General features: G+C 39.0%; 13 protein-coding genes and 1 long non-coding RNA gene across 23 annotated transcripts; 6 read left to right on the top strand and 8 right to left on the bottom strand.

Moving 5' to 3' along the window:
- Positions 1-2,098: 2,098 nt before the first annotated feature.
- Positions 2,099-13,631, bottom strand: c1qtnf6a (C1q and TNF related 6a). Its single transcript, XM_057817191.1, has 3 exons — positions 12,712-13,631; positions 4,630-4,835; positions 2,099-2,904 (listed from the first exon to the last, which is right to left on the bottom strand). The coding sequence occupies exons 2-3, from the start codon at positions 4,823-4,825 to the stop codon at positions 2,357-2,359; spliced, it is 744 nt and encodes a 247-aa protein (XP_057673174.1). The 5' UTR covers positions 4,826-4,835; positions 12,712-13,631; the 3' UTR covers positions 2,099-2,356.
- A 17,525-nt stretch (positions 13,632-31,156) lies between these two features.
- il2rb (interleukin 2 receptor, beta) lies at positions 31,157-62,663 on the bottom strand. Of its 2 annotated transcripts, XM_057860610.1 has the most exons (11): positions 62,516-62,663; positions 48,756-48,857; positions 48,471-48,612; positions 48,334-48,394; positions 48,155-48,245; positions 44,809-44,958; positions 34,977-35,153; positions 34,719-34,821; positions 34,588-34,639; positions 32,056-32,508; positions 31,157-31,920 (listed from the first exon to the last, which is right to left on the bottom strand). In XM_057860610.1, the coding sequence occupies exons 1-11, from the start codon at positions 62,622-62,624 to the stop codon at positions 31,750-31,752; spliced, it is 1,611 nt and encodes a 536-aa protein (XP_057716593.1). In that variant the 5' UTR covers positions 62,625-62,663; the 3' UTR covers positions 31,157-31,749. The 2 variants fall into 2 exon arrangements, with proteins under 2 accessions (XP_057716593.1, XP_057716592.1); XM_057860609.1 differs by lacking the exon at positions 62,516-62,663 and adding an exon at positions 50,577-50,830 and having other exon boundaries at positions 31,157-32,508.
- A 2,353-nt stretch (positions 62,664-65,016) lies between these two features.
- Positions 65,017-74,275, bottom strand: LOC130904686 (SUMO-conjugating enzyme UBC9-like). Of its 2 annotated transcripts, none has more exons than XM_057817621.1 (7): positions 74,035-74,275; positions 71,982-72,067; positions 71,827-71,910; positions 68,613-68,685; positions 68,390-68,499; positions 66,750-66,829; positions 65,017-65,499 (listed from the first exon to the last, which is right to left on the bottom strand). In XM_057817621.1, exons 2-7 carry the CDS (start codon positions 72,045-72,047, stop codon positions 65,436-65,438), a joined length of 477 nt encoding a protein of 158 aa, XP_057673604.1. In that variant the 5' UTR covers positions 72,048-72,067; positions 74,035-74,275; the 3' UTR covers positions 65,017-65,435. The 2 variants fall into 2 exon arrangements, with proteins under 2 accessions (XP_057673604.1, XP_057673603.1); XM_057817620.1 differs by lacking the exon at positions 74,035-74,275 and adding an exon at positions 72,282-72,616 and having other exon boundaries at positions 65,018-65,499.
- A 2,363-nt stretch (positions 74,276-76,638) lies between these two features.
- On the bottom strand, positions 76,639-83,546 carry LOC130904684 (thiosulfate sulfurtransferase-like). The gene is made up of 2 exons (XM_057817619.1): positions 82,798-83,546; positions 76,639-77,373 (listed from the first exon to the last, which is right to left on the bottom strand). The coding sequence occupies exons 1-2, from the start codon at positions 83,489-83,491 to the stop codon at positions 77,075-77,077; spliced, it is 993 nt and encodes a 330-aa protein (XP_057673602.1). The 5' UTR covers positions 83,492-83,546; the 3' UTR covers positions 76,639-77,074.
- Positions 83,547-83,995: 449 nt separating this feature from the next.
- On the bottom strand, positions 83,996-92,978 carry LOC130931614 (3-mercaptopyruvate sulfurtransferase-like). Its single transcript, XM_057860530.1, has 2 exons — positions 92,355-92,978; positions 83,996-86,409 (listed from the first exon to the last, which is right to left on the bottom strand). The coding sequence occupies exons 1-2, from the start codon at positions 92,941-92,943 to the stop codon at positions 86,111-86,113; spliced, it is 888 nt and encodes a 295-aa protein (XP_057716513.1). The 5' UTR covers positions 92,944-92,978; the 3' UTR covers positions 83,996-86,110.
- A 10,182-nt stretch (positions 92,979-103,160) lies between these two features.
- Positions 103,161-111,246, top strand: si:ch211-256m1.8 (uncharacterized). Of its 2 annotated transcripts, XM_057861409.1 has the most exons (4): positions 103,161-103,202; positions 105,408-105,870; positions 105,945-106,343; positions 106,761-111,246. In XM_057861409.1, the coding sequence occupies exons 2-4, from the start codon at positions 105,427-105,429 to the stop codon at positions 110,664-110,666; spliced, it is 4,749 nt and encodes a 1,582-aa protein (XP_057717392.1). In that variant the 5' UTR covers positions 103,161-103,202; positions 105,408-105,426; the 3' UTR covers positions 110,667-111,246. The 2 variants fall into 2 exon arrangements, with proteins under 2 accessions (XP_057717392.1, XP_057717391.1); XM_057861408.1 differs by lacking the exon at positions 103,161-103,202 and having other exon boundaries at positions 104,924-105,870.
- LOC130932051 (uncharacterized) lies at positions 104,822-121,690 on the bottom strand. Its single transcript, XR_009067346.1, has 3 exons — positions 120,501-121,690; positions 105,977-106,211; positions 104,822-105,855 (listed from the first exon to the last, which is right to left on the bottom strand). It is a non-coding gene; the product is annotated as an uncharacterized LOC130932051 (long non-coding RNA).
- On the top strand, positions 120,673-123,273 carry LOC130932050 (mitochondrial ribosome and complex I assembly factor AltMIEF1-like). 2 transcript variants are annotated; one of them, XM_057861412.1, is made up of 2 exons: positions 120,673-120,810; positions 123,020-123,273. In XM_057861412.1, exon 2 carries the CDS (start codon positions 123,061-123,063, stop codon positions 123,271-123,273), a length of 213 nt encoding a protein of 70 aa, XP_057717395.1. In that variant the 5' UTR covers positions 120,673-120,810; positions 123,020-123,060. The 2 variants fall into 2 exon arrangements, with proteins under 2 accessions (XP_057717395.1, XP_057717396.1); XM_057861413.1 differs by having other exon boundaries at positions 120,711-120,810; positions 123,025-123,273.
- A 2,690-nt stretch (positions 123,274-125,963) lies between these two features.
- Positions 125,964-128,386, top strand: mief1 (mitochondrial elongation factor 1). Its single transcript, XM_057861410.1, has 4 exons — positions 125,964-126,110; positions 126,190-126,370; positions 126,707-126,978; positions 127,057-128,386. Exons 1-4 carry the CDS (start codon positions 125,964-125,966, stop codon positions 127,894-127,896), a joined length of 1,440 nt encoding a protein of 479 aa, XP_057717393.1. The 3' UTR covers positions 127,897-128,386.
- Positions 128,387-129,175: 789 nt separating this feature from the next.
- napsa (napsin A aspartic peptidase) lies at positions 129,176-152,403 on the bottom strand. The gene is made up of 9 exons (XM_057861411.1): positions 152,263-152,403; positions 151,907-152,060; positions 143,085-143,208; positions 140,507-140,625; positions 137,633-137,832; positions 137,429-137,551; positions 137,195-137,339; positions 137,017-137,115; positions 129,176-131,280 (listed from the first exon to the last, which is right to left on the bottom strand). Exons 1-9 carry the CDS (start codon positions 152,328-152,330, stop codon positions 131,119-131,121), a joined length of 1,194 nt encoding a protein of 397 aa, XP_057717394.1. The 5' UTR covers positions 152,331-152,403; the 3' UTR covers positions 129,176-131,118.
- A 494-nt stretch (positions 152,404-152,897) lies between these two features.
- On the top strand, positions 152,898-176,197 carry LOC130904730 (uncharacterized). Of its 6 annotated transcripts, none has more exons than XM_057817685.1 (10): positions 152,898-153,171; positions 157,894-157,989; positions 160,578-160,676; positions 160,752-160,838; positions 164,105-164,197; positions 166,203-166,313; positions 166,402-166,467; positions 168,508-168,547; positions 170,112-170,166; positions 173,828-176,197. In XM_057817685.1, the coding sequence occupies exons 3-10, from the start codon at positions 160,674-160,676 to the stop codon at positions 174,564-174,566; spliced, it is 1,194 nt and encodes a 397-aa protein (XP_057673668.1). In that variant the 5' UTR covers positions 152,898-153,171; positions 157,894-157,989; positions 160,578-160,673; the 3' UTR covers positions 174,567-176,197. The 6 variants fall into 6 exon arrangements, with proteins under 6 accessions (XP_057673668.1, XP_057673664.1, XP_057673665.1 ...); XM_057817681.1 differs by having other exon boundaries at positions 160,540-160,676; XM_057817682.1 differs by having other exon boundaries at positions 157,894-159,175; positions 160,540-160,676.
- Positions 176,198-176,949: 752 nt separating this feature from the next.
- atf4b (activating transcription factor 4b) lies at positions 176,950-179,924 on the top strand. Its single transcript, XM_057860564.1, has 3 exons — positions 176,950-177,159; positions 178,163-178,615; positions 178,706-179,924. Exons 2-3 carry the CDS (start codon positions 178,267-178,269, stop codon positions 179,629-179,631), a joined length of 1,275 nt encoding a protein of 424 aa, XP_057716547.1. The 5' UTR covers positions 176,950-177,159; positions 178,163-178,266; the 3' UTR covers positions 179,632-179,924.
- Positions 179,925-189,781: 9,857 nt separating this feature from the next.
- On the bottom strand, positions 189,782-210,573 carry si:dkey-110g7.8 (GTPase IMAP family member 8). Its single transcript, XM_057861435.1, has 7 exons — positions 210,416-210,573; positions 209,534-210,071; positions 206,662-207,226; positions 205,743-205,840; positions 205,518-205,649; positions 203,533-204,123; positions 189,782-200,531 (listed from the first exon to the last, which is right to left on the bottom strand). The coding sequence occupies exons 2-7, from the start codon at positions 209,562-209,564 to the stop codon at positions 200,458-200,460; spliced, it is 1,491 nt and encodes a 496-aa protein (XP_057717418.1). The 5' UTR covers positions 209,565-210,071; positions 210,416-210,573; the 3' UTR covers positions 189,782-200,457.
- Positions 210,574-210,757: 184 nt separating this feature from the next.
- adsl (adenylosuccinate lyase) lies at positions 210,758-230,536 on the top strand. Its single transcript, XM_057861436.1, has 12 exons — positions 210,758-211,030; positions 224,248-224,451; positions 224,724-224,768; positions 224,950-225,029; positions 225,095-225,266; positions 225,345-225,391; positions 225,654-225,744; positions 227,155-227,224; positions 227,371-227,518; positions 229,710-229,890; positions 229,969-230,145; positions 230,253-230,536. The coding sequence occupies exons 1-12, from the start codon at positions 210,887-210,889 to the stop codon at positions 230,337-230,339; spliced, it is 1,446 nt and encodes a 481-aa protein (XP_057717419.1). The 5' UTR covers positions 210,758-210,886; the 3' UTR covers positions 230,340-230,536.
- Positions 230,537-288,358: the final 57,822 nt, after the last annotated feature.

Genomic DNA, 288,358 nt, shown 5'->3' with positions numbered 1-288,358 from the left:
TCTCGATACATGGCCCCATTTATTCTTTCCTTTACACTCATCAGTCGTCCTGGTCCCTTTGCAGAAAAACAGCCCAAAAGCATGATGCTTCCACCCGCATGCGTCACAGTGGGTATGGTGTTCTTCGGATGCAATTCAGTATTCTTTCTCCTCCAAACACGAGAACCCGTGTTTCTACCAAAAAGTTCTATTTTGGTTTCATCTGACAATAACTCATTCTCCCAGTCCTCTACTGAATCATCCAAATGCTCTCTAGCGAACCGCAGACCCAGGCTTGGACGTGTACTTTCTTCAGCAGGGGGACACGTCTGGCAGGTCCCTGGCGGCGCATTGCGTTACTGACAGTAGCCTTTGTTACTGTGGTCGCAGCTCTCTGTAGGTCATTCACTAGGTCCCACTAGGTTTTTTTTTCCACATTCTGTCTCTCATTTTTGAGGTTTACCCATGTTGACAATTACAGGCCTGTCTAATATTTTCAAGTGGGAGAACTTGCACAATTAGTGGTTGACTAAATACTTATTTGCCCCACTATACATAGTAGTCCTTCTCAAAACATTAGCATATTGTGATAAAGTTCATTATTTTCTGTAATGTACTGATAAACATTAGACTTTCATATAGTTTAGATTTATTACACACAACTGAAGTAGTTCAAGCATTTTATTGTTTTAATATTGATGATGATGAAGAAAAAACAAAAATCTCTATCCAGAAAAAATAGCATATTTCATCCGACCAATACAAAAAAGTGTTTTTTAATACAAAAAAGTAAACCTTTAATTAATTATATCAGCTATTCACTCAATACTTGTTCGGGAATCCTTTTGCAGAAATGACTGCTTCAATGCTGCGTGGCATGAGGCAATCAGCCTGTGGCACTGCTGAGGTGTTATGGAGGCCCAGGATGCTTCGATAGCGGTCTTAAGCTCATCCACAGTGTTAGGTCTGGTGTCTCTCAACTTCCTCTTCACAATAACCCACAGATTCTCTATGGGGTTCAGGTCAGGAGAGTTGATAGGCCAATTGAGCACAGTAATGCCATGGTCAGTAAACCATTTACCAGTGTTTTTTGCACTGTGAGCAAGTGCCAGGTTGTGCTGAAAATTGAAATCTTTATCTCCATAAAGCTTTTCAGCAGATGGAAGCATGAAGTGTAAGCATGAATAATGCAAAATCTCCTGATAGCTAGCTGCATTGACCCTGCCCTTGATAAAACAGAGTAGACCAACACCCACAGCTGATATGGCACCCCAGACCATCACTGACTGTGGGTACTTGACACTGGACTTCAGGCATTTTGGCATTTCCTTCTCCCCAGTCTTCCTCCAAACTCTGGCACCTTGATTTCCAAATGACAGGCAAAATTTGCTTTCATCTGAAAAAAGTACTTTGGACCACTGAGCAACAGTCCAGTGCTGCTTCTCTGTAGCCCAGGTCAGGCACTTCTTCCGCTGTCTCAGGTTCAAAAGTGGCTCCAGCACACGCTTGTTTACGGTGGCTCTGGATATTTCTACTCCAGACTCAGTCCACTGTTTTTGCAGGTCCCCCAAGGTCTGGAATCGGCCCTTCTCCACAATCTTTGTCAGGGTGCGGTCACCTCTTCTGGGTGTGCAGCATTTCCTGCCACACCTTTTCCTTCCCACAGACCTCCCACTGAGGTGCCTTGATACAGCACTCTGGGAACAGCCTATTCGCTCAGAAATTTCTTTCTGTATTTTAGCCTCTTGCTTGAGGCTGTCAATGATGACCTTCTGGACAGCAGTCAGGTCGGCAGTCTTGCCCATGGTTGCGGTTTTGAGTAATGAACCAGGCTGGGAGTTTTTAAAAGCCTCAGGAATCTTTCGCAGTTGTTTTGAGTTAATTCGGTGATTCAGATGATTAGGTTAGTAGCTTCTTTAGAGTTCCTTTGCATTATATGCTAATTTTTTTAGATAGGGATTTTTGGTTTTTCTTGACTTTTTTGCCAAAATCATCAATAAAACAATAAAAGGCTTGAATTACTTCAGTTGTTTGTAATAAATCTAAATTATATGGAAGTTTAATGCTAATCAGTACATTACAGAAAATAATGAACTTTATCACAATGTGCAAAATTTTTGAGAAGGACTAGTAGTTGGCCCTGTTTTAGTTAGGAGAATTAAGAGGTTATTGCCCTCTAGTGACGATATTGACTCACTACATGAAGCCGGTGGCTCAATAGTTTTTCATTAATACATTTCTACACACTTTTTATAGGAAGCCCGGTGAACACAAATTGCCAGCATTAACTGCAGATGGTTAAGGTAAAAAGTTATAATTTCAGAATACAATGTTGTTTTTAGAATACAATGTTTTTTTCCCCCTCCATACCATATGTCTACTCTGTGCTTGCTTTGATGAGGTATCCATTGAAAGTGATATAAATATCCACATCATCGCTATAAATTGCATTCTCCCTTTCCCGCTTATACAGGCGGACCCACACCTCGTCATTGAGGGCCAAGTCCAGCATGAGACTCTGGCTCTGCATGATGGAGCGGTCGCTGGGTTGTGCGTATACTATCGCCTGCTCAGCTTCATTGCGCATGATGTGAAGGTAGGTCTCCTTAAAGTTCCATGTGTGAATGTTGATGTTGAAGAAATAGATCCCGGGCGTGTGGCAGATGAATTTCCCGCTGAACATGTTGAAGTCATTGTCGAGGTTTACGAAAACTGTGTCGAATATCAGTGGTTGGTAGGCCTCCAAGCTGTGGAGGGATTTGCGACGACCGACGGAAAAAGCAGCGTACTGCACTTTGCAGGGGTCTCCTGGGAGACCCGCCTGGCCCTTTGAGCCTTTTGGGCCCATGGGCCCGATTAATCCCGGAGGGCCTTCCTGTCCAATTTTACCTGGCGTCCCTCTTTCTCCGCGGTCTCCTTTGTCACCTGAAAGAAAGCAAAATAATCAAATTGCTGTAGTAAATACAGTGATCCCTCGCTATTTTGCGCTTCAAACTTAATGCCCTCAGTCCATCGTGGATTTTTTTTTTTCAATTGAAAAAAAAACAAAAAAACCCAGATGAGTTGTCTTGAGCCGATCGCGTAGTCTCACCCTCCCTCCCTCTCTCTGCTCTTTGTTGGTCAGGCAGTGAGTGCACTGGAATAGTTTATGAACTCATTCACTCCCAGCCATTTTCACCGGTGAAACCCCCTTCGCTCCCGGCCGTTTTACTGGATTTTGACTGATTTTGCAAGGCCCACAGAAAATTATGTTCTATTGCTATATAAACATGGAAGCCACCAAAAGAAAGATTAGACTCTCTTCTTTCAGCAGGAAAAAAAAGTTAGTTCATCTTTTTCCATTCTTTAGAAAATAGCTTAGTTTGAGCAATTTTCCAATTTCTGATGAAAAAAAAACTGGAGAAATTGAGCTTTTTGTGAAAGCATACATTTCAAACATAATTGACTTTAACACAGGTATTTTCTGCTTTAGTTACATCCCAAACATCTGAATAATGCTTTCCTTTTACAAAATAACATAAAGAACAAGACAAATGGAGCTTTTGATAGCAAAGTAACAATTTATTTACACATAACTAACTGAGAGATGACGCTGTTGTCGCCGCGAAAGCCGTGGTAAACTTTTCCCTCATCGCCGCCTGTCTCATAAAGATGGATTTTTTTTAGTCTTTCTTTTGTGGTGGCCACTGCCTCGTTGCAGAGTTCACCTGGAGAACTTGTGTTCCTGGGGGGGAACTGGTTTGGCTGTGCGCGTTTCCGTGCAGGACACTGGAGGCTGCGGGGGACACGAGCGGCCGATTACGGCGGCACGGGCTCTGCTCGGAAGGCAGCACGGGCTCTGCTCGGCGAGCAGCATGGACTCAACGGCATCGTCCGCTGCACTGGTGGTCCAGGTCGTTCTGCTCGGTCGTCCAACACCTGGCATCCCGGGCATCCTCCCGGTTGTTCTGCTCGGTCATCCGTCACCTGGCATCCTGGACGTCCATTTGGTCGCCTTCCGCCGGTGCCCCGGCCGTGTGGCCTGGCCGTTCATTCCGTTGAATCGGGTTGCGGGTCTTACCAAATGCGCTACTGCCCTCCAGTGGCCAGTTTTATTGCTTTAAAATGGATTTTCAGCATTGTGCTTTGGAGTTAAAATCAATCAGATCCCCGAGATGTCTCTTGTGAAAAAAACATAAAAGACGTATAAATACATCTTTGGGACACTGAAACAATTAAAATAGAACTTATTTATACGTTTTTGGGAGCAAATGAGTTAAGGTAAACGATGATTGACAGATGTTTAATCTTTGAAGTTTTCTCCTCTGGCAAGGGCAAAGCACCGCGTGCGTCAATCATTGTTTAACTTGTTAAACAGTTGCTGTGGCAACTCAATGCGTGTAAGTGAGAGGCTTGAGCGGATTTGAGTGGACCCACTCAATGAAGCATTTAATAAAGCCAAGCATTTTTCTGCTTTATTCTGGTTTAAATACGGTGGGACAGTAACATGTTTAAAACTTATCATAATTAGTATATTTTAACTACTTTGCTGTTTTTCACTTGTCGCGGCAGGTTCTGGTCCCCATTAACCGTGAAAAACGAGGGATCACTGTACCATGACAGCAAAGAGGATGCACACTGAATTGAAGTGAGGATCGGTGATTGTAGTACCTTTAAGAATGGTCATGTTGATGTAGGTACGGACCTCTGGCACCTGGTTGTACCCTCCGGTCGGGGGCTGGGCACCACTCCCCTCTGATGGTTCCATGTCATCACAGCAGCGTCTGCAGGGGGCTGGCGCTGTGTTGGGAGGGGCCGCCTGCGTCACCAGGTAAACAAAGGAAAGGCTGAGGAGGATACCAAACATCGCGCTGCACCTAAGAGCAGAAAAAAGGTAAAATAACATTCCAAGGATAAACATATTGATTAATGCATGTGAACGGCATACTTGACTAATGGGCACAAGTGGGTAGTAACGCGTTACTTCTCCGTTACATTTACTTGAGTAACTTTTTGAGGAAAAATGTACTTCTAAGAGTAGTTTTAATAAGCAATACTTTTACTTGAATAGATTTGTGAAGACAAAACTCTACTCTTACCCTACAACTTTAGGCTACACAAGAGTTGTTACATTTTTCCTCTGTATTCTTCATATCAGATTTATTTATTTATTTATTTATTGCCAGTGATGCCAAGAGTGCTACCTATTTCACCAATGAGATGAGTCGCAACAATAATCACATCACTGCGTTATACCAATCAGATGCAAGCTTGCTGTTCTATGATCACGGCAGCCTGTTCAATCACCTGGTGTCTTTGAAGTACCGTAAAAAATGAAGTATTTGACATAGAGCGTTGCCCTCAACATGACTCTAAAGCGTGGATTTTAACCTCTCTCCCAATCTTTATTTGGCACCGACTGACCATGGAAAACCGGAGATATGATCCTTTCAATTTCATAATAGTAACTATGAAGAAACTATTCACTCTAAACTAACCTCTCCACTCGAGGGCACTGATGTTCTTTGGATGAATAATGCTTCATTTCTGTCATTGTCTTCTCTCGCTGGAATTCAATGATTTTCTTTTTTGCTTAATGTAATGAATTATTGTACAGTATCACTGTAACAACAGCCCATATAGATAACTTTGTGCTGGGAAAAAAAAAATCAAACAAATTTGTAAGCAGTTACTCACATTGTTACTCATAGTATTCTTTTCACCAAATACTTTTTTACTGTTACTTGAGTACATTTTTTGGATGACTACTTTTACTTGGGTAATATTATTTGGAAGTAACGTTACTCCTACTTGAGTACAATTTTTGGCTACTCTAACCACCTCTGCTAATAGGCTTAGCATGTCTGAGGTTAGGGTTTTCAATCTAAGCCCAGGTCTTCCTGTGTAGAGTGAATGTGTGGATTTTCTCTTAGGTACTATGAAGAGTGTTATACTTTCCAACGTTTCCAACGCCCTGCAAAAAAAATAAGGGACACCTCATTGGTAGAGCCAGCCGGCCTGATAATTAATTATTTAATTAATTTGTTTTGTATGTGAAAAATGACTCAGAACTACATTAGGTACATATTTCAGTGATATAAACACATGAAAAACAAATATCAGCAGATTTTTTTAAATACCCAAAAACCTGAGCCTTTTGTGTGTGTGCGCATGTGTGTGTTTTTGGGCGAATTTTTTTTTTCAAAATACATGTTTTTTAAAATGTGCAAACATTAACAGAGGTAAACTTTTTTTTTTTTAACAATTTAACAAGTAGGGGCGGGAAACTCTGGGTAGCTCATGATAACGATCGTGAGCGTTACGGCGATACAACGATTATCGATACATGGGTCCAGCTCTTTTTCCCCTCCTGCTGTGAATTTCATTTAGTTTATCACTAGTAGACGTCCAATCAGTTTGAACTGGGAGGGCGGCAGCGAATGTACATTACCATGGGACGATTCCGTTTTTCAAGGGACAGTTGGCAACCCTCGTTATACTCAGGGGTGAATGTGCAGGAACATCGTTCCATTATAAAACTCGGGGGCGGAACGGTGCTTTGATCCCGAAAATATGACGGCAACTGTCAAACCTCCATGTTATAAAAACAGTTAGGCTGCCAAACACGCATCTCCAAGAAGAAAACAATCTACTAATGTCAGACTTACATACACAAGTGTTAACAACAAGTCTAATTAAGTGCTTGTGTAGCATCATCCATTTCCACCGATATTTATGATTTATTAATTCCATGGAGTTCTCCCAGCTTGTTCGACGAGACAGTCCTCTCGCGTCGACGTGCGCATACAAACCACGCTGCCTGGACTCCAGTTGTCCATCCAATTGGCTGACATACTGACATGTGATCAGCATGGATAGTTAGCTCTGTTTGAATCAAATACACATGTGTCTGGGACAAAGAAAAAAGAAAAAAAAAAGCTTGTTGAATTAATGCGATTAAAAAAAAGGGCAATGCAACAGCAAATTGATCAGCTCTTTAAGAGAAAGGAAAGAGTTGAAGAGGCTTATTTTTTTATTTGCGTTGATGGGGAGGTTCAGAACATTTGAACATGTTGTAATGCCTGACCCCAGAAATAATGAACAGAAAATTCAGTTGTTTTTTTTGAAAGCTTTATATGGTTCTTAAACATAATATACTTTTTTTAACAATTAAAAAAAAAAAGTATATACGTTCTCTAATTTGTATCATAAATGATACATTGAGCATTGCATGCAGTTCTTGTGGTAAAACAAATATACCCAAAGTGAGATTAAACACAATAAGTTTTTAAATAAAACTGTTTTACTGCAATGTTCATTTACCTATGTTAGGCTACTTATTTCCAAATTATATAAAAAAGTCAATGTTTGCGTTATCTTCAAAATATATTCCATTTCACTGTGCATAATATAGGTCATTTGTAGTTATTTTTGTTCATGTATGTTATTAATTTTTTTTATTAATAGCCTGTATACCGTAGTTTTCGGACGATAAGCCGCTACTTTTTCCCCTCATTTTGAATCCTGAGGTTTATAGTCCAGTGCGGCTTATTGTTGATTTATTGGGTTAATAGGCAATAATTTATTTGACAGCAGCGTCAGAGTCTGCCATTAGATCGTCATAATTATGACATGACACTATCATGCATATGACGGATGTGATTAAGTGTCATCTGGCAAATTATGTCACTTACTCCATCTATGTCCAGCTCGCATCTTTTACATCCATTCAAAAGTTAGATAATTTGCCGGATGACACAAAATGATATCTGTCATAAGCCTTTATTAATGCTCAAGGCTGTGTCATGTCATAATTATGATGGGCTTATGACAGTCTAATGGTGCCACTGTCAAATAAAAAGTTACTTAAAACCATAACTACCAATTAATGCAACAACTGGAATAGTAACTGAAGAAATAATTAGCACAGAACATGAATTTTGAATCTTATTTACATTTGTAGTGCTGCAGTGCATGCTAGGAGGCAAGTTGGACGACAACAGTTGACAGCAGAGGTTGACTGTCTCCCTTAAGGGAGCAGTGATGGCCAAATGAAGTTTTGCAGCCAATTGGTTCAAAGATTCATGGTGGTTCACTTGGTCATATGACAGTCTTATGATGCCGCTGTCAAATAAAGTGTTACTGGTTACTATCTTTTGATGTAAATATCCCGTAATACAGTGAGGACTGCAGCTTACAGTCCAGTGCGGCTTATCTATGAACAAATGCCATTTTTTGTGTCAAATTTCATGGGGAGCGGCTTATAGCCAGGTGTGCCTTATAGTCCGAAAATTACAGTAAGTCAATGTTTACGTTATCTTCAGTTTTAATGTACTGTACATCTTATGTTCCTAACTAGTTACAATTGAGGTTTTGCATTTAGATGTGAGGAAATGAGGCAAAATAAAAATTAGGGGATGGAGGTTGGGGTTACCATATGGCGTTTTTGTTAATAATAATTTTGAATGAAATCAGTTTCTCACGTACACTGTGGGCCAAAAGTACCGTTACCCCTGTAATTCTGTCAGATTATGCTCAATTTGTCCCAGAAAATGATTGAAATTACAGATGTTTTGGTAGTAATATCTTCATTTATTTTGCTTGCAATGAAAAAGCACAAAAGGAAATGAAAAAAAAACAATCAATATCATTTTACACAAAACTCCAAACATGTGCTGGACAAAAGTTTTGGCACCCTCAGCCTAATACTTGGTAGCACAACCTTTAGACAAAAATAACTGCGGACCATTTTCTAGTGCTTTTTGAAGTGTGTTTTGGGTCATTGTCCTCCTGGAAGACCCATGACCTCTGAGGTAGACCCAGCTTTCTCACACTGGGCCCTACATTAGGCTGCAAAATTTGTTGGTAGGCTTCAGACTTCATAATGCCATGCATAATGCCAGATCCAGAGGCAGCAAAGCAACCCGAAAACATCATGGAACCTCCATCATGTTTGACTGTGGGGACCATGTTTCTTTTCTGTGAAGGCCTAATTTTTTTCCTGTAAATTTTATGTTGATGCCTTTTCCAAAAAAAGCTCTACTTTTATCTCATCTGACCAGAGAACATTCTTCCAAAACGTTTTTGGCTTTCTCAGGTAAGTTTTGGCAAAATCCAGCCCGGCTTTTTTTTTATGTCTCTGGGTCAGAAGTGGGGTCTTCCTGGGTATCCTACCATAGAGACCCTTTTCATTCAGACGCCGACGGATAGTACGGGTTGACACTGTTGTACCCTTGGACCTGCCTGGCACTGTCAGACTATTCTCCCTGTATTTTTCAAACACTGTGAGAAGAGTCTGGGACCCATCTCCTTATTGGCCTCTCGAGCCAGAACGAAATCATCCGTGCACAGTGACGCCTCCAGAAATTTTTCATAGGGGTGGCCAGATGGGGCCATTTAAAATCTTGGGGTGGCCAAAACTAAAAGCCATAATTTCAGGTTTTCAATATATTATTGCAGTAAAAAGGTCAGGGGTAAACTATCAGAAAGACGGCTACTATCTGTTTTATTGCGTTATTAGGCATAAGGTGTACATTTAACTAGGGCTGTCAAACGATTAAAATTTTTAATCGAGTTAATCACAGCTTAAATATCAATTAATCGTAATTAATCGCAATTCAAACCATCTCTAAAATATGCCATATTTTTCTGTAAATTATTGTTGGAATGGAAAGATAAGACAAGACAGATATATACATTCAACATACTGTACATAATTACTGTATTTGTTTATTATAACAATAAATCCACAAGATGGCATTAACATTATTAACATTCTTTCTGTGAAAGGGATCCACGGATAGAAAGACTTGTAATTCTTAAAGGATAAATGTGAGTTTGTATGTGCATACAAATGCATGATGGGAAGTGGTGCAACCATGACTGTGTGTGGTGGCTGCAAATGCTATATCTTCTCTGCGTTGGGTACACTACTGAGTGTTAAGAAAAAGATCAACTCCCGTCATTCTTCCCCACGTCGCTTCCAACAATATTTATAGTTGCTGTGGGAGAGATGACAAAGCTTTTGCCAATTAAAAGCACGGCCCCAATGAATGCTCGTATCTACTGCACTCTGCCTCTTATCTCTATATATAAGTAAAACGGCGCCATTGTAGGCTGTTTACGGCAATGCGTGAATGAGTCGTACCGCGAATGCGTTAGTTGCGATAAATATTTTCACGTGATTAATTAAAAAAATTAATTACCGCCCGTTATCGCGATAAATTTGACAGCCCTACATTTAACAAAACAAAATAAATGCATTCATTTGGATGAAATGCATAACTGATGCTACAACAATCTAACGATATACTGGCAAGCGGGGTGGCCAGTTGGGTGGCCAACCAATTTATAGGGGTGGCCGTGTCCACCCCTGGCCACCCCCTGGTGGCGCCACTGTCCGTGCAATCAGATTTGTTTATTTGCGTGACGTGTTCTTAACGAGTAACGTCACTCTTGTGCGTTTGAAGTCTCCGCAACAACACAGATGGTGAACAGGAGGGCTGAGAATATGTTCCAATCTGCGGTAAATTTAGTTTTCAATTACCAAAAAACACATCGAGTCGCTAAAACCAACAGTCTGTCTCGTGCTAGTCATGTTGGATTAACTGATCAGTTTTAATGTGCCACACTGGGGTTTGGTGGACTCCCATTGTGGTTGTTCATTTTGTTTTTTCAGGAGAAAGCAGCAGACAGAAAATCGTAATAGGGTTACAGAGAGAAGGGAAGTACAGACAGGAGAAGAACAAACAAACAAGAAAAATACATCATTACACACACACGCTACAGTGCTGGCCAAAAGTATTGGCACACCTGCAATTCTGTCAGATAATTCTCAATTTCTCCCAGAAAACGATTGCAATTACAAATGCTTTGGTAGTAATATCTTAGCTGGAGTTTGCCAAAATTTACCTGAAAAAGCCGAAAACGTTTTGGAAGAATGTTCTCTGGTCAGATGAGATAAAAGTAGAGCGTTTTGGGAAAAGGCATCAACATAGAGTTTACAGCATAGGTGTAAAACCAATTCCACAAAGGGCCAAGTGGGTGCTGGCTTTTGTTCCAACCGATCCCGCGCAAACAGTTTAACCAATGAATTTTCTGTTGAAACAAGCAGCATCTGACAAAGTTTAACTGATTACCCATGTAAGAGATCAGATTGGTCAAAAGGTGTCCTCTTCATTGGTTTAAAAGAAAACCTGCACCCACTTGGCCCTTTATGGAGTCAGTTTGACACCAGTGGTTTACAGGGAAAAAAATCAAGGCCTTCAAAGAAAAGAACACGGTCCCCACAGTCAAACATGACGGAGGTTCCCTGATGTTTTGGGGTTGCTTTGCTGCCTCTGGCACTGGACTGCTTGACCGCGTGCATGGCATTATGAAGTCTGAAGACGACCAACAAATTTTGCAGCATAATGTAGGGCTCAGTGTGAGAAAGCTGGGTCTGCCTCAGAGGTCATGGGTCTTCCAGCAGGACAATGACCCAAAACACACTTCAAAAAGCACTAGAAAATGGTTCGCGGTTATTTTTGTCTAAAGGTTGTGCTACCAAATATTAGGCTGAGAGTGCCAAATTTTTTTTCCCTCCATTCTTTTCTGTGTTTTTTCATTGCAAGCAAAATAAATGAAGATGATACAACCAATGCATTTGTAATTGCAATCATTTTCTGGGAGAATTGAGCATTTTCTGACGGAATTGCAGGGGTGCCAATACTTTTGGCCAGCAGTGTATGCCCCAGTAAGTGTAATGCATTAGCCTGATGCATGTGTAAAACCCTGTTGTTTTATTGTGTGTTATAGGTATAACTGCTAAAAACAAGCTTTCTTTGCATTTCTGTGTTTTTAGGAGGTTTGACACCACCACCCTCAAACATAAATAAATAAATAAATACAATTCTGGCTCCTTGAGCAAGTCCCGGCAAGAAATTCTAGCCATTTTCACCCCTCGTGATACGTTTTTTTTTTTTTAAATCTCATTAATTACATAAAAATAATAACTAGTTCGGTCCATACTAATAGTAACATACACATTGTACATGTATTTGACAATCAATTGAAACAACCAGGGTTGTTTGTTGTAACCTTAGGCCTACTGTACGTTTCCTTATCATGTTCCCACGAAACGAAAATAGATCTTGCAAACATATCCAGTAAAAAATGGGAATTCCCCAAGAACAAGAAGTAACAGAATTCTGACATGGTGCAGGACTAACATGAGAAATCCTTGCAGGGTACTTGTCGGTCAGCTGTCCATGTAATCACTGTGGAATTTTTACTGCTTAGTGAAAAAAGTGCACGAAGAAGAAAGATGTCCTTGCAGCTGTGCAAGCCGGGGTCACGTGGTTCAGGGACACACATTTTAAACTTGTTCTTGGACAAATCACCGAAGAAATAATAAAAAAAAAATAATTCCCGCCATTAGGATCATTAATTAAAAGTTTTTCCCTGCTGGCAGACTGTAATTCATCACCCTTTGGCTGGTTAACCAATCAAAGTATTTATTTTATCCAGAGCAGGCAGCCAAGCATATTGCTGTTCCCCCACAAAAATGTTGTAGCTCTAAGCTTGCTTGTGAGTGATGAGCCAACGCTCTGTTTTTCATTATATAGAGCTTTAAGTAAAAGCAAATGAAGCAGCAGGCAGCGATATAAAATCATGAGACATTATCGCAATACTGAATGTTATGTGCAGAGTGTAAAAAAAAAAAAAAAGTTGGTATTTTATGTGTGTGAGAATTTTTGTTGCAAAAGATCTCACCTTGATCAAGTCTTGGCAGCTGCCTTTGTCCGCTAAAGAAAAGAAATTGTCAAGCCGATCCTTCTTCTGTGTATATACAGTGTGAGAGAGACAATTCTTTATGTTTTCTTCTTGCTTATCCCTGCAGCCTACTTCACTAGCCTCTATCTGTTTATTTAGGGAGGAAAGTTAAAGCCTGCCCCCCTCCTCATCACAGTATATTATGCAAAACATACCGAAGAGTCTACTGGGGACAGAGAAAATGCAAGCAAAGGCTGGCGATTCTGAACAAGCAACAAATACGGCTTGCTTTATAAACTAAATATGAACTAAATGTTTTGTTGTTGTTTGCCTGTTTCCAATGAATTGTGTTTTATGCACTGTGTGTATGTGGAATGCAATAATTTCCCTCTTTTGGGGATGGAAAAGTTCCCAACTAGTAGTGGGAATCTCTGGATACCTCCGATACGATTTGTGATGTAAGGCTCACGACGACAACAATTACGGGTCAGGAAATAAATCCAAAATATTCTCCGATACAACTAGAGAAAAACAAGTTATTTCCAGTGTTGGGAATAACGCCGTTATAAATAACGTTGTTACGTAACGGCATTATTTTTTTTCAGTAACTGGGTAATCTAACTATTTTTTCCGCCGTTACAACGCCGTTACTGTTACTGACGGTCAAAAGCGGTGCGTTACTTTGAACAAATTGAAGAAACTACCAGCCGTAGCGAGTACTCTGCTCTGTTTATTTGTCATGCAAGACTTGGGGTGCGTTCAGGTTCATGGCAATGAAAATAGTAAACACACATAGCCTACTTTTGCAAGAACGTTGGAGTTGCCGTTTGATACGGTCATAATGTGCAGGTCCTGCACCCATCCGCAGCAAAACTGTTCGTAGCTTTGTAGCGATTTGTAATTTCAGAATTGCTGATGAGTTTAGTTACATACACCAAACAATAAATACAGCACAATGTCCATTTCATGTAATTGTGTAAGCCGTCGACATCTTTACTCCATTTGCCTTCGGCTTGCTCGTAAGGGTCAACATTGTTCACATCCTTGTTCACATATCTGTTCTTCACCTTAGTAACGAGTTTGTCTCTTTATCGAACTGGCAAGTTAAAGTTTAATGACCCGCGAGCCAGACCTGCTTCCAATATGGCTGCGTTGTTGTTAAATCTCACGTGATCCCCCATTCTGTGACGTAAACACTCGAGCCTAATAGCACATGTACTTCAGAGCCGGTGTTTTCACACACAAACCGGAACAACGCGTGCGGCAAGCACACACACGCAAAACAGATGCAGAGGGATATGATGGCAGAGCATTCAGAGGAAAATTTGTCCTTTACGAGGGGGAGATATAAACACTATTTCAAGTTGGTCGAAATTAAAGGAAAGAACGTGCACGTAAAGTGTAATTTATGTCCCGGGGCAAAGCTTTTGTCGACATCTGCGGTAAGCAATTCAAATCTGTTTATTTTTGTTGCACTTCAAGTGTAGGATAAATCTGTTGTTGGTGAGGTGCAATAGATATTACAAGCTTCTATAGCACAACTACCTGTCTGTTCTTCTCTATTCAACTGACTCGAATACCGCTCAGAAAATGTCAAATTATTTGACATACAACAACTTTTTTTTAAAGTAACAGAAATAGCTACTATCCCTGGTAACTAGTTACTTTTTCTATAAAGTAATTCAGGTACTAAATCAGTTACTTTTTGGAAGAAGTAGTGAGTAACTATAACTAATTACTTTTTTAAAGTAACGTGCCCAACACAGTTTTTTTCTAAATTGAAAAATTAACAATATTTATTAGTCAGACAAAAACCTTTGACTATGTGAATATTTCAGTGCAAAAGTTCAGTAAATAACTACAACGACACTATACTGTATTATTCCAACATTCTAGTAAAAAAATGTGTGTCTTTTAGGGCTTGAACTCGCGATTATTTTCATAATCGATTAATCGATGTCAGTGATTCCTCGCTGCTTTGTGCTCCAAACTTTATGCCCCTCAGTCCATAGCAGATTTCTTTTCAATTAAAAAAATAAATAAAATAAAAAATACAGATGAGCTGTCCTGAGCCGATCGCGTAGTCTCACTCTCCGTCCCTCCGTCATTCTCCCTGCTCTTTGTTGGTCAGGCAGTGAGTGCACTGGACTTGCTTATTAAAGTTAACGATGATTGACAGACTTTGATGTTTGATCTTGCCAGAGAAGCGAACTTCAAAGCGCCGCATGCGTCAATCATTATTAAACAGTTGCTCTGGCAACTCATTGTGTGTAGGTGAGCAGCCTGAGCGGATTTGAGTTGACTCACTCAATGAAGCATTTAATAAAGCCAAGCATTTTTCTGCTTTATTTTGTTTAAAAATCATTCCTGGCCCTGAACACCACCAAAACCAAAGAGGTCATCATGGACTTCAGGAGGAACGCCACCCCTGTACATCAATGGCGAGTGTGTGGAGAGGGTCCACACCTTCAGGTTACTAGGAGTCCAGATCTCAGATGACCTCTCACGGGCAGCAAACATAACAGCTATGATAAAGAAAGCTCAGCAGTGTCTGCACTTCCTGGAAGCCTTCAGGAAGAACAAGCTGGATAGGAAGCTGCTGCTGGCCTTCTGCCACTCATCCATTGAGAGCCTGCTAACATACTGCATTTCCACCTGTTACGGGAGCTGCATTGCTGCAGACAGGGAGAGGCTTCAGAGGACAGTCAAGCCGCAGAGGATCATTGGCTGTCCTCGCCCCTCCCTGATGGACATCTACTCCTCTCGATGCCTCAGAGCTCTAAACATCCTCAAGGACAGCTCACATCCTGGTTTACAGCTGTTTGAACTGCTCCCCTCTGGGAGACGCTATAGGTGTTTGAAAGCAAGAACAAACAGACTGAGGAACAGTTTCTTTGCCAAAGCCATCTCCACCCAGAACAGCCATACGTAACACCACATCACCCAATGTCCAATATTCATTTACATGCAACATACTATGTGCAATACTTACTAAGTGCAATATTCAATGCCTCATGTCATCGGCTACTTAACTTGTATTCACACATATTCTATGTGCAATACTTATTTACATACAATATTAATGTGCAATATTCAATGCCTCACTGTCAACTTCTGCTACTTAACTTCTATTCACACACATATTCTACGTGCAATCCTTATTTATGTGCAATGTTAATGTGCAATATTCATTGCCTTCACTGTCAACTGCTGCTACTTGACTTCAATTGTTTGCACTGCCTGAACATAGGACTACCTTATACATATTTTGCATTTATTTAGGTTTTATATTTTTAAGTATAAGTTTTTTTTTTTTAATTATACTCCTTTTGAGGGAAAAAAAAGAAAAACATGTCTTATACTCTTTTCAATGCTAAATCTGAATAAATAAATTGAACATACAAAATAAATAAATAAATTAATTAAAAGAATTTTTTTTTTTTTTCTTATGTCTCGCGGGGGGCGCCACTTCACAGTTTTTCACTTATCGTGGTGGATTCTGGTCCCCGTTAATCGCGAAAAACGAGGGACCACTGTAATCAGATAAATGTCTCTTGTTTCAATTACCTCCCCAATTTACCTTGAAGTTGTTTTAGGCATGTTGTAAGCAGAGGTGGGCAGAGTAGCCAAACATTTTACTCGAGTAGCATTACTTCAAAGTAATATTCTAAAGTAAAAGTATTCGTCCAAAAAATGTACTCAAGTACAATTAAAAAAGTATTCGGTGAAAAGTATACTGAAGTAAAGAGTAAGACTGGGAGTAACTGCTTTTATCTTTGTTGGATTATTTTTTTCAAACAATGGTATTTGTTTTTCTGAGCACAAAGTTATCAAAATAGACTTTTGTTATAATGGTACTGTACGATAACCAATTACATAACCACATTAAGCCAATGAAATACAAAAAAAAAAATTGAATTCCGATGAGAGAAAAAAAAAAATACATAAATGAAGCATTATTTGTCCAAAGAGCATGACTGCCCTCTGGTGGACAAAACAGTTCCAAGTTTGAATAGTCAAGAGTTCCTTCATAATTACAAGTTTGAAATCAAAAGGATCATATGTCCGGTTGTCCGTGGTCAATCGTGCCAAATAAAAACTGGGGAGAGATTAAAATCCGCACTTTCAATTCATGTTCAGGGCAGCGCTATATATGAAATACTTATACAAATACATTTTTTACGGTGCTTTAAAGACGCCACATGACTGAACAGGCTGGCGTGAAGATAGTATGGCAAGCTTGCTTCTGATTGGTACAATGGAGTCATGTGATTATTGTTGCGACGTTTCATTGGTGAAATCGGTAGAGCTACCCCGGTAATACAACAGGCACGTCTTTACTTTTGGCATCGCTGGTAAGAAACATAATAAATCTAATACTGTATGTAGAATAAGGAGGAAAAATGTAGCGACTCTTGTGTAGCCCAAAGTAGCGGAGTATGAGTAACGTTTTTTTCCTCACAAATCTACTCAAATAAAAGTAAAAAGTATAGCTTAGTAAAACTGCACTTAGAAATACATTTTTCCTTAAAACGTTACTCAAGTAAATGTAACGGAGTACATGTAACGCTTTACTACCCACCTCTGGTCTTACAGTAAGTAACAATGAAGACAAAATTGTATTTTATCTCAGCTTCCTGACTTAACTATAGTTTACAACTGTATCGGTTATCAAATTCGTAGGCAACTAATTTATGAAGCGGTTTTAATCGATTAGTTGTTGCAGCCTTATTAAGAAGCTAGTTTAGACAGTAAGATGTCCGAAAATTGTAAAAGCTGATTTTTTTTATGTCTTGCTTTGACTTAACAAAAATATAATGAAGAAATTTGATAATACTTACAACTGAGAAATTTTGTGTATGTTATAATTTCAAGAATTTAGACAAGTTTAAGGTGAAGAAGGTCCTAAACGATTTATTGGAAATCAAAATAGTTGTCGAATAATTTGCTAATGGACTAGTTGTCGATTAACCGATTAATTGTTGCACCTCTAGCTTTCTGTAGTTATTTATTTATTTATTTGATAGAGACAGTGCATTTTAATGAGCATCTATTTAGGCACATCTAAAAGATGCAAATATCCCGGATAATAGCAAAACTGCTCATATACATCTGAAGTGCCTAGGCATAAGAAAGAACAAGCGGTTACAATAAAATACAGCATAGTATAGTAAAAGGTTTGTAATGAAGGACACTCCCTGATAACGAGTGGTAGACTGTTCCAGATCTTACTGGCCTTTACAGAGATAGAATTTTGACGAAAGACTGTTTTTCTGAGTGGGACCTCACAGTCCCTTCTAGAGGAGGCCCTGGTCCTGAGACCACTGTGAGCCCTTTAAAGTCCGAGGTAGGAGGTGGGCGAGTCCATATAATATAATATCTTTTACATCGGACAAGCCATTTTAAAAAAATAAAATAAAACTATCCAGGGTCAATAACTTGTACCTTTTTAAAAATGTTACAAACGTGGAATGACTTTGATTTTCTGGCAAAGACCGTTAACGATTTTTACAGAGCGATTCTATGGTATTGCATGTATTTACACCAAGAGTGTAGGTTTGCATAGGGACAGAAGGAACAAAACACTACCAACTTTTCAGGATGCTCAAATTGTCCCCATCAACTTTTAAGCAACCTTATTTGCATTATATAATGAGTTCAGTTATATAGGTCATTTAGATTGTCTTCCCATATGTTGTAAGGATAGAATTGACCCTACCATTATTAAGTGAATTACTTTCAATATGTTCAGACTTACAATGAACCCCTTTTATTTGCTGAATGTGGCAGTCCATTTTTTTTGTCTCAAACGCACGTTTGATTGGCTGATGACTTGACCCCCCCACCCCACACACACACACACACACACACACACACACACACACACACACACACGCAGGCACGGGCCCCGAGAGAAACACAGTACAGTACTTGCCGCCTCCTCCACCCCCTTCGAAGACGAGGGATATTAGAAGTTGTTTTCCGCCAGCAGCAGCCACTATAGGTAATGTAAAAAGGTGGAGGTGGGGAACACACCACGAATTTTGCTACTGAAAGTCTGACCTGCATCAGAGTTAGCATACCGTAATCTTTGTGAAACTCGAGTAGGATGCTGCTTTGAGAGAAATATCCTCTTGTATGTGTTTTCTACTGTTAACGTTAATTAAACTGTGAGAAATACAGAGGTTTAACCCCTTCGCTCCAATTTTTATTTTTTATTGTATTTATGTGGTCTTAAAGCAGTCCAAAGGAGCTTTTATTTTTTGTTTAGTTCGGCTGTGCTTGTGTACAAGAAGCAGGAGTGTTTTACCTGAGGGAAGGGTCCATTTTTATTTTGTTATTCCCTGACTAAGACGTTTTTTGTTATATTTAATTTGTTAGACAGTTAATTTTGAAATGTCATAAGACAAATGTGATTTATTTGTATTCCCAGATAGTTTAGAGATGACCAACATGGTTTGTATTTCTTGCGTATGTTAAAATAATTTATGTTCGGATATTGCAATTCAAATTTGCTAATAAAATCCAGACAGACATTCTAGAAGTTTCCCAAATGGTTCTGTAGTAGTTTTTGAAAACAAAGGTTTGAATCGAATGGATTATCAGCTGAACCAATATAGATGCACTCCAAAAACACACTTCCTTAAAACTAGTTAAATTCCCTTGTTTTTTCGAGTAAATCTACTAGAAATAAGTGATATTATCTGCTAGTGTTTTAAGTAAATTTTACTCACTTAGATTTCTAGAAATAAGAAAAAAAAGTGATCTGAAAATAATCTTAACACACTTATTTTAAGCAGAAAGTTAATATATTTAATCTAAAAAAACCCTTAAATGTTCTTAATTCAAGAATGGATATTGTTCAGAACATTATTTGAAAGCCTTTTTTTTTCTTGATTTAGGTGAAAAATTACGAACTTTGAAATGTATGGGCTTAACGAGAACAAATGGTAATATTTACTTAAAGTAAACGGAATAATCTGACCCATTAATCTGTTAAATCTTTAACACTCAAAACAAGATGGACAAAACTATTCGAAAAAATTTAGGAAAAATTATCAGATTAATCAATCAATCAACTTTATTTTATAGCACATTTTAAAAATCCGCCAAGTAGTCCAAAGTGCTTTACATACCATAAAACAGCAAAATAAGTTAACTTCCAAAAGTAAAACAAACACATAAAAATAGAATAAATAAAAGACGAGGTCATAAACAGTCATTGCACATTAAAAGCTGAAGAAAAATAAAATGTTTTAAGGCATGATTTAAAATCCGTAAGTGAAGGGGCCTGTCTAATAGTAAGTGGTAATTGGTTCCACAGCCTGGGCGCCATCACCGCAAATGCACGGTCACCCCTAAGCTTCAGCCTTGATCTTGGGACTACTAGAAGCAGGTGGTCAGCTGATCTGATTAAGACGTTATAAATTTGCAGTGTGAAAGTCAATACAGATTTATTTTGCATTGAACATTAAGCCTATCCATTAATTAAAGATTCATACTAGTGAAAAATGTAACACTGACCCCGTTCACCTAATTTCTTTGGTTTTATTAATGTCCCGTCCTCAGCAAAAAGTGTACATGCGGTTTATGCCGTTATATCGTCCCTACCAATGTTGAGAACAAACCTACGCCCTTGATTTACACCTGCCAGTTGCCAACATGTAATGCAATATTCATTGTGAGATAAAAACATTGAATGCAGAAACATTCTTGCAGCCCCAAGTGCTATAAAAGGTTGAATTTCACTGTATTCCATATCCTTTTAATGTAGCTCTTAAAAGACCGTGGGAATCAAGTGTCACTCCAAGGTACTTGAATTCAGAGACAATTTGTAGTTCCTGTTCTCCCAAAAATACACCTGAATTTTTGATGTTCAATGTTCGCTTTTTGAACATCATACAAGCAGTTTTAGTTGTGTTTAGTCGTAGGCATGATTTGTAAAGCCATTATTTATAGGAGCCATTGCTAATGTGAGAGCAGAGGCTGCATCTTGAATATTTTTTTGCCCTCGTGAAGATGACAGCATCACTGGGAGGACTGGCTTGAATGCTCACGGTTGAGTGCCATTGACGGCGCTAGACGTCCAATTCATTTTGACTGGGAGGGCTGAATGAACAACTATTCATTTGCCCCTCCCAGTCAAAATGAATAGAACGTCTCGCGCCATCAATGGCAGCCAATGAGTTAACATAGACACTACTCTGGTGGAAATTTTGGTAGTAACCTGCTATATCAATATATCGATTCTTGGAGGGAGCATATCGATAACCTGTTGGGATACAAAGTATCGTGATATGTCAACGTATCAATATATTGTCATACCCCTATCCCAGCTCTTTTTTTTTTCATTTTAGGCCTAGGACATAGACTTCATAATGTATTGACATGACACATTCCCCAGTCTCTGCATCACGCCTTCCCGAAGGGGGCCGTCCAACACTCCACATCATTTATTAGCAGTCGGTCACATGTAGCGATCTAACGTCGGATTTAGGTTGAAAAAGTATGAAAGCTGTACTGTATACAAACAGGAAGGATTGTCTCAGGAGTGATTTGTTCGAGGATTCAAGGTAATTATTATATTTTTCGTACCATACATTCATTTTGAAACGTGAAAAAAAATCAATGGGAGAAATTAGCCGCTACAGCTTTGGCATTATACTTTGCAATATTTACGGAAAATAAATGCTACCTGCTCGTTTTCCTTACTGACTAGCCTCATAGTTCGCAATATTTACGTAAAATAAATGCTACCTGCATGTTTTTTTGCTTTTAACCAAAAATCGAGAATGTTTTACATCCATATCGATAAAGAATTCAGGGATTTAAGCATTTATTCACAAGAATTTTCAACGGAAAAAAGCTCTTTGTTTACATGTGGTGGCTGCTAATGTCCTTACTGACTAGCCTCATTGTTTGCAATATTTACGTAAAAAAATGCTATCTGCAGGTTTTTTTTGTTGTTTTTTTTTTGCTTTTAACCAAAAATTGAGACTGTTTTACGTCTATATCTATAAAGAATTCAGATTTAAGTATTTATTCACAAGAATTTTCAACGGAAAAAGCTCTTTGTTTACATATGGCGGCCGCTAATTTCCTTACTGACTAGCCTCATTGTTTGCAATATTTACGTAAAATAAATGCTACCTGCACGTTTTTTTTTTTTTGCTTTTAACCAACAATCGAGACTGTTTTACGTCCATATCTATGAAGAATTGAGGGATTTCAGCATTTATTCACAAGAATTTTCAGTGGAAAAAGCTCTTTGTTTCCACTCGGAGGGCTTTGACGGAGATGGGCCCCCTATGAATCGGCCCCGCGGCACGTGTCACATCAATACATTATGAAGCCTATGGCTAGGATGTGATCAAACTGTCAAAACCCGATCCCTCGAAAAATGGAAACAATTTTTTTGACAGCCTTGGTTATAGTCTGGATTTCAAACAATTGGTTGTCAATATTTATTTGCTCAAATGCCGATCGGGGACTTGAAAAGATGGCCACGGAATTTGTACAAATGGGATCTTGATGGTTGACTACCACTGTGATTATTCAAGGTGGCTCCCCTTGCCTTGACTGACATGCACTCTATTTTGGTGTCAGGCAGTCAATCACTCTAGAAGTTCATTTTACCAGAGCATGTTAAAATAGCCCAAACAGAACTAGGTAGTAAACCATGGCATTTATACTCCTCTCCACTGTCTTATGGGGTACCACAGGGTTCAATTCTAGAACCATTGCTTTTCTGGTTATTTTTGCGGACCCTGGGTTTTATCTTGATAATGATTGTCCTTTTATTGCTATACTAAAGTCATGTTCATGTAACATAATGTTCATGTTTTCAATCAGACTTCGCTGTGGTTTTCTCATTGACATTGACAGCAGTTGTATATTTTGTGTGAGGTTACCCAATGTTTGCTAAAAGTGGCAGCAGTAAAATGTCAAACCACGTACAAATACACGTTCTCACGCCGCCGGGACCACCTGACAGGACATGTTAACGCTTGAAGTAAATGCTCAGGCGTACTCATGTCTTCCTCAGCCCATTTCTCAGGCCCAATTTCCAAAGCGACACAGGAAGTTGCAGGCTGACCCATTTTTGTGTGTGTCTTTGGTCTCTGCACACTGAGAACACAGGAAATTTACTGCCTGTTTTCAGACAATGACCGCAATGATGCTCACACACAAAGACAACAAAATGAAGAGTACAATTATTATTTGCGTTGATGTCATCAATGTATGACATCATTTACTGGTCACATGAGAAGATTAAAAGCACATCATTTACAATTTTAAAAAATCATTTCCATTCCCTTAAACATATTTACATGAGATAAATGATTGACCCAATACGTCTTGGCTCAAACGGAGCTCAAATCTTGCAATGCTTGAAAGTGGTGAAATTCACAAACACAATTGATATGTTTAAACTCATTCAACAACATTCAATGGTGAGGTACGACACAGCATCCGTGTATGTAAATGAAGCTAGTAAGCATGCAGCTAAATCATGTTTTACAATTTTATTGTATTATTTGTATTACAGTGATCCCTTGCTTTATCGCGCTTCAAACTTCACGCCCTCAGTCTATTGCAGTTTTTTTTTTTTTAATTAAAAAATGATAAATAATTTTATTTCAAAATGTTAAGATATATACATGTACAGTGGGGCAAATAAGTATTTAGTCAACCACTAATTGTGCAAGTTGTCCCACTTGAAAATATTAGAGAGGCCTGTAATCGTCAGCATGGGTAAACCTCAACTATGAGAGACAGAATGTGGAAAAAAAAAAAACAGAAAATCACATTGTTTGATTTTTAGATACTTTTTTTTATAAATTAGAGTGGAATATAAGTATTTGGTCACCTACAAACAAGCAAGATAAGCAACAAGCAAAATACCAGCACTGTTGCTGGTATTTTGGCCCAGTCCTCCATGCATATCTCTTCTAGAGCAGTGATGTTTTGGGGCTGTCGTTGGGCAACACGGACTTTCAACTCCCTCCACGGATTTTCTATGGGGTTGAGATCTGGAGACTGGCTAGGCCACTCCAGGACCTTGAAATGCTTCTTACGAAGCCACTCCTTTGTTGCCCTGGCTGTGTGTTTGGGATCATTGTCATGCTGAAAGACCCAGCCACGTCTCATCTTCAATGCCCTTGCTGATGGAAGGAGATTTTCACTCAAAATCTCTCGATACATGGCCCCATTCATTCTTTCCTTTACACAGATCAGTCGTCCTGGTCCCTTTCAGAAAAACAGCCCCATAGGACGATGTTTCCAGCCCCATGCTTCACAGTGGGTATGGTGTTCTTCGGACGCAATTCAGTAATCTTTCTTCTCCAAACACGAGAACCTGTGTTTCTACCATAAGTTCTATTTTGATTTCATCTGACCATAACACATTCTCCCAGTCCTCTTTTGGATCATCCAAATGCTCTCTAGTGAACTGCAGACGGGCCTGGATGTGTACTGGCTTCAGCAGGAGGACACGTCTGGCAGTGCAAGATTTGAGTCCCTGGCGGCGCATTGTGTTAATGATAGTAGCCTTTGTTACTGTGGTCCCAGCTCTCTGTAGGTCATTCACTAGGTCCCCCCGTGTGGTTCTGGGATTTTTGCTCACCGTTCTTGTTATCATTTTGACACCACGGGGTGAGATCTTGCATGGAGCCCCAGATCGAGGGAGATTATCAGTGGTCTTGTATGTCTTCTATTTTCTAATACTTGCTCCCACAGTTGATTTCTTTACACCAAGCGTTTTACCTATTGCAGATTTCTTCCCAGCCTGATGCAGGTCTACAATGTTGTCTTTGGTGTCCTTCGACAGCTCTTTGGTCTTGGCCGTAGTGGAGTTTGGAGTGTGACTGATTGAGGTTGTGGACAGGTGTCTTTTATGCTGATAATGAGTTAAAACAGGTGCCATTAATACAGGTAACGAGTGGAGCCTCGTTAGACCTCATTAGAAGAAGTTAGACCTCTTTGACAGCCAGAAATCTTACTTGTTTGTAGGTGACCAAATACTTATTTTCCACTGTGATTTGGAAATAAATTCTTTAAAATTCAAACAATGTGATTTTCTGTTTTTTTATCATATTCTGTCTCTCATGGTTGAGGTTTACCTATGTTGACAATTACAGGCCTCTCTAATCTTTTCACGTAGGAGAACTTGCACAGTTGGTGGTTGACTAAATACTTATTTGCCCCACTGTATACCAGTACAAATCATTGTTGTTTGTATATATCTCATTTATATAATAATTATTACATTTGCAGTGCTTTAAAATCATTAAAATATACAGAACAAATACAAGTTTTTTTAATGTTTTTTAAATTTTTCATTATTATACTTTGGGGGGGGGGTCTTTCTGTTTCCAATGCTGTTAAATCTGGGTAAATACATTGAACACACACACACACAAAAAAAAGTTTTTTTTAAATGTAATACGAGGGATCACTGTATTAGTATTTATCATCTGCATATTAATTTTCAGTAACATGAAAAAAATTGTTTAATGCCCTTTGGGTTCTTTGTAAAAAGAATGAATACAATGTATTATCGACTTTTTTTCCCCCTTTTCTTTACATTCACATGCCACAACATTAGATCCATTTCTTAATTAAATAATACATTTAGCAGCTGCTAAAAATAAAAATTAAAAAGATAATAGTATATTCCAGCTAAGAGCAGATATTTTTTATGCTGTTTATATACTCATCATTGGCCCCATTCACATTTCTCATACATAATGTCCAATATCATTCTCTAAGGATGCGCAATGATAAATATACAGTCAAAGAAATGTTACCGCTCCCATGTATTACATGTCCTGCTTTGTGCAGAGGTGGTAATGAACAACAAATACTTTAATAGTCGGATCTCAGGAATCCCTACTTTTATTTTTCGGATTACTTTTTTACTGTTAAAACAGATACAGTATACTGTATGTACCTTCTACTCTTAACATTGTCAAAATAGGCCAGTTCCTTTTTTTTGTTCAACCTAAGCAGATGATGACACAAAAATAAACAAGTTAACTTATGTTGTTTTGAGCCAGCGGGAAAAAAAATCGTCCATCAATACTAATTTATACAGTAAACGGAACTTTGTGTGTAGTTGCCTGTGTGTTTGTTCACTATGGACTTCAAAATGGCTGGGCGGATTCTGACAAAATTTGGGGTTCGATTTCTGTAGGCCTCCATTAAGTGCAGAAAATTAAATCAAAACTCAAAATACTAGCATAGACTATCCCTGATTGTGGAGTACCCGTCTCTTGCGATTGCAATGTCACAGTTGGCTTTCAAACTGTACGGTTTCATGTACAAATTTAAATGTGCTGTGATGATACTTTGTGGCTTTGAGTACTTCACAACAAGACGCTGGATTTAAAAAAAAAAAAAAAGAAAATGACAGCGTTCCAGAATATTACGAATGGATTCATTTCGGCTGGATATTCATACTTAAGCGACTGTTATTTATTATGTGTTACACCCGCAATGGTTAATGGGTAGTTGTGGCAAACATGACTGAGAGTGGTGGTTGCCTTTGGTATCTGTTATATACTGTACACAGTGACGGAAAAGTGATTGCGCGTTAACCACTTTATGGTGTCCTTTTACTATCACGACATTACAGCTGCCTCTCTAAGGAAAGTATGTTCTATCTAACATTCAGTTGTATTGAGTTCATGTTACACAACCATGAACATTGCCAGGCCATACTGCTAGCATTACTATAAAAGAAACAGGACATGATTATTAAGTTAATGGCTTCCACTGACGTTGCCATAAACTTATTGTTTTTGTTTTAATTATTTCTTTTTGATTTAAATGTGATGTAAAGCACGCTGAATTACCTTGTGTTTAGTTGTGCTATACAATTAAGTTTGCCATCCTTTAGCTGCGAAAGATGTGCAATCTACAGGGCTGGCCAAAAGTATTGGCACCCCTGCAATTCTGTCAGAAAATGCTCAATTTCACTCGGAAAACAATTGCAATTACAAATCCTATGGTAGTAATATCTTCATTTACTTTCCTTGCAATGAAAAACCACAAAAGAGAAGAATATTTTTTAAATCATTATCATTTTACACAGAACTCCAAAAATGGGCAGGACAAAAGTATTGACACCCTTTGAAAAATCATGTGATGCTTCTTTAATTTGAGTAATTAGCAGCACCTGTTACTTACCTGTGGTGCCAATAACTAAATCACACTAGCAGCCAGTTAAAATGGATTAAAGTCAACTCAACCTCCGTCCTGTGTCCTTGTGTGTACCACATTAAGCATGGAGAAAAGAAAGAAGACCAAAGAACTGTCTGAGGACTAGACAAGCAAAATTGTAATCTCGGGCAACCTCGGGCAATCTCGAGGCTACAAATCCATCTCCAAAGACCTGAATGTTCCTGTGTCTAGTGTGCACAGTGTCATCAATAAGTGTAAAGCCCATGGCACTGTGGCTAACCTCCCTAGATGTGGACGGAAAAGAAAAATTGATGAGAGATTTCAACGAAAGATGGATGAAGAACCTCGACTAACATCCAAACAAGTTAAAGCTGTCCTGCAGTCCGAGGGTACAACAGTGTCAACCCATACTATCCGTCGGCGTCTGAATGAAAAGGGACTCTATGGTAGGATACCCAGGAAGACCCCACTTCTGACCCAGAGACATAAAAAAGCCAGGCTGAAGTTTGCCAAAACTTACCTGAGAAAGCCAAAAACGTTTTGGAAGAATGTCCTCTGGTCATATGAGACAAAAGTAGAGCTTTAGAGTTTGCAGGGTGGGGGGACGAGGCCTTGTAAGAAAAGAACACGGCCCTCACAAGGTTGCTTTGCTGCCTCTGGTCCTGGACTCCTTGACCGTGTGCATGGCATAATGAAGTCTGAAGACTACTAACAAATTTTGCAGCAGGACAATGACCCAAAACACACCTTAAAAAGCACTAGGAAAGGGTTTGAGAGAAAGCACTGGAGACCTCTAAAGTGGTCAGCAATGAGTCCAGACCAGAATTACATAAAACACCTGTGGTGAGATCAGAAAAATGCCAGTTTGGAGAAGACACCCTTCAAATCTCAGAGACCTGGAGCAGTTGGCCAAAGAAGAAGGGTCTAAAATTCCTGCTGAGCATTGTAAGAAACACACTGATGGATACCGGAAGCGATTGTTCGCAGTTATTTTGTCTAACGGTTGTGCTACCAAGTACTAGGCTGAGGGTGCCAATACTTTTGTCTGGGCCATTTTTGGAGTTTTGTGTAAAATGATAATGATGAAAAAAAAAAAAATTCACTCTCTTTTGTGTTTTTACCAAAGAATTTGTAATTGCAATCATTTTCCGGGAGAAATTGAGCATTACCTAACAGAATTGCATGTTTGCCAATACGTTTGGCCAGCAGTGTATTTGAAGTGGAGAGGTTGGCAGCGACTATTCCACATCAAATGGATTCGACATCTACAAGTGCTGAACACATTTAAATGTACAACAGAAGGATGAAAAAGCCAAAATTTTACAAGGAATCCCCTCAAATCCACTTTAAAGGCCAAAATGAGTTCATACCGTGTCCAGCCTTTATTTTCGAAACGCTTTTCTATGACACGTCATTTTTCATTGAAAAAAAAAAAAAGTTTATAGAGTTAGAGAAATTGAGTAAGTTGCAGCTGTGATTGGTTGATCATAATTAATGTTGCACCGATACCATTTCTTAGGTCGAGAATTTGGCCGATGCCGATAGTGTACCAATACGTTTTTTTCTTTTAATACTAAATAACTGCATACAGACTTTAGTGTAATTTGTAAGTAATTTGTATCATGGCTTGGTCAGACACTGCTTAACTCATTTTCAATCGACGTTAGACATCCAATCCTTTTGAAACGATAGGGCCCGCAGCGAATACACTAACATTGATTCCCTGCCACCGTCCCACTTCAAATGGATTGGACATCTTCAAATGGATTGGACGTCTACCTGTGATAAACTAATTGGTGGTAAGGTGCATAGGATTGGACGTCTACCTGTGATAAACTAATTGGTGGTAAGGTGCATAGACGTCCAATCCATTTGAAGTGGGAGGGTGGCAGCGAATGAACCACCCTCCCACTTCAAAATTATTGGGCGTTGACTACTGATCAACTCTTTAAATTCGCAGCAGAAAGATGATTGGACGCCACACAGTGGACCTATCGCAAAGCCCCGCTCCCTTGCAAAATTCGGTCAACCCAAGGCTCTGTCAAGTTCTCTCAGTGACAGTGATTGTGTGAACGAAGGATTGCTGGATGATGGCGGGAGCTCACATTTCTGAATTTGCGCTACCACAGCTGGCAATAGACCTGTTTTTTTTTTTCAAATGTTTCAAATGTTAGCAAACTAAGGTAAACAGTTAAGTCTTCGTTTTTACTACATGCTATCGAATATTATTATTATTTTTCTTTTTTACAAATTGATCATTAACTCAGGTTTGAGCAAGCATAAGGCTCGGTTCATACCGCAGGTCTTAATGCACAAATCCGATTTTTTAGTGTTTTTCCGACTCGAGTGAGGCATTAACTTGACGGTCTGGGCGGGAAAAGTTGCATAAAAGTGGACCATTTGAAATCCGATCCATGTCACATACTTTCGATTGTGGTCAAAATCCGATCTCGGCCACATTTTTCCAGAATGTTGCTGCTGTCTGAATTGTCAAGTCCGCCAAATCAGAAGTCATGCAGCAATTACGTCAGCAAAGAGTGAGAGAGACAAGGTGGTACGGCAGCGGTGCAGCTGTGCGTTAACGTTAGCGCCTAGCTTGAACACGGCTTGAAAACAGTCATAAAAGAAATGGGTTGAGGATAAGCCTGAGAATGCTCGGTTTTCTCTCTGTTCCAAATGAGCAATATTTCAAGATTGCTTACACGGCTGAGAGTCGAGGAAAACTGTCCGTATGTGTGAGTGTGTCATGCACGGACAGTGCGTGCATGCTATCAATCCATATGAACTTTGAATATAAGACTAAACGGGTATTAATTAGGGCCCGAGCACTATGCATGCAAGGCCTTATTGTTCTGCAAAGGATTATATTCCTTATTCCATATTCCAAACCCAACAGGCAATCGGTTATTTTGGATCGAATGTGAATTTTTTATCGATTTACAGGGTGCACATTTGAGACCTTTTCGCCGAGGGAGTTAGTTGAATCGTCTTCAAAATTGGTGAGACTGTTCAGGAGACATATGAGATCTTAAGTTTTTTAAATGGTGTGTTTTCATTCATGGGTGTGACCTGGGCGTGGTGCCAAAGTCGGCCATTTTTTTCGGCAAAATGACAAATTCAGTAAATAACTAATAGCTCCTTGACACAACGTTCAATCTTTTTCATATCTGGCAAGTAAGCGCGGTATCCCACCCTTAACACGAGTGCATTGAAATATTACCCATTAGGCCTAACGCCCCCTAGTGGGAACAGGAATTTTTTTTATGAGACAGGCTCCTCCTCCAAGGGAAAAAATCTATTGACCTCAAATCTGCATCAGGGGAGACTTAAGACATGTGTTCAGGTGCCTGATGAAAAATATTGAGGTTTGTTTGAAGCAGAAGGGTCTACCAGGAAAGTGAAAATGACTGTCAACATTTTGTCTCGCCAAAAATTTTGAACAGTCATAACTCGGCTGATAAACAACATATCTGCGCCAAACTTCCCGTGCTTGTTGAGAGTCATACTCTGACGGGTCCTGTAGGGGTCATTTGCATCAACCCTACAGCGCCAACTGGTGGTGACAGAAAGGAGTTTTAAAAAAGCCCTCTCCTATTAAGTTTTTTCAACATAGAGCAATGAAATTTGGGGAGTCGATACCTTATGCAAAAATGCTCCAAAAGGTCTCTTGCGCCCATATTCCAAATATAACAGGAAAACAGGGTATTTTGGATCGAATGTGAAATTTTTATCGATTTATAGTAGAGTTTATATTTGGAGGCCTGAACATGCACGAAAACTAACCAAACTTTTCACGTACATGTGGCTTTGCGTAAATTTCGATAATCTTGCAACATTACGAAAAACCGTAAAAAAAAATGGCTCAGTGGCGCCCCCTTGAATTGAAGCGAGTTTCGAGCAAGTTAGGTTCTCATGAGATTACGAGAGGGGGACAATCTGCCACAACCCTGACCTGCGTGCCGTCTGAGTTTGCGTGACCTCCAAGTTGCGCCAAACTGCGTCAGTCCTGCTTGCAGGCCTAGTTGTATGTTATTTGTGTTCTCTTTTTGGAAATCAAAATATGATCACCTTTGAATGACGTTGAACCAGCATGTGTGGTCATTTGTTTTGATGCTCCTGCGCATGCGGGTCAGTTTGCTCAGCGCATCTCGGACTGCGAATTTGTGCGCATGCATGATACTTAAATGGGCTCAATGGACAATGGCAGTTTGAACAGGCACCCCCCCCCCCCCCCCAAAAAAAAAGTGACAAAAAAATCGGAATTGTGCATTAAGACCTGCGATATGGCCAAAGTGTCCTTGAATGACTGTATTGACATTCAGTTGTGTATTTGGTCGACGACAGAGCCTTATCCATAGCGTGAATCGGCGAGCCCTTTTTTAGCCTTTGAAAAAGGCACAAAAAAATCCTCCCCCCAATCTTTCAGGGTACCTGCTGTCGGAATTACAGGTATCCCACGCACAGCATTAAACCATTGGGTTTTTTGTAATTTAAAGTTAGAAAAAAGATGTTTAAAATCAGCACCACACATTATGCCACTCACTCACTCACTCACATTATGCAACTCTACGACTGGGTGTCCGACTTTTGTGATTTGGGGGCGTGGTTTTGCGATCGGTACATTGGACATCTATTATGCTCTTGGTAAGGGCGACAAGTGTTCTTTTTTTTACGGCTGCGTACGTAGCTGGTGGCCATCTTGGGTATGGTGACCAGGGGTTAGAAATTTGATCTTGAAAAGTAGATATTGCACAGCATCAGCACGTTGTTCTACCCTTACTTTAATCGGTGCAACGCTAAGCATAATTTTTAGCAGCAACAAAAGAAAGTGTGTTTGCGAGGCAGAGATTGACCTCAGATAGACGCATTCCTGGAAGTAGTTTGTATCTCCTGCAGGATGAAATAACCCGTTTTGCAGGACTCTACTGGCATGGAAGAAGGCCTATATGTTGTAGAAGCAACGGGCCAGCCTGCGGCACTTACGTTAGCTGTTAGCGTAGGCGTCTGAGTGCTATCCGAGGTTATCTGTGACAGACAAAGAGGAGTCGAGGAGCTACAAATCTGCTCTGGAAGATGGAGAGGTAAGCTTAGCTGTGAGGAGCTACAGTGACCTGAAATCTGGTCTTCATCCCTATTTACACCCGAGTTATCTTCCTTTACCTCCTCATCTTCTTTTCCAGTACAGAAACCCGAATCTGGGCTTTGTGCCCCTCTCTTCAAGCTCTCGCAGCTTGGAGACTTGGCCAAAGCAGTACAAAGATGGAGAGGAATCTGGAGATTGGCATTACGGGCCTTGTGCACAATGTGGAATTCATCTTTATATGCGAAGTAGACGTGATTTGGCTTAGTTTGAACAGAGCTGCCGGAGGACCCGTTCACAAAGTAACCCAAGTTAGAGAAACAAGACGAAGACGACGAATTGTCTACGAGACTGCTCGCACCAGAAACCGACGGTGCTTCCATGTGGTTAGGAGGCTCCTGGACACGATTAGCACTGGTGGCGAATGTGGAAGTAACCTCATCCTTACTTTCACATACCTCCACTGGGGAGATGTGGTCAGGAGGGTGGGCGGTGTGCAAGTATAATCCAGCACAATTTGGATTCAGCAATGTCTGCAGAAAAAAAGAACCAGAAAACACTTTTAAGGAGATTATTAGCTGATTAAATGGGCCCTTTATTTATTAGTATTCTACTTATATACACATATAAAATCAGAATATTCTTTACTGGGCAAGAAACACATGGTTTTCACCTTATTTAAATACAACACTCCCAAGAAACAAAAAAATGACAGCTACACGCACAGGGGGAAAAAGGGTGAGGAGCCAGCTATAGCTACCAGTGCCCCAACTACTTAGATAAGAAAAGGGAAAACGAAAGGGAAGATGAAGGGGGCTAAACCACTCCCACATTTTGATCCAATGGTTAAGGAGTAGTGTTACATTAGGGAACGAAACACCGCAGCAACAAGTATTTGCACATGTAGAAGGGGGAAGAAAATTCGGAAATGCAGATACAGAGTGTCCAAAAAATGTATACACCCTTTAGAAGCTGATATCTAAATAATGAGGATGCTTTACAAAGCAAAGCTCCCCCTAAAAAAATATATAATTTTTTTCTGCATTTCACAGACTATTCACTCCGACTTGTGAATTGTGCATACAGTTAACATTTATGTTTTCCTTATTATAGTTTGTCACCAGATAGGATAACTTCTATCTAGTCAGCCTTTCCTTTGTCCTGAGCCATGTGGCCCCCATGTAGTCTATGTATTCTATTCTATGTTCTATGTTGCTTTCCTGCTCCTTCCATCCTGAAAGGGTTGCCATTACAGCAACTGGGGAAGCAACTACCAACCTCTACAAAAGCTACATCGACTTCCTGCGTGTTTGTTTTAGCCAAGCTACACTGCAAATTTATAATGTTTGAGGATTGCTTTTCTTAAATTTACTCAGATTAATTTCTCCATCTTGCTTTAAATAATACAATTTTTTCTTATTAAGCCCATATACCTAAAAGTTGGTAATTTTTCACCTGTTTAAGAAAAAATTGCTTTCAAATAATGTTTTAAACCATATCTATTTTTAAATTAAGAACATTTCTGACATTTCAAAGCTTTTTTTAAGATTAGATATACTAATTTATTGCTTAAAATAAGTCTGCTGATCTCATTTTCAGCTAGATATTTTCTTATTTCAAGAAATCCACTTGACCTTACTTATTTCAAGTAGATTTACACTGAAAACAAGGGAATTTAACCAGTTTTAAGGATGTGTGTTTTTGAAGTGTAGGTGTACATAAAGCTAGCTTCAAATATAACAGACAGATTTACACCTTTCCAACTTCGAATGTTCCAAAGATTCAAACTGCGCAGCTTTCGATTTTGCCCGTTATGTACATAGATGAGCTAAAAAGAAGTTTTTTGTTTGTTTGTGTGTTTGTTTGTTTGTTTTACAAAAAGCTCTATTCATTTCTGTTGGCAAAATAATAATAATAATAATAATTGAAATGCTACTTGTCCTTTAATTCTTCTCCGATTCACATTATTCACATATTTAAAAAAAAATAAAAAATTAAAAAATAAAGACCCTTATGGGCCAATTTTTGCCAACGTTCAATTTTGCCAAAATTTGACAAAAACTTCCCTATACATGTCCAATGGCACAGTGAACTTCCACAAAAAATGCTTCCATTCACTCCCATTGTTTTTCAACTCGGACATGCAAATAATCTCCCTTATTTTTTTGTCAAAAAACATTTGTCGCCCCAACATTCAGTGACCAAAAATGTACAGAAAGTGACCCAAGAATTCCCCAAAATCATTAGTAACTGACCCAAAATCAACAGAAATTAACAAAGAAGTGACCAACAATTAACTCATTGTCTGCCGTTGACAACGATAGACATGTAATTCATTCAAACTGAGAAAACTGGCTGTTAATGCTCATGTTTCAGTGCCATTATCGGCGCTAAATGTCCAATCCTGTTCGACTGAGAGGGGCGACTGAACTTTCATTAATTCGCCCCTTCCAGTCAAAAGTAATTGGACGTCTAGCGCTGTCAATGGAACACAATAAATTCAAAAGAAGAAAAAGGAAAATGAGCCGAAAATGTCCTAAAATTAATAATAGGAAGTGACCAAAAATCTACAAGAAGTGCAGTTGCTGCAGAAACTGTGCATTCTAGTTTACCTTTCTTTTTAAGTATTTTGAAGGATTTGGAACTGGCTTTACTTTAAAGAATCTGAAATAGTAAAAAAACAAAAAAATTATTAGCATTCAACATTGCAAAGCTATGTTCAGTTTACTGCGTTCTTTCTCACCTCTTGCTGATACTACTTTTGTAAAAAATCAGCATCACGACAATCACGACAATCAAGATGATCAAAGCAGCAAATATTATGAAGGTTTGATCAAAACGCCATTCTGAAATAAAAAGTTAAATGTGCAGAAATTGGACTTGAATAAGGATTTGCATATTGCTGGAATAAATGAAAACAGCAACATTCAAATTTGCACAGAACAAACAACGTCCCTGTTAAAATGCCAGCAATCTGCTGATCAATTTCTCTCATCCTTACCTCGTTTTGCTGATTTTGACACCACGCTTGGTGCCACCCAGGATGCAGATGGACTCCAGTCACTCCACTGACTGTTTTCTCTGTCTGCCGGCTTAACTTTCACACGAATATAGTGCTCACCTTCCAATTCCAAAGCTGCGGTCTTCATTTGTGGTATGTTGGTGGGAAATGTATTACCTTCCTAGTGGCAAACGTACAGGGGTTGGACAAAATAATGGAAACACATAACATTTTGACATAACAATCATTGAACATAATTGTTAAAGAATGGCATGAGGCAATGGCGTAGGTTCGGTCTCAACATTGGTAGGGACGATATGGCATAACCTGCATGTACGCTTTTTGCTGGGGACTGGACATTCATAATGATCAATGCAAAATAAATCCGTATTGCAGGAGTCCCCAAACTTTTTCCTGTGATGGCCACATAACTTTTTCCTTCTCTGATGAGGGGCTGGGTCAGTTTGTAACAGAAAAGGTTTGACGATTGCAGGAGTGCCTAGATGTAAAAAATTATTGTTTTTCAGAAAGCCACAATCAAATAATCCTTTCTGGATTCTTCACTGAACAAAAGCAAATAAAATATAATATAATATAATATAATATAATATAATAACACTATTAATTAAATAGATAATAACCAAATAACCCTCTCTGGGTTCTTCACAGAAAAAAGCCAGGAAATAAATAACACTATTGAAAAAAAAAAAAAAGTTCAGGGGGCCGGACCAAATGTGGAGGCGGGCCGGATACATGGCTGTATTGACTTATACTAACTTTTATGCATATTGGTTCAGCCTACACGGTTCAATTAAAAATTTTGTTTTCAAAAACTACTAAAGAAACATTTTGAGAACTTCCAGAAAAAATGATTTTATGAGCACATTTAAATTGCATTTTTTTAAACATAACTTAAATTATATTAACATACACAATAAATATAACTGAAAAAACTTCTTTGTCAGGGAATAACAAAAATAAATAAAAATAGAGCTGTCCTTCAGGTAAACCACTACTGCTTTTGTCCACAAGCACAGCCAAACTCAAAAAAAAAAAAAAAAAAAAAAAAAGAAAGCTCCTTTGTAAGCTGCTTTAAGACCACATCAATAAAATAGAAAGTATAATTGGGGTGAAGCGGGTAAACCTCGGTTCACTACTTTTCTCACAGTTAATTTAACGTTAACAGTAGTAAACACATAGGAGGACACTTCTCTCTAAGCAGCTTCTTACTTGACTTTTGCAGATTAGTTTAGATAAATTCACACAGTTTAATGTTATGCTCACGTGGATGCAGGTCAGACTTTCAGTAGCAAAATCAGTGGTGAGTTCCCCCCTTCCACAACATTGACGTATTTTTACATGTCTTACAGTGGCTGCTGCTGCTGAAAAAAACTTCTAATATCCCTAATATCTATAATATGTAATGTGTGGTGGTGGTGGGGTGGGTCAATTAATCAGCCAATCGAATGTGCGTTTAGGAGGGAAAAAAATGGACCGGCACATTCAGCAAGTGAAAAGAGGTACATGTAAGTCTGAACAAAATTTTTAAAAATATATATATAGTAATGGTGGGGTCAATTACAACAATTAAAACAGATAAGAAGACAATCTAAATCAGGGGTCCCCATCTGCCGGGCTGCGGACCGGTACCGGTCCGTGACGCATTTGCTACCGGGCCGCATAAAAATAATAATTTAATAACGACCGCATTCTGGCTGAATCAACCCTGTGACCCTGCTTAACACACCAATATCCCTGTCTACTCTAGATATAATACTACGGGATAGATTACAATGGTGTCATAGAAATCCATTGATTGGACTGCTAAGAGTACATCTTGTTTGTGTATATAATATATCTATGTGCGCTTGTCCTTGATAATAACTTATTGCTAAGCCGCGGGCGCAGCACATTTGCTCCCGGAAATAATTAGCCCCCACACAAGCGAAGATGAATGGAAAACAGACGTCTTTGGAGATATTTTTACGGCGAAAAGGGCACCTGAGGAGGAACAACCTCGAAGACCCACGAACTGAACCGAGTGATTCGAGCATGTCTGTGCAAAAGGAAGATCAACTTGTAGAGCAAATCATCGCAAATGACGGCGACCTTATTAAACGTACATTTGAGACAACAACTCTACCGAGGTTCTGGATTAAAGTCATTCTGGAATATCCTGACATCGCTGCAAGAGCATTGAAAACCTTGCTACAATTTCCAACATCGTATCATTGTGAAGCGGGCTTCTTAATTAATGTTTAACGTCAAGGCGAAGTCTTTAATGGTGAGAGCGGTGTGCAGTTGTTGTGTGCAGCTTACATGGCAGGATGTATCTGAGGAGACCTTTTCCAGAAGTTTCTCCATGATTAAACGTAAGTTAATATTCCTTTCTTTCAAGAAAGTGTGTAGTGTTTACTTTGGAATCGCTGCATTTGCGCATTTTGCGGCAATGTTTAGCGTTATGCGCATGCGCAGAACCGCATCGTTGCAATTTTTGATGGGTTAGAAAATTTGTCAGAACACCGGTCCGTGAAAAAAAAAAGACCCAAATAACACCGGTCCGTGGTGCAAAAAAGGTTGGGGACCCCTGATCTAAATTACCTATATAACTGAAGTCATTATATAACACAAATTAGGTTGCTTAAAAGTTGGTGGGGACAATTTGAGCAACCTAAAAAGTTGGTAGTGTTTTGTCTCTACCGTCCCTATGCAAACCTACGCTCTTAGCATGAGCAACAAGTTGAGCATCTCGTATGGCCCGCACAATCCCCAGACCTCAACATTATTGGGCATTTATGGTCAGTTCTAGAGATTCAATTAAGATGTAGATTTCCACCGTCATCGTCTCTAAAAGAGTTAAAGGGTATTCTAACCGTGGCTTAAAATTCCTTCGGAAACAATTCACAAGTTGAATTGAGGCTGTTATTGCCGCAAAAGGTGGACCTACGCCATATTAAATTAGTTTTTGTTGATTTTTTAAAGGTGTTTCCGTTATTTTGTCCAACCCTCTATATATTTTCAATGTCAATCAATTCTTGATTACTTGGTGCAAAAAAAACAACAACAAAAAAATGCTCACTTTTTTTTTTTAAATTGACATTAAACTGACCGGCAACAAATACTAAACACATCAAGTAGTGCTGCAACTTAATACTATCTAGTGTAAACAGAAGCAGGACAGTAGCCTACATATTTTGCTGAAATGTATCGATATCTAAGTGTCTACTAATACTTGTAACTGGTGGATTTGACTTTTAAGACTTCTGTATATTAAGTTAGGATAATATCATTACAAATAATTAATATTGATACTGAAATGATGTGTTTTCTATGTTGTGTTTTATGTTGCTAGTTTCAATTGTCTTGTATGCAGTACTCACATATGGTGAAAAGAGTCTAGCTGCGGCCCCCAATACAAGCCCCCTGCACCTCCTGCCTTCAAAGACCAATCAGATCAAGAGTTCGTCATCCGCCAACCGCGCCCCCTTCTTTCAACGATCCTAACCGTTATGTATAGAAATGATTGCCTGATTTCCTTCAATTTTCCCCACCTGTTCTCAATTCACCTCCTCATAGCCCAGCCAATAGCACTGCTTCACTCAACGTTTAACCTGTGTATCTAAAGCCTTGATTTTTATGGAGATAGAATAGTGCCATAAGAAGTGAGGTTGTAAAATGAAAATTATCTCTGTAAAATGACCAATTTGAACTAAAAAACATTTGTTTTTCCAAATTTTGCGTTGTAAAATAAACATGAAAAAAACTCGAAGGAATAAATTGTTGTATAAGTTGTTTTTTTCTGTTTGCAAGTATTTTATTTATTTTTTTGTTCTACAGGTGTTTTTTCTTCACTACGGGTTAAAAATGACCAATTACAGGTGCACAAGTTTTGTCACATTCTTGTCGAGTTTTATGAGCCAAAAAAAGATACTCATAACCTAGTTTTAAAATAAAATAAAAAATACCTGTAAAATGACTAATTTTAACTTGTAAAAAAAAACAAAAAAAACTTGTATTTCCAAATTTTGCGGTGTGAAATAAACATGTAAAAAAATGTAAAAAAAAAAAAAAAAATATTCTACAAGTGTTTTTTTTTTCGTTTACAAGTGATTTTTTTGTTCTACGGGTGTTTTTTCTTTTCTACAGGTTAAAAACCACCAATTACAACCTCACGAGTTTTGTCTCCCCATTGTCACGTTTTCAGACACAAAAGTCACTTGTAACCACAGACGAAAAAAACTACTTGTACATCGAAATAATCTGTTGTAAAACACAAACACAAAAATATCATTCCAGGTCGTGGTCAAAAAAAGACGTAAAGAATACAGTCTAGTAGAATAGTTCTTAGTTAACCCTAACCCTAATTTTCATTTTACAACATCACTTCTTTTGGCACTATTCTATCTCCATAGATTTTCAGTTCCACTCAATCCGACCGTCTGCAAATCCGCCCGTTACCTGCTTGCCTAGCTCTCTGAATCTGACTCTTGCTGCTGTATCTGAACCTGCCCGACTGCTGCCTTCTCTCCTGCCCTGGTAACTTGACCTGCCTTTTGCTTTTGGAAACCTGACTCTTGCCTAGCGCTTATCTGTACTGCCGTCTTTTCACCTGCCCTGCCCTGAAACCTCAATAAACTTGAAAAACGTGACGCATTTGTGGTCCTCCTCTGGTGACAGAATACAAACCCTAGCAAAAAGTATGGAATCACCAGTCTTGGACTAATTTTATTATGTAGCACAAACTCAGATAAAAAGCTTGAAAAAAATATGAATTAGTTCAAAAATGCAACTCCTTGGCATTCAGGAACACTAAAAGACACGTATAAAAAACATTGTGGTGGTCAGTAAATGTTACTTTTATAGAGCAAGTGCAGGGAAATAATTAGAGAATCGCTCCATTCTGAAGAAAGAAATATGGAATCGCTCCATTTTGAGTAGAAAATACAGACACACCCAGTCAATTTCCTTTCCTTAATTGGGCCGCTGCCTCAGATTACATCTGCTCGTTAGTCAGCAGTTAAAAACAGTGCAGTTATCCCACCTTGGAGGGCTGCTGGACCAAGTGGATTCACAATAATCATGGCTCCAACAAGAGAGATGTCTCTTGAGACGAGCGAGAGGATTATCAAACTTCTTGAAGAAGGTAACACTACAGGTACGTTTGCCAAAGATGTGGGCTGTTCACAGTCAGCTGTATCAAAAATCTGGACCAAGTACAAACAGCATGGCAAGGTTGTTAAAGTTAAGCGTACTGGTAGACCAAGGAAGACATCTAAACGTCATGACAAACAACTAAAGGCCATTTGTCTTGAAAACAGAAGATGTACAACAAGACAAATGAAGAAGTGGGAGGAAGTTGGAGTCAAGGTATGTGACAGAACTGTGCAAAATTGCCTAAAGGAAATGGGATTTTCATACAGGAAAGCTAAAAGGAAACCATCATTGACACTTAAACAGAAAAGAACAAGACTGCAATGGGCTAAGGAGAGGCAATCATGGACTGTGAATGACTGGATGAAGGCTATTTTCAGTGATGAGTCAAGAATCTGCATTGGACAAGGTGATGATGCTGGAATTTTTGTTTGGTGCCCATCCAGTGAGATTTACAAAGATGACTGCCTGAAGAAAACATTAAAATCCCCTCAGTCCTTGATGATATGTGGCTGCATGTCAGGCAAAGGCACTGGGGAGATGGCTGTGGTAAATCCTCAATAAATGCACATGTTTACATTGAAATTTTAGACAGCTTTCTAATCCCTTGAATTGAAAATATGTTTGGGGATAATGAAATCATTTTCCAAAATGACAATGCATCATGCCACAGAGCTAAAACTGTTAAAGCATTCTTTGGAGAAAGACCCATCCAGTCGATGGCATGGCCTGCAAATAGCCCAGATCTCAACCCTATTGAAAACCTGTGGTGGAAATTGAAAAAAAATGGTCCAAAGCAAGGCTCCGACCTGCAAGGATGATTTGGCAACTGCAGTCAAAGAGAGTTGGCACCAAATTGATGAAGAATACTGTTTGTCACTCATCAAGTCCATGCCTCAGAGACCGGAAGCTGTCATAAAAGCCAGAGATGGTGCAACTAAATACTAGAGATGTGTTTTGATTGTTATTTCTTTGTTTGTTTCTCATGATTCCATATATTTTTCCTCAGAATGGAGTGATTCTATATTTATTTCCCTGCACTTGCTCTATATAAGTAACAATGTTTTTTTTAATTCATTTCTTTTAGTGTTTCTGAATGCTAAAGAGTTGCACTTTTGAACTAATTCATTATTTTTCAAGGTTTTTATCTGAGTTTGTTCTACATAATAAAATGTCTGAGTGAGTGCTCGTCCACGACTGGTGATTCCATACTTTTTGCTAGGGGTTGTAGATACAGTATGTTGATTAAAGAGGACTTGCCCATATACATGCAACACATTTTAATAGCGTACCACACGAGTGCTATTTTTAGACCGTGACGTCGCTATCGTAACCCGGAAGTGGGTCAACATTGACACACCCTCACATACAACTCATGTTATTACTACTTGTTTTCTGTCGGTAATCTTCCAAAAAAGAACATGCCGAGGAAACACTGCTGCTATGGAACTTGTAGAAACGACTCTAGACACTACGACATATGAAGGATGTTTTCTTCATATGTTTTTTGAAGCCAAAAAAGAGGGGAAAAATGTGAACAATGGATCAACTTGTGCAGACATCCAAAAGACCAGTTTAATGCCAGCAAGGTGTAGCCATTCACCTTCATATGCAGTAAACATTTTTGGGGGTCATGGTCCTACAGAGGCCGAAGAGGTAAGCCATTTTGATATTTTTACTTATTTTTTAGCGTGGTGTTTTGCCGTGCTTCTTCTGTCTGACAATGAATGACCTGAAAAAAATTAAAATGGTATCTGACTGCCACAGTTGTTGCCTTTTCTGTTGTAAAAACAACAACTTTAGGAAGAGAGAAGTGTAAATAAATTATAGAACTAGGATTTGTATTTAATGAAAAAATTTAAAGTGTTGGCTGACAGCGTTGGCTGTCACTGAGTAGCATTTGCGATCGCTACACAAAAATAGCAGTGTAAATTACCCCCAAAAACGGTCAGAGACATAAGACAACCAGAGGATATAATATATAAGAAAGACAGGGCATATGGTGGTAAAGGATAGATTGTTGAAACAGGAGAATGTCATTGTCTGTGGCGTAAGGCAGTGCACACAAGAAAAAGGTGTCGATAAAAAGGCTACTGCTGGATCAGGTCTGCCCTTTTTCCCGTCTTTTTCAGCCCTCGACACTCAAGCCATCTCTTGAACATTTGTATGTTCTTCCACATCTTTACCAGTGAATTTGGCACGAAGGACATCTCTTTCGGACAGAATTGGTAGGTTTAGCTCAGTAAGCATCTCATTTGTACACTATTTACATGCATTCAGCATTGGGACAAACGCGAGATTGACCCGCCTAGCAACAATTGCTAACGTCATGAATATTAATGAGCAAAAGTGACGTGTTGCGTGCGGTATGCCATTAAGAACCTGATTACCCGCGATTCACTTTAAACTTAACTAGAGGGGTTTGAGCCCTAAACTTAACTAATCTTCCTTATAAATAGAAAATTATATATTTCTTTAACAATAAACTTAACCAGACCTTGGAATAATATGATTTATATAATCCTATCGAAAATTTAACCTTATGACCCCAACCGTGACCCCTGCTTTCAACGACAAATCAGATGAAGCCTTCGTCATCTGCCAACAATGCCTCCTGCTTTAGTACCGCGGGCCGCTGCTGTACCTACTTGCATACAGTTGGCAGGGGGAGAGGAATTCCAAAATGTAGCAAGTCAGCGCAAATTGGGCACCATCTACTGTCCAAAATCTGCATTGCAGTAACAGGTCCATTTATGGAGATAATGACGATAGACATAAATGTCGTTAGAAAGTTTTATATCGTTTTGGAGATATACGTATTGTCATATTGAACAACACTATCACATGTTAGAGTTCAAAGTGTTGTTAAGAGCAGCGAATGGAAAAAACATGGATTAATCGAATGGATGGTTGTAGGGATGGGAATCGAAATCCGATTCCAATTCGGAACCGGTTCCGAGTGTTTCGAGGCCTCGACATCACAATGAAAAAGCCTTAACGATCCCTTTAACGATTCCTAAAGACGCGTATTGCGTCGTGACGTGTCTTGTTGTCCAGACGCATCAAACTAGCATGGCGCCAAGAACCACTCGCTCCAAAGTTTGACTACACTTCACCAGGAAAGAGTGTGAAAATGAAAGGTTACGACGGGTAAGCACGAGCATTGCAGCCATAAACATAACAATGACAGCACGTAGGTTCAAACGCTCGAAAGTGTGTCTTCACTTCACGAGGAAAAATTACAATAAAGCGACTTGCAGTCATTGCAAGGTGGAGATAACTGCATCGGGAGGGAATACGACTGCGCTGTCCTCACAGAGAGGCTAAGGCTCAGTCCTGGCTATACAGCTAGCTAAACTCCCAAATGACGATGCAGAAGACGTTGGTATAATTTGCTGACTTTATTCAACCATCACTTGAAGAGTGAAACTAAGAATAGAAATTAAACAAATCAATTTCGTGCCCAATAACAAACAGGTTTGCATCAACGTAAATCAGCGATGATTAGCTACTAATAACAGTAATAACAAATGGTTAGCATTCGTTCGCTAGCATTAGCACATCGTTCAAACCACTACACAACTGGATTTAAGTGTCCGATCGCGAGTGGAAACACAACAACAACAACACAAAAGATGATACATACAGGCGTTGCCTCTGTAGATATTAACATTAACAAAGAACGTAGGCTCGTAGAAGTGTTTCCCTCTCTCACTCTCCCTCTCGCTCACTCGCTTAGATGCGGCATTTCTTCGGGTGTAAGCGCTCTTCTTCACGTGAGCGCGTTCTTCTTCGCGTGAGGAAGCGCAAGGGCGCCCCCACTTGAGCGTGTAAGCGCCACAAAAACTAAAAGGCATGCATTTCAATGTAATAGTAAATAATACACGTTAACCCAGGAGTCCCCAAACTGCGGCCCGCGGCCCAAATACATTTGGTCCGGCCATTTTGAAATTTTTTTTTTTCTCAATCGTGTTATTTATTTCCTGGCCTTTCCCTTGAAGAATTCAGAGAGGGTTATTTGGTTATTATCTATTTGTTTAATAGTGTTTTTATTATTAATTATTATTATTATTATTTTATTTTATTTACTTTCATTCCGTGAAGAATCCAGAAAGGATTATTTGATTGTGGCTTTCTGAAAAACAATAATATTTTACATTTATGCACTTCTGCAATCGTCACACTTTTTCTGTTACAAACTGACCCCGGCCCCTCATCAGAGAAGGGAAAAGTTATGTGGCCCTCACAGGAAAAGGTTTGGGGACCCCTGCTTTAACACATATTGCCAAAGGCAGAACAACAACCTATCTGCCAATATATACCAATAGTTTTTATTTCTATTAGATAAATGTTTCAGTAAAATGTTACACATTCTTGTGTATTTGCCACTTATTGCCACAGTTAACATTGAGGCTTTGGGCCTCTTTTGATCTCGTTGTGAGTTTGTAAGGTTGTGACTTCTGATTAAACAAACTCGATGCCAATCAAAACGTTTGTTCTTCTTTTTCCCTAAATCGATAAGAGAATCGATAAAGAATCGAATCGTTAAGCAATATCGATAATGGAATCGGAATCGTAAAAATCCTATCAATTCCCATCCCTAGATGGTTGTAGGTCCAACCACAATGTGGTGAGCAGCAATTTGTGCGATCAACACCGTATACTCAGACAGAAGAAACACTTGCCTTCCTCATTGGGTCGTGCTTTTGGATCTGAACTTCGTAGCTAAACTCTCTGAGCAACTTGGAGCGAGGGCTACCTGGATCCCAATATATCACAAGGTCCTTGTCTGTGTAGTTGACAAAAGGGCGGCTTGGGGGGTGCATTTTGACTGAGAATAGACAGATACACACATTAATTTCTTCCATTAATTTTTTCAGTGCCATTGACGATGATAGATGTCCAATCATGTAGCATCCAGTTATGCTTCAGCTGTTAATTTAAATGAGGTTTAACAAATGAACAAACATTCATTCGCTGTCAGCCCTCCCATTTCAAGTGGATTGAACATCTACTAGCGATAAACGTTTGTTCATTTGCTGCCAGCACTCTCACTTCAAACGGATTGGATGTTTATCTCTGTCAAAGGCAACCAATGAGTTAAGACTTGTAAATACGACAATGCAATAATCAAATTGACTAAAAAAAAAAATCAATATAGCATTATATGAAGGGAATAGCATCCTTTCCTATACAGTGCCTTGCAAAAGTATTCGGCCCCCTTGAATTTTGCAACCTTTCGCCACATTTCAGGCTTCCAACATAAAGATATGAAATTTAATTTTTTTGTCAAGAATCAACAACAAGTGGGACACAATCGTGAAGTGGAACAACATTTATTGGATAATTTAAACTTTTTTAACAAATAAAAAACTGAAAAGTGGGGTGTGCAATATTATTCGGCCCCTTTATTTTCAGTGCAGCAAACTCACTCCAGAAGTTAAGTGAGGATCTCTGAATGATCCAATGTTGTCCTAAATGACCGATGATGATAAATAGAATCCACCTGTGTGTAATCAAGTCTCCGTATAAATGCACCTGCTCTGTGATAGTCTCAGGGTTCTGTTTAAAGTGCAGAGAGCATTATGAAAACCAAGGAACACACCAGGCAGGTCCGAGATACTGTTGTGGAGAAGTTTAAAGCCGGATTTGGATACAAAAAGATTTCCCAAGCTTTAAACATCTCAAGGAGCACTGTGCAAGCCATCATATTGAAATGGAAGGAGCATCAGACCACTGCAAATCTACCAAGACCCGGCCGTCCTTCCAAACTTTCTTCTCAAACAAGGAGAAAACTGATCAGAGATGCAGCCAAGAGGCCCATGATCACTCTGGATGAACTGCAGAGATCTACAGCTAAGGTGGGAGAGTCTGTCCATAGGACAACAATCAGTCGTACACTGCACAAATCTGGCCTTTATGGAAGAGTGGCAAGAAGAAAGCCATTTCTCAAAGATATCCATAAAAAGTCTCGTTTAAAGTTTGCCACAAGCCACCTGGGAGACACACCAAACATGTGGAAGAAGGTGCTCTGGTCAGATGAAACCAAAATTGAACTTTTTGGCCACAATGCAAAACGATATGTTTGGCGTAAAAGCAACACAGCTCATCACCCTGAACACACCATCCCCATTGTCAAACATGGTGGTGGCAGTATCATGGTTTGGGCCTGCTTTTCTTCAGCAGGGACAGGGAAGATGGTTAAAATTGACGGGAAGATGGATGCAGCCAAATACAGGAACATTCTGGAAGAAAACCTGTTGGTATCTGCACAAGACCTGAGACTGGGACGGAGATTTATCTTCCAAGAGGACAATGATCCAAAACATAAAGCCAAATCTACAATGGAATGGTTCAAAAATAAACGTATCCAGGCGTTAGAATGGCCAAGTCAAAGTCCAGACCTAAATCCAATCGAGAATCTGTGGAAAGAGTTGAAGACTGCTGTTCACAAACACTCTCCATCCAACCTCACTGAGCTCGAGCTGTTTTGCAAGGAAGAACGGGGAAGAATGTCAGTCTCTCGATGTGCAAAACTGATAGAAACATACCCCAAGCGACTTGCAGGTGTAATTGGAGCAAAAGGTGGCGCTACAAAGTATTAACGCAAGGGGGCCGAATAATATTGCACGCCCCACTTTTCAGTTTTTTATTTGTTAAAAAAGTTTAAATTATCCAATAAATTTTGTTCCACTTCACGATTGTGTCCCACTTGTTGTTGATTCTTGACAAAAAAATTAAAATTTTATATCTTTATGTTTGAAGCCTGAAATGTGGCGAAAGGTTGCAAGGTTCAACGGGGCCGAATACTTTTGCAAGGCACTGTATTTACTGTTTGACTGTATTAATCTAACACACCCAACATTTAAATAATACTTTAAGAAAACAAGTAGAATATATCTGATATTATGGAGTAGTTGGACTTGGAGTGATAGGCATTTGCAGCGCCAAGACAATGGGCAGATAAAGGCATAATAGACACAGGATGACTGCTGACTACGGAAGGCCAACGCGTGCGTCATGCAGCTGAGTGAACGAGACTGACGCTGACGGAGCAAGACAAGCAGGTGATGGCCAAGACATCTACAAGCCCACGTCTTGACCACCAAATTCCGCCATCAGCTCTTCTGGACAATGGACAGTCCAGAACAATGGCGGGCGATCCTGTCTTGCCACAAGGAATGCCTGATAACAAGAAGACTCCACGGCTGAGAATTTGAACACTCAGTGCTCCTTTTGCGCTGAGGCTGACAAAATCTCCAACTCTGGTTGCCATGGCAACAGTGACACACGGTCTCATCGGGCCAACCTGCAACAGAAAATTACCCTAAAAACACCCAAACACACCCTTCTCCCAGACAACATCCCGCCTCACCAGAGCCTTCTAAAGACTGAATTCTTTAGCTAGCGCCGTCTTTTTTCAGGACATTTTTGTGTACTTGTTGTTTGTCAACCCTGGAGCCAGCCTTCCTCCTCGTCTGGGTCTATTTGCTGTTTTTGCCTTGCTGTCTGATTGCTGTCGACATGGAATAAATTGTCAACTTGTGTGTCAGGGCCTTTTTCCAGCTTTTAAAATGGAGTCAGTACAATGGGGTTAAAACTAAGGTATACAAGTTGAGTTTGGCCTTTTGGCCGGGTTGTTGGAACACCGCCGGCCCAGGCCGTTGGAATTGCTCTAGCGCGGTTCCAGCGGTTTGGCTGTTGTGATTCCGTAAATCTGGCTAAAAAGTCAAATTCCAAAATTTTCTAGACAATTTTTTAGACAGATGCCCTTTCATTTTGACGATGGTGGTAATAGGCAGACTTAATGATAAACCTTATATGACTGTTAAAGTTCAGGTCAGAGTCAATAATTAGATTAAAAATGCTGTTAATGACGTCGAGCCACGGTAAACGCTCATCTAGGACCTTTCCTTTTTGTAAGCCAAAAATCACTTCTGTCTTTCCTTGTTTTAGCTGGAGAAAATGGCAGTTAACGGCAATCAGTGAGTTTGTAACAACAAAAAAATCAAAATTACTCCACGCACTGTGACTTGAGGGTTCATAGTCTGTGAGGTTTTCCACCAGCACACCATGACATTCCATGCTGATCTTGATCTTCTCTAAAAATGAGAAGTTCTGGAGGGACAAAATGAGAGGTAAAACAGCGGTGCTGAAAATGAAAACGCCCATGCAGTGATGTAATATTTTCTTTTAAAACACTTACACGTTCAAAGACAAAACTGCATCCTGGAAGTGAGTTACAGCATTGTTTCACCACGCAGCTCCTAAATTGATCAAGTCAACATTATTACATAGTACATGCATACTGTAACGATCTGTATGTTATGACTAATGTCTTACCTCTTTGAAATGTTGCGTAACCTATCTTTCCCTAATCGTATTTTCTTGTAGCCAAAGATCATGCAATCTCGGCCAAGATCTTTTGAATAACTGTTTAGTGTGCATGTGACATTGTTGATGAAGTCATTCACACAGGTCAGCCCTGTAATACAAAATCAGTTAAAAGTTCAAATCAGTTTGCGCACTTGGAGCAAACTCATATTTAACGTTTATAACATTAAAGCTTTGCGCGAAGGTAGCAATTGCACGTGTGATATGAAAGTGAACAAACAAAATGAGTTGCACCTTGCAAGTTCGTCTCACAGCGCTGGAAATGAAGACAAAACAGAATCGCCGAAACAAAATACAGCTGAGCCGTCTCCATCATCACATATTTATGCAGACAATCTATGAAATAAAAAGAAGACGAAAATAATAGTTTTATTAGTTCAACTGAAAACTACTACATATAGTGTTGCTTTAAAGTTTTTCATTGGAGTGTTTTTATACTTGTAGGACATTTACTGCATACCTGCTTAAAAAAACTAAAAGACTCAAGCGGTTTTAGATTTGGGACGTTTCCCGGATTCAGTTTCTGTTTTATTTTTTAGAGATGAGTCATGAGAACTTATAGTTCAGGAGATAAAGGAGCGCAACGCAGAGAAAACAAAACTGCGAACAGTCATTTCCAAAGGTGGCAAAGAAAACCTTTTACAACAGTAAAAGTTAACTCTGAAATGTACTTAGATAAAAAAGTAAAAATTGTGTGGTTTTTTGTTTTTGTTTTTTTACTTTAAACTGGTTTTGATAACATTTGAGAATGAAGGAAAAAAACATGATCTCAAACATCGTTTATTAACTATAACTGTTATCAAAATTAAACCTGTTACAAAATTGGAAATGCTGAATTAACTCTTTCATCCACAAATTATAATTGTATTTATTTATATATTTAACCTTTAAAGCGCACTCATTTAAACTTACTAGCTGCCATTACTGGTGCTAGTCGTCATATCTATTCCTTCATTCACCCCTCCCAGTCTAAATGGATTGCATGGCTAGTCCCGTCAATGGCATCAAAACTTAAGCATTAACAGCCCGTACTCCCAGTTGAAATGAACATCTAGTGCAGTGGTTCTTAGCCTCGGTTCGATCAAACCCCAGGGGTTCGGCGAAGGTAAAAGAAACACAGAGCCCTATTTTAATAAACAGATTAAATCTAGGCAAAGTGGCTTTTTAGACCAGGTTTTGGACTGGTTTGCTCCTAATTTAAAGGCTTAATCCATTTCTTTTAACTGCTAGTCCTCGATCTGATGAGAAGAGGAACTGGTTTGCTCAGTGGCAGGTTAACTCGCACTTGGTATGAGGGAATACAACAGACCAATTGGCAGCGTTAAAATTTTTGACCCGTTTATAAATCATGCTGTCAAAATGAGAAGAATTTTGAATGGGAATTTGCAAAATTAATAGCTTGCTCGCTTTGAATTTGAAACAAAGTTACTTTATTATCCAATTCCGAAGGGTTCGGTGAATGCACATGTGAAACTTGTGGGGTTCGGTAACTTAAGCAAGGTTAAGAACCACTGGTCTACTGCCATCGATGGCATGCAAAGAGTTGAATACCACCAAAAAATTGAGTAAAAAATTTATGTCATTAATTCAATTTTTATTAACATTGTATTCATTTTCACATTTATCTATAATTACCAAAAATGCAATAAAGATTAATAAATCATATGTATATATACTGTATAATATATATAATTGCTAAAATTGTATTTTAAAAGGTCTTTTTGTCAACTTTTAAATAGCTGTCCACTGTCATGACCCCTGTCCCTGAAGGGGAGAAACCTTAGCTATGCCTTCCCTATATCTTTTGTCAATAAATTAAAAAAAACCTAAATCCAAAATTTGAGTTTTTTATTTATTTTTTTTAATCTAAAACATCTCAAACAATATCGATTTTGTGTTTTTGTGAAAGTTTAGAGCAAGAGCATTTGAATGTAGGTGTTTTTCATTAGTCGGCAGTTTTTCAGGTTAGATGGATAATCTTAGAGAAGAAGAAATATATATATATATATATAAGCATGGTGTATATATCGACAACAAAAAAGTCCCATACCATACCTGACTTTTTCTTGGCTTAGTGAAGGCAATTCTGTATGTGACAGGAATCACATCGTCGCCCCTTCGGCTGGACTAAAGTTTTCAGATGAAGATTTGCTTCTTTTTGGTCTTTCACTGTTATTCTTCCCTTCCGTGTGCTCTCATTTTCTCCTCCCTCTCTTTCTATCACTCTTTCTTTGGCCTCCTCATTGCCGTTTTTCTTTTTTGGGTGGCCGCTGACATTTTCAGTCATTAACCACAGCTTCTATCTGGGCCTTTACAGGAAGCATTGTGACGCACTGAGTGGTACTGAAAGAGTGACGGGCCAAGGCGGGGTGAGCAGGTGAGTCTTAACACGCGACACCTCCCTCGGCCCTACCGCCACCAGTCACAAACCCAATCATAACGTACTACCGCCGTTAAAATACAAACTGCACTGGAAAGAGCGTGAACACCACATCCTGTTTCAATCGCAATGTCAAGAGAGTTGTTCGTCTTTTCCTCTGAAGTGGTTCAAGTCAATGAAATTCAGTTAAAAAAATGTTCCAGATGCCAAAAGATTGACTACGTTCCATATTTAGAATCAAGGTGCGATTTAAATCATTGCCTGCCATTCATAAGGATATACAATGCTGGCCAAAAGTATTGGCATCCCTGCAATTCTGTCAAATAATGCTCAATTTTTCCCAGAGAATAATTGCAATTACTAATACTTTGTTAGTATTATCTTCATTTATTTTGCTTGCAATGAAAAAACACAAAAGAGAAAGAAAAAAATATTAAATCATTATCATTTTACACAAAACTCCAAAAATGGGCCGGGCAAAAGTATTGGCACCCTAAGCCTAATACTTTGTAGCACAACCTTTAGACGAAATAACTCCGAACAACCGCTCCCGGTATCAATCAATGAGTTTCTTACAATGCTCTGCTGGAATTTTTCAATTCTTCTTTGGCCAACTGCTCCAGGTTTCTGAGATTTGAAGGGTGCCTTCTCCAAACTGCCATTTTCAGATTTCTCCACAGGTGTTCTATGGGATTCAGGTATAGACTCATTGTTGGCCACTTTAGAGGTCTCCAGTGCTTTCTCTCAAACCGTTTTCTAGTGCTTTTTAAAGTGTGTTTTGGGTCATTGTCCTACAGGAAGACCCATGAGCTCTGGGGGAGACCCAGCTTTCTCACAGTGGGCCTTACATTATGCAGCAAAATTTGTTGGTAGTCTTCAGACTTCATAATGCCATGTGCACGGTCAAGCAGTCCAGTACCAGAGGCAACAAAGCAACCCCAGAACATCAAGGAACCTTTGCCATGTTTGACTGTGAGGACAGTGCTCTTTTCTTTGAAGGCCTCGTTTTTTCCTGTAAACTCTATGTTGATGCCTTTTCCCAAAACCAGGGTGTACAAACTTTTTGCAAAGTGGGCCATATTTGGCTCGGTAAAAATGTGGGGGGGCCGACCTTGGCTGACGTCATTTACGTAGAACAATATATTTAAGCAAAATTTAGCAAGCCATTCAGTGTGTCACATTTGCTTTATTATTTTTTTTTTTTAATGAATAATTTAAACAATCTCGCAACTAGCCTTTGCGGCGTTCTCTTTCGACTCTCGGGCTCTTGCGAAATACTACTGCTGTGAAATTAAACTAGCTTCAAGTTGCTTCAATTTCTCACTGCGTATCTTCCCTGTAATCTTGTCGTACATGTCAGCGTGTCTTGTTTGGTAATATCGCCTCACATTGAAATCTTTAAAAACAGCGACTGTCTCTTTGCAAATGAGGCAAGACAGAGTTTTTGCGTATTTTAGTGAAGAAATAGTCCAATTTTCACCTATCCTTGAAGCGTCGCCCGTCACGGTCAACTTTTTTTGTTGATTGTTGCCATTTTAGAAAATTGGAAGTAGAGGGTCACACGGAGTATTGTTGTTTAGCCCTTAACTACCTGCAACATGAAGCAATTATCAGAGAATCCCAAAATTTGAAAAATAAGGTCCTAATGAAACCTTTTTTTCAAATTTGTGAAAAGTCAAAATGAATATGTGTAATAAGCACTCTAATATCTATAACCCATGCTAAATCATGTTTTTTTTCTTATGGAACCTGTAGATGCATGTGTTGACTTGCATCCATCATTTTTTTTTTCCCCCAAAAAGAAAGGTCAAAATTCTAAATTAGTCTGGAAATCATGAAATTTTAAGTGTATCAAATGTGATACATTTGGCAATAAGGGGTTAAAGTGCTGCTGCCTTTTAGTGGGTAAATGAGGAGCAGCATTTTGTGTGTAAGCTACTTCATATGCTGGCTTCAGTACTGCTGACCAATTTATTAAGTCTGTGTGCGGGCCAGATGTTATTGATTTTATGACAGAGGCTGGGGGCCGGATGAAATTTGACCACGGGCCGCATTTGGCCCCCGGGCCGGACTTTAGACATGTCTACCCTAAAGGCTCTACTTTAGTCTTCCAAAACATTTTTTGGCTTTCTCAGTTAAGTTTTGGCAAACTCCAGTCTGGCTTTTTTATGTCTCTGGGTCAGAAGTGGGGTCTTCCTGGGTATTCTACCATAGAGTCCCTTTTCATTCAGATGCCGACGGATAGTACGGGTTGACACTGTTGTACCCTCGGACTGCAGGACAGCTTGAACTTGTTTGGATGTTAGTCGAGGTTCTTTATCCACCATCCGCACAATCTTTCGCTGAAATCTCTTGTCAATTTTTTTTTTTACGTCCACATCTAGGGAGGTTAGCCGCAGTGCCATTGGCTTTACACTTATTGATGACACTGCGCACGGAAGACACAGGAACATTCAGGTCTTTGGAGATGGACTTGTAACCTTGAGATTGCCCGAGGTTGCCCGAGATTACAATTTTGCTTGTCTAGTCCTCAGACAGTTCTTTGGTCTTCTTTCATTTCTCCATTCTCAATGTGGTACACACAAGGACATAGGTTGAGTCAGCTTTAATCCATTTTAACTGGCTGCAAGTGTGATTTAGTTATTACCACCACATGTTATGTGCCACAGGTAAGTATTTGGTGCTCTTAATCACACAAATTAGAGAAGCATCACATGATTTTTCAAAGGGTGCCAATACTTTTGTCCGGCCTATTTTTGGAGTTTTGTGTAAAATGACAATTTTAATTTTTTTCCATTCTCTTTTGTGTTTTTTCATTGCTAGCAAAATAAATGAAGATATTACTACCAAAGCATTTGTATTCGCAATCATTTTCTGAGAGAAGTTGAACATTATCTGATAGAATTGCAGGGGTGCCAATACTTTTGGCCAGCACTGTACATCCAATTCATTTGGACTGAGATGGGTGATAGACGTCTAGCGCCGTCAATGGCAGTCAATGAGTTGAATGAATTGTTATCTTGTTTGAGAATTAAAAAACAAGGTCTTTTTTCTGTTCTGGAATAGTGGAGAAGAATGTCAATAAAGGCCAATATTTCCAGGAAGTAGGCAAAATTGCCATGAGCAGGCATTTTTAAACACCGAATGTATTTTAGCCAATAGAATGCTAGTATTTCAGATAGTCCGACATGACTTGTTAGGTCTGATACACCCAATTTTTCCAAGGCAATTGCGATGGCAATGTTCTTTACATGCAAGTTCTCATTTTTACATGGACTTATTTTGCTGGAACAAAAAGCAATGTATTAAAATATTATATTGCCATACTTGCATTTGGTGTGGCTATTTGCTGCTCCCAGTCTGCTGCTTTGCAGCTGTGCTATAGTCATGTACACTGCAAATGTATAATGTTTTAATCAAATTATTTTTCGTAAATCTAGTCAAATCATTTCATATTGTTTTGAGTGTTACAGACTAGTTAACAGATTAAGGGGTCAGATTATTCCATTTACTTTAAGTAACTAGTTGTTCTTATTAAGCCCATACATCTAAAAGTTGGTCATTTTATGCCTATATCATGAAGAATTTTCTTTAAAATAATATTTTGAAGAATATCTATTCTTGAATTAAGTACATTTCTCACATTTCAAAGCTTTTTTAATATTAGATATGCTGATTTATTGCTTAAAAAGTCTAATAACTTTCAAATACTGTGAGGAAAAAAACTTTGGTTTTCCTGTTGTATTAAACGTGCACCGAACGGTGATCTACGTCCCAAGGTATATACAATACATAACAGTGACTTGTGTGTATGGTGACACCCCAAATATATATATAGCAGGGCCGGCCCAGGCTATACGCAGATTATGCAGCTGCTTAGGGCCCCTGACCACTAGGGGCCCCCAATCTGGCAATTGTTTAATTTACATTCTATTTTGTTTACCACAGTTTGCTTTATTTGACTTTTGATACTTGATTACAAGCTTAAAAAAAATAGTAATTCTTCCTTAACTTCTTTCTTTCCTCTTTTAGAAAAAGGTTTGGCGCTATCGACTGTAAGTACTAACAATCCTTTGGGGTGAGAAGTTTGAAGTATGCAGTGCAACAAAATCTGATTAACATACAAAATATGGACGTATGGGTTGGATTGCATGTATGGGTTTCACAGTACACTGTGACGAAATGGTGGGCCAAAAATATGGGCCCCTTTGCATTATTTTGCTTAGGGCCCCAAAATGGCCTGGGCCGGCCCTGATATATACAGTGCCTTGCAAAAGTATTCGGCCCCCTTGAATCTTGCAACCTTTCGCCACATTTCAGGCTTCAAACATAAAGATATGAAATTTAATTTTTTTGTCAAGAATCAACAACAAGTGGGACACAATCGTGAAGTGGAACAACATTTATTGGATAATTTAAACTTTTTTTAACAAATAAAAAACTGAAAAGTGGGGCGTGCAATATTATTCGGCCCCTTTACTTTCAGTGCAGCAAACTCACTCCAGAAGTTCAGTGAGGATCTCTGAATGATCCAATGTTGTCCTAAATGACCGATGATGATAAATAGAATCCACCTGTGTGTAATCAAGTCTCCGTATAAATGCACCTGCTCTGTGATAGTCTCAGGGTTCTGTTTAAAGTGCAGAGAGCATTATGAAAACCAAGGAACACACCAGGCAGGTCCGAGATACTGTTGTGGAGAAGTTTAAAGCCGGATTTGGATACAAAAAGATTTCCCAAGCTTTAAACATCTCAAGGAGCACTGTGCAAGCCATCATATTGAAATGGAAGGAGCATCAAACCACTGCAAATCTACCAAGACCCGGCCGTCCTTCCAAACTTTCTTCTCAAACAAGGAGAAAACTGATCAGAGATGCAGCCAAGAGGCCCATGATCACTCTAGATGAACTGCAGAGATCTACAGCTGAGGTGGGAGAGTCTGTCCATAGGACAACAATCAGTCGTACACTGCACAAATCTGGCCTTTATGGAAGAGTGGCAAGAAGAAAGCCATTTCTCAAAGATATCCATAAAAAGTCTCGTTTAAAGTTTGCCACAAGCCACCTGGGAGACACACCAAACATGTGGAAGAAGGTGCTCTGGTCAGATGAAACCAAAATTGAACTTTTTGGCCACAATGCAAAACGATATGTTTGGCGTAAAAGCAACACAGCTCATCACCCTGAACACACCATCCCCACTGTCAAACATGGTGGTGGCAGCATCATGGTTTGGGCCTGCTTTTCTTCAGCAGGGACAGGGAAGATGGTTAAAATTGACGGGAAGATGGATGCAGCCAAATACAGGAACATTCTGGAAGAAAACCTGTTGGTATCTGCACAAGACCTGAGACTGGGACGGAGATTTATCTTCCAACAGGACAATGATCCAAAACATAAAGCCAAATCTACAATGGAATGGTTAAAAAATAAACGTATACAGGTGTTAGAATGGCCAAGTCAAAGTCCAGACCTGAATCCAATTGAGAATCTGTGGAAAGAGCTGAAGACTGCTGTACACAAACACTCTCCATCCAACCTCACTGAGCTCGAGCTGTTTTGCATGCAAGAATGGGCAAGAATGTCAGTCTCTCGATGTGCAAAACTGATAGAAACATACCCCAAGTGACTTGCAGCTGTAATTGGAGCAAAAGGTGGCGCTACAAAGTATTAACGCAAGGGGGCCGAATAATATTGCACGCCCCACTTTTCAGTTTTTTATTTGTTAAAAAAGTTTAAATTATCCAATAAATTTTGTTCCACTTCACGATTGTGTCCCACATGTTGTTGATTCTTGACAAAAAATTAAAATGTTATATCTTTATGTTTGAAGCCTGAAATGTGGCGAAAGGTTGCAAGGTTCAACGGGGCCGAATACTTTTGCAAGGCACTGTAGTTTTCAATATGCTGGTGAGGCTCTGAATCTCTTGCCTCTCCTGTCTTTGCTCTAGTTGTTTTGATTAAAAAAAACATCACACAAGGTTCATGGATACATCATTCAAGAAAAGGTCAGGGGAAGTGACTATTTTTGGTAATAAAAAAAACAACAACAAATTATTATCATTTTGTAGCGTCCACAAGGACAACCCCATATTGGTGATGATAATGTACACTCAGCAGGAAAACAGTACATTATTTTCAATTAATTGTACCTACCTGGAGGCCACAAACTTTATGTAAAAAACAAAGCTGCCCGAGAGTTGAAGATGACGCTCGCCACGCTAAATGCTAATGCTAACAAGAGCGCGAATGCTATGCTAATGCTTCAAGCACCCAAATGCCAATCATCATCGTGTTTACAACAGTGTCACCAACCCCTTCCGTTCTCCTCCCTCCGACTCTGTTCTCTCCAAGGCAGCTGTGACCAAATCAGACAACTTCCGCTTCATTCAACCAAATTGTTGTAACTTGCCCACTCACACCCTCAGTAACGGTAACGGCATTGAAAAGATGGGAAAAGTAATAACTTAGATTACCCACTACTGAACAAAATAACACTGGTAGGGACACCATTATACCATACCTGTCAACTCGATGTTGTTGGCAATCTTACAACTAGTGACGTATGCCCTTACAAATTGGTGACTAATCTTACAATGTCGTATATACGTAGCTTGCAATATGAAACAAAAATAAAACTCAATTTTTAAAATAATATGAATTTATTGTTAATTTTGTAACATATAACCTGGTGCAATCAAAGAACAATCAATATATTCAGCTACATCATGATTACTAAAAATTTAACAGTGACTTTTGTTATAATTGTTTGTAGCACTTTTGGCAATTTCTGTCATGTCTTTTGATGGCTGCACTTCATGGCACTTCAGCTCGCAATTCAGTTTGACTTAAAGGTAGTTCGTAAGTGTGTCCAATTGTAAATTAAAACGATCAATTGATAAAATTAATTTACCAATGTAATCTTTCAGTCAGGGAACATTTCTTTTGCTAATTCTGAAAAGTGATCAGCAATAGTTGCAGGCGAATTGTGTCCGGCAAAAAATTGGCAGAATAAAATCTCCACATTTGTCACTTTTCATTCTGCAGACTTCATCTTTATGACCAGTGTTGCTAATCTTACTTTTAAAAAGTAATTAATTACAGTTACAAATTATTTCTCCCAAAAAGTTATTGAGTTAGTAAATCAGTTACCTGAATGTAAGAGTAATTAGTTACTTGGCAAAGTAACTGGGGTTACCTATCATGTTTTTTGAATTTACTTTTTCTAATTCTATTTCTTTTTTTTTTTTTTCCAAAAAAAAAAAAAAACATAGTAACCTTTGCTGTGTTTGGAAGTCATTTTATGTGGTGAATCAACCATTAAAGTTGTTAAAATTGCTCCCGTTTTTGAATTAGTTCCCTTCTGTCTACTTTCGACATGTGAAAGTTTTAAAACTGTTTCATCATTTAAAGATAGATTCAAGTCAAGATTTTGTCGATTTAGGAGTATTTTAGATAAAAAGTTACTTAGGTTAGCTAGAAACGTTCACTACAACAGAGCCTTTCTGAGAAGTCTACTGCTTTAAAATGGAGGCTGTTTACCAACGCCGCCTGCAGCGTCAAACCAAACACTCTTCCCTCTCCATGTCTCGGACTTTTCTTGCGTCATTCAACCAACGTCATAACGCATAGTAACGCACATTGTGTCGTTGGCGAAACGGTGACAAAATCCGAACGGAGAAAAAAAACCGTAATGCACGAAAAACATACAGATTTTTAACATACGGCGTACACATTTAAGAATAGGTATGTTATACTCTAACGCCGTAATAATTTCATACACGTATTTTCCTCGAAAAAACGACAAAAGGAGAAAGCAGTGAATGCTATGGTGTTTGGCTTTTGGTTTGACGAACAGGACTATATTAGGAGCAACTTTATTTTCAGAATTCTCAATTTAAAGTCAGGATTCCAACTCTAAAGTGAGAATTCTAATTCTTTATTTTTTTATGGGCCTAATGCTTTTCCGTCGGTAACATATACTTAACATGAGTTTTTTTTAATTTATTTATTTATTTTATTGGACATAGTTATACGTAGATATACTGACAATCCAACATACTTCTGGAGTCTAACATCTTGAATAAAAATAAGTACATATAGGACTATAGTCAGAAGCACAAGGACAATTACACTGCAAATTTAGAACGTCTTAATCAAACCCCTTTCCCACTGTCCAAAAAACCCATGTCAACCCACTAACAATCGGCTTTTGGTGGCAGTGGGAAAGGTGCAGCGACCCGCCTCGACTCGTGTCAATCAACCCGCCAAGCGACCCGCGTTAAAATCACCTCGGCTCTGATCGTCATGTAGTGTGAAAGCAAAACCTTGGGTGAACAGTCAACACCCTAATCTACGTGGTGACGTAGGCTCTTACGTGATGCGTCATAACTCCTTTCAATTTCAAACCAAAATTCACGTCACCTACGTTGCCTCAGTACAAGCAGTGTTAATCCTTTGCTGCATTTCGACCATTTAGAGGGCAGTAAAAAGCATGAAAACAGAGAACACAAACGGAAAGGAGGCTTCCATGTTGCTCTGCATTGTTTACTTCCTTGAATTGAATGAATTCGGTCGCACTTGTCGACGCGCATCTTAGCGTGGTGACGTCACGTAACCTTACGCATGGCTGAGGAGGTGTCGGGGGTTAGACGTGTGAGAAAGAAAAAAAAGACACGGCTTTTTTTTTTGTCAACGGGAAAGGTGTCAAATGCCAATTGCTAGTGGGTTGCATCGGCTTGGAAAAAATGCGCGTTGACCCACTAGTTTCAGTGGGAAAGGGGCCATCAGAGAATTTTTCTTAAATCTAGTCAAATAATGTTCTCCATCTTGTTTTGAGTGTTAAAAACCATAAGCTATTTTTCTTATTCACAGAAATCTGAGTAAATTTTACTTGAAGCACTGGCAGATAATGTCACATATTTCTTGTAGATTTACACTGAAAACATGGGAGAGTAACTAGTTTTAAGGAGGTGTGATTTTGCATTGTACACTCGAACGCTATGTCCCTGTCATAAAGTTCAACGAAAGGCTGTTGTGCTATGCGTGACTACGCGTAGCCTTCAAAACCACAAAGATGCATACAAAATAATGCAGCTTATTGCTTATAACCGCAGTAGGCCAGAGTCGATCTGCTGTGCCATACCATACCCGCCATACTGCATTCTACATGCCGCTACTCAGCAAGCCAAGCGAGCTACGCACACGGAGGACAGGCAAGGGTTAGACGAGGTGGAAGAATGGTGCCGCAGTAGATAGCGTTTCGAGGTCAGCTGTGGTGGTTTGTGTAAGATAAAGTGGTTCTCAGACAAGACTCAGAGACAATACTCGGGCTGTCGTCTGCGTAGTGCTTTGTAAGCCAAAACCAGAGTTGTCAGAATTGAAATACTCCAGCCCAATCACAAACATAACATCACGTAATCATCATCATTTACACATCCAAAAATTCAGGAAATTAAGGTGCGCAAAAAGTTTATTAGGTCTGGCCAAAAATGTACGGATCTACCAAAATTTGAGAAGCACGTCCCCATTTATTTCCAGTGGCTCCACTCATTTCCAATGGGTGAAAAAAAAAGATCCCATATTAACAGGAAGTGACCTGGAAAAGACCCAAAATCTACAGGAAGTGACCTAAAATAAAAAGGTCTGCCTGTATGTACCCTAAAATTAATAGGGTAGTGACCCAAAATTAACAAATTGTCCACAATTCATTTAAACTGGGAGCACTGGCTGTGAATGCGTATATTTTTTTCTTGTACATTTGATTGAGTAAAATGGCTTTGGTTGATGACGAACTTTTTGTGTGTGGTGTGAGTAAGAAAATAAAATCACTGAATTGTTGTAATCAAAACTACCTCGATAATGAATCTTTGAGGTAAATGTTTAAATTTTATGAAAATACAAATGAGTGAAAACCCCTTGCCATTTTTATCTATTTTGTATACTGATAACTGTTTTAAAAATATGACTGAACACAGATCCCGCATGACGATTAATCGGCTTTCCGTGTGTGACATGACAAGGAGAATAGCAGGTTGTAAGAAAGAGCAAGTTTCAGTGGTTACGCTAAAACCTCCACTTTGTCGCCTTTACACATGACACCAAAAACTACAATAGAGTGAAGTAGTTATGAACTAACATTTTAGTTATGACCTTTTCATTTCATATGGCCTTTAAACTCAAAGATAATTAACCCCTTGTTGCATATTTACATATATATTTGAAAGCAATTACAAATAAAAAATAAAAATGGAAGAATGTTTTATGAAATTCCGCTGCATATCTTAAAAAATGTTTCATTTATTTTAATTGTTTAAAATAATTTCCTATATAGTACGTCTACTTTTTGTTTTCTTAAATCATTCCCTCCCCCCTAAATTTAGTTGTATTTTTAAATTTTATTTTCTATGTACATTTTATTATTTTCATGTCTATGTATTCTCCCAATGTTTTTTGATGTATAATTGTTGAATTAAATACATCAAGGGATTAGTTTAAAAAAGATCTGCATATTACATTCTACATTTGCCCTTTAACAAAATTTCAATGCATTTTTTGTCCAGCTACACTGGGAAGAAAACATCACTTTGAAACCATCCTCTAGCCCATTTCTATCATCAACCTGTTGATTTTCTGGTTCAAAATATTTCTCTCTATCCACTCCACTGTTGACGATTTCCAGCAGTTCAGCACTTTACTGAAAAAGAAAGGAGAAAGTCATAATGAAGTGGATGGATGGATGGATTGAATTGACGCATATGGCTGTATGTCAAGTTTCTAGTAAAAAAAAAATATCACGCTTAAAATAAGATAAACTCCGTTAAAATCTATGATGTCAGTAAGATTGTAAAGGCTTATTTTGAGACCATTTTTTGGTACTATATTTTCCGATTAATTTATATTATTTTATTAAATACATATATTTATACTGGAGTGCCACGTCCAATTTCATTGTTCACAATGTTCTTTTCGTTGCTGACAATGACAATAAAGACCTATTCTATTCTATACTTTTGTTGTAAGAAACAGTTAACATTTATTTTTAAAATCCTCTTTTATGAATGAATTTATAATCATGAAAAATGCCTAAAGTAGTATATTAGTCAAAGTACGGTAGCTAGCAAGTATTTTTTAGCAGCTCTATTTTATTGATGGTAGCTTTGCATGTAATGCATTACGGGTTTTTTTGGATGGCGTTTCTTTGGCGCGCCGCACAGCCCAAACCGTTTAGCCCATCAACACCAATATGACCGGAATTCTCGTGCAACGCAGGGATCTTTTGAATGACTCTCCCAAAATTACCGTTCACACCAAAATGCGGGTTTAATAAAAAAAATAATAAATAATTTCAAAATATATGTAGTCCTACAGTATTTATCCAATTCACATCAATGAAAAGTCAAAAATTTCAGAAATGGGCATAAAACTTGTACTGTACACAGAATTTGCCAAAAACCTACAGTTCCCCCAAAATTCACCCAAACCTTTCCCATTAATTTCTAATGGGATGCCATTGCCATGTACGTCGTTCCATTCATTTCTAATTGCCAAAATGTCATCGTCATTTTCAATGGCAGAAAAACATGAGTGGTTGTGATTTTAGACCAAAAACTTACCATTACTGCCCATTGACATTGAACTGGCGCCCAAGTAAATCGATGCCATTGACAGCCATGTACGTCCTTCCCACTGACGGCCATTTATGTTGATGCCATTGACAGCCATGTATCTTGATTCTATTGATGCCAATGCAGTTGAATTCCATTGACGGCCATGTACGTACATGCCGTTGGCGGCCATGTACAGTCATGTGAAAAAATTAGGGCACCCTATGGAAGCCTGTGTGTTTCATAACATTTGGTCTAATGGATATTTAATATCAATTTTAACAATCTTGAGAGATTCAAGTAATAGAACTAAACAATTAAAACTGATTTTTTAAATATATAACTTTCTGTAAAATCTAATTTTAAATAAATGCAATTTCTGATGAGGAATAAATTAGGACACCTCCACATTCAGTCCCACTTACAATGGCTAAAATCACACACAACTCTATCACATCAGGTGCACATGATTAGAACATCATTACCCAGTATTTTGAGCTTGCCTTATCTAAACTTCACATATAGTTTGGTGTGCCCCTGACTGTTAAAGCTGTCTGAGCCTTTCAGAAAGAAGATTGTAGTCGCTTATGAGTCTGGTAAGGGATTTCAAAAGATCTCAAAAGAATATAAAATCAGCCATTCCACTATCCGGAAAATAGTCTACAAATAGAGGACAATTCACAATAACTTCCAACATGCCCAGGTCTGGCCTTCCAAGCAGGTTCACCCCGAGAGCAGACCGCATGATGCTAAAAGAAGTCTCCAAAAACCCTAAAATGTCATCACGGGACCTACAGCAGGTTATTGCTACTGTTGATGTGAAAGTGCATGCCTCTACAATCAGAAAGATACTTCACAAGTTTAACCTTCATGGAAGGTGTGCAAGTAGGAAACATTTGCTCTCCAAGAAGAACATGAAGGCCAGACTGACGTCTGCCAAAGTTAATGTAGACAAAGACCAGGACTTCTGGAATAATGTTCTTTGGACAGATGAATCTAAAATTGAATTATTTGAACACCAGAACAGAGTTAATGTTTGGCGTAAACCCAATACAGTGTTCCAGGAAAGAACCTCATACCAACTCTGAAGCACAGAGGTGGAAGGGTCATGGTTTGGGGATGCTTTGCTTTAGCAGGACCTGGCCAGCTCACCATCATGAATCCACTATGAATTCTATCATGTATCAGAGGTTGCTTGAGGAACATGTGAGATCATCTGTGAAAAAACTTAAAGCTGAAAGGAAACTGGACCCTGCAACATGACAATGACCCAAAACATACCAGTGATCTACCAAGGACTGGCTGAAAAGGAAGAAATGGAGACTCCTGGAATGGCAGAGAATGGCATTCTTTGGTTCCCGATACCAATTCCAACACTCGGCTGTATGTTGTCGGGACCGATGCTGATGCTGTACCAATACCACTTCATTTTTTTCTTTTTAGTACTAAATTATTGCATACTCGGCTATAAAATACAGTAACCGCTATCATGGCTTGGTCAGACACTCTTTAACTCATTGTCTGCAATTGACAGAGTACATACTGGCCGAAGAACACTTTTTTTCCCAACCTCATTGGCTGCCATAGACAGCGGTAGACGTCCAATCCATTTGAAGTTGGAGGGCTGCCCTCCTGCTTCAAATAGATTGGATGTCTTGTAGTGATAAACCCATTGAAACTCACAGAAGAAGATTGGACGCCAAACCTCATCTTGGGACAAGGTGACAAGTGATTCTTTTTTCATAGCAGTGTGTGCAGCTGGCCGCCATCTTGGGCAGGGAAGCCAGCAATTGGAAACTAGATCTCAAAAAGTACATATTGCACATCATCGTCACGCTTTTTCTTAGTACTCCACGATACCGATGACATCATTTTGGTGCCCTATCGGTACCAATACTGAATACAGATACAAAAAGATCACATGAACATTAAGATACAGAATGAAAGTAGGCACGACTGTTCAGCAAAAATAAAAACCAGTGGTTGAAATAAAAAATGTGAATTTGGAAGCCAGTGTAACATTATGCAGTTTGAGCATTAACTGTGCTAAAATTTAGGAAAATTGACTTTATTAAAATGTACGGCACACAAAAACTAAAAGTTAAAAAAAGAGAAATATAAGAAGGAATGCAATGTGTTGCACTAAAAAAAGATAATTAACTTATTGGCCACCATTGAGGCCTCATGTTCAACATAACAGGAAAAACACCAATTCTGTAACCATGACGCACTCAAGCAAAATTTTGTTTACCATGTTTTCTTTAGTCCGCGGTTCTGTAAGGTCATGTTAAACCACACGAGAGTGGAGGTGAAGAAAAAGGTGTTACATTTCCTACAAATGTCACACACTAGACACCTGAGAACTTGACATCAGGTTTTCACCTTTGGACCAAAAAAAAAAAAAAAAAAAAAAAAAATTCTAAAAGATCACCACAACTGCAGTTATGGCTACATTAGTTATATACAAATAAAAAAATATATATACCACGGGCACCCTTTTGTTCTTTTAACCAAATTTATTATTTCACAATAACACACGATTCATTGCATTTTATTTTTTGTCATAATATCACACACAAATGTAAACTGGCTAAAACAATATAAAACATAACTTTCACGATTTTATTTATAATATGTACATGCGCTCATTTATCCCTTGGCAAAACTCTCCAGCCTTTTGCTTGTTCCCAAAAATGCATTGCCATTATTTACAAAGAAACTGAAAGCATTTGAATAAAGTAAAGCGGTGACCTCATTGCGGCTGGACAGAGGCCTGCTTCCTTCTTACGAGCAACTGTTGAGTTTATACAAGTGCCGGGATTAGTTTTTACAAGCCACCTACAAATTGTACAGAAAAGTTGATCCTTGTCGTAGTGGTCCTTCACGTTCTGATCTGTAACTTCTATTTAATCAGACGGCTCTGTTTGATCTATGTGGGTGCGAACTTCTTGGCCTGGGCCCTGACCCGCTTCTCGTAGTCCATTCGGTTCTGACTGGAATGGAAAAACAACAGTGTTTTAGTGCTACGCAGTAAGGAAAAAAGTATCGTGATATGGAGCGTTTTATATCACAATATCGATATGCCACAATAAATTACAATTTTTATTAGTTGGTGAAAAATTATACAACAACTATGAGAGTTTTTCCTCCACTCACTTAATTTTTGAATTGGCATCAAACTGACGTGTCCCAAATGTTAAATCTATCAAGTAGTGCTGCAACCTAAGACTATCCAGTGTAAACTGAAGCAGCAGAGTGGCAAACATATTTTTGCTCAAAAGTAAAGATATCTAATTACCTACTAAGACTTGTGAGTGGTTTTGACTTTAAAGATTTCGGCCTATCAAGTTAGCATATTTTTTTAATAATAAATATTGATATTGGAAGAATTCTACCAATACGTGTGACTAGTGATTTTGACTTTTAAGACCACTGTGTATGTATTAAGTTTGAATCATATTAATAATTAACATTGCAGTTGGAACAAATTGTTGTATGCGTTTTATTCCATTTTCAGGTGTCTGGCAAGCGTTACTCATGTGCAGTTGGCTAACTAGGGACATTAGTGGTACTACTATGACATGAAGTTCCATCAATGAAGAAGTCAACACAAAATTTGACACCATCTTCTGGCCAAAATGTGATTTGAAGGAACAGATCTATTTATGACGATGAGGACTATTGACATGTAAAATGTCGGGAGAACACTTTATATTGTTTTGGTGCCATAAATCGGCATATCGGACAGCACTAGTTTGTTTTTTAGGCCTGATCAACAAGCAGGTTAATTCACATTGTTGGGCATTTATTTGCTCTGTTGCTTGGGTGTTGTAAGATTTATTCTAAATGAGAACCGGCCCCTCTAATGCACCTATAGAGCATAGTACAATTAATACAACTTTAACATTAACTCAGCATTGGTTCATTCGCCCCTCCCATTAAAAGGTAATTTTCATGTATGTACATGTAGTTCTTTTACCAACAACCACAACACATGCTGTCAATAAGGGGCGGCGCTGCCACACCTGAGCCTTTAGAGGGCCCGGGAGGGCGAGGTGCTGAAAATAATGCCTTATGATATGCGCAGCTATAATATAGCAGTTAAGTATTTGAAATGCACTTGTTAAAAATTTGGTGGAATACTTCTACATTCAACTTTAACGAGCATGATAATGGGAAACTGGAATTCAAATTTCATTACAAAGACATCGAGAAATTCATTCACCACTGAGCAGACACATACCAATAAATTGTGTATGCCTCTGCTTGTGCTGGATCTTGAATGTTGGGCTCATTCAGCAGCTCCTGGATCCCCAAAAGAATCTGAAAACAGTATTTCATTGTAAACTTAAAGACTAGACATTTTAAATCTATTTGCATCATTACTAATGCCATCCATGCTGTGCAGAGAAAAAAAAAATTCGGTCATTGAAAAAAATTTCGAGTACATATAACCTCTAACTTACTAGTCGTTTCCCCTTAAAATACAGCACACACTGGGGATGTCCCGATCCAATCAAGTGATCATAAATCAGGCCGATCACGCCATTTTTCAGAGGATCGGAATCGGGTGAAAAGCATTGGGTTTTTTTAATTAAAAAATGTATTATTTACAGTGACACAGCCTCTCACCCTCCTTCCTGCTAAGCAGTGCAGCCAAACTGTCCAGCTTGCGTTTGGTACTTAAAGTTAACGATGACTGACAGGTTTGTAGCTTTGATCTTGCCAGAGAAGCTCGGTAGCTCTACGATCAAAGGCACAAATGTGGCAATCATCATTAACCTTGCACAAGTGTGCTGTGGCAACTCAGTGTGTACGTGAGAGGCTGTTCTCAGCAGCATGAGCGGATTTGAATGGACTCAGTGAAGCATTTAATAAAGACAAGCATTTTTCTTTTTCGGTATCGGATCGGGACTCTGCATTGGCAGATTCTCAAAATCAGGTGACTCCGGCTACGTCTAAACTAGGACAATTTTCTCTAGGGTATTTTGCTGGCTATTTTTATACCAGTCCACATTACGTTTAAGGTGCGTTTAACCCCACCCCCACTTCTGGAAGGTATGCCTGCATTTGTGCAAACTACGCATGTGTAGAAAGGAGCGGCCTCGTATGTTACGTCATCGCCCGCGCGGTTTACCTCTGAACCGGAAACTCATCACTCGCCGGCAGCAAATTTCGAAATTACTACACCTTCTAGACTGTCATTATTTTGTGATCACTGTTTTTCGGGAATGCAATTGAATGCATCACGCATTTACGAGCAGGCGCCAAGTTGTGACAAATAAATCTATGAAAAACAACGAAAGCCTGACATTGTTAATTGGGATGTTACAATCGATGCTCAGTTGTTCTGTCGGCACTGAGTTGGGAGGGGACAGCCCCGCAACTGGCTATCGGAGACGACCTCTATAAAAAACGCTCATCTCCACCTCATCCGCAATGGGAGGACCCCAAATGGGCACTGAATTGAAGCATATTATTGAGACGTAGTTTGAAGGTTCAAGAAAAATGTGTGGAAAAGAAAAGAGGAGCAGGAAGGCCACATCGTGATCGTCCGCCTCCATTGTTTACGAAGCTGTCATGCCGCACTAAAAACAGCGACGGCATGACATCCCTTCCTGAGTATCCGAATGTTGTACAGAGACAGCAGTCCATATTAGGCGGCGGGTATTATTACCCGCCTACATTGTCCGTGTAACAACTAATCCGGATAATGGGCATACTAATGTAGCTGACATGCCGTATAGTCCAACTAATTACATGTTTAAGGCCATTATCCGACCTAGTGTAGACGTAGCCTCAGACTCTGGTGCAAAAATATGCAACTGGGACATCCCTATTACACACAAAAGCTCAACTAAAGCATATAATCAACAAGATAACCTGTTTGATGGTGATGGCAGGCCTCCAGTCTTTGTCCTCCTCCAAGATAGACAAACATACAGTGCCAGATGGGTAGACGTTTGGATGGAATATTGGTGGCTCAAACTTGCCTGAGGGGTAACGATTGAGAAAAAATATATATATTAAAAAGAGGGTTTAAGTCAGAGGATTGTGAACTGTTTTCAGATTTAGTTTTGACCATGTGTGGTTCAGCGGGACTCACATTTGGGTGGCGAGGACGGATAATCATCCTTGAAGAGCATCCTGAGTTTATACAGTCCTCCCTCCCAGAGGGTCTTACAATTGAAAAGGTAAGAACAGCTTTAGTGCAAAACACTGACAAATTACACCACATAAAATGGCACAAACACCTCTTTACTGTAAATAATCCAACAGATGGGGGAAGACAAAGTGGCTGGTAATGACTGGGCCAGACTAGCAGTAGAAAATAAAGATGAAATATCAACCCATTTTACATCAAAATCTTGAATTTAGACATCGAAATTAATGTGTGCTTCGCTTACCCAGGATCTGTTGTACTAACTAATCAGGGTCTCTGCAGGGTTCACAAAGCCAAATTTAATACTTTTTAAATACGTTTTAAGACCATAATGAATCGATTCATTGATAATGAATGTAATACAAAATGCTTAACCTAACCAAAAACACGAGAAGTTTCTCTTTCGTGAACCACAAACGGAGTTTGCTGCTGGTGTCTTACCAAAGCACACGGTCCCAGGCTTCAACTGGGACCGTGTGCTTTGGTCAGATGAGACCAAGATTGAGCTTTTTGGCAACAAATGCTCTAAGTGGGTCTGGCGTGCCACGAAAGATGCGCATGCTGAAAAGCACCTCATACCCACTGTGAAGTATGGGGGTGGGTCAGTGATGCGGTGGGGCTGTTTCGCTTCCAAAGGGCCTGGGAACCTTGTTAGGGTGCATGGCATCATGAATGCTTTGAAATACCAGGACATTTTAAATCAAAATCTGTTGCCCTCTGCCTGAAAGCTGAAGATGGGTCGTCACTGGGTCTTTCAGCAAGACAATGACCCTAAACATATGGCCAAATCTACACAGAAATGGTATACCAGGCACAAAATCAAGCTTGTGAAACATTATAGAAGATTAGGTGCTGTTTTGTTGGCAAAAGGGGGTTGTACAAAGTATTAACACCAGGGGTGCTAATAATTGTGACATCATTTGATGTCAATTATTTCTTTATGTGGGATTTTGTCCCCACTGAATAAATGCACTTGTACTGAAGGTTGGATTTTTCTCTTTTTTCCATTAAGGTCCCATATTATTTGAATTAAAAAAATATATATTAGAAGCTAAAAAACACATCTTAACCAGGGGTGCCAATAATTATGGAGGGCACTGTAATACATATTCACAGTACAAGATTGATTAGTTCAAACAGAGTAAAATAATACAAATTCACGGTACAAGGAAGTAGTTTCCGTGTCCATCGATTGGTAAGAAAAAGCTGTTTGTACGAGTGACGTGTGGGAGTTCCCGTCAGGGGGGACATTTCACGCGTGGCGGCTATTTTTCGGCACAACACGCAGTACCAAACAGGGGAAGGGGTAAGTGCTGCCGCGCCAAGCCACTTCTGGCTGCATTTTTGACACATGAAAAATAGCGAATACTTACTACTGTATGACGGAAAATTTTCGTGGTTTTGTAACCGCGACGTTTTCATAACATGGTAAATCGTGAAGGTAACCGGCACATGCCTACACCCGACCCCCCCTAAAAATTTTCTCATCGGATCTACACGATTCACGTAGGTCACAGGTGTCAAACAGATTCCAGAAAGGGCCAAGTGGGTGCAGGTTTGCTTTCCAGCCAATGAAGAGGACACCTTTTCACCAATCAGATCTTTTACATGTGTAATCAGTTAAACTTTGTCAGCAGCTTGTTTCAGCAGGAAGTTCATTGGTTAAACTCTCTTCACGGAATCGGAACAAAATCCAGCACCCACTTGGCCCTTTCTGGAATCGGTTTGACACCTGTGACGTAGGTCATCCTTTTTGACTTAAAAACGGCGAAATTCGCCGAAAAGTGAGAGATTTTCATGCCTGTAAATTAAAGTAATGTCAATAGATTTTTTCCAGACCTTTCAAAATTGTATTTAAGACCTTTTATGAGATTTTGGGAGAATTTTAGACATTTAAGGTCCCAAATTCAAATTATTGCATTTAAGACCCCGTGGACACCCTGCTATTATATCAGCGATTTTTTTTCTTGTGTAATTATTTAAAAATGAGTATATATATATATATATATATATATATATATATGTATATGGTGGAAAACACTCAGGTGACTTGAAGTTCCGCTCTGAGACCCCCAATTTAGCCAACTTTCAAAATTGTCCAATATGCATGTGTGATACATCATTGGAAAGCTTAAAATCTCAATTTTCTGGGGGAAGAAAAAATCTGAGCAGGAGGACATTTTTTAGAAAAAATATATTTTTTAAACAGCAATACCCTATCTGGAGGTGAGAGCACGTGAGAACAGAATTACAGACGCCATGACTTTAACGAGATATCATCGCGTACCTACTTTGTTTCGATCCAAAAACTCCACGTAGCATGTATCACTGAGTGTCAAGACACAGCTGTGAATGGCCACAGCTGGATTTTTGGGGGGATTTTTGGGGTGAAACATGGTAATATAACAATGGTCGCGATGCAGAAATCGCAGACATCACGGAGTGGTTGAGATTTTCTTTTTCATATATTTACCCATTGAAATGTTTTTTTTTTTCAACTTTTTTTTTGGTTTGGATCAATTATTTATCATCTAACATATCGGAGAAAATGCGAAAGTAGCAAAAAAAAAAAAAAAAAAAATACAATTAAGCGATAGTTATGAGGTAGATATCTGCCATTTTTTTCATTGTGACATAATTTGTTTAAAAGTTTAAAATATGTGAGTGAATAATTTTTTTGTCGTTTTTTTTTTTATAAATATAAATATGAGACATCAATGAATGGTTCTAAGCTAAAAACGACAGACATTTTGAATAATAAATCTAATTAATTACCTTTGTTTTATGGCTGGGTTGAAACAAAAGCGGTTGCGCGACGTCTGTAAACGGGGGTTTTCAGGGTAAAACTGACAAAAAATAGTTCGGGGCTTAATGTGCCATGAATCTGCTATGGCAGCATAAAGACATATTGTTCTATCAAACACAACAGTTGTTTTAGGTTAAAATACAGCAGTTTCTTTTCAAGAGGAGTGCAAGAGCAGAAACTGGTTTTTCAGTCTTGTCTGTGTTTTCCGTGTGTATATATATATATATATATATATATATATATACACACACAAACAACTTCATTTGAGAAGCCGGTGTGAGCAGTGCCATCCAGAACACATCAATTAGACTCATGCGGCAAACTTGAGTAGCCTCTGTTGTTGAAACTTACGCCCTTCTTTCCAGGAATGGCGCATTCCCAATTCATCAAATTCATGGTTCCATCCGGATTCTTTGTAGGCACAGCAACAAAACCCTGCAGGAAGCAAAATCATTTGAACAACTAATAGAAGAAAAAGTTTGGAAATGGTGAAAGTAGCGACATACAAACGGGTGGTCTTTTCTCCAGGCTTTGCGCTCCTGGGACAGTCTGCTAAGAGCAATGCCAGACATTACTGCTCATTAACCCCTCCCTGCGGTCGGGAAAAAAATAACTCATTCAATAATCATATGTTGCCAACCCATTGTACAGCCAGTTTTCCAAGGATCAAAGCATTGAAAATGTTATTAAAATATTTGACATGGTAAATTTAACTATTATATTCAAAGCATAATTATAATTCATTTCTTGCCCAACGACAACAAATGAATTCTGAATGTGATATACATTCACACAAACCTTCTTACCAGTTCAAATGAAAATGAAGAATAACTTCAAATGAAACTCACAAATTATGTTTCGTGTTTAAAAAAATTAAGCAAACTGATTCGCTTCGGCTATGTTAGCGCGACCGAAGAAAACACACCCTTCGTCGTTGGAAAACACAAATAATGGGCAGCTAGGACCGTTAATGACCTAATCAAAAGAACGGCACTTTGTTGAACATTGCTCTGGCAATCTAAATACGAGGATAAGGACGTTATTTCATTACAGCTTTTCGAAAGCGCCAAACAATGTATTGTAACCCCGTCTCGGCGACTAGCATTCAGCTAAAGAGGACCCCAATTTGTTTATTTCGGGAGGACCTTCAGGCAAATTTATGGACAGCCGAGGGACCTCTGTCCAATCTGACAGCCATCTTTGTTGTGGCACAGAATTTGACCGTAGTACAAAGCAATTTTTTATTTTATGCAGGTCGATCCACATTGACTTCAGAGTTCCAAATTCGTATCAAAAAACAAACAAAACAAAAAATAAATCAATAGTAATCAATTTCCTTTATTGACGTCACCAGGCTGATGGGTCAGTAAAAACGCAGTCCAGGTGCCGATATGGGATTCTAGCAGATCAAGGGCTAATGCTGCATTCAAGGAAGGTGGGAAGTCAGAGTTTTCCAACCTCCAAACAGGAAAAATATTATTGGAACACCGCTCGAACTCTGAGGTCCTGGTCACGAAGTCGAAAAAAAAAAGGTACCCCGACTTCACCAGTTGCTTCAATCTGACTTCACCCCACAAAATGGCAGACTGTCAATAGCAGGGGTGCTCAAGTCCAGTCCTCGAGAGCCCCCATCCAGCTTGTTTTCCATTTCTCCCTCCTCCAACACACCTGACTCAAATAATCAGGATCATTATCAGGCTCCTGCAGAGCTTGCTGATGAGCTGATCATTTGATTCAGGTGTGTTCAAGGAGGGAGACATGGAAAACAGGCTGGATAGGGGCTCTCGAGGACCGGACTTGGACACCCTGGTCAATAGTAAACCATAAATGACACATATGATGACACGATTATAAAAAAAAAAAAATTATTATTGAATTAATTTAGTTAATCAACACAACCACCCGTAACACTATATTATTTTTACTGACTTTGCGTGAGGATATGCTGCTCTCTTTGGATGGTTATTCAATGATTTGAACAAAATGTTAAATAAAAATATTAATGTCTTTTGATGGCCAAAATAAAAAAACAACTTGTCGCAGTCTTTGCTGTTTATATTCGCTTGGAAAGGTGGCAACTGGTACCATCCAAGTGGGATGAATCCGATTTTCCACCTTCCTCGAATGCAGCATTAATCCTGAGGGTGCAGATGCAATCCCCCCCCCCCCCCCCCCCCATCTATTTTGGTGCCTCCTACACAAAACTAGAATTTTTTTGTACATCAATTAACCCCCAATTCAAAGCTGAGAAAGGTGCGGGGAACTGTCTCATATCATGAACATGTGCTATGCAACCAGGTCATGCTTGACATGTGGAGGGCACTTTTCTCATGCCCACGGAAGTTATCCAAAGCCCATTTCCAATTCGAAAAAACTGAACTACAGAGGAGCGTGTTTTTGTTGGTCTGAATATTTTGCCTTCTATATATCCGACACGAATAGCAAAATGTGGAGTTCTTCGTTAAAGTGTACTCCAGCCATAGAGTGCTCAAACCAGGTTTTGTTAAATGCTCTCTGCTGGTTACCAAACTGGCTGAGGAGGCACTGGTAGAGGCTCACCTGCTTTGGGCCACTTTCTGGGGTCCCTAAATTGGTATCAGGGTTTAAGGTTAATCCTGGGTTAATTTGTGCTGGATCCTGCCAGAACAAGATCCGGTACCTCTTGATTTTGGCCTTCCTGTGTTCCGGGACTTGTTTGGACAGATCCGGAACCTCTCGTGTATAGAAAATAATAATATGTGGACCGGCGATTTCCGTGGCTCGTTCGACGTCGCCCCTTCGTCCGGTTCTTCCTTCAGGGAGATGGTGTAGTATATAAAAACACAGAGACGCCTTGGATGGCTGTTGCATGGAGACTTTTATTAACTATACAAAAACCAGCTGGGGACAATCAGCCAGTCAACACCGCACTCCCGCGCAACTCTCCTTTTCGCTTCTTCTCTCTACCCCTTACGCTCGCCCACTTCTGTTTCTACGCCAAATTGGCAATGCCGGTCACACTGAAACAGGACAGCGGCTTCTTGAGGATGCCGGTAGCAATATTGTTTATAAAAATTTGACGTCATTTGAAAGAGTCGGAGGTTTGTTGATGCACGGAAAAGCAGGAGCAACAAATCACACACGACAAAAAAAACAACAACTTTGCGGCATTTGGGGAGCAACCATCCACGATCATACTTTATTTCAACATGCCAAAAAGACAGTTGCATTTACTGTCCTTTTTCAAAAAGAAGGAAGATGGTTCAAAACGAGTCAGAAAAGCAACACCCAGCGATAAGGGCAGCTGCAGCGATCATGCTAACGGGCTGGAAAGGGTGCAGCAGGAGGCTAGTGCCCCAGCAGCTAGCCAGGTTCACGGACAGGTAGCCAAGCCGGGGCAGGAGGCTGCTACCGTGGCAGCAGCTGGTCAGGTTCAGCGCCACCCGGAGTGGGGGCCAGCTACAGTGCCATCAGTCAGCCAGGTGGACCACCAACAGCTGGGGCAACAGGCCAGTACCCTGGCATCAGCTAGCCCAGTAGAGCAGCCAGACTTCAGCTTGCTTGCAGAAAGATTCAGAAGGAGAGAAGAGCGCACTGAGCGGAGAAGAATGTGGGAAATCCAGCGAAAGGGCAGGGATGGGATGCACAACTATCTGGACAGCACCTCAGCTCAAGGTGAATGCAATAAAGTGACACCATTTTGAATTATTTTCAATTTATTTGCTTACATGGGCCTACTATATAATAATTACAACTATGTTATTGCAATAAATTATTATCAAAGTTTAATTAATAAACGGGTAAATATGTTTGTAAACCACAGACTCAAGGCACGAATACAGCGGCGTAGTGATACATTTGGTGATATGGCCCTAGCCTTCTGTTAATCATGTAGCCATGTTATATCGTGATTAATACACGGCAACTGTCCAATCAGAGAGCGTCCTCAAACCCACCTGTTATTATAATGAAGAATAATAATGGGAAATTTGTGTTTATTGTAATCTATGATTTTTTTTTTTTTTTTTTTTATGTTTTACAAGTTAGACCTGTTTAGAAACTAATTGCTAACTGTGTACTGTAAGTTCCACCTGTGGTTATGTGGGCAATTGCCCGTGCTGTGCAGAGTATAGCCTAAATAATTGTAAATTGTTGTCATAACATTTATACCATGGATATTATCTGAAATTGAGGCTTGTAAGTCCCACAGCATGGCAAGTGGGAATTTGCGTGTTATTTTCAGCACCATTTTTGGCGTATGTTCCGGGACCTGTGCCCGTCTCGTCATCCCTGCGCTATCATATGTACTTTGCCTTCCGGCACCTTATGATTTACAAATTAAGCACTGGGGTTAGTCCACCTGCTACTGTTCCTGTCTTGTGTATCCCTATTTCACTGAGAAACAGCTTCACGTGATGAGAGCATGCAGACCATTCACACTGTGAAGCATGGTGGTGGCAGCATCAAGCTGTGGGGATGTTTCTCAGCAGCCGGACCTGGAAGGCTCGTAAAGATAGATGGCAGAATGAATGCTGCAAAATGCACCGAAATCCTGGGGCACAATCTTCTTCAGTATGCAAAAGAACCACGGCTTGGGAGAAGTTTTATTTTCGAGCAAGATAATGATCTAAAGCACGCTGCAAAAGAAAATGTTCTGGAGTGGCCAAGTCAAAGCCCAAACCTCAATTCTGTCGAGAATTTGTGGTTGGACTTGAAAGGGCTGTTGATACCCGATACCCGCACAACCTTTTAGAGCTTGAGCAGTTTTGCAAAGAAGTATGAAGCAAAAATTCAGTGGGCAGATGTACAAGACTGATTAAGACTTATCCACAGACTCACTGATCTGATTGCAGCCAAAGGTGAATACTTATGATAGTCACTGTTAAGAGAGTACGGAATGTTCAGTAAAACTGTGTTTTTAGAACGCTATGGCGGTAGGGTGAGATTTTTTTTAATCCTGTTGTGGACAACTTGTCAAGTGACTACTACCCTATGTAACACCAAAAGTGGCAAAAGAACTTACTGTACTCTCTAGTAAAACACAGACTTGTGTAAAAAAAAAAAAAACGGGAAAAAAAAACCTGTGGTACTAGTACAGTACTGATTCAACACATATGTAGACTTGTATTTAAAATTCTATAAATAAATTACTATTGTACATGTGAATACGGAAATATTTGTTGGGGTAGAAAACAGCAGAAATAGAAATCCATATGTGTCAAATGTATATCAAATTTTATTATACAAGATAAAAGGCAGGTTTACGATCCAAGTTCATTGTGACTCTCTTAAAAAACAGAGGAATGTTTATTTTTCTGGACTGGTTAATGAATAATAATGACAAATGAGCATGACAAAGTTTCATTAGAAACAGAGAAGAGAGCAGAAAGAATAGATTTTATACCCGAAAAGCATTATAGATTGCTCTCTATACACTGTAAACATTTGCTGCAACGTTTGCAATCGATTATTTGCCTAAAGAGGTACTGTCGGCTATGACATGTTCTTATAGTGTTCTAATGTTAAACTAATGCTGTTAAGTAACAATATCATTGAGTATAAAACATCTTAAACTACCAAATATCAAATTTTCTTGTAACTTTCTGCTTTCCATGTCAACTTACATCTTCTTTCCCTCTCCCTCTGAGATTATGTTCTCAGGCGATGCTTTATTAAACCACTCAGACCAGGAGCCATCATAAAGACGCACGCCCGGATGCCCGAGAAGGTGGGCAACCAGAATAGCAAAGCACGCCGTAACGCCACAAGAGCAGGTGGCCATCAGTGGCTGATCCAAGTTGAACCCAGCTTCCTTGAACTGGCTGAACAGGTCCTCTTTGACCAGAAACTTTCCAGAGGTTTGCAGGAAGGAAGTAAATGGCAAGTTGACTGCACCGGGGAAGTGACCTGGTAGTGTTCCTGTAACAAACAAATGAAAAGAATAAATATTTCAGCATGCAAAGGGATTTTATTTTTAATGTCTGACTAAAGAGATTTTCTTCAGGCGATAATGATCAAATTTAGGCTTAGCAACACAGCTGAACACAACTGAATAGTGCAGATTTTTTTTTTTTTTTTAGACCCTTACAGTGCACTCATTGAACGAATTGATTATTGTCGACGGCGCTAGACGTACATCCTCTCACTACCCAATCGTGACGGGCTACCGGATCGTGAGGGGTTTCTACTTCGTATGCGCGAACCGACGCCATTTTCTCTCGAGCGATGACGGAAGATATAGATATGTACGTGATAGATATATACAATAAATATACATTTTTCTTTCTTTTATGGATGATAATGGTCTCTGAGGGGTTTACTTGGGGTGAGAAAGACTGTTTAAACTGCACTGCTTAAATTCTTGAAAGACATTACGTTTATGTATAGTAAGCCTGTCGCAATATGCAATAATTCCATTTATCGCGCGATAAATTAAAATAAAGGCGGTAATTTTTACGCTGCGATTTATGAAGTTCGGATTCCTCGTTACCAACTGTGCAAAATGCATCTTCGTTCCAGGTCCGGCAAAAACTAGCGCCGGAGCCAATCGTTCCCATTATATCCTATTGTTCAAAGTATACCAGCCGTGTCAGTGCTCCGGAGTGACTGTGGACCATCTATGGCGCGCCGAAGTTGTTGACGTGTGGGCGCTCCCGTCAGGAGCGACATTTCACGCGGGGCGGTTATTTTTCGGCACAACGCCGGATATTTACAACGAAGTCCGCCAAAACATTGTTACCGACTTGGCCGCTACGAACAACCTCGCTTTGACAACGAACAGCTGAATGAATTTAAGAGCACTGTGCTTCAAATTTGTCCTGTTTATGAAAGTCGATTGTCATATGCTGGTGTTGTGCAGTAATGAGCTGACGTGACTTCATCAGCGCTTGCTAACTTTTTTAATGCGCGCACACATAGATATCATGAAATGGCAAACTAGATGTGCTACTTCCCATGCTATTGGCTACGTGAGCCCAGAGTGATCATGGGACACGTAGTCCATATATTACATCGATGAATTCTAAACTGTCATGACTATATGGAAGTTAAGAAGGCCAAATCAATCCATACCAGTGACTATAGATAATGTTGCAAATATTGTTAATTCAGTACGTGACACAGATGGATTCGGACCACAAATAGGATGTCTTGCTCATGTACTAAACCTAGCTGCTAAGAGAGCTGTAGCGATCAACAGTGTGCCCTGCCTCACTTTACAAACAGTAAAGATTGTTCTCAGCACTTTTATACAAAAATTTTTCAGATCAGTAAGAAGTTAGCACATAAATATTATGCACTAAAATGCATGTTTATATGATGGCAATTTAATTTTTGCTCGTTAGCAAAAAAAAAAACAAAACAAAAAACAAAAAAAAAATAACAACAAAAAAACGAAACAAAAAATATAATTTTTTTTTTTTTTTTTTTTTTACAGAGCATTAAATGTATTGAATCGGATCGAAAATCGTGTCCCCCGTATCAAAAATCGTACCGAACCATGACTTAACTGTATCGTTGCATCCCTATGGAACATCATTGCAGAAGCTATGACGGGAAAAGTTTTCATTTGCCTAAATGCTTAAGTTATTAAGTGCAATTTTTTTTTTTTTAAACATATTTTATTTATTGTGTTTCTGTGCGGTATCAATATTGTTGTTTTTTACTTAAGAGGCATGGTCTATTGTTTTTAGTTGTGATTTCTTAAAAAGTATTTTTTTTTATTTAAGAGTAAATATTTATTGCATTTAAATGGGTGTACTTGATCTATTAACATATACTGTATTGTCACTGTGTTATTGTAAATTGGTTAAAAAGAATTGGGGGGAGGGCGCAATAACATCGCATATCGCAATAATTTATGAGAATAATTATCGCACACTAAAATTTGTTATCGCGGCAGAGACACCATTCATGCTGTTAAAATTTAAACCAAAACTTTTTTTTTTTTTTACACTGTTTATAGCATAGTCTGTAACGTTTATCACAAACTTGAGTACACCCCTCGCATTTCTGCAGATATTTAAGTATATCTTTTCATGGGACAACACTGACAAAATGACACTTTGACAAAATGAATAGTAGTCTGTGTGCAGCTTATATAATAGAGTGAATTTATTTTCCCCTCAAAATAACTCAAAATATAGCCATTAATATCTAAACCCCTGGCAACAAAAGTTAGTACACTCCTTAGAAACTACGTACATCCCTAAAGGTTCAAATTGAGTGTGCTTGTCATTTTCCCTCCAAAATGTCGTGTGACTCGTTACAGGAGTGCTGTCAGCATTGCTGCAGAAATTGAAGAGGTGGGGGGGATCAGCCTGTTAGTGCTCAGACCATACGGCGCACTCTACATCAAATTGGTGTGCATGGCTGTCACCCCAGGAGGAAGCCTCTTCTTAAGACGATATACAAGATAGCCCGCAAACAGTTTGCTGAAGACATGTCAACAAAGCACATGGATTACTGGAACCATGTCCTATGGTCTGATGAGACGGGCGGGCCTCTTCACTCTCTGCAGCAATGCTGACAGCACTCCTGTAACGAGTCACATGACATTTTGGAGGGAAAATGACAAGCAGTACGTAGTTTCTAAGACAGCGGTCTCAAACCGACTCCACAAAGGGCCGCAGTGGGTCCTGGTTTTTGTTCCAACAGATCCAGCACAAACAGTTCAACCAATGAGGTTTCTACTAACATAAGCAGCACCTGATTGCAATCAACTGATTACACTTGTAAGAAACCAGATTGGTGAAAAGGTATTTGTCTCGTTTGGTTGGAATGAAATCCAGTACCCCCTGCGGCCCTTTGAGGACCGGTTTGAGACCTGTGTTCTAAGAGGTGTACTCACTTTTGTTGCCAGGGGTTTAGATATTAATGGCTATATTTTGAGTTATTTTGAAGGGAAAATAAATTAACTCTATTATTTCATTGTGTCAAAGTGTCATTTTGTCAGTGTTGTCCCATGAAAATATATACTTAAATATCTGCAGAAACGCGAGGGGTGTACTCACTTTTGTGATACACTGTATAGCTATAGCTTAACTAGCCTTATTAGTTAGTCTTTGATAAGATATATGTAAGAAACAGTGTTATTGTAAATATGTTCGAAGGCTTCACAGTCCTATATTTGCATATGTGAGTATAGTTTATGTTATACGCATAGACATTAAAAGGGTTTCCACATTTGAAGGGATTGTGTTTACTTCTATCAATGGCATAATCACTGGATGGTTTAAAAAATAGCACCCCCCACCCGAAAGAAAAGACAGAAAAATGTATTTTTACACGTACATATCTACATTTGCTGTCATCACTCGAGTGAAAATGGCATCGGTTCGCACATGGACATTTGCAATACATCGCAATCTGGTAGCCCGTCATGATCCGGTAGTTACACAATCCATTTTGACTGAAACATGACCATTCACAGCGATTTTTCCTAGTTTACATGAATTGGATGTCTATAGATAGCAGACCAACGTTGAAAAGATATTGGATCAACCTTTCGCTTTCGATCTTATATCGTTGAATCAACGTCAGTTTTGCACCCTCAATTAATGTTGTTTCAACGTTGAAATCCTTACAAAAGCTAAACGTGATTTCTATTATTAATATTGTTGGAACAACACTGAATCAATGACCAAAACGCCCGCTCATCCATAATTCAATATTTCCCGGTTAATCATAAATCAACTATTTGTCAACAATTAGTTCATCAACTATAAAACAATGTTAACCCAACCGTTGCCTGGCATACCATAGAACAACGTTGTTTCAATGTCAGTTGACGTTGAAAATTTCGACGTCAACAATACTGATTTAGATGGAAAATCAATGTTTATTCAATGTCGGTCTGTTATCTGGGTAGCCATCAATGCATGCAACGAATTATATAGGGTTGGGGTCACTGTAACCAACTGTATGCACGAATGATTTATTAGATCAACTAAGAGGCTATAAAACAGGATGTATGATTGATATTATTCTGTAAAGCAAGATATATCCATTATCTGGGACTTTACCTATACTGCAGGATATGTACACTATATGTTCCTCCTGTAAGTGATCTGTGAGATACCAGTCACCTACTGTTCGTGAAAATAATGCTACTGCATGTTGCCAAGTTACAATTTAAAAAATGTTTTGTTTTCAAAAATATACTAGGGCTGTCAAACCATTAAAATTTTTAATCGAGTTAATTACAGCCTAAAAATTAATCGTAATTAATTGCAATTCAAACCATTTATAAAATATGCCCTATTTTTCTGTAAATTATTGTTTGAATGGAAAGATAAGACACAAGACTGATATATACATTCAACATACGGTACATAAGTACTGTATTTCTTTATTATAACAATAAATCAACAAGATGGCATTAACATTATTAACATTCTCTTAAAGCGATCCACGGATAGAAAGACCTGTAGTTCTTAAAAGATAAATGTTAGTACAAGTTATAGAAATGTTATATTAAAACCCCTCTTAATGTTTTAATTTTATTAAAATTTGTTAAATTTTCAATCAAAAAATAAACTAGTAGCTCGCCATTGATTATGTCAATAATTACACCATGCTCACTCATGGTACTAACCCATAAAATCAGTTGGACCCAAGTGCCAGCAGAGGGCGCCAAACACCAAAAAACAAGTAACAAGCGGTAATCTGTTTCAGCGGGGCATGTGCGTTAATTGCGTCGAATATTTTAACGTGATTAATTTAAAAAATTAATTACCGCCTGTTAACGCGATCATTTTGACAGCCATAAAACAGACAGATTATTTTCCATGTTTCTAATTGACCACAAAGCCTTTGAATTCATCCCTTTCATGCTTGAATTCTGATGTATTTCAACGTAAATGTTTTCATTACATTCATATCGGACAAACTTGTGCCTAGGGGCCAATCGCAGCCCACGGGACATTTTGTGCCCGCCGTTTGACAACTATGGCAGTATGAGTTGCCCATCGCAAAATACGTTCAAGAAGCCAAAAGAAATAGTGTACATAGAATTAATAATAATAATATTACAACAACAAAAAACACATGCTAACTTAAAAAAAGTATGACTAATATTAATTCTAGAATATATATATATATATACATATATATTATTTTAATTAAAACTTAAAAAATAAAACATTGTAATAGATTAAAAAAGAAAAAAAAAAAACATCAAATAAGTGTGTATTTTGCTCTGTGAATTTGATTTTAGATTGTAAATCTCTTGTCACTTCACATATGAAGCTCATGACAACTTAATAGATGTCCACTGTAGTGAACACTGTCCCCAAAAAGGTTACGTATTCGTATTACACATTTTCTCTTGAGAAGCCTCCTTACCCTCAATGGGCTCCGGTTCGATTCCCCTGTACCGGCCAGCAGGTCTGGTGTCCACCACCTGGAACTTCTTGGTGCCGATGTTGTCCAGCACCTCTTCATAAGTCGTCACCCACCCAGGGTTAGGGGTCGCCTGGAAGTGTCTCCGCTCCGGTTTCACTTGCTCTGGCGTCACCGGGTGGCCTTCTTCCAACCAATTCTTCATGCCCCCGTCCAGCACAGACACCGAACTGTGCCCGAACTGTCGGAACATCCACCAGACTCGGGGCGCTGTATAGGAGCCAAAATCGTGCGCGTCGTATACCACCACATGCGTATCGTTACCGATGCCCAGCTCGCCCACAAAACGTGAAAAGTGGTCGCTTTTAGGAAGCGTGAAGCAGTAAGGAGAGCTCTCGTCACTGCTCTTAATGAGGTCGAAGAACGAAGAGCCCGGGATGTGCTTCTCCGCAAACTCCGCTCTCGCATCCCGTTTTGTTATCGGAAGATACCATGACGCGTCCAGGACTCGTATCTTGGAACCTACGAGGCCGCTTTTTATTGCGTCCGCCAGCCACTGGGCTGAAACCACCGCGTTAAATTGCGCCGCCATGACACTGAAACTGAGATTTGGGGTCGACAACCCCTTTTTTTTTGTCGGGTTGTTGCATAAGGAGGGACTACAAGCTGCTAAAAGTTTCTCACGTGATAATGGCATTACGTAACAACGCGGACTAGTTGTTCGTAACCATTCTAGTGCTATATCGGTTATTTAGTTAGTTATTTAGTTATTGGATATTTTTTTAAAAATATATTTTTTATCTTTGTTTTATTCATACATATATTTATAAATTAATCAAAAAAATTGTTTTTTAATGGGTCGGATGACTGGATAGGATCTCTTTCACCGCCAATAACAAACAAAGGGTTAAAAAAAAAAAAAAAAGTTTAACACGGTAATAAGTCCGGAACGATGCGGAATCAAACGACCTAAATTAGCGTCAACGCAGACTACGAACACTGGATGACGCCAGAGAAGAGAGGTTGAAGTTAGGGAAAAAACATTCCAGTAGTTTCTCCAACAAGTTTTTACCAGTTTTTCAATTGTGATTTAGAAATGAAATGACACAAAACAAAAGAGGGGGAAAATATATATATATATATATATATATATATATATATATATATATATATATATATATATATATATATATATATATATATATATATAGGAATGACACTGCTCATTTTGCACAGTTCTTAGACATGACGGTAGAAAGAGGATCATCAAATCATGTTTAATAAAATAAACTGTAATAATAAATGCATTTCTGCTTCTCCAATATTTTTCACTTTCGGCTCCTGTAAAGACAAGCTCAATATTTTTTTTTTCTGGGGGAAAAATGAGAAAGACTCATGAACATTTCAAGGTTTAAATGGAATTGGTGGAAAAATGACAAAAGACCCATGAGCATTACAAGGTTTAAATGGAATTATATGATAAAACTGAAATGTTTAGATAAGTACCATTCCTATGATCAATAAGTGCACTTAGTTTTTGAACCACCGGTAAAGTCGGTATGAAAGATTGTCACTTAACTTGAACTGCCTGAAAAAGATCGGTGGGTCATGAGTCCTGACATATATCAGCAGGCGTTTGTAACGTTCAATCATTAACTATACTTGAGTAAACACTGACCTGATTGGACACTGCAACAAAGCTCTAACACAATTTAAATGTGCAGATCAGTTACTAATAGATTAATTAGTGTTGCACCAATACTGATACGGTACCAAAATGACGTCAACTGTATAGGGGAGCACTAAGAAATAGTCTGCCAATGCTGTAAAATACATATCAAGATCTAGTTTCCAGCTGCTTGTTGCCCTACCCTAGGTGGCCGTCAGATTTGCACCATGCTTCCCAAGATGATAGATGTCCATTTGTGTGGTGTCCAATCAACCTTCTGCTGTGAATTTCAATGAGTTTATCATTAGTACATGTCCAATTCATTTGAAATGGGAGGGTGGCAGCGAGTGACCGTTCGTACACTCACTGCCACCCGCCCACTTAAAATGGATTGGATGTCTCGTGCAGTGTTTTTCAACCGGTGTGCCGAGAGGTTGTCAGGTGTGCCGCGAGAAATTATCTAATAGCGCTTTTTTTTTTTTTTCAAACATCATTGGGTGGAGTTGCAGTAGAAAGGAAGGAGTACGTAGAAGATTGCGGTCGTGTGCAGATGAGTGAGGTATTGCTCGTGTCACGTTCAAGAACTGCTCGGATTTCTAGCCATCAGCCACCTTTCTGTCCGCGACAATGTGGACCCCAGCACGTCTATTGTACATCATTTGATTAGTCTCCTCAAGTGTCAAAATACACGAAAGTGTCCTTCCCATTTCATCCGTATGTGGCGACTGTCACACCTCCACACCCATGTTTTATTCCAACATATTGTCGAGGACAGCAAAGTGGCTGATGGCTACAAACCCGAGCAACTATCAAACAGTGCCATGGTGCCAAGCAAGCTTAAACATCTCCATAGAAACACCCGTCGTTTCAGAACAACTCGATGGAGTAGCCTTCGTGAAAACACATAGAAACAGGCACCTTTTTTGAGAAAAACTTCAAAGGTCAATGAGAAAGACCTCAGTTACGGTACCTTGTTGATGAACTTGTTGCTAAATCCAAAAAGTCCCACACGATAGCAGAGACATTAATACTACCAGCCTGCAAAGCCATTGTCACCTAGATGTTTGGCCCCTATGCGGTTAAAGACATTGCTAAAGTACCCCTGTCTGATCATTCTGAGCTTTTCAAGCCTAACTGCTATATAAAAATAAAAACAGAGAGCGACTGAGAGCTGTTGAAGAAGATTCCTGCCAGGATATCGGCATTGTGTTCATCTAAACAGGCTCAAGTTTCACACTGAGTAAGTATAAAAATGATTTTATAATGAAAATTACTGTACTGAAAGTAATTTTGGAGCATTTTTGGTATGTGGTGTGCCGCGAGATTTTTTCGAATGTAAAAACGTGCCGTGCCAGTGACTCACAAAAGGTTGAAAAACACTGGTCTACTGCAATCAATGGCAGACAATGAGTTAAGCCGTGATATCAATTACTTTACAGTCGAGTCAGAATGCAGTAATTTAGTATTTAAAAAATAAAATATACCTTTTTTAAAAAACGGTATTGCTACAGTATCAGCCGATACCACACAGCTAATTGTCAGAATGGGCATCGGGAACCAAGAAATGGTATCGGTGCAACACTACAATAGATGAATTCATTCGGGACATATTTATTTTTCAGTTATTACTGGCTTCCTCCTGATGCCTCACACCTTCTTTCCCTCTCCCTCTGAGATGACATTCTCAGGAGATGCTCTTTTAAACCACTCAGCCCACGAACCGTCGTAAACGCACACACCGGGGTGCCCGAGCAGGTGAGCAGCCAAAACGACGAGACATGCCGTGACGCCAGACCCGCAGGTGGCCCACAGCGGCTGGTCCAATTTCACCCCAGCTTCCTTGAACAGTCTGGACAGGTCCTCATTGCACAGATACTTTCCGGAGGCATCCAGGAAGGAAGTGAATGGCATGTTGATTGCGCCGGGAAAATGGCCTGGTAACGTGTCTGTTAATAAATAAATAAAATGTAGACCAAAGATTAAACAGTGTTTGCAGTGAACGCTTGTTCTAGGCAGGGTAGTCAAAATTATACAAATGTATCGATACTGAAATATGTATCTGAATATGATATTTGATTGCAATTTAGCGTTACTTATATTGTTCTAATTGGTGAGATTTATTTTAATTATTTATTTGTTTTTGCATAACCCAAGTCTTGGGGGAAATTTGGTTGAACGTAATGGTGATAGAAGAGATTTTTCCATTTTATATATTAATAAATAACATTTAATTTTGGGTTTTTTATTTATGTAATGTTGAATATAGTATTTGTTGACTTTTAAAAAAAGTATATACAGTATATTTTTTATATTTACATCGAGTAAATTTTTGTATCGTGACAAAAGTACTTTGTTGTATTAAAAAAGGACAATAGCCATCAACCAATAGTCGTTTCAAGACTCAAGATGTGTTACAAAGAGCAGGTTTGTTCACTTTTACGAGCTCTATATATATTATTGACATTTTTCCCAAAATTGTTTACACATGAGCCCCTTTCACAAATATATCCCGGTAAATTCCCGTGTAAGGTGACGCGGGATTTACTCGCGTCATTTTTTTTTTCACGTATGTAGAGATATCCCAGGAATGACGCAGCTTGGACGCTTTCACAGACTTGTCTCGTGTTGCCCACTGGCTCTTTCTGTGCAGGGAGGGATGCTGGCGTGATTTTATAACCCGGACATTACGTCATTTTTGGTCGGCGTTGGTTGTCACAATGTTGGTCAAATCGTGTTTGTTGTTGGTTGTGGGAGCGTTCCCGACGTCGTAACTGCAACCAATTCAAGTACATAAAGACTGTATTTAAGCCCAGGCGATCCAAGAGAAGGGTGCCGAGATATTAACATGCTGGGCGCTATTTGACACCTTGTACTCTCGAATTTCTTGCATTTGCTAGCTTGTTCGTCTGCAGCCCTTGTTTTGGAGTCCCCTACTTTGTGGTGGTATTTGAGCGTATTTGTTTTGTTGTCTTATCTGCTCTCTGCCTGGCACTTAGGTTAGTATTAATGATCCCCGTTGACCTATTGTCACGGACCCATTGTGTTATTCCCCTTTTTCCGCAATCGTGTGTATTTTTGTTTGTATTTAATAAACCCTTGTTTTCTAATTTGAGGCACAACCTTGTTTCCGTGGCTGCGGTCCCTAACATCAGCAACAAAATAAGCCACACATTTCCGAAGATGTAATATGTACTCTCTTCCTCGGCTCTACGATCAAGTAGCAATTTAATTTCATTATGTTTTCAGTTTATTTTGGCATTTCCAGTTTGCTATGTTGATAATTGCGATGTTTGTTTACTGCTTTATGTCTTACTGCGAAGAAAGAGGAAGTGACAATCAACCCGCCATCATATTTACGTCATCAGCCATCGTGCTGTGACCAGGGAATTTAACACTTGCTTTCACATACGCCTCGTTCCATGAAAGTCTCTAACATTATACTAAGACACGACCCGTTACATGTCTGCGTAATCTTCGTGTCAGTCGACCCGGGAAATTGCTTTCACATACAAGGCCTGCCCGTTTAAATCCCAGGATTTTAACGGTGTTTCAGGGTATGTGAAAGGGGATATAAACTCACAATTCTTTGCTTCTTGCCACTCGCAGTAGACCAGTATCAGCAACAATGTAGTATTGCTGTATATACTAGTATTTAAAGAAATGTTTATTGAAATACTATATTAGTCTGTGAGGAAGACAATGGATTTGGACAGATTGTCCGCGTGAAAAATAAACATTGTTTATTTTTCCATTTAGAATTAATTATAATAAATTGTATTTGTCGAGCGCTTTAACAGATGCTCAGAGACGCTTTAGTCAAAACAAAGAAATTAGCAAACAACATAAGCAGAACAAAACCATAAAAATAATTATAATTTTAACAACAGTTTAAAAAGGGAGGTTTTGAGCAGTTTTTTTTTTTTTTTTTAAATTAAAGCTGTGAATAGGTACGGATGGATTTAGGGAGTGAGGGAGGGGGCTGCAACGGACAAGTGGCTTGCTTTTCTCTTTAATAGCTGTATCGTAGAATATCGAAGACTGATTTCCCGGCCCTTGTATCGCTAATTGTTATTTCGCCATATCGAGAGATAATTGTTATTGTGAGCTAAGGCTGCAACAACTAATCGATTGAAATCGATTAATAAATTAGTTGCCAACTAATTTGATAATCGATTTTTGCCGGCAACTATGATCGGTCCCAATTGGGTCCTTGTTTGTGTGTAATATGAGGCTACGTGCGCGTGCCAGTTAGCAAAGCAAGAGAGAGAGCTCACTGCTACATTCAGGTTGGGTTGCTGATAGTAGCTCAATAGTATTACGAAATGTCGAGAATTACTGTGGATTGTCTTTTGTATTGTTAGATCCACTGGGTCTCCCACTGAGGTGAGTAAATGAAGCCAACTGTATTATTCATATTTTTTGCTGACGACTGATGAGACACAACTACTTAACACGGAGCACTAAGCTAGTTAGCGATTTTGCTAATCAGTGTCTTAAGTGTGCGTTTGTGTTGTGTTTTGGAGACGCATACTAGCACTTGAGTTAATGTTAGATAGTAAAGTTTTCTCATTTCTTTTTTTTAACCTGTCCTGTTCAGCTGCTCGACATGGAGAATGGGAAACTGAGCGTCCTATTGGTCTGAACTAGAGCTGAAACGAGTACTCGAGCAACTCGAGTAACTCGAGTTTAAAAACTGATCCGAGTAATTTTATTCAACTCGAGTAATCGTTTATTTTGACAACTCTAAGCATCACGTTTTGCTCGGACTACTTTTAATGCGGGACAACGCGCTGTCACGTGCGGAGAGGAAGAAGGGGGAAAAAAAACTTACTGCAGCTGACAGCCGCCACAAACGACGCCGACGTTGCCAAATACTAGCCCGCACGATGCTAAGTTGGTAACAGCTAGCGTCTGATGCGTCTCTCAAAGATCACATGTATGTTGAACTAGATGCGAAATGACAGACTCGGCCGCGTCTGGGCAGCGTTATTAAACAGCCGCCATCTTAAAGCAGTACAGCGCTAAGCGCTAATAAAGAGCGCTAATAAAGAGCGCTAAGCGCTAATAAATAAGATTAACGTTACTGTCGCTACTAGCTCACGTAAAGTTAGCCCTGCGGAGGACTAGGTTTCAATTAATTATGACCACTGTCGTTGCGTGGCTAACGTGTCTTACATACAGGCTTTAACATAACATAGCATTGTGGAGTGATGAGGGTGTAAAATAAAAACTTAATCATGCTAACTATCAATTTTAGCTCAGTAGTCATTGCTGGATAAAACACCAAGTAGCACTGGTCCCTAATGTGCTCCAGTACAGCCTGTATCATACATTTATTTTAAACACTGCAAAAACTCAAAATCCTATCAGGACTTACAGTTTAGACTAACTTAAAACTTAACTAGAACTTAAAAATGGCTTGACACAAAGAGAAATTCAATTGAAACACGTGGGAAAAAATCCTAACTTTTAAGTGATGTGTGTTATCAAGCGTAACGGCATTTTTAGGTAATATATATATATATATATATATATATATATATATATATTTTTTTTTTTTTTAAATAAGATCTAAAAGTTTTTTAAGTGAAAGCAGTGAATTAGTCTTTTTTTTTTTAATTCTAGCTACAATATACATCGAAAATAAAGACATTGATTGACTGAAAATGGTTCATGATTAGATGAAATGTCTTGTTTTCTCATGTATATTTATAATTGCTCTTCACCTAAAAATATATTTGTTTTAACCGATTACTCGATTAATCGATAGAATTTTCAGTCGATTACTAAAATATTCGATAGCTGCAGCCCTAGTCTGAACAGTTTTAATGTATCACATAGGAGTATGTCTCATTTCTTTTAATGGTGTTATACTTATATAGCGCTTTTCCACCTTTCAAGGCGCTCAAAGCGCTTTACACTATCTCGCCATCTACCTACTGGTGACGCAGCACCAGGAGCAACGTGGGGTTCAGTATCTTGCTCAAGGACACTTAGACGTGTTCATCAGGGCGGAGAATCGATCCCACAACCTCTGGTATGGGGGGACAACTACTCTACCACTGAGCCACGCCACCCCTTAATACAGAAACCACACACATAAACCCATACAAATAACAGCTTAGAGTCAACACAAACTGTCATTTAGACTGTAAATTGCCATTGTATTTATAAACAACTGTTTGATAAAGAAAACTCATTCATTACAGTCTGCCTCCTCCTTATTCGATTTTGTTGTTTAGTTTGTTTAGATAAAATAAATGAGTCATTGGCACAATTTATATCAGTGCTTTGCCCACACGAAAAAAAAAAAGTTAATCAGCAGCACTTTTTTTGAATGAAGAGGACTTTTGTCTGATTTGTGTACTGGGAGATTATGTTTTATCGTCAGAAACTTTGCTAAAAACTTTAACAAGTTTTATGTACTTAAAACTGTGCAGTTATAGGCAGAGGTGGGTAGAGTAGCCAAAAATTTTACTCAAGTACGAGTAGCGTTACTTCAAATATTCAATTCAAATTCAAATTCAAATATTACTCAAGTAAAAGTAGTCTTCCAAAAAATGTACTCAAGCAAAAAAGTGTTTTTTTTTTTTTTTTTTTAAAGAATAATTAATGAGTAACATTGTGAGTAACTGCTTATATCTTTGTTGGATTTTTTTTAAACAATGGTATTTTTTTTTTCTTAGCACAAAGTTATCTATATGGACTGCTGTCATAATGATACTGTAGAATAACCCATTGCATAACCACATTAAGCCAAAGAAATACAAAAATAAATAAATAAATAAATAAAATTAAAAAATTTGTGTCGACAGCCGTTAGACAGCGGTGAAAACATCAATATGATGCCAACACGATCGCAGACATCATCAGACGGAGACTACGAAGCTCATCGCCACGGTCACATTTCTGTTCAAAGATGGTTATGTGGCCTAGTCCACGATTTGTTACAAAAATACAGTACTAATATTTTGTGTAATTTAATTATTTAAAACTGATCTTACAGTCTTAAATCCATTACTGTAATGCGTCCATGAAAACATGAATTTTTTCCCGTCAATAAAGCGTTATAAATAAGCGCTCCCATCAGGGGGGACATTTCACGCCGGGCAGCTACTTTTCGGCACACACCGGCCCGTTGTCGATGAAGTTTCATTTTACAATCGTGACAACGGTGACGCTCAGCTGACCAAATGTTGGTTTATATTCGGGCCGGTGCCGATTTTGGGTACCCGACTCCTCATCGTGACATAAACTGGAGTATGATTGGAAAATTTGTGGTCTCAGGACGAGCTCTGACGCACGGGACGGGACCGGACGGGAGGAAACATCGGTTTGGGCATCAAATATGGATCTGGCGACTGGATCGACCGAAGCTTTTCCAAATAACGGCTTTTATGCAACTCATTCAATGAGTTTACAGCGTCTGAAAGCACTGAGGCTTCCATAATTTGCAAGTGAATCCACCTTTAGAAAGTACGATCATTGACAATACGGACACACAATGACGGACAATATGGCGGCACAATACAGCGATCAAGTGATCGTGTGACGTTTGTGATTGGGGTCTATAGGCTACAGTTAAGTCAGGAAGCTGTAATGAAATATCATTTATGAAGGAAATAATCATCCATTTCAGCTTCATTGTTACTTACAACATGACTAAAACAACTTCCAAGTTAAAATGGGAAGGTCATTTAAAAAAGTAACATTTATTCGATTAATCGGTTAATTAATCGTCTGATTAATTACTTATTTAAAAATTGTTTGTTGCACCCTTACTGTGAGACTTGTCTCGCAAATCGTACTGATCAGTCGGTACCCAGAGTTTCCCATATAGGTATTTAATATGGATACAACATGAACTGGTGTATTGCAAAATTCTGCTCACCTTTTCTGGGCTCGGGTTCGATCCCCCTGTATCTCCCCGCAGACCTGGCGTCCACCACCTGAATCTTCTTGGTGCTGATGTTATCCAGAATGTCCTCATAGCTCTTCACCCAAGCAAGGTTCGGATTTGCCTGGTAGTCTCTACGCTCCGGTTTCACTAGTTCCGACGTCACCGGGCGTCCTTCGGCCAACCAGTTCTTCATGCCCCCGTCCAGCAACGACACCGAACTGTGGCCGAACAGTCGGAACATCCACCAGACGCGGGGGGCGCTGTACGAGCCGAAGTCATTCGTGTCGTACACGACCACATGCGTATCGTTGGCGATGCCCAGGTTGCCCACATACCGTGAAAAGTGGCTGCTTTGGGGCAACATGTGACCATATGGTGAACTCTGGTCACTACACTCGTCTATGTCGAAGAACAAGGAACCCGGAATATGCTTCTCCGCAAACTCAGCTTTTGGGTCCCGTTTGGTTATCGGAAGATACCATGAAGAGTCCAGAACCCGAATCTTGGAACCCACGAGGCCGTTTCTGATTGCGTCCGCTAGCCACTGGGCTGAGACCACAGCGCGAGTCAATGCCGCCATGATGGTATTGACAGTTGTGATTCATACATCAAACAGTAGAGGGCGCCGGAGAAAGGCTAGTAAAAACAAATGACTGCGATGTCTTTCCGATTTTGTTTGACTTTATTTATTTATTTATTTATTTATTTTTATTTTATTTATTTATTTGGGCGCCGAAGAGAAATGGCCAGTAAAAACAATGGACTTTTGCACTTTGAGAACGTTTTATTTTCATCCTTTAATTCTTATTATTATTAATTATTATTGAAATTCTGATTACTGTTTTTGGAAATTGTTACTACTGTACAGGCATTACTTAAAAGCTCACTGGGTGATGCAGTAAAATGTGATTACAAAAAATTAAGTCAAATAGCCAACTAGAAGATCTGGACTGGATTTGACGTTCATCAAAACCAGTCTTAATGGTGGAGGTCGAAAAGTGTCATTGCATGTAATTGACTTTCCTATATAGATATATATACATATATATACGTGTTTAGTTGTAAAGCAATAAAACTGCAACAAAAATGAATGAAATGAACAAAAAACATTTTTTATAATGGGTCGAAATTATTTTTCGAGCACCTTAGTCATTTGCTTTGCATATAATTAATATACAGTGGGGAGAACAAGTATTTGATACACTGCCAATTTTCCCATTGGCAGTGTATCAAATACTTGTTCTCCCCACTGTGTGTGTGTGTGTATATATATATACAGTGCCTTGCAAAAGTATTCGGCCCCCTTGAACCTTGCAAACTTTCGCTACATTTCAGGCTTCAAACATAAAGATATAAAATTTTAATTTTTTGTCAAGAATCAACAACAAGTGGGACACAATCGTGAAGTGGAACAAAATTTATTGTATGGTTTAAACTTTTTTAACAAATAAAAAACTGAAAAGTGGGGCGTGCAATATTTTTCGGCCCCCTTGCGTTAATACTTTGTAGCGCCACCTTTTGCTCCAATTACAGCTGCAAGTCGCTTGGGGTATGTTTTATCAGTTTTGTACATCGAGAGACTGACATTCTTGCCCATTCTTCCTTGCAAAACAGCTCGAGCTCAGTGAGGTTGGATGGAGAGTGTTTGTGAACAGCAGTCTTCAGCTCTTTCCACAGATTCTCGATTGGATTCAGGTCTGGACTTTGACTTAGCCATTGACTATTCCATTCCATACGTTTATTTTTTAACCATTCCATTGTAGATTTGGCTTTATGTTTTGGATCATTGTCCTGTTGGAAGATAAATCTCTGTCCCAGTCTCAGGTCTTGTGCAGATACCAACAGGTTTTCTTCCAGAATGTTCCAGTATTTGGCTGCATCCATCTTCCCGTCAATTTTAACCATCTTCCCTGTCCACGCTGAAGAAAAGCAGGCCCAAACCATGATGCTGCCACCACCATGTTTGACAGTGGGGATGGTGTGTTCAGGGTGATGAGCTGTGTTGCTTTTACGCCAAACATATCGTTTTGCATTGTGGCCAAAAAGTTCAATTTTGGTTTCATCTGACCAGAGCACCTTCTTCCACATGTTTGGTGTGTCTCCCAGGTGGCTTGTGGCAAACTTTAAACGAGACTTTTTATGGATATCTTTGAGAAATGGCTTTCTTCTTTCCACTCTTCCATAAAGGCCAGATTTGTGCAGTGTACGACTGATTGCTGTCCTATGGACAGACTCTCCCACCTCAGCTGTAGATCTCTGCAGTTCATCCAGAGTGATCATGGGCCTCTTGGCTGCATCTCTGATCAGTTTTCTCCTTGTTTGAGAAGAAAGTTTGGAAGGACGGCCGGGTCTTGGTAGATTTGCAGTGGTCTGATGCTCCTTCCATCTCAATATGATGGCTTGCACAGTGCTCCTTGAGATGTTTAAAGCTTGGGAAATCTTTTTGTATCCAAATCCGGCTTTAAACTTCTCCACAACAGTATCTCGGACCTGCCTGGTGTGTTCCTTGGTTTTCATAATGCTCTCTGCACTTTAAACAGAACCCTGAGACTATCACAGAGCAGGTGCATTTATACGGAGACTTGATTAAACACAGGTGGATTCAGTTTATCATCATCTGTCATTTAGGACAACATTGGATCATTCAGAGATCCTCACTGAACTTCTGGAGTGAGTTTGCTGCACTGAAAGTAAAGGGGCCGAATAATATTGCACGCCCCACTTTTCAGTTTTTTATTTGTTAAAAAAGTTTAAATTATCCAATAAATGTTGTTCCACTTCACGATTGTGTCCCACTTGTTGTTGATTCTTGACAAAAAAATTAAATTTAATATCTTTATGTTTGAAGCCTGAAATGTGGCGAAAGGTTGCAAGATTCAAGGGGGCCGAATACTTTTGCAAGGCACTGTATATATATATATATATATATATTATATATATGTATAAACAAAAAATTGCTCATTGTCAGCTTATTATTATAAATATTCTTGTAAGTTAATTTTATTGCTGACACTGCATTTTGGGGTCATCAACATGTTGTGCCCCCCCTGCCCCAAAAGTCAAACTCCGCCTATGAGGCTACCACGCTTTCAAAAACCACTATCCAATACAATGTAACATTATTTTCTGAATGTTCCAGTATTTGTAAGGGATAAATGTCACACTAAAATGAAATTGTCTTCAGCAACCGGAAATAAAAGCTAACACAAGGAAATGCTGGGGAATGCAGACCCTGGAGGACAACAGGTCGTCCATAAACCACGTGATGAGGATTTAATCAATGACAGAGCAAAGGGTTTAGCTCAAAGAATGTCCAGACTTCGTTCTGTAACTTTAGTTGCGTATTGACCCCCATTTCACTTAGGTATAGATGGGAATGGTGTGGCGCACACTTACGAACCACATTATCGCTCTTGTTTATTCATACTCTTTCTATTGAAAATACTTTTGTTATGCAGGTCTCGCTTTTCTTTTATTTAACTTGGTCTTAAACTTTTAATATGACAAAAACCTGGAATTTGGACTGGAGTGTGTAGATTTTTTACACAAAAAACTTTCAAACCTCTTGGAATTTCATTTAAGAACATATTTTTTGGAATGTCCAAGTCTGTAATCTGAGTATTACAGTAGAACACACGGACACTCCACACAAGAAAGCCTAAATTGCTATCTAAAATTCAGAACCTCTCAACTGTGATGCAGACATAGACTGCTGGCCAAAAGTATTGGCACCCCTGCAATTCTGTCAGATAATGCTCAATTTCTCCCAGAAAATGATTGCAATTACAAATGCTTTGGTAGTAATATCTTCATTAATTTTGTTTGCAATGATAAAACACAAAAGCAGATGGGAAAAAAATTAAATCATTATCATTATGCACAAAACTCCAAAAATGGGCCGGACAAAAGTATTGGCACCCTTTGAAAAATCATTTGACGCTTCTCTAATTTGTGTAATTAACAGCACCTGTTACTTTACTGTGGCACATAACATGTGGTGGCAATAACTAAATCACACTTGCAGCCAGTTAAAATGGATTAAAGTTGACTCAACTTCTATCCTGTGTCCTTGTGTGTACCACATTGAGCATGAAGAAAAGAAAGAAGACCAAAGAACTATCTAAGGACTTGAGAAGCAAAATTGTGAGGAATCATGGGCAATGTCAAGGTTACAAGTCCATCTCCAAAGACCTGAATGTTCCTGTGTCTACCGTGCGCAGTGTCATCAATAAATGTAAAGCTCATGGCACTCTGGCTAACCTCCCTAGATGTGGATGAAAAGAAAAATAGGCGAGAGATTTCAACGAAAGATTGTGCGGATGGTGGATAAAAAACCTCGACTAACATCCAAACAAGTTCCAGCTGTCCTGTAGTCTGATGGTACAACAGTTTCAACCCGTACTATCCGTCGGCGTCTGTATGAAAAGGAACTCTATGGTAGGATACCCAGGAAGACCCCACTTCTGACCCAGAGACATAAAAAAGTCAGGCTGGAGTTTGCCAAAACTTACATGAAAAACCAAAAATTTTTGGGAAGAATGTTCTCTGGGCAGATGAGACAAAAGTAGAGCTTTTTTGGGAAAATGCATGAACATAGAGTTTGCAGGAAAAAAAACCCAGGCCTACAAAGAAACGAACACCGTCCCCACAGTCAAACATGGCGTAGGTTCCCTGATGTATTGGGGTTGCTTTGCTACCGCTGGTACTGGACTGCTTGACAGTGTGCATGGCATTATGAAGTCTGAAGACTACCAACAAATTTTGCAGCATAATGATTTTGGCCCAGTGTGAGAAAGCTGGGTCTCCCTCAGAGGTCATGGGTCTTCCAGCAGGACAATGACCCAAAACACACTTAAAAAAGCACTAGAAAAGGGTTTGAGTGAAATCACTGGAGACTTCTAAAGTGGCCAGCAATGAGCCCAGACCTGAATCCCATAGAACACCTGTGGAGAGATCTGAAAATGGCAGTTTGGAGAAGGCACCCCAGAAGCAGTTGTTCGCAGTTATTTTGTCTAAAGGTTGTGCTACCAAGTATTATGCTTAGAGTGCCAATACTTTTGTCTGGCCCTTTTTGGAGTTTTGTGTATAAGGATAATGATTTAAATTTTTTTTTTCATTCCCTCCTGTGTTTTTTCATTGCAAGCAAAATAAATGAAGATATTACACCCAAAGCATTTGTAATTGCAATCAATTTCTGGGAGAAATTGAGCATTGTCTGACAGAATTGCAGGGGTGCCAATACTTTTGGCCAGCACTTTATTAACTACTAGGGGTGGGAACTTCAGGTTAGTTCCTGATACAATATGCGATACAAGGCTAGCGATAACGATTATCTTATAACATGGCGATGCAACCATTTTTTTCAAATCAATTCATTTCCTGACACATGTATCAATCTACGATATTCTACGTTTCAACGATTAAAAAACAAAACAAAACAAAACAATTTCCAAATGGGGGGAAAGAAACAATGTTTATTTTATTTTTAAAATTTATTTTAAAAAGTTTTGTTTTTTGCGCTGCCATGGACGATTTGTCAAAAACGTTTGTCTTCCTCACAGACCGCGAGAATATTTTAGGGCAAAATTTCTGTAAATAAAAACAGTTACATTTAATTTTTTTCAACATTCTTGTAAACAAATGAGTGTCTTAACTCACTGGCTGCCATTGACAGTGTTAGATGTCTAATTATGTTTAAACTGAGAGGAATCGCTTTGAAATCTCATGTTTGAGTGCAACTGACAGTGCTACATGACCAATTAATTTTGACAGGGAGCGGGCGAATAAACCCCTCCCAGTCAAAATGAATTGGATGTCTAACTAGCGCCGTCAATGGCAGCCAATGAGTTAACAGACACTATTCTAATGGAAATTTTTGGGAGCAACCTGTTGGTTCCTTTATATAACCAGTGACATCTTTTTAAATCTGTCGATTCTTGGTGGGAGCATATCAATAACCTATTGTGATACAAAGTATTGTGATATATCAACATATCGATATATTGTCACACCCCTATTAACTACAAGCCCCCAAACTTTCTATTAACTGTATAACATTTACATTCACCAGTAGGTTTGGATCCAAAGATGAAAAATAATCTTGTGTCTTTAAAGGGCAACTGAATAGCTTTTCGGATTTCGCTCTTGAGTGTTGTACTCAGTTGAATTGTATTAAATGCATTATTCGCTGTCTCAAAAAGTCACATTAAAAAAAAATAATAATAACTGACCGTGTAGTTTTTGAGTTATGCCCATAACAACACCATAGCAACGAGGGACGAGGGAGGCCCTGCCGACCGCTACCTGATGACGTAACTTCCAGGAAGCCTTGCCACCACTCTGAACACGGAAATATAGCACCACGCTATCCTCGCCATATACAGTTGTGGTCAAAAGTTTACATACACTTGTGAAGAACATAATGTCATGGCTCTCTTGAGTTTCCAGTTATTTCTACAACTCAGATTTTTCTCTGATAGCGTGATTGGAACAGATACTTCTTTGTCACAAAAAACATTCATGAAGATTGGTTCTTTTATGACTTTATTATGGGTGAACAGAAAAAAGTGATCAAATCTGCTGGGTCAAAAATATACATACAGCAGCGCTAATATTTGGTAACATGTCCCTTGGCCATTTTCACTTCAATTAAGCGCTTTTGGTAGCCATCCACAAGCTTCTGGCAAGCTTCTGGTTGAATCTTTGACCACTCCTCTTAACAGAATTGGTGCAGTTCAGTTAAATTTGATGGCTTTCTCACATGGACTTGTTTCTTCAGCATTGTCCACAAGTTCTCAATGGGGTTTAAGTCAGGACTTTGGGAAGGCCATTCGAAAACCTTAATTCTAGCCTGATTTAGTCATTCCATTACCACTTTTGATGTGTGTTTGGGGTCATTGTCCTGTTGGAACACCCAACTGCGCCCAAGACCCAATCTTCGGGCTGATGACGTTAGGTTATCTTGAAGAATTTGAAGGTAATCCTCCTTCTTCATTATCCCATTTACTCTCTGTAAAGCACCAGTTCCATTGGAAGCAAAACAGCCCCACTGCATAATACTACCACCACCGTGCTTGACGGTAGGCATGGTGTACTTGGGGTTAAAGGCCTCATCTTTTCTCCTCCAAACATATTGCTGGGCATTGTGGCCAAACAGCTCGATTTTTGTTTTGTCTGACCACAGAACTTTCCTCCAGAACGTCTTATCTTTGTCCATGTGATCAGCAGCAAACTTCAGTCAAGCCTTAAGGTGCCACTTTTGGAGCAAGGGCTTCCTTCTTGCACGGCAGCCTCTCAGTCCATGGAGATGCAAAACACGCTTGACTGTGGACACTGACACCTGTGTTCCAGCAGCTTCTAATTCTTGGCAGATCTGCTTTTTGGTGATTCTCGGTTGAATCTTCACCCTCCTGACCAATTTTCTCTCAGCAGCAGGTGATAGCTTGCGTTTTCTTCCTGATCGTGGCAGTGACAAAGCAGTGCCATGCACTTTATACTTACAAACAATTGTTTGCACTGTTGCTCTTGGGACCTGCAGCTGCTTTGAAATGGCTCCAAGTGACTTTCCTGACTTGTTCAAGTCAATGATTCGCTTTTTCAGATCCGTGTATGTATATTTTTGACCCAGCAGATTTGATCACTTTTTCTGTTAACCCATAATAAAGTCATAAAAGAACCAAACTTCATGAATGTTTTTTGTGACAAAGAAGTATCTGTTCCAATCACTCTATCGGAGAAAAATCAGAGTTGTAGAAATAATTGGAAACTCAAGAGAGCCATGACATTATGTTCTTCACAAGTGTATGTAAACTTTTGACCACAACTGTATTGCATACATTTTCTGGGTTTTACTCGCGAGATTCATCATGCCATCTCGATGTGTAGCGATGAATTGCTCACAGGAAGATTCGAGACTCTATGAGTGGTCCCCAAAAACTTCTCCTGCAAAGATTTGGACCGTTTTTGTGAGCATGCATACAGGTCTCAATCGGCTCATTGTTTTCATCATTTCAGCGACGACAGCTTTGAAAACCTACATCAATGCAACATTGGTTTTATACAAAACACTTAATGGCCTTGGACCAAAATACATGCTTGACTTGTTAGATTCCTATGAGACATCTAGACCCCTAAGGTCGTCTGGAACGGGTCTTCTGCATGTTCCAAGAACAAGAACCAAGAGGGGTGAGGCAGCATTTAGTTATTATGCTCCTCACCTCTGGAACAAGTTACCCGAACGTCTGAAGTATGCTCAAACTGTTAGCTCCTTTAAATCAGGGCTAAAAACGCTTTTGTTTGGCACTGCATATCCATAACTGTCTATATATTTCAACCTACCTGCCTTCTATTCCTATTGTGCTTATCTCCATTGCTGATTTCAATGATTATTAGTAGTAGTAGTTTTTGCTTTATTTTTATTTTTGTTTTATTTTTATTTATTTATTTTTATTCTGTGAATAGATGTGATCATTTGTCTTGGTTTTTACGTTGTGTTGATTTAAATGTGATTTTTATGGTCTTCATGTGATGTAAAGCACTTTGAATTGCCTTGTGTTGAATTGTGCTATATAAATAAATTTGCCTTGCCTTGCCTTGCCTTATAAACGTAAGTAGAGACCTTTACTGGCTATTATGATTCTAAAATTTGATGCACTTCTGTTGATAAACGAGGGGGACTCCTACTGCCTGTTTGTTGAAGCGCGACATTTTTTTTTTTTTTATGAAGAAGGAACAATAGCATCAAATAGATGCTGATTTGACTGGGGCATTATTATTTGATCACCAAGAAATTATTATTAAAAATTATTAAATCAAAATTAGGATTCATCCAATATTTTCATATTGCTGTGATTTTTTTCTTTTTTCTCCAGGAAGCCAAACAAAAAAAATTAAGCGGCGGAAACACTCAACACGATGAAAAAAGCATTGCAAGTCAGTTGCCACCCAGTTTCCCAAAATCAACAGAGAGTGGGTCGAGTCATATGATGACCCAAGTGATGCAGTGTCCAGCGATGACGACTGAAGAGATCCCATGAGGCCTGCCAGATGCTGAATTTGTTCTGTCTGCGACATCAGATGACGATGACTTAGGAGAAATAAATGTAGCAAATTTTGATGACTTGAAATCATAAACTATTCATATATACTGTACACATTTTTAAAAGAAAAATCTAGTTACCTTCATATTTTATTAATGATTTATCTTTGTATAGAGAACACTTAATGCTACAGAAAAGAGTAAATACATATTTCCCACTGTCATTATAATTTTTCATTGTTGCGCTAGTCCGTTGCTATCCTAACTTTGTGTGGAAAAGCGCTATACAAGTATAACACCAACCAACACCAACCAACTAAATTTATGTTCTTTGATGTGTGCCATTGTGTGCTTGGTATAACTTAGCTTTCTATGTTGTGTTACAATCTGACAGCAAAAGCTGATGCTGATTCAACATAAATCTGGTATCATTTATTATTGTGGCCTATTGAATAGTGTTTCAGAATGTAATATGATTACAATATATTATATACCAACAGAATACATTAAACAGTCAACAAAATATGTCAATGTTGTTTACAATTTATGGTTTTATTTTTTTTAATGTGATTCATGCCCCTGTCAGTGCTTCAGCCTCCTCAAGTTTGGCTCTCACGTTTGGGATCTCCTGACGACACAGGCATACTCTTGGAAGGGTAATTACTTGACGGTTTACAGCAACACCTGGAAAATAAAATCGTTTTGTCATTTATTTTGAAAAATCAATAACATATAATTCATTTAGCCACATTTGGGCTAGCTTTACCATATTTTGATCGGTAGGAGCTGTCCCATTACCTAATATCCAGTTTTAGCAATGTGGAGAGCACAGAAAAATATACAACCATGAAATCGCATTCTCTCAAATAAAAAAAAAAATCACGATGCTGGACTTAGGCTTACCACTCACTCTTCCGTTCGTGAAGTGTCGAGCTGTCAATTGGCGTCATGACGACATCTGCTGTGTCAAGCAAATCGTTGTCATCTGACGCCTCAGGTTCAAACATGTAGGGATTAATTGTAGTTCATCTTTCCTGGGAGCCTTTGCCATCGGTAGCGTCACGAAAGAGCGATCCTGAATGGTTACCTTTGGTGGAAATACCACTGACATCGTTCTTGCTGCTATGCTAGCTGTGTATAGTCTTCTATGTTGCGTCGGGGAATCTACATCACACTTCCGGGTTTGCGAAGGGAACATTAACAGAGTGCAAAAAAACTAAAAAAACGCAAATGATCCTTACAATTACGTGTTGATAATGTCAAGGTTGTTTTAACGAACTCGTCCAAAGTTTATATTCATAAAATGACACCAAAATCCGGAAAGGTCTTCAGTTGCCCTTTAAAAACAAATAAATTCATATTGATGTAGTCTTTTCAAATTTTAAATTTTAACATGCAATGTAGAAGGTGATCACTTCCAAACCAACGGTATCTGATTATTGTGTCACATTACCCAAAGATGTATAGTAGGCCTACGTATAAAACATTCTCTTTGGTTAAGTGCCCCTATTGCTTTCATGTTCCTCATATAAAATGCAAATCCAGCAGGAAATTCAAGCTGAAATGCATATTTTTTTGTAATTTAGGATTTATTTGAATTATATCTTCTGTTTAAATTGTGAAATATGGAAAGAGGAAACAAAATGTGAGCCAGTAAGATTGAGGGGGGGCGGGGGCAAAAGAATTTAAATTGCTTAATAGGAGTCACTGCATTTCCATTAGAGACGAACCCAAGTTTTCTCCCATTGACTGTTCTTCTATCATTCCGACTGGCCTGATCTGGGAGAAATTTCGACATTGAGGTAAGCAGATCTTTATGTTCGCCAACTGATTCAGTATCTTGATGTGTTATGTATTTGTAATTGTTTGTCATCTATACTATAATTGTAATGTGAAAAAAAATAAATAAATACTGTATGTGCAATACATTTTGTTTTCAATACAAACAATGAAAAACTTCGTCCTCGGGAAATATTTGTGAGTATAATACAAAACATTTTTAATATCTCAGATCATGAACAATCGCAAGCAATTTCAATCAATTACCGCAGTTATAATTATTATTTAATTTTGGGAGTGTAAAACATTTCCCAATTTGATAACAGTTGCAAAATTAGGATATTTTAAAATTGCAGTCATGCTGTGTCAAAACTGGACAGCCAACATAATTAATAGCCTGATGCCTCTTGCGTCAGCTCTTTCCAATGACAAACACAGTTCGCCAAAAAAAGAGCAAGTGTATCATTTCTGATTAATTAAAGAAAAACGCGGAAAAACAGTGTGGAAATGTTTATCTCCAGCCATTTTTAAATGCCTATTATGTTCATCACTGTGTAATCATCTGTCCTAAACATGTTACTCTATTTATTTTGTGAAAAATAATGTTTTAAAAGTTAAGAACACTTCTGACACAAGACTATTTTCGCAAATCTTTGATATAATACAATAAATAACGCTCGTTCATTCGCTGCCAACCCTCCCACTTCTAATGGATTGGACTTCTAGTGCTGTCAATGGCAGACAATGATTTAAGCAGTGTCTGACCAAGCCATGATGGCAATTACTTACATTCAAGTGTGTATACAGTAATTTAGTATTGAAAAAAACAAAAGTATATAAAAAAAACAAAAAACAAAAAAAACAACAACAACAAAAAAACAACGGGTGTTGGTACAGTATTGGCATTGGCTTCTTCCACCCAGCCAGATGACAGAATCAGTATTGGAAGCCCAAAAAAATTTGAGACTGTGTTTAAGATTTGATGTCTTCAAATAAGATTTCAGATATAACTTTGCTCCCATGCTTGATAGATGTGGTTGTACTTTCTGATTCATAAGGGAGCAAACATATTAAAGAAAATAAATGGGAGAGAGTCTCTGAGTGAATGTCTTGGATCTGAAAATGAATGTTAACTCAAGAGTTTAACCTCTGAGGAGTAGTCTAGACTGCTTACGTACAGCCACATATTGGCAGAAAAGTGGTAAGACCAAGAGTCAATTTAGACTCTTTAGTACGTTTTTGGATTTTAGGAGTTGACCACAGTTGCTTCTACTGATCTAGTTATTGATCTATTGGAGTCACAAGACAAGTATCTTCCCTGTTAGACTCTTCCGAGAAAACCATATGGCCTGCATTGTCTGAATTGTTTGAACTCATTTGGCATAATCAGGAGAAATCCACTTAATAAACAGCACACACTATGAAATGTTCCACTATCTGCGTGGACGTCGATGTGTATTCTATTAGAAACTCCGTCAACCAAATTAGGAATTAAATAAGTTTGATAAGGTACAGACTGGCTAAAACTTTCAATTAGGCCATCTTGTGATAGTAATGTAAGGACATTAGAAACAGCAAGACCAAGGTCGTATAGCAATAATGTAGATCTCTTCCAAGCCAAATTATGCCTGAAGATGGTTTGACCTGAATGCAAACCTGACAAAACTGACAATATCGGATTTGCTGATAGTTTAATCTTTTTTCATTACGATAATCTTATTTTCAATATGATTACACTGAATACCACTACACAGATAGGAGGCTAATAGAAGCTTCTTAAAAATATTTTGAATAAACAGTACAGTAAATCATCATGAGAAGTATATCAATTCAAAAGACACACAATTCCACATTCATGGAGAAGTAAAAATTAATTAGCATTAAGGATAAAAACTGGGTTTCTTTAAACTGAGCCATTTCTTGGATTGGTTTTCAAAGACCATCAGGGGTGCTTGCGGGATTTTCACATTGAGTAAGTCCAAAAATTATAATAAGAATAATGATAAATCATGATAAGGTTATATATGTTTTCATTATTCACACTTTTGTGGCATTTTCTTTGGCGGGGTTCGATAAGATTTTTCTAGAGTAAAGGGATGGCCTAACCTGTGGGTCAAATCTCCATGAACATTTTACCTTTTCATGCAAGCATAATTATTTATTTTACTACATTTTCACACATAATGCATTAGAATGTCCAGAATAAACAAGTCCACTTCTCTCCCCAGCTTCCAAAATTTCAACAGAATGGCTCTTCTTGACTACCCTGTTCCAGAGCTGGATGTGACCTTGCAGGAAGTTTGTCGTGTTCTACAGCTCACTTCGAGTCCTGATCTGTATGCTGACTTCAAAAGCACGCTGGAGAAGCAGAGGCCCCATCTTGAAGAGACCCAGCAAAAGTTAGCATCTAGTGCAGCAGGCCAAGAGAATTGGGTGACCGAGCAGTTCAAGAAAAGTCTGTTGTCATGTGCGGACCCCTTGTCAACTGCCACAGCCCTCCCAGTTGTCCTTCTACCATCCAAATCAGAGGGATGCAACCAGTTAACAAGAGCAGCTGCTTTGCTTTGGGCTGCAGCAAAGTTGTACAGCGAGCCAAAGATACTGGAAGGTGACGTGCCGATGGAACAGACTCAACAATCAGAGGTTTTTGCTGCCACACGAATTCCTGGCAAGAACCTAGATGAAATTAAGGTACAAAAATTTGAATATGTCAGAAGTGTGGTTAGTTTGAATACTTACTCATGCTATATTTTTCCTATCCTAAGGTCTACCCGGAAAGTATTCACGCCATTATCACCTGTGTTGGCGGAGTGTTCCCGGTTGACATATTACAGCGTTCCAGCACCGGTGGGCCATCATTTGCTCGATCCTTCAATGATATCTACAACCAGTTGTTAAAGGTGGTGGACCAGGCCAGCACAGGAAAGCAGAACAACGCTTTGGCCATTTGCAGCCTCTCTGCTTTGGAGCGCAAGTCCTGGGCTGCCATCAGGGAGGAGATCATGGAGAAAGGAGGAGCTTCTGCAGCATCACTGGAAATAATGGAGAGTGCTGTGCTGACGTTAAGTCTGGAGGACTGCAGCGCACCTACCGAATTGGCTGACATTCTCAACGCAGTGAGGTTGGGAGAAGAAGATGGTCCCTGTTTAAGATACTATGACAAGGTAGGATAGCTTACATAATTCATTTTAAAAAATCATTGTAGTCTTGCATACAAATTTGATAATTAAGGTATCATTCATTTTAATGGCTAGAAGACTATGGTACAGAGTATGGTTTATTTTTTAAGTGATTATAAACCATTTATTGTTAAAAAAAAAAAAAAAAAAAAAAAGGTCTACAAAAGCCTAAAAGCCTATACATTGAATCAAATAATGGGTCCTATTTAACAGAGATGAAAAAAAAAAATCACAGATCTCAAGGTACATGTAATTTTTTGGACAAGAACAGCAAACCTGATGACACTTAAAAGCCAAACTGACCAAAGTATCATTATCATCCTGTTAAAGTTGTGCACATCATTATACAAAATTGCCTGTTTGTGGCATGCCAAATACACTGACAGATTCTCTTTTTGGCAGGTGGTGAATCTGGTGGTGTTCAAGGACTGCACTGCGGGGATGGTCTTTGAGCATTGTGCTGTGGATGGGATGGTGGCCGGCCTTGTAACTGAGCGTGTATACCAATTGGCCGAGAAAGCCGATTTAAGCCTTGTACAGGCCAATGCAGATAAAGTCAATGGGTCTGCTGCAGAAGATGATAAGAATCCTATGGACCCAACACCTTTGACATTTACTTTACACGGCAAGCATAACACCAAGACATGCCCTGATTTAAAATCCAAAAATCCAGTTCTCACTTTTGATGTGTCTTCTTATCCTGATGTTTTTTCAACTCTGAGAAGCCAAAGAGGTCTCTATGATGCTTGGATAAACATCTCTTTACAACTTACCCTGATGCAAACTCTTGGGAGATCTGCCGCTACTCACGTGCTCGTCACTCCTACCCATATGCGCCACTATAAACATGGCCGCTGCGATCCCACCTACTCGGTCAGCATGAAGTCTCGTAAGTTAATAGGTGTTTTGGCATCAAGTATTCGTCCAGACAACACAATCCAATACACAAATGACCTCTTAAATTTATTCCATGTTGCATATTTGGAACACAAGGCCCTCATAAAAAACACCAAAAGTGGTCATGGTGTAGGTCCCCATTTGGCTGTCCTTCGTCGAGCTTTACCAAAAGACAATCCATTGAAGAAGTTTTTGGACCCCTTCGGATGTCCTTCTGTGTACCTCACTGGTACCGATCTGATGGAAGGAGTGGAATGTGGAGTTGGAAATGTTTACGCCCAAGACCAGCTTGCTGTAACCTACCTTGGGAAAAGAGACAAAGTTCGAGTTGTGCTTAATGCAAAAGGCAGCTTTGCTTTGATGTTAGACAAGCTTCAGAAAAATCTGAAGGTAAATTTAAAGTTAGTGATGCTTTTGGCACTCAGATATGCAATTGCATATCAAATGGGAGCACTGGAGTGTCTCCTCAAACAAAACGAAACAAAGGACATGAACGGAGACATAATTCACTTTCCATTGAGCACTGTCAATAACAAAACGACAATTGATTCAACCACCGATGAGAGTGCTGACTATACTTTGGTGATACATGGTGGTGCCGGAGAAGTAATGATGATGAATCCGCAAGTGACAGATGTCATTGAGTTTGCTCTGAAAACAGCGTTAACCCTGGGATCGCAAGTACTTCAAAATGGCGGGCAAAGTCTAGATGCAGTTCAAAGGTCAGTTGAAGCAATGGAAGATTGCTTTCTTTTCAATGCGGGTAAAGGCTCAGTATTCAACATAGAAGGCAAAAATGAAATGGAGGCCACTATAGTAGATGGTAATCAGTTGAGGTCTGGAGCTGTTGCCTGTGTGAAAAGTGTAAAGAACCCAATAAAAGCAGCTCGATGTGTCATGGAAAAAAGCTCACATTCTTTAATTGTGGGAGATGGTGCTGAGGAATTTCTAGAAGGATTGAAAGGGGAGGCAAAACCTGTCAAACCTGACTATTTCCACACTGATCTCCGCCAAAGAGAGCTAGCTGTGAAGCTCAGTGGTGCAAATCTATCAAAAAACAATCATCCTCAAACAGTTGGAGCTGTGGCATTGGATTGTCATCATGGGCTGGCAGCTGCATCGTCCACAGGTGGGTTAGTGGGGAAGCTGAAAGGGCGTGTTGGTGATACAGCAGTAGTTGGAGCAGGAATTTATGCTGATAACACTTTAGCTATTAGCTGCTCTGGAGATGGGGATGTGTTCTTAAGACACACAGTTGCGCAAAAAATCGCCAGCCTCTACCATCACAAAGGCTATAGTCTCAGGAAGGCATGTAAAGAGGTGATGACAGAAAACCTGGGAGATGTATGTGCTGGAGTCATTGCAGTTGACTCAAAAGGAAATTCAGTTATTGAAACAAATGCCGGTGTCATGTTTGTGGCCTCGATGATAGGTGGAATATCCAGAGTGGAGGTGCTTCGACCCCTAAAAAATGTCTCCAATGTGATCTGGGAAACGGATGAACTGGTTGCATACTTGAATCCCAATCCTTGGACTCCTGGGTCAACTATTTTGGCCAGAAAAACACTAAGTGGGGCCCACAGCATTTTCCATTTGGCTGAACCCGATTTTGTGTGTCTGCTACAAGAAGCAAAATCTGTTTCAAGTATTTTATGTGGGAAACTGGGAGTGCAACGTTGTGCTTTGGTTTCCTATCCTAACCCCAATCAACCAGCACAAATTCGACTGCTACCACTTCATGGTGTAGAGCCAAAGTGGCAACCCCATCTTGCCAGGCAGGAGGAATTTCACTCTTTCAACCCAGGATACTGTACCTCCAAAAGTGGCCCACGCTGGGATGATGAAGCATTGAACAAGGTTAGCGATCAAATTAGGAATGGTTTACCAACAACAAATGCACCCTCCAGTTTTGAATTTCTGGGGTCTCCCTCTGATAATGATCTATTCAGTCGGATTGTACGAGGAGAGGAGAAACAGTGGCGAGTATGGGAAGACAGTCAACATGTTGCCTTTCTAACACCCTATCCAAACACTCCTGGAATAACAGTTGTGGTGCCACGCAAACCACTGCCCAGTGACATCTTGAACCTTGAGGAAGCTGACTACAAAGCTCTGATCTTGGCAACTTATAAAGTTGCCCAACTGCTGGAGGAGTGCATGAGAGCTGAAGGTGTTGGACTGATCTTTGAGGGATTTGAGATTAACTACGCTCATGCTAAACTTATCCCCCTGCTGTCTTCCCCACAAGGCCCAAAGGTTGCTAGACCACAGGCAGAATTCTTCCTAAAATACCCTGGATATGTGTCCTCTCTTGATGGTCCAGCTGCTGATTCAGATGACCTCAAAACTCTTTATTCCAAAATCACTCAGTGCCAGCCTCCACAATCATGGGAAGACCCAAAGTCCCACTCCATACTCGCTATCACTAGCCAGTGGTATCGCAACCTGTTCCAAATACAGAACACTCTTTTCCACAGCACGGTGGAATATTTTAACAACTGCTGTCACTACTCCTATGCTCTGACACCTCTCACGACAGACACCATCTCCTCTCCAATGGGTCTGGGGTCCGACTCAGAGCCAGTTTCTGTTCAACTTTTGGGTCAAGACATCTACTTAGCCGACTCTATGCAATTTGTGCTCGAATATTTCCTCCGTTTGCAGGATAACCTTCAGGGGACCTACTACATATCTCCCAGCTTTAGAGGAGAAGATCCTGATGCCACACACTTGAACCAATTCTACCATGTAGAGTGTGAACTGTTGGGTGACATGGACCACGCAGTTTCAATAGCAGAGGGATATTTGTCCCATCTCACCAAATCCATGCTGAAGAGACACTCAGATATAATTTTCAAAACTGCTGGGTCCCTCACGCATATCACATCCATGCTGAGTAAGTTGGATGGAAAAAACCCACTGCCACGTGTCTCTCTAGATCAGGCTATTCCAATGATGCCTTCAGCAGATTGCCTGGAGTGGGTACAAGATGGTCAACCCCAGTTCGGAAGAAAGCTCACACGCAAAGGAGAGCGGGTCTTGATCGAAAAATATGGTGGTGTTGTTTGGCTGACTGAGATGGACCATCTGGCAGTTCCATTCTACCAGGCCTATGTGGAGGGCAGTGGGCGGTGCAAAGCCAAGGCTGCAGACCTTCTGCTAGGCCTGGGAGAAACTGTGGGTCTTGGTGAACGTCATTCCACCCCTGCCTTGGTACAGGAGGCTCTCAGACACCATGCAGTTCCACAGCAGTCCTATAAGTGGTACACTGAGATGCGGGAGGTGAAACCACTTCTCACCAGTGGGTGGGGAATGGGGACAGAGCGATACTTGTGTTGGCTGCTTCAGCACAATGATGTAAGAGATATCCAGATTATTCCAAGACTCAAAGGAACTAAGTACATGCCATGATCATCATTACTATGCCGAGACATACTTGTCTCAAGATAATACACAGCATGAACTGTAAATCAAATCATGCTTCAATGATGCAAATTTTGGAATTTCGAACTTTTCGGGTTATATTTATTTCTAAATCTGTTTTTTATATTCAAGTGGCAACAACAAACAAAACCCTTTATTTCTTCTGGTTTTGTGGAAAAATAAACCATGCATTTATTATTAGTCATCACTTATTTGACTGTTTTCATCAACTGATTGCTCTCATATTCCGCCTGAAAAGACATTGAGTGTGCCAGTGGAAGTTGCCTCTTTAAGTGGTACAAATGATGTTGCAAAGTTGACAAAGTGTTTAATCACAGCATTATTGTGATGCAGTGTAGACATATTATACATTACATGTTAGAATGACAGTTTTTGCTTGTCTTGATCAATTGTTTTTTCTTTCTCTCATGTAGAGTTTGAACTTTAGTTGTATGCTCCAGCAACACATCAAAACAACAACAACCTTACCGACTGATAACTAACAAGGACATCTGTTCTCGGGAGCAATTGTCAAGATAAATATTTTCACTGCCTTTTTTCTTTTTAAACAACCAATAAAAAATCTTGTCATTCTTACCTTTTTATGAGTTGTATACTGCTGGTATTTTGCAGAATCAAACACAGACCCCTTCAACTATGTGACAAACATGCTAAGAAAACACACTGCCCTTTACTGTCCAAACACAAACTTTGTAATTTTTTAGTTTGATTAAATAGGTAGAATTTCCTGACTCCCTCTTACAACTACATCTGTAAGAAATAAACTACATATAATAACCTCAGAGTGTGGGTGTGCAAATTATATCACAGCAACTGAAAGTAAGGTGTGAATCTGAAGAAAAATGAATGAAATGATAAAATATATCTTAATATATCTTAATTTTCCAATATTTAAGCACAGTACTGATGATCAAATTGTACATAAAGTTACAATAATACTTAATATAAAGTACTTTTCAAGAACTGAAACTCTTTTGATCAACAATTAGGCCTACTAGGCTACTGCAAATCATGTAGGACTCAGCTTTGATGATACTCGATGTTACAAGTTACGGAAGGGAGGCTACTGATGTAGCTCAACCAAAGCCAGAAAGGAAACAACCTTGCAATTGTGTGGGGAAATACTAGAACTGAGGCCAGACTCAATTTCTGAAAGAGCTATTTCACCTCTGTTCCAATTACAACCTGTAAATGTGAGCTAAGCTTTCAACGATTATTCATTCATTTTCCATGCCTCTTATCCTCACAGGCGTCATGGAGGTGCTAGAGCCCATCCCAGCTAACTACGGGCAGTAGAGAGTACACCCTGAATTGGTTGCCAGCCAATTACAGGGCACAATGAGACAAACAACCATTCACGCACACACTCATACCTATGGACAATTTAGAGTGTTCAATCAACCTACCACGCATGTTTTTTGGATGTGGGAGGAAACCGGAGTCCCCTGAGAAAACCCACACAGGCACGGGGAGCTTTCAAACAGGGGCGTAGGTTTGCATAGGGATGGTAGGGACAAAATGCTACCAACTTTTCAGGATGCTCAAATTGTCCCCACCAACCTTTAAAGTGACCCTCTAACTTAAATACATGTAGGCTCCAATAAACCACAATTGTTCTCGTGTACTAAAATATGTTGTTAGAAACACATAAAATGTTAAATCAATGGCAGTATTTTATAATATTTAGTCCATATTTTGACCGTTAGTTGGCGCCATGGTTTGCGGGCTCGCAGTGATGATGTAATTGGTATCTTTCCAAATGTGTAGCGTGTTCAACAATTGCTTATTGCTGCCTAAACTCGCGAAGTAAAATGCCACGATGCGCTGCTTTTGGATGCAATTTCCAGTCAAATGGAAACAAGGGGACTGAAGTGAGTGGTCAAGGTGGAATTATTATTTTTTAGTGAATAAGTGTGCATAAGTGGAAGCTTCTCCCCCTTTTTGGTCCCTGTATGCAGTATCCTACCCACCATGCGTTACAACTGCCGCCCGAACATTTTTTCTGGATCCTCAGTCAAGTAAGGGATCCGTCAATTTTCTGGATCCGACGGTCCCACCGCGTCTTCAATATTGGTTTCGGATGTGTCCATTTTTTTGATTTGTCGGTCCCACATCGGCTTTTCGGATCAGTCTATTTTGTGGAATTTAGGGCCTGATCGCAGCTACGACATTGCCATGGGATCGGTCTAATTCCTGGATCTTCGAGTGAGTAAAAAACGTGGATTTGGATTACTATTGCTATCTTTTTTGTTGACTATTCTTCGTGGGAGTTTTTCCCCAAATCATACTAAATAATTAAAGCACTATGGCACGCTACAGTGACGACAGTGACTCTGACGTGGACCTTACAACAATGTTGGAGTTCATCTGGGAACGCGTGTTTGCGTACTGCTGAGCTCCCAAGTGAAGAGTGGTCAAGGTGGAAATATTATTTTTTTGTGAATAAATGTGCATAAGTGGGAGCCTCTCCCCTTTTTCGTACTTTTATACACGTATCCTAGCTACCACGCGTTACAATGTACAAGACATGGCTTACACAAGGTGTGCTCTTTGGCCTGTACTGTATGTAAAGCACACGACAGCTCTGGATGCTAACAATCTACATAATTATATTTGGATAAGTTTGAAAACGCAATATGCTTAGCTTGAATATCTGCTAATAAAACCGGACAGCATACACTCTCGCTCCCAACCGGAGTTCCCAACAGGACTCTCTCGCATCTCCAGTTTTGCCCAACTTTTGTCTTATCAGGTATTTGCTGCACGCATTTTTCCCTGAAGCTCGTCTTGTGAACGACCGACAGTGCTGTCCTGCGCTTCACTTTTCAGATCTGGTTCAAATAGGAAGGGTAGAACTGACGACATGTTGGGAAAGCCAACGAATGACACGCTGGAATTTCGTCAACGGGACCAGTGACGTCACGCACTGCGACGTAACAAGAATGGCGACCTATCACTTAAAATAATTTTACAAACTTTATTAAAACAAAAACATTAAGATGGGTTTTAATATCCAATCATTATAACTCATACTAACATTTAACTTTTAAGAATTACTTGTCTTAAAAATAGAGGATCCCTTTAAGCAACCTTATTTTCGTTATATAATGTACTCAGTTATATGGGTCATTTAAAGATAGTCTTCCCACATGTTGTAACCATAGAATTGACCCTTCCATTATTAAGTGAATTATTTTCAGACTTACATTTATCCCTTCTTCACTTCCAGAATGAGCAAGTCCACGTTTTTTTGCTCAATGACTTGAAATTATCTGACAGTGCTTCAAGTAAATTTGACTCAGATTTCTTGAAATAAGAAAAAGCTTAATGGACTTTAAGCAAAATGTGTGTACATCTAATCTTAAAAAAAAAACTTGTCAGAAATGTTAATTCAAGAATAGATATCGTTCAAAATATTATTTGAAAGCATTTTTTTCTTGATTTAGGTGAAAAATGGCCGACTATTAGATGTATGGGCTTAATAAGAACAATTGGTAATATTTACTAAAAGTAAGTGGAAGAATCTGACGCATTAATCTGTTAACTAGCCTTGAAAACTCAAAACAAGATGAAGAAAATTATTCGACTAGATTTAAAAAAAAAAAAAAACCAGATTAATATGTTACACTGTAAATTCGCAGTGTGAAAGTTAGTATCAATCAATGCAGATTTATTTTGCATTAATCATTTAGCCTATCAATTAATTAGCTTCTTATTGGTGAGAAATGTAGCCTTGGCCGCGGTTCACCCTGTCTGTTTGGTCTTATTATATCCCGTCCCCAGCAAAAAGCATCCATACAGGTAGTGCTGTTATTTCGTCCCTACCAATATTGAGACAATACCTACGCCCTTGCTTTCAAATATTACTAATACGAAAACTGAAAAGTAAGAGCAAGTGAAAAGATTTTAATAACTCCTTGTGTGTCTTTTTTTTATTTGCTGCAAGTCTATCAGCTTTGCGGTCAACAAAAAATGTCATGATTTCATAGAAAGTACAAGGTCATCCTTGGAATTGGGTATACTTGTATTGACATTTTTGTTTAGTGTTGTGCCATGAGATTTTTTTATATGCATGTGGTACTTCACTTAAAAGTTTATTTTGTTCTGTGACCAATCTCATATCTTTATTTATTGTTATATTAAATTCATGTTCGTTATACAAATGAATCAAAATAGATTGAATAAAATACAGCTGTTTGCAAAATACTTTTTTTTCTCTTCAACTTTTAATAAAGAAAAATATCACTAACTGTTGTCTGATAATTTTATACATACATACATACATACATACATACATACATACATACATCAAGGGCGTAGGCTTGCATAGGGACGATAGGGACATAAAACTAGCAACTTTTCAGGATGCTCAAGTTGTCCCCACCAACTTTTAAGCACCCTTATTTGCATTATATAATGAGTTCAGTTATGTAGTATGTTATTTAGATTGTCTTATCATATGTTGCATGGATAGAATTGACCCTACCATTATTAAGTGAATTATTTTCATGATGTTCAGACTTAAATGTACCCCTTTTCACTTGCTGAATATGCCGGTCCATTTTTTTCCCCTCAAATGCACGTGTGATTGGCTGATGAATAGCCTTTATTTCAAATGTATTTATTTATTATCGACATTTTATTTGTAGCCTATGCAGAGATTTTTTTTTTTCAGATAATCATTAATTAATCATAATCGTGGTAAAAAGTTTTCATTTTTTGTTGAGTTTGTCTGTGCTTGTGGACAAAAGAAGTAGTGTTTTACCTGAAAGAAAGCTACATTTTTATGAATTTTTGTTTTACCCTAAGACGTTTTTTTTCAGTTATACTTAATGAATTTATTTCGACAAATGTTGACTGGTCTTAAGAAAAATGTTTATTTTTTGCCATTCTGGATAGTTAAGTGATTATAGACTAAAGTGTATTTATTGTATATGTTAATATCATTTATGTTCAAATATTGCAATGTAAATTTTCTGATAAAATCCAGACATTTATTCTGGAAGTTTTCAAAATATTTCCTTAGTAGTTTTTGAAAAGGTTAGAATCAATTTGGTTTATCACCTTAATCAATACACATGAAAGTTAATATCAGCCAATACAGATTTATTTTGCATCTATCATTTTGCCTATTAATTTATTAAGGTTCATATTTGTGGGAAATGAAGCCCTGACCCCCATTCACCCAATCTGTTTGGTTTTGTAATGTCCCGTCCCCAGCAAAAAGTGTACATGCATGTTATGCTGTTATATCGTCCCAACCAATGTTGACACCAAACCTACGCCCTTGACATACATATAAATTCGCAGAGAATGTTTAGAAGTAAACTGGATTTGTTCCAGTGTAATCACTGGACTGACTGTCCTTTGAGCGTGGCCTGGTAGTGAGTGATATCAACAGGTGGAGCAGCTCTTTGCAGGTTCTAGTTTTGTATCACTCTAAAGCAGGGGTCAGGAACCTATGGCTCGTGAGCCAGATCTGGCTCTTTTGATGGCTGCATCTGGCTCACAGACAAATCTTTCATTATTAAAAAAACGTTTCGTTACGCTCCTTTGTGCATTGCGCGAAACGGCGACGGTCATCGGTCATACGATGAAGTTGTGCAGTAATGAGCAGACGTGACTTTTGCGACGTATGTTAATGTTTTTAAGGCTCCGACAACACTCCCGCACTTCACACTAGATATCATCAAATAGCAACCTAGATGTGCTACGTTAGATCCCCCCAAGTTCCATGCCATTGGCTGTGTGAGCCCAGGGTCGATCATGGGACACTTAGCCCATATACTACAACCGGCGACTAGAAAGCCACTTCGCAGTAATTTTAGTGGGAAAGTGGCAAACATACATGTCCTTGTGTCTATCTATCTATTTATCTATCAATCGCATAGGCAACGCAGATGAGGAACAGACACTGTTCAAGTGGGGTTGCCGTATTTTGCTGTCGAAAATAGCGTTTTCAGTTTCGTTTTCCGCATTGTCATCTAATTTTAGAAACTCTTTTGAGAAGATGGCAAAAAGAAATAAAGACGAGTTGCCGTTTTTTTCTCCCACTTTGGATGAATCAACAGACGTAAGCTATTTATCACAGTTCAGTGTGATTGCAAGGTTTTGACTATGAAAGGGACAACAAGAGGGGAAGATTTATTCAAGTCCTTCACTGAATTCAGGAAAGAAAAAAATGTATCGATGGATAAACTTCTTACGGTGTGCACTAATGGTGCTCCGTGCATAAGTTTCTCAACGCCTGCATGAAGCTTAACACCACCAAGTATCAACCAGACTACAAAGCCATCAGCAAAACCATGCAGCACCAAAAGTCGCATTATGGTAAGAAATACTCATCGTTGATTAGCAACAGCATAACTATATTATTAAAAAGAATTCAGAGACTTATTGTACTTTAAAAGTGTTGAAATTACACAAAATGCACACATTACTTGTATTTTTAGTTTTAAAAATATTGTATATGTATATTATTGTATATTTATATTGTATGGCTCTCAAGGAATTACATTAAAAAATATGTGGTGTTCATGGCTCTCTCAGCCAAAAATGGTTCCCGACCCCTGCTCTAAAGAATACAGTAAATGCCTGAGAGTTCTTTGGCGACTGTGGCTGTCCTTGTCCACACTTCCTCCATTCACTCAATTCTCCATTTATCCCCATTGAACACGAGCAGAATCTTGTCCGTACTTTAAAGTGCCTGTGACACGAAAAAGCATGTTTATTTCATAATACACGCGGTATTTTATGCTCCTGAATGAAATGGACCGCTTGGATGTGTGTGGAAGCGATCGCTATATTTATTTAGTTTTTTGAATCCCGCGCCATGAAAATGAGTGACTTACGGCAACAGTCTCGAGTTGAGAAAGAGGGCGCTGCGACGTGTACGGAGGAAGGAGTCCTCTTCACTATACAGCCGTACTGTTGTATGAGCAGGACTAAGGATTCAGCTGATTTTGCGGATTAATACAGTTATTTTTCGCATCACGCCAGACAAACAGCTGCAGAAAAATCTTGCTGTAAGAGGGAGAGGCATGTACGCCTTTTTGGGGTTTCAAAAGGTTCCCATTCACCGGTGGATATTGGCCAAAACAAGCCCTACTACTGTGGGACCATTGGACTTACCAGGAAGTGAGTAAACATCGTGTTTTGTATTATGTCAAATACTGGAATCATTTTAATATGTACAGTAGGTGGCTTGCATTTTGTGGCTGACATGCTCCTTGCCCCCTTGGCGGCTTGTCGCACACCCCCCCCCCACCGGGAGAGAACTATACTCGGCTTATATCCCTCTTCATGCGCCCGGTGTTCTGTCAAATTTTCCGACTGATCAGAAATTGCAACTTTGAGTTAAAATTAGCCGCGAATACAGCGATTACAAAGTAAACATTACAAACTTTCTTTAAATAAACGACTACTTACGTTTGATCATGGATGGTCATGTAAAAAGCTCTCCTCATACTCATTAGCTGCATATGTTAGCTGCACAACAACTGTACCTACCCTCCTCCACTGTGTCTCGCTGTTTATGACTTCGCCGTGTAGTAAAGCATTATTTTGCCATATTCGCGTTGACCATTTGGCAGCTACACGCTCCTCCGATGTCGGCCGGTTTGTTCAGCGGTCGTTGTCCAGCTGCTTCCCCGGCGAGCTCCCCTGTCCTTAGTAGCAGGGGAACGAGCTGTAAATTGCTCTCCGCCAGGCGGGTTGGCGATCGGCAAAGACAATTGACAACCCAGTCGTCATGTGAAATAATCTGGGCTAGTTATGTATGATTTTGCACTTCGAAGACTTTCAAACATCACTCGGTTCGGGTTAGCATGTCGGCTAGCTGTCACGTCTCTTGGTTTGTTTACATTCTTCGAAGCATCGGAAGGGAAATTACATAAGCCAGATTTAGGTGGCATGAAATATCGTTCGGGAGGTGCGACAGTAAAGGTGAAGTCGACAGTTTTGACCATTATGGAGTAATTTTGCCATGTCGTCCTGAATAAATGCATTTTTATTATTTCATATTCCATTTAGGACAAGACTGTTATTTGTCATGACCATGCCATTTATTTAGCTATTGGGGAAAATACTTGGATAAAAAGAATATCCTGTAAAAATATTGGAGTAGAGAGACTGAAACAATGACATTTCGCGGCTCTCTTCGTCGCGTTTTCCTCATTGTGAATAATTCCCCCCTCAATCGGCTGCATACTAAATCAGATGAAATCGTGACTCCGCTGACGTCATCCACCTGTTGGGGACGCTAGAGCCCTATAATGGTAGGCGTGACTAACAGGCAGATTAAAAGGCTAATTTCTCGTCATCTACGCTTTGCTATATTGTTGTATATAGTCGAATCGTCTCAAAATATGATTCTAATTCACATAATAATTCAATTTAAGACTTTTTTTCTCCTGTCGTACGCACTTTAAATGTTGGCGTCCAGGCTAGCAGCTCCGGAAACTCGTCTGTCAGCATAGGCGGATCTACTATTCAGGCGAAGTAGGCCATCGTCTTAGGCCCCCAACCAGAACGGGGGCCCCCAACCAGCTGCCCTTGCCCCAACGAGCAAGGGCTTGGGCCACCGGAGCCAGCAGTACCCCCAACTATTCGTCATGTTTAATTATGGCAGCATACCAAACAAAAAAATAACAAAACAAAAAAAGAAAGCCATTTGAATGCTGCATTTATATTATCTCCCCCCCCCACATACACACTACAATGGACTGTTCCACGACGACGGACTGAGTATCAGTCGCTTAGCTTTATTTAGCGCCGTTTAGCTTCGCTTAGCTCCGTTTAGCATCGCTTAGCTGTTCGTTAGCTTCACTTGGCTCTCCCGCGTTTTTCACGCCACTAAGCTCGCTATTTTTACAGCTCATTTGCTACTTTGCACATCGGCTATCGCTTATTTCAAACACATGAGCAAACGTGCTCTCCATGACAGCCAAAGTGCAGTGAGGGAGAAGTTGAGAACAGGATGCTAATGCCTCTTTCAACTTTCTTCTTCTTCACACCGAACATAAAATACACGACAGCACACCCTGTGGCGAAACAATGCAGTACAGTTCCAATCAGTCATACAATAACACTCAACAGCTGGTTAACAGCATTTGCTAACGAAAAAAAAAAAAAAAAAAATCTATTAGTAACACCACAAGCAATGACGAAGAATGTTTTTTTTACGGAGTGTAAAGCTTTCCGGTTAGCGGTTTCTGAAGTTAATCCCACATACTTCAGAATTAATATTATAATATGTAGAGTAAATACTACAGAATACAGATTCTACACCAAGAATAGCTTTCAAATGACACTCTTTATGACAAATATGATTGGCAATGAATAATTATTATAATTATTATCCATCCATCCATCCATCCATTATCTTTATACTACTATAATATACTGTGTAGTAGTATACTATAATAATAACGCTCGAATTTTTTTTAAAGAATTGTTTTGAATAATGTTGGAAAGGCAAAATCAGTGTTCTGAATCTGTTTACTTTCCATTCTTGTGCACTAGTAAATCCGATCTGCATTTAAACCTCATTGTTTATTTGTGATTAACTGTTATTATTTACATGATTATTTGTACTTTAATAAAGAATTTAAGTGTTCCAAAATGGTTTTGTGAATTAATAAGCGTCAACAAAAATTTCATTGCTAAATTGGTTTAAAAAAAAAAAAAAAATTAAATTAGTCGACTAATCGTAAAACTGGTCGGCTGACTAATTCAGGAGACAATTTGTTGTTTAGGACAGCCCTAGTGTACCGGAACATATTTCCTCCCCACCCTTCTCACCTTTTCAACACTTGACCCATGAGGAGGGCCCCTGGATATGTTCGCCTTAGGCCCCAAAATTGCCAAGACCGCCACTGTGTGTCAGACGACAAAAACGTACATACATACATACATACTGTACACAATGTACAGTGCGGCAACATTTTATCACTTGCCCCCTCGTCGTTTTTTTCTAACGCAATAACTCACCCGGAAATAGAATGCGGGTCGCCCATTTGTTTCCGGTTGTGACTTTAATTTAATCTTGACCCCCGGCATGATTGGGGAGGACTGTTGCTCCTTCTGAAAATTCTCCGTCTAATTTTAACATGTAAGTGCTCGGTGTTTGTTTGACATGCATTGTATTTAATATTTTATAACCCGCCGTATCTCGTGCGAGTCTTACGTGTAGGTCAACGCTTAGCTAACGTCAGTGGGTGTGATAGGCTAACAAGTAAGTCAAAAGAGTGACTTTCCTTCCAGTCAGCCATTTTCTTTTGTCAAACTAAGCTTTGTCATGTTATATTGACATGGCCGTTGTTGCTATTTTCCCAGGGTAGGTATCGGAACTGTGATAGGTGAACACGTAGATGCTTAATTTGCGTGGTTGCTAATGTTAGCTTCAGACACTGACTGGGTCCAGGAAACATGTCTTGATGATTGCAACGCCTGTCAGATATCTCGTCAGGTGTGCTTCAAATCTTGATCCTGTGGGCCCTTTTGAATATTTTAAATTCATAGTTATTTTTGGTTGTTGTACAAAAATAGTTTAGGGGCAGAGATGTTGTACTGTTGTCATTCTATGTTTCTGCCTCTCCTATACTTAAATAAAATGGGGTCTACGATTGATATAATCATTGCTAACACCTGCAATATTGTCAGAACGTCTAAAGCCACGATTAGGGGTTGTTTTAGAAAAGACAATTTTGTAGATTGCCACTATTAGTAGAGCTGGGAATCTTTGGGCACCTAACGATTCGATTACGATTCAGAGGCTCCGATTTGATTATAAAATGATTATTGATGCACCCCCCACCCTTAAAAAAAAAAAAAAAAAAAAAAAAACAATTTAAATGTTTTTTACATTAGTTCCAAAATTGTTCAAAAATCCTCAGGCTAAACCAAACTACTATTTCAGTATCAAGTTAACATATAACAGTAAACAAATAAACAAAAATAACAGTAAATAAAATACTACAGTCCCCATTCTGTATCAGCAGCTTTAAACTACATTCAATTAATTTATTGTTGTGAATCAACCGTTACAGTTGTTAAAGTGGCTCCCGTTAATCCATAATTTCCCTTCTGTCTACTTTTGACATGTCAAAGTTTTAAAACTGTTTTGTCATTTAAAGATAGATTCAAGATAAGATTTTGCCCATTTAGGAGTATTTTAGATAAAAAGTTAATTAGATTCGCTACAACAGAGCCTTCTAGGGAAGTCTACTGCTTTAAGATGGCGGCTGTTAACTAACGCCGGCAGGTCCGTCATTTCGCATCTCTGTTCAATAATACATGTTCTAACACCGCTGTTGTCTGTCATTTTGCATCTAATTCTACATATATATGATATCTACTGTAGCCGTTTGTTTGTAGCAACTAGCAACCGGGCGTTGTTTGTAGCAGCTGTCGGCCGCAGTCAGGTATGATTGTTTTTTTTTATCTAGCGGCATGAGTTGAACATGATATTTACTCTCTGTCTGTTCCTCATTGCGTCCCAAAGACCGCGCTGTGTTTTACTTCCGCTTTACCTGGTGTAATTCAATAATCGGAATTTGAAAGTTTGTGAATCGTTCTCGAATCTTCCACGGCCGAATCGCGAATAATCTAAGAATCGGAAATTTCGCACGCCTCTAACTATTAGGTTGAAACTATGAATGAAATATGATTTATTTTTTAAAAAATAATTTGATATTACTCTGTTTTGTGGGCAGGGATATTGTTTTCGTGGTAATAATGAATGCTGTGAAAAGGGTTTAAAAAAAAAAAAAAAAAGTGAATTGAAACCCTTTTGTACAGTACTGTAAATAGTCATAGTTTAGCAGGTGGACAATATTGTATGACCTGAATGACTGGTGCAGTAGTTGACGACTGCTCATTAAATCATTAAATCATGTAATACTTTTGTGTATTGTTGTCACGATACTAAAAATTTCAACTCGATATCGATACTCAAAAATACTCAATACCGTTTTCCATACTATATATATTTTTAGAACCCTTTCAGTGCCATTGACAATTATAGATCTCCAATCACTTGGCACTTAAAAATAATTTAAAACTATCACTAGTAGATGTCCAATCCATTTGAACTTGATGAGTGGCAGTGAATGAACATTTGTTAATTACTCTCCCATGTATATATCCTACATTCCTATCAAGAGTAGTCAAATGACGACAAATTTCTGGTGACTTGTGGTGGTGCAAAAACATAAATAAATATCGATACTTTTGGCATCCCACTTTTGAGTCAGCAGGTCACTGGGGTGGTCACTTTATAATAGTCTTTTTTTTTTTTTTTTTTTCCCCCATTTGCCCAGCTCAGCCTAGGGTGTCTCTCCCTCTCCAAGTGTGGTCCCTCATGGGCGGCTGGTCTAGCAGTGCTGTGCTGGAGCTGTACCGGGCGCTGCTCCGTGCAGGGCGTCACCTTCAGTACACTGACCGCAACTACTATCGCCGCGCTGTGGCGCGCGAGTTTCGGCGGTGCAAAACTCTGACTGTACCCGAAGACAAGGAGGAAGCGCTGAAGAGGGGCCAGTTTTTCCTCAGTAGCCGATTGGGTGGGCTTATGTAGGGGGATACGAAAGGGGGGGTGTCATCTGGAGGTGGGGGTTAAAGGTCATCCACAAATTTCTCTCCCAGGTGAGTTTTTATTTTTTAAATGCAATTATTTATAAAAGCACATTTTCTCAATGATTCCAGCGCGTTCATATTAACTCATTGGCTGCCATTAGCGCTAAACGTCCCAATTTATATCGACTTGGGAGGCGGGCGACATCGCACCTTTCTATCAAAACGAAATTGGATGTCTAGCACCATCGGTGGCAAGCAATTAGTTAATACTATGAACTTAAAAACAATCATCCACTTTAGAGCGTTATTGAGGGCCATTACCATAAGACTGTAAGTGTATTTCCGTTATTTTTTGATGAATTTAAAATTTTATTTATAAAATATATATATAAACCTGTCCTGTCCAGCCCAGCACAGCTGCCTTGACACGGAGAATGGAAATCTGAATGTCTTTATAGGCTGAACAGTTTTTGATTTGCCACATGGAAGTTTGGTGTACTGCCTCTGTGGGTATTGATATTGTGTTGCTTATTCGGTGAAAGCAGCTGGACAGAAAATGATTTTGGGGGGAGTCAGCGAAAGAAAGAAGAGAAGGAATAGTGATATACAAAAATAATCAACAACAACAAAAATTGCTGTCTACACTTACCGAGTTGGACACCATGTTGGGAGGGCATACCTAGTAACCGAAAGAGAGGAAGAGGGAATATAGACCCTACCCACGTGACGTCACAACTCCGCTCTCCTGACTGGTGCCGCCCACTTGTCCGTCAACACATCGTGTTGACCTGTTACGGCTACGTACATTCCTCCTATTTACGGCGTGTTTTTCTGCTCGTTAACATTAATAATCAAAATGGTGAAGGCGTGTGTGGCGGTCGGTTGCAATAACAGAGAAGATAGACGGAGAGACTTGAAGTTCTACCGGATTCCGAGAGACACGGAGAGGAGAGAGCGAGATGGGCTGCTGCAATTCGATGAGAAAACTGGGCTCCAAACGATTACCACAGATTATGTAGTAGTCATTTTATATCTGGTAAGATGCATTTAATATATATTTAGAGGGTTTTGGGCTGACAACCACAATTAAGATCATTGCTAGGCTAATCGCCGACAACATACACGTATGTATGTAGTGAGAGTGCTATCGCTAATCCATATAAACATTAAAAGCCCTAGCTCCATTGACAAATGACATGAAATACATTAGACTTGACAGTGGATGTTAGCAAGAACAAAAGATTTTGAATTGAAAATTTCGTAACTCACCTTCCGAGCACAAGATTCCTGCCGAATTTTCGTGTACGAAGACCTGTTTCACCCAACCAGCAACGTAGCATTTATAAGCCTCCAAGCTCTTAAAGTTTTTCAAACTTTCGTGAGAATAGGCTGATTTTGTGTGGACAAGATAGTTGTAAATATCAGGGTCAGGCAGAGACGGTGAAGGCAGCCGGTCAAAAATCATCGATTTAGGCATCAAATATGGATCTGGCGACTGTATAGAACGAAGCTTTTCCACATAACGCCTTTTATGCAACACATCCAGTGAGTTTACGGCATCAGAAAGCACCGGGTCTTCCATGAAATGCATTTTAAATTCCTCGATCAATTGAAACCAATGCTAATACAGAGACAAAATGACGGACAAGTGGGCGGAACCATACAGCGAGCACGTGGTTTTGTGACGTCGGTGGGTAGGGTATATAGGACAGATAAAAGTGTGTGTATGAGTCAATGCGCAAACAATGTCAGTAGAACATTTTTCCAAAAATATAATTATATTTGAGACCTGGCACCTATGTAAGTGGACATCACATTTTGGTAGGCTGCACTTGTATACTAAATGTAATATGTTAATATTGTAACCTACATGAGCCAAAATGTGATGTCCATGAAGGAGGACACCATGTCTTTGAAGGTTTTTTTTTGTTTGTTTTTTTTTTTGTTACCTAAAATAGCAACTTGCCCTATAAACAGGTTTTTGGGTCCTTTAAATAGTAAAAAAAAAAAAAAATCTGACTGAGAGCTTGCCCCTCTCATCTTTAAGCACAGTACGATTAAATGTAACTTCATAAACTCATTGGCTGCAATTGAATGCGCTAAACCTCCGATCCATTTGACTGGAAGGGACGAATGAACATTCATTCAAACATTAACATTTATAGCCATTGACTGGAAGGGCCGAATGAACATTCATTCAAACATTAACATTCACAGCCATTCTCCCAGTTTAAATGAATTGGAAGTTTATCATTATCAATGAGAGGGAAAGTTTAAAGACACAACATATGACTACCAAGAAAAAAACTTGGAACAAAACAAACACTGGTGTTTGGCTGATGTAATTGTGTATATCAAATATTGATAATCCCCTGTGTGTATTCACTTTGTGAATAACCCAAATGATTTGGAAAAAGTCATTTCTGAAGAAGGAAGAACCTACTTCAAGTCCAGACAAAAACATCAGGTGTAGCCATAGGCAATATTGTGAACAAGAGATGGTAAGCTGCATGTAAATTATTAAATAATATTTTTTTACTCTGAAATATAGCTTTAACCAGTATTCTTTAGTATGTACAGTATTCGTCCATCAATTTTCAACACTATTTGTCATGGTCGCAGGGTGCTGGAGCCAATTATACAGAATTTTTCGCTAAATATGTATATTTTGTTCCTTATTTCAGCTGAAGTATGGCCGGAGTGAATGGAGACCGTAAAGGGAAAAAAGATGACAATGGCATTGGCACAGCCATCGACTTCATGCTTTCCAACTCTAAGCTTGTTTTGGGAGTTGGTGGAGCAGCCATGCTTGGCATTGCAACGCTTGCCATCAAAAGAGTACATAATATGCACTTTATTTCTATATTATCTCCACACATTAGTTCATATTAGAAAGCTATCTCTCTTTGCTGCTCAGATGTACAATCGTGCAATAAGTGCTCCAACCAGCCCCACCAAGTCAGAGCAGAAAGGGAAACAAAGCTGGGAGGAACCTGCCTGGGTGGGTTCATCACCTCGGGTCCTAAACCACAACATGAAGGCCACTATTAGCAGGTCTCTTCAATCCCTTCCCACTGCCTCAAATTCCTTCGAACCAGGTGTGTACAACAAACTTATCTTTGTATGTTTGTTCTCCAAACAATTGTCTTTTTTTTCAACCAACTTCTATTTCTATATCTGGTAGCAGACATCCAATTTGGAGGATTCTTGCCATATGTTCACAGTGGGTGTACATGCTAGAGTGAGCCAGATAGAGCTGGTAGATTAGAATTTGTCTGAGATACTTCATAATTGTTTTGGATATTTTGCGAACTTGGGTCATAGAATACACCTACTCCTCTTGCGATTTGTAGTGCAATCCCATTCAAATGACATTTCAACCACCCCAATTCCTTTGTTCTTGTAATTTAGTCGCGCTCTTCATTATCTCTAAGACTATCTGCGGAGGGCTGTGGGTCGAGCTGCTGTGAAAGGAAGCGGCGCAACTCAGTCCGACCTGCTCCGCGCTCGGATGCGCCTCTCCCTGCAGGAGCGTCTGTGGGATTTCTACCAGAATGACGTGGACATTCCCGCTGAGGAGCAGGCTGCGGCCAGGAGAGCTGCGTTGGACATCTGTGCTGAATTGCGAGTGTTTCTCCATGCCAAACTTCCGGACATGCCGCTCCGAGAGATGTACCTAAGCGGTAGCCTCTACGATGACTTGCAGGTGAGATGTAATACCTTTTTGTTCATGTTTCGCATTTGTCAGACCAAATTATTTAAATGGAACTCATCCATCACCAAGGTGGTGACGGCAGACCACGCCCAACTCATGGTGCCCCTAATTCTGGAGAAGAACCTGTGGTCGTCCATTCCAGGCGAGGAAACAATCATGAATGTTCCAGGTTTCTGGCTTGTTCGCAGAGAGAATTTAGAATATTTCCCACGGAACAGCAGCTACTGGGACCGATGCATGGTGGGAGGTTACCTCTCTCCTAAATCGGTCCTGGAGGTGTTTGATAAGCTTGTGGGTACCATCAACTGGCCTGCTATTGGCAGCGTCCTGGACTATGTTATTCGTCCCGTGGTCCCCTCAGAAACACTGACCCTGGAGGTACAATACGAGACGGACCGAAAGCTATACGTGGACTTACTGCCATTACTTGTAATGGAGGACGGGACTTCTCTTATAGCCAAACCGCATCGGCTTGCGGCTGAGCGCCATGAAAACTTGTGGAGGGAGAGCTTCCGAGTGGCTGAGACTGCGCGGCTAAGAGCTTTGGATCAAGAAGATGGCGGCTACCGATGTGCTTGCCTCAAAGTGGCTAAGGCTGTGTGCAAGCTTAACCCTGCCCTCAACCGGCTTAATGCCAGCCAGCTCACCAATGCAATCTTGCTGCTAAGTGAAAAACAAGGTGACTGGACCCATGAAGTACTGGCTGATAACTTTCTACAGCTGCTTAAGGAACTCGTGGGTTTCCTAGAGGCGGGGCGACTGCCCTGTGCTCTGAGCCCCAAAGTTAACTTGTTCTGTGAACTGACCGAGCAGGAAGTGGACGAGCTAGGTTATACTCTCTATAGTGCGCTTTCAGAGCCCGAATCACTTTTGGTGACCGCAGCGACACGTCTTCCGCATCCATCCTAAAAATAAAATAAAATCGATACATATATGTCTGTCACTCAGTACTTCTTCAGGCAATTATGGCTTGCTGGCATACTGTTGTCAGGAGAAATGCAACAAGCTGACACCAACTTCTGAGAAAATTGGCCAGAGGCATTCACTTGTTTTTGAGATCGATTGTCTCTTGTGTGTTAATCTGAATATATTTTTAATCTCAGATGCCCATGCGTAAAACCCAAATATGATGGTGTTTCGCACTGTTGCCACTGTATTAATGAAGTTGGTGTATGTTTCACACATCGTCTTGAAAAGTTAAATCTTTTATTGTAAAACACAATATGTTACTCTGCATCAGACTATTGTGCTTTTAAACTGATTGGACAGTTTTAGGCTATCAGACAGGTCTCATGAATTTTATGATAGATTATGGATCTGTGACGCTGTGTCAAAATAAAATGGAATGTTAATTGCCTGTATGTCAACACAAAAAGCTAATAAATCGCTGATAAACTAATTTTGCAAAAGACTCAAGGTTCCTCAAAGTAAAGGTAGTTCTCAATTGTCATTTAAATATGGTCTCTTCAAAGACAAATACGCAATATTTTTCTGAATTCGTTTGAAAACAGCCATGTGTTGTCAATCACCAAGAGTGTATGGCATTGTGGATCTGAAAGTGTCAGCCCTCTACCACTTGATAGGTTCCCATTAAATCGGAACAAAACGGCACCACATCGTTTGACATCATTGCACAACTTCGTCATGAGCAGAAACTATTCCCTCGTGACTGCCTGTGTGTATACAGAGCCGCTCTTTGTTTCACTCTTATGAAGACGACCTTTCTTTTCCACTTCCACATTAGCTTGTTGGTGCATATATCTTTTTACTAGATTCCAATGTAGGATAATTCATAGCTTCAGGACTTGAGTTCACAAGTTTCAAAACTTGGCAGGATCAAATTTTCTCAGATATTTGAACTGTTATTTTTGTTTGTTTGTTTTGTTTTAATAATCAGATCATTGTGACATTGTTTCATCAAATGGCCATCATTTTGAGCAGGTTATTTTTCACACCAGCTGCTAGGGCTGAAAGATGAATCGTGAATTTAGACGTCGCAATTGTAAAATCAACAAGGTCAAGATTTATTATTTAGTCACCCCGGATCTGTTGTGCTTAGAAATTGCTAATTTCTGCCCCATTTTAGTAGAAATCTTTAAATCTAAAATTTTAAAACCCATTCAGAAAAATGATATAAAATTCATCACAATAGAACATATCGACCCCCCCCCCCCCCCCCCATGATTTTAATTTATGCCATATCTGTCAGCCATCATTTGCTGTTTGATGATACAAATTAATATACAACATAAAAATTACGTGTGACAGCAGTGAACTTAATTCATTCACTGCCATTGACAGACATCAAATCCATGTCAACTGGGATGGATGGCATCAAGCGATCATGTTTTTCTGCCAATGACGGCGATAGACGTCCAATCTAATTTGACAGTCTCTCTCCATCAATGGCAGTCATTAAGTTAAAAGGATTCCATAACACAATTATCTCAACATTATTACTCAAGCAAATTTGATGGTAAGATGTAATTACATGTGATGTTTGCTTTTGAAATTGTCCAGAAAAATATTTTTTTCCCCTGAAATCATTCAGCCCTATCAGCTGCCATCCTGCAGCCGAAACGTGTCGCGATCAGCACTAAACTATTGTCAACGGGTTGTGCATTGCTCATCCGTGTTGCACATGTCCAAAGTTGAACCCTAATTAACTTACAGTGCAAGTTTATCCCAGGTCACGGGGTCTGAGTAACAACTGTCACCTGACAAATAAGCAGTCGTGGTTCAAGTATTCTGTTCAGAAACTTTTCCCAAGAGCATGATATTAATTTTGCTGTCACATGTAGCCTTAGGAAAAATTATGTGTAGAGCACGTGAATGGGGGCATTTAGTTCCATTATGCTATTCAGAATCTATTGTAATGGGGAAAGAAAAAATATTTTTGTATTGTACATTTGTAACCAAATGATTACTAGAAATGACTCGATACTTGTTTATCATTAAGTGCTTTGTGTCGGATTTACAGAGTTTCTGTGGATGTCTTCCTATGTAAACCTAGGTATGTTGGGGGGGTACTTTGAGGGCGAGCACTGTGCCATATTCTGTTCATTCAAATCATAACCCAAAGTACAGTAGATTTTCTACCTCTAGCTTGTATGATTCACACTAGCCGTATGCTATGTTGCATGCTGTGCTTTATCCCCAGCTTTATTTGGATTTTTAGTACATAGTACAGCTCCATCTTGAGCACTGCATTACTATGGACATAAAAATAAATGACATAAACGGCTTTTTAAAATGCTTTATTTGTCATTTTGACGTCTTCCTTTCAATGAAAAGTGTATTTAGTTGGAAATGATACTTATTCTCTATTAACTGTATTTAGTAAATCAGTCAGTATACTTGAATGAATAACTTATATATTTCATTGTAAATGTACTGCTGTCACGTTACTAAAATCTCTAACTCCATATCAATACTCAATATATTCGATACTGCAATTAAGTTTTTTTTTTTTTTTTTTTTTTTGGAATCAACTCTTGCAGAGCCATTGACGATGATTATGGGTCTTAAAAACTAAAAAGTCTGGAGTTTATCAATACCAAATATACTAAATAATACTAAACCAATTGGACTATGTGAGGGTGGCAGCAATAAATGCACTTCAAATGGATTGGACGTCTCGCACCGTCAATGTCAGCCTAGGAAAATACTTTCAAGAGTAGTACAAAATCAAATTTACCCCATGACAAAAAAATACTCATACTAAAAAATACTTGATACCATTTTCGATAACATGATTGGTCTTATAGTTAATGGCACTGAAAGGGTTCATCAATTAATATTGAATTTGTTGGTTTTCTTTACACCAATTTTGATATTACATTCATACCCCCCCCCCCCCCCCCCACCCACCGTATTTTAGTAGAGTTGCATTCAAATATAGCATGCAGTCGCTCATTCTGAAACAAGAACAACAATAAACGGGAAACTGGTCACTTCCGTAATGCAGTACTTCTCCTTTTGCGTGATTCTAATTATTTGGGTTTCACAGAACTTCAACTGGAAGTGACCTCTGAACTCTTCATCCACAAGTTAAAACAGTACAAAAGTGACAAAGTGATCTTAAGAAATTACGCGCAATCAATATCAGTTACTTATTTAATCTTTGTGGTACTACTTAGCAAGTGCAAACCCCACACGATCAGCGCTCCTGTCAAAGACAGTGTAGTACTTCCTGATGAAAACGTCTCCCAGGATCCAAAGTGGTCCAGCAGGGGGCGGAATGTCCATAGCCATGAAGCCTGAGAGGCATATGGAAGTGCCCATCTGTGACTCCTGCATGAGATTGAGTCAAGTGTTAAAAATGTTATACAGTAGTGCAATTAGTCATTCTAAAATTTTTTTGCATATTGTGATAAAGTTCATTATTTTCTGTAATGTAATGATAAACATTAGACTTTCATATATTTTAGATGCATTACACACAACCAGGGGCGGACTGGGACTAAAAAGCAGCCCTAGACTTTGACTCAGCCCAGCCCACAAGAATCGCTATACGAAGGGAAACACAGATCCCCTAGTCCTAGGGGGGTCCGGGGGCATGACCCCCCCCCCCCCCCCCCGGGAGATTTTTTTTTTTTTAATTGTAAAATGCATTAATTTTGTGCACTTTGAGAGAAAATGAAGAAAATGTGTCTAGACTGTTACTGTCTGACTTGGGGCGCTCAAAGTACTGCAAGGCTGAACTGGAGTTGGGTTCATTTTCTGTACTAGCTCTATGCTCAACCTGAATAAACAAATGAAAGAATTTATTTTTCAAATCAAGTTTTATGTATCCAATTGATTATAAGATATCTCTATATATCTCTGTCTATAAAATGATTTCATTGTGTATGCCATAATTCAGTGGTCTCCAAACTATTCCACATAGGGCCGCAGCGGGCGCAGGATTTCATTCCAACAAAACAAGACAACACCTATGCAGCAATCTGGTATCTTACAAGTGTAGTCAGTTGATTGCAGTCAGATGCTGCTTGTTTTAGCAGAAACTTCATTGGTTAAACTGTCGCTACTCGATCGGTTGAAACAAAAACCAGGCTCCACAGCGGCCCATGAGGACCGGTTTGGAGACCCCTGTCATAATTAATCTTGCCATACAAATAATAAATTTCAATGAAAATACAATAAACACTTCAAGACAAATCCTGTATACATAACCTTCATTGGAAAGTATTAACCAGAAAACAAAACGATATATAAATGACTAAAAATATATATCATATCAATTTAACTACCTAAACTTTAAACTAAAACCAATCTTTTTATTAATATTTTGTTATATTTCTTCTGAATTAATATTGCAGCTGCGTGTGCATACGTTGTTTTACAGCTAAAATATTTTTTCTTAGGAGAGTGATTGTAGGACTAGCATACTGTAACTTGACACGATTGCAGACGGGTACATGGACTAGCTGGCACTAACCCTTTAACTGTCATTTATTCCATTTAAAATGTAGCTACCTGGTGGATAACAATTGGCAGTATACCGAACAAGTGACCCTCTTCATCCCTTTTTACTTGCCCTGCGCTTGTCTGGGGAACTTCCACCAGCTTATCATTACCCCCTCTCTCTTCTTTTCTCTCTCCCCCTGCACCGGCTGCACGCCAGAGCGGCTGCCGCTCCCCCTCTCACCATCGCCGGGGGCTGGGCTGCTGTTACCCGATGTGGCCGCTGCAGCAAGACTGCTGCTTGCGAAAATATTTGTCAACTTATGACATTTTTATGCTTCGCCCTCCAGTTTCTTTAATTTTTTTTTCTCCCTAACCTTCTCCGCGCCACCCTTCTCTTTTCTTTTTTTGTCACCACATCCACATTATGCATTAACGCTTCTCGCTATTTTGCTTCCACAAGGAACCAATGAAGGCTACTCTGTGCTTTCTTCGTTCTTCTATCAGACTGGCGATTGCTGCCACCTGTCGGATTGGATGCGAACTGTAGATAATCAGAGGCTAGGGGGGATAAAAACAGTCATGTATAATGAATGGCGGCCGCCGGCCGTCCAGGGCACCGGCCGTTCTGTGATCCTCCAGAACCCACAGATTACCAGTCCGCCCCTGCACACAACTGAAGTAGTTCAAGCCTTTCATTGTTTTAATATTAATGATTTTGGCAAAAAAGTCAAGAAAAACAAAAAATCCCTTTCTCAAAAAATTAACATTTCATCCGACCAATACAAAAAAAGATTTTTTTGATAAAATAAAGTCAACCTTCAATTAATTATATCAGCTATGCACTCAATACTTGAAATGACTGCTTCAATGCGGCGTGGCATGGAGGCAATCTGCCTGTGGCACTGCTGAGGTGTTATGGAGGCACAGGATGCTTCGATAGCGGCCTTAAGCTCATCCACAGTGTTGGGTCTGGTGTCTCTCAACTTCCTCTTCACAATATCCCACAGATTCTCGATGGGGTTCAGGTCAGGAGAGTTGGCAGACCAATTGAGCACAGTAGTGCCATGGTCAGTAAACCATTTACCAGTGGTTTTGGCACTGTGAGCAGGTGCCAGGTCGTACTGAAAAATGAAATCTTCTCCATAAAGCTTTTCAGCAGATGGAAGCATGAAGTGCTCCAAAATCTCCTGATAACTATCTGTATTGACCTTGCCCTTGATAAAACACAGTAGACCAACACCAGCAGCTGACATGGCACCCCAGACCATCACTGACTGTGGGTACTTGACACTGGACGTCAAGCATTTTGGCATTTCCTTCTCCCCACTCTTCCTCCAAACTCTGGCACCTTGATTTCTGAATGACATGCAAAATTTGCTTTCATCAGAAAAAAGTACTTTGGACCACTGAGCAACAGTCCAGTGCTGCTTCTCTGTAGCCCAGGTCAGGCGCTTCTTCCGCTGTTTCAGGTTCAAAAGTGGCTTGACCTGGGAATGCGGCACCTGTAGCCCATTTCCAGGTTTCTGCAGGTCCCCCAAGGTCTTGAGTCGGCCCTTCTCCACTATCTTTCTCAGGGTGCGGTCACCTCTTCTGGTTGTGCAGCATTTCCTGCCACACTTTTTCCTTCCCACAGACTTCCCTCTGAGGTGCCTTGATACAGCACTCTGGGAACAGCCTATTCACTCAGAAATTTCTGTGTCTTAGCCTCTTGCTTGAGGGTGTCAATGATGGCCTTTTGGACAGCAGTCAGGTCGGCAGTCTTGCCCATGATTGCGGTTTTGAGCAATGAACCATGCTGGGAGTTTTTAAAAGCCTCAGAAATCTTTCGCAGGGGTTATGAGTTAATTTGTTGATTCAGATGATTAGGTTAGTAGCTTCTTTAGAGTACCTTTTCATAATATGCAAAATTTTTTTAGATGGGGGTTTTTGGTTTGTCTTGAATTTTTAGCCAAAATCATCAATATTATAACAATAAAAGGCTTGAACTACTTCAGTTGTGTGTAATGAATCTAAAATATATGAAAGTCTAATGTTTATCAGTACATTACAGAAAATAATGAATTTTATCACAATATGCTAATTTTTTTAGAAGGACTAGTATACTGTATATATTTAATATATACAGGTTCCATCCTGTGTGTGTTGTAAACATGGAGTTGTCAACTTTTTTTCTTTGCGTATTTGTGTGCAACATTTAACCTCCCATTTTGTCATTCTTTACAATGACAGCACCCTTTTGAGAATTGAGTGAAGATTAAGAATCACCTAAAATATCAAGCCATATTGTCTTTTGTATTAAAATGGTGGGCAGAAATTGGTGAATTTTCATCAGATTTTAAAATAATGACCTTCTAAATAGATATATGGCGAAAATCACAGCTTTTGTTTCAACCCAGCCGTAAAAAGAAGGTAAGTAATTATATTTATTAATCAAAATGTCTGTCATTTTTAGCTTAGAATCATTAATTGAGGTCTAATATATCGTTTAAAAAACAAACAAAACAAAAAAAACGACTTTAAAAATTAATTCATTCGCAAATTTTAAACTTTTAAACAAATTATGTCACAATGAAAAAAATGGCGTCTGTAAAAGACGTCACGGATATCTACCTCATAACTATTGATTAATTGTATTTTTTTGTTACTGTCACATTTTCCCCAATAAGTTAGATGATAAATAATCAATCCAAACAAAGAAAAAAAAAAACAAAAAAAAAAGTTTAAAAGGGTAAAATATGAAAAAGAACATCTCGACCACTCCTTGATGTCTGCGATTTCTGCATCATGACCCTTGTTATATTACCATGTTTCACCCATAAAATCCCCCCAAAATCCAGCTGTGGCCATTCACATCTGTGTCTTGACACTCGATGATACATGCTACATGGAATTTTTGGATCGAAACAAGGTAAGTACGCGATAACATCTCGTTAAAATCAAGGCGTCTTTAATTCTGCTCTCGCGTGCTCTCGCCTCCAGTTAGGGCTTTGCTGTTTAATTTTTTTTTTCCTTCAAAAATGTGCTCCTGTTTAAATTTTTTCTTCCCCCAGAAAATAAAGATTTTAAGCTTTCCAAAGATGTATCACACATGCATATAGGACAATTTTGAAATTTGGTAAAATTGGGGGTCTCAGAGCGGAACTTCAAGTCATTTAAGTGTTTTCCGCCATGTACAGTGGGGAGAACAAGTATTTGATACACTCGCAATGGGAAAACCCATTGGCAGTGGGTTTTCCCATTGTGAGTGTATCAAATTCTTGTTCTCCCCTCTGTATATGGATGAAAACATGACATCTGAGTGTTTTCCGCCATATATATGGATGAAAACACTCAGGTGTCTTGATGTTTCGCTCTGAGACCCCCAATTTGGCCAACTTTCGAAACTGTCTGATATGCATGTGTGATACATCATTGGAAAGCTTAAAATCTCAATTTTCTGGGGGAAGAAACATTTTGGACAGGAGGGCGTTTAAAAAAAAATTAAACAGCGAAACCCTATTTGGTGGTGAGAGCATGAAAGAGCAGAATTAAAGACGCCATGTCTTTAACGAGATATTATCACGTACTTTCTTTGTCTCGATCCAAAAACTCAATGTAGCATGTATAACTGAGTGTCAAGACACAGCTGTAAATGGCCACAGCTGGATTTTCTGGGGGGATTTTATGGGTGAAACATGGTAATACTGTATAACAAGGGTCGTGATGCAGAAATCGCAGACATCAAGGAGTGGTTGAGATTTTCTTTTTTCATATATTTACCCTTTTAAATGTTGTTTTTCAATTGTTCTTTGTTTGGATCGATTATCATCTAACATCGGAGAAAATACGACAGTAACAACAACAACAACAAAAAAAACAATTAAGTGATAGTTATGCGGTAGATATCCCTGACTTTTTTGCAGACACTATTTTTAAAAAAAAAATTTTATGTAAGTTGTTTAAAAGTTTAAAATATGCCAGTGAATAATTTTTCAAAGTCGTTTTTTTTTTAAAACTAAATATTAGATATCAATGAATGATTCTAAGCTAAAAATGACAGACATTTTGAATAATATAATTACCTTCGTTCTTTGGCTGGGTTGAAATAAAAGCGCTTGCACGACTGTAAACGGGAGTTTCCAGGGTAAAACGGACAAATTAAAAATAGTTTGGAGGCCTAATGTGCTATGGCAGCATATAGACATATTGTTGTATCAAACACAACAGTTCTTTTGGCTTAAAATACAGCCTTCTGTATACTGTTAGCCAACTGAATGCTAAGAAGATGTTAGGCAATAGCCAATGGCCGAGCAGTTACAAGTACGTAAAGTTCAGTTAATTGTAGGAGATGCATGTAGCAGCCCATACTGTATTTTTGCCTCTCGTATCCTGAAATTTCTTTCATAACAGGCAATATTTTCCCGTTGAGGCGTGTCGTAACCTGAACATTGTGCTTGTAGAGACGTTCGTTAGTAAAGGTACCACTGTATATTAAAAACAATTATACATACTGTATATAGCTTACTGTGTGGGCGATATCAATGATATTTCCATAAGATGCTGCGAGCCAATAAAAAAATGGGTACGCTGTAGTTTGGGCAGCCCTGATTTAGCTTTTTAGCAGTGGGACATAAATTTTACCTTCATGACATAATCTTGCCCAGTCAAATTAAACATCTTCCCTCCAAGGTTGAAGGAGATTATAGGTAGGGAGTCAATCTTCTTACAGTCAATTAGGTACTAAGGAAGAAGAGAGATAGGGACATTGTTTCACTGAAGAATAAAATAGAGGATAAAGTGCTATTTTGAAAAATTAGACCTCTCCCATCAGCAGGGGTAGTGCGCCGATAGCTTTCTGCAGTGCTCGGATTTCCTCCACTGGACCAACAATCAGTGATGTCCCTGTGTCGACAATAGCCTGACAGCCGGCTTTGCAAAGAGTCAGCTGGTTGCCCACATCAACTCTGACAAAAGCAAAAAGCAAGTCATGTGAATTGTAAAACCATCCCAAAATAACCTTGTAATAATGAAGCCACATGAGATTTCTTCGCACTCATTCATCTTAATCTGCCAGTATGCCTTGCGTGTGACGTTGACATAGTGCAAGTCCCCAGTGTAGTACTGTGGATCAGATCCACCGAGCATCAGCTCTCCTCCAATTGCTGCTTCTGGGTCTCTGAGAGGCAAAGAGGTGTTACACAACCAAATCAGAAGACACGTAATAGGAGTCATTTGTCTTGTCAGTCACGCTTTTTACCTGCTTATGTAGAAAGAGAAGACGTTTTGCGGCAGCAGTTTGTCCGCCATGGCGGTGTCAAACACCGGAGTGACTTTGGCCACTGATATGGAGGGGTAGGCCATGCCCAAGACGCCATCAAAGCGGGCCAAGGCAAATGTGATGCCAGGCTGCTTTACTGCTTCACCGAACTGCTGTCCAGGCACGGACAAACCTGCTATCTGCAATTACGGTTGTCAAAAGTGTAAAAAAGTTTAAAACATCGATACCTAAAATGTTGTATCCGGATACAATGTTTGATCGCACAAGTATTGAGACGCAGTCATTTGTTTTTGCACGACCACAGGTCACCAGAAATTTACTCTTGATAGTAGTGAAGTGTATTTTTACATTTTCCTTGTTTACTCACTGACTGCAATTGACCGCGCTAGACGTCCAATCCATTTTAAGTGGGAGGGTTGGCATGTGACAGAAAAATAAGTATCATGCAGCGCCATCCTCCCAGCTCAAATGGATTGGACATCTACTAGTGATACACTCATTTAACCCTCTGGGGCATAGTGGTCACTGCAGTGGATAGCAACTGAAACATACCTTTCTCTTTAATCCATTGGTTTTTATGGTTTAACTGCATAACAACCTCAAAAGTGCTCTCTGCTGCCATACTCTATTGAGGTCAATTCAGTAGTCAGTTGGTGTAATTGCAAGTAAATATCCCCTGAATGGCGTACCGCACGCTACACGTCACTTCCACTCATTAATATTCATGATGTTAGCAACTGTTGCTAAGGGGGGACACGCTCCCGTTTGTCCCGTTTGTAGTAAATGAATGGAAATAGCGTACCAAGGAGATGTTTACAGAGCTAAGCCTACCAATTCCGTCTGAAAATGATGTCCCTTGTGCCAAATTAACTGGTATAGATGTGGAAGAACATATGAATGTTCATTCAAAGAGATGGCTTGAGTGTTGAAGGCTGAAGAAGAGCCGAGGTGATCCACACCTTTTTCCTTACGCCACTGACAATGACATTCTCCTGTTTCAACAAGCTATCCTTCGCACCATAAGCCCTGTCATTCTTATATATTATATCCTCTGGTTCTCTTACGTCTCTGACTGTTCTTGGGGGTAATTTATATTGTTAGTTTTGTGTAGCGGTCGCAAATGCTACTCAGTGACAGCGAACGAGCACTTTTAATTTTTTCAGTAATAGGAAATCTTAATTCTATTAATTTATTTACACTTCCCCCCTACTAAAGTTGTTCCTTTACAACAGAAAAGGTAACAACGGTGGCAGTCAGCTACCACTTTAATATTTTTAAGGTCATTCATTGTCAGACTGAAGCAAAACGCCATGCTAAAAAATAAGTAAAAATAACAAAATGGCTTACCTCTTCGGGGGAGGCTGTGGCAGGCAGTGGGTCGGGATTGTCATTTGTAGGACCATGACCCCCGACAAATTTTTGAATGACTTCACCTTGCTGGCGTTAAACTGGTCTGTTGAACGTCCGCACAAGCTGATCCATTGTTAGCATTTTTTCCTTTGAGTCTTTGGTTTCGGGAAATGTATGAAGAAAACATCTTTCATATGTGTATCGTAATGTCTTAACTCGTTTCTACAAGTTCCATAGTAGCAGTGTTTGATCGGTATGTTCGTTTTTGAAAGATTACCGGAGAAAACTAGCAGAAATATAATGGTTTGTATGCAAGGGTCTATAATGTCCCACTTCCGCTTTACGATGCGACGTCACGGTCTAAAAATAGCATTCGTGCGGTACATTATTCAAGATAGCTGGCAACCTGCCACCCGTGTCGATTGCAACAGGCATATCCTGTCAATACTTCTATGCCCGAAGAGCTACAGTGGTAAAAAAAAAAAAAAAATGGTATACAGTAACATCTAGCGAAAGAGAATATCTGTTTGGAATATGAAATATTTGTGTATAATATATCGAAATTTATAATTAACCATGTGTCCAATGATGTGGACATCATGCATCCACCAGTTTTGAACACAAGCTACATAATTGTGTAACTGTTTTCACGACTGTTTTAGTTTTAAGTTATTGTGTGTTATATTTATAAGCAATTTAATTTAAAATATACATTTTGGTGCAGATCAGCTGTAGTTTGCATTACTATATGTATTTATCTTAGCTGTAGTTTGCATTACTATATGCATTTTATCATATTTGTAGACCTCAAAAACAGCAAAGAATAAGGCAGTTTACAGAATAGCCAAGGAAATTCTATCCAGCTTTAGTGATGATGACTGTAGTGACAACAGTGATGCTGAGTGGTTGCCAGACAACAACGGAGACATTGGTGCTTAGGTGTAGGAATCAAAATTAGTAGTTTCATTGTTTTTTTTTTTATTTAGGCCTATGCATTGTGGCTATAGTGTTGAAATTCCCCAAACATTGTTTGAATGTTTATCAAAGTATAAAAGGGATCAATGGTTTCTATATTCACAAAAGAACACAAGTTAATTCATTTTTTATTGTAAATTTATATTATTTTATGTTGAGAGTGCAGGTGCACAGAGCCCAGTGGATTGGACATGTCTGTAACTTCATGAAAAAAAAATCATATTTTTTAAAAAATAAGACATTGAACATTATTTTAATGTCCTAAGAAGAATAAAAATACTTTAGGAAAGTTTTCATAATTCATGCATCAGAGGGTTAAAGAGTTTTAATTTTGTTTTTAAGAGCCACTTAACTGGACGTCTATCATCGTCAATGGCACTAAAAGAGTTAGAAAAAATTTGCCTAGTACTGAAAATGGCACTGAGTATAAAGGCCTTTGTCTGATGTAATACAGATGGTGTGACTAACAAAATTGAGGAATCTAGTCAAAAAAAAGGAGTTATTGTATATACCAGCTTAGAAACTCACAGTGACTGTGTCTCCACTGATGAACCCAGACAGGCTGCCTCTGCCGTAACGGATGGAAAAGTCCGTACCATTCTGAACATATGTGCTCGACTTCTTTGAATTGTAACGATGATGAAGCCCTGGTGAGAGACATAATGAATAAAAGCCACAGTCAAAATCTCGGTGTAGCTGTATAGCCTTTCAAATGGCATAGAATCCAAAAACTAGGGTCACGGTCAATACCAGGGCACATGCACTCGCCAGCCACTTTGCTGGGGAGGGAAGGGCATGACATGACCACAGAGTTGAATCTATGCCACGGCCCACTAAGGATTAAGGCAGTTCTGAAGGCAAAAAGAGGTCCAACTTGGTACTGGCAAGGTTCACCGAATAAAGTGGTCGGTGAGTGAGTGCATATAGCAAGGGCGTAGGTTTGGTCTCAACATTGGTAGGGACAATGTAACAGCATAACCGTCATGTACACTTTTACCTCAGGATAGGACATTAATTTGCCTGGTATACCAGACTCACCGCTGTTCCAGCGATGGAGTCTGGCGACCGTCCGGCGGATCAAATTCCGAGGGCGGCGCAAGCCACAGCAAACAGACAGCGGAGTGGACCAATCAGCGACTGGCAGACGTGACGTTGTTAAAGCGACAAGTAATTAGCGTGAGCAGAGAATGGAGAAGTTTATTCAACATGGCTAGCGCGAGCCATGTTGACTGTTGTCAATGACTTGTTTTGATGTGTTTTTGGTAATTTAAAACTGGTTTTACCGCGGATTGGAACATATTCTCGGCTCTCCCGTTCGCCATCTGTGTTGTTGTAGAGATGACTTCGGCGCGCAAGAGTGACATTACTCGTTAAGAACACGTCACGCAAATAAACGAATCTGATTGGACGGTTGATTTTGTATCTTGCTCGAGAGGCCGTTAATGGGCTGGGTCCCAGACTATTTCTCACAGAGTTTGAAAAATACAGGAAGAATAGTCTGGCTGTGCAAGGCAAGACATTAATAAGATCAGACAGATTGGGTGAACGGGGTCAGGGCTACATTTCTCACAAATATGAACCTAATTAATTGATAGGCTAAATCAGGGGTACTCTTTACGTCGATCACGATCGACCAGTCCATTGCAACGCTAGTGTGCGTAGCCCGCGGCATTCCAAGATTTTTTTTAATGTACATAGTTAATTTTGATTATGTTGTGTGTATGTTGTGTTGTGTGAGCAATGTATGAGTTTATGAAGCACCCCTCTCTCTCTAAACAGCTTCTTGCTCACATTATTCTGGTTCTATAATTTCCAGCAGAGTTCGCTATATTTCTCACAGTTTACTTAACGTTAACAGTAGAAACCACACACACTTCTCTCTAAGCAGTTTCCTACTCGAGTTTTGCAGGTTAGCAAGTTCACATAGTTTAATGTTATAATAACCCTGATGCAGGTCGGACTTTCAGTCGCTAAAATAGTGGTGTTTCTCACCTCCACAACATTGGCGTCTTTTGGAATTACTTACAGTGGCTGCTGCTGGCTGAAAAATACTTCTAATCTCACTCCTCTTCGAAGGGGGCGGAGAAGGCGGCTTGTTGTCGACATAGGGGTTGTGCGAGTGCGAGCGTGCATGTGTGTCAGGTGTGGGTGAAATCATCAGCCAATCAAATGTGGGTTTGAGGGGGAAAAAAATGGACCGGTAATTACAGCAAGTGAAAAGGGGTAAATGTAAGTTTTAACATAATGAAAATAATTCACTAGATAATGGTAGGGTCAATGCTTTTCTTGCAACGTATCGGTATACAATCTAAATTACCTATATAACGGAACCAATTATATAACGCAGATAAGTTTGCTTATTGTTTGGTGGGGACAATTTGAGCATCCTGAAAAGTTAGTAGTGTTATGTCACTACCGTCCTTGTGAAAACCTACGCTCTTGGCATATAGACATACGTACAGTATGTCAGCATGTGACTGAATTTGTCACAAGCAGTGTTCAGAGAGAGAGAGAGAGAAAGAGAGAGAGAGAGAGAGAGAGAGAGAGAGAGAGAGAGAGAGAGAGAGAGAGAGAGAAACGTTTTTGTGGCTGGATTTCCCCTAAAATTTACGACATTATACAAGATGTTGACATTTTCTTGTTGCATAATGTAGCACACTATCAAGTTAGGCTGGATTACATTGTACGGTTCAAGTGACACTATTTGCACTATTTGGATATGAGTCATGTAGGCTAAACAGAAAAACAACAGTTCAGAATGAGGCCTATTCTGAATATAAAAACTAGTTTAATGCAGTGTTCACTTGAGATACGAGTTTAATTGTTCCTTTACCACACTTGTGCCTCAAGATAAATGGATCTAATGCTTGTCGGCTTCTTTCTCTATAAAATGAACGTCACTGCTTGGCGTCCACACTTCTGGAGTAATTTATGTGCAATTTAGGGATCTGGGCATGGTGGTTTAAGTGAACGGAAGCACTGATATCATCATGTATTTTGCTTGACACAGATATGTAAAGACACAAATCTGAAAATGGGCATTACATGAGAATCAGGAGCTTTGACCTGCTGTGTACATCACATATAAGTGGGCAAGGACACTCACAGCAGGCAACATCGAAGAATGAGCAGTGAATGGATGGCACCCAGAGATTGGAGGAGCCAGTGTCGAACAACACAGTAAAGTCTTGAGGTGGTGAACCAATACTGATAGACCCAAAATACTGCGCCTGAGGACACAAAACAATGTCAGAACAATGTTTATCTTGAGTGTTTGCAAATGTCATAGCAGCTCTTTGAAGTTTTGGCGGAGTCAAACATGAAGATTGAACGTCAAGGCATCAAAGCATTTCAAATTGGGAGCGACTGAATATTTTTTTTAGCAAGTTCATACCTGTCAACCCGAGGCCGTTGGCAATCTTACAAATAGTGACATACGCCCTTACAAATTGATGACTAATCTTATGTTTTATATAGCTTGCAATATGAAAATAAAATAAAACTCAGTTTTTAAAATAAGATGAATTTATTGGTAATATTGTCACATATACCCTGGTGTAATCAAAGAACAATCAATATCTTCAGCTACATCATGATTACTAAAATTTAACAGTGACTTTTGTTATAATTGTATGTAGCACTTTTGGCAATTTCTAGCACTTCAGCCTGCAATTCAGTTTGACTTGAAGGTAGCTCGTTAGTGATTGGACACACTAATGATATATAAACTAAAAAGGTCAATTGATAAAATTAACTTACAGATGCAATCTTTTAGTCAGGGAACATTTATTTAGCTAATTCTGAGACGTGATCAGCAAGAGTTGCAGGTAAATTGTGTTCGGCAGACAATTGGCAGAATTAAATCTCTGCTTTTGTCACTTTTCATTCTGCAGACTGCATCTTTATGACCAGGGTTGTTAATCTTACTTTAAAAAAGTAATTAATTACAGTTACAAATTACTTCTCCCAAAAAGTAATTGAGTTAGTAACTCAGTTACCTGAATGTAAGAGAAATTAGTTACTTGGCAAAGAAACTGGTGTTACCATTCATGTTTTTTTTTCATTAAAAAAAAAAAAAGAGAAGAAAAAACATAGCAACCTTTGCTATGTTTGGAAGTCATTTAATGTTGTGAATCAACCGTTAAAGTTTTTAAAATTGCTCCCGTTTTTGCATTAGTTCCCCTCTGTCTACTTTCGACATGTGAAAGTTTTAAAACTATTTCATCATTTAAAGATAGAGTCAAGACAAGATTTTGCCGATTTAGGAGTATTTTAGATCAAAAGTTACTTAGGTTTGCTTAGAAGGTTCACTACAACAGAGCCTTTCTGAGAAATCTACTGCTTTAAGATTGCGGTTGTTTACTAACGCCGCTGAGCCTGTCATTTCGCATCTAGTTCTATATGCATATTATATCTAGTGTAGCATCAAGTGGGTGTAGATTGTAGGCTGTCGGCTACAGTCAGGAAATATTGGAGCTACCTAGCCTACCATCGCGTTTGCAACAGCGTCACAACACTCTTCCCTCCTTCCCACTCCCACTCTTCAACGGAGAAAAAAAACGTAATGCGCGAAAAACGTACAGGTTTTGAACGTACAGCGGACACATTTAAAAATCAGTGCTCACTTTTCCGAAACCGTACAACTTGACAGGTATGCAAGTGCACTTCATTCTCCTTCCCAGATAACATGGAAGCCACTTTGTGCTCAATTATATCTCACAATTGGGAGCAAGCAAAGTACAAAAATTGTAGGAGTACTGCACAAAAAAACTCTACATAAAAATAAAAAGTAAAACTGCGGATATTAAATATAATGGCTTCTTCTCAAGGATGTAACTTAATATGAGAAGGAAATTCTTGTGTTTTATTGTACGGTTATTTTACTTAGTCCAATGCCAACTTGCCAAAACAGGTTTTTATAAAACTGCCAGTAATTCTGCATTATTGTTTTATTTTTGGTTTTAGGTTGTTTGTTCTTTTTAACATTAATATGCCTATAATTATTTTAATTTTTAGATGTCCAATCCATTTGGACTGGAAAAGCTGACAGCGATCATTTGCTTGAACTGAAATCTTTCAGTGCCATTGATGATGACAAATTTCCAATCATGTTGCTCTTGAAAACGAAATTAAAATTCTTTGAATGAGTTTTTTACTAGTAGACTGAATATATCGCTGCCGTCCCTCCCAGTTGAAATGGATTGGACGTTTAGCGCCATCAATGGACCTGAGAGATGTGCATTCAAAGCCATTCCTCTCAGTTTAAATGGGTTGGACGTCTACATATGAACAGTTTGAGGGGAGGCAGGCGAGGCAGGGCCCTCCCTAGTGGCCGAACCATGTCATTGCATGTAATTGACTTTCCTATACAGTGGTACCTCTACTTACGAATGTCATTACGTACAGAATTTTCAGGTTACGATACGCCTCAACGGGGAAAAGATTACCTCTTGTCACGAAAGAAATTTCATGACATGTATGGGCTTCCAGAGTTTACTGAACGTAACATAATTAAAGCTGCTCTGTCATTGGCTATTGCCTAGCATCTTTCTGGCATCCAAATGGTAAGAGTGTGTATCCAAGTGTCCTCTTTATCCACCCCTCTGGCCATGACGTGTTCCAATAGTTTTACGTGGGTGTATTAACTTTTATTCTTTACTCTATTATTTGTTTTTTACATAATGCACAACTCTCATTTTAAGTTTATTATGCAATAATCTAATTGTAACATGTATGTGTTACGTGCTTTGATGCATTTTTATGCTTTGTAAAAGATTTATGTCTGAATTTTGGGGGGCATTTACATGGAAAATGCGTCTCTACTTACAGAATTTTCAGTTTAAGACAATATTTCCAGAACCAATTAATTTCGTAAGTAGAGGTACCACTGTATATGAATCTAAAATAAAGACCTAACTAATAAAATGTTTCTATAAAAGTTGTAAAGCAATAAAACAAACAAAAAAAAAAAGAATGAAATGAACAAGAATCCTATTTCATAAAATGTCAAAATTCTTTTTCAAATAGATCACAACATACTAATTAATCGAGCATATATCTGGTAAATTAATTTTATTTCAGACACTGCGTTTCGGGGTCATCAACATGCCCGCCCTTCCACAAAAGTCAAACTCCGCCTATGAACGTCAACCATTGTTAATGGCAGGCAATGAGTTAAGTACAGAGTGCAAGTACTCTTTCCCTACTTCAGTAGGGATGTGAAATGTGCTGACAACAACTGTAATTCTTGGTATTCTTCAAACCAAGGGCGTAGGTTTGCATAGGGACGGTAGGGACATAACACTACCAATTTTTCAGGATGCTCAAATTGTCCCCACCAACTTTTAAGCAACCTTATTTGCATTATATAATCACTTCAATTACATGGGTAATTTCTTCCCATATGTTGTAAGGATAGAATAGACCTTACCATTATTAAATGAATTATTTTCATTTGGTCCAGACTTATATTGTCCCCTTTTCACTTGCTGAATGTGCCAGTCCATTTTTTTCCCCTCAAACACACGTTTGATTGGCTGATGACTTGACATCTCGAATACAATAATATGTCGAAGCCGCGGGATATTAGAAGTTTTTTCCTTAGTAGCAAATACTGTAAGAAGTATGTAAAAATACATTGTCAGTAATGTGGATGTGGAGAACATATCAATAATTTTGCTACTGAAAGTCTGACCTGCATCAGAGTTAGCATAACATTAATCTGTGTGAATTTCTCGAACTCGAGGAGGAAGCTGCCTTTTGAGAAATATCCTCTTCTATGTCTTCTGCTGTTAATGTTAATTAAACTAAGAAATGTAGTGAACCAAGCGTTCACCACGTTTCATTTATATTCTATTTAAGTGGTCTTAAAGCAGTTCAAATGAGCTTTCATTTTTTTGTTGAGTTTGGCTGTGCTTGTGGACAAAAGCAGTTTTGTTTTACCTAAAGACTCCATTTTTATTTATTTTTGTTACTCCCTGACTAATAAGTTTTTTTGTGATATCTAATTTATTTAGACAAACAATTTTGAGTGGTCTTAAGGCAAATGTTCATTTTTTTTGCATTCCTGGAGCGTTTTGAGATGATTAACAAGTTTGTATTTCTTGTGTATGTTAATATGATTTGTGTTCAAATGTTGCAATTTAAATTTCCTAATAAAATCCAGACATTTATTCAGGAAGTTTTCAAAATGTGTCTCTGGTAGATTTTGAAAACAAAGGTTTGAATCGAATGGTGCATTACCTGAACCAATACATATGCATTGCAAAAACCCACCCCCTTAATACTGGAAGAAAAAAAATTTAAATTCCCTTATTTTCAGTGTAAATCTAGAAATAAGTGAAATTATTTGCCAGTGCTTCATGAAATTTTTTCTCAGATTTCTTGAAGTATGAAAAATAGCTAGCTGAAAATACTGTAAGTTTAACAGACAGTTTTTATATTTGATCAGCTAGCTGAAAATAAGTTTAACAGACAGTTTTTATATTTGATCTTTGAAAAAAATTGTCAGAAATGTTCTTAATTCAAGAATATAAACTGTTCAAAACATTATTTGAAATATTTTTTTTCTAGATTCAGGTGAAAAATGACCAACGTTTAGATGCATGAGCTTAATAAGAACATACAGTACAGTGCTTGCCAAAAGTATTGTCACCCCTGCAATTCTGTCAGATAATGCTCAATATCTCCCAGAAAAGGATTGCAATTACAAATGCTTTGGTAGTAATATCTTCATTCATTTTGCTTGCAATGAAAAAATAGAAAAGCGAATGGGGAAAAAAATCATTATCATTTAACACAAAACTCCAAAAATGGCCGGACAAAAGTATTGGCACCCTCAGCCTAATACTTGGTAGCACAACCTTTAGACAAAATAACTGCGAAAAACCACTTCCGGTATCCATCAATGAGATTCTTACAATGCTTTGCTGGAATTTTAGACCATTGTTCTTTGGCCAACTGCTCCAGGTCTCTGAGATTTGAAGGGGGCCCTCTCCAAACTGCTATTTTCAGATCTCTCCACAGGTGTTCTACGGGATTCAGGTCTAGACTCATTGCTGGCCACTTTAAAAGTCTTCAGTGCTTTCTCTCAAACCATTTTCTAATGCTTTTTGAAGTGTTTTTTGAGTCATTGTCCTGCTGGAAGACCCATCATCGCTGGGGGAGACCCAGCTTTCTCACACTGGCAGGCATGAAAATGGGTCAGGGGTTAAAAAGGTGAGAAAGGTGTGGAGGAAATATGTTCCCATTCGAGCGGGGGTTTAATTAGTTGAAGGAGTTGATTTCAACCACCATTGACTCGCACTAGCTTAGCCACTCCGGACCCCTGAAACTAACAAATAACTGGCAAACTGCACAGAATTTGTTCAAATCAACTCCAACGACTGATTAAACCCCGGCTAACTCAAAGATTAAGCCTAATGTAAAAATTCTGGACTTCCCCATTAAAATAAAGACCATTGAATATGGCCATTAAAATGTTGTCTATAAAAGTTTTAGAGCAATAAAATAAACAACAAAAATGAATGAAATGAACAAGAATCCTTCAAACTATTTCATAATGGGTCCAAATTATTTTTCGAACAGATCATGTGACTACAGCACCTTAGAGACAGCCGTTTGCATTGCTTAGCCAAAACTACAGCTGTGGAGGCAAGATGGATATTTAGAATTTCTTTAAACCTAACTTTCAAAACTTTCAACAACAACTGAGCTTGAACCGAGGATTAAGCACGAGCAGTATCAAAAAGTCCTGGCTTTCGTGTTACCTGTTGTGCTGTAATTCCAAGTGGTGCTTGAATTGGATGCTTATAGCGGTCGACAGTCTTTTTGAGCCAGCGCAAAGTTCGCAGCGCACGGAGATATTTTTGTCATCTTTACTGGACAAAATTGTGACGTAATGGCTGTGTTTCCAGTGTGCAAATGCAGCCGTTTGTAGTATATCTCCTGCCTATTTCATTGCATCCTGGAGGGGAAGCAAGGCTGTGTTGTTTTGGCCGCAAACTCCCAGCGCTCACGGCTCACGCATCATGGTAATACACGTGACCCTTTTTTTTCCATCCTTGATTAGAAAATGTGACATGTGATGTCACTCCCATGACTACAGTATTCTTCATTCTACATACATTATGGGGCAATAACAAAATAGTAATGCACAGGCATCAAGGAAAGTAATTTTACTCAGATTACTGATTTAGAAAAATGAACGCGTTAGATTGTTCTTTACTGAAAGAAAGTAATCAGATTACAGTTATGCATTACTCACATAACGCGTTACTGACAAAACTGCTTTTATAATTACCGTTAAATACACAAGCTTGACGCTACTTTAACGGGAGCTATTTTTTCACCGGACGCTCTGGCAGTGTTCAGCGCAAGCTGCAACAAAAGGCAGTAACTTTGTCATACCGCAAAATATGAAAACGATTAAAACCATTACTCACCAAATTCAATATGCTGGCGAATGCATTCATCTAAAAAAAAAAAATTGGTAGTGAGACCTCACCTCGTCCAGCAAACGTGAATTTGTTCTTAGGACAAGATCATCTGTCGCAATTAGCGATCTTTGACACTCTTTTTCTCCTCCCCACATACAAACTTGATTCTCTCTCAGCGGCTGTGATTAACCTCAATGAAGTTGCTCTCCTAACTAAGCCTTGCCTATCATTCGTCTTTGTAAGTTTTTAGTAACTTTGTGTATTGAATTTGAAAGGAAAATGTGTGTTTTGTTTTTGGCGAACTTTTTCATGAAGCTAAACTGTTGAAGCGACTCACACGTGGAAAAATACGATTGTACAACGTTTTAAATGTATTCATTTGGTATATTTCAGTTACCACGATTTGAGAGATCAATAAATTTAAGAATTTACGCCTTGCATTTGGAGTGTTTCTTTTTGGGTTTGCTGGAATAGCGTCACTGACACTCGCAGCATCAAACAGGGGAAGGGGTAAGCGCTGCCGCGCCAAGCCACTTCTGGCTGCATTTTCGACACATGAAAAATAACGAATACGTACTACAGTATGACGGAAAATTTTTGTGGTTTTGTAACCGCCACGTTTTCATAGCATGGTAAACCGTGAAGGTAACCGGCACATGCCTACACCCGAACCCCCCCCCCCCCCCCCCCCCCACAAAAGTTTTCTCCTCGGATCTACACGATTCACGTAGGTCATCCTTTTTTACTTCAAAACGGCGAATTTCGCCGAAAGGTGAGAGATTTTCATGCCTGACTGGGCCCGACATTATGCTGCAAAATTTGTTGGTAATCTTCAGACTTCATAATGCCATGCACACGGTCAAGCAGTCCAGTGACAGAGGCAGCAAAGCAACCTCAATACATCAGGGAACGTCCGCCATGTTTGACTGTGGGGACCGTGTTCTTTTCTTTGAAGGCCTCATTTTTTCCTCCAGTGAACTCTATGTTGATGCCTTTCCCCAAAAAGCTATACTTTCTCATCTGACGAGAGAACATTCTTCTAAAATGTTTTTGGCTTTCTAGGGTAAGTTTTGCCAAGTTTTTTATGTCTCTGGGTCAGAAGTGGGATCTTCCTGGGTACCCTACCATAGAGTCCCTTTTCATTCAGATGCCGACGGATAGTACAAGTTGACATTGTTGTACCCTCAGGACAGCTTGAACTTGTTTGGATGTTAGTCGAGGTTCTTTATCCACCAGCCGCACAATTTTTCGTTGAAATCTCTCGTCAATTTTTCATTTCTGTCCACATCTAGGGAGGTTAGCCATAACGCCATGGGCTTTACACTTATTGATGACACGGGGCTCGGTAGACACAGGAAAATTCAGGTCTTGGGAGATGGACTCGAGATTGCCCATGCTTCCTCACAATTTTGCTTCTCAAGTCCTCAGACATTTCTTTGGTCTTCGTTCTTTTCTCCATGCTCAATGTAGTACACAAAAGGACACAGGACAGAGGTTGAGTCAACTTTAATCAATTTTAATTGGCTGCAAGTGTGATTTAGTTATTGCCACCACCTGTTATGTGCCACAGGTAAGTAACAGGTGCTGTTAATTACACAAATTGGAGAAGCATGACATGATTTTTCAAAGGGTGCCAATATTTTTGTCCGGCCCATTTTTGGAGTTTTGTGTAAAATGATAATGATCCCCACCCCCCACCCCATTCTCTTTTGTGTTTTTTCATTGCAAGCAAAATAAATGAAGATACTGTATTACTACCAAAGCATTTGTAATTGCAATCATTTTCTGGGAGAAATTGAGCATTATCTGACAGAATTGCAGGTGTGCCAATACTTTTGGCCAGCACTGTACAGTAATATTTACCTAAAGCGAGTGAAATAATCTGACGCATTAATCTGTTAACTAGCCTTTAACACCCAAAACAATATGAAGAAAATTATTCGACTAGATTTAAGAAAAAATATCAGATTGACATTATAAATTTACAGTGTGAAAATTAGTATAAATCAATACACATTTATTATTGCACTAATCACTTAGCCTATCAAATAATTAGGTTCATATTGGTGAGAAATGTAGCCCTGATCCCCGAAATCCCAATCTGTTTGGTTTTATTAAGGTTATGCTGTTATATCGTCCCTACCAATATTGAGAGCAAACCTACGCCCTTGCTTCAAACCACACTTACGTGAACTTCTTTCTTCACTTACCATTGTCTGCTGTACTGAAAACATTTGCTTTAACAATAGCCAAATGATACTTATCTCATATAATCCAAATACTGTAGTTACATCATACTGTTTTTCACGTTTTACGTCTATTTAAAATCGAGTGGGCAGTATCAGACTACACCCACTGGCTGTCGGGTTTGAGGTGAAACAAGTGTGGCAACATTTTTCACCTTGTATTTTAGTGCTCTAACAACCTACTAAGCGTAACCCAGTCGTTAAAGATGACATAACGTTTTGTAGAGTAGGCCAGTGGCACTCACATCCATGAAGTTAGTCAACCTCTCCACGGGGAGATGTTCCGATGGAGCGCTGTCTGGAGAGCTACTGGACTTCACCAAAGCCCGAATTTGATCCAAAGACATCCCATTGTCGCTAATGATGCGACGAAGGCTTCTGGTTTTCTGAAGTGGAATCCTGAATTGAAACAACAACACCTTTAAAAAAAAAACTTATTCAAACCCCACCCAACACAGCTCCTTTTGGCTTCCGAGTCCAATTGAGTTAAATAAATAAATAAAAAGAATTAATAAATACGTGATGGTAAGAATATGTTGCGGTTCCAGGAATGTCATCACGCGAATTATCTAATATTACTTGCAAAAACGTGTTAAATTACCTTACAATGGCGATACTCTGTGTTACAAGTAACACCCCGAACATATAGGTAATCCCCAGGCGTTTCATTTCTGTCCAAGAATAAAAACTTATTATTTCGTGCTTTCCAAACTGACTTGCTTGCCGACAGAGGTTTCGTGATTCTCCGTAAATACTCGGATATCTTCGACACGAGGCTCCCATTGGAGGAATCCAAACATGTCATTTGTTCCAATTGGTTGAGGCAGATGTCAATCAATATTAGCTGGTCACGAGTGTACTGTGACCTTAGGAATTGATAAAGCACGCAAACTACGTTTGAAAAGAAAACACACCTGGTTTAAGGTTTAATGTCATAGAGACGTATCATCTGTTAGAATGGGTTTGGTGTGCATGACCCCAGGCTGCCGTTTGCTTTAATAATCATGAGAGAAGAATGTGTCCAATCCAGCAAAACTACACTACCCATAATACACCCAGTGCCTCCATTTCTCTTAAAGCAGAAATGTGAAGTAATTTTATAACATGCCAAATAGGGTCACAATTAAAGTAATTAAACATTGTCCAACAAATAAAGCATGAAAAAATAATTTATATGTTGTATATTTGACAAAATAATCGCGTTTCCGAAGCTCGAGCCTGAAAGGGGACGAACCCGGAAGTGATACGTCACACCGGGAACAGCGATGGCAGCTACATACATACGGCCGCCATACAAAGCCCTTCAAACAATGATTCAAACAGCGATATAAGCGATACATCGAGCGCAAGGGAGGAGATTCAAGTTTTTGAAGAGTTGGAGGAAGAAGAGGAGCTTGGAATTTTATGTTGGACCTAACATGTATTAGCCAGACGCTAATCAGGATGCAAACAATGTGCCTAGACTACCTGACATGGAATGGATACAAGACCCATCGAGATTACAAGATTGGTAAGATATAGGCTGTTATTATTTTCATGATTTGAAGATGCTGGCATTTGCACATAATTTTATGTTTTTGTCTATCTGATGACATTGTTAAAAAAAATAATAATCAGACTTCATGTTCATTTTGGCAGATCCGGCAGCTCTCGTGCATATAAAATAATAATATAAAAACGTTGGGGGGAAAGAAGGAGATGAGTCGTTGATGGCTTTCTCCACTTTATTGTGGCAACAATAAGAAAACAAAATAATAGCGGACTGCCACTCGATAATGGCGTGAACTTCATTCGCTTCGTGCGAACGAAAGCTGTCCATTTACGTGCCCTGCTATCCTTTGACCACTATCAAACTTGTCGTTTGAGTGAGAACAAAACATGGCCTCACACCGCCGTGGCATCTTACCGAGAAGCAATGCAACAAACAATACTGTTCTATGGTGGACTTCCCTCGCACTTGCCGGTGTGACGTAATTTCCGAAGATTGCCGAAGAAAAGCATTTCGTTGTCAAGGGCATTGCTATGGGTTAAACAAAGAATTTGGAAGGGTTGCGTAAAAAAAAAAAAATAATGAAAATATGCTTATAATTGTTTAGGCATTGATATTATTCAAAAACATGATTGGCCAACCTTAGTTCACAGTTCCGCTTTAAAGCAGTGGTTCTCAACTTGGGTTCGATCGAACGTCAGGGGTTCGGAAAGTAAGTCTCAGGGGTTCGGCGAATGTAAAGAAACGCAGAGACCTATTTTCAATTGTTGATTAAATCTAGGCAAAGTGGCTTTTTCAGATCAGGGTTTGGACTAGTTTACTCCCAATTTACAGGCTTAATCAATTTCTTTTACCTACTAGTCCTTGATCTGATGGGAGGAGGAACTGGTTTGCTCAGTGGAAGGTTGACTCGCACTTAATATGAGGGAATACAACCGACCAATGGCCAATGTGGTCTCAAATTTTGAACTTTTTATAAAACGTGCTGTCCAAATGAGAAGACTTTTAAACGGGAATTTACTAAATTATTAGCTTGCTAGCTTAGATATATCGGTTTTGAATTTGGAAAAAAAAAAAAGATTTATTATGTAATTCCGAAGGGTTCGGTGAATCAACATATCAAACTTGTGGGGTTCGGTACCTTTAGCAAGGTTAAGAACCACAGCTTTAAAGGTTTATAGGTCAAGCAAGCTGATTTTCCTCTATATTTTCACCATTTTTAACTATTGCCCATTGTTCAATTTAACAAAAAAAGGATACAACTTGTATTTTTAGTGTATTTTTTGTTGACTCCCCAGTCGGTCCCCAAGGGCAGGGGTGTAGAAATGAAAAATAGTGTATGAAATATTTATCTACACTTGTCTAAAAATGGAACTTTGTGTGTGTTCGTTCCTTATAGACTCCAAAATGGCTGGGCCGACTATGAAGAAATTGGTTGATGGTTTGCTCTCAGTAGGCCTCCATTTAGTGCGGAAAATTCATTCGAAAATCCAAAAATTAGCATAGATAATCCCTGATAGTGGAGGTGACAGCGCTGTCTTTTGGGCAAAACATTTGAGATTGCGACTCTTGCGATTGCAATGACGCAGTTGGTTTCCAAATTTGACGGTTTCATGAACAAATATAAATGTTCTGTGATGATACGTTGTGGCTTTGCGTACTCCACAACAAGATGCTAGAGTCACTTTTTTTTTTTTTTTTTTTTACAGTCAGTTTTCCAGAATATTACTAAGGGATTAATTTCTGCTGCATAGTCATATTGTATTGACTGTTATTCATTATTTGTTACACCTGCAATGGTTCATGGGTAGTTTTGGAAGTCATGACTGAGAGTGGTGGTTGCCGTTGTTATGTTGCAGCGCTTTCTGTTCAATAAAGGCGCTGACTCTTGTGGTCGTGCGGTGTATAGGGCACAAGAGCAAAAAGTGTGGAAAATAAAGACTCTCTCATTCTTCTCCACATTGCTTGCCACTATATTGTGGCACAGTGATGGAAAAGCGATTGCACATTAACCCCTTTATGGTGTCCTTTTACTTTCACTACATTCCAGCTGCATCTCTATGCATGTCTTACAGTATCTGTGATTCTGTTGTATACTGCTAGTAAAATAATCATTGTCCAATAACTATTCACATGACACAGTATTTCAAATTTCTGCATACCATTTCACAATTGGAACTCCTACATACTATATCAATCATTTGGCTTTGTTTCCCAATGAAAATATCATTAAACACAATATTAGAATAGGGCTCTTTGGTTATTTAAGTTGACTTGAGCTGAATTAAATCAATGCTGCTCTGACCTTTTGTCTTCTTTGTCTACAGAGCTGCTTTGAACAGTCTTGTTTTCTGTCTTGCCTTCTTATATAGTGCATCCCCCTGGGTTTAGACATACAGTGGAGCAAATAAGTATTTAGTCAACTACCAATTGTGCAAGTTCTCCTACTTGAAAAGATTAGAGAGGCCTGTAATAGTCAACATGGGTAAACCTCAACTATGAGAGACAAAATGTGGAAAAAAACAGAAAATCACATTGTTTGATTTTTAAATATTTTTTCCAAGTTAGAGTGGAAAATAAGGATTTGGTCACCTACAAACAAGCAAGATTTCTGCCTGTCAAAGAGGTCTAACTTCTACTAACGAGGTCAAACGAGGTCTAATGAGGTCTAACGAGGCTCCATTCATTACCTGTATTAATGGCACCTGTTTAACTCATTATTGGTTTAAAAGACACCTGTCAGTCACACTCCAAACTCCACTATGGCCAAGACCATAGAGCTGTCGAAGGACACCAGAGACAAAATTGTAGACCTGCACCAGGCTGGGAAGACTGAATCTGCAATAGGTAAAACACTTGGTGTAAAGAAATCAACTGTGGGAGCAATTATTAGAAAATGGAAGACATACAAGACCACTGATAATCTCCCTCGATCTGGGGGTCCATGCAAGATCTCACCCCGTGGCGTCAAAATGATAACAAGAACAGTGAGCAAAAATCCCAGAACCACACGGGGGGACCTAGTGAATGACCTACAGAGACCTGGGACCACAGTAACAAAGGTTACTATCAGTAACACAATGCGCCGCCAGGGACTCAAATCCTGCACTGCAGACGTGTCCCCCTGCTGAAGCCAGTGCACGTCCAGGCCCGCCTGCGGTTCGCTAGAGAGCATTTGGATGATCCAGAAGAGGACTGGGAGAATGTGTTATGGTCAGATGAAACCAAAATAGAACTTTTTGGTAGTAACACAGGTTCTCGTGTTTGGGGGAGAAAAAATACAGAATTGCATCCGAAGAACACCATACCCACTGTGAAGCATGGGGGTGGAAACATCATGCTTTGGGGCTGTTTTTCTACAAAGGGACCAGGAAGACTGATCTGTGTAAAGAAAGAATGAATGGGGCCATGTATCGAGAGATTTTGAGTGAAAATCTCCTTCCATCAGCAAGGGCATTGAAGATGAGACGTGGCTGGGTCTTTCAGCATGACAATGATCCCAAACACACAGCCAGGGCAACAAAGGAGTGGCTTCGTAAGAAGCATTTCAAGGTCCTGGAGTGGCCTAGCCAGTCTCCAGATCTCAACCCCATAGAAAATCTGTGGAGGGAGTTGAAAGTCCGTGTTGCCCAACGACAGCCCCAAAACATCACTGCTCTAGAGGTGATCTGCATGGAGGAATGGGCCAAAATACTAGCAACAGTGTGTGAAAAGCTTGTGAAGAGTTACAGAAAACGTTTGGCCTCCGTTATTGACAACAAAGGGTACATAACAAAGTATTGAGATGAACTTTTGGTATTGACCAAATACTTATTTTCCACCATGATTTGCAAATAAATTCTTTAAAAATCAAACAATGTGATTTTCTTTTTTTTTTTTTTCCACATTCTGTCTCTCATGGTTGAGGTTTACCCATGTTGACAATTACAGGCGTCTCTAATATTTTCAAGTGGGAGAACTTGCACAATTAGTGGTTGACTAAATTCTTATTTGCCCCACTGAAGATCACATAAGCCAAAACTGGTCAACACATAGTAACACAATGGATAGTTATGGTCACACCCACTGTGTTGGCCGAAGATGGGCTATATAGTTAGGTAGCCATTTTGAAAAATCACACTTCCTCATGACCAATCTGTCTGGTATGAAATCTGTTAACGCAGAATTACTGTTTGCTATTTTGATACTTGGCAGCATAACAAGCATTCAAGATGAGAAAAAATGGGGCACGGTTCAGGTGGAACCTAACAACAACATGAGTGAATTGCTATAATTCCAATTCTTTCTATCGTTAAAGTAGCAATTAAAATTTACACGATAAATAATGAGGTGGGGCACAAGCAACCATGTAATTAATGCTGAATGCAAATAACATGGTCCCCGCCCTGTCTGTTCCACTTTTAGATCCGTCAGTGCCATTGACAATTATATATCAGTCGTAGAAATGTCATAATAGTGATTTGAAGGCGAGCTATAAAAAAGTACAGTGAGTTTGTATGTCAAATGCAGTTATGTCCAGTTACTGTAGGTCAGTCCATATTTTCCATCAGCTGTAGAACATGCAAAGGTTCTGACAGACGATCTGAAAGAAAATAATAATATTGTGCAAAGAATTATATGAATTTATTTGGTGCTGGAATGTTGAAATTCAAGTCGTGCTGCAGATAAAGGAAACACATATTGTAATTAATCCAAATTCAAGTGTGTGTGTGTTGTCTGTAACGGACATTTTTTGCATGTAAGAGATCCACCCACCTGTGACGTGTCAGGCAAAAAGCATTTAAGTTGAGATGTGGGGAGTGAAATTCGACGGCACTGAGTACCAGCGTGGATTGAAAGGTAAGTATAAGTTCAATTTTATTGCATAGCAATGTCAATATTTTAGAAACATAGATAAAATTCCATCTATTTAAAACATATGCACACGTCTGTATTTCCTTTGAATGAAAGTCTGACTATAGGATTGCATTAAAAGAAAAACTACAGAAATTGCAAAATGGTGCCAGACTAATTTCCTTAGTAGAGCACCATTTTCAATACTAAAAATGCATGCAAGATCTCAGATGTAAACCTTATTGTTAATGTACTGTACATAGTGTATTTTGCATTAATCTCCAACCGATTATAGAAGCCCTTGAGTTTTAAAAAAGAATAATTAATAGTGTACTTTATTCATGAATTACCATAATCCTACTTCGTTTCAATCAATTGCATGAAAATGTGTAAATACTGTACAGAGTAGGAGTTTAACGGTACACATATAATCTCGGTTCGGTACGTACCTCGGTTTTGAGGTCACGGTTCGGTTAATTTTCGGTACAGTAAAAAAACAAAATGCAAAATATAAATGTGCTACTTGTTTATTACACACTTTTGTGCTTTCAATTATAGGAACATTAGCCTATACAAAGCTAGAATTCTGCTCAAAAAGTAGTGGATATTTAAAGATAATCCAACAGCACTTTGCCTTTCAGACCCCGCGTATTGGTGAGCTTTCTTTCCGAAAGAAAGAAGAAAAAAGAAGTCCTGTGCTAAAGAGAAAAGCAATCCCAATGACAAAGATTTTAACGTGTATTTTACAAATGAAATGCCTCAATGAAACTTTTTTTTTCTTATGAACGGTTTTCAAAAGCTTTATCGGTGGATTTTCTCAAGTTAAAGCGCCACACAGAAATTAATACATTTAATTGTGTAAGCAGGATGTGTGTTTTATTCTTATTATTTAATTACAGGTGTTTTAGCTCATTTCAATGTATTTTCTTTAAATGGGCTATTATTTATTTTATTATGTGTTTATATTTTACAAATGTGATGTAGTATTCATTATTATTGTATATTTTATGTTGTATAACTTTAGTTCCTATGTGAATATCAGTTCCTACTTGTTTTGTTGTGGTAGGAGTGTTTTGTATTGAACACGGGGCCGTGTTGGTTATTATTATAGCAGAGAAGACAGCAGTAAATCAACAAAGACAAGTCAACTGTGCCCCGATTTACCACTCAAGAGAGCTGATTGACTCAAAAAGTAGGTTACGATTGCATATTAGTTTGAAAATCGACCGGATCCACCGTATATTTACACGAGTGACTTCCGGCCCAATCCTATCTAGTAGTATTGACGGAGAAGGGCCGCGTCTCGCGTCAAATAATAAACTCTGCTGTTCTTTTCGCGTGTGTCGCATTGAGCCGCTTCTGGGACGCGTCTAACACGCAGCTGCACTGCGACTGGTTTGCATTGGCTGATTGACTCCAACGCCCGCGTTTCACTGCGTTCTCGTGGCTGCCACGTTGTCGCGCCGTTGACGTTTCTGGACTGTCCTACCGTGTTGGTACTCATTATAGTAGAGAAGACGGAGTAAATATAATCTACACAAAGAAACTGTAACCTGATCGACTCACAGCCTGGAAAAGTAAGGGTTATATTACATCAGAAACTCCTTCGGTACGCATCTGTTCCGAACCGACTACCACGTACTGAAACGGTTCAATACTATTACATGTAACGTTACACCCTTAGTACAGAGTGATAGAAGTATGACTGTACTACTTCTGGTTTTGCAACAGTATCAAAATGAAGGAAACGACAATGTTTCATATGGAGGACCAGGAGTGCAAAAATTCAATAAATGAATACACAAATAAGTTATTAAATGTTTCATTAAAATGCTTCTATTTCTATATTTATTTATTTATTTCAATTTTTATTTGCCTTTTTTTTTTCAATTGAAACTATAGTCATTCATTTCAATATTTAAATTTGTGTTGAATTATTTCAATGTTTATTTCCATTTTTATTTATTTATTTCAAATGTATATATTTCAATTTTTATTTAATTAATTAATTATTTATTTAGTTATTTCAACATTTGTTTATTTCACTTTTTATTTATTTAATTCTTGCACTCTTGTTCCCATGTCCCTTATGTAATAATTTTATCTGTCATTGTCTCATCAAACTCGGTGGGCGGGCGTGTACTAGGCTGGGTTTGAGTTGAGCGTGTCAAGCTATATGGCTCTGGAGTCAACTTCCTTCCCAACATGACAGCATGACAGGGATTGATGACAAAAAGGGGAATACCCGCATGGGTGTACAATTGTTACAAAATATTTCCGTCATGTGACAGTCGTTGACAAAAAGTTTTAAAGATGACAGAAGTTGAAAAATGATTTTGCATACTAGAGCTGCAATTTATAAGGAACAATTTATTAGAAGTCAAATGATTCATTATAATGCAAATAATGACACATGTAAATGAATTGCACAGATACAGTGGGGAGAACAAGTATTTGATACACTGCCAATGGGTTTTCCCATTGACTGTATATCAAATACTTGTTCTCCCCACTGTATGTAACAATGTTTTATTTTAATATGTCATGCTTTATCAGTTGCAAGGGATGATGGTCAGTATCCCTGACTTTGACAGGCAAAGCTAAAGTCATCGAGCCTTCAATCCCGCTCATCCTCTACTGGGTCAAGGGGTGCTGGAGCCTATCCCAGTTGACCTCGGGTGAAAACAAAAATGGTACTATACAAGGCATTTTAGTCTACTTTTGTCACAGTATGTACATTGGTACAAAAGCTTTTAAATTTTTTCCAGCCGCCGGTTGAAAACCAACCTCCGCCGCTGCCCCCGCCTCGAATCCATGGAGCTACAGGAGCAACTTTGGATGAGCGGAAAGGAGAGGTGTGGCCCAAACTACATTTTAATTGTACTATAAATACATGTATGTAATGTACTACATATGTTATACTCAGGGGTGAAAGTGGTTAGAATGTCTTGCCGGAACTCCCTGTCAAGAAGGTCGCCACGGAACCAGAATTTTTTTTTTTTTTTTTTTTCCTCAAATCACTGAAATGCGGATAAAACTGCTTTTGGCACAGTTATTCCTATACCATATACAAACAAAAAATCATTTTCATTTAAAATATCGTAGTATTTTTTCAATGATTTGCAAAATAAGTCAACAAAAACAGAAGTAACCACAACCTCTGTCTAATCTTCCCCCCACATTTCCGAATGCAAATCCTCAATTTCATTGAATGTACATTAAAATTGAAGCTAATGTAAATGTTTACTTTTTTTTTTATTTTATTTATTTTTTTAATAAGGATATAACTGACATGCAGTACAGGCCAAAAGACACACCTCATTCAATGCATCACAAATGAAGGTCCCGACCCCACTGATAAAGCAATAAATTCCACTAACCAACCCTGAAAAGGCATACCTGTGAAGTCAAACACCATTCTAGGTGACTCCCTCTTGAAGCTCATCAAGAGAATAGCAAGAGTGTACAAAATGTAATCGGAGTAAAAGGAAGCTACTTTGAAGATACAAGAATATTATTATACATGTTTTTAGTTATTTCACCTGTTTTTACTAAATACATAGTTCCACACATGTTCTTTCATACTTCTTTTACGTTCAGTGAGAATTTACAATGAAACTTGATGAGTCTAAATAAATGATAGCCAGTAGATCAAATAAACAAGCCTCTTCAACTCTTTCCTTTCTCGTAAAGAGCTGATCAATTTTCTGTTGCATTGCTCTTTTTTATTGCATCAATTCACCAAGTGTTTTTTATTTTATTTATTTATTTATTTATTTTTTTTCACATAGTGTTCTGTCCTCACTAAACGTGGATTTGTTTAAGTTGACGGACAGCAAAACGAGGCAATAGTGGATTTTTTAATTTGAAGCTTTTACTTCTTCACTTTTGACGAATCATAAAGCTGCAACACATATATGCACTCATGTTCAAAATGACACACATATTAACAATAAACATTTTACACAAAACAATTGGTGATCATACGTTCCTCCTGTACGATCAATATGTTAAATTTAGTAAATCAATTCAGCCCAGTCTGCATAATAAAGTCCGCTAGCTTAGATGCTACGAATGCTAACGTATTCACACTTCTCTCATAGCAAATCGCTAAACATAACCAAGCAAACAGTATCTTCAAACTTAACTACAAATGCTAACACCAACATACATCAACTGAAACAACTTACAGCTTCAAGTGGGCCGAACCAGAGTAAGTAGCTGTCCCTTAGCCATCTCAGAAACATCTGCTTCTCAGTCATAAAAGCCATCAGTTCAGACACACCCAACTCCGCCACCAGAGGGCATCATTTGACAAAATACAATACTTTAAACAAACCATCACACATAGGATTTTGACAGTTGCCGTCATATTTTCGGGATCAAAGTACCGTCGGAACGGCGTTCCAGGTCGAAAACTCATGCCGGTACGGAGATCCGGCTCGTTCCGGTCCACTTTCACCCCTGGTTATACTACAAAGGGGAGTACGACGAGGGGTAGTGGGATGTGTGGCTGGGAAGAATTTCCACGCGGAGGTCCCACTGCCCTCTTAGCCGGGCTCTCCTGTTTTAATACATACACTGCACTACCCTCTCCACACAATGCCATCACAGTGCTGGGTAGTGGCTGCCAGTCAGTGACAGTGGCAGCCACAGTAATAGGGCAGTCGGTGGGTCCCACACTTTCCTATACTAAGGGACTCCCGGGGTTGGGCCTCCTCTTCGTCTGGGCTGTTGGTTGCGGGGATGGGGGGTGGTGTTATGTTTCTGGTCCCGTGCCGCCCCATCGCAGCCTCTCAGCAATCTCTTGCCTTCGCCTTCCTCTCTTTTTTATCCATTGCCATCCTCCTTGGGCCCTGGTGCCGGCGGGGTTTCGCCCCTTCCGTGTGAGGATCGTGTCCGGTCCCGGGCCATGGGGATCCGGCACTGTGCCACGTCAGTTGGGGGGTTGTGGCGGTGGCTGGAGGTCCGGGTTGGTGGGCGTTTGTAGGGGGCGGACGTGAGGGGCTGTGGCGAGTCCCCTCAATCCTTCCCTGAGGGCAGGTTAATGGGGGTGCGGATGGCCCAGGCCCTGGGTCCTGGGGGGATGGCGGTGGCCCCTTTGCCGGAGCTGCGGGTGGAGAGGTGGGCCGCACTCATCCCCCCGATTGGCTGGGGTGGTGCCGGGGCCTTGGGGTGGTCCCAACGTTGCATTTCCACTTTTCTGCAGGATTGTCACATGTCTGAGTGGGTTCACGCATGACAGGGTGCAATTAGACACACTCAGGTAGAGTGATTATCGGTGCCAGGGTTAGCGATCAAGAGCATAGAAATGGATGTCAACATATCCACACTTAGATGTCATTCATATGATGCAGGGTTCCACACCTCACATTGCTGATTTGTGTATGCTCCACCCCGCCAAATCACGTCTCCTTTTGACTTACCTCCCTTCCTCCTTCTCCTCGGTTATCAGCCCCCCCCCTCACATTGTGTCCATAGGTAAATATAAGTAGCTAAAAATAGCACCACTATGTTCTTAGGTAGCATAGGCGTGTAACAATGTACTTGTAGTTGTTGTTTGTTCTCCTCTTCTGTCTGCTTCCTTCCTTTCTGTTCCCTCCATAACCTCTTCCTGCTCACTGCTTTCTCCTAATTAAAAAAAAAGAATAAAAGGGGAAAATGGTATATAAGGCATTTTTGTCTATTCATTCATTCATTCATTTTCCATGCCGCTTTTTCCTCACGAGGGTCGCGGAGGTGCTGGAGCCTATCCCAGCTAACTCGGGGCAGTAGGCAGGGTACACCCTGAACTGGTTGCCAGCCAATTGCAGGGCACAAGGAGACATACAACCATTCACACGCACACTCATACCTACGGAAAATTTAGAGTGTTCAATCAGCCTACCATGCATGTTTTTTTTTGGGATGTGGGAGGAAACCGGAGTTCCCGGAGGAAACCCACGCAGGCACGGGGAGAACATGCAAACTCCACACAGGAAGGCCGAAGCCCGGGATTGAACCCTTGATCTTAGAACTGTGAGGCAGACGTGCTAACCACTCAGCCACCGTGCCGCCTGCATTTTTGTCTATTATGTCATAAATATGTACAGTGGTCTAAAAGCTTTTCTATTTATTCCAGCATGCCCTTATTAGCGACAAACAAACCCCTCCTATTCCCCGTCCAAGAAATCGTCAAGCCAGCAGATCAACGTTGGATCAGCGGAACTCAGAGGTGTGGCCCAGACTGTATTTTAATTGTAATGTACATACTACATGTCCAGTATTGTCTGGATTATTAATCCTTTCATGCACAAGTTATGACATTTTTTACCCACTCAGAACTATCATTTAACTCATTGGCTGCAATTGATGGTGCTAGACGTCCAAACCATTTTGACTGGTAGGGGCAAATTAACGGACCCTCATGCTGTAAATACTCATCTTTAAGTGCCATGACAATGTCCAACGTCAATGGCACTAAAAGATAAGAATTCATGGCCTGTCCTGTAAATGAATTGGACATCTATTGCTATGAACGGCATGAAATGAGTTCAATACTATGAAAAACAAATCTATTTCACAGTATTACTTGGGGCTGTAACCAGAATGTAGTTACGTTTTTATTGATTTTGATCAAATTAAGTTACTTTCTATTAGCATTGTTTTAAAATATAAATGCATTTATTATTATAGAAAAAAATACAATAATGATTAATAACTACAAAAATAATAATAATTGTTATTAATATTTCACTTTTTAATAATAATTCACGAATTATCACTTGCTCTATAAAGGGTTCAACTTTTAAATAGTTGTCCACTGTATTGACCATAGTCCCTGAAAGGATTAAATAGATGAAAGGTTGTTTTCCCCATCCAGTAAACAACCTGTACAACTCTATCTGAATTTAAGGCTAAATACAATATACTGTACTGATGAACCTGAAAAGGTTAATCTGATGAACCCTTTGAGGTTAGATAATGTTAGGTACAACTTCTCCACATGTGTCAGTCACATCTTTTGTTTAGTTGACACATACAATAGCAGTCAAGTGACTAGTAAAATTCTGATAAAAGAACAGTCATGGAATAACTGATCTTCTGTCAGAATACTATATTGTTGAGTTTCAGTCAGCTGCAACGGTTCAACCTGAAGATCGGCGTTTTTTTTTTTTTTTGTCGACGGATTTGACGTCAACAGCCTTGTTTCTATGTTATATAATGGAATGTTGCTTGTTGTTATGAAGTACAGGTCTAATGCAGTCCTCTCACTCCCTTCTAAGAAGACCAGACTGACTTAAAGTGAAATACTAGTATCGATTAACAAAAACAAACAAAAAAAACCTAATTGCTATAATGGCTTAGTCCAGGGGTGGGCAAACCGTACCTCAAGGGCCGCAGTGGGTCCTGGTCTTTTTTACAACTGATCAAGCACAGGCAGTTTAACCAATAATTGGTCCGGGGAAACAAGATGCACCTGATTGCAATCAACTGATTGCACTTGTATGACACCAGATTGGTGAAAAGGTTTCCTCTTGATAGGTTATAACGAAAACCCGCACCCACTGCGGCCCTTTGTGGAATAGTTTGCCCACTCCTGGCTTAGTCAGACACTGCTTTACTCGTTGGCTGCCATTGACAGTGCTAGACGTCCAATCCATTTGAAGTGCAAGGGCTCGCAGCGAAAGAAAATTATTCCACTGCCATTTTCCCACGGATGGATTGGATATATGATGGATGATTGGATGGACAAATGATAAACTAATTAGTGGGACGGTGCATCTTGGCCAGAGGAAGAACAGTTTTTCTATTTTTTTTTTTTTTTTTACATCATTGACTTTCATTGATCATCCAATCCATTTGAAGTGGGAGGGTTCGCAGCGAATGAACGGACTTAATTCCAATCTAATAGTCATTCAAATTCAAAACAGAAGAATGATTGGACGCCACACCATTTGACTTTTTCTTACAGTGGCATGCATAGCTAGCGGTTATCGGGGGTAGAGTGACCGGTGTTTGGAAACTACGACTTGTAGTAGAACACATTGCGCAGCATTGGCACATTATTTCTTCGTAATCCCTGATATCAATCTCATTTTAATGCCATATTAGTACCAATACTAGTATCGGTATCAGTGCGACACCAGTAATTACAAAACTAATAATACCATACCTTAAATTAGATTAACTGCATGTTTGTGAATTAGGCACAGATAATTTTCTCTTTGCTTCCACAGATCCCAGCTATGACTGGCTATACATCACCTGTACTGAATGAGCCCCAGTACATTGACATAGATGAAATGCAGACGTACTTGGAAATCCTCCCTGCATTAATAAATGAGAGGGTGAGAAACTCATGCACACATAAACACACGTGCACTTCACACACATGCACCAATAATAATATTGTCGATTGAACACTGGTTGACTCAGGAGACTTCAAGACCTCAGACAGGAATGGGCAACCGTGAGTCGTGGGAAACCTTCAAAAACGATGAGGTACACTTACCGCAAAGATCTCAGAATAAGTGTTTGAGCCTGTGGTGATGAAACAGTTTTTTACACAGGATTTTAAATTCAGCTCCAAAATCCATCTGTATACATGAAAGCAGCAAATGTCAAACATCTATTCTATTCAAAAATCTATTCAAATTCCTGTTGCAGTCAATAAAGAAATTCTATATGTTGTCACTTTTAACTCACTCAATGCCATTGACAGTGATAGACGTTGAATCCAGTTGAATAAGGATAGCTGGAATTGAATAATCGTGTTTCAGGGCCAATGACGGCGCCAGACCTCCAATCCATTTAGATTGAACATTTGTTCACAAGTTAATGGAATGTCTATCACCGACAATGACAAGCAATGAGCTAAATACTATTCAAAAAATCAACTTTAGAGTGTTTTTAGAGACCATAACCATAGTGTATTATCAATATTATTTACAGTACGGTATTTTTTTTAATGAATAAATAAAATTTTTAAGGTTGGGCAAGTCAACTAAACTTGTTGTCAACTGATGAATTAATTAACGCAAATAATTGTTTTATTTTATTACTGCGCATTAACATCTGTACCACCAAAATAAGAAGTTAAGCCTTTTTAGGCTCACTTAACTTGTTTGTAACACTACTGCATACAGTAGCTATATTGTATGACAATGGGATTAATCACAGTTAATCGCAAATAGCTTAATGTTACTAATTGTGATTAAACAATTTTTGACCAAAAGCATTAAAAATGGTAAATTAATAAAATGTTTAAAAAAAAATGAATAAAAACAGTATTACACTCTGCTTATGGTAAAAATTAGGGGTGTGACAAAATATCGAAATGGTGATATATCGTGATACTTTGTTGATATAACCCAAAGGTTATCGATTTGCTCCTGCCAAGAATCGAGATATCGTTTTGAAATGGTGTCAATTAAAAAAAACAAACAGAACTGAAAAGTTGATACCAAATTCTTCCAGCATAATAGTGTTTCATTTAACTCTAAGGCTGCCATTGACGGTGCTCGACGCCCAATCTATTTAGACTATGAACGTTCGTCCATTCAAAACCAGAGCATTCGCAGTCATCTGTCTGATTTTCGGGGCCTTTACAGGTCACTTGTTGTTCATTTACAGGTCATTTCCTATAGAGTTTCAGTCACTGCCTATTCATTTGGGTGATTCCCAGGTCACTTCCTGTTCTGGATCTCAAAATAAACAGGAAGTGACCCATAAAATACCCCCAAATCAACAGGAAGTAACTGATATATCAACAGGTAAATGACCTTAAATGGCCCAAAATTACCTCATTGACTGCCACTGACAGCCATAGACGTTCAATCCATTTGAAGTGGGAGGGATGGCAGCGAATGAACGAATGTTCATTCGCTGCCACCCTCCCAGTTCAAATGGATTGGACGTCTACTAGTGATAAACTCATTCCAATTCAGAGCAGAGGCTTGGTTTTCTGTTTTTTAGTGTTTTGTAGAATATCCTAGAAATAATTCCTGACCAATGTATCGATAATCATTGTATCTCCATATCGTCAGATCGTTATCGTGAGCTTTGTATCGCAAATTGTATCGTATCGTGAGGTACCAAGAGGTTCCCACTCCTAGTAAAAATAAAACACTAAATTTTATTTTTTCTTTTAAGTTTTTATACAGTATTTAAGTCATTAATGTTGCTGTCAATGGCAGCCAATGTTAATTCATGAAATAACATTAAAGCTCATCTGGCAGTGACAATCTTTTTCATCTGTTGCCATTGTTTCAGTGTTATAAGTGGCATTTGAAAAAATTATAGTGTAGACAATGTAAAAACAAAAACAAAAACAAAAAGCAAATCTGATTCAGCTATCGCCATCATTGGCAGCTAATGAGTTATTAATGCAGTACATAATAGAGTGAATTATTTGTTGTCTTGGTGGATATTGGTGTGCCGAATTCATTTTAAAATGTAGAACTGCTACCTCATCTTATCCTTAACTTTTCTACACTTAATAAGAAAAAAAGTGTATTTTATTCATTTTGTTTCCCTCCACAGGATATCACGCAGATGATAAAGTGGATGCGGCATGTTTCAGGTACAGTACGGTATTTATACGGTGAAATTCATATGGGCACATAAATTCAAAACTTCTGTGCCATTTTCAGTGATACTTATTGAAAGATTTGGGGATTATCTTTCTTTATCTATTATTAAAAAAAGGAGGAGGGTGATCATTTAAAACATACTATATATACAGTGGGGCAAATAAGTATTCAGTCAACCACTAATTGTGCAAGTTCTCCCACTTGAAAATATTAGAGAGGCCTGTAATTGTCAACATGGGTAAACCTCAACCATGACAGACAGAATGTGCAGAAAAAAAACAGAAAATAACATTGTTTGATTTTTAAAGACTTTATTTGCAAATCATGGTGGAAAATAAGTATTTGGTCAATACCAAAAGTTCATCTCAATACTTTGTTATGTACCCTTTGTTGGCAATAACGGAGGCCAAACGTTTTCTGTAACTCTTCACAAGCTTTTCACACACTGTTGCTGGTATTTTGGCCCATTCCTCCAGGCAGATCTCCTCTAGAGCAGTGATTTTTTAGGGCTGTCGTTGGGCAACACGGACTTTCAACTCCCTCCACAGATTTTCTATCGGGTTGAGATCTGGAGACTGGCTAGGCCACTCCAGGACCTTGAAATGCTTCTTATGATGCCACTCCTTTGTTGCCCTGGCTGTGTGTTTCGGATCATTGTCATGCTGAAAGACCCAGCCACGTCTCATCTTCAATGCCCTTGCTGATGGAAGGAGGTTTTTACTCAAAATCTCTTGAAACATGGCCCCATTCATTCTTTCCTTTACACAGATCAGTCATTCTGGTCCCTTTGCAGAAGGGCAAGGTGGCTTAGGGAAACAGCCCCAAAGCATGATGTTTTCACCCCCATGCTTCAGAGTAGGTATGGTGTTCTTCGGATGCAAATCAGTATTCTTTCTCCTTCAAACAAGAGAACCTGTGTTTCAACCAAAAAGTTCTATTTTGGTTTCATCTGACCATAACACATTCTCCCAGTCCTCTTCTGGATTATCCAAATGCTCTCTAGTGAACTGCAGACGGGCTTGGACGTGTACTTTCTTCAGCAGGGGGACACGTCTGGCAGTGCAGGATTTGAGTCCCTGGCGGCGCATTGTGTTACTGATAGTAGCCTTTGTTACTGTGGTCCCAGCTCTCTGTAGGTCATTCACAAGTTCCCCCCATGTGGTTCTGGGATTTTTGCTCACCATTCTTGTTAACATTTTGATGCCACGGGGTGAGATCTTGCGTGGAGCCCTAGATCGAGGGAGATTATCAATGGTCTTGTATGTCTTCCATTTTCTAATGATTGCTCCCACAGTTGATTTCTTTACACACAGATTCAGTCTTCCCAGCCTGGTGCAGGTCTACAATTTTGTCTCTGGTGCATATATACAGTGGGAAGAACAAGTATTTGATACACTGCCAATGGGTTTTCCCATTGGCAGTGTATCAAATACTTGTTCTCCCCACTGTGTATATATATATATATATATTTTTTTTTTCTTTTGAATGTGCCACAATACAAATAGTCAAAATATATGAAGGATATAAACATTCAATGTGCTCATTTTTTGACAGAGACAGCCCACTTGACAGAATCCGTGTATGGAGTCAGCCTTGGGGAAGAATTACGGTAATCACAGGACTTCATCTCATCAACTCAGGAAGCAATAATAAAGAACAAGGGTGGGCACTTTGTGCCCGAAAGCCACTATTGGTTTTTTAAACAGAATATCAGCCTGGTTAAAATCCAGTTAATAGTAAAAAAAAAACAACACTTTATAACGATCTCACTATTTTACTATAATAAATGTACAGGAATGCATCATACGGTAAATGAACTTAACATATTTAAGATAATTTAGAGACTTAATAGTTTCATTTTGTCATCATCCAAAAAAGGATAGAAAATGAACAATCATACTATGACCCGAAAAAGCCATGTCTGGAAAAATTGCGTGGGGGTGCTTTGTTCTTCTTTAGATTACTTTGTGTAGATTTTTGGTCACGTCCAATTAATAGAACTTATTCACATGACGTCATACCCTCTTTCGGGTTTGCCGATAAGAGTGCATCCCTCTGTGAAACTCCATTGAGTTAATATTGACATCCAGGGTCTACATGTAAAAAACATTCAATTTCAAAATGTATAATGTAGATTAATATTATTTATGACAAGGCAATATGTTATCTTGCTGAATGTATTGTGGCGAGCAGCATGGAAAATAATGAGGGAGACAGTTTTTATGTTTCACAGTTGCTGCTCTTGTGCCCGATACACTGCACGACACCAAGAGATGGTGCACTTTCTTACACAGAACACACAGCACATAACAATGGCAACCACCAATGCCAGTAATGGTTGCCACAACTGTCCATCAACCATTGTGAGTGGAACAGAGAATAACAGTCATTACAGAATACATATTTTGAACTTAACTATAATGAACATTTCTAGTTTAGGTGGGAATGCTAAGCTAAGTAACGCTAATAATACTAACAACCTACCTGTGCGAAAAGCCTCACTTCTTTTGTATTTCCTTTTAATATAAAAAAAAAAAAACCTGATCAAATGGTAGTCTATGACTCAAATGTCAAATAAGTTATAGGTCTTTTATGAAAAATGTTCAAAACCACCGATAGAAATGTATATACAGCATGACGTGCAGTCGCACATTTAAGCTAAAATGATAACATAAGAAATTATTTGTTATAGTTACTTTGGATTATTATATCCCTATTCTATAATGTGATGCACACAGGAAGAGAACAACATCACTAGCATTGGTTCATAGCATAAATTCCCAGGCGAATTTAAGATAATTTCCAGATGGTAAAGAAAAAAAGACAGATGACATTATCAAGACAACCGGGAAAATGTGTTCGTGTTGACTTGTACATTTCCAATTTAAATAACTTTTGTTGGATTAGGGAGCAGTGCACACAATCACCTTTGAAGAAATATTGAAGGTACACTCCTATTGCTAACCCGGAAGTTGAGTGACATCAATTTGAACTGATACTACTGGCAGAGGTAGGTAGAGTAGCCAAAACTTTCACTCGAATAAGAGTAGCGTTACGTCAAAATATTATTACTCAAGTAAAAGTAGTCGTCCAAAAATGTACTCAAGTACAAGTAAAAAAGTATTTGGTCAAAAGAATACTCAAGTAATGAGTAACATTCTGAGTAAGTGCTTCCATTTTTGTTTGATTTTTGTTTTTTTTTTAAACAATGGTATTTTTTCTGAGTATAAAGTTATCTATATTAATTGTTGTTATAATGATGCTGTACAATAACCATTACATAACCACATTAAGTCAAAGGGAAAAAAAATTGAGTTCCGACGACAGAAAAAAATTGCATAAATGAAACATTATTTTGCCAAAGAGCATGAGTGCCCTCTGGTGGAAAAAAATAGTTCCTAGTTTGAATAGTTCCGTCATAATTACTATTTTGAAATTAAAAGGAACATATGTCCGGTTTTCCGTGGTCAGTCGGTGCCAAATAAAAACTGGAAGAGAATTTAAAATCCGCGCTTTCGATTCATTTTGAGGGCAGCGCTCTATGTCAAATACTTCATTTTTTGCGGTGCTTTAAGAACACCACATGATTAAACAGGCTGGAGGGAACATAGAACGGCAAGCTTGTGTCTGATTGGTATAATGCAGTCATGTGATTATTGTTGCGACGTCTCATTGGTGAAATTGGTAGCGCTACTCTTGGCATCAAGAGCAAAATAATTTATAAATCAATGTAATATGTAGAATAAAGTGGAAAAATGTAACGACTCTTGTGTAGCCCAAAGTAGCGGGGCAAGAGTATCGTTTTTTTCTTCACAAATCTACTCAAGCAATAGTAAAAAGTATGGGTTAGTAAAACTACTCTTACAAGTAGATTTTTCTCTAAAAGTTACTCAAGTAAATGTAACGGAGTACATGTAACGCGTTCCAACCCACCTCTGACTACTAGTGATAAATTCATTAGTTTTAATTCAATTTTTTAAGGGACACATGATTGGACATCTAGTGCCATCCCTGGCTGATGAGCATTCACAGCCAGCTCTCCCAGTTTAAATGGATTAGTTGTCATTTGATGTCTATAGCAGGCAATGGGTTACTTTTGGGTCACTATTAATTTAAGGAGGTATTTACAGGTCACTTCCTGTTAATTTTGGGTTACTTCCTATATATTTTGGATTATTTCCTGTTGATTTAAGGGCATTACAGGGTCACTTCCTGTAGATTTTGCTGCTTTTTTAAGGTCACGTCCTGTTTATATTGGATAACTGCAACCGTATGTTTTTGGTTAAAACTACAACGTTCATTCCCTGAAATTATTTTAAATATGTAAATTATAACAAATATAAACAGAAATACATTTTGAAATTTAAAATTTGAAATGTTTTTGCCTTTAGAAATGAATGGGGCATTATTTTTGACGCCACAATTAAAAGTCATCAATGCAAAATAAATCTGTATCGACTTATTCTAACTTTCAGGTGTATTGGTTCAGGTGATACACCGTTCAATTCAAACCTTTGTTTTCAAAAACTACAAAAGAAACATTTGAAAAACTTCCAGAATAAATGTCTGTTTTTTATTAGCAAATTTAAATTGCAATATTTGAGCATAACTTAAATTATACAAATACACACAATAAATACAAACATGTTTATAATCTCATAACTATCCAAGAATGCAAAAAAATAAACATTTATCTCAAGACCACTCTACATTTGTCTAAATAAATTAATTAATTAAACATAACCTGGAAAACTTAGTCAGGGTATAACAAAAATAAATAAAAATAGAGTCTTCCTACGACCTACACGACTGCTTTGTCCAAAAGCACAGCCAAGCTGAACAAAAAAAAAAAACTTTTTACCTCGATTATGATTAATATACAAAACAAGTCTGTATACGCTGCAAATAAAAATATCTTTTAAAGATAAATAAATAAATAAATTTTAAATAAATGCAAGTTATCAGCCAAACACACGTGCGTTTGAGATGAAAAAATGGACCGGCGCATTCAGCAAGTGAAAAGGGGTAAAGTCTAAACGTCATGGAAATAATTCACTTAATAACGGTAGAGTCTATTCTATCCTTAAAACATATGGGAAGACAATCTAAATGACCTATGTAACTGAACTGATTTTATAATGTAAATAAGGTTGCTTAAAAGTTAGTGGGGACAATTTGAAAATCATGAAAAGTTGGTCTTGTTATGTCCCTACTGTCCCTATGCAAACCTACACCCTTGCTGAAACTATTCTGTCTCTTGCCCCTTTCAGCACATTCAGCCAACGAACTCAAAACACTGAAAGGTGCCGTCGACTTTTCAACTTGCTAATGATGAAGCGGAGTCAACGTTTGCAAGACTATTTAACTAAATTCCGTTCTTTTGCTGAAATTTTGGAGAAAGAAAAAAAGAAGGTGAAAACCATCGGTGTTGCTGGAGGCACCACAGGTGCAGTAGGAGGGGCCGCTGCACTGGTGGGGGTAGCCTTGGCTCCTGTGACAATGGGCTGCTCGCTACTTATCACAGCGGTTGGCGTTGGAATGGGTGTGGCCGCAGGGGGAATGGGTGCCCATGCTTCTAAAAAAAACAAGAAGCTTGGGGATAGGCAAATAATTGAGACGCTGGTCTGTGATTATGTATATGATGTCAGCGATATAGAGCGCTGTCTGGAAGTGATCCTTTCTGAGGCAGAGAAGTTGCAAAGGCATGACTTTAGGAGGTTACAGCAGGCTGGAGCTCTTCCTGAAGCATTGGCAGTGGCACAGAAGCTGCGGTTGATAACGAATAATATCAACAATGGTAGAAATGCTGTGCAAACAGGCGGAATGTCTTCTGAGAGGCTGCTCAATGCCTTTGCTAAAGAAAGTGATGAGTATTTTAAGGAAAAGGGTAGTAAGAAAAAGTTACGGAAGTCCACTATGGGTAGGTTCTCAGGCAGAATTCAACTTCTGGCTAAGCGTCTTCAGGAAGAGCTTGACTATTTGCATTTTGTATGGAAATGCTTTGCATAGAGAAGTCAAATTAGGTATTGCTTTAAAACAAAAAACCCTTAATTAAAAAAGGGCGATTCATCCCTGTCTGATTTATTTTTAAATCATGGAAGCTGTTGTCTTGACTCGAAATGTAAAATAGAATGAAATTAAATGTGAAAATTTGATGTTCATATGAAAAAAAGGAATAATAAAAATAATATATAAAAAAATGATTAAATGTTTTTAATTGTGTACAACAAATATTAAATTATGTATTTGTGTGTTTAATTGTGTAACAAAATTTATATTCTAGTATACTAGCAGCATGCCAATGAAAATGAATTACTACTAGGCTACTAAAAAGACAGTGTTCTATTTCACCTACAGTGTGTGTTGGAGTTTTTGTATTGGAAATGAATCCCCATAATGCAAATTCCCACAGCTAGACGGCGCAATAACACACAAACACATTTGAAAATTAAAAGGTCCAATAAACCTCGGTTTAACACCCATTTTTCACAACACTCAAAATAAATTGGACACAAATATCCAACAGTGCTCGGCACGGCAGCAGCTCAAAAGCAACAACAAACAATAATATGGCTACAATGCAAACTATTTAATGCTCTCCAAAGTTTATTTACTGTAAATCTACAGCTAACCTTCCTTAGCTGGGCACTAATGTAAACTATACTTGTCATCTTCTTTTTCAACGTCGAATTGAAGTTTAGAAATTTTCGCTGTTTTTGCAAAGAAAAAAATCTCTAATTTGTTTCTGGGCCATGTAAACGCCTCCTCTGTCAACAGTCAACTTTTCCGTTCCAATAGCGCATTATTCAATGTGACCCGGTAGCATACAAGGCAGGGGTGAAAGTGGGCGGGAATGGTCAGGTACACAGTTCCAGTATAAGATTCAGGGCCGGAACGCAGTTCCGGTATAAGATTCAGGGCCGGAACGCTGTTCCGGTATACGGTGCTTTGATTCCGACAAAAATATGATGGCAACCGTCAAAATGCTATGTAAAAAAAACGAAAAATACAAAGCTGCCATACATGCATTTCATCTCCAAGAAGAAAACAATCTACCAAATCAGATTTACATACACAAATGTGAACAACAAGCATAATAAAGTGCTCATGTACCAATATTTATTATTTATTTTGTTCCATGGACGGCATGCAGGTTTCCCCAGCTGCTGCAGTTATCAGAGTCCATCAATGTGCGAATGCATGCAGCAAAGCAAAACACCTGGACTCATTTATCCGTTCAGTTGGCTGAAATACTGACATGTAATCTACTAATCACCAGAGATAGTTAGCTCAGATTGGTTCAAATGTGCATGTTTTCTGAGAGCGAAAAAACAAGGGCAATGTAACAGAAAATGGATCAAATCTTCAAGAGCAAGGAAGGAGTTAAGGAGGCTTATTTATCATACTTAGTTTTATTTGTTCTGATGGGGAGGTTCATCTTAGCTGTCAATGTGCACTTTGGACTTATATTTGTTCATTTATGTCAGGTTACTTATTCATTTCCTTATGATTGAATAAAGTCAATGTTTGTGCGATCTTCAAAATTTATTCCATCTCACTCTGCTTAATATGTCTTTTGTACTTATTTTTCTGAATGTATGTTATTTATATCTTTATTATCAAAAAAGTAGTTAAAATTGAGATTTGGCATTTAGTATGTGAGGAAATGAGGGAAAATAAAAATTAGGAGATGGATAGCTGTTTTTGTTAACTTTTATTTTGAAAATCATTGAAAAAATACAATTTTGAATGAAAATCAGTTTTTGTATGTGTTATAGAAATAACTGACCAAAAACAGTTTTCTTTGCATTTCAGTAGTTTTGACAACCCCCCCCCCCCCCCCCCCCCCCAATAAATAAATAAATAAATAAATAAATAAAATAAAGTTTCTGGCTCCGTGGCGACCTTCACGTCGGGGAGTTCCGGCAAGAAATTCTAACCACTTTCACCCCTGATACAAGGTGTCAGGTGGTGACCATCACCACCTTTTCCAACATATACATTTAATCCCCTAAGTTAAATACGGTATAGTTTCCATATGTTTTATATATTGATTTATTTCTAACAAAAAAAAAGCTACCAAAACCTTTTTCGTCTCTAACGCCAGTGCCGCGCCACTGATTACTTCAATCGAAAAAAGTTGTTTTAATAAAACAAAACAAAACAAAAACCAAAAACAAACAAACAAACAAACAAACAAAAAAATATATATATATATACATTTTCAATAATAAATGTAGTGTTCAAAGGCATTTTTACACAAATTGACCTCCATAAAATTCGCCTCTGGTTGAACATTTTGGGAAAACACCGGAAAACGTCACCATTACGCAATATAGTCCCTAGCGTAGTGATCACCGACACACCTATTGCGGAAGGATACAGGCGGAAAATAGTCGCGCATCAGTCAGCCATTGACTCCCTGCGAAATGCGCCATTTTGTCTGACTATCGGCGACAGTTAAGCAGCTAAACGATATTCCCGGACATCTGTCTATTTTTGCCGAAATGGCAGTGTGAAAGTGTGCAGCGACCCAGCAGCAGCCAACAAAACAGTGCATCCAACCAGTGCACTGAATTACTTCAAATTCAGCGAAAATGACGTAAGTATTAAAAAAAAAAAAGACTTCTTTGATAACGTGTTGTACCTAGCTTGACCGCCATTCCTGGCAAGGTTGTGGTAATATAGACTATCGTAAACTACAGCGACGTTAAACACCCAATAGAAGTGTTATAATTTAACGTTGTTATGAATCGTGTTGCAAATAAAATAAAGGATTGACAATGGCTGACGCAACATGTGACTTTGAGAAGCAATACGTTTATATTATTTATAACTTTGGCATAATTAACTGTAGATCACCTTGGCCATCATTTTGAAACGTGAACCCCTGTATTATGAATTTCATTCGACAAGTTTGTTATGCCGACGTGGCTGTCGAACAAGATCTTTTCCTCGTGTTAAAATGGCGGCTATGTGTGAGTGTGAGCGGGTGGGGGAGGGGAACTCTGTGACCTTGTATTGCAGACGGATGACGTCAAAAGCGTGATAACACGTGAGTTTCAGCTCTGCCGCCCGCATGCAGTGGGGGGCAGTGTTGTGATGAAAATGTCTTCACACAAATTGCAAGCACCGTATCCAGATTTACATCATCTTTACTGAAAGTTGAACATTTTATTCCCAAACAACATTTACATTAAAAAGACCAGATGCCATTAAAATTGAGTAACTTCCGCAAAAAAAAGGTCAGTATATTTTTTCCACTGCAATTTCCTTACTTAAAAAGCTTTTATTTTCCTGTTTTAGCATAATACGTGTTACATGAGTTTAAACTCGCAAAGTCAAGGTAAAAAAATGACCTACATGGGGAAAGAGAAGATGAAAGCAACCAACAGCAAATACCAGTACTCTGTAAGGTAACTGTGTCAACTGATGGCCTGAAGTTTGCTGCCACCATCTAGTGGTGGAGTGCTAGAAGAGCTCACTTGTAGGTTGTTACTCGAAAGAAATATTTGACCTAGAAATGACTTAATCCTGAATATTTCACTCAAGGCAACAAGTGTTTTTAACCAAATGTAACCCTCCCCCCCCTTTTTTTCCCTCAGGTCCCACGTGGAAAGCCTCAGCACTGCTGCACACGACAGCAACAAAGAGTTTGGCACCCTCCGAACATTGTCACGTACTCCTCTTGTGACCAACAACAGCCACTATGACCATGATGATGACAAACTCACTGTTTGGCCTGGAAGACATGGAGGCCCTTCTATGGGAGCCTTCCTTTCCCATGGCTGACGCCGTGGGCTCCGTTGCAGTTCACCCTGATCAAGAGGACCATCGCAAAGGAGGACGAACCTCAACGGATGGAGCCGCAGCTCCAATGTCACCATTCAACTCCTCATTTGTTTCTTCTTCCTCCTCTCCCCCTCCTTTCTATTCACCCCCTCATTCACCGCAAACTGTCCTGCTGGGGAAAACTGGGATTTCATCTGACCCGTTCCCCTTTTTGGCCCGATCTGGGCAGTTGAGAGATACAGAGCTGGTCTCAGCTGACGGCAAAGGTAATTTTACATATACAAATGTTTGAACTGTTTCTTTGTTCAACTGGTGTGGGAGCGCCAAATTTCTAATCGTGCCCATTTTGCTCTCAGATGACATGTTTGGGACCCTGGACTGGATGGCTGAAAGGGTGGACCTGGGTGACCTTGACCTGGATTCTCTGATCGGCGATTGCAGTCCTAATGAAGAGTCTTCCAGAGATCCAAATGATATCCTGGCCTCTCTCGATTTCCCCGATGAGCTCAACTCTCTCCCTATCACCACTCTATCAAGTCTAGCTCCTCCATCAGATATTCCTCAGTCCCCTTTCGGTTCTGATCCAGATGTCTCGGCAGAACCAACATCATCCCACAATGATGCATGCGATGTTCCCTCCCCTTTCATCCCAGAACCCCAAGAGGAGCTGGAAATTAAATCTGAACCAACCTCTGACCTCCCAAGTCCTTGCTCCCCGTGTGATGACACTCCTGCCTCCTCGCCTACATACACCCTTGACTTAGGCAGTGAAGTGGATGTTCCCATGGACGAAGTGAAGCCAGAAGCTACCGTGGTGCCTCAGGTCCAAAGAATTGTGCTTTCTCTTTCACCAACGCGAATTGTCCTTGTGCTTGCTCCAAAAGATGGCAGTGGAGTTACTGCATCCACGCGGTCCAACGTTAGTCATTCCTCTTCCCCAGCAAAGTCCTCAAGAGCCAGACCATACCCTGATCCCAAACAAAAAGAAACCCCGCTCTCACCCACTGTCAAAGTGAAGTCTTCCCCAGGTATGAATGAAAGAGAAACACTGAAGGCGCCAAAGAACAGAAAATTGAAAAAAATGGAGCAGAATAAGACAGCGGCCACTCGTTACCGGCAGAAAAAAAGGGCAGAGCAGGATGCCCTGCTAACTGAGCACTCCATGCTGGAGAGGAAGAACGTGGAGCTACAGGAGAAGTCTGAATCTATGGCGAGAGAGATCGAGTACCTTAAAGAGCTCATGGAGGAAGTTCGTGTGGCAAGGTTGAAGAGTGGACTTTGAGCACTGACAGGATGTAGAATCGAGTGTCTGAGCAGTCATATGCTCATTGTTTTTGTCTCATGTAGAATTAATCTTACCTGTATGGTGATTTGCGCACAAATCCTGTATTCAAAGTATAGCACATGCTGAGTATCTCCTAACATTTATTATTCAAATGTATTCCAAGAGTAGCTTTTGGTAAATTCTGCAACATGTTCTGTTTTGCATGTCTCTCTGGACCTCAGTTTCTTTTTAGGTGGTCCTTTAAACTGTGTATCACTAAATAAAACCACCTGTATTATGTCTAAAGATGACAGATGGGTACCTGTAATTTTTTTTTGGGGGGGGGGGGGGTCGTTTTGGAAGATGTCAGGTTGAAATGAAAACAGGTGAAGGCTACCCCATGGAAGTTACACCAATTACTTGCAAATACAAAGGAAAACATTACATTTTAGCAAGTGTGACCAGTTATTGACCTATACAAAGCTAAAATAATACTAAAAATGCATTAACGCATACAACCACATCAGGCAATGTGAAATTTGGAATGATGGCACAACACTATGTTCTAGGCAAACATGGCTCTGATCCTTCAAAAATCACATAATGCAATGTCTTCAGAACTGGATAGTCAAACAGTATATGGCGGAAACAGTTTCTGCGCTTGCACTCTAAAACTATTTTCAGCCAAAAGAACTTGTTTGATAGAGCAATATATGCTGCAATAGCAGGTGCATGGCGCACTTACCCCCCGAACTATTTTTAATTTGTCCCTTTTACCTTGGAAACCCCCCGCTTACAGACGCTGCGCAACAGCTTTTGTTTCAACCCAGCCATAAAAAGGTAATTATTCAAAATGTCATTTTAGGCTTAGAATCATTGATGTCTAATATTTTATTAAAAAAACTAAAAAATATTCACCCCCATATTTTAAACTTAAATTATGTAAAAACGATGTCTGTAAATAAGTCACGGATATTTACCTCATAACTATCGCTTATTTTTTTTGTTACTGATATGTTCGATGATCATCGATCCAAACAAAGAAAAAACGTTTAAAGGACTAAATACATGAAAATGAAAATCTTGACCACTCCTTGAGGTCTGCGATTTCTGCATTGTGACCCTTGTTATATTACCATGTTTCACCCATAAAATCCCAAAAAGATCCGGCTGTGGCCATTCACAGCTGAGTCTTGACATTCAGCGATAAATGCTACATGGAGTTTTTGGATCGAAACTACGCGATAATATTTTGTTAAAATCATGGCGTCTATTATTATGGCTTATCATGCTCTCACCTTCAGTTAGGGTTTCAGTTTAATTTTTTTTTTTTTTTTTAAATGCCCTGCTGCTTAAAATTTTTCTTCCCCCAGAAAATTGAGATTTTAAGCTTTCCAATGATGTATCACACATGCATATAGACCCTACCCACCGACGTCACAAAACCACGTGCTCGCTGTATGGTTCCGCCCACTTGTCCGTCATTTTGTCTCTGTATTAGCATTGGTTTCAATTGATCGAGGAATTTAAAATGCATTTCATGGAAGACCCGGTGCTTTCTGATGCCGTAAACTCACTGGATGTGTTGCATAAAAGGCGTTATGTGGAAAAGCTTCGTTCTATACAGCAGGCATGAAAATCTCTCACCTTTCGGCGAAATTCGCCGTTTTGAAGTCAAAAAGGGCGACCTACGTGAATTGCGTAGATCCGAGGAGAAATTCTTTTTGGGGGGGGGGGGGGGGTCGGGAGGTTTTATTTAATTATTATTATTATCATCATGTGATTAACTTATTACGTAAACTGAGCACTTAAGAACACAGTCAGCAAATCCTTCTAGATGCTTCGCTGACGAGAACCAATCATCGGCCCAAGCTGCGTTCCATTATTCCAAACGCGCGCACTCCTTACGCGTGTACATGGAGTGCTCGGAGAGCCTTCGGTTGCATTGCAAAGCTAAAAAGCAGGCCTTATCCACATCGGGGCAGACCAGAGCGCAGCATACACACTTGCCTGTATTTGCCAGCAGATTGAATTTGGTGAGTAATGGTTTCAATCGTTTTCACGTTTTGCGATATAAAAAAGCCATTCGTTGCAGCTTGCGTTGAACACTGCCAGAGCTAGCCAAATCTCCCATGAAAAAAAACAGCTCCCGTTAAATTGGCGTCAAGCTTGTGTATTTAGCGGTAATATAAACGAAGAAACACACTGTTGAGTCAAATTAAGCGGCATTCTCTCGGATGGAGGGGGCGCCTCACATCGCTCCCGTCGTCCGCCGGAGACGCGTTATTTTCGGCTTGGATTTGAGCTGACGGCCGGTGTCGGCACAACAGCGGCCCGACGAGTGGTGGGAATGAGTCCTGCTTCTTAAAGCTTTTCAGAAATACAGGGATCCCTCGTTTTTCGCGGTTAATGGGGACCAGAACCCGCCGCAATAAGTGAAAACCGCGAAGTAGCCCCCCCCCCCCCCACACACACACACATTTTTTGGTGCGTGTTCAATGCATTTATTCAGATTTTACATTGGAAAAAAGATACATATATATAAGACATGTTTTTTCACTTTTTTCACCAAAGTATCATTTATAAATGGTTTTCAAGCACTTCAAAATGTAAGAATTATGATAAGTTTTAAACATGTTACTGCCCCACCGAATAATTTTTTAACAAGAATAAAGTAGTTAGAAAATGCTTGGCTTTATTAAAAGCTTCATAGTGAGTCTACTCAAACCCTCTCAGGCTTTGGTAAACGGTGATTGGCACATGTGCAAAGTTTTTCTTTTTATATATATTTTTTTGTTTGAAGCAACTTATTTGATTGAATAATAAAGACACAAATGTCCTAGCCAAAATGTGGCCCAAACGCAAAACATTACTTAAATGGAAACATTTGTTTCAATCAAGAAAAATAGTTTTCAAATGCTTTTTTTGTCTCAAATTTATTATTGCAATCAAAAACTTTTTTTTTTATTGAAGCTACTTTTTGGGATTAAAAGTATATACTGTATTTTGATTGAAGCAACTTTGTTTTTGATAGAAGTAACTTTGTTTTTTGATTGAATAATAAAAACACAAATCTAACTCCATCGTTATTGAGTGAGAAAGAAATTAAGAAAGCTTTAAAACTAAAAGCCACCGGGGAGTCTGTTTGTTTTTTTAAATATTTATATTTCATTACATAGACATGCGTCGTAGGGAAGGGAGATTGAGGGATTAAAAAAAAGGAGTTAGATGAGGCTGCTAAAGGCAGTGGATACCTCATCAGCTGGGTGAATAGCAGACCTGGTAAGAACAAGTTTGCAAGGATAGTCGAGTATTAAATCCAATTATAAACACAATTACAATGTTATTTTTCTATAAGATTTTTATGTCATTGCTTTATTAATCATTAGGTGCTAGAGTTGTTAAGTATGGATAATAATGAAATAATAGTTTTAAGAAAACTGTGCTGTTGGTGGCTCAGTGACCATCTGATGTGGTTTGTTCTCAGATGAACAAGTTGAGGAAGGAAGTTTTGATGCAGAGGTTGAAGGAAGAAAAGAGGCAGACTGACTGAGTCACAGCCAGAAAGTGTTGATGACAGTTTTGATTTCTATTCACTGTTGCCCCCTCCCAATTAAAGTATGTCACAGTCGCAGCCAATTATTATCTAAAGCTGGTTAAAATTGAAGTTATGTTGTTTTAAGGTGTATTACGGTAAATACTTGTTCATGTGCCCCTTTTGATCTACGAGCACCCACCCCTCTACCGGTCTCTGCATGGCCCTGCTGAAACACAGTGTGGGTCGACAGAGCTCAATATTTTGTTGGGGTGTACAATACAGTGTACTGGAATATATTTCCTCCACACCCTTCTCACCTTTTTAACCCCTGACCCATTTTCATGCCTGATACAGTCACCAGATCCATATTTGATGCCCAAATCGATGTTTTTCGACCCACTGTCATCGCCCTGTCTGCCTGACATCTGCTACGCTGATATTTACAAATATCTTGTCCACACAAAATCAGCCTATTCTCACGAAAATTTGAAAAACTTCAAGAGCTTGGAGGCTTATAAATACTTCGTTGCTGGTTGGGTGAAACAGGTCCTCGTCCACGAAAATTCGGCAGGAATCTATCTTGTGCTTGGAAAGGTGAGTTACGAAATGTTCAATTCAAAATCTTTTGTTATTGCTAACATCCACTGTCAGGTCTAATGTATTTCATGTCGTTTGTCAATGGAGTTAAGGCTTTTAATGTTTATATGGTTTAGCGATAGCACTCTCACTACATACATACGTGTATGTTGTCGGCGATTAGCATAGCAATGATCTTAATTGTGGTTATTTGTCAGCCCAAAACCCTCTAAGTATATCTTAAATGCATCTTACCGGATATAAAATGACTACTACATAGTCTGTGGTGATTTTTTTGGTGCCCAGTTTTCACATCGAATTGCAGCCGTCCATTTCGCTCTCCTCTTTGGATCCCTCGGAATACGGTAAAACTTCAAGTCTCTCCTTCCATCTTCTCTGTTAGTGCAACCAACAGCCACACACGCCTTCACCATTTTGATTATTAATGTTAAGGAGCAGAAAAACACGCCGTAAATAGGAGGAATGTACGTAGCCGTAACAGGTTAACACTATGTTTTGACGGACAATTGGGCGGTACCATTCAGGAGAGCGGAGTTGTGACGTCACGTGGGTAGGGTCTATAGGACAATTTTGAAATTCGGCCAAATTGGGGGTCTCAGAGCTGAACTTCAAGTCACCTGAGTGTTTTCCGCCATATATAAATATATATACCCTTTGATAAGGACAAGAAAAAGCTACACGCAATATTAAAGAAGTGAAACAGGCAACGTTATAGTAGTACAGTATAGTTTATTGTATGACTGACAAAGTGCTTTGTCTCCACCATTAAGAGGAACACAAAGGAACAAATAATATCACTTTGAGCTACTAAAAAGTGGCATTTACACAGTGCAAAATGCTTCACTATAAAGCGACAGTGGAAGATTACACTGTAAATATTACACTGCGTATACAATAAAGCCACAGAGAACACTCCCGATTCAAAAGAACAGTTGAAACATCCACATATCAAACTTAAGTCATGCTTGTAAGTGCTGCAGGACCCTATGTAATTGGATGAAGCACAGTCACTAAAGCATTGAAGCATAGTCAGGGTGTGCTATTTTAACCCCCCAAATATTTTACTGCACACCTGAGGAATTGGTCACATAAATACCTCTAACTCTTTATAGGGCAAGTGAGTATTTTTGGTAAGAAAAAATAAATAAATAAAAATAAAGACCTGGCGTCGACCAACATGGGCATCACATTTTGGCTCATGTAGGCCACAAAAGTATTAACATCTGGTGTACAAGGGTGGCCTACATGAACAAAATGTGATGTCCATATTATGAGGATGCCAGGTCTCAATTATATATGATTACTATTTAATTATATACAATACAAATTGTATTACTAACTTTGTTTGCGCACTCACCCGTGTCCACACACTTGTATATTTCCTATCTTTCCTCTTTTTTTTTTCTTTTTAATCTGTCCTGTTCAGCTGCTTAGACATGGAGAAGAGGAATCTGAGTGAGTGTCTTTATAGACTGATCAGTTTTAATGTGCCACATTGGGTTTTGGTGGAATCTCATTGTGGTTGTTCATATTGTTTTTCAGGAGAAATCAGTGGACAGAAAAAAGTAATAGGGTTACAGAGAGAAGGGAAGTACAGACAGGAGAAAAACAAACAAACTAGGCCTGCAAGCAGGACTGAACGGGCCCTCGCAATCTAGCGCAACTCGGACGTCTCGCAACTCGGACAGTGTGCAGGTCAGGGTGGTGGCAGATCGCCCTCTCTAATCATCTCATTAGAACCTAACATGATCGAAAGTCGCCTCTTTACATTCACACACCTAAGAGATAAAAACCCCTATTGGAGAGACTACTACAAAAAAGGAGCGAATAAAGGGTCGTCACTGCAACAGACAGAGACATGTGGACATGGGTCGTTAAATAAGTATTTCAAAAGGTCTTGAATCTACAATGACCAACCTGAAAAGAACTGGACATATATTAGAAAAATGAGTGACTTTCTATTGCCACTAGTTGGCACTGTAGGGTTGATGCAAATGACCCCTACAGGACCCTTCAGAGTACGACTCAACAATCGCGAGATGTTTGGCGCAGATATGTTGTAGAAGTTATGACTGTTCAAAACTTGTGGTGAGACGAAATGGCTTCAGTCATTTTTACTTCTCCTGTTGGACTCTTCTGCTTCAACCAAACCTCAGTATTTTTCATCAGGCACCTGAACACATGTCTTATGGCTCCCCTGATGCAGGTTTCAGGTGAATATATTTTTTTCCTTGGAGGAGGAGCCTGTTTAGTAAAATAAGGCATTTTCTGTTCCCACTAGGGGGCGCTAGGCCTAATGGGTAATGTTTCAATGTTCTTGTGTTAAGGGTGGGATCCCGCACATACATGCCAGATATTAAAAAGATTGAACGTTGTGTCAAGGAGCTATTAGTCATTTACTGAATTTGTCATTTTGCCGAAAAAATGGCCGAATTTGGCACAAAGCCCAGGTCAGACCCATTAATGAAAACGCACCATTTTGAAAATTTTTAGATCTCCTATGTCTCCTGAATAGTCTAACCAATTTGAAGATGATCCAACTAACTCCCTCTGTGACAAGGTCTCAAATGTGCACCCTGTTAATTGATCAAAATTTCACATTCGATCCAAAATACCCGATTTCCTGTTGGGTTTGGAATATGGGTTCAAGGGACTTTTTGGAGCAGTTTTGCACAAGGTATCGACTCCCCAAATTTCATTGCTCTACGTTAAAAAAACCTAATAGGAAACGCCTTTTTGAAAAATTCAAGGGGGCGCCACTGAGCAATTTTGTTACATTTTTTTGTAACGTTGCAAGATTATCGAAATCCATGCGAAGCCGCATGTATGTGCAAAATTTGGTGAGCTTCCGTGCATGTTCAGGCCTCCAAATGTAAACTATACTACAAATGGATAAAAATTTCACATTCGATCCAAAATACCTGATTTTCTGTTGGATTTGGAAAATGGGTGCAAGAGACTTTTTGGAACAGTTTTGCATAAGGTATGGACTCCCAAAATTTCATTGCTCTATGTTGAAAAAAACCCAATAGGAAAGGCCTGTTTTAAAACTCCTTTCTGTTGCCACTAGTTGGCACTGTAGAGTTGATGCAAATGACCTTTACAAGGCCCTTCAGGGTATGACTCTCAACAAGCACGGGAAGTTTGGCGCAGATATGTTGTATATCTGCTGAGTTATGACTGTTCAAAGTTTTTTGCGAGACAAATTGTTGACGGTCATTTTCACTTTCCTGTTTGGTACCCTCCGCTTCAACGAAACCTCAAAATTTTTCATCAGGCACCTGAACACAGGTCTTAAGGCTCTCCTGATGCAGGTTTGAGGTCAACAGATTTTTTTCCCTTGGAGGAGGAACCTGTCTCGTAAAAAAAGGCATTTCCTGTTCTCACTAGGGGGCGCTAGGCCTAATGGGTAATATTTCAATGCACTCGTGTTAAGGGTGGGATACTGCACATACATGCCACATATGAAAAAGATTGAACGTTGTGTCAAGGAACTATTAGTCATTTACTGAATTTGTCATTTTGCCGAAAAAATGGCCGACTTTGGCACCACGCCCAGGTCAGACCCGTGAATGAAAACGCACCATTTTAAAAACTTAAGATCTCATATGTCTCCTGAACAGTCTCACCAATTTTGAAGATGATCCAACTAACTCCCTCGGCGAAAAGGTCTCAAATGTGCACTCTGTAAATCGATAAAAATTTCATATTCGATCCACAATAACCGATTTCCTGTTGGGTTTGGAATATGGGTGTAAATGCTTTTTTGGAGCGGTTTTGGACAAGGTATAGACTCCCTAAATTTCGTCGCTCTATGCTGACAGACCCTAATGTTATAGGCCAATTTTAAAATTTCAAGGGGGCGCCACTGAACCATTTTGATGCATTTTTTTGCAACATTGCAAAATTATCGAAATTTACAATTTTCCGCACGTATGTGCAAATTTTGGTGACTTTTCGTGCATGTTCAGGCCTCCAAATTGGCCGTTTTCATTTGCCCTGAAAAAAAAAAAAAAAATCCTTTGCAAAACAATAGGGCCTTCGCACGCTTAGTGCTCGGGCCCTAACAAGACAAATACATCATTACAAACACATGCTACCTATGAACGTAGCTGTGCACTTGTGATCTACAGTAATTACAGTGCTGGCCTATAATATTGGCACCCCTGCAATTCTGTCAGATAATGCTCAATTTCTCCCAGAAAATGATTGCAATTACAAATGTTTTGTTAGTAATATCTTCATTTGTGGCAAACAGGTCCTAGGTGAGACCCCAGACAAAGTATGGCTCAAAAAGACCCCTTATGATGAGCAACATTAATGAACCCCAGTTTCCCTTGCCCGGACGCGGGTTACTGGGGCCCCCCTCTGGAGCCAGGCCTGGAGGTGGGGCTCGAAGGCAAGCGTCTTGTGGCCGGGCCTGTCCCCATGGGGCCCGGCCGGGCTCAGCCCGAAAAGGCAACGTGGGTTCCCCTTCCCATGGGCTCACCACCTGTGGGAGGGGCCAAAGGGGTCGGGTGCGTAGGGAGTTGGGCGGCAGCCAAAGGCGGGGGCCTTGGCGGTCCGACCCCCAGCTGCTGAAGCTAACTCTTGGGACATGGAATGTCACCTCTCTGGCAGGGAAGGAGCCTGAGCTGGTGTGTGAGGCAGAGAAGTTCCGACTAGATATAGTCGGACTCTCCTCCACACACAGCTTGGGTTCTGGTACCAATCCTCTCGAGAGGGGTTGGACTCTCTTCCACACTGGAGTTGCCCATGGTGAGAGGCGCCGGGCAGGTGTGGGCATACTTATTGCGCCCCGGCTTGGCGCCTGTACGTTGGGGTTTACCCCGGTAGACGAGAGGGTAGCCTCCCTCCGCCTTTGGGCGGGGGGACGGGTTCTAACTGTTGTTTGCGCTTATGCACCGAACAGCAGTTCAGAATACCCACCCTTTTTGGAGTCCTTGGAGGGTGTGCTAGAGAGCGCCCCCTCTGGGGACTCCCTCGTTCTACTGGGGGACTTCAACGCTCACGTGGGCAATGACAGTGAGACCTGGAGGGGCGTGATTGGGAGGAACGGCCCCCCCGATCAGAACCCGAGTGGTGTTCTGTTATTGGACTTCTGTGCTCGTCACGGTTTGTCTATAACGAACACCATGTTCAAACATAGGGGTGTCCATATGTGCACTTGGCACCAGGACACCCTAGGCCGCAGTTCGATGATCGACTTCGTAATCGTGTCATCGGACTTGCGGCCGCATGTTTTGGACACTCGGGTGAAGAGAGGGGCGGAGCTGTCAACTGATCACCACCTGGTGGTGTGTTGGCTCCGATGGCGGGGGAAGATGCTGGCCAGACCTGGCAGGCCCAAATGTATTGTGAGGGTCTGCTGGGAACGTATGGCAGAATCTCCTGTCAGAAAGAGTTTCAACACCCACCTCCGGCAGAACTTCTCCCTTGTCCCGGGGGAGGTGGGGGACATTGAGTCCGTGTGGGCCATGTTCCGCACCTCCATTGTTGAGGCGGCCGATCAGAGCTGTGGCCGTAAGATGGTTGGTGCCTGTCGTGGCGGCAATCCCCGAACCCGCTGGTGGACACCAGCGGTAAGGGATGCCGTCAAGCTGAAGAAGGAGGCCTATCGGGCCTTTTTGGCCTGTGGGACTCCGGAGGCAGCTGACAGGTACCGGCTGGCCAAGCGGACTGCGGCCTCGGTGGTCGCCGAGGCAAAAACTCGGACATGGGAGGAGTTCGGTGAGGCCATGGAAAACGACTTCCGGACGGCTTCGAGGAAATTCTGGTCCACCATCCTTCGTCTGAGGAGAGGAAAGCAGTGCACTATTAACACTGTGTATAGTGAAGATGGTGTACTGCTGACCTCGACTCGGGACGTCGTGAGTCGGTGGAGAGAATACTTCGAAGCCCTCCTCAATTCCACCGACACGCCTTCCTTTGAGGAAGCAGAGTCTGGGGACTCTGAGGTGGGCTCTTCGATCTCTGGGGTTGAAGTCACTGAGGCGGTTGGTAAGCTCCTCGGTGGCAAGGCCCCGGGGGTGGATGAGATCCGCCTGGAGTTCCTAAAGGCTCTGGATGTTGTAGGGCTGTCATGGCTGACACGCCTCTACAACATCGCGTGGACATCGGGGACAGTGCCTCTGGATTGGCAGACCGGGGTGGTGGTCCCCCTTTTTAAAAAGGGGGACCGGAGGGTGTATCCCAATTATAGAGGAATCACACTCCTCAGCCTCCCCGGTAAAGTCTATTCAGGGGTACTGGAGAGGAGGGTCCGTCGGGAAGTCGAATCTTGGATTCAGGAGGAGCAGTGTGGTTTTCGTCCCGGCCGTGGAACAGTGGACCAGCTCTACACCCTCAGCAGGGTCCTCGAGGGTGCATGGGAGTTCGCCCAACCAGTCTACATGTGTTTTGTGGATTTGGAGAAGGCGTTCGACCGTGTGCCTAGGGGAATCCTGTGGAGGGTGCTCCGGGAGTACGGGGTACCGAGCCCCTTGGTAAGGGCTGTTTGGTCCCTGAACGACCGGTGTCAGAGTCTGGTCCGCATTGCCGGCAGTAAGTCGAATTCGTTCCCAGTGAGGGTTGGACTCCGCCAAGGCTGCCCTTTGTCACCGATTTTGTTCAAAATTTTTATGGACAGAATTTCTAGGCGCAGCCGAAGCGTTGAGGGGGTCCGGTTTGGTGACTGAATCTCTGCTTTTTGCAGATGATTTAGTGCTGTTGGCTTCATCAAGCCGTGACCTCCAACTCTCACTGGAGCGGTTCGCAGCTGAGTGTGAAGCGGTTGGGATGAAGATCAGCACCTCCAAATCCGAGACCATGGTCCTCAGTCGGAAAAGGGTGGAGTGCCCTCTCCGGGTCGGGGATGAGATCCTGCCCCAAGTGGAGGAGTTCAAGTATCTTGGGGTCTTGTTCACGAGTGACGGTAGGAGGGAGCGGGAGATCGACAGGCGAATCGGTGCGGCGTCTGCAGTAATGCGGACTCTGCACCGGTCCGTAGTGGTGAAGAAGGAGCTGAGCCGAAAGGCAAAGCTCTCGATTTACCAGTCGATCTACGTTCCTACCTCACCTATGGTCACGAGCTTTGGGTCGTGACCGAAAGAACAAGATCCCGGATACAAGCGGCCGAAATGAGTTTCCTCCGCAGGGTGTCCGGGCTCTCCCTTAGAGATAGGGTGAGAAGCTCGGTCATCCGGGAGGGACTCGGCGTCGAGCTGCTACTCCTCCGCGTAGAGAGGAGCCAGCTGAGGTGGCTCGGGCATCTGGTTCGGATGCCTCCCGGACGCCTCCCTGGAGAGGTGTTCCGGGCATGTCCCACCGGCGGGAGGCCCCGGGGACGACCCAGGACACGCTGGAGAGACTATGTCTCGCGGCTGGCCTGGGAACGCCTTGGGATCCCGCCGGAGGAGCTGGTTGAAGTGGCTGGGGAGAGGGAAGTCTGGGCTTCCCTGTTAAAGCTGCTGCCACCGCGACCCAACCCCGGAACAAGCGGAAGATAATGGATGGATGGATGGATCTTCATTTGTTTGCTTGCAATGAAAAAACACAAATGAGAATGGGGGCAAAAAAATCATTATCATTTTACACAAAACTCAAAAAATGGGCCAGACAAAAGTATTGGCACCCTTTGAAAAATCATGTGATGCTTCTCTAATTTGTGCAATTAACAGCACCTGTTACTTACCTGTGGAACATAACAGGTGGTGGCAATAACTAAATCACACTTACAGTCAGTTAAAATGGATTAAAGTTGACTCAACCTCTGTCCTGTGCCCTTGTGTGTACCACATCAGCATGGAGAAAAGAAAGAAGACCAAAGAACTCTCTGAGGAATTGAGAAGCAAAATTGTGAGGAAGCATGGGCAATCTCGAGGCTACAAGTCCATCTCCAAAGACCTGAATGTTCCTGTGTCTACCGTGCGCAGTGTCATCAGTAAGTGAAAAGCCCATGGCACTGTGGCTAACCTCCCTAGATGTGGACGGAAGAGAAAAATTGACGAGTGGTTTCAACGAAAGATTGTGCGGATGGTGGATAAAGAACCTCGACTAATATCCAAATAAGTTCAAGCTGTCCTGCAGTCCGAGGGTACAACAGTGTCAACCCGTACTATCTGACGGCGTCTGAATGAAAAGGGACTCTATGGTAGGATACCCAGGAAGACCCCACTTCTGACCCAGAGACATAAAAAAGCCAGGCTGGAGTTTGCCAAAACTTACCTGAGAAAGCCAAAAATGTTTTGGAAGAATGTTTTCTGGTCAGATGAGGCAGAAGTAGAGCTTTGTGGGAAAAGGCATCAAGATAGAGCTTACAGGGAAAAAAAGTGGCCTTCAAAGAAAAGAACACGGTCCCCACAATCAAATGGCTGAGGTTCCCTGATGTTTTGGGGTTGCTTTGCTGCCTCTGGCACTGGACTGCTTGACCGTTTGCATGGCATTATGAAGTCTGAAGACTACCAACAAATTTTGCAGCATAATGTAGGGCCCAGTGTGAGAAAGCTGGGTCTCCCTCAGAGGCCATGGGTTTTCCAGCAGGACAATGACCCAAAACACACTTCATAAGCACTAGAAAATGGTTTGAGAGAAAGCACTAGAGACTTCTAAAGTGGCCAGCAATGAGTCCAGACCTGAATCCCATAGAACAACTGTGGAGAGATCTGAAAAATGGCAGTTTGGAGAAGGCACCCTTCAAATCTCAGAGACCTGGAGCAGTTGACCAAAGAAGAATGGAGTAAAATTCTAGCAGAGCATTGTGAGAATCTCATTGATGGATACCGGAAGTGGTTGTTCGCAGACATTTTGTCTAAAGGTTGTGCTACCAAGTATTAGGCTGAGCGTGCCAATACTTAAGTCTGGCCCATTTTCGGAGTTTTGTGTAAAATGATAACGATTTAATTTTTTTCCCAGTGTCTTTTGTGTTTTTTCATTGCAAGCAAAAAAAATGAAGATATCACCACCAAAGCCTGATTGCAATCATTTTCTGGGAGAAATTGAGCATTATCTGACAGAATTGCAGGGGTGCCAATACTTTTGGCCAGCACCGTACCTATGAATGTAGTGGTGCACTTGTGATCCAATTATATTTATATACGGAATTTTCAGGTTACGAAACTACTTGCAGAACCAATTCATTTCATAACTAGAGGTACCACTGTATTGAACTGTATGTGAATGGTGTTTTTTTCCCTTACCACTATTTCTTCTGTTCTTCTTCTTGTTCTTCCTTTCTCTCTGTAACCCCAAAACGCTTTTCCGCCCAGGTGCTTTCTCTGAATGATCAACACAATATAAACAACCATGATGGGAGTTAAGCCTGCACAATATATCATTTGAACGTCGCAATGTGCACATGCGCAATAGTCACACTGCAGAATGTGCAATTGTTTTTTTTTTTTTTTAATTTTAATTTTTTAACATGTTAACTTTTGTTTTACTTCATAAATGCAGCAAGTGTGCAAATTCTGGATCCTTTTCATATACAGCAAGCCTGGATTAAATGGCATTATATAATTTAGGGATGTCCTCGATCTGATCACGTGATAAGGATCGAGTTTGTAATTTAAAAAATATACAGGTAGTCCCCGGGTTACAACGTACTCGACTTACGCGATTTTGAGTTTTCGACGCCGGAGTCTTGTCCGCCATTTTGTTTCCAGTCATTTTTAATTATAATTAATTCAGTAATTAATTTTTTTTGTCGCATAAATAGTACCTTATTGTACCGCACAGTATCATATTTTTTAATTTACTTTATTAATATGACTTATTTTGTCCTCATGAAACATGAAGTTGTTCAGTTTTACAGATATCAAATAAGGCAATTGTGCTTTTTGAAGCTTTTTACTTCCTCCACTTTTGACAATTAAAGCTCTAACACATATAACACGACACGCATTTGAACAATAAAACACTTGACACAAAACAATTGGTGTTCAAACATCCATCTAGTCTGCTCAATATGGAAATTTAGAAGATTAAATTAGCCTTATTAGCCTAACAAAAGTCATCTAGCTTAAATGCTACAAAAGCTAACGTATTTACAATTCTCATAGCAAATCGCTCACACGTAACTCCACAAACTGTAGCTGTAAACTTAGTTACAAATGCATACACAAACAAATTAGCGGAAACAACTTACAGCCTTATGTGGGCCAAACTACGTACGTCATGACCCGGGGACCACATGTGAATTGTTTCAAATCGTTCCAATATCGTTCAGGCCTTTCCCAGACATGGCTATTCAAGTTATGTGGTGAAAATTATTTTAGTTTCAACATCGCAATATATCGCAAGCCCCCCCAAAACTGCAATGATAGGGTTTTCCAATATTGTTCAGGCCTGATCTCCCATTCGGCACATTAAAACTGTCCAGCGAACAAAGACACTCAGATTCCCATTCTCCGTATCTAGGCAGCTGAACAGGACAGGTTTAAAAAAAGAAAGAAAAAAAAAAAAAGTATTTTTCAATATCATTTACTATACCTATTTTTTTATGAATAGATAAAATGATGAATTCATTCAATTTAAATAAAAACTAAATAAAATGAATAAAAACATAAATACACTCTGGTTATGCCCCTCCAAAACACTAAAACTGTTTATTTATTTATTCATTTATTTTTTAAAATTTCATAACATTTAACTCCTTGCCTGCCATAGCCATAGCGGTGATAGACGTCCAATTCATTTTGACTGGGAGGTGTGAATGAACGAATGCTCATTCGCCCCTCCCGGTCCAAAGGGACTGGATGTCGGGTGCCATCATGGGCAGCAAATGAGTTCAATGAGTGCCCTATAAAGGGTTAAATACATGTATGTAAAAATATTTTCTTTCTTATTTTTGTTGGCAGGTGTAAAAAAATACAGAGATATAATGTCAGACCAGATATTGGCATGGGTGTTTTCAAGCGGCAAGGAAGTGAAGTTTGCCATCAAATCTCTAGGAACTCATGCGTATTCTAACATGCCTCAGACTGCTGGATACATCTTGTTTATATTGCCGATTTATTCTAGGCGTAGAAAAAGTTGCTTGGTAGCCCTATTATTGAGCTCCAGTGATTCATGAGGTTACGTGGTTTCTGTAGCATGCGAAAGCTTGACGTATTCTATAGGAAACAGCCCTGCAGAAAGACTGTACTCCCACTATCACGCTTTGATGCTGAGGCACGTAGAGCGGAGTTGAACTTGTCAATATAGCACAAATGGCGACGCAAAGCTAGCCAATCAGGGCTGCTTCACACTACTTTCTGTTAAGGTTGTTGAAAGTAATGAAGTTATGATACACAAATGTTGCATCCAGATACGATATTTGATTGCAAAAGTATCGATGCTCTGTTATTTGATATAATTTGATTTTGCTCTACTCTTCATAGTAAGGATAATGGCAGGTAGTTTTGCATTTTCCTTGTTAGCTCATCGGCTGCCATTGACAGTCCTATTAATTTTGACTGCAAAAGGCAAACTCCCCTGAAAGATGAGCATTCACAGCCCTCCCAGTTTAAACGAATTTGATGACTGTAGTTGTCAGTGGCAGGCAATGAATCGACTTTTAGTAACCTCCTTGGTAATTTTATGGTACTTATCGGTCACTTCGTGTTGATTTTGGGTCATTTCAAGTATGTTTTGGGCAAGGGCGTAGGTTTGGTCTCATTGTTGGTAGGGACGATATAACAGCATAACCTGCATGTACACTTTTTGCTGGGGACTGGACATTAATCAGAACAAAAATCGGGTGAATGGGGGTCAGGGCTACATTTCTCACTAAAATAAACCTAATTAATTGATAGGCCAAATAATCAAGGCAAAATACATCTGTTTATACTAAATTTCATATGTATTGGTTCAGGTGATACACTGTTCCATTCAAACATTTGTTTTTAAAATCTACTAAAGAAACAGTTTGAAAACTTCCAGTATAAATGTCTGGATTTAATTAGCAAATTTAGATTTCAATATTTGAACATAACTCAAATTATATTAAAATACACAATAAATACAAACTTGTTAATAATATCTTAACTATTCAGGAATGCAAAAAATAAACATTTCGCTTAAGACCACTCAACATTGTTGAGAAATGAATATAACATTCATATAATATATAAAAATATACATTAGAAATAACACAAAAAACCTCTTAGTCAGGGATAAACAAAAACAGATAAAAATTCAACCTTCCTTCAGGTAAGACACTACTGCTTTTGTCCACAAGCACAGCCAAACTCAACAAAAAAATGAAATCTGCTTTGGGCTGCTTTAAAACCACATAAATAAAATAAAAAGGTAAATTGGGGAGAAAGGGATAAACCTCGGTTCACTACATTTCTCACAGTTTGATTAACGTTAACAGTAGAAAATACATACAGGAGGACACTTCTTTCTAAGCAGCCTCCTACTCAAGTTTTGGAGGTCAACAAATTCAACCAGTTTAATGTTATGCTAACGCTGATACAGGTCGGACTTTCAGTAGCAAAATTAGTGGTGTGTTCACCACCTCCACAACATTGATGTCTTTCTACATTAAATAAAGTTGCTGCAGCTGGTTGAAAAAAAAAAATCTAATATCCCTCCTCTTCGAAGGGGGTGGAGGAGGCGGCATGGGGCTGGGGCTGTGAGTGCGTGTGTTTGTGAGTCATCAGCCAATCAAACGTGCATTTGAGGGGAAAAATGGACTGGCACACTCAGCAGTAAAAAGGGGTAAATGTAAGTCTGAACAAAATTTAAAATAATTCACTTAATAATGGTAGGGTCAATTACAGTATATCCTTACAACATATGGGGAGACAATCTAAATTACCAGTATAACTGAACTTATTATATAATGCAAATAAGGTTGCCTTAAAAGTTGATGGGGACAATTTGAGCATCCTGAAAAGTTGGTAGTATTATGTCCCTACCGTCCCTATGCAAACCTACGCCCTTGGTTTTGGGGCATTCCAGGGTCACATCTTGTACATTTTGTACATTGTACATTTTGGATCATTTCCTGTTGATTTTAGGGCATTTCTGGGTCACCTCCGGTGCATTGGTCACTTCTTGTTGATTCTGAGGCATTTCCAGATCACTTCCTGTTGATTTCGAGTCTTTTTCTGATTCCCAGGTTACTTCCTGTTAATTTGGGGGCCATTTGAGGACTTTTTTCCCCTGTCAAAAATAATGACCACTATTGCATAAACAGTGAAACAGTTTGCATTTAATTTTGGGTTTTTTATTTATAGAATATCGAGTATTTTTTTTTTTTTACCATCGATATGGAGTTGAAAATTTTAGTATTGTGACAACAGTACTTTTAGTACAGCTGCCCCGATATTGTTTGTGCCCCTCTTGACTTGGGCATGAGAACCACTGCAGACATGACTATATTTATGACCCAATTTGTTTAATGGACTATCTTGATCTACAAGCACAAAAGAATAAAAGAAAATAAAACCAAAGCACAAAGACTTTCTATTTAGTTGATGCAAACCGGCGTTTTTTGATTAACAGGATCCATGTCTGCAGTATTTCAATCAGCATCACCCAGCCCTGTGCCAGATTTTACCCCAAGAGAGATCGTTTCAACCCTGACTTCCCGAGCAGAAACAAATCAAAAACATTTCCACAATTTTTAACATCACTCAGGATTCGTAGTTCTCATAAACCCATCTGCTTTCATGTGCAAAGTCTTACTGGATTGAGTGAGCAAACATTGGCAGGTGCACTCACTCCCAGCAGATTTCTCATCCGTCATCTGACACAGTACCTGTGTTTTGATATTGTGTTCAAACAGAAGTGTTTCCCTGTGAAGCCTTTGATTTTCTTTCCGAAAATGAAAGCAATAACAGAAGGAAATGTTTTTCAAGTTAGGCCTTGTGCACATGTAGCAGGGCAGTATTTTGCCTCCTCCATCAAGAAAAAAAAATCTACGTACATACCACCTCGTTTGTAGGAATATTATTATCCACACACAACAGCATAGGTGCAGTTTTATCAGGGGTGCTGGAAGTTACTCACACCAGGGGTTGCTGAGGATCTTATTTTGTTTGTCCCATTCAAAAACAGCCGTTTCAGTCCAAATTTGTCAGACGCGCGCTTTTTCTCCACATGAGGCGTGCACAATGGCACGACACATGCATGCTGAATAGTTTACGTACTACTTCTAGGCTACTATAAAGACAGGTTCAATTTCACCTACAGTGTAGTGTTGGAGTTTTTCTATTAGAAATAAAAGTGCCTGCATATTTGAATGCAAAATCCCGCAGCTAGACGGCGCAATTAAAAACAAAACAAACAACAAGTTTGATGTATGTATGTGTATATACAGTATATACCGTATATATCGTATTGGCCCGAATATAAGGCGGCGTTTTTTGCATTGAAATAAGACTGAAAAAGAGGGGATCGTCTTATATTCGCGGTCGAGACGTTATACCCATTCACGTCGCCAGATATCATTGAAGCGATGTTATGTCATGACAGCTCTCAGCTACTCTCCCCATTCAGTACCCTAGAAGGCGCCAGAATAAAGTAGAAAAATGATTGTCTTTATCAAATGCTTCATTGAGTGAATCCACTCAAATCAACTCAAGCTGCTCACTTACACACAATGAGTTGCCACAGCAACTGTTTAACAAGTTAAACGCTGATTGACGCATGCGGCGCTTTGAAGCTTCGGCTTCAAAGCATCTGTGGCAAAATCAAACAATAAATGTCTGTCAATCATTGTTAACTTAAATAAGCAACTCCAGTGCACTGCCTGACCAATGAAAAGCAGCAGGAGGTACAGTAGAGTAAGACTACAGGACGGCTCACATGTATTTATTTATTTAATATTTATTTATTTTTTAATTGAAAAAAAAAAAACCCTCGATGGACTGAGGGCGTGAAGTTTGAAGCGCGAAGTAGCGAGGGATCACTGTATTTCATTGACTAGAGGTACCTCTCGATACGATACGAAAAAAAGCTGACGATAACTATGATCATCCAACATAAAAAATAATAAATAATAAAGAGACGAACAAGCTATTTCTAAGTAGAAAAATAGGCAATGTTTATTTGTTGCACTGTTGCGTACAATCTGCCAAAAACTTTTGTCTCCCTCACAGACTATGCGAATATTTCAGTGCAACATTTCTGAAAATAAATACAGTGACACTATATTATTGCAACAGTCTTCTAAACAAATTAGTGTCTTTCTTAACTCATTGGCTGCCAGTGACGATGCTAGACGTCCAATTCATTTAAACAGGGAGGACTGGTTTTGAATGCTCATGTTAAAGTGCCATTGACGGCGCGATACGTCCAATTAATTTTGATTGAGGTTCATTCGCCCCTACCAGTAAAAATTAATTGGAGATTGAGTGTCGTCAAGGCGGCACGGTGGCTGAGTGGTTAGCACGTCTGCCTCACAGTTCTGAGATCAAGGGTTCAATCCCGGGCTTTGGCCTTCCTGTGTGGAGTTTGCATGTTCTCCCCGTGCCTGCGTGGGTTTCCTCCGGGAACTCCGGTTTTCTCCCACATCCCAAAAACATGCATGGTAGGCTGATTGAACACTCTAAATTGGCCGTAGGTGTGAGTGTGTGCGTGAATGGTTTTGTGTCTCCTTGTGCCCTGCGATTGGCTGGCAACCAATTCAGGGTGTCCCCTGCCTACTGCCCGAAGTTAGCTGGGATAGGCTCCAGCACCTCCGCGACCCTCGTGAGGAATAAGCGGCATGGAAAATGAATGAATGAATGAGTGTCGTCAATGGTAGCCGAAGAGTTACAGTTATATAGACACTATTCTAATGGAAAAATTTAGTAGCAGCCTTTTGGTTCCTTTGCTAAACAGTGATATCTTTTTAAAACGATACAATTCTTATCGATAACCTATTGAGTATATCACTAGGTCGATATATTGTCACACCACTACTGTTGACGCCTGACTTTTTAAGACATTTATTTAAAAACAACTTCACATTTTATCATTCAGTGCCGAATCTGCAGATTGCTAACGCGGCATAGGTAACTTGAAAGGAGAACATGCCTGATGAGGAAAGGAAAAGATAATAGAACAGCACCTGGTCTAGAAGTAGCGTCAAAACCTTTGTGAGTTAAAGCGCATTGCTGCTGATGGTAAACACAGGACACGTAAATGACATATTTCGCCACAGGCATTGACAATGCAATTATTTATGTACACACGCAGAATTCACAAATCTTCAGTCTGGTTGGAGGTTCAGTTAAATGCCCAAATTGTGCGTTTGCATATGGATGATAGGTCAAACAGTAGAACATGTGTCTTTTTTGTGAGACATACCCTGCTACGTGTGGACAAGGCCTTGGTCCTTTAGCAGACGTGAGACATCAAGCTGTGTTGTTCAGATAATGTCATTTTAGACAGATCCCTACATAAGTGAAGCGGATTAGACTTAAGATGCGCTCGGCGGCTTTATGATTCATCACATTTTCAACTCTAAATCTTGACAGTGTATGGATGCAACATAAGGTTATAGGGAAGGGTAATCCGTTACTTTGCTGCAGCATCTTTTTCTGTAAATATATTCATGGAACATTTCTTTAACAAGAGTGCTCAAATGTGATCCTCATCCAATATCCACCAGTGTTTTTATCTCAGATCTACTCACAATCACCCCTCTTTATTCGCGTGCTAGCTAGGCGAGGTTAGAGGTACATGAGGTTAGGTTTGGTCCAATTGGACGCAGAAAAACAGTAAACACGCACATGACCTCTTTGCTTTCATCTTCATCACTGCAGTTGGCACCCTCGACAGTCATCCTCGGGCTCAGTGTTGTCCGATGAGTAAGAGCTCTCCTCGCTCACTGTCAAATACGAGACAATTAGATTATACAAGGCATCAACATCACACTGTAATACACATCATCAAGCTTCTCATTGTATGTCATGTTTTTACATGCAAGAATTTTCTAACCGGTTAATCAGTGTCGATCACAGTCAAACAAAACAGAATGAATGAGAATCTAAAAATAAATTAGTTTTAAAAAGTGTAATTTAGCCAACAGTCACATATATAGTTGATGTGTACTTTTAACACTTTCAATACCATTACCGATGACATATGTCTAGTCATGTGCTGATTACCGGTTTCAAGGTATACCGTGGTACGAAAACATCAATGTTTCAAAACCGCAAACGTTTCCTATCATACCGTCCCTAGGGTATTAGCTATTTTTTCTGTCCCAAAAATGCATGGAGAAATCCCTCGATTGCAGCTGTAAGGCTCAACACTCCCCCACTGGTTGTTGCTCAGTGTCAGTGAGTCAACTGTGCTACACGATGGCTGAACGAGGTGAAACGCCTGAACTTTTCCCCCATCGAAGAAAACAAAATCGCGGGTATGGGAATATTTTGGCTACAGAAAAGTTAGAGACAGCTTAGAGGAGGAGGGCCAACTGACATTTTAAACATGTTTGCGGAGGGTGGTAGCTGAGGAGGCAATATCTCCAATAGTATTTCATATTTAAACAAAATTAAAGGTCAGTAAACACTGTCATGAACGTTTGCCACCAGCTACGAGAGTTAAAGCCAGCATGTTTAGTGTGTCTAGCGGTGGTAAAACGTGGTGGTTTTTCTCCCTGGCATATGTCTGTGTAGAGAAAAAGAATGTCTGTATAATGTAAACATGATACAAGTCATACACACGTGCTTTTTATGGAAAATAATTCAATTATTTTTGTTCTGATGGCAGTAATGTTAAGCTGTGGCTGTGGGTGTAGGCTCACCAAAAGGTCTCCATTTATTTTAATTCTATTTCGAATATTTCAGTTATTTTTTGTAACATGTTTTGAATAACTCAAAGTAACACATTTTAGAGCTGTAATATAACCGAGATGTTTTGGCTTCAAGTTATCATACTGTCAGAATATCATACCGGCACATGCCTACATACGTCCAATCATGTTTTAATTCAATCAATTTCTTAAATTATTTGTATTAATTATTTACCATAATACTGCACATTTCGTAATTATATATATATATATATATATATATATATATATATATATATATAGATATATATATATATATATAGATATAGATAGAGAGAGAGAGAGACAAGACTGAAAAAGCAGTTTCTGCTCTTGCACTCCTCTTTAAAAGAAACTGCTGTGTTTTAAGCTAAAACAACTATTGTGTTTGATAGAACAATATGTCTATATGCTGCCATAGCAGATTCATAGCACATTAAGCCCCCGAACTATTTTGAATTTGTCCGTTTTACCCTGAAAACCCCCGTTTACAGACGTCGCGCAACCGCTTTTGTTTCAACCCAGCCATAAAACGAAAGTAATTAATTATATTCATTATTCAAAATGTCTGTCGTTTCTAGCTTAAAATCATTCATTGATGTCTATATTTCGTTTAAAAGAAAAAAACACTTCACATATTTTAAACAAATTATGTCACAATGAAAAAAATTGCGTCTGTAAAAAAGTAACGGTTATCTACCTCATAACTATCGCTTAATTATATTTTTTGTTACTATGGCATTTTCTCCGATATATTAGTTGATAAATAATTGATCCAAACATAAAAAACTTGAAAAAAAAAAAACGTTTAAAAGGGTAAATATATGAAAAAGAAAATCTCGACCACTCCTTCATGTCTGCGATTTCTGCATCGCTTGTTATATTACCATGTTTCACCCATAAAATCCCCCCAAAATCCAGCTGTGGCCATTCACAGCTGTGTCTTGACACTCAGTGATACATGCTACATGGAGTTTTCGGATCGAAACAAAGTAAGTACGCGATAATATCTCGTTTAAGTCATGGCGTCTGTAATTCTGTTCTCGCGTGCTCTCACCTCCATATAGGGTTTTGCTGTTTAAAAATTTTTTTTTTTTTTTTTTTTAAAAAGCCCTCCTGCTCAAAATTTTTCTTCTCCCAGAAAATTGTGATTTTAAACTTTCCAATGATGTATCACACATGCATATCGGACAATTTTTAAAGTTGGCTAAATTGGGGGTCTCAGAGCGGAACTTCAAGTCACCTGAGTGTTTTCCGCCATCTATCTATCTATCTATCTATCTATCTATCTATCTATCTATCTATCTATCTATCTATCTATCTATCTATCTATCTATCTATCTATCTATCTATCTATCTATCTATCTATCTATCTATCTATCTATCTATCTATCTATCTATCTATCTATCTATCTATCTATCTATCTATCTATCTATCTATCCATCCATCCATCCATCCTATGAAATATATTTGTATTCATATGAACTTGACCTGTTCGATACTGAGACACAGATAATGAGAATGTGAGCATCTTTATTGGCCGAACAGTTTTAATGTGCCACATGGGAGTTGTACTCCCATTGTTGTTGTTTATATCGTGTTTTTTATTCAGAGAAAGCAGCTGGACAAAAAAATGTTTGTTTCTTGTCCAATTACAGTCTGAAATGCATCGGTGACACGTCACTGCTTTTTTCTTTACCTGAGTGGCTGCGTAAATGAAGCTCACTTCCAATTAAACGTTTGGAACAAAATGGACCGGTCAACTGGTAGTAACTAAAAAAAACTTGAAAGTTTTGCTACACATAAGACAAAAATTGCAAACCAAAATCTTGATTTTTAGTCACTCACTCTCATTATGATGCATAGCAGTTCTATAACACTAAAGACTACAAACAGAATGACTAAATGGACACCCTTCACAAGGTCAACTTCACATTATTATCCTTGTAAACACATGTTTTATGCAGTTTTTGTATTGGATGTGATTATGCAGGCACACCTTCTGTATTGAGTGTCATAAATGTATAGTAAAGTTAAAATTGCATGACTTACACCACTCGGTCTGGACAGGAAGGAAGGCTTTGTCCCCGTTCTCCCTGATCATCTCCTCGATCCTATCCAGGAGGTTTGAGACACTCCTGTCCTTGCCAGGGGTCTTACTGTCCAAGACGTGGTAATAGTTCCCACAATACTCCAGCAGTCTTTGCAGTTCCCGTCCCCCTCTGAGTATGTGCTCCTCAATGGGGGTGCGGCCTAGCCAGTCGCCACAACTGAACAGCACCATGGTGTGGAGGCAGGCGCTGTCCCCAAAAAGAGTCTCAATGTGAGCCAAAAGTGTTCTTCTTTTCCTGGCAGTGAGGGAGGAGACAACCGGGAGAACCAGCAGCAGCGTGTGGGGTCCCGGTCGCAGAAGGGCGGCACCACGCTGCGACTCTTGACGGATGCGCTTCGGTGTGCGCCGCACTGAAAACCAATCCCAACCCGGGGTGTCGACTATGGTGACTCGCCGACCGGACACTAGTGCCTGCCTGCGAAGACAGAGGTCCGTCTCCTGGCCCGACTCAAAGAACCGACGGCCCAAGATGGCGTTCCCCACGGAGCTCTTTCCAACACCCTTCCAGCCTAACAGCAGCAACCTTAGCTCTGCCAATGGAGGTATGAAAGGAGAAAAAAAAAGCTTAGAATTGAGTCACCCTGCACATGATGAATGAAGGAGGTTAATTTAAGTCAAAACATAGTGCCAGAGTGGTTAACACGTAGCCTCACTGTTCTGAAATTAAGGGTTCAATCCTGGGCTCTATTCTGCTGGTATAGAGTTTGCATGTTCTCCCCGTGCCTGTGTGGATTTTCTCCATGTACTCCAGCTTCCTCCCACATATCAAAAACATGCATGGTAGGCTGATTGAACACTCTAATTTCTCCATAGGTCTGAGTGTGAAATGGTCATTTGTCTATATGTGCCCTGCCATTGGCTGGAAACCAGTTCAGGGTGTATCCTGCTTCCTGCATTTAGTTAGCTGGGATAAGCTCAAGCACCCACGCGACCCTTGTGAGGATAAGAAGTACAGAAGATGAATGAATAAATATCAAAATATGATTTAAAAAAATACAAGGGGCAGTAAAGTATGACTAACCAATCACAGCAAGATATAAAAACACTACAGTATCTTCAAATGGATTTTTCACTACAAGTGGCAGACAAAAAAACACAATATTAATAAAAGGCTATGAAATAAAAAGAATAAATTAATGAATTATACAATTTAGTGGAAAAAGTATTAGGATTTAGGTTATACAGTGGGGCAAATAAGTATTTAGTCAACCACTAATTGTCAGCCCCCAAAAATCACTGCTCTAGAGGAGATTTGCATGGAGGAATGGGCCAAATACTAGCAACAGTGTGTGAAAAGCTTGTGAAGAGTTTCAGAAAATGTTTGGCCTCCGTTATTGCCAACAAAGGGTACATATCAAAGAATTGAGATGAACTTTTGGTATTGACCAAATACTTATTTTCCACAATGATTTGCAAATAAATTCTTTAAAAATCAAACAATGTGATTTTCTGGGCTTTTTTTCCACATTCTGTCTCTCAAGGTTGAGGTTTACCCATTTTGACAATTACAGGCCTCTCTAATATTTGCAAGTGGGAGAACTTGCACAATTAGTGGTTGACTAAATACTTATTTGCCCCACTGTAAATCCAGTGCTTATTTGTGTTAAGTGATCGGGCCAGCCCTTGTTTGCCCATAGTAAAAAATGGATTACTACTATGATAAATGAAATCCGTTACATTTTATTTGTCAAATTTAATCATTGCATTTATTTCATTCCCACGAATGGTTTTAGCCATGTTGAAATAAAACCATAGACCTTCTTGCTGTGAAGCAGCAGTGCCAACAACTTTTCACTTTGCGATGATTGAGTGCACACAATTTTCCTCATCACTGGCAGCACTGGAATATGCAGTACACGTACACATTTCTCTTACTTATTCACGGTCATCAAACACAATAAAACACACAAACAGATCCTCGTACCTCTGGGAGGACCTCCGATCATCTGCTCTCTCTGCCGAGCATGCTCCTCCATCCTCATCCTCTCCTCATCCAGTGCTCTCCTGGCCTGCTCTTCCTCCAGCAAAATTAACTCGTTCACCTCAAAGTACCAGCCTGCACATAAGCAGCCGGCATTCATATTAAAAAATGGCATATAGTATGACACAGAAGAAAAAAGACAAATATTGCTGGTGATATCAACCAAACCTTGATTGTCAGTGATCATTTCCTCCACTTTTTCCATCAGCTCAGGTACTTGTGTATTGTCCTCGGTGTCTTTCCAGCTGTTATCAAAAGCATGGTACCTGCAGGCAGAGTACTGGAGTTGGAGCTCAACCAAAAAGCCACATTTGCTAGTAATAGCATTTTACTGTTTCCCTCCCAAGTTTGACTGAATTTAACACAGGCATCTGAGTAAACAATTTCTTGTCTTCTGTAGTGAAGTCCACATGGAATTCATTGTTTTCAGCACTGCTTTTTCTACAAGCTGCAAAAAAATGTTGTTTCTTACTCAGCTGATTGTAGCACAAAAAAAAAAAAAAAAACCAACTAAAACCCCCCCACTCAACTAAAACCAGCCCCAGGGATTGTTTACTTGGCAGTACAGCTTTGTTCGCGTGAGCTATCCTGAAGCCAAAGCTTAACTCATCGGCTGCCACTGACAGTGGTAGACGTCCAGTCCACAAGATTGAACGTCTACTAGGGATTAGAGTTGTCAGATATTATCGGATATCCGATTATATCGGCCAATAAAAGCATTTTAAATTGATATCGGATAATATCGGCATCGGTTTTTCATTATTCATTTTGTGCCAATGTATGCATATGGCAGTGCTGTCATGTCCACTTATTGCCTATCTGCATTTCTGGTGTTTTTTCGCACCCTGCTGGCCTTTAAGAATTTAAATTTTGTTTGTAAGAGCCACATGTTTAGACGTGTATCATCATCAATTTCTATGAGTATGGATATCGAGTTGAAAATTTTATTATCGTAAGTTCGTAACGACAGTAGTACAGTAAATACCTTTTTTTTTTTGATGGCGTATTGATTTTTAATCTAAAATATTGCATGTGCCTTGGCTCAGTACCCTTGTTTACAATAACATAAATAAGCAACACAAAGTACCTGCTTCCACATCTTTCCACCAGCCACTGCAGGGCCTCTCCTGTGTTTGCAATGTGCTCTTCAATGAAGACTCCTTTCTGTAACTTGTCCACTCCAGTGAAGAGCACCATGGAGTATCTCCACGTTCCGCCTCCAAGGGCCCCAAGTTGCTCTTCCGCGGCTCTCCTCTCGATATCAGTGAAAGGCTGCGTGACCGACACCGCCAGCAAAATTGCGTGAGGTCCAGGTGGGCAGAGGATGGCCCCCATGCAGGGCCCCTCACTGTCAAGGCTTGGTGGGGGTCTTGGGAGGCTCTCTGACTCTGCGCCAGTATTTCCATTATCATCCGTTTCGGTGTCATCCTCCGGGTCACTAGGGACGACCCACGGGGGCGTGTCTACCACAGTGACCCGACGTCCGAAGATCTCTGTCTGACCCACGTTGCTGTGAGTAGTCTCTGTCCCGGGGTCAAATATTTCTTCTCCCAGAATGGTGTTGGCTGAAGAGGTCTTACCAGATTTTGGGCCCCCAAGGATCAGCAGCCGGCGTTCAGGAGGGTGACGACCTCTGCCGTCCCCTGCTGAAACTAAGCGATAGGATGAGAAATAAGAATAGAAAAATCTGCTCCTCCTAGTGGTATACAAATGAAAGACTGCCTAGTATAGTTAAATTGTGTTTAACATTTAAGTGCAATAGATTGAACATCCTCAATTACCCTTTGATTTTATTATTATTCATTTTTTTTTGTGCGATAACATTTAATTGAATCATAATTTAGTAGAATTTCTTACATTTTAGTTGTAGTGTTAATGTTCAAAGTGTTAATGTTAACTCATCTGCTGCCATTGACAGCGCTAGACGTCCTGTCCATTATGACTAGGAGAGCTCCAAGCGATAATTTACTTTAATTGTCATGGTTTAGATTTGATTTTGCACTCCTGATGGTCATGTTCGTCGAGGTTATCTTTGCATTTTGTATGTAAACTCACTGGCAGCCATTGATGCCATTTCTACTGAGAGGCGCGAATGATTGGTCAAACGGAATTAGACGCATAGGCGGAGTTTGACTTTTTTGGCAGGGGGCAAAAATGTTGATGACCCCAAAACGTAGTGTCAGCAATAAAATTAACTTGCAAGATATATGCTTGGATAATAGCTTAGCCAATGCTCGTACTGTACATACAGGCATCCTACCTGTGTGTGTGTGCGTGTGTGTGCGCATGCAGTTTTCTGTCTTTTCTAGTGGAAATGTAGACGCCGCATCTGTTTTGACTGAATATACCAGCCAGGAACATTTATAAAAATATTTAGTGGAGCAAACTGAAACTCCGCTCACCATTTTGGTGAAGCTTTCTGGCGTTTCATGGTCCACATCTTCAATCCTTGGCTCTTGCTCAGTAATTGTCGCTTTGAAAGCTTAGGTTTGAAAAAATTACGCATATCCATTTAGCCTCTTCTGTCCTCAGGTGTCTTTTTGGGGGACTAAGCAAAACAAATGACTCTAAGGTGCTAGTCACACGATCTGTTTGAAAAATATTTTTGAACCATTATAAAAAAAAATAAAAATAAATAAAACTGTTCATTTCATTCATTTTTGTTGTTTTAATTTTAAATTCACATATATTGGAAATTCAATTATATGCAATGAAATTTTAGGCCACCAGGGGGGCCCCCTTAATCTCCGTGTATACCGGTACTTAGACGTCTAGTGCCTTCAATGGCACTAAAAGATGAACATTCACATATAGTCCTTCAAGTTTAATTGAATTACATATCATATTGTTGTCAATGGCAGGTAACAAATTAATTTTAGGTCACCTACTGTAATTTTAAGGAGCTTATAGGTCACTTCTGGTATGTTCGGTACATTTTGGATCATTTTCTGTTGATTCTAGGACATTTCGGGGTTACTTCCTGTTCATTGGTCACTTCCTGTTGATTTTGGGGCATTTCCTGGTCACTTATTGTGGATTTTGAGTCACTTCCTGATGATTTTGGGTCATTCCTACGTCGCTTCCTGTAAATTTTGGGTCACTTTTTTTTTTCCGTCAAAAATAGCGACCACCAATGAAGAAACACAAATGTCTTTATACCTATTAATTTATTCATTATGTAATATAGAAAATGGCATCGAGTATTTTTTTTTAGTATTGATATTGTTTCGTATTAGTTTAACATTTTAATATTGTGACAACTTGTTAACTCAATGGCAGTCAATTGCACTCCAGTCCTCCCAGTTTAAATAAATTGGATGTCTATAGTTCTCAATGAGTTAAGTGATGTGGCTCACATCTATTTAATGATGAAAAATCTACTTTTTAGGAGGAAATCTTGGAATACTACACTACTTTATTTTGAAGCTGGTTATGATGGCATTTAACAGAAAGCCAAATATTTTTCTGTCAGTACTATATTTAGTGTCTTCTGATTCTAAACTACTACTAAACTACTTAAGTCTAATTTAGTTCTCATTCTTCCCTCTCTATCGCTCTTCCCAGCACCCTGGCTTTTTGTTCTCTTCCAAAGGAATATGGGTCAGAGAGGAGGAACCTTGGAAATCTTCCAGTGAGTACGTCATAAGAACAAATGTGAATTTTCTAATAAAAAGTTGCCAGAGAAAGATACACATCGACACTGAAAAAAAAAGCACATTTCCTAGGCGAGTACCTCTGCAGGGGTGATAAAACGGAGGGGTGTTATGGGGAGGAGAGCGAGGTTTGTTGAGCCATCCGGCTCTGACACTCTCCTTGTGTGTTGCTGGAAACATGAGGACTAAAGCAACAGTTTCTCAGAATTGCAGATGACAGACTGTTGTGTTGAGAATTTCAAACCTAAATTCGCTGACTGAATAAGAGGGTCTGAGGTGTGAGATGAAGGATGAAAACACACCTACCAGTGTCAGAGGCAGAGGACACAGCAGCCATTTTGTGTGTAGAACCTCTGGCTTCCTCCTCTTCAACCCCCCGCCGACGTCTCCTTCTTGCCTCCACCGTGGATTCCTCTTGTAGCGTCTTCAGAGAGAGGAGAGTGCGGCGATGACTCCTGAGCAGGGTGCAGAAGGCTGGCAACTCAAGCGCGCTTCCTCTCTGACCCTCATTCTACCGCAGCGTAGCCCTCTGTGGTCTTCCTCCTCTCTCTACGCCTGCTGCCATTCAAACTCTCCCCCCACTTTTTTTGGGTAATCTTTTAACCCTTTGCCCCAATCTTTTCTGCCATTGCAGACATTGCATCTGTGTCTTAAACGACTTCTCTGTTGTGTCAACTCTCCTTTTCTCTCAATTGTCTATCTGACTAGAGTGAGAAACCCCTTTGCAACCATGTTATTTCATCCTTGTAGCAGAAATGATAGGATGTCTCATCTCATGTAACGCAGAAGAGAACGCTGTTGCTCAGCAGCAGCAGCAGCAGCATCTGTGGGCAGCGGATGCAGACTGCAGTCAGGACAGATCGAAAGATGGATAGACAGAGGGAGAGAGGAAGGGGGTGTGAGTTGAGAGAAGCGAGGAAACCTTATTTTTACAGCTGCTGCATCAAACACAACTGTTTATATGAAGCCTGCAGATAGATGACGTACACCACATGAATAAATTCTGACGAACATGTAAAATGCATGCACAGCCACGTTATATAACACACGCACACACACACATAAACTATGTCAGCCCTGTTGAACGCAATGTCCCTTAGCGTGCACTACTATATAAAAACCCATATAAAAAGGCTCAAATAATATACTTGCGTGTTAAAATGTGGGGTTTGACGTCAGATAACGTACCGTGGGATTTGTTTACATCCATCCTTCATCCTTTTGTTAGCCTAATGGCATACTCCATACATAACATAATTTTTGGGGGGGGAAAAAACAACACTTTTTCAGGAAACAAAAAAGCCACACAGAAAAAAAAAGAAAAATTACTTGCCTTGATACTACCTTTGCGGAGTATCTTTTTATCATGAAAAATATAAATAATAATCTAAATATATATACATATTTTAGCAAGCACATTGCTATTTTGTTTATTTTATTGATACAATGCGCATGATTTATGTTCATCAACTCCTTATTAACCCCGACAGCTTTTGCCGTATTTCGCTACAATTGTCACAAAGCACACGCCGTAGTGCGGCTGATAGTGTCGTAAAACTTCATGCAACTAGTGAAAGCGGCTAAATCAGCTACTCCCATCGTGTGTCCGTGTGAAAGGAAGTCTAACTTCTTTAGCCAGCATAACTTAAGTTGAGAATCATGGCCGGAGCTGACGAATTCATGAAATATCGTTCTCCACTGGTGTCAAGATATGCGAGCAAGGAAATGGCTTACAACTTCAGCGATAGGAAGAAATTCACAACCTGGAGAAAGCTGTGGATCTTCCTTGCTAAGGCTGAGAAGGTTTGATATTTTATCGTTGTTCTGTACTGGGACATCATTGCTATAGTTGGATATATGCATGAACTATATGTGTACTAATGTATCGACCTTCACGATGCAGATCAAGTATCCTGTTCTAAAAATAATTTTAAAGAGCTACACACCATATGCTTTCCCTGACAACTACTAACACCTGCCCATGCGCCTTATCCATAATACAAAATCAATGCATTAATTAATTTTCAATTTAATAATCATACTAGAGAGGGCATCTATTTCATATGAAATAAATTTAACCTGCTGTAAATTAGGGTTGTCTAAAGTATTGAGTGTACAGACTCGGTGTTTTATTTTTGTACTACAACAGGTCATCAAAAATTTGTTGTCAAAGGGTAAATTTAATTTTGCCCTGCCTGATAGAAATGGATATTTTTACATATTTGTCATCAACTCACTGACTGCCATTGACAGCACTGGACGTCCAATTTTGATTATTGTTCATTTGCCCCTCCCAGTCAAAAAAATGGGACGTCTAGTGCTGTCAATGGCATTAAACGGTACACATACACGCAGACAGTCCTCTCAGTTTAAAGCAGTGGTTCTTAACCTTGCTAAAGGGACCGAACCCCACAAGTTTCACATGTGGATTCACCGAACCCTTCGGAATTGGATAATAAAGTTATTTTTGTCAAATTCAAAACCAATATATCTAAGCTAGCAAGCTAATAATTTAGCAAATTCCCATTCAAAATTCTCATTTTGACAACATGTTTTATAAACAGGTCAAAATTTGAGACCACGCTGCCCATTGTTCTGTTATATTCCCTCATACCAAGTGTGAGTCAACTTTCCACTGAGCAAACCAGTTCCTCCTCCCACAATATCGAGGACTAATAGTTAAAAAAAAATGGATTAAGCCTGTAAATTGAGAGAAAACCAGTCCAAAGCCTGGTCTAAAAAGCCATTTGCCTAGATTTAATCTGGGTACGAAAATAGGGCTCTGGATTTCTTTACTTTCGCTGAACCCCTTTGACTTACTCACCGAACCCCTGGGGTTCGATCAAACCCAGGTTAAGAACCACTGGTTTAAAGGAATTGTATGTCTATCGTTGTAAATTCAGTTAATTTGGAGTCACTTCCTTGTTGATTTTAAGGTACCTACCATTTACGGTATGTTTTGGGGCTTTTCGGGGTCACCTTCTGTATATTTTGGATCATTGGGGCACTTTCTGATGATGTTGGGGCATTTCTAGATCACTTCCTGTTAATTTTGGGGAAATTTAAGGTAGTTTTTTTGTAAAAAATAATGACACCTAATGCAGAAACATCGAAAGAGGTAACATTTATTTGTTTTTTCTTGATCTATGTAATATCAAAAGTGTTATTGAGTAGGTTTTTGAGATAGTTATACATTTTGGAATTGTGACTGTACTGTAAATACAATTCAATTGCTTCATACCAAATTAAGCCTGTGTAAATGTATTTTTAATATACTGTATGTTTAAAAAAATATTTGGAATAGTACTGATTAACCCACTATTTTATTAGTGCTGCTACATATTTTTATGTAGTCTGTCAACCCTGTATATGTTCTGCATTTAAATATTGTAAGTATGTAAGCATGACTGGATTGATCATCTTTGAGACATAAATTTAACTGGTGGCAGACGCAGGCTCACATGCATCCTCTCACATGACCTTTTGCACATGCTAATCAGATCAAGTCGACAGAAATAGTCCACATTTCCCCCTTCTGACATTCTTTCTATTTTGCTTTATTGACTTTTGCCAGTAGGGCAGGGAGATTAATCAATTTCACATTGAACTCACAAATTCGGACAATTTTAAATTGCTGAGGCCGCAATTTTTTTTCACGTGCTCTTTACTGACCGATTATCTGTTGTGTTAACTGATAAATCTGCTAATTTCTGTCCCCTGTAACAGAAAATATTTTCGTTCCACATTTAATAACAGATACAGAAAAAATTTAGATTTAAAATGATTATAAATTAGGGATTTCTTTGGTCCAATCACAAAATTACCAGACAATTGAACTCTGGTTAAAAAAAAAAAAAAAAAAGATTGGTGTTTTATATGTATTTATATATTTCTATTTTCAAATTTTAAGGGATACAAAGCAACCAAATATTCCAGATGTACATGGATATTGTCAAAACAAACAAATATATATGTTTTAATGTATGTTTTATATCGCAACATATGCGAAAACAGCAGAAGCGGAAGTGAACACCGTCGGAAAGCGAACATTGTGGTAGCTGTTCGGGAGCTAATGCTTTGATAGCATCATGCAAGGGTAATATCCGCAGTATGGAAATAGTTGGAGGACTTTCATTTGGATGAATGTTTTTTCTTCTCCTTTTACATTTCCAAGGTATCATATCAGGACTCTGTATTGGCAGATACCAAATCCAGAATCATCAAAATTTGATCATGCAGTTGGTCAACAGTTTATGTAGTTTCGCAAAAGTCAAAACATGTTTGGTTAAAAAATATCTTTACATGCTGGATAACTGAACACATTCAGATATGAATGGCGGCAAGCGTCATGCTTTTTTGAACCAGTTTTTATAAACTTAAGACATAACACTTGATTGTCCATGCACTATCGGTCATAGCATATAATGTTTTGATGGTACGATGTATTGCTGCCCAATATGTAATCTTCAAGCTCTAGTTTCTAACCGACGGTCGCCCTACCCGAGATGGCCTCCAGCTAAGCACCAGCACGCCAACCCCCCCGCAAAACGATGATAGACGTATAGATAGAATTTCAATTAGATTATTAGGAGTAGACGTCTAGTGGCGTCAGTGCTAACCACTGAGTAAATTGAAATTGACAAAATAATCTTTTAAAAATCGGAAGAGAAATTGGATAGTTATGACTTAATTTTTGTGTCAATACATTGACTTTGATGAAGACGTCGCCCCTAGCGATATTTCCACACTGAGCCATTTTGGAAGGGGTGGTGTATTACCAGCCCTCACACTTCAAATGGATCAGATGTCTAGCACCTGCAATAGCAGTCAATGAGGTGAAAAATAAAATTTGTTCATCTGGCCAAGAAGCCCCCTCCTACCAATTAGTTTAGTCGACATCCAATCCATTCGAACTGGGAGGCTGGCAGTTCGTTCATTGGCTGTCAGCACTCCCATTTTAAATGGATTGGAACTCAATGGCAGAGACCGAGTTAAGCAGTGTCTGACAAAGCCATGATAGAAATGACTTTACATTGAAGTGAGTATGCCGTAATCTAGTATTTGCCGCTGTTAAGTTCGCAAATTTTCATAAAAAATGTTTTATGAACTACAACTCAACTCAGCAAGACTTATCTAAATGGTCATTTCTTCCACTCTCACTGGTTGGATGAGTAAACTCTATAAAAATGTCGGTGCCACCCAAATATATATATCTGTGTCAGACTCTTCCTGTGCTCATCCCCAGTGCTTACTTCAAGAAACTTGATTCTATAGTATCATCTTTTATCTGGAATTAGGGGTGGGCGATATGGCCTTAAATACGTATCACGATAAATGGAGCAGATTTACCTCGATAACGATAAATGACGATAAAGTCGCCCAAGCGGACTGTTGTATAATTTGAAAATCTGAATCAATGCATGAAATACAGATTAACAGTTTCTTGTTGATTTAGTTACCAGCATTCAATTTGATATATTTAACAATTGTACATGCAGTCTAGACATTAGGTTTATAAAAATGTATTGTAAACAATAAGAATTCAAGTATGAGCATTTATAACAGCGTGTATGGCTTGAACAATCTACATTGTCAAAATCAATATGCCTGTGCAAACATTGTAACACAAATGACTTGCAGCTTGAACAGTACACTTCAAAAAGACAATTTATTGTTAATGGCTGCTGTGACATAATTATTCAATACAAGTGTTTACTTTATGGTTTCAGCCCCCCCCCCCCCCCCCCCAAGTGCATTTTAAAATAAGTGCAGGCATACATGAACCCCCAAACAGACAGACAGACACACATTAAAGCTATATTGATCTTCTGCAAATGAAACACTTAAGATTTTATGATAGCAATAATGACACAGAATTAATTACATACAGAAAAATAGCTGGGGCCATTTCTCGGTCATATTACAAGTTTCACCGTTGGATTGTGCTTAATGCTGAATGCTTTACCATCACAAAAGCTATCAGAGAAATCACACACAGTCAGATACAAAATAACGTGACATAGTAATTGCTAGATGCAGTCCGTGCACAATCCACTGATTAAGTCCTGTTTTGACAAGGTTAGAGCCGTTATCCGACTCCATCACGTTCATTTGTAGCGTTAGCCGCTAGCGGCCTCTAGCGTTAGGCGCTAGCGTTAGCCTGTGGCCTGGCTACCAGTAGAAAGCAATGAAAGCACCATCTCCGGAAATCGTGAGAACAAGGGAGTACAGCGGGTGAAAGCCCGTCTGGATGCCACCAAGAGTCTATTAAATGTCGGGTGAAAGTTTGGCGAACCTCCCTTAAGCCACACTCCATCACGTTTTGCTTGTAGCATTAGCTGCTAGCGTTAGCTTGCCGGGCTTCTGTTTGATTGGCTTCCTGATGATCACGTGACTCCCTACGTGAGTACATTCACTGCTTTCTTAAAGGGGAATGAACATAGGCGAACAACACAGAGTCAAAGCGGGATGAAAAGACTATTTTCTTGTTTTATTAATTTACCGAATTTACCGACATGGTCAAAATTACGTCGGTCATCGTGAAGAATTTCGGTGACGGTAAATTTTCGGTTTACCGCCCAGCTCTATCTGGAATGGCAAGAAACCCTGTCCCCAGAAAGAACACCTCCAAAAATTAAAACGCGATGGTGGTTTTGCTCTCCCCAATTTCCGCTATTATTGCTGGGCTGCAAACCTTTATTGATTGTCCTTCTGGGTATATTACTCTTTTAACAATGGAGGACCAAAATGGATGGATATGGAGAAACTTTCATATAGTTTCTTGTCCTTGCCATCTGTGGTCGGGACCTCCATTTCTCATCTCAAGCACAGAAGATGCCACGCCACAACCCCATAGTTTATTACTTTGTTAGAATCTACATGCAGTTTAGAAAACACTTCGGTCTCCTTAACATGAGTTTATCAAGTCCAGTAGCATCAAACAACTTTTTTCTCCGCAATGCAGGATTCTACCTTCCATTTGTGGCGACGACAGGTGCTGATAAATTTCGGAGACCTTTGTATTGAAAACAAGTTTGCCTCCTTCCAATAATTGTCCCAAAAATATCATCTTCCGGTTTCTAATTTTTTTTTTTTTTAGATATTTGCAGAAAAGACATTTTATCTCAAGCTCCATCCGAGGGTTCCCAGATAAACCTCATAATAATGCAATTGATAGTTTGATGTGTTTTAACCCTACCAAGAAAAACGCAGTCTCGATAATGCTGACATCATTCTCCCATTTAAATCCCACCTCTACGTCCAAAATCAAAGTAGCATGGGTGAAAGACATTGACACTGTTATAAGCACAACTGAGTGGGCAGAGGTCCTGAGGAGAATTCATTCATCTTCATTTTGCGCAAAGCACTGCTTAATCCAGTTCAAGATTGTACACAGGCCTCACCTTTCTAAATCTCGGTTGGCAAAAATCTACCCTCAAATTGATCCGTCAGGTGACCGATGTAAATCAGAAGAGGCCACTTTAGCACATATGTTTTGGTCTTGTCCCAAGATACAACAATACTGGGAAGGCATCTGTAATGTACTTTCTAATACGATTAAGGTCAAACTTTCACTTAATCCACTTATATTACTCTTTGGGGTCATGCACGAGAGATTAGTACTACCTATCGGGGGGGGCGTAAAATCATTGCCTTTTCAACATTGTTAGCTCAACACCTGATCCTTTTTAAATGGAAGGATGCAGCCCCACCGACAACATCACAATGGATAAAAAAAAGTATTATTCCATCTGAAACTCGAAAAAATCAGACATGTGATGAGCGGCTCAGAACAAAAATTCCATAAAGTTTGGGGGGATCTTCTGAAATATGTTGATCATCCTTCAACAAAGATAGAGGAATGAAAATTCTGTTGTATAAAGGCAGACTCAAATGTATTCTGTTGTATACCAACGGTCTTAAAATATTTATCCTTGATGTACATGCCTGTGACAGTTTTTCATTTTTTTAAATTTTTAATTGTTTTTTAAAAATTATTTTTAGTTTGTTTTTTGTTGGGAAGGAGGGGGAAAAAGTGTCTCATATGGATCTCTCTATTACTCTTTCAAATCTGAATAAACACATTCAAACACAAGTTTGCAAATTTTGATCTAGCTCTTTGGTTTACCTCTAAAAATTAGGTGCACAGAATGCGTTGGTAACAGTAGACATCATTTTGAGTTGGCTCCCATGAATAGTGCTTTAATAGACCTAACTTTGTTGACCTATTTGATTTTATTGAAGGTTTGTGTGCTTGACAAATTGACTTTTCACAAGAGGAGTCTTGAAATAGTTAATTTTTTTTTAAGGGTGGCGCCAAGCACCCAGTTCATCTATTTTATAGTTCCATCACATGCTTGCTGTAATCTAACAAAAAAACTCTAATCCAATCAGGATATTAAGTCATGTCACGAAGACGTCACATGCGCTTCTACACTGACAAAGCAGATAATCAAATCCAATAGCAGAAAGCTTCTTGTTACACATTTTAAACAGTCCTTAAAGGTTCACACCATCAAATAATTGGACCCGCGTTGGCTTCTCCCATTAAGAACGCAAATTAAATAGTGAGGGGATAAATCTTTATCCCCAAAAGAAATTCTGCTGGAAAAGAACAGAAGACACAAGGCTCAGAGCACACTTCTCATTGAAATGTATAAGGGGGCTGACTGTGATTGTGTAAACGCTAAAGTAAAACATTTTTAAGAACTATTTAAACTTTCCCATTCTAAGCCACCTCACTTCATTTTACAGCGTGTTTGTGTTTTTGCCCATAAACTGTAAAAATCCATATTGATGATAATGATGATGAAGAAGCTTTTTTTATTTCGAGCATGCACAAAAAACAGAAATACATTATAATTTAACAAATTATTTGTACTCGAAAGGGAGCAGAAAAGAAGAAAAAAGCCATTTTATCCCACCCTTGATCACATTGTCCAACATCTTTACTTCGTGGGATACTACTGTCCAAACAATGAGAAGAAAAAAAAAATCAGACAAGAACTAAACCAATAGACTACCAACTAAGGTTTGCTCATTAACAATAATATATACACCAGTTGACAAGTACAGCAACATAACATTGTCAGCAAATGTCATTATACTGAGACCAGACCATATTTTTATGCAACAATTTAAATTTTTGGATATTTTGACAATGTTTGAATTGTCTAAATTGTTCCAAAGTTTCACTCCACATACAGACACACGAAAACGTTTGCAAGTAGTTCGAAAGCTGGGTAAGATAAAATCTCTACAGCCTCGCAAACTATGCATACTCTCACGAACCTTAAAAAGGTTTTGTATATTATATGGCAGTAATTTATTATATGTTTTAAATAACATTACAGCTGTATGCTAGTTGACGAGATTTTTGATTTTTAATACTTTAGAGTGAGAAAAGAAATGATGGGTGTGATCAAGAAATCCGACCTTATGTATACCTTAATCTGTACTGCTCGTTTCTGCAGTATGACTAATGAGTTGATGGTAGTTTTATAACTGTTTCCCCACACTTCAATACAATAGGTGAAATATGGGAGCACTAGGGATAAGTACAAGGTGCGAAGTGCGCTATCATCAAGATATGATTTCACGTTGTTTATTAGTGACAGGCTTTTGGAGATTTCGGTTTTGATGTGTCTTATGTGGGCTTTGCATGATAATTTACTATCCACAATAACTCATAAAAATTTGAATTCATTCACATTACCAACTGGGACCCCATCTATCTTTATTTGTAGGTATGAGTTATATTTAAGGTTGCTAAATATTAGAGGTGTGCATCGGTACTGCCCTCACGATTCAATTCGATTACGATTCGGAGGGCCACGATTTGATTCAATTCGATTCGATTCGATTCAGAGGGTCACGATTCGATTCGGTTCGATTCGGCAATGCATCGCGATGCCTTAAAGCCTGGGATGCATGAAAATTCTAAAGCAAAGCATATTTTTCGTGAATCATGAGGCAACACAAGCGGTCAGACATTAAACAACTTTTTATTGGCTCTTGTGTCACTCCTGGTTGAAGTCAAATGAAAATACTTTTAGATATATATTTAAAAAAAAAAAAAAAAAAAAAAAAAAAAAAACAGATCACAGCATTTAATTGGTGCTTTTAATGAGACCAAGGCTTTGTCTTTTTTTTTACACACAGTAGCAGCCTTTCGCACAGTGCAACATCTGTGCAAAATCAGTAATAACAGTCACTGTATTTTAGTCACAACAACCCATCGATAAAAATATTCAAGTAAATATTAAAGAAAGCGACAAAGAAAATATTGTAGTGCAGCAGCATCTTTATCGCAATATCAATCCAGGGATCAGTTCAGTTGCAAACGAAACATCCAACTAAATTGCAATGTAGAACAAAAGTAAAATGTAGGCCTAGCCCACTATATATGTGCAATCAACTTAGAAATGCAATCAATAACTACCACATAACAATAAAAAATAATGAATTAAAATGAAGTGCAGCAGCATTTTAGCAGCCATAACAATCTGTTTCAACATGAGGAAATATCATTTTTTTTGCAATTGAGAGAGCAGAGAGATAGTAGAGGTTAGATGGGGCCTAAAAAATCCAGCCCGACCCGACACGGCCCGCTGGTATTGAAGCCCGACCGGCTTGGAGTGAAGTGAAAGAAAAAAAACGCAGCAGCAGCAATATATTTTCATTTCTTCGAGATGGCAGAAAAAAACGCGTGTTTCTCAATGTTTAAATAGTCTACATATTTTTGTGATCATTATAGAAGCATTTACACAACGAAATAACGCTGGGAAAGTTTAATATAAAAAAAAAAACATGCGATTTTGCAGACACACAGAGGAGAAGATTCAAAAGGATCACATTTGTGTTGCCTTTGTGTGCATAAAAAAGTGTCTTTCGTAACGAATTCTCAGTTGGCAGAAAAAAAACGCACGTTTTCTTAATGTTTAAATAGTCTACATATTTTTGTCATCATTATAAAATCATTTACACAACGAAATAACGCTGGGAAAGTTTAATATAAAAAAAAAAAAAAAGAAACGAGTTTGCAGACACACAGAGGAGAGGATTCAAAAGGATCACATTTGTGTTGCCTTTGTGTGCATAAAAAAGTGTCTTTCGTAACGAATTCTCAGTTGGCAGAAAAAAAAACGCAAGTTTTCTTAATGTTTAAATAGTCTACATATTTTTGTCATCATTATAAAATCATTACACAACGAAATAACGCTGGGAAAGTTTAATATAAAAAAAAAAACATGCGATTTTGCAGACACACAGAGGAGAAGATTCAAAAGGATCACATTTGTGTTGCCTTTGTGTGCATAAAAAAGTGTCTTTCGTAACGAATTCTCAGTTGGCAGAAAAAAAACGCAAGTTTTCTTAATGTTTAAATAGTCTACATATTTTTGTCATCATTATAAAATCATTTACACAACGAAATAACGCTGGGAAAGTTTAATATAAAAAAAAAAAAAAACGAGTTTGCAGACACACAGAGGAGAGGATTCAAAAGGATCACATTTGTGTTGCCTTTGTGTGCATAAAAAAGTGTCTTTCGTAACGAATTCTCAGTTGGCAGAAAAAAAACGCAAGTTTTCTTAATGTTTAAATAGTCTACATATTTTTGTCATCATTATAAAATCATTTACACAACGAAATAACGCTGGGAAAGTTTAATATAAAAAAAAAAAAAACGAGTTTGCAGACACACAGAGGAGAGGATTCAAAAGGATCACATTTGTGTTGCCTTTGTGTGCATAAAAAAGTGTCTTTCGTAACGAATTCTCAGTTGGCAGAAAAAAAACGCAAGTTTTCTTAATGTTTAAATAGTCTACATATTTTTGTGATCATTATAAAATCATTACACAACGAAATAACGCTGGGAAAGTTTAATATTAAAAGAAGAAAAAAAACGAGTTTGCAGACACACAGAGGAGAGGATTCAAAAGGATCACATTTGTGTTGCCTTTGTGTGCATAAATAAAAGTGTCTTTCGTAACGAATCGCAAGCGCCTTAGCGGAGGAGGAGAAGAAAAAGTGGACGGCGCCACTGCTTCATGTGAGTGCACAAGCAAATGCACAATACAGAGAGCCTGCTCTCGGTTTTATCCCATTTAAAAAAAAAAAAAAAAATTATTAGTCCGGCGCGGGGCGGCCCGACCCGACCCGACCCGAACGTGAATGCTTAACATTTTGGGCCCGACCCGTTCAGGTTCAGGCACAAGATGTAACCTCTAAGAGATAGGACATAACAAAACAATGGCTGAAGCGGAGAAAGAGGGAGCAAGAAAGATTCTTGATGCACCTAAGACATTGAAAGCTGACATCTGGAGACATTTTTGGCTTCTATGAGGTTGGTGGGAAACTTGACCAGAGTTATGCAGTGTGTAAAAAATGAAACATGACAATAATAATACAAATGGGGAAACCAAATCCATTGCATCACCGGAATTGCGCAGGGAAGATTTTTGAACGTACTTATATATTTTCAAATGCGCTGAATCGATTCGGCTTGTTGCCCGCATCGAATCGAATCGTCCATGCCCCGCATCGGGATGCATCGCCGCATCGATTATTGTTGACACTACTACTAAATATCATTACTTTTGTCCTTTTTAAGTGATAATTTATTTATATGCATCCATATCTTTAATTTACGTCATCATCATTTACAGTAGTTACCGGTTCATTTTGGTTTTCACTACTATCAAATAGGTTTGTGTCATCAGCAAAAAGGATACATTTAAAAAACAAAGACACATTATATATATCATTAATATAAATATTAAAGATACACGATAATATCGGCTACCGATAATTATCGGCCGATAATGGCAATTATGACGTCACACAGATAATACAGATAATAAAAAAAATCAACCGATAATGCAATCCGATAATTATATACTTGATTTAGCCTCCAAATGTGCGCAACCAAGCAGTTTTCTCCACTTCTTTACTGCCGCCTGCTCAACCCCTCCCCTCTCTGAAGCCCCTGTGGGAGGAGGGGTTTAGGAGTACGGCGTCATAGAGGAGGCGGTGTTACACATCAGTGTTGACACTGTTGAGGTGCTCTCACTAGCGTGCGTTGCTTTTCCCGTGTGTGAAATGAAATAAACGATGCTCTCGCCATCTACAAAACAGTTCCTCAAGGCCTAAAGAAAGCGTCCTCATTGAACACCACTAGCACTAACCCAGCAGCCATTTAAAACTGCATCACAATGATTTTTGGAACGAATATGAGGCTGCTGCTAGCATGAATGCTAAAGCTATTGTTAACAAATAAACTATAAAGGAAGCTACGGGGCTTGTGACGATACAGAGACGCTGCGGTCCTCCCGGAGTCGGGGGGTTTGGGAATGCAGCCCAAAGCGAGTGGTAAACTCCCATCTATGGCTAAACACCTCACGAGATCGATAGTTGACAAGTAGCTGTCTTCCGACGGAGCCCGCCGGTCCGGCAGGCCGCCGCCTCGCCCTAGGCGGGTAGAGGATGAGAGCAGAGCCATGCACCGAATGCGCCGCAGCGAGCCGGCCGGGGCGGGCGGATATCCGGTACGAACTTAGCTGCCGCCGCCACTCCGGTTCAAGACAGAGGCCTGGCGCGGTTGCTAATTTGGCAGCCGGGCGGACTGAAGGGCACAGGCGGGAGGAAATTCCCGAAATGACCCGATAGCCAAATCCCTGGATGAAAAAATAATGCAGTTTATGCGACCACGATTCTTCGTGAAAGACATGCCGATCACATCAGTTTTACCACGGACATTTACACAGGTGATGTCAACAAACCATGTTTATCATGACGGCACAGTGGTTAGTTGATAATTGTAACATGCGCCAAACGACACAAAGAAGTCATCCAGTCAGTAATGCATTCAGTACGCTTTAAATTTATGACGTCTTAATCAGATCATTCTTCTTAAATCTAGTCAAATAATTTTCCCCATCTTGTTTGAGTGTTGAAGACTAGTTGAATGCGCCAGATTATTCCACTTACTTGAACTAAATATTGCAATTTGTTCTTATTAAGCCCAAACATCTAAAAAAAATAAGGTCATTTTCACCTAAATCAAGAAAAAATTGCTTTCAAATAATGTTTTGAAACATACATATTCTTGAATAAAGAACATTTTTGACAAGTTTTTTTTTTTTATTTATTTATTTTTTTTTTTTAGGATTATGTATAATAATTTATTGCTTAAAATAAGGCTGTTAATCTTATTTTCAGCTGGCCATTTTTCTTCAAGAAATCTGAGTGAAATATACTTGAAGTGCTAGCAGTTAATTTAACTTATTTCCAATAGATTTACACTGAAAACAAGGGACTTTAACTAGTCTTAAGGAGCTGTGTTTTTGCTGTGTAGTAATGTTATACTTTAGGAATGGCATACTTTTAAAGCCATTTTTGTGCAATTTATGTATTTACTCTGTAAGTAATTGTTGCCAAAAGTTTACCATTACACAATGTCAGACAATCTGTCTTTATTTAGATGTTGGAATTTACTACTACTACTACTTGTTCACATTTGATGTTGAAAAAAAAAGAGCAATATTATTTTTGCACAGCAATATTTTCTCTTGTGTATACTTTAAAATTTTACATAAATCTTTAATAAAATTATCGGCTTGACATTATCGGTTATCGGTTGGAACGAGGAGGAAATTATCGGTTATCGGTATCGGCTGAAAAATGCATTATCGTGCATCACTAATAAATATAAATATTAAATAATTTTGGTCCCAAAACAGACCCATGAGAGACACTGAGATATTCTGATGAGCATTTCCCCATTTTAAAAAACATTGCTGAAAATATGCAAAATGGCAGGGCACAAACAATAATTATTGTCTAGCAGAGGCTTACCAACTGTGTGACGAAGTACTCTTTGCTTTCCATGGATCATTAGCACCTCTACATATTACATAATTGATTGGAACAGTCCAACATTCATATATCCTGTTTGGAAACATTACAAACCGAATTCAGCATGTCCGTACTTTAAATATCGCCGTCATTGTTCTCCTCAGGATTTGGGTCTGCCAATCGCAGATGAGCAAATTGCAGAGATGGAGAGCCATGCGGAGGACATCGACTTTACCATGGCAGCGGAAGAGGAGCGTAAACTCAGGCATGACGTGATGGCTCACGTACACACCTTCGCACACTGCTGCCCCAACGCAGCGGCCATCATCCACCTGGGAGCTACTTCCTGCTATGTTGGAGATAACACTGTAATGACCATCAACCTCAAATTCCCAAAACATTGCTTGCATCTTTAAAATGATAGATATTGATGCTTTTACCCTAGAATGGACTCTCTGGTGTAGTGGTGGGCATAAGGCATACAGTTCTGAGGTTCCAAGTCAAATTTGGCTGTTTCTGTGTGATCTTTTTATGTTATTCCTGTGCTTGTGTAGATTTTCTCTGGTTACCTCAGTTTGAAACCCCTGTTGTAAAATTTCCATTGATACGAATCTGATCTTGCTTTGCTCTTTCTCCTCAGGATCTGATTATGCTGCGTGATGGTTTCGACATCCTCTTACCGAAGGTGAGGCTCAGCTGTGTAGCCGCCAAGGTGCACCCATCCATTAAATTAGACAATTAAATCAGCAAAATTAGCCGTTTGGAAATTGTTCTCAGATGTTTTAAAGCAGAACACAAAAAAAAAAATCTTAAACTGTTGTTTACATGAAATTTATGCCTGGGATTGGTTTTCGTTTTATTGACAGTTGGCAAGAGTCATCGACAGGCTGTCAAATTTTGCTGAGAAGTATTCTGACCTCCCCACACTTGGCTTCACACACTACCAGTATGTCCTTCTTTTTCTTCACTGCAACCCCCACCCCACTTCAATGCAGCCTTTCCTACCCGCAGGCCAGCACAGTTGACCACGGTGGGAAAGCGAGCGTGCCTGTGGCTGCAGGACTTGGCGATGGACATGCGAAATCTGCAACGAGCACGTGATGACCTGCGTTTCCGTGGTGTCAAGGGGACCACTGGCACTCAGGCTAGTTTCCTCCAACTCTTTCAGGGAGACCACAGCAAGGTAATATATATCCATTTAAATAACATGTTTATTTAGAATACATTTTTGTAGTGTGTTAAATGTTGAATGTTTTATTAGGTGGAGGAGCTGGACAGGTTGGTGACACAGATGGCAGGGTTTAAAAGGTAATTTGTGAATACTTCAGGTCAATAGCAAAGATTTGTCATTTAGATATGCACCAAACAACATGCATTCATAGATACACACCTGAATTTGAGTGAGGTTTCTCTCTCCGGAAAAAAATGCAACTCCTAAATATGATGGAGCACTTTCACCTCACTACAAACTGCAATCAAAATAATAACAAGAGGAATAACATATCGTATACCGTATATGTAGATGAGTTCAGTTTCGTAGCTGTTAATAGCTTGTACCTGTGCTACTCAGAGCTTACCTGGTGACTGGACAGACATATAGCCGTAAAGTGGACATAGACTCTCTAGCCAGCCTTGCAAGTCTAGGAGCCACCGTTCATAAGGTAATGTACACTCATAGCATGATGCCTTCCTCCAGTACGGTGTGATAAGGAAAAACATCTTTAATGATATCGATATGCCACGATATAATACATTTTCAAATTTTTTGTGAAACATTATATACACCCCCCCCACTTTATTTTTGAATTGGCATTAATCTCACCTTTCACAATGTGAAATTTATCAATATCTAATTATTAGTGCTGCAACGATTAATCAATTAATTTGAATAATTTGATTAGAAAAAAACTTCGAATCAAATTTTGCTGCTTTGAGGATTCGTTTAATTAGAGTGGCGTTACAATCGTTTGTTTTGAAAGGGTTTGCTTTAGTTTTATTGATTTGGGTGGATACACTGACCTCTAGTGGCAACAGTGAATATAGCATAACTTCTAAACATAGCTGGATCCAGCTGCTCTGTTTTGACCAACATAAGGTTTAAGTTTTTGTTTCAGCTAATGTTTTTTCTTTGTTTTTTTTTTGTTTTTTTAAAGAGGAATATTTAGCAGTTTTTTGTGGGAATGTGTTGGAAGGATTTGTTAAGAGCATTGTTAAAAAAAAAAAAAAAAAAAGCTAGCTGACTTTTGCTATGCAAGTTGGCCAAGTTAGCCAATTTGTCTTTGTTGTACTTTGATCCTCATTTAGTTTTTATACCGGTTCAGGCTAAGAACAGGTATTTTAATTAATTTTTAAATGCATTTATTGCTCTTGTGAAATGAAAGTGCAGTCCTGCATAGTTTGAAAAAACACTTGGGAATTTTATTTTGTATTTGAATTTATTGTTCTTTTATAAGTGCAATGTTAGCAAGCCTTCGTTTTACTAAAATTGATTCTGGAACACATTTAATGTTTCTAATCCGATTACTTGACTATTCAAACTAATTTATGGATTACTCAATTACTTAAATAATCTGTAACTGCAGCCCTACTAATTATCTGTTAATACTTGTGACTAGTGGTTTTGACTTTTAAGACTGCTTTATATGAAGTTAGCATAATATCATTGATGATGAATTAATATTAATAGTGGAACGAATTGTGTTGTCTCTATATGCGTGGATTACATTTTTTGTTATTTTCAATAGCCTTGCATGGATTACTCAAGTATGGTTGCAGGGAAGAGGCAATTGGCTAACCATTAATGGAGATGGGGACATCTTGAGGGCAATTGGCAGTACTACTATGTCATATGGAATCCCATTAATATGGCAAGTTGGCACAAATTGGGTGCCATCTGCTAGCCAAACTGTACATTGCAGGAACAGGTCTATTTATGAAGATGATGATAGACATGTAAAATGCTAATAGAAAGTTTTATATCGCCATATCATACACCATTTCCTCCCTCTAGTGGTGGTTATTATTTTGCCAACTGTAAATGCGGTTCATAAGAGTGGTTTACCTTTCCACAGATTTGTACCGACATCCGCCTGCTAGCCAACCTGAAAGAGATCGAAGAGCCTTTTGAGAAAGAACAGATCGGTACAGCCATTTACTAATTTGTTTAATCTCCCAGGACAACGGGGATCTAAATTTTGTTTGGAGGAAAAGAAGATTAATTTCAAAATCTTGCAAAAGAGATTTTCATACCTAACACCTATAGTTTTACATCACCCATGTCCCCTCAGGTTCTAGTGCCATGCCTTACAAGAGGAATCCGATGCGTGCTGAGCGTTGCTGTAGTTTGGCCCGACATTTGGTGGCACTGATGGCTGACCCATTGCAGACAGCGTCAGTGCAGTGGCTGGAGCGCACACTGGATGATAGTGCCAACAGGTCAGCCTTATGTTAACTCATTGTCTGCTATTGATAGCGATAGATTTCCAATCATCTGGCTCTTTTCATCCTTTTTTTGTAAATTCAAATGAGTTTATTACTAGTAGAGGTACGATCCATTTGAAGTGGGAGGGTGGCAGCGATTGAACGTTTGCCACCCTCCCAGTTTAAATGGATTCAACATCTACAATAGAGGAGTTCCAAAAAATCGATTATTACATGCACCGCAATTCGACACGTGACGATTCGATTACGATTCATAAAGGCTCAAAAACGGTGATTTTCTTTATGACAGCCACTCGTAGCGGAACGAAATTCAAGACACGTCTGACGCTCGGACACCTATAACAGACGCACGCACATTATAATCGATGTTGCCTTTAACTGAGTGAGAGATTTACACTTTTTCAAAAGACTGGAAAATACATTTCTGTATGGGACAGGCAGGAACAGAAGCGCACCGGGTAGCGCTTCTGTTCCTGCCTGTCATAACCATGATTAAGCGCCTTGAAAGGTGGAAAAGCGCTATATAAGTATAACACCATTTACCATTAAGTACAGCGGTAACACTACGAACATGCGAAATAGTAGGCCTATAGAAATCTGTGAAAACAAAGTATATTGGTTAAAAGAAGGCTTATTTCTCAAGACACTTTGTTTCCAGAAAATGGAATTCATTCCACCTATGTAAATTTTATTGTATTGTTGAGTGAAATAAGTACTCCGTTTAAAATGGTTAATATTTTTGCGCTTTCTTGTAAAAATAAATAAATAAAAAAGCAGCTTAAGGGCAGGTTTTTGATGTATGCACATGTTTCCATCGTTACTGTTGAATCATTAGGATATTTTAAATTAATAACAGACAAAAATATGTCTGTCTACTATATTAATTAGTAATGTACGATTCATTGATAATCGTGATAACCGTGATTAGTGGTGCAATGGATCATGATTGGTCCGAGATCCGTTCGGATCGACGTCATTGGTTCGGCACACGTGACCCGCGGATTCATTTCTGAGAAAAAAAAAAAGTGCCCCGGCCGCACACACTTGTGTAGAGCGGAGAAAGAGGGGAGCAGAGTGCACAGTGCAGACATGGTAAGCGGAGGAAAGGAGGAGCTTGAACGCCCCGCTGTATGGGCGCATTTTGGTTTCCCTGACAATTATGATGACAAAGGAAAAAGGTCAGTGGACAAAACCGCGACAGTGTGTACGCAATGTGGCATAAGAAAGCCATATGACAACGGAAACACATCCAGTATGTTCACGCATTTGAAGCGACATCACTCGGGTGTTTTACTGACCGAAGATGGCAAACAACTGCTCATCTCCGACGCATTTAAGCAGCCCCTTCCTGCACAATCCGACTGGGCTAAAGCCATCACTAAAGCTATCGGTGTGTTTATAGCTGCAGACATGAGACCATATTCAGTTGTGCAAAATGAGGGCTTTAAATACATGTTGAAAGTGCTTGAGCCACGCTATGACATCGCATCGCGCACACACTTTAGTGAAAAGATTGTGCCAAATCTCTATGAGGGAGAAAATAAAAATGTCGTGAATGAACTATCCCGGGCGTCAAATGTTGCGCTCACGACGGACGGGTGGACGTCCAGGGGAACGGAGAGTTAAGTGACGATAACTGCTCATTTTATCACACCAGAGTGGGAGATGAAAAGTCCAGTTCTGCAGACATGCCCCCTCTATGAGATTCACACAGGCACTTATCTTGCGCAGGTACTGACACAAGCAGTGGAAGAATGCGGATACTGAGGCCCAGTACTAATATCCCAGTAACAACTGATAATGCAAAAAATCAAATAAATGCAGTGAAGGGGGCAGGACTGGGTCCACAAATAGGGTGCTTTGCTCATGTAGTTTCAATTTCAGTTTTCAATAAACAAACAAAAATTATATTTACTTTTTTTTTTTTTTTTTTGCTTTTCGCTGATCCGAAAAATGATCTGATCCGTGACTCTTGATCTGAGGAACGATCCGATCCGTGAGTTTTGTGATCCGTTGCATCCCTAACCGTGATCATCGTCAATACTGTGATCATTGTTCAAGAATCGAATCGTAGCACCCTGAATCGTAATTGAATCGAATCTTGGGGTGCCTAATGGCACACCCCTAGTCTAAAAGTGATAAACCCATTTTCATTCGCTGCCTTCGTCCGGGCTTTCTCATTTAGGAGGATCTCCCTGCCGGAGTCCTTCCTCACCGCTGACATCATCCTTAGCACTCTGCAGAACATCACTGAGGGCCTGGTGGTCTATCCTAAAGTCATTGAAAGACACATCCGCCATGAGCTGCCCTTTATGGCTACTGAGAACATCATCATGGCAATGGTGAAGGCTGGAGGCAACAGACAGGTACAATAGTGTGCTTACTTAGTGTGTCTGGAAAATTTGTTGTAAGTAACAATTCTGTTTACGGGATCCTCTTTTTAGGACTGCCATGAAAAGATACGCGTCCTGTCCCAGGAGGCTGCAGCTGTAGTTAAACAGGAAGGTGGTGATAACGACTTGCTTGCCAGAGTGCAGGCAGACCCTTACTTTGCTCCCATTTTGGGACAACTGGACGCCATACTAGACCCCAAGACTTTTATCGGCCGTGCTCCCCAGCAGGTCAGTTACAGCTTTCATTATATTAATCAGCAGCCTCCTGTTTTTGTCAAGTCTTTGCACTGAATATGTTGGGAACCAAGTTTAAAAGCTCTGTGGTCCTCTTCCAGGTGTCCAGATTCCTGTCAGAAGAGGTGCGCCCTCTACTGGAGCCTTACAACTCCAAAATGGATGTCAAGATTGAGCTTGAGCTTTAATGCGTCAACCCATTTCACAAGTGTCATCGTAGCGAAGACAACACTGTAACTTCAGTATGATTATGAGTAATTGCTTTAAGACGGCTGTAATTTCTAACTTGTCTTAAAAAAGAAAAAATGTAGAAATAAGAAATTATTTTGATGAATTTTAAAGTAAAATATCATTAAAGCAAACCATGAACAATATGCTTCTTTAGCTTCTGTCACTTGTGAACTGAACCTGATGTCCTAAGATTGCTTAAAGTGTTTTCAACATTTTTAATAGTATCAATTAGCAGGGGCATCACTAGACCTAATACAATACTGGGGCACTGGTGAAGTAGCAACTTTTTTTATTTTTTAGCACTTATCTATCATTTTAGGTCGGAAATAGGGCTTTCATATATATATATATATATATATATATATATATATATACACACACAGTGGGGAGAGCAAGTATTTGATACACTGCCACTATACATATATATATGTATATATATATATATAATGGCAAAAAACACTCAGGTGATTTGAAGTTCTGCTATGAGACCCCTATTTTGGCCAAATTTCAGAATTGACCGATATGCATGTGTCATACATCATTGGAAAGCTTAAAATATCGATTTTCTGGCGGGGAAATTTTTTTGAACTGGAGGGCATTTAAAAAAAAAAATAAAAATAAAAATTTAAACAGCAAAACCCTATCTGGACTTGAGAGCACGTGAGAGCAGAATTACAGATGCCATGACTTTAACGAGATATTATCGCGTACCTACCTTGTTTTGATCCAAAAACTCTATGTAGCATGTATCATGGAGTGTCAAGACACAGATGTGAATGACCACAGCCGGATTTTGGGGGGGATTTTATGGGTGAAACATGGTAATATAACAAGGTTCGCGATGCAGAAAGCACAGACATCAAGGTTTGGTCAAGATTTTTCATATATTTACCCTTTTAAACATTTAGTTTTTTTTGTTTTTCGATTTTTCTTTGTATGGATCGATTATTTATCATCTAACATCGGAGAAAATGCAACAGTAACAACAAAAAAAATACATTTAAGCGATTGTTATGAGGTAGATATCAGTGACTTTTTTACAGATGCCATTTTTTTCATAGTGACGTAATTTGTTTAGAAGTTTAAAATATGTGACCGAATAATTTAAAAAAGTTTTTAGACATTTTAAATAATAAATATAATTAATTACCTTCGTTTTATGGCTGGGTTGAAACAAAAGCGGTTGGGTGACGTCTGTAAACGGGGGTTTTCAGGGTAAAATGGACAAATTAAAAATAGTTTGGGGGCTTAATGCGCCATGAATATGCTATGGTAGCATATAGACATATTGTTGTATCAAACACAACAGTTCTTTTGGCTTAAAATACAGTAGTTTCTTTTAAAGAGGAGTGCAAGAGCAGAAACTGCTTTTTCAGTCTTGTCTCTGTGTTCCGCCATATATATAATTATACATGTTTCTGTTGTTTTTCAGCCTTCAGTATTCAAAATCAAAATCGGGACATCAATTGTTAATGGTCAGTTCACCTCTGCTCATGCTCACCAACTTTCATCTGTCCTTAACCTCCTCCTACACTCTGCTGCTCTACTTTGTCTAGACAGAAATGGGGATATATCACTGTAAGTGTTATGCAGTTAGTGTTCTGGGTTACCTTGCTTACCTCTCTCATTCCTCCTTGATGATTTATATTTGCTGCGAGCAAATAACTTTCTAATATCCATTTGCAAGAGTAATGTTGTTTGAGTCAAATAGAAATAAAAAATGAAACATCTTGTTACAGAAAACAGGGGCTCCAGTAACAAATAAAATTCTTGTAAAACAGCTGGAAATTATGATGAGCACACGTACAAAATTGTTAGAGGTTATATCCTAAAGATAGGCAATTAATTCATAAAGATATATTAAATAAATACAGATATTTCATTCAATTTGGTCAAATATACTAATAGCAATAAGTAGCATCAGTATTGATACACTTCCAATACCACATATTAACACAATATTAGAAAAAGCTCTTGAGTAAGACTCAAATCTGATTTAATTGTCATTCATAGCCAGTTGGCTAAAAGACGGAAGCTAATCTGTTCCTTCAATTTGCAACCAGAGTACTTTACCCCAGTTAACTGCCTGATGAGTAAAGTTGAACCATTTAAATTGACAATTCATGGAATAAGGTGACCAAACAAACATCAACACAGAGGTAAAAACGAACAACAAGGGTGGACAGTTTATGTGGCACTAACCTGTAAAGCAGGTGGGAAGATGTAATTTGCACTGTTGGAGTAATCGAAAAAATGATTCTTTATTACGTAGTATCTATAAAAAGCGCAAACATTCACTCAACTTGCGATGATTCTTTGTAGCAACCATGTTTTTAATCCCACATTACAATTTATACCAACATCAGAACAATTTTCCAATTTGGGAACTCAGATTTCCCGACACACATGATCGCAGCACATCTCCCCAAGGTGCTTCGCGGAAGTATCAGCCTATCACGGCCAAAGTTAAGTGTATAAATTACCATATTAAGGAACCATGTGCAGATTGTGTATATTGAGTGAATATGGTAATATGACCAGATTAAATAAACACATTCTGTAGATTATGCTATGTAGATCATTATTATTATTTATTTATTTCCTACCATTGACATCTATACTGGGCAACTGCAGTTCAACGCTGCGGCATGTGTCTCAGTGAAATATGTCTGGTGAGGCCCATGCCAATTAGTGCTGTGCGATATGGAAAAAAATCGATCACAATATGGGCCATTTTATGTCACGAAATCAATATGCCATGATTCCTTACATTTTTAATCATTTGGTGAGAATTTTACAACAATTATGACTACTTCTCCCCAATCACTTTTTTTTAATTGACATTAAACTGACCTGTCAAAAATGCTAAATGCATCAAGTAGTGCTGCAACCTAAAACTATCCAGTGTAAACAGAAGCGGCACTATTGCATACATATTTTTGCTCAAATGTAAATATATATAATTATCTACCAATACTTGTGATTGGCTTTGGCTTTTAAGACTGCTGTAACTAATTGTGTAATGTGTGTGCCAAAATGTAGCAAGTCATTGCAGATTGGGCGTTATCTGCCGGTCAAAATTTGAATCGCAGCAATAGGTCCATTCATGACTATAATGCCAATAGAAAGTTTTATATCGTTTGAGATATACAGTATATCATCATATAGCACAGCACTTGTATCAATAGTAGCCTATATCGCTAATATTGTTCCATGCAGTGATGAACCCTTTCCTAATTATTTAAATTAGAACATGCTGACTGTACATTCCACACTTAAATGAGCTTAAATTGAGGTTTTATTTCAAAAGTCTTCAGTGTACCCTGCCTCTTGTCCAAAGTCAGCAGAGATAAGCTTTAGCTCACCCGTGACCTTAATGAGGGACAAACGCTTTGCAGAATGGATGGATGTCAAATTAAATAGTAGTACAAACGATCATGAAGTAACATCAAAAGAATAAAACATTTGAATAAAAATGCAGTATCGATGTATCTGTCCTCATACTCTAACTTGGTGAAAAAAATAAAATAATAATAGACCTCGTTAGTGCTTTACTACCTTGTCATAATAGCTTTAGTATCGGTAGAGTAGGATGTTGGTCAGCCGTGTGAAGAACTTAAAGGAACACTAGCTGACAAAGAGAATGTCCTTTTGTGTATATTATGCATTTACAGAATTCCTGCACCTGTTCAAAGATGTTTGAAATGTTATTTTTTTAATTCCCTGCAAAACCTGTTTCTGTATTTTTTTCTGTTTTGGTCATCGGGCCATATATTTGTGCAATAACTAATGCTTTGACGCCATCTTCTGTCTTCTTGGTGGCAGTGACCTGCTGTATGTTGAAGTGAGGACAGAATCTTCATATACTGTCACGATAGCAAAAAAAGTAGTCCTTTGCTGCTATCTTGTTCCTGACTTCTTCTGGCATCTATAGGCAAGTGTAAACATGTGCTAGTCCTTATTGTTTTCATAGTCTGCTGTCTTTTATGGGAGGAACTGTGGAGAGTGCTTAACATGGTAGATGTAGTCCCCGGGTTATAAACGAGTTACGTTCCTAGGCTGGTGATGTTACCCTGATTTCCACCTAAATCGGAATTAACCCTTTAAGTACTCCTAGATACCCCCTGAACCTCAAAATAACTGTCCAAAAACATGTATTATACGTCATATTAATAAGATGCTGTTGAAAGAGCAGGGAGGCGAGAGAAGGGATATGTTGGCCGCTCAGCTCGTCAGCATCCCCTCTTTTGACGCGAGCCCACCTTCTGAAATAAAATAAAAAGAATCTGGACTTGCAAGAGGTGTCTGCGATGGGGGGAAGCAGCGGCAGCAGCATGAGAATAAGGAAGTGGGACCTGACGCCATCAGAATCTGCAGGATGGCAGCGTTGCTGCTGGGGGAGGAGGGGATCCTGACATGGCAAGAACTAGGTAGTGTTTACGCGACTTTAAGATAAATCAATAAAAATAAAAACACTGGCGACAGAATGGCGGACTAGACTCCGGCATCGTAAAGTCGAAATCACGAGTCGGGTAGTACTTCGCAACCCAGTGACTACCTGTACTTGGATTGTGGCTTTTGTATGATCTTCAAGTGCATATTTTTTCTCTGGGTGCTGTGACGTCTTCCGCATCCAAAAACATAAGATATGGATTCAGTTTCTGGGCACTACATTCCTATTGCTTCTCAATTATGGCAAATTAATCTCTTAGATTATTTGCATCCCAGTCACTTTCTAAATTTACCCTTTCAAGCACAAATTATGATTTTTAATTTTTTTTTATTTTAAACCTTTACATGGAACTTATTTGTTGTCTGACACTGACAATATCTAATCCATTTTGAATGGGAGGGGCAAATAAACGTTCATTTGTCCCTCCCAGTCAAAATGTTTTGGATGTTTAGCATCGTCCAAGGAACTGAAAGATGAGCATTCACGTCCAGTCTTCCCATTTAAAATTGGACGTCCATTACTGTCAATGACATGCAATGAGTTAAATACTATGGGGAAAAATAATAAATCTACTTTAGAGTGTTACTTGGGACTGTAACCAGAGTGTATTTGTTTTTATTCATTTTTATGTCATTAACTTTTATTAACATATTAATTTATTACTTTATTTATTATAAGGAACACTACAATAATGATTATTACTGTAAAAAATTGCAAATATTTACGTTTTTTTAATGACCAACAAGTCACTTGCCCTTCAAAGGGTTAAAGGTGACCACTGTCCTTGAAAGGCTTAATTCAGCAGTATTGCAAGTATCTCATGCAATACTGCATATTAACACATAGTGGCACTATTTAACTTTTAGTTACGTTAAAACCGTTTTAGCTCATATGTCATAGCTTTAAACTAAATACATATAGAATAAAATTATTTGTTAATAGGCAACTATCAATGTGCTTTTAGTGAGGTACCCAGATTATACACTTTAATAATTTTTAAAATGATACATTTTCTTCGGAATATGAAATAATGACTGGAGCATATAGTCAAAGAATACCAGGAAATGTCTGCCCTTGGTCTTCCAGGCCTCCATCTGTCAGCTGGCTGGACAATAGATGAAGGGGATCAGCAGAGGAAAAATGTTTCCGTCTAACGTAATGAGAACAACTACCTATATAATCTACATAATAGAAATTCTGGTCCAATTGGTAATTAATTTTCCCAGAGGTTAGTCTTAAAATAATACAACAATAATACTAGCTTCAACAATGCTGTACAATTTCATTATCAACCAGCCAAGGTATTGTGTTGAGAAGATGAAGTGGTGGGGGGGGGGGACTTTGCTCCTACAGCTCCACCTAAATCAAACGCTCTGTTTATTTTGACACTATAACCAAATTCTATTTGTATTTTGTATTTACATGCCATTTATTGCTACATTTTTAAATTCACTCGGGGCTTCCGCACAGGCCTTGCTTAAAAAGAGAAAACATGGCCCCCAGTGTGCCACTATATCCTGAGAGCATTCTTTCACATACTCCGTGCTGCGTGATGACCAGAGGGGGGCTTTGATGAGTGGGCACAGCCTGGGATTCTATGGGAATTTCTCAAGAGCTGTCAGTTGCCTGTATTCTGCTGTAGTCTGACAGCTGATTTTCTCCTTGCACAATTTATGTTTCATTTTCAGCATACAAAAAAAAAAAGGTTCTGAAGTGCAACTAAAGGAGAGAATTCACATTTCATCTAAAACCTAATTTCAGCAACCTGGAGTTCACCTCTGATGACAACAATAGCAAAGGGAAAAAACAGTTTTCTCTCTGGCCGAGGGCTGTTAAAATGACAAAATGTTCTTAAATTATACAGCTACTCATACACAGGAATTCAGAGGGAGTTCACTTGTGCCAAAACACCCCCGATCCTGCTGTTTTCATTATTAAGAATAAAAGGCCCCTGATAAAGTAAAGAACCTCATAAAATCACCAGTAGCGTTGAGCAAAGTCTAGGAGGCCCTTGATGTAAATGTCAGCAAAAGGTCTGGTGGAGAACATGCTTTATGGGACGCCTATCTTGTTCCTTTTTACTTGGTATTAGAAAGGAGGTCATGGAGGACCTGCCATTTGGCCTGCAGTTTGAGTAGTGTAGCACCAATATGGCGCTAAAATGACGCCATCGTTATCGGCGCATACTGAATATTGTACCGATGCTGTGCAATAGGCAAGGCACATTTATTTGTATAACAATATTCAACACAAGGCAACTCAAAATGCTCTATATTACATGAAGATTCACAGAGATGGAATGATGTGTAAAAATCACATTAAATCATCAAGAGAATTAAAAAATAATTGGAAATGGAAGTACAGGTAGTCCCCGGGTTACGAACGAGTTCCGTTCCTACGCTGGCGACGTAATCGGAATTTCCGCCTAAATGGGATTTAACTCTTTAAAGTACCCCTAAATACACCCTAAATGTCAAAATAACTATCCCCAAAAATGTATTATACGTTATTGTAAAGTGGTACCGCTACATACGAATTTAATTTGTTCCAGAACCTGGTTTGTAAGTCAAAATGGTTGTATGCTGAGTGGGATTTTCCCATTAGGATACATTATAATTCGAAAACCTACGCTAAATCCTTAACAAATACTGCAGGTACAGATACAAATAGCAAGATAGCAAGTACACAACGTAAAACAAATGAATGATAAATACAAATCAGAATAATAATGATAATAATGGAAATTTTAAAAAGTGTTTTTATTGTCACCTTAACTGGTGGTAGAAAACGGCGGGAGCATTTGGATAAGGTGAGCCGTGTTCTAATTTAACAAATGTATTCAATGAGACTCACGTAAAACAAATAAATAATTGAAAAATAAGAAATAACAATAGTGTTTTTATTGTCACCTTGCTGGCGGTCAGAGGGAGCAGACAGCGGGTATGTATGTAGGTAGGTTGGTGGGGGGGGAGTATGAGGGGCCGTACAAGACATTTTTCATTCTGGCCCTCTCACACACATACATTCTCCTTTCACATACATATATATTCACTCTCACACACATACATTCTCCTCTCACATGCATACATTCTCCTTTCACATCCATACATTTTTACTTTCACATTCATACATTTTCACTCTCACATTCATACATTTTCACTCTCACAGCCATACATTTTTACTTTCACATTCATACATTTTTACTTTCACATTTATACATTTTCACTCTCACATTCATACATTTTTACTTTTACATTTATACATTTTCACTCTCACATTCATACATTTTTACTTTCACATTTATACATTTTTACTTTAACGTTTATTTTTCAAAGTACTTTTATTTTGAAATAATACATCAGAATTTTATCAGAGTATTTTAGTTCAATACTTGGGGTAGTCTAGTATACCCCAGAAGTGGAACCGTCCCGGGATATCAGCCAGATTTTTTTTAATCAATTTTTGAAATCAGGCGAAATGACAGCTAAAATAGGCAATTTTCAAAGTACTTTTATTTTGAAATGATACATCAGAATTTTATCAGAGTACTTTAGTTCGAGTCTTGGGGTCGTCTAGTATACCTCAGAAGTGGAACCGTCCCAGGATATCAACCACATTTTTTTAAAATCAGTTTTTGAAATCGGGCGAAATGACAGCAAAAATGGGCAATTTTCAAAGTACTTTTATTTTGAAATGATACATCCGAATTTTATCAGAGTACTTTAGTTCGAGTCTTAGGGTCGTCTAGTATACCTCAGAAGTGGACCCGTCCCGGGATATCAGCCAGATATTTTTAAATTAAAATTTGAAATAAGGGTAAATGACAGAAATAACTAGCAATTTTCTAAGTAATATTACTCGGAATTCCTAAATTATTTTTTATATCATAATACTTTAGTTTGGGTCTCGGGGTGCTCGAGTGCCTCTCTCAAGTGGACCCGTTCTTGGATGGCTTCCCGTTTTTTATTTATTCATATTTATTTTTTTCAATAAAGGGACTAGCGCTGTGAAGCCACCGCGTTCCATTATGAAGCCAGCGCGTTGCAGTACCATAATGCACACAATGCAAACAATGATCCAAATGAGGGGCGGCTAGCTTGACTTCGTTTTTACGAGTGGAGGGTGGCTTGACCGCTGTAGTCTGGGAGCGGGTCATATTAGCGCCCGCTTGGACAGTTGAAGAGGTTCGAGAGTTGCTCGGTCTAAAAATGTCTCTCATTTCACTTTCAACTGCGTCATAATTAGCACTATTGGGTGCAGTTGATTGTGTCCTTTGCTGCCGCTCGAGACAGGAAGCCAAAGAAGTTAGTTTCTGGGGTCCACAAAATGTTTTGCAAAAGTCCAACTGCTTGCCGAAGTGATTGTGCGTCCTCTTCCTTGTTATTTTATGAACAGTAACCTGCGTCAGGTTCTCAGCCAATCAGAGCTTACCAGTCAGAGCTAGCCAATCAGAGCTGGCTTCTGTTTCAACTAGACTCCTTCCGTTTTCACTATACTTTCACTCATACATACATACATTCTCCTCTCACGTTCATACATACTTTCCTCACATACATATATATTCACTCTTATACACATATATTTTATTTATACAAACATACATTTCACAGACTAAAAATGTGTGAATGTGAGAGTAAACATGTATGAATATAAGAGTGAAAATGTATAAACGTGAGAGAGAAAATGTATAAACGTGAAAGTAAAAATGTATAAATGTGAAAGTAAAAATGTATGAATGTAAGAGTGAAAATGTATAAATGTAAAAGTAAAAATGTATGAATATGAGAGTGAAAATGTATAAATGTGAAAGTAAAAATGTATGAATGTGAGAGTGAACATGTATAAATGTGAAAGTAAAAATGTATGAATGTGAGAGTGAAAATGTATGCATGTGAGAGTGAAAATGTATGCATGTGAGAGTGAAAATGTATGAATGTGAGAGTGAAAATGTATAAATGTGAGAGTGAAAATGTATGAATGTGAGAGTGAAAATGTATGAATGTGAGAGTGAAAATGTATGAATGTGAGAGTGAAAATGTATAAATGTGAAAGTAAAAATGTATGAATGTGAGAGTGAAAATGTATGAATGTGAGAGTGAAAATGTATGAATGTGAGAGTAAGAATGTATGCATGTGAGAGGAGAATGTATGTGTGTGAGAGTGAATATATATGTATGTGAAAGGAGAATGTATGTGTGTGAGAGGGCCAGAATGAAAAATGTCTTGTACGGCCCCTCATACATTTCGCCAAAGGGCGGAACAGTCATATTAATAAAATAAGATACTGTAAGGTACAGTTAGGTACTGCTTACGTGACTATAAAAAAAAAAAAAAAAAGGAGACAAAATGGCGAATGAGGCTTGGCGTCGTGAAGTCGAAATCACGAGTCTGGTACGTCGTAACCCGGTGATTACCTGTAACATAAAAATTTCAATAACAAGGAAATAACTAGAAATTTTAAATAGGGTGGAAAACAAGGCAAAAAAGCAGTTTCTGCTCTCGCACCCCTCTTTAAAATAAACTGCTGTATTTTAACCCAAAAGAACTGTGTTTGATCGAGCAATATGTCTCTTTGCTGCCATAGCAGATACATGGCGCATTAAGCCCCCGAACTATGTTAATTTGTCCGTTTTTCCCTGGAGACCCCCGTTTACAGACGTCGCGCAACCGCTTTTGTTTCAACCTAGCCATAAAAAGAAGGTATGTAATTATATTTGTTAGTCGAAATGTCTGTCATTTTTAGCTTAGAATCATTAATTGATGTCTAATATTAAGTAAAGAAAAACCCCACTTTAAAAAATTATTCACTCGCATATTTTAAACTTTTAAACAAATTACGTCACATTGAAAAAAATTGTGTCCGTAAATAAGTCACGGATGTCTACCTCATAACTATCACTTATTTGTATGTTTTTTTTGTTGGTCGAATTTTCCCCAATATTTTAGATGCTAAATAATCTACCCAAACTAAGAAAAAAAATGAGAAAAAAAAAAGTTTAAAAGGGTAAATATATGAAAAAGAAAATCTCGACCACTCCTTGATGTCTGTGATATCTGCATCGCGACCCTTGTTATATTACCATGTTTCACCCATAAAATACCCCCAAAATCCGGCTGTGGCCATTCACAGCTGTGACTTGACACTCAGTGAACATGCTACATGGAGTGTTCAAAGTTTTTCTCCCCCCAGAAAAATGAGACTTTAAGCTTTCCAATGTTGTGTCACACATGCATATTGGACAATTTTGAAATTTGGCCAAATTTGGGGTCTCAGAGCGGAACTTCAAGTAACCTGAGTTTTCCACTATAGACAGGTATGAAGATGCTGCGGTAAACAAAAGCGTTTTTAGCCCTGATTTAAAGCAGCTAACTGTTTGAGCACACTCTAGACCTTTAGGTAACTTGTTCCAGAGGTGAGGATCATGGTAACTAAATGCTGCCTCACCCTGCTTGGTTCTTGTTCATGGAACATACAGCAGATCGGTTCCAGGCGACCTGAGGTACTTTTCGAGATCTAATTTCTAATCGCTGGTCGTCTTACCCAAGATAGGCGCGGCACGTCGGCGTAAAAAAAAGAGTACTTATCACCTTTCCCAAGATGATGATAGTCATCCAATCGTGTGGCGTCCAATCATCCTTCTGTGAATTTTAATTTCACTCGTAGACTTCCTATCCATTTGAACTGGGAATTGGATGAATTGGATGAAATGAATTGGATGTCTAGCATCATCACTGCCAGATAATGTCTGACCAAGACATTATAATTTAGCAATTTAGTATTAACGGGAAAAAAAGGTATATTTTCATGAATTACGTGGTATCGGTACAGCATTGACCGATACCACACAGCCGTGTGTCGAAATTGGAATCGGGAGCCAAAAAATGGTATCGGTGCAACGCTAACTCTAATCTCTGCTAACACCTGGACTCAACTCCCTTGACCGGAAACAAAAGAAACGATGGTGGACTTGCTTCCAAGTCCACTTATCCAACACAGTTTCAGATCTCCTTCGTTACTTTCCAACATTGCAACCTGTCGTCTCTTATCATCACAGAGCCAAATCCTGCACATTCCACCTGGAAAGGCCACTTTAGCTGCAAGAAAGCTGCCTCTGCCAAATTTCCAAGGCTTAGAGAGGATGAGGAGGTCAGAGTTGGGAACATGATTAGGAGGTTGTGTTGGGGAGGAGGCGGGAGAGGAAAGGGGGGCTTTTGGAATAGGGATTGAATTGTCCAGAAGGGAAAGCATTAGATGGAGGGCCGGATAGAGAGGCCTATAGAAGTAGCTGACATATTAAGCAAGTCCTAGGGTGATGATGGACTGAGCGGGGCTTAGAGGAGAGAAGAGAAGAGTGGGCACTAGCAGCCGTGATCTCACCCTGCAGTCCTTGTAGCGGCGGCTTTGAGAAAGATGGCCTTTAGCTGAAAAATGCCAAGCGCACCGCATTCCATCGAGCCACACAAAAGGCCTCCCTCGTCTCGGCTGCTCAGGCGCAATCAGACAAGGGATAATTATATAATTAGGCAGACAGGGACTGTCAGATATTATGTTATGTTATCAGACAATGAAGCCAGTCTGGCCTTTTCGAGGCGCACGCGTGTGTAAGTGTGTGTATGTAGGGGGCTCTTCTGTGGCACTTATGGCTAACAGATTGTCATGATAGTGACTAACAGCTACAGGTCGACCTTTTACCCTTTGGTGATAAGAGCCTGTATTGTAGTGGTGTAGAGGCATATGTGTTTCTTGGCAAGTGCAAAACGGTGGGTAGTTTAAGCAGACATAAGAAATAATTTAAGTGGGCTAGTTTTTACTCCCAAACTCCTGTTACAGCTGGTATAACAAGTACTAGCGTGGAATATAATTGCCGAGCTGCTTTTTCTCAGTTACATCATTTGAAATATATATTTTTTGCAAACTCTGGTCATTGAAAGGTTTATGTTTTAAGTTTTAAAATATGAAATTAAAAACACTACACTGTTGTGTTTTTTCCGCATTTACACGCAATTCTTGCGGAAGAGCCTATGTGGAAGATGGATTTAATTGCTTTACAATGGTGAAGGGAGGATTTGTCAACAAAGTTATACTTGCGGCTGGAGCTACTGGACTGTCTCAGAAAATTAGAATACACAATATTCTAATTTTCTGAGACAGTCCTGTACATTAATCCACCATTTAAAGCAGGGGTGTCCAAACTTTTTGCAAAGGGGACCAGATTTGGCGTGGTAAAAATGTGGGGGGCCGACCTTGGCTGACGTCCTTTACATAGAACAATATACAGGACTGTCTCAGAAAATTAGAATATTGTGTATTCTAATTTTCTGAGACAGTCCAGTATATCCTTCATCCATAGACTGATTAAAACCTAGTAAATTGTTTACTTTCTTTGATAAGTTTAGTTTTAGTGGGTATAAAGTGATACGTTGCCAAGTTGCTGTGCCAACGCCAAGCTGTCACACGATTGGTTAGCTTTGTTTGCCAATCTTTTGCCTTGTGAACTGGACTTCCTGATATGTCCAATATGTATGTCAATAATTCTCCCAGTAAGTAACGTCAGAAAACGAGTCGTTTTACAAAAAGTGCTGTCAACACAGCAAAGAAGGTGGATCTATTTTAAATCCTTGAAGTTTTGGGAACTTACTCATTTGCACATACTGACTTTAGACGATGAAAAAATATTTTGATTTCAGTTAGTACGATATCAGGCCTTTCAATGAAACATGTGCATCGAAAATGACCTAAAAAATGTTTATTTCTTTGATAATGTCATGATGTCTCTTGTGTTCCAGAGCTTGACACACTGTCATACAGCATTAATGATTAATACCTAAATTTTCTTCTACAAGCTGTTTTTACTATAGAACTCAGTCAAAATGGCTTGCTGCACTCTGAAATGAATATGGCACCATCACTCCTACAGGATGCACCAAGATGGTTATATTTCAGTACCATTGACAGCGCTATGGTTATTTTGGAGAAATAAAACTCCACCCCAAAATTAATATGTATGTCATGGATGTGACCCAAAATGTACTGTAAATGACCAGTGAGTGCCCTAGAATCATCAGAAAGTGACCCGTAAGTGCCCCTAAACCAACAAAAAGTATTCCGAAGTCCAAAGAGCAAATGCCCCAAGATTAACAGGATGTGACCTATACCAGCTTTTGATGACCAAGGAGCCGGCCAAATCGGGGTATAAAATTTCAGACGCATCTTCTATTATACGTGAGACGTCAATCCATGATCCTGTTGTTGTTTATTGCGATCCAGGCATTCCCACGATGTTTCACAATTCCAGATGATGGTGACAGACTTCTAATTGCAAGTGTCTCGAGTTGTGTTGTCAGTGGTCGTAAGTTGTGGTTGAAAGTCTTACAAGTGTTTTCAAGAGTTTTAGGACCTAAACCATTTGATGACTTAAAAACCTAAACTTTAGGTGGTCAAAAAACTGAGTACCCCGTCCTCTGTGTCCAAAAATCTCTAGCCTCGCACTTCTATCTAAACATACCTATGTGCCAGTTAATAAGTGCAACAGTTGCGGCTACAGTACCATCAATTACACAAGGGTGGCGTCATTTTTCCAAATACAACAAAACCAATACCAAAAGTACAAACACAACCGTGCTAATAAACAATATGGCTCAAAAATAAAACCGAAAATAAAAGACGTGCGAAAAGAAAAGTAAACTAGTATTTACGTTCGAATGGACGCTAACTATTACGATAAAACAGGAAGCTCGGAACCGGAAGCTCGGAGCTCGAGCGCTGCTTCATGTTGTCATTTCCGGTCTGAGAGCTGCGATATTGCGTCACTTCCGATCTGCGGGATGGGTACTGAGACGAGCGGCGCAGGGTACTGAGAGAGGCGGGCTGCAGCCAGACTCTCTTGGAAAAATGACCAATGAACAGGGAATGCCCTAAAACCACATTTGGTCCGGCCCCTTTAACATTAAAAAAAAATTTTTTTTTTTTTTTACTTGTGTTATTTATTTCCTGGCTTTTTCTGGGAAGAACCCTTTCTGGAAAAACAATACATTAAAATTTTTTTTTTTTTACATTTTACATTTTTACATTACTCCTGCAATCGTCACACTTTTTCTGCTACAAACTGACCCCGGCCCCTCATCAGAGAAGGAAAAAGTTATGTGGCCCTCACAGGAAAAAGTTTGGGGACCCCTGCCCTAAAACCAACAGGAATTGACATAAAATGTACGTGAAGTGACACCGGAATTCCCCAGATCGTACCCAAAGTGAACCAAAACCAACAGGAAGTGACCCGTAAGACCCCAAAATGAACAAGGAAGTGACCCAAAATTAACTCATTGACTGCCAATCCCATTTATTCAAATCGGTAGGGGTGACTGAATGCTTGTCTTTCGACTCCATTGAGAGCGCTAGATGTCCGATTCATTGTACTTCGTTCATTTGCCCCTCCTGGTCATGATGAAGCAATAATTGGACGTTTTGTGCCGTCAATGGCAAACAAATTAAATATGTGGATTAAGATGATATATATATATACTGGACTGTCTCAGAAAATTAGAATACACAATATTCTAATTTTCTGAGACAGTCCTGTATCTTAATGGTTTTTATAGCAATTCTTTAAATGTATGTTATGCTTAGACTAACATTAAACATTATTTGGCCAATCTGGGTTTTTGCAAACTACTCTGACCTGTGAGCATACAGACAGGATGACCAAACAGAGTATGCCCCCCTTGCCCTTATTGCGGAGGCATGAGTTGGGTTCCCAGACAAAAATGGAGAACTAGCGTCCCACCCGGTTGGCCACCACCCAACAATCTCCCATCGCATCATGGCCTTGGCTCTGGGTGTGACTCCACTCGAATGGGACACTGCAGAATACACCATTGTTGATGGTGTAAGAAGGAGAGCCAAGGAAAGACAGAGGGGTAGAGGTGGTGGGAGACTGGAGATTTTGCTGGGAGGGAAATAAGCTTTTAACGAGCTGGTCAAAAAATGACCGGACAATTCATTGTGCATGCCCCTCCCACTACCTATTCACTGTGCATGTATCCACTCGTTCCCCATCTCTCTAGCTGTGATGGTTTATTTTTGTGCTTGTCGTTTGCAGTAAAGTTGATTTAAATAAATAAAAAGAAGAGTCCAATTCCAGATAAACATGAAACCTCTTACTGCAAAATTATATTTGGACATTAAATGGTTTTGAGATGGTGAGAAATGTCTGTCCAAGTAGGAATGGCTGCCTTTACCAGGGATTTCCGTTTATATTCGTGCTGTTTTTAGAGCCTGGCAACATGTTCTCAAGTTTAGTTTGCACCCCCAAGAGGTTTGGATTGCTTGGAGCCCTTTCAGAAAATGAAAATAGTTGGCACGGCTGAGGTTTACTAGTGTGGAACATTAATTGAAAATAAACTAAAGCTGCCTTTTGAAGTCCTGCCATCTTTTCACATCTATGCCAATGCAAATGGAATGCTGTGTTCGATAATCATGCGCCACAAATTCCAGATAGCAAATGGTGTCAAAAAAAAAAGATTGCTTTAATCTTTCCTTAATATGATTTACTATGGAGTTTTATAGGTTGTACAGCAAAAAGTAGACTAGAGGGTTTGAAATAATGGACCTATGAAATTCCGAATGATTGGAAAATTAGTTTTCGGTTTCTTAAAATGGACACATAAATGAATTAATATAATTTTAGGGATACTCAAATTATAAAATATAGGGTGGCTCGACTGAGTATTACAGTGCCAATTTAACTAACCCTTATAAAACACAAATACAGGTAGCTCCTCGGTTACAATGTACCCGACTTACGTGAATTCGACTTTACAACTCCGGAGTCTTGTCCGCTGTTCTGTCTCCAGTTGTTGTTGTTTTTAAAAGTCATGTAACAGTGTCTCATCCGCTACTTCTCAGCATTGATGGTAAGTACAGTATGTTATTTGTCATTTAATTTTGTTATTTATTACAGTTTTTCTCAATTGCTTTGGTACGTTTCTCAGATCAGAATTGAAATCCTCAAACTACTTGCTCAATCCTCACAACATGTCACACAAGTAGCAAAACAATGTGGATTACCTGCAAAAGCCATTTTTTTGTGCAAAATACATAGTATATCGCTCAAAATTAAATTTCTGTGTCAATGAACATGTCAGTGATGTCAGAATGAGAAGTCCTTGTTTCACTGTGTACAGACAAGACAGTCAACTTGCTTCGTCATGCTCTCAATTGAACAGTTACTCTGGTGGAAGGCTCTGATGGTGAAGATGGTGTACATAAGTTTTGATGAAAATTGCAAGTTACGCCTTTGTGTATGAGATTGATTGCAAGAGACTAGACAATATTCAGTGACACATTTACTGTTTTTACATTTTCTTGACAGACCATGTCACTGTGATACAGAAAGCAAAAGACAGCACTGAGTATCACAACGATAAACAAACAAACAAAAGCAAAATTAGAAATGTGAACATAAGACAATCGGCACAACTAAACTTTGAGTGCTACATGTCAGGATTCTTTCTACACATCTTGACATTTCTCCCTGTTGGGCCACAAATGTTCTTCCACATCACAATGGATGTCCTCTCATGCTATACAGTGTGGAAAGAATCTCCCTGAATGCATTATCCAGCCTGTGCAGGCATATGCTGTGATGTCACTGCATGCCGCATTCATGGCATCCAGTAGAGTCATCTGTAGGGATGGGAATCGAGAACCGGTTCCTATAGAGAACAGGTTCCGTGTGTTTAAATTCCATGGAATTGTTTGGCAGTTTATCTAACGATTCCATATATATATATATATATATATCTCCACATAATAGATTCCAACCAGCACGATTTACGTCACATATCATACTCATGTTAAATACATTTCATTCAGCACGTAAGACTATACGATTACACAAAGAGGAACCAATCTGCAAGAATAATCTGAAGAGTCATCGCCGAGTAAGTTTGCATTGATTTTCACAGGCCACCTCATTATTCATGAGACTACTTAAAGAAACGGTGATTTTTTTCCCAAAAACTCTATTCATGGGTCTATTGTATTCCTCGTCGAATACTCTATTAGAAAAATATAACGTATATGCATCTAAAATAATCCTAAATTATTTTATTAGCAATTTTAATACTCCTGTTAGAAAGGTTCCTTGGGAATGCGTTCGTTCCCATAGCAACCAGTCAGTTACTTCCTGTTATTGTCCTACGTCACACGCGCTGCGTATTCTGGGACCGAGAATAGGCGTAAGGTGCGCATTTCGAGCGGCCACCTGTTAAAATGTGTGTGAGGAAGTGTTAATCTATGTGCGTCCATGAACGAATGTAAGTATTTCATGTCATAAAGTTCTTATGATAAGTTAGAGCCGTTATCGGTGCGACCTTTTCATGTTTTTACTGTTACGTCGGCTGGTTGCTCTAGCTTGTCCTCGCTGTGTCGAGGAGAGCGTTGTTTACATTATATTTGCATTGCACATTTGTGTTAAGAGGTAATGTGTTGGTTTAGCATCTTAAGATGATGTTTTACATTCATATGAGTGTAAAGTGCTTAGGTTTTGCCACTTTTAGGGCCAAGATGACCGCACGTACACGCAGCGTGCGTCCGTGTTGTGCGAGCGCACTCGCGCCCCCACCTTTGTGTTCATTATACTGTGCGAGATGTATGTGTAATATTGACTGCTCTACCGTTGATTTGCATTGTTTATTGCATCAGCACTAATATTATGTAATTTTGTTTCCTTTCAGAACCAAACATGTACCCACACATTCCAATCTTCATCCACACATATACAAATACATCAACATCTTACCACGCATGCTCTCATTTGCTCATTGAGTGATTCTCATATCAACTGTATATAGTTGTGCCTGTTGCCAAGTTGGATTAAAAGTGCCAAAGACCAACTCAACTCCATGCTCCTTGTGTTCTAACCGACACCCCGAGGCGAATGAACTATAAAACATATTGAACCCAGAACTTCATACAGTCCATTAGTCCAATTAGAATCGATAAAGAATCGAATCATTAAGCAATATCGATAATGGAATCAGAATAGTAAAAATCTTATCAATTCCCATCCCTAGTCATCTGAGTGTGAGGCTGTTGATCATAATTTTGCCATTTCCATGTGGAGAAAAATTCTTTGTCGGGATTGAAGAATGGGGAGTATGGTGGTAGGAACTTCATTACCATTCTGTTGTGGGTTGCAAACCATCCCCTGAATATGTTGGAGTGGTGGAAACCCACATTGTCCCAAACGATCACAAATTTTGGCAGGTTGAAATAAGTTACTTAAAATAAGTAACGAAAATGCTGAGAAATAAGCACACACATGTTGACATATTCTGACAACATGTTCATCCATTTTGCATGTAAAGATTTATGCAATGAAATAATGACTGAATGTTGTGGGTAGTGAGACTATTCAATAGAGACGCATGATCATCCATTTTGACCATCATGACAGTTGCAACTGATAATGTAGGGAATAGCAGAGAATTGTACAAAATCATTTGCATGGATGCACAAAAACATCTGCAACTTGCTCAAAGAAATGAAAAACTGCTTTTTTTAGATGTGCACTAGTGAGACAATGTTGTGAGGATTAAACATGTAGTTTTGAGAATTTCAATTCTGATCTGAGAAACGTACAAAGCAATTGAAAAAAACTGTAAATCTAAACGGTTCAGTGATTAACGTCTAATCAATGTGAATTAAAAGCTTGGAAACCAATTTAATGTTTCCAAAGTTTTTTTTGTTTTTTCCCGAGGGAGAAAAGTGAATCGCTTTTGGAAGTGTCTTGACAAATTAGTTAAAATCTTTTTAAAATGACTGTTAATCAAAGCTCCACTGATCTAAAATTTTCCCGAATATGCACTACCTGGGTACTCCGAATGTTTATAACACAGGAGGTCTATCTCTTTGTAAATATGTTCTATTCAGAACGTTGTTTACCACAACTGCTCCTATTGCAGTGATGTCATAGTTTAGTAGTAACATTTAACAGTTCATCAACCATGCTCACAGCCAAATGTTCCATCACAATGGATCTCATATTAACCTGCAGGTCCTGTCCAAGGATGGGCTTGTTCATGTGACACTTGACGTCAAAGAAATTCCCTCCAAAACAGTAACTAACTTTTTCCCCGTCCTCAATGCTGGCCTGCATTTTCATATTTCATTGGTATTTCCGGATGTCTCCTACAGATGCAAAATAAAGGCCATCAGAGTAATCATTATAATGTGGAACAATAATAACTGGGGGAACCGAATGAATGCCTGGAGAGGCTTGTTGACCTTTCAGAGCTAAACTGGTCCTGGCTTCTGTCTGTGCGCTGCCGAGTCCATTGTGTTCTCAGACCTTATCATTGTGTTGCAGTTTCCTTTCCCTGCTGTGTGAGTGCACATGTGTGAGAGAGAGAGAATGACTTGATGCATGTACTGGTGTCCTGTCCTCGTGTTCGACGCTATGAAGATGAATTGCTAATGAACAAGAATCTTGTTTTAGAGTGTTTCTCATACAGTGCAGGTGTGCTCCTGTTTCTCTAAATTCTAACGAGGGTTGTCAAAAATATCAATATTGGAATGTTGTAATTGTAATATGTACAGTATGTGTATATATATATATTTACAGTATATATGTATATATTTATATATATATATATATATACAGTATATATATGATATTTGATTGCAAAAGTATTAAAACTCAGTTACAGTGATCCCTTGTTTTTCGCAGTTATTGGGGACCCTTCCACGGCCCCCGAAAAAATTAAAAGTCCGTGAAGTCGAGGTGGAGTATATTTGCATTTGAATTTTTTTTTTTTTTTTTTTTTTTTGTGTTTAATGTATTTATTTAGATTTAACAGCACTGGAAAAAGATGCATATAAGACAAGTTTCCCCCCCATTTTACCAAAGTATAAGAAAAAAAAAAGGAAAAAAAACAACCCGAATTTATATTTTTATAAATGGTTTTTAAGCACTGCAAATGTAATAACTATGGTATAAATTAGATATATATGGCGGAAAACACAGACAAGGCTGAAAAAGCAGTTTCTGCCCCTCTTTCAAATAAATTGCTGTATTTTAAGCCAAAGAACTGTTGTGCCTGATAGAACATTTCATGTCACATTATGCCCCCAGACTATTTTTAATTTGTCCGTTTTACCCCGGAGACACCCGTTTTTAGACACCATGCAACTGCATTTGTTTCAACCCAGCCATTAAAAGAAGTTAAGTAATTATATTTATTATTCGAAATGTCAATAATATTTAGCTTAAAATCATTAATTGAGGTCTAATATTTGATAAAATAAATAAATAAATAAATAAAAAACACTTAAAAAAATTATTCACTTGCATATTTTAAACTTTTAAACAAATTACATCACAATGGGAAAAACAATGTCCGTAACAGTTTTGCTACAGTCGGTTTTTCCTCGATATTCTAGATTCTAATAATCGATGCAACCAACCAAGAAGAAAAAAATGGTTTAAAAGCGTATATATTTGAAAAAGAAAACGTTGACCACACCTTGATGTCTGCGATTTCTGTTTCACGACCCTTGTTATATTACCGTGTTTCACCCATAAAATCCCCACAAAGTCCGACTGTGGCCATTCACAGCTGTGTTTTGACACTCGGTGATACATGCTACACGGAGTTTTTAATTTGAAACAAGGTAAGTAAGCGATCTTGTTAAAGTCATGGTGTCTTTAATGATGTTCTCTCATGCTCTCACATGCTTTTTGCACAGATTTAAATCAAGCCAAATGAAAAACTGCATGGTGTAAAGTTATCATTTACTATACAGGTAACTCCCCGTTTAACCATGTTTATTTACAAAATAAAATGCAGGGGTAAATTATATCTACATTTACTCACACACCAATTTCTTTTATTATTGTACGTCCACTCACATCTCTTAGTGCAATTATATTGATAATCAGAGACTTGAGTAGACAAAGAGGGATCATCTTGAATTGTTCGTTCTTTATTATGTACCAGGATGGGTGTCCAAAACCTTTTTTTTTTTTTTAATGAGAAACTTTCAAAGGTCTCAAAAATATCTGTTTTTCACTGACCTGATTTGACCTACTTTTAAGGTGTCAAAAAATGCCCTCCTGTTCAAAATTGTTATTCCTACAGAAAATACGTTTTTTTTTAAGCTTTCCAATGATGTATCACACATGCAGTTAGGACAATTTCAAAATTTGGACAAATTGGGGGTCTCAGAGCGAAACTTCAAGTCAATGGGTGTTTTCCACCATACAGTATATAAAAAAAAAACAACAACAATAATTTGTACATGTATGCATCTTAACATTGTTTGAATAAAATAACACATTGGACTCCAGCGGCTCCTTCCTTGACTGACAAGGATGATGATGATGGAGAAACACCTGTGCACTTCGATGAAGGTGATGAAGATGACACAATGCTCAGGTGTCAAGGGACCCTCATACAGTACCACAAAAATTTGCGAAAAACTGAAACTGTAAATTTCGAAGTGCGAATTGGCGCGAGATCTTTGTATTTGTTTTTGAATAACCACAGGTCAGTAGATTTGTTGTGACATTTTTTATTTTGCAGTACTCTTGATGGTAATGGAGGGAATTTTTGCATTTTCCTCATTAACGCTTCTGCTGTCATTGAGGGTGCTAGCCGTTCAGTCAGTTTGAAACAGTAGGGTTGGCAGCTGCCACCTTTCCAGTTCAAATGTATTGGATGTATACTAGTGATAAACTCATTTAAATAACTTCTAATTTTTATTCTGAAATTAGTATTACATTCAATTGAGTTGTTAAAACTATGAAAAAGTATAGATATAGAAGTGTTGTATCCGGATACGATATTTCATTTTAAAAGTATCAATACTCATTTGTTTTTTTCATGACCACAGCTCCCCAGAAATTTTCTGTCATGCGGTAAATTAGATTTTGAAAAACTCTTGATACCATATTTTCGGATTATATCCCGTTACTTTTTCCCCTCACTTTGAATCCTAAGGTTTACAGTCCAGTGCGGCTCATTTTTTAAAATTTATTTGGGTTAATAGAGAACACTTTGACAGCGGCGTCATTAGACTGCCATAAGACCACCATAATTATGGCATGACACTATGATGGGCATTATTGAATGCTTATGACAGATTTCACTTAGGCTAGGTTCCTTCCGCAGGTCTTAATGCACAAATCCGATTTTTTCTTGTTTTTCTGACTCGAGTAAGACATTAATTTCACCATTTCAAATCGGATTTAGGTCACTTTCGTATGTGGTTGAAATCCGATCAGGGCCACATTTTTCCAGAATGTGGCTGCGGTCTGAACTGTCAAGTCCCCCTAAGCGGAATTTATGTAACAATTAAGTCAGCAAAGAGTGAGAGGCACGGAGGACTGCAGCATTGGAGTTGAACATTAGCGTTAGCGCCTAGCTTAAACTCGGCTTTTTTGGGAAGAGGCAGGCTTGACAACATTCATTAAAAAAATAAAATGGGGGTGAAACAGGACAAGCCTGAGAATGCTTGTTTTTTTTCTGTGCTCCAAAAGAGCAATATTTCAAGTTTGCTCACACGGCTGGGAGTCGGCGCAACCTGCCCGTATGTGTGTGCGTCATGCAAGCACAGTGCGTGCATGTGTTCTATCAATCCATATAAACTATTAATATAAAACTAAATGGGGATTATTTATTATTGTAATTTGTGTCCTCTTTTTGAAAATCAAAATATGATCACCCTAGAATTATGTTGAACCAGCATGTGTAGTCGTTTGTTTTGATGCTCCTGTGATTGCGGTTCAGTTTGCTCAGCGCTCGGACGCGTGCGTAATACTTGAATGGGCTCAGTGGACAAAGGCAATCTGAACGGGCACGCCAAAGAAACAGATTTGACAAAAGATCAGAATTGTACATTAAGACCTGCGGTATGAACCTAGTCAAAGTGTCAACCGGCAAATTTTGTCAGTAACTCCATTTACGTCCAGTTTGGATCTTTTACATCCATTCAAAGTGAGATAATTTGCCAGATGACACTAAGGCTAGGTTCATACTGCAGGTCTTAATGCACAATTCCGATTTTTGGTCATAGCTGTTTTTTTGGTGTGCTCGTTCAGACTACCATTGTCCATTGAGCCCATTCAAATATTATGCATGTTCACTAACTCGCAGTCCGAAACGCGCTGACCAAACTGACTCGCACGCGCAGAACATCAAAACAAATGACTACACATGCTGGCTCTACTGTACATTATTCTAGGGTGACCATATTTTAAAAATTTATATATATATATATATATATATTAGGGCTGTCAAAATTATCGCGTTAACGGGCGTTAATTAATTTTTAAAAATGAATCACGTTAAAATATTTGACGCAATTAACGCATGCACTGAATGAGCCGCTTTCGCATTGCCTCAAACAGATTTCAATGACGCCGTTTATGGACATTAAGAGTGAAGAGAATGACACCGGCCGCTTGGGGGCAGCGCAGCGCCGTTCCATACTAATGTTATTCCTTCTAATAGTGGGAGAATTAGTAGTTGTGAGACGTTTATGCTGTTGCTTTGTGCTCCACACGTTTTGGTAAGTTTGCTTTCTTTTAGTGGCAATTATGTGTCTCTTGTTGTATTTTGGGTCAGATATGCACAGAGATATATCTGTTATAAAGGCAGTTGGACACAGGTGTTCTTTGGGCTGCGCCGTTTATTGGCATAAGCTTCTGCAACTCCTTCACACAACACACAAGCACAACAAAAATAATATTGCTATGTCTCAAAAAAAATAATGTTCACAAAAAGAAAAGCACTTCAGTCTGTAGTAATGAGGCCCTATTCTCACACAGCTAAACAACAATGCAAAGTGAACTGGCATTACTCAGAGTTTGGTCACTCAATTCTTATTATTGTTATTTTTATTGTCTTATTATTATATTAACTCTACTTTTGATTGAAAATTGTACACATTTTATTAAAACGAAAATATGACGAGGGGTTTTAATATAAAATTACTATAACTTGTAACTATAACATTTATCTTTTATGAACTACAAGTCTTACTATCCGTGAATCACTTAAGAAGAAAGAATGTTAATAATGCCATTTGTGGATTTATTGTTATAATAAACAAATACAGCACTTATGTACAGTATGTTGTATGTATATATCCGTCTTGTGTCTTATCTTTCCATTCAAAACAATAATTTACAGAAAAATATGGCATATTTTAGAGATGGTTTGAATTGCGATTAATTGCAATTAATTATGATTAATTAATTTTTAAGCTGTAATTAACTCGATTAAAAATTTTAATTGTTTGACAGCCCATATATGTATATATATACAGTGCCTTGCAAAAGTATTCGGCCCCCTTGAATCTTGCAACCTTTCGCCACATTTCAGGCGTCAAACATAAAGATATGAAATTTAATTTTTTTGTCAAGAATCAACAACAAATGGGACACAATCGTGAAGTGGAACAACATTTATTGGATAATTTAAACTTTTTTAACAAATAAAAAAACTGAAAAGTGGGGCACTGTGTGTATATATATATATATATATATATATATTATTTATATTTCCAAACAAAGGACACAACTCACAGACACATATAATCCCCGTTTTGTCTGATATTCAAAGTTTATATGGATTGATAGAACTGCAAGCACTGTGCATGCATGACGCACACACATTAGCCTTATTATGTATGCATCAGTATGCACCGACTCGGCCATGTAAACAATACTGAAATATTGCTCATTCGGCGGACGGAAAGAAAACCAAGCATTTTCATTTAATTTTTTTAATGAATGTCGTCAGGCCCACCTCTTCCCAAAAAGCCAAGTTTAAGCTAGGCGCTAACGCTAATGTACAGCTCCAACGCTGCCAACCTCCGTACCTCTCGCTCTTTGCTGACGTAATTGCTGCATTAATTCCGCTTTGGGGGACTTGACAGTTCAGACCGCAGCCACATTCTGGAAAAATGTGGCCCTGATCGGATTTCAACCACATACGAAAGTGACCTAAATCCGATTTGAAATGGTCAAATTAATGTCTCACTCGAGTCAGAAAAACGAGAAAAAATCGGATTTGTGCATTAAGACCTGCGGTATGAACCTAGCCTTAGTGAAATCTGTCATAAGCATTCAATAATGCCCATCATAATCAAATGGTCCACTTTTAAGCAACCTGTCACGTTCAGACCGCCAAGTTAATGCCTCACTCGAGTCGGAAAAACACGAAAAAATTGGATTAGAGCATTAAGACCTGCGGTATGAACCTAGCCTAAGTGACATCTGTGATAAGCACACACATTAATGCTCACAGTGTCATGTCATAATTATGACGGTCTTATGACAGACTTATGACACTGCTGTCAAATAAAGTGTTATGGGTTAATATCTTTTGGTGTAAACATCCCATAATACAGTGTGGACAGCTGCGGTTTATAGTCCGGTGCAGATTATCTATGAACAAATGCCGTTTTTGTGTCAAATTTGGTGGGTGGAGGCTTATAGCCAGATGCGCCTTATAGTCCGAAAGTTACAATAGTAATGGAGGCTGTTTTTGAATTTTACCTGTTTACTCATTCATTTTCTGCCACTGATAACACTGGATGTCCAATTCATTTGAAGTGGGAGGGTGGGCAGCAAATGAACGAATGGTCAGGACACACATTCTGATGATTTTGTGGTAATGCTGTCAGTTCAAGGCATGCTTCCTTCTAAAGTCAACATTCTACTATGTGCACTGCAATTGGCTGGGGACCGGTCCAGGCTGTATCTCGCCTCTTGTCTCATTCCCCACTCTAATGAGGACAAAGATGAAATTGAATTAAAATGGATGGATGAATTCTGACTATGCTATTCATACATATGATTTGGTCTTCCCAATTTAATGAAGATAACAGTTGAAAAGCAAACATGGAATGAAGTGGAAAGAGATCCAAATGATCTGTTCTGTTTATCTAAAATTAATAATTTGCGAGTTTGACCTGGATTATGAATTTGCGAAATGATATATCATTGTATCATATATGGGCGCATGAATTATTTTAACTGAAGTTTAACTGAAGAGTTTTTTCTGTTTATTTCTAAACAGTTTGGAAAGCAACCGATATTCACCTCCGTCTTAAAACTTTAATCAAAACTCAAAATACGGATGTAATTCCATAAAGGATATGAGAAAGAGAAGTGAGTAAGAGAGAAAGATTTTTTTCCTTTAAATATCTGTCCTGACTAACTCCCATGAATGGTGTAGGAGAAAAACGTCCTGTGATGTCACCGTCGCTTTTGTTCTTCCAGACAATACACCCACATCGCGGGACTTCCCCTACCCTGACAACAGGGGGAGCTCTTGTGTCCTGGTGGTATGTGTGCCATGACTCATCACCTCCTTTCTCCCACGCAGGACACACACGCGTACATGCACACGCACGTTTAAACAGTCATCCTGTCTGCCTAAGTGCGACACTCACATATATATATACAATACATCACTTGGTACAGCAAAGTATAGGAACAATGGGGGACATGGGCTTCATGTAGGATGTGGGGGTGGACTGTTGTCCCGGGCAACTGATATTCCAACACAGCTCCTCTGACCCTGGCACCATAAAGCATGCTCCTTATTGAATCAATGACCGTATTGATGCTCATGGAGAGAATGAGACAACAGAGAGAAATGAGAGAAGGGCAAGGAACAACTGTGCGTGTACGTGTGTGTCTGTGAGGATGTGCTGTTGTTACATGCATGTTTTAATGATTGCAATATTCACACATTTTTTTGCTTTTATTTTTTTCTACATGTTAATCTTTTCAGGGACAGCGGTCACTACAGTGGTCAGCTATTCAAAAGTTGACACTTAAGACCCTTAACTCTTTATAGAGCATTTTTGTCATTTAAAAAATAATATATATAATGTATATGGCGGAAAACTCTAAGGTGACTTGAAGTTCTGCTCTGAGACCCCCAATTTGGCCAAATTTCAAAATTGTCCTAAATGCATGTGTGATATATCATTGGAAACCTTAAAATCTCGATTTTCTGGGGAAAGAAAAATTTTGAACAGGAGGGTATTTTTTAACAAAATATTTTTTAAACAGCAAAACCCTAACTGGAGGTGAGAGCACGCGAGAGCATAATTAAAGACGCCATGATTTTAACGAAATATTATTGCGTACGTACCTTATTTTGATCCAAAAACTCCATGTAACAGCTGTGAATGGCCACAGCCGGATTTTGGGGGGATTTTTTTGGGTGAAACATGGTATTATAACAAGGGTCGCAATGCAGAAATCGCAGACATCAAGGAGTGGTCGAGATTTCCTTTTTCATATATTTACCCTTTTAAATGTTTTTTTTTTTTTCTTTCTTTGGATCTATTATTTATCATCTAACATATCGGATAATATGCAACAGTAACGAAAAAAATACAATTACGCGATAGTTATGAGGTAGATATACGTGACTTTTTTTACAGACACCATTTTTTCCATTGTGACGTCATTTGTTTAAAAGTTTAAAATATGCGAGTAAATAATTTTTTAAAGTCGTTTTTTTTTTAAAACTAAATATTAGACATCAATAAATGATTCAAAGCTAAAAATGACCGACATTTCGAATAATAAATATAATTACTTCTTTTTATAGCTGGGTTGAAACACAAGCGGTTGTGCGACGCCTGTAAACGCGTTCCCAGGGTAAAACGGACAAATTAAAAATAGTTTGGGGGGTTATTGCGCCATGAATTTGCTATGGCAGCATATAGACATATTGTTCTATCAAACACACCACTTCTTTTGGCTTAAAATGCAGCAGTTTATTTTAAAGAGGGGTGTTTGACACCCCTATATATATATATATATATATATATATATATATATATATATATATATATATATAGACAGGGGTGCACATAAGTGGTCCGCATGCGCGCATGCGTACTGGACGTAGACAAACGCGCTGGCCCTCAACGGCTTCCATACGCTTTTGCGTACCGATGGCTGACCACTGTATTTGCGGCGGACACGAGAAAATAACTTCTCAAAATGTCGAAGAGGCAGGCCACACTGAGTAATTACTTCCGTATTCCCCCACCCCCGTCTAAAGACAGACAGACGACAGAGACGTCACCGGAGCTACCGAAAAAAAGGACTTTTGCTGAAAAGTGGCTAAAGGAAGTAACATGGCTAGAAGCAAATGATGCTCGCACGGAAATGCGATACAAAATGTGCCGTGAGAATCCCAATGTCGCCGATAAGAGCAGCGCATTTTATGTAGGGTCAAAGAATTTCAGCCATCCAAACTTTGAAAAGCACGAAAAAAACAGAGAGCATGTGGGATTTAAGCAAACTATCGATGTCAAACAGGACCCCACTCGCGCTATGGACAAGTGACGGAATAGGGCGGAATGAAGGTAATGAACAGCAACATGCACTGACAAACGTGTTTTTGCTTGCATTTTACAAAGCTAAACATGCACGTTCAATGAGGTCTCATGAGGAGGACATCCCACTTTTAAAAAGGCTTGGAGTTAATGTGGGAGCCGCATGATGCCCTTTATTTTGAAATGGTGCTTTTTATTTCTTTACATTTCACTTCAAAGTAATGGCAATTTTGTTGTGCCAGTTGATGTTAATCAAGCATTAATTGTTAATATAATTAATTAAAGTTAATTGGCTCTAAGTAAAGCTTGTCATAAATTTATCGCATCAGGCGGGTCGGCTCTCAAGTTGAATGAGGACCATGTCACATCTCCAGGTCCTCCTCTGAGAACCTGGGCAAAAAAATTATGTGCACCCCTGTATATATATATATATATATATATATATATATATATATATATATATATATATATATATATATATATATATATGCATATATATATATATATATATATGCATATATATATGCATATATATATACCTGTATATATATATATATATATATATATATATATATATATATATATATATATATATATATATATATATATATATATATATATATATATATATATATATATATATATATATATATATATATATATATATATATACCAGTATATATGTATAGGGGTGTCAAACGATTAAAATTTTTAATCGAGTTGATTACAGCTTAAAAATTAATTAATCATAATTAATTGCAATTAATCGCAATTCAAACCATCTATAAAATATGCCATATTTTTCTGTAAATTATTATTGGAATGGAAAGATAAGACACAAGATGGATATATACATTCAACATATGGTACATAGGGACTGTATTTGTTTATCATAACAATAAATCAACAAGATAGCATTAACATTATTAACATTCTGTTAACGCGATCCACGGATAGAAAGACTTGTAGTTCTTAAAAGATAAATGTTAGTACAAGTTATAGAAATTTTGTATTAAAACCCCTCTTAATGTTTTCGTTTTAATAAAATTTGTAAAAATTTCAATCAAAAAATAAACTAGTAGCCAGCCATTGTTGATGTCAATAATTACTTACACAATGCTCATGGGTGCTGAAGCCTATAAAATCAGTCGCACCCAAGCGCCAGCAGAGGGCGGCAAAACTTCATAAAACACAATTAACATGTGGGCATTTTCACGGTACTGTCATTTAAATCTGTCTGAGCGGGGCATGTGCGTTAATTGCGTCAAATATTTTAACGTGATTAATTTAAAAAAAAACAAAAACGCCCGTTAACGCGATAATTTTGACAGCCCTAATATATATATATATATATATATATATATATATATATATATATATATATATATATATATATATATATATATATATATATATACATACACACATATATACAGTGCCTTGCAAAAGTATTCGGCCCCCTTGAATCTTGCAAACTTTCGCCACATTTCAGGCTTCAAACAAAGATATAAAATTTTAATTTTTTGTCAAGAATCAACAACAAGTGGGACACAATCGTGAAGTGGAACAAAATTTATTGGATAATTTAAACTTTTTTAACAAATAAAAAACTGAAAAGTGGGGCGTGCAATATTATTCGGCCCCCTTGCGTTAATACTTTGTAGCGCCACCTTTTGCTCCAATTACAGCTGCAAGTCGCTTGGGGTATGTTTCTATCAGTTTTGCACATCGAGAGACTGACATTCTTGCCCATTCTTCCTTGCAAAACAGCTCGAGCTCAGTGAGGTTGGATGGAGAGTGTTTGTGAACAGCAGTCTTCAGCTCTTTCCACAGATTCTCGATTGGATTCAGGTCTGGACTTTGACTTGGCCATTCTAACACCTGGATACGTTTATTTTTGAACCATTCCATTGTAGATTTGGCTTTATGTTTTGGATCATTGTCCTGTTGGAAGATAAATCTCCGTCCCAGTCTCAGGTCTTGTGCAGATACCAACAGGTTTTCTTCCAGAATGTTCCAGTATTTGGCTGCATCCATCTTCCCTGTCCCTGCTGAAGAAAAGCAGGCCCAAACCATGATGCTGCCACCACCATGTTTGACAGTGGGGATGGTGTGTTCAGGGTGATGAGCTGTGTTGCTTTTACGCCAAACATATCGTTTTGCATTGTGGCCAAAAAGTTCAATTTTGGTTTCATCTGACCAGAGCACCTTCTTCCACATGTTTGGTGTGTCTCCCAGGTGGCTTGTGGCAAACTTTAAACGAGACTTTATATGGATATCTTTGAGAAATGGCTTTCTTCTTGCCACTCTTCCATAAAGGCCAGATTTGTGCAGTGTACGACTGATTGTTGTCCTATGGACAAACTCTCCCACCTCAGCTGTAGATCTCTGCAGTTCATCCAGAGTGATCATGGGCCTCTTGGCTGCATCTCTGATCAGTTTTCTCCTTGTTTGAGAAGAAAGTTTGGAAGGACGGCCGGGTCTTGGTAGATTTGCAGTGGTCTGATGCTCCTTCCATTTCAATATGATGGCTTGCACAGTGCTCCATGAGATGTTTAAAGCTTGGGAAATCTTTTTGTATCCAAATCCGGCTTTAAACTTCTCCACAACAGTATCTCGGACCTGCCTGGTGTGTTCCTTGGTTTTCATAATGCTCTCTGCACTTTAAACAGAACCCTGAGACTATCACAGAGCAGGTGCATATATATACAGAGACTTCATTACACACAGGTGGATTCTATTGATCATCATCGGTCATTTAGGACAACATTGGATCATTCAGAGATCCTCACTGAACTTCTGGAGTGAGTTTGCTGTACTGAAAGTAAAGGGGCCGAATAATACTGCACGCCCCACTTTTCAGTTTTTTATTTGTTAAAAAAGTTTAAATTATCCAATAAATGTTGTTCCACTTCACGATTGTGTCCCACTTGTTGTTGATTCTTGACAAAAAAATTAAATTTCATATCTTTATGTTTGAAGCCTGAAATGTGGCGAAAGGTTGCAAGATTCAAGGGGGCCGAATACTTTTGCAAGGCACTGTATATATATAAATATACTGAATATTTATAATACAGGGTGTTCCAAAATGGTTGACCCCATTGTAAATGCCCATATATCAGAAACTACGTGATGGATCTTAATGAAACTAAATACCGGTACACTTTATGTTGAAGGTCATACGTTTTATTGGTCAAATTTACAAAGAAAAGTACACATTTTTGTTGGTTCTATGACAGATTTTCATAAATGTTCAATATGAGGGCCGCCTGTGACTCTGCACTCGTCGAGTCGGTATTCGAGCTCGTGCCAAACTCGCTGTAGCATGTCTTCTGTAACAGTTTCCAGTGCAGCTGTAATTCTGTTTCAGTTTTTCAATGATAGCTGGAAGAGGAGGTACGAAGAAGAAGGCACGCTGCACTGTCTTCGGTGACTGAGTCCAAGCATACACTAACACTCAAAATGCCTTTTCTTTTGAAGTGAACGTCATTTCTTAACCTGAAAAGATAGAAATGGCAAACGTTACACACAAAAACTTGAAATGTTTTTACACAAGCTGTGAAAATTGAAGGTCATTCCAATGAAAATTGTCAAAATTATTACCCTATGAAATGGGGTCAAACATTTTGGAACACGCTGTATTAAAAATTATTCATGTACTTATATTTTGTAATTATACATCTATAAATTAATGCAATTAAAATGAATGAAAACAGGAATACACTTGTTACAGCCTCATCAACACTGTATAGTAGACCCCCCCATAGTATTTAACACATTGCATGCCGAGAAGATTGGCTGCAAATGTTCATGTTTCACAGCGGCCAGTGAGTTAAATGAGTGCTAAAAAAAAAAATATATATTTTAGGTTTTTTCTTTAAAATGGCTCCTTCAATAAGTTCAATCATTTTATTCAAAATTATGTGTTTAGTTTTTCTGCCATTCTTGGGGAAATTTATCAAAAGGGTTGGTTTTGAACAGATCTGGGCTTTTTTGACGCAAAACAATCTTTTTAACTATTTTCAGTCTGGATTTTGGCCAAACCACAGACCGTATTTATCAAAATCGTCGGAATAATGACGTTGGCAAATGCAGTGGTACCTCAACATACGATCGCTTCGACACATGATCTTTTCGACATCCAACGTAAAATTTGACTAGGTATTTGTTTATACATCCGACGACATGCTCGAAATACGACGACATGACAGGGCGCACGGCAGATTTTCGTGTGAGAGAAATCAACACAGGTTTCAAAAAGGTTGGTACAGGTGGTGAAACAAGGAAAAAGGTGACGCTTGCTATTGAAATGAAGATGCAAATGATAAAAAAAAAAAAAATGAGCGTGGGGTGTGCATACGTGAACTGGCTCAACAATCCAGCCGTAGAATGTCTACGATCTCTAAGGTCCTCCTCCAACCTCCGTTCACCAGTCTTTATAAGTTAAGGTGACAATTATTATTATTGCTCTAACGTTGCCAAGGAAATCGCCAGCTTTGTCAGTTTTTTCTCATTAATTTCAGAACTTGTCCAACACAACACATCTACTGTCCGCCGCAGTTGACGGTGTTCTCAACAAAACATTAAAGTGAAAGTAAACTCCACCGCTCCCTCTCTCTGTTACGTCAGCGATGCGTTCAGGTACAGCATGCAAGCCACATTAGAACCCGATTTGTTACATTATTACTGGAATTATTATTATTATGTTATTATTCCGGTTATTATTAATAATTTATTTGTGTTCCTAAGTGTAACTGCCATTTGTAATAGTACCAGAACTATTTATTAAGTATTTAATGTGGGTTTTTGGGCTGTGAAACGAATGAATGGAATTATATCTAATATATAATGTATTCTTATAGGAAAAATCCTGCTCAACATACGACCATTTCAACTTACAAACAAGGTCCTGGAACGAATTAGCTTCGTATGTAGAGGTACCACTGTAATCTGTTCTGCTACTATTGGATCTCAGCACTACATTCAACACGGTTGATCACAACATACTACTCAGCAGATTGGAACAGTAGGTAGGGCTCACTGACACTATTCTTCAGTGGTTCACATCTTACTTACATGATAGGAATTTCTTTGTGTTGAACGGAAACCATGAGTCGGAATGAACAAAATTTCCATGTGGGAATCCTCAAGGGTCCATTCTCGGACAACTTTTATTTAACATCTACACGCTTCCTCTGGCTCAGATCATGGAACAATATGACATCTCCTATCACACATATGCAGATAACATACCTCTACATCTCAGTGTCCCAACATGATTTTAGTCCCTTAGTCTCCCTGAGTTAATGCATTCATCAAATAAATGAATGGGTGTGCCAGAATTTTCTCCAGCTAAATGTGGGGAAGACAGAGGTGATCATTTTTGGACCAAAAAAGGAAAGGACAAAGATCAGCACACACCTTGGCACAATGTCACTTACAGGAACAAATCAAATCAGAAAGAGCTAAAGAGCTAAAACTTGACAGCCATCTAAAGTTATTCAGTAAATCTGCCTTTTACCACCTGAAAAATATTGTCAGAATTAAGCGGCTTTGTCGAAACAAGACATGGAAAAACTCCTTTTTAGTAGATTGCATTATTGCAACGGTATATTTACAGGTCTTCAAAAATCAGTCAAGAAGCTGCAGCTAGTACAGAATACTGCTGCCAGAGTCCTTACAAATACATGGAAACTTTACCATACTACACCGGTTCTGAAATCGTTACCCTGGCTTCCAGTGAGTCAAAGGATAGACTATAAAATACTGCTGCTTGTTTACAAAACACTTAATGGCCTTGGACCAAAATACTGAGGTACCTCGACATACGATCGCTTTGACACACGATCTTTTCGACATCCGACGTAAAATTTGACTTGCCATTGGTTTCTACATCCGACGACATGCTCGAAATACGACGATGTATGAAAGCGCTGCAGTTTCTTTCTTTTCCCGCAAGACGGATGGTCGCATATTGTTGTGAGAGAAATCAACACGGGTTCCAAGAATGTTTGCGCAGGTGGTGAAAAAAGGAGAATGGTGAGACTTACCATTGAAATGAAGATGAAAATGATAGAAAAATATGAGCTTGGTGTGTGCGTCCGTGAGCTGGCTCGACAATACAGCTGTAGAATGTCTATGAACTCGACGGTACTCCTCCAACCTCCGTTCACCAGCCTTTATAAGTTAAGGTTACTATTAGAGATGTCCCGATCAATCGGCATCACGTCATTTTCAAAGTATCGGAATCGGCAAAAAAATATCGGCCATGCCTTTTTTATATATATATATATATATATATATATATATATATATATATATATATATATATATTTTAATTAATTTGTTTTCTAATTGTATTTAATGTTACAGACATAATATGTTACACTCATCCAGAGTCTTTAGTTTAGGCTTAAGGAAGGGTTATCAAATTTATCCCGATAACAGCGGTTATTAATTTTTAAAAAAATGTATCGCGTTAAAATTAGGGCTGTCAAAATTAACGCCTTAACGAGCGGTAATTAATTTTATTAATTAATCTGGCAGCCAGTTCAGGGTGTCCCCTGCCTACTGCCCGTAGTTAGCTGGGATAGGCTCCAGCACCTCTGCGACCCTCGTGAGGAATAAGCGGCATGGAAAATGAATGAATGAATGAATCCCGTTAAAATATTTTACGCAATTAACGCACAAATGCCCCGCTCAAACATATTAAAAGGACAGCAAAGTGAAAGGTGTACTTGTTGTGTTTTTTGGGGTTTTGCCGCCCTCTGCTGGCGCTTGGGTGCGACTGATTTTATAGGTTCAGCATCCATGAGCATTGTGTAAGTAATTATTGACATCAACAATGGCGGGCTACTAGTTTATTTTTTGATTGAAAATTTTACAAATTTTATTAAAACGAAAACATGAAGAGGGGTTTTAATATAAAATTTCTATAACTTGTACTAGTTATTATCTTTTATTTATTTTCTATAAATATTTATAAAAATTTATATATTTTATTTATTTATATATTTATATATTTTATTTATTATTTTTATTTATCTTTTAAGAACTACAGGTCTTTCTATCCATGGATCGCTTTAACAGAATGTTAATAATGGTAATGCCATCTTGTTGATTTATTGTTATAATAAAGAAATACAGTACATATGTACCGTATGTTCAATGTATATATCCATCTCGGTCTTATCTTTCCATTCCAACAATAATTTAAAGAAAATATGGCATATTTTATAGATGGTTTGAATTGCGATTAATTGCGATTAATTTATTTTTGAGCTGTAATTAACTCGATTAAAAATTTTAATCGTTTGACACCCCTAGTTAAAATATTCAACACAATTAATGCATGCGTTGTACGACCCACTCACGCATTGTCACGCTCAATCTGTAATGGCGCCATTTTACCTATATAGAGAGATAAAAGGCAGCACAAAATGAGTAGAGTGACTTTTGGCAGCCTTTGGAGGCTTTTTTAATTGGCTAAAACCTTACAGTCCCTCTCCCTACGATTAGAAATATCATGGGAAGCAATGTGGGGAAGTAAGGTAGCAATTGATCTTTTTCTTATCACCTTATGTTATTTCCCAACGCAGAGAAGATATATCAATTTGTAGCACTACGCACAGTCATGATTCCAATTCCCATCATGCATTTAGGCCTGGCTACAGTATCATTTACTGAAAGCTCAACAAATACACTAGATGGCAATATTTAGTCACAATATACAAATATACAAAGTCACAAGGACTTTTTATCTGTGGATCCCTCTCACAGAAAGAATGTTAATAATGTAAATGCCATCTTGAGGATTTATTGTCATAATAAACAAATACAGTATTTATGTACTGTATGTTGAATGTATATATTCGTCCAAGTTTTATTCATTTTTTTCTTAATGCATTGCCAAAATGTATATGATCGGGAAAAATTATCGGGAATGATTGGAATTGAATCGGGAGCAAAAAAAAAGCAATCGGATCGGGAAATATCGAGATCGGCAGATACTCAAGCAAAAAAACATGATCGGAACAACCCTAGTTACTATTATTATGGTTGAAAAAATCACCAGCTTTATCAAGTTTTTAAACATTGATTTCAGGATTTGTGCAACACAACATGCCTACTGTCCGCCGCAGCTGAACATTAAAAGTGAAAGTAAAAAGTCCTCTCTCTCTCTCTGTAACATCAGGCACGCGGTGTGTTCAGGTACATCACGCAAAACACATAGGTACATCACGCAAAACACACGAACCCGATTCGTTACATTATTACGTGTATTATTATTATTGTTATGTCATTATCCCAATTTTTATTCATTTTTTATTTGTTTTTTCTCTGTGTAATTGCTATTTGCAATAGTACCAGCAGTATTTATTAAGGATTTTAATGAGGTTTTCGGCCTGTGGAACGAATTAATGGAATTATAATGTATTCTTATGGGAAAATCCTGCTCAACACACGACCATTTTGACTTACGAACAAGGCCCTGGAACGAATTACTTCGTGTGTAGAGGTACGACTGTTCATGCTTGATTTGTTTGATCCCTATGAAGCATCTAGACCAGTGGTCTCCAATCTATTCCACATATGGCCGCAGTGGGTGCAGGATTTCACTCCAACCAAACAAGACCACACCTTTTCACCAATCTGGTGTTTTATAAGTGTAATCAGTTGATTGCAGTCAAGTGCTGCTTGTTTTAGTACCAACCACATTGGTTAAAAGGTCTGTGCTTGATCGTTATGAACAAAAACCAGGACCCACAGCTGCCCTCGAGGACTGGTTTGGAGACCCCTGATCTAGACCCCTAAAGTCGTCTGGAACCCGTCTGCTGTATGTTCCAGAACAAGAACCAAGCAGGGTGAAGCAGCATTTAGTTACTATGCCCCTCACCTCTGGAACTAGTTACCCGAAGGTCTGGAGTGTGCTCAAACTGTGAGTTCCTTTAAATCGGGACTAAAAACGCTATTAGTTACCACAGCAGTTTCACATCTGTCTATGTATTTCAAATTTCGAGTTATTTGCTTTTTATTAATTTTTTGATTTGATTTCCATTTCAAATTTCGATTGTTTAAAAAAAATTGTTTTTTTTTAATTCTCTTGATGATATAATAATTATTGAGTAATTTTTATGAGTAATTTTTATGTATAGTTTTATTTCCCGTTTCAGTTGTCGTTGTTTTTAATTTTCTTTTTGATTTAATGTGATTTTTACGAATCATTTTATCCCCGTTTGAGGATCTTCATGTGATAAAGCACTTCGAATTGCCTTTTGTTGAATTGCGCTATACAAATAAATTTGCCTTGCCTTGCCTAGCCTAATACTACAAATGGATATCAACGGGGGCCGCGAGTTTGAGAACCCTGTCCTTCATGAATGCAATTAAACATTTAGGACCAAAAATGAAAGGGTTAATGGAATAAATAACAGTAATGATTAGGACTGTCAAACGATTAGAATTTTTAATCGAGTTAATCACAGCTTAAAAATTAATTAATCGTAATTAATCGCAATTCAAACCATCTCTAAAATATGCCATATTTTTCTGTAAATTATTGTTGGAATGAAAAGATAAGACAAGGTGGATATATACGTTCAACATACTGTACATAAGTACTGTATTTGTTTATTATAACAATATAATCCACAAGATGGCATTAACATTATTAACATTCTTTCTGTGAAAGGGATCCACCGATAGAAAGACTTGTAGTTCTTAAAGGATAAATGTTAGTTTGTATCTTGTGACTAAATATTGCCATCTAGTGTATTTGTTGAGCTTTCAGTAAATGATACTGTAGCGACTTAACTGTTCTGCCCAAATGCATGATGGGGAGTGGTGCAACCATGACTGTGTGTGGTGGCTGCAAATGCTATATCTCCTCTGTGTTGGGTACAAAACAGGGGGTTAAGAAAAAGATCAATTCTTGTCAATTTTCCCCACGTCGCTTCCCACAATATCTATAGTTGTTGTGGGAGAAATGTCAAAGCTTTGCCAATTAAAAGCACAGGCCCAATGTATGCTTGTATCTACTCCACTCACTTAACAATGCCTCTTAGCACTGTATATAAGTAAAACGGCACCAATGTATTCAGTTTGTGGCATTGTGTGAGTGGGTCTTTCTGCGCATGCGTTAATTGCGTGAAATATTTTAACGTGTTTAATTATAAAAATTAATTAACGCCTGTTAACGCAATAAATTTGACAGCCCTAGTAATGATCAATTGACAACTAAAGTACTGTACATACTGTTCAAGCTTCATGGCCTCATAAGAGAATCCATTTTCCGTTTCCGCACACGCAAATAAGCCTCCATGCTGACATCCTGACAGTAGGTGAGGATAAACTTCTTGGTTTGACGGCCAGGATCCGTTGCTGATCTGGTGATGTCGGAACTGATAAGGGAATGGCTACAACAAACTACTGTTGGCCATCAAAGCTATCCTACCATTGTTCCTCCGCACTCAGGAAGAAAGGTTTGTTGTTATTGTTGGATGTGAGAGAATGAGTTGAGAAGTGTGTATGTCTATTTGGGGGTGATTGGATAAGGAGTTATGCCTGTTTAGTTTTGAAATATGCATAATGTGTAAGAGTTATGTAGATTGTTCCAACATACAGTATGCGTTGTGACAGGAAGCTTTGGCTCTGTACCTGAGTCAGAGCGGAAGCGAAGCTTGCCGTGCAGGAAAACACCTGGGAGTTGAGGGAGAACAAACAAATTTAGAGGAGGGAAGAGGAAGAAGAGGGAGAGGAGAAGCAGGATGGGGAGGGGATTGAGTGAGAAAGAAGGCGAGGGAGTGCAGCTGCTGTTGAAGCCATCGCCCGAGTCCAGGAAGGCCCGGGAAGAGAAAGTTCCGGTTTCCACGTCCGTGAAGCATCATTGTACTGCTTTGTGAGTTGAGTGGATGCAAATCACATCTGTTTGAAGAGACTGGCCTCTGTTTGCAGTCTCGGATTGCAAGCTATCAGTGCATACTGGATAATGGGCATTCATATACTGTTGTGAAGCGACCAGTGACAATTTCAGTCGTGTATTTAAATTAATGAAGTGGAATGCAATCAGAATAGAGCTGTCCCGATCATATATTTAGCACACGAGCCCGCGTCACCTGACTTTGAGAATCTGCCGATACCGAGTCGAGATACGTTCCCGAAAAAGTTTTTTTTTTTCTTTTTAAATTAACTTTTTTATATTTGAATAAAAGTTCCAAACATGTTACTGTACTGTTTAAAGTGCTTTCTCTTTCTCTTCCGCTTTTTCCAGGAATCTTCCTGAGTATAAATTTTTTTAATATATTTTATAATATATTTGTCTTTTGGCAATGCTATTGTATTTCTGAAATAGTGTGTTACTTTTTAGCCTGGATTAAAAACACGATCCTTTTCACCTGATTCCGATCCTCTGAAAAACGACCTGATCGGCCCGATATCTGATCACGTGATCGGACGGGGGACATCCCTAATTCAGAACCTTCTAAGCTTTCTATGCTAGCCTAAACACTGTGATTATTTACACCTCTGATAAAATTGTACTCGTTATTAAAAAATACATTTAATTTCCGAGCATGTCTGCCTTATGTTTGTCTGCCTAGCTTCAAATCGTGTATGTACTTTTTTTTTTTTGTCTAATCAGGTATCAGCTTCTTCGTTTTGCTGTGTAAACATAAGATAAAGACTATTACATGTTATGTATTTAAAACAATCAGATAGCTTTACCTTAGGAAGGTTCGCTGAGCTTAATGCTAACAAACAATGCAAAATACCCTATAAGGCAGGGGTCTGCAAGTCCGGTCCTCAAGAGCCGCTATCCAGCTTGTTTTCCATGTCTTCCTCTTTTAACACACGTGAATCAAATAATGGGGATCGTCATCAGGCTCCTGCAGAGCTTGCAGATGAGCTGGCCATCTAACCCAAATAAAAAGCAATGGATATTTGAACACGTACGGTAGGAGTTGGTACTGTCCATGTAAATCAGTACTGTATGTCGATATTATGATACTGCCGTATGGACATGGTGTGCACACTAGAAGTAGAAGCACAAACACCACCTTAATGTAATAAAAATGTGGGAAAAAAAATACTTAAATCATAGAGTGCTAGTTACATAATTAAAAACAGCGCTTATTAATGGGAGGCTGGAACAGATTAATGGCATTTGGTCTACCGTATTTTTCGGACTATAAGTCGCACCTGAGTATAAGTCGCACCAGCCATTTAATGCCCAACGAAGAGGGAAAAAACATATATATGTCGCACCGGAGTAGAAGTCGCATTTTGGGGGGAAATTTACTTGATAAAATCCAACACATTAAACAGATATGTCATCTTGAAAGGCAATTTAAATAAAATACAATAGAGAACAACATGTTTAATAAGTGTACAGTATGATAATGTTACATGAGCATGAACAACGAAATACAAATGTGGCCACTATGTTCACGTAACATAGCTATTATTCAGATAACTATAGCATAAAAAACATGCAAACAAGTTTACCAAACCATCACTCCAAAATACCAAAATAACATGTGAAATGATATAATAATGTGTTAATAATTTCACACATAAGTCGCTCCAGAGTATAAGTCGCACCCCCAGCCAACCTATGAAAAAAACTGCGGCTTATAGTCCAAAAAATACGATATTTCTATGAAAATAATAAATAAAAATAAAATAATTAATTGGCTGTATTGTCATTAGTATTATTATCATTTACTGCTATTATCTGAGTTCAACATGCAGTATGAAAAGATATTTTTTTCAAAACCAGAAACTTTTGATACAAAAATAATATACTGTGTATATACTGCACGTATATACAGTGGAATGAAATGAACCTTTTGGAATTTCTCACATTTCTGCATAAAGTCACCATCAAACGTGATCGGAGCTTTGTCAAAATCACACAAATGTAAAAACAGTGTCTACTTTAACTAAAACTACCCAAACATTTATAGGTATTCATATTTTAATGAGGATTGCATGCAAACAATGACAGAAGAGGGAAAAATACAGTGGGGCAAATAAGTATTTAGTCAACCACCAATTGTGCAAGTTCTCCTACTTGAAAAGATTAGAGAGGCCTGTAATTGTCAACATGAGTAAACCTCAACCATGAGAGACAGAATGTGGGAAAAAAAACAACAGAAAATCACATTGTTTGATTTTTAAAGAATTTATTTCCAAATTACAGTGGAAAATAAGTATTTGGTCACCTACAAACAAGCAAGATTTCTGGCTATCAAAGAGGTCTAACTTCTTCTAACGAGGTCTAACGAGGCTCCACTCGTTACCTGTATTAATGGCACCTGTTTTAACTCATTATCGGTCAATAACCTCAGTCAGACACACTCCAAACTCCACTATGGCCAAGACCAAAGAGCTGTCGAAAGACACCAGAGACAAAATTGTAGACCTGCACCAGGCTGGGAAGACTGAATCTGCAATAGGTAAAACGCTTGGTGTAAAGAAATCAACTGTGGGAGCAATTATTAAAAAATAGAAGACATACAAGACCACTGATAATCTCCCTCGATCTGGGGCTCAATGCAAGATTTCACCCCGTGGCATCAAAATGATAACAAGAACGGTGAGCAAAAATCCCAGAACCACACAGGGGGACCTAGTGAATGACCTACAGAGAGCTGGGACCACAGCAACAAAGGCTACTATCAGTAACACAATGCGCCGCCAGGGACTCAAATCCTGCACTGCCAGCCATGTCCCCCTGCTGAAGCCAGTACACGTCCAGGCCCGACTGCGGTTCGCTAGAGAGCATTTGGATGATACAGAAGTGGACTGGGAGAATGTGTTCTGGTCAGATGAAACCAAAAATAGAACTTTTTGGTAGAAACACAGGTTCTTGTGTTTGGAGGAGAAAAAATACTGAATTGCATCCAAAGAACACCATACCCACTGCAAAGCATGGGGGTGGAAACATCGTGCTTTGGGGCTGTTTTTCTGCAAAGGGACCAGGATGACTGATCTGTGTAAAGGAAAGAATGAATGGGGCCAAGTATCGAGAGATTTTGAGTGAAATTCCATCAGCAAGGGCATTGAAGATGAGACGTGGCTGGGTCTTTCAGCATGACAATGATCCCAAACACACAGCCAGGGCAACATAGGAGTGGCTTCGTAAGAATCATTTTAAGGTCCTGGAGTGGCCTAGCCATTCTCCAGATCTCAACCCCATAGAAAATCTGTGGAGGGAGTTGAAAGTCTGTGTTGCCCAACGACAGCCCTAAAACATCACTGTTCTACAGGAGAGCTGCATGGATGAATGGACCAAAATACCAGCAACAGTGTTTGAAAAGCTTGTGAAGAGTTACAGAAAATGTTTGGCCTCCGTTATTGCCAACAAAGGGTACATAACAAAGTATTGAGATGAACTTTTGGTATTGACCAAATACTGATTTCCCACCATGATTTGCAAATAAATTCTTTAGAAATCAAACAATGTGATTTTCTGTTTTTTTCCCCACATTCTGTCTCTCATGCTTGAGGTTTACTCATGTTGACAATTACAGGCCTCTCTAATATTTTCAAGTGGGAGAACTTGCACAATTAGTGGTTGACTAAATACTTATTTGCCCCACTGTAAGTAAGTGAACCCTCTGCCTAAGGAGACTTAAAGAGTAATTGAAACCAATTTTTACCAAACATTTTAAGGTGTGTGCCAATCACTGATGAGTGGTTTAAAGCTGCCCTGCCCACTATAAAACACACACCTGTTAAGAAATGTCTTGATAAGAAAAGTTGTCTGATGTGGATCAAGGCTCGGTCAAAAGAGCTGTCTGAAAACCTGTGATCAAGGATTTTTGATTGGTATAAAGCTGGGAAAGGATACAAAACCATCTCTAAAAGTCTGGATTTCATAAATCAACATTTGGAGAAGTTGTTTACAAATGGAGAGAGTTTGGCACTGTTGCTTCTCTCCCAAGTAGCGGCCGTCCACCAAAGATGATGCCAAGAGTTCAGCGCAGAATACTCAGAGAGGTAAAAAAGAACCCTGGAAGGTCTGCTAAAGAATTACAGAAATCACTGGCACATGCAGTACAATATCTCTGTGCACAGATCAACTATATGTAAAACTATGGCCAACAATGGTGTTCATGGAAGGGTCAATGAACAATGGCTTCCATGAACAATAGTGTTCATGGAAGCCATTGCTGTCTAAAAAAACATTTTTCTCGTTTAATGTTCGCAAAATGTCATTTGGACACTCCACAGAGGTTTTGGCAAAATATTTTGTGGACTGATGAAACCAAAGTTGAATTGTTTGGGAGGAACACACACCGTCATGTGTGTCAACACCTCATCCCCACCGTGAAGCATGGTGGAGGGAGCATCATGATTTGGGGCTGTTTTGCTGCCTCAGGGCCTGGACATCTTGCAATCATTAATGGAAGAATGAATTCAAAAGTTTATCAGGATGTTTTGAGGCCGTCTGTCAGACTGTTGAAGCTAAAATGAGGATGGATGCTGCAACAAGACAATGATCCAAAACACAGAAATAAATCAACTTCAAAATAGTTTCAGAAGGACAAAATACACGTTGTGGAGTGGCCAAGTCAAAGTCCAGACTTGAACCCCATTGAGAGGCTGTGGCATGACCCAAAGACAGCGATTTGTGCCAGACATCCCAGGATTCTGACTGAACTACAGCAGTTTTTTAGAGAGGAATAGGCCAGGATTAGTCCTGATCAATGTGCCAGATTGATCTGCAGATACAGGAAGCGTCTGGTTGAAGTTATTGCTGCCAATGGGGTGGGGCACAAAATATTAAATGTGATGTTTCACTTACTTATTTTCCCCCCTTCTGTCATTGTTTGCATACTATCCTCATTAAAATATGAAAACCTATAAATATTTGGGTGGTTTTAGTTGAAGCAGACACTTTTTTTTAATCTGTATGATTTTGACAAAGATCAAATTTCATTTGATGGTGATTTTATGCCGAAATGTGAGAAATTCCAAAAGGTTTATATACTTTTTCATACCACTGTATATATATATGTAATTTTAATGTTTGCTGTCAAATATATGAAGACTTATTCTCTAATTGGCTCGAAATCGTTGCCCCAAAGACCCAGTGGCCGGTGGTTTTATTTAGGATAAGACTCACAAAGATGTTATTGTTGCTGAGAACAAACACACCCAAAAAGTTTTTGCATGTCAATCTTGACAATGTGTCACTATTGCACAGAGAAACAGACAAGCCCCCTCAAAGCTGCACACATGGAAAGTCTGCTGTTGTAGTTGTCCAGACATCATATCCTTGACACTGTTCCCCACTCAGCTGCCATACTGCCTTCCCACTCTGTCTCTGCGCATAGCATTGTTTTCAGACACAATTTTCATTGTATGTGCTGTGGGAGGGGGAAATCACTGCCACAGCAGACGCCAAGCAGGCTCACACTCGGCGACCTTCATCAGCAGTCAACCAGTGGCATCTTTATTGCCTGCTCCCCCGTCTCCTCCTCCTCACTCACGCCCATCCTTACCCCAATCATGCCTTCTGGGAGGTAAAACCTGGATTTCCCCCTTTCCACTCTCGCTAGCGCTTTAACACCATTTGCTCAGCCTCTCATTAGTAGTACTCCTCTCATTTCCTCTCCTTGCCTACAAAACCATAATGCACTTTTATTCTACAAACTATATGCCCAACATTTTCCTGTGCCTATAGAAATGCATGTATGCCACCAGCACCTCAACCTAGCTACATTAATGTAAAATATATGCTTACCCCTTTCATGCTACAATTATCACTTATTATAACTTATTATTATTATTATTATTATTGTTTTTTTCCTCGACAGGGCACTTATTGGCTGCCATTGACAGAAGTAGACGTCAAAATGGATTGGACGTCTAGCGTCTTCAATGCAACTCTATCATGAGCATCCAAAGCTAGTCCTCCCAGTTCAAATGTTTTGGACGTCTATCATTGTGGGGTAGGCGGTAGGCAACAAGTTAAGAAAGATACTGATTTGTTGCAGAATGTCGCTAGAATATAGTGTTGCTGTATTTACTTGGAGAAATGTTGCGTGGAAATAGTCATAGACTCATAGTATGTGAAGAAGACAAATATTTTTGACAGATTGTCCGCGACAGTGGCAGAAATAAACATGGCTAATATTACCATTTAGAAGTAGCTTGTTTTTCTCTTTAATAGTTGTCTCGTAGAATATCGTGGTTTTATTTCTTGATAACTGATGATTGTTTTATTGCCGGATAGTAAGAAAAAATATTGTGTAGGGGGAAAAAAAAAAAAAAGACTTTATCCTGTTACTTGGGGCCATAAGCAGTGCATTTGTTTTTAGACATTTGAATTTCCTTAATTAATTTGTTTATTTTTTTCAAGATTGTATACATTTTTTAATGTTTTGATAATGATAATAAATAATATATAAAAATACAATTAGTGTTGTCCGATATTATCGGGTAGCTGATAATATCGGCGGATAAAAGCATTTTAATATGATAACGGGTAAAATTGACGTCGGTTATTCATTCACAGGCCAATATGCATATGGCAGTGCTGTCATGTCCACTTAATGACTGCCTGTGTTTCAGGCATTTTATCGCACTCTTCTAGCGCTTAGGTGTAATTAGGTTTAATAAGTACCAGAACTTTCTGCATATGTCGACACGAGCTCATTGCAAATAGAGAGAGCTAAATGGATGAACTAAGGCCTGCAGCCAGTGTCCCATAGCAGTTCTAGCAATCTCACCCCGTTGTTTGTGCCTTATACAAGCATTGCTTGTAAGTTATACAGTACTGTATTCTGCCTTTGTTTTATATTCATGAGCATTGTGTAGTATATTGGAGGTGTATATTTCGTTTTGTTTGCATTTGTAGAAAATGTGGTTACGTTATTTCATTGCTTTCAAGCTGTACTGCCAGTTACTATTCAAATTCACATGTGTTGTATACTTTGCTTTCTTTTGTGACTTTATTTCATATTATTGGCACAATGTTTAGTTGTTTTCAGCTTTACAAAAAAGTAGGGCTTTCAAAATTATCGCGTTAACGGGCGTTAATTAATTTTTTAAATGAATCACGTTAAAATATTTGACGCACTTAACGCATGCACTGAATGACCCGCTCGCATATTGCCTCAAACAGATTACAATGAGGCCGTTTATGGACATTAAGGGTGAAGAGAATGCCATCGGCCGCTTTGGGGGCAGTGCCGTTCCATACTCATGTTATTTCATCTAAACGTGAGAGAATTAGTAGTTGTGAGACGTTTGTGCTGTATTCACAATGTAATGCAAATTGCTATTTGTGCTCCACACATATTTCGGTAAGTTTTCTTTCTTTTAGTGGCAATTATGTGTCTCTTGTTATATTTTGGGTAAGATATGTACAGATATGTGTTATACAGTAATGGCGAGTGGACACAGGTGTTCTTTGGACCGCGTCGTTTATTGGCATAAGCTTCAGCAACTCCTTCACAACAAACATAAGTATCGTTTAGTGAAAGATCAACAAAAATAATATTCCTATCTCTCCAAAAAAAAAATAATGTTCACAGAAAGAAAAGCACTTCAGTCTATAGTAAGTAAGTATAGGCCCTATTCTGACACACAGTTAAACAACAATGCAAAATGAACTGGCATTCCATATCAAAATAGCTATGCAAAATACATGTAAAACTTAGACTTTGGTCACTCTCTTTTTATTATTGTTATTTTTATTCTTATTATTATTATATTAACTCTACTTTTGATTGAAAATTTTACAAATCTTATTAAAACGAAAACGTGAAGAGGGGTTTTAATATAAAATTACTATTAACTTGTAACTATAACATTTATCGTTTAAGAACTACAAGTCTTTCTATCCGTGGATCACGTTAACAGAAAGAATGTTAATAATGCCATTTGTGGATTTATTGTTACAATAAACAAATACAGTACTTATGTACAGTATGTTGTATGTATATATCCGTCGTGTGTCTTATCTTTCCATTCCAACAATAATTTACAGAAAAATATGGCATATTTTAGAGATGTTTGAATTGCGATTAATTGCGATTATTACGATTAATTAATTTTTAAGCTGTAATTAACTCAATTAAAAAATTTTATCGTTTGACAGCCCTACAAAAAAGTATTAGTCCTCTTGTCAAGAGAAAGATGACCACAATAAAGCCAATTCAACTTTATTCCAGCAATTGACTTCTCTTTACAGCCTGATTTGTTCCCTATTTGTCGATTTGTGTACCCACACAAACATTGGGACAGAATAAGTGCCTTATTGGCACTTTGCATTGGACAACTCTAAGTACAGTAATTATTAATAATAAATATATACAGTTATATAATATGTAGTATAGAGTATGTTTATGCATACAATTTAAAAAAATTACCTAGAATAGTCACTTGCCCATAAAATATAAAAGTTATTTTCAAACGACCAAAATAGTTATTTGCCCTAGCAAGGTCACAAGGTCTTAAGTGTCAACTTTTGAATAGCTGTCCACTGTTGTGACCACTAGTCCTGAAAGGGTTAATGTACATTACATGTTATTTTACCTTGGGTACACGTGTTGTTTTCTTTCATTCTGCTATGTGTACTTACCTGGATAAGCTTTTCGCGCAATTATTTGATAAGTACATTGAAAACATTCAAGGTATTTTGGGATAATGCCCCCTCTCGTGCTACAACAGTGCTGTCTGGACAAGTTTGATCACTTTGATTACAGGGTCCTCACCTGAGTCAGTGTGCTACATATTAAGACAGAGAATAATGATGAATAATGGGAACGAAAAGTGGAAATGAATAGTTTATTTGTGTGCATGTGTGTCTTTGCATTTGCAGGATATACAGTAGGTGGGTATTTGTGTACGTGCATGTTTGTGCAGCGCTTGGTGTACTGCAGGTGTGCACGTTCCCTCTGCATAGAAAAGCCGTCCAAGAATCTGCAGGGAGGATTTGACAACATTGTAATTTATGGCATGAGGAGGCGTTTCAACTTTTAGCTCACAGCTGCACAGGCGAACGCCAAAGAAAAAGCTCAAGGCAGTCACATTAATTACTTTTGAAGTTGTATTTCATAACTGTTTGCTGGATTTTCATCATCTTTATTTTCATTTTGACAGAGCCAACAAAGTCTTTGGGAGCACAAACGTGATAAAAGGTGATGGGTAGGGATAAATGTGACTTGAATGTTGGGCAAACAGGTGCTTAATAGTGAAGCAATACACCATTATGATGAGTTATTAATAGCGATATCTGCTTCTCCAGTGATAAGGGACAAATAAAAAGAAATAAAGTATGAATAATTTAAAATAGTTCAGATGGACCACAACTCGTGATGGATACATCACAGTAAACATTAGAGGCTGCCATAAAGATGTGATATAGAGTATGAAGTTGAAGAAGGTAAACCAAACTACCCCATATATAACCTTTGCTTGACACAGGACTTTGTATAAATATACTGTCCCATTTATCCCCCAGCAGCAAACACAAACAAAGTCAAGCATAAATAGAGTGGCAACAGAAAACAGACTTTAACATGCAACCAAGCTGTAACTCAGATGTACAGTATTTGCTGATCAAAAATAACTAGCTTAGCCACAGTGGCACCATGAAGCAATCAAAGCCAAATCCTAAATTTAGTTGAGTTAGGGTGTTTCTGTCTGGATAGTATATGAACATCTTTCCACGCATCCAACAATTTGCAGCAGGCTCCCCTCTGATACTAAACTGAGATCAGACGTTCTATTCAAACACACTTACTGTACATATGAGCCAATCTTTCCAGTCTAATCTCCAGTACAGCTCATCTTTTCTATTGCATTTTATCTGAATCTATTGGTGACTTTTGTTTTGTGTGTGTGTATATATATATATATATATATATATATATATATATATATATATTAGGGCTGTCAAACGATTAAAATTTTTAATCGAGTTAATTACAGCTTAAAAATTAATTAATCGTAATTAATCGCAATTAATCGCAATTCAAACCATCTCTAAAATATGCCATATTTTTCTGTAAATTATTGTTGGAATGGAAAGATAAGACATATATATACATTCAACATACTGTACATAAGTACTGTGTTTGTTTATTATAACAATAAATCCACAAGACGGCATTAACATTAACATTCTTTCTGTGAAAGGGATCCACGGATAGAAAGACTTTTAATTCATAAAAGATAAATGTGAGTACAAGTTATAGTAATTTTGATAGTTTGTATATTGTGACTAAATATTGCCATCTAGTGTTTTTTTTTTAGCTAAACTTAATGTTTGAATAGCGTATTATTTTGCATAGCTATTTTGATTGGAAATGCCAGATCTCTTTGCATTGAGCGCTTTTCTTTTTGTGAACATTATTTCATCTTTGAGAGATAGGAATATTATTTTTGTTGTGCTTTCACTAAATGATACTGTAGCGATTTAAATGTTCTTAACTGCCCAAATGCATGATGGGAATTTGAGCAACCATGAGTCACAGTGGTTGCTGCAAAGGATATATCTTCTCTTCGTTGAGTACAATACATGGTGTTAAGTAAAAGATCATCTCTAGTTAAATTTCCCCATGTTGCTTGCCAAAATAGTTATAACAATTGTGGAAGACATGCTACTACGTAACCCATTAAATAGCGCTGCTCCAATAAATGTCTGTGTTACCATTTCATCCTGCTAGGAAATTGGTAGTGCTATGGACCCCATTGGACCGGTGAATCATATTGGCTCATTGTCGTCAGATGGCTCGGTTCGTCCGATTACCTCCTGAGGAAGACGGCTGCGAACATATAAACACCGAGAGGCGTTAGATGGCTTTTTGTGAATACTTTTATTGACAAAGCAAAAGCATGTGGGGAACGCAGCACTCGGGACTGCGCTGAAAATAACAGCGGCCCCCTTGGCGGGTGCTGGTAACACCTGCGTCCGCTCCACTTGCTTGTCTCTGCCCTTAGCTCTCAATATACTTCAAACGGCGCCATTGTAGTCTGTTCGCGGCAATGCTTGAGTGGGTCGTTCCGCACATGCGTTAATTGCGTTAAATATTTTAACGTGATTAATTTAAAAAAATTAATTACCACCCGTTAACGTGTTAATTTTGACAGCCCTAATGTATATATATAATCTAGCATCATTCATTAGAAAATAATGCAGTTTTAGCACTATTATTCAATTTACAAATGATGAACTCGATAGACAAGTGTGCGGGTACTTCCGCATTTCTGCTCGTGACTTCCTTTTTACACTTTCTCCATCCAAAACAACAGTGGAGTTGGAGTAGTATTACTCATCAAAATTCCCGAAAAAAGACAATTTGCAAATACCGCATCCAGCTGCCATCATTACGACATGGGAGGACAACATGTTCGTGACGCCAGATGTGGAACCAAGCCCGTGCCGCCACAAAAACAGGGTGTTTATGTCATAGGCGGAGTTTTACTTTTGGGCTAGGGGGGCACAACATGTTGATGACCCCAAAATGCAGTGTCAGCAATAAAAGTAACTTCCAAGAATATTTATAATAATAAGTTGAAAATGAGCGTCTTTTTGTTTCCCATCATTCTTGAGGGGAATTCTAAAGCAGGCTGCTTAGGACAGCTAAACTTTTCGCCAAGATCATCATCCATTGAATATGGTACACCCGCCGGTGTCGTACCAATGTAGTTACCCCTGTCAAAAACTGTATCCCCTGCGCAGAGCCATATGGAGGTAGATTTGTGTCTTCATCATTCGATCCCAAAAAAAAAAATGTGTTTGAATGCAAAAATAAATTTGAAACTCAAAAAAATGCATTCGAAAGCTATTTTTCTTTGAATTTCTTTTTTGATTGAAGTCATTTTTTAATTTTTTTATTGAGGCAACTTTTTTGATTGAAGTAATGTTGTTTTGCCTTTGGGCCACATTTTTTTTTTTTTTTTTTTTTTTTAAACATTCATTCATTCATCAACATTCAGCTGTTTGACACAGAGAATGGAAGTCTAAGTGCCCAGATTCTGAACAGTTTTAATGTTTCACATTGAGAGTCTGACATACTCCCATTGTGATCATTCAAAATACCTTTTTATTATGACAAAGCAGCGAACAGGAAGGGATTATGGGGGGACAGAAGAAAAGAAATACAAGAGAAGAAGGAAAAGAAACACATACACAAACAACAACTAGAAATACATTGAACATCTAAACTAGTTACTAATATGCTGGTGCTATCGTCAGCGAGATGTATTTCCGGTTTACACCATGTGGGGGCCTATTGGCCAGTGAAAGAGGAGAATGGGGGTGGGGGTGTCTATAAGCCTATAAGCTAAGTGATTGAAAGGGGTAGAGTGTACACAAATCAGTTCTGTGATCTAGAACCCAGTAATCGTGTGAATCTCTTATGAGTAAGCCCGTTGGCGACCAACCCTACGCCGCCGCATCGCCAATCCCGGCACCGGGACCCCCGACCCGAGAATGCCCTACCACATCCAGCAGCACGCAGGCCCCCCCGGGCGCGCGACAGCCACGCAGACGGGCGGAGAAGCCGCACGGGCGCCAACCCAGGGCCACAGCCCCCACCCAGCCAGCCCGGGGAGGGAGGGAGGGCGGGCGCGGGGGCGGGGGGCCATGCGCAGCCCATCCCTCCTCCCGCAGCCCAGCAAAGGAGCCATCGTCCCCCCCCCCGGGACCCAGGGCGGTCCCCCGGGCCACCCGCGCACCCATCAACCGGCCTTCAGGGATGGCAGGAGGGGACGCATCACCAACCCCACGCCTACACCCACCCGGGCCACGAGCCACAGCCGCAGCCCCCCAACCGGCACGGCACGCCACGGGACCCCCAGCGGCCCACCAAGCCCCAGGCAAGGCAGGGTCCCCCACCGGTGCAGGCGACACCCCGCTGATACACCGGCGCCCAGTCAGCGACCCGCGACGGAGCGCAGGGCGGATGCCCAGCCAGAGAAGAGAGGGGAAGGCGGAGGCAGGAGAACGCCCAGGAACTGCCACGGGGCGATGCAAGATCGGAGACCCGACCCCCCAACCTACTCCCGTGGCCGGCAGCCGAGGCAGAGGGGAGGCCACACCCCAGGAGCCACGCCATATAAAAAAGTGTGGGACCCACCTACCACCCTATTACTGTGGCTGCCAGGTTCCCGACTGGCAGCCATCACCCAGCACCGTGATGGGGGTGTGAGGGGAGGGTAGTGCAATGTATGCATTAAAATAGGAGAGCTTGGCTTGGGGCAGTGGGACCGCAGCATGGAGCTTCTGCCCAGCCGCCCGTCCCACCGCCCTTTGCCAGAGCTCTCCTGTGGAGTATGATGTGTGGTGCATTTAAAAAAGGTGCAGAGATGGCGGGGCCTGTGGTGAGGAGGCAGCCGTGAGGTACCCCCACCCCCAACAGGTCCCAACCATCCCACAACCTTGGTGTGTGGTGCATTAAAAACAGTTTGGGGCCACATTTTGGCTAGGACATTTGTGTCTTTATTATTCAATCAAAAAAAATAAACTGCTTCGAACAAACAATATATATTTGTAAACAAAAAATCATTTCAATCTAAAAAAAAAAAATGCAATCACAGAAAAACATTTTTTGAATGCGAAAAAATATTTGAGACTCAAATATTTGCATTTGAACACTTAATTTTTAATTAAAAGTTTTCTTTGATTTTAGCAATCCTTTTGTTTTTGGGCCATATTATGGGTAGGACATTTGTGTTCAAATCATTCAATCCCCCAAAAAGTTGCTTCAATCCCCTAAAAATATACAGTGGTACCTCTACATACGAAGTTAATCCGTTCCAGGAGCTTGTTTGTAAGTCGAAATGGTCGTATGTCGAGCAGGATTTTCCCATAGGAATACATTATAATTCCATTAATTCGTTCCACAGCCCAAAAACCTGCACTAAATCCTTAAAAAATACTGCTGGTACTATTACAAATGGCAATTACATATAGCAAAACAAATAAATAATAAATAAAAATCGGATTAATAATATAATAATAATAATAATTCCTGTAATAGTGTAACGAAACGGGTTCTAATAAGGCGGACGTTTTTTTCTGTACCTGAAGGCACCGCGGCGCTGACGTGACTAAGAGGGAGGGGAGCGGGTGAAAGTTTACTTTCGCTTTCAATGCTTTCTTGAGAACATCGTCAATTGCGGCAGACAGCAGGCGTTTTGTGTTGAATAAGTTGTGAAAGAAATGATGAAAACGTGGCGAAGCTGGCGATTTCTCTGGAGATGTTACCACAATAAGAATTGTCAGCTTAACTTATAAAGACTGGCGAACGATGGTCGGAGGAGGACCGTGGAGATGTATTGTTGAGCCATTTCACGGATGCCCACCCTACGCTCATATTTTTCTGTCATTTGCATCTTCATTTAGAAGGTAAGCGTCAACTTTTTCCTTGTTTCACCACCTGTACCAACCTTTTCTGAAACCTGTGTTGATTTGTCACACAAGAAAATCCGCCGTGCATTCGTCTGCGGTGCTGCCGTTGTCGTCGTATTTCGAGCATGTCGTCGGATGTAGAAACAAATGGCGAGTCAAATTTTACGTCGGATGTCGAAAAGTTCGTGTGTCGAAGCGATCGTATGTAGAGGTACCACTGTATATATATATATATATATATAATATATATAATATATATATATATATCAAACAAAGAAAAAAATCATTTGAAAAATAAAATTTCCCTCCCCTAATTATTATTTTTTAGAATAATATGCAAAGCAAATGACCGTCTAAGGTGCTAGTCACATGATCTGTTCGAAAAATAATTTTGAACCATTATAAAAGTATCTTTTTTTTCTTCATTTCATTCATTTTTGTTATTTGCTTTAATGCTTCACAATTTTTATACATATATAGGAAAGTCAATTGCATGCAATGACACTTTTCGGCCACGGGGGGGGGCCCTGTACCCCCTTAAACTCCATTTATGGTTTATGTAGCCATGTTGCCGCTGGTGTTATGGAAGGTATGTTCTTCCTATCCCTGCATTTTCACGCGTCCGGTGCTAAAAAAAATACTAAAGCTAAAATCTTGCACATGAAACGACTTGTTGTCTATGATACCGTTATTACAATGATCATTGTAATTATGATAATGTTTAATATTATTTACTACAACAACTGTACTGACGTGGCTGCAACACATTCTCTCTGCTACTAGCCTGTTGCTAATCAGTACGTGTAGGATGGCACGATTATGTAAACGCATAAATGCAAGTGTTACAAATTTTTGTTCTTTTTTTTTTTTTACAGGTAGAAAATACTGTTTGGCAAGGGAAGACAACTTGATGTGCCTCACAACAGCACTTATCGGTTGATATATCGAGACAACGTGTGTTCTACTTTGATGATGGAAGGCTTATGCTCCACCATGGACATCATCATTATTGATAGGTCAGCTTGGCCATGCACTGCGCGACTAGTTCAAGCAGGGGGCCGCCCACATCCGGAGGACCTATTCACAAACACACGCACGCAGCGAACTAAAGGTGGATTTCGGTTCAAAAAGTACGAAAGCTGTACCACATGCAAACAGGAACGATTGTCTCAGGACAGATTTGTTCGAGGATTCAAGGAAATTAATATATTTTTCATACCATGCATGCATTTTGAAACGTTGTGAAAAAAATGGAGAAATTAGCCGCTAAGGCATTAGCATCATAGTTCGCAATATTCACCTAAAATAAAAGCTACTTGCATTTTTTTTTTTTTTTGCTTTTAACCAAGAATCGAGACTGTTTTTCATCCATATCTATAAAGAATTCAGAGGTTTAGGCATTTATTCACGAGAATTTCAAAGTAAAAAGTTCTTTGTTGTGGTAAGGCGGCGCCACAGAGAACAAGCCGCACATTCTACAAATTTACGTAAAATATATGCTAACTGCCCGTTTTTTTTTTTTTTTTGCTTTTAACCAAGAATCGAGACTGTTTTACGTCGATATGTATAAAGAATTCAGGGATTTAAGCATTTAGTCACAAGAATTTTCAACGAAAAATCTCTTTGTCTGTGATTCCACTCGGTCAGCTTTGGCGGCCTCGTCAACAATGCAGGCCCCCTATTTATCTCCCCCGCCCCCGTGTCCCGTCAATTACATTGTGAAGTTTATGGCTCCACCATCATTAATATTTTTCTAATAATTTAAAAAAATTGTGATTTATTCACCTGTTTTGCACATGCACTAATCATTTTAAATAAAACAAGAAATGGAATCATGTTGTCCAAATGTTTTATTGTGATCAATATCTGAAATAAAAAAGAATGCCAGACTGCACAGGTTACAATTGTGTCCACGAATGATCAACGATGAAAGCATCCACTCTTCTGGTACTCCATGGAGTCATAGCATGGACGCACTGTCCGTGTATGACACACACACATACGGACAGTTTAACCCGACTCTCAGCCGTGTAAGCAATCTTGAAATATTGCTCATATGGAACAGAGAGAAAACTGAGCATTCTCAGGCTTATCCTCAACCCATATTTATTTTGTCAAGCCTGACTTTTCCCCAAAAGCCGTGTTCAAGGCAAACTGGGCGCTAATGCACAGCTGCACTGCTACCGTAGCGCCCTGGCTCTCTTGCTCTTTGCTGACATAATACTGCATGAATTCCGATTTGGGAGACTTGACAGTTTCAGACCGCCGCGACATTCTGCAAAAATGTGGCCCAGATTGGATTTTGACCACATACGAAAGTGATCCAGATCGGATTTGAAATGGTCTACTTCTATGCGAGTTGTCCCGTTCAGACCGTCAAGTTAATGTCTCACTCAAGTCAGAAAAACACGAAAAAATCGGATTCGTGCATTAAGACCTGCAGTATGAACCTAGCCTTATTGTCTGCAGCTGGTTTCGATTTAAGGCGTATGGTGAGGTAGATCCACACTGGTTCTTTAAAGCTGGACGCTGTTCAAAACATTCCACTTCCAGTCGTATACAGTATATAGACGCTTCCACGAGTTCACGCATAGCACAGAAAGTCTCAGAGTCTCATCTACGTCGTGCTGAATCCATTTTTGGAGATTCCGTGGGTTCCGCTGGGTAGATTTTGCCATTTTAACTTTGTCAACACACAGCTTACTTCAACCACACTTCCTTTTGTTCTGTCCAAACCGGAGGTTTGGAGCAGAAATGATCAAAGATGGTTCCGCCCATATTTCGCTCAGGAAACTTGTCTATAGTGAGATCATATGAATAAACTTGAACCCTTTTAAGGACAGTGGTCACTATAGTGGACAGTTCTAAAATTAGATATTAATTATTATTGTAGCGCTTCAAAAGTTGACACTTAAGACCTTCAACCCTTTATTTTTGAGCAAGTAACTATTTTTGGTCATTAAAACTATAGTATTAGTTTACAATACTATTATTATTTTAAAATATGAATAATTATTGTGTATCTCTTAATATATATATTTTTATATGTATTTATATATATTTTTTAATAATTTTAAATACATTAACAAATTAATTCAATGTTAATAAAAAACTAAATAAATGAAGTTAAAAGAAATACACACTGGTTACAAGCCCAAGAAACACTCTCAAACAGATTTTCCCCCCTCATAGCGTTTAACTCATTGCATGCCATTCATGGCAATTTACGTCCAATTCCTTAAAACTCGGGGGACTGGCTGTGAATGCTCACGTTTCACTGCCTCTGACGGCGCTAGACGTCCACGCCACTTTGAGTGGGAGGAGTATAAGCGATGGTTCATTCGGTCCTCCCAGTCAAAATGAATGGGTGTCTTGTGCAGCCAACACAGCCCTGTAAGGGTTTAAAAACAAAAAAAATCACGCATGAAAGGGTTAAATTAGGTATGAAAAAAATAAAACAATATCATAATTAATAGAATACCATATATTTATGTTTTGAAAATGTACAGTGTACTAGAGAGATATAAAATACTGTATATTGTCATTACATAGATACAGTAGATCTTAGGTACTGTAGGTCTAAACAGACCTATTTTACACTGCAAAAACACACCTCCTTAAATTCCCTTGTTTTCAGTGTAAATCTACTACAAATAAGTGAAATTATCTGTCAGTGCTTCAAGTCAATTTTACTCAGATTTCTTGATATAAGAAAAATAATTAGCTGAAAATAAGATTAACAGATTTATTTTAAGGAATAAATTAGTACATTTAACCT

This window comes from Corythoichthys intestinalis, chromosome 16, assembly GCF_030265065.1.
Source record: "Corythoichthys intestinalis isolate RoL2023-P3 chromosome 16, ASM3026506v1, whole genome shotgun sequence".
NCBI lineage: Eukaryota > Metazoa > Chordata > Actinopteri > Syngnathiformes > Syngnathidae > Corythoichthys > Corythoichthys intestinalis.
The sequence above is the reverse complement of the archived record's forward strand: the minus strand, read 5'-3'. Positions and strand labels throughout refer to the sequence as shown.

Excerpts from the sequence above, each read along its gene's own strand:
- c1qtnf6a (XM_057817191.1), bottom strand. The coding sequence starts at position 4,825 with ATGTTTGGTATCCTCCTCAGCCTTTCCTTTGTTTACCTGGTGACGCAG. Across the intron at positions 2,905-4,629 it reads CAACATGACCATTCTTAAAG|GTGACAAAGGAGACCGCGGA; the intron begins GTACTACAATCA and ends GCTTTCTTTCAG.
- il2rb (XM_057860609.1), bottom strand. The coding sequence starts at position 48,837 with ATGATGGAGACGGCTCAGCTGTATTTTGTTTCGGCGATTCTGTTTTGT. Across the intron at positions 48,613-48,755 it reads CTGTGAGACGAACTTGCAAG|GGCTGACCTGTGTGAATGAC; the intron begins GTGCAACTCATT and ends TTTGTATTACAG. Across the intron at positions 44,959-48,154 it reads CTATGAACCCTCAAGTCACA|TCAAAATGCACCCCCCAAGC; the intron begins GTGCGTGGAGTA and ends GTCTATTCTCAG.
- LOC130904686 (XM_057817621.1), bottom strand. The coding sequence starts at position 72,047 with ATGTCTGGCATTGCTCTTAGCAGACTGTCCCAGGAGCGCAAAGCCTGG. Across the intron at positions 68,686-71,826 it reads CCATTCCTGGAAAGAAGGGC|ACCCTCTGGGAGGGAGGACT; the intron begins GTAAGTTTCAAC and ends TTCAATTGTAAG. Across the intron at positions 68,500-68,612 it reads TCCGTCCTCGCCACCCAAAT|GCAAGTTTGAGCCACCAATA; the intron begins GTGAGTCCCGCT and ends GTTACCCCTCAG.
- LOC130904684 (XM_057817619.1), bottom strand. The coding sequence starts at position 83,491 with ATGCCATTATCACGTGAGAAACTTTTAGCAGCTTGTAGTCCCTCCTTA. Across the intron at positions 77,374-82,797 it reads CGAACCGGAGCCCATTGAGG|GAACACTACCAGGTCACTTC; the intron begins GTAAGGAGGCTT and ends TGTTTGTTACAG.
- LOC130931614 (XM_057860530.1), bottom strand. The coding sequence starts at position 92,943 with ATGGCGGCATTGACTCGCGCTGTGGTCTCAGCCCAGTGGCTAGCGGAC. Across the intron at positions 86,410-92,354 it reads CGAACCCGAGCCCAGAAAAG|ACACGTTACCAGGCCATTTT; the intron begins GTGAGCAGAATT and ends ATTTATTAACAG.
- si:ch211-256m1.8 (XM_057861408.1), top strand. The coding sequence starts at position 105,373 with ATGTCCAGAATAAACAAGTCCACTTCTCTCCCCAGCTTCCAAAATTTC. Across the intron at positions 105,871-105,944 it reads AGAACCTAGATGAAATTAAG|GTCTACCCGGAAAGTATTCA; the intron begins GTACAAAAATTT and ends TCCTATCCTAAG. Across the intron at positions 106,344-106,760 it reads GTTTAAGATACTATGACAAG|GTGGTGAATCTGGTGGTGTT; the intron begins GTAGGATAGCTT and ends TCTTTTTGGCAG.
- LOC130932050 (XM_057861412.1), top strand. The coding sequence starts at position 123,061 with ATGGGCGGCTGGTCTAGCAGTGCTGTGCTGGAGCTGTACCGGGCGCTG.
- mief1 (XM_057861410.1), top strand. The coding sequence starts at position 125,964 with ATGGCCGGAGTGAATGGAGACCGTAAAGGGAAAAAAGATGACAATGGC. Across the intron at positions 126,111-126,189 it reads CAACGCTTGCCATCAAAAGA|ATGTACAATCGTGCAATAAG; the intron begins GTACATAATATG and ends TTTGCTGCTCAG. Across the intron at positions 126,979-127,056 it reads GCCTCTACGATGACTTGCAG|GTGGTGACGGCAGACCACGC; the intron begins GTGAGATGTAAT and ends TCCATCACCAAG.
- napsa (XM_057861411.1), bottom strand. The coding sequence starts at position 152,330 with ATGAAACGCCTGGGGATTACCTATATGTTCGGGGTGTTACTTGTAACA. Across the intron at positions 137,833-140,506 it reads TCAGTGGAGACACAGTCACT|ATAGCAGGTTTGTCCGTGCC; the intron begins GTGAGTTTCTAA and ends CCGTAATTGCAG. Across the intron at positions 137,116-137,194 it reads TACCCCTGCTGATGGGAGAG|TACCTAATTGACTGTAAGAA; the intron begins GTCTAATTTTTC and ends CTTCTTCCTTAG.
- LOC130904730 (XM_057817687.1), top strand. Across the intron at positions 166,314-166,401 it reads CTGCATTAATAAATGAGAGG|GAGACTTCAAGACCTCAGAC; the intron begins GTGAGAAACTCA and ends TGGTTGACTCAG. Across the intron at positions 168,548-170,111 it reads GTGGATGCGGCATGTTTCAG|AGACAGCCCACTTGACAGAA; the intron begins GTACAGTACGGT and ends ATTTTTTGACAG.
- atf4b (XM_057860564.1), top strand. The coding sequence starts at position 178,267 with ATGACCATGATGATGACAAACTCACTGTTTGGCCTGGAAGACATGGAG. Across the intron at positions 178,616-178,705 it reads GGTCTCAGCTGACGGCAAAG|ATGACATGTTTGGGACCCTG; the intron begins GTAATTTTACAT and ends TTTTGCTCTCAG.
- si:dkey-110g7.8 (XM_057861435.1), bottom strand. The coding sequence starts at position 209,564 with ATGGCTGCTGTGTCCTCTGCCTCTGACACTG. Across the intron at positions 205,841-206,661 it reads GTGGAAAGATGTGGAAGCAG|GTACCATGCTTTTGATAACA; the intron begins GTACTTTGTGTT and ends CTCTGCCTGCAG. Across the intron at positions 200,532-203,532 it reads TCCTGTCCAGACCGAGTGGT|TGAGCGAGGAGAGCTCTTAC; the intron begins GTAAGTCATGCA and ends CGTATTTGACAG.
- adsl (XM_057861436.1), top strand. The coding sequence starts at position 210,887 with ATGGCCGGAGCTGACGAATTCATGAAATATCGTTCTCCACTGGTGTCA. Across the intron at positions 225,030-225,094 it reads CTTGGCTTCACACACTACCA|GCCAGCACAGTTGACCACGG; the intron begins GTATGTCCTTCT and ends TCCTACCCGCAG. Across the intron at positions 227,225-227,370 it reads TTTTGAGAAAGAACAGATCG|GTTCTAGTGCCATGCCTTAC; the intron begins GTACAGCCATTT and ends ATGTCCCCTCAG.